Source organism: Colius striatus, chromosome 15, assembly GCF_028858725.1.
Source record: "Colius striatus isolate bColStr4 chromosome 15, bColStr4.1.hap1, whole genome shotgun sequence".
Classification (NCBI taxonomy): domain Eukaryota; kingdom Metazoa; phylum Chordata; class Aves; order Coliiformes; family Coliidae; genus Colius; species Colius striatus.
Genome location: NC_084773.1, coordinates 7,534,881 through 7,815,895, shown reverse-complemented (window position 1 = coordinate 7,815,895; position 281,015 = coordinate 7,534,881). Strand labels below are relative to the sequence as shown.

The following is a 281,015-nucleotide window of genomic DNA, read 5'->3' as shown; positions in this document are numbered from 1 at the left end:
ATAGAGACACGTGGAACTTCAGATAGTTGTGTGCAGTTCCAGTTCTACGTATGGCAATCTCTGTTTGCAAGTCACAAGCAAGGGGTAAAGGTGGCTTTGAAGACTGAAATAAGGAATAGAGCTATGGTCTGTATTTATGTTGTTTTGTTTTTGACTGTGCTGTGATTGCTGTCCTTCAAGTAACCCTGTGGAAGACAACCTGTCTGGTATTTGGGGATTCATAGACTGTAGTCCACATGGAAAATAAGGAGTTGTGGGAAAGGTGTTTAGCTCTGGCTTTTCGGTCTCAGCGTAGCAAGGTTGTAAAATACTGGATATGAATGGCATCATCAGATGGACAGTATGAAAAGATTTATCTGGAAGTGGGTTTAATTTCTTAACCTTGCTGAGAAAAAATAGATAGTCTCTGACAATAATAGATATCTTTAGGTGTCATGGAAAGATAAGGATGTCCTAAGTCTCTGTAGTTATACAAAATGCTATACAATAGCTACGTAACCGTGTGAATAAGAAAATTCCTTAAATGCAATTTGATGTCTCTTGTAGGAGAAAACCGACATAGAAGGGACCTTATTTGTGTACAAAAGGTAAGGGTATTTTTGGGGTGGGATATCACTTTTTTCCCTTAAAAAAGCAAACCTTAGATGGTTTCATGTGTAGTTTTTGCACTGGATTTACTGTCCCCAGTAAATTTATAATTACTTATTTGTCCAGGTGTTTATGTCTATGTACTCATTTGAAAAGAATAAACTCTACATATAGGTGAACAACTCCATCAAAATAGACATAAAAATGCTGCCAAAAAGTCACTTGAATTATTTGGTGACACCACATATATAGCCACACAAAAACTTTTATCAGCATATTTTCATGTGTTCGTGTATTGAGTTTGTTAAATTCAGAGTCTTCCTTTGTCTCACTAAATCCATGAAGTTGATTATGAAAGCAATACAGTTAATAAATGAAATTGTTATAATTTACTGTCAGGAAATAGCAGAAACTTTTGTAAATAGACAAAGTTGCCTAAAAGCTGCAGATCTATTAGTGTGTGGTTTTGGGGACTACTTCATTTTTTGTCAAAACAACAAAATAAATTTCCAATTATATGTGATAGGGGAGAGGAGTTGAGGGAGAAACAGCACATAAGACCAACAATGAATTTACATTTTAAATTACAGGCAAATTAAAAATCTCACAATGAAAGAACACTCTCTTGACTGTAGGAGATATAAATAATGCAGACTCGGTCCATCCTGAAATAGGTTGTCCTAGACCAGGACATAACAGTATTTTATCCTGGAATTGCAAAGGGCTACTATTCACCAATTCCAGACTACTTTAGTTCCAGGCTTGGAAATACTTAGTGTGAGAAAGCCAACAAAACCAAAAGCAAATGAAGTAAGCAAAATGCTTTTGTGTGACTAGCTGGTTATTTGAAACAAGTTCTGTTAGACTTACTAAAGGACTAACTCACGGTAGTAAGGATTGTTTGACAGACTTTGTGATTGATCATTTGGTCAAGAGGGCCACATTGTTGTGGAAATACTAACATTTACTAGCCAATTATATCTGACTTTTACCTGCCTTCATCACGCTGCTGTGTTGATTCTATGATTGCTTACAGGCACAGCTGAATATGCTGACATAACATTCAGGCAGCAAAAGAAAGCACAGCTAAAACTTTTTCCACCTGATGTCTAGCAAAAATCTAGATACTAAAAGTTGTTTCACTAAGCAGTACAATTCTGAATAATAGCTACTTGGAGGATATTGAGCTATGTCTTTATTTTACAAGTCTGCCTTTTGGAAGAAATTACTGCTGCTGATTCCTCTCTTAAGTGTATTTTATGTTATTTAAGGTAATTTATTATTGTACCTATTCACAGGAAGGAAAATGTTGCTTCATAAGTGGTTTGTGATTTCTCCTCTGGTAAAAGCTCCTAAAATGCCTTGAAACTACCTTATGTGAAGTATTGAATAAACTTGTGTTTTAATCCTGGGCATGTCTTAGTTGTGTTGAATACCTTTTTTTAGGCCTATTTTTGATTCAACTGTTTATCAGTGTAGAGCTGTAATGTTAATCCTAATCCTTCTTTGAGGTAAGTGTAGTTTTAAAACTAAATCAGTTGCCATGCCAAGAAATGGCATAGGAGAACAGCTACTAGAGCTTCAGGCTTGCTAAAGCCTTCACCTAATAAAGCTACAGAGACTTTAAGATTCATTCCTAACTCTGAGAACCAAGGTATTAATCCTCATTTTTGTTTGAATTGAAACAATAGGTCAGCTTCTCCTTATCATGGTTTTACGATAGTGAATCGTCTGAACATGCACAACCTGGTTGAACCAGTTAACAAAGACTTGGAGTTTCAGCTCCATGAACCTTTTCTTCTTTACAGAAACGCTAGCTGTGAGTATAACTTCCTTTAATCCACATAAACTTCATGTTCTGTTTTATAACCTAGAACACTTCTGATTACTGTAATGTCTGTTTCAGTGTAAAGGGGCAGGTTCCAGTGAAATATCTGATGATATTTTCTGTCTGCACTTAAATAGTTGTGCTATTATGTAATGATGACCACCTGTTTTCAATAACAAAGAGGATATACCAACAAAGTTCTGGTTTTGATAGTTTTTTAAATTGATCTGCTAGGTTTAAACAGATACGTAATGCTATAGTGTCTAGACAAAACTGTGAAAGAATAAGGAAGATTGATAGATTTTGAAGGTATTTAACAACAAGAACAAAGGGTTCTAAGGGCTTCCTCTTTTGCAAGTTGAAAATTAATCAGTAGCTACTTGAAATTGAGAAAATCGCACAGCTCTCAATTGAAGGTTTCTTTCTCCATATTAGGTTTTGGACTCAGAAAGTAGATGTCTCCAGCAAGTCTGGATATGGGGATAGTCGTTATACAGAGGAGCAGTAAAATAGTAGTCAAATATATTCATGCTGCTTTTTGAATTCTAGTAGTGTTTTGGTTCATCAGTTGAGCTTCAGAGTCCCAGAGTACTGTGTTCCAATTAGGTACATGGTAAAAGTCTTGTTACTTAAAAGAGCCCACAGTGTAAATGACATAGTCCTTAAAGAGAGGGAGTATATATGTATTTCAAGTTCACATTAAGTAGGTAAATAAAAGACAACCCACAGAACAGAGGATTCTCCTGATAAAAAGGTATCATTTCATGTCTTCTTTTCTCGCAAAGTTCTTCAAACTAGTTCACTGCTCTCTAGTGACAGGTGTCTCTTACTGAAGTGCTCGAAGAACCTATGTGCTGTCTGGATACTCCCTCAATACCCTGTCTTCTTCCTATCAGAACATCCCCTTGAGTTACAGATAAGAGCACTGCTTTGGCTATGCTTTAGTGTACCTAAAAGTGTGATCAAATGTTGATTCTTTCCTGTCTTCTCCCTTGGAAAGCCTATAGGATCTGTGGCAAGTAGGATAGATTCTATTATGATGATAAAGAACAGCTTAAGGTAGGTGATCTCCTCTATTTAATAGTTTTAGCAATCCTTTTCCTGTAGGTGTCATTTAAAGGAGCAAGTCAAAACTTGTCAGTAAGTTGAGACACCTAGAGATTAGGGGAGTGAATGACTGGCAAAAAAATCAGGAGAGGAAAAGTATTACATTAAGTTAGATGTTTAAACAGGTTGCTTGATTTGGAAGGAAGAGGAACTGTTGATGGTGGTAGGGGTAGGATGGCTAGTGAGGTGGCAGTAAAGAATCACAAGGTTGGTGACATAGGGGGAGTAGAAGTTGATTAATTTGGGTTTTTTTTGAAAGGATGATGGCATGGGAAAGCGTGAGCTGCTGTGGAATTAGTGTGATGTATGGTAGTGGGAATGACTAGAGGATGGCTTAAAGGAGGGAATCAGAAAAGGTGTATGAGTTCATTAGAAACCCCTGAAGTTGACTATATGCTTTGTCAGTGATAAAAGCTCTCCTTTTCCTACGGGATGCTATGGCATAAGGTCTATGGGAGGCTCATGGGAGTTCAGACCAAGATGACATAGAGAAGTACAAGGATGGAAGAAACTTTTATGAAGTTGAGTAGGGAAAATACTATTGACTGGATTTGGAAACAGATAGTGTTCTGAAGTAATTGAGTATTTTTTTTCCTGTTATGATTTTCCCATTGTCATTTTAAAAGATTTGGTTGGAAACTATCCTTTATTTCATCACTCTATGCTCTCTCCTTAGAAGACAGTGGTAGCATGTCCAGAAACAGGCTACACTGATTACAAATTGAAAATGTTCAATATAGTTAGTATGTCATTAGTTTTTTTCCGTGAGTGCCACAAATAAGAAGCAGATGAATTTTAGCATCCTCTGCTAGTGTTCACTTTGTTCAAATAGAAGCTTCAAAGCACAAGAAAAAGCATCTAAGCTTTTTATTCCTTATGATTTCAGCACTGCTAACTCTTGTATTTAGTTGTTGTGGCTTGGATTTTCTTCCTTACATGCAGTTTCCCAAATTTTCTGACCTCTGTCCCCCGAATTAGGAAAAAACAAATTATACGATTGAAATGTACAGTGTAAAAGTTGTTTCCCTCTGTCTGCACAGTATTCGTGAGTGATTGGAAAAACAATCAAAAAGCCATTCAGGATTTATTTGGATTTGCAGACCACTTTCCACATGTACATGTTTTATTTGTATGGCTAGATTAGGAGATTCTTTTACAAGCTCTTTTCATGTGGAAGAGCATCAGCTTCTGCTCAACTGCTTCCTGGCATGAAAGACTTGGTCATTTTTGGACTGTCTCACATAGGAGTTCTAAGCCATTGTTTAGTATCATGTGTATCTCTAAGGGGTTAATGTAATGCTCTTCTGAGATCATTTAATGACTGAGAAAGGGTGGACTGCTAGGTTGTGCAAGGAAAAACTACTGCTTACATGGAGTGTTGACAACACCCTTGTTGCTTGCAGAGTGGAGGATTTTTTGTATCTTGCTTGAGGAAATCTACTGTGATTATTAGAAACTCCTGCTAAGGCTGCTGAATGATTGAATTGATGTTTGTGTTTCCTTAGCTTACAAATGGGGAATGGTTCAAACTACCTGATAAACACCTACAGTGCAGTTGATTAATACTGCAGTTTGGCAGAGATAAACATATTTTGCACCTTTATGTTTAGGTTTTAACAGGATTGGTGACAAATCATGGTTTACGCTTCCCCAGGGCATGGTAGAAATAAAAGATGATCAAAGCAAAGTTATGCTGTCACGTATTCAGGGAAGATTCCATGTCAACAGTCCTTATAATTGAATATGATACTACTGTTTTATAAATTTCACATTTTCACTTTGATCTAGTGTTCTGTCTTGACTTAAGAAGATAATAAGAGCCCAGTCTGTTATGTATACCAGATCAGACCTCTGGAATTTCTGTCTTAAGTGCTGTGAGAGCTGTTCTGAGTATGAGTGACGTACACCAGGATGCGAGAGCCACTAACGAGTTACATGAGAAACTTTGCAAGCAATATGTAAACTTTATTTTTGCTTGTCTGGAGAGTATAAGAATGATTTGCCTGTCATGCTAGATCATAACAGTTTTGGTGGTGGGTTTGACTATTCTTTTATTATTTTATTCAAATAGTTACTTGTAATGTACAATGGAATATTTAGTTTGTTGCATATTGGAACTTACTTTTGTTAAGCTGTAGATATGAGATCCTTTATCCAATTGCACAAAGGCTTTTTCCCACTCTTGGAACAAGATGAGGTGGTGGACATTTTATCCTCACAGAAAAGGTGGCCTGACTTACTTTCATAGTTGTTGAGGGGGTTTTTTTTTCCCCCCATTTTTCAGAAATATGCAAATTTGGGGATATGAAGGAGTCTTTCATGGGTATTCTAGAAGAAGAATAGACTAAGTGATACAATACCTTTCTTATATCTACCTTTCATTCTGTTCACTGAGTAAAATGGAAGGCATTTGAATCAATTTCTTATTTGTTTTTCTAGTTAGATGTCTTGTAGAGGTGTTCTGGTTTTTATTTTCACCCAAATACCTTTTTAATATTTTAACTGTTAATGGGGAAATCTTTCCCAACTTCAGAATTATTCTTGAAGTGACTCTTGCTAACATAATACAGTTCAAGCCTCCAAACACAAAATTTTGAGAGGCTATGTCTAGTTTAAAGTTTGTATGTAATGCTACCCAAAAACTTACCCCATTTATTCATGAGGCATCAGATCCTAAAGCAAAATTGGCAGGGGGTGTGACTAAGAACCTGTGAGACATGATACCAGTTACACTGGTAAATAGAAAAAAAGATATCCTACTTTTCATTGTTAGAATTAAAGACAGCACATATCTCCAAATGTGAACAAGTGAAGAAATTAACAAAATGAGAAAACATTGTTTGACTTAAGTCTAAATTAAAAATGTTACACTACCTTTAGAAGGTAAGATTCTTCAATTATATTTAATATGCTATTTACTAGTGCTTAATCTGGAATATGTGTTTCCAGCTATCCTTGATCTTTGTCTCACTTTTCCTCTGGACACATGTTCGGAGTATTTGTACATGAAGTGCTGAATCCCATTGACCTATTTCTTTAATGAACCTAAGTTTATTTTTTCTTGTCTATATTTTATGGAAAGTATGTTCAACTCGTTGTTTTGGTTTGCTTTTTTTTTTAAATGAACACAGACAGTTCTATCAAAACCAGTAATAACAGTCTAGTCTGAACGTTTGGGCTTATTTAGAAAGTACTTCCTATCTGTAATGTGAGTATTTTGAACTGATAGCTGGTAGCTTGCCTAATAATAGAGGAAAAAATAGTTTTAAGAAATGGCCAACTTACCTCTTAAAGTCTGCAAGAAGTATTCTTCTAAGTCTTTCTCATTTATAATTTTGCCTCTATATCGGTGGTATTGGTCTTGATCAAAGGGCTTTTTAATCCAAGCTAGTTCACCGGAGGGGTCAGGCAGATTGATTTCCATGGTGCTGAAAAGACAGATGCTAAATATAAAACTTGGATATTAAAATAAATGGTCCTTGTTTGGTGTGGGTTTTTTGTTTTGTTTCTTCTTGCTTGCTTCTTATTCCTGTCCAGGGATAAGAATTAGTAAAACAAAAATAATGGATTTTGGAGAGGCTTATACATTTAAATGGAAAACTCAGTTACAAAGTGCTGTTGTCTGCATTTGTGTTATCATCAGTTAAACAAACTTGTATTCAGAATGCAGAAGCAGGAGTTGCATTATTCCAAGCAGCTTTTAAAATTCTTTGCAAGAGCTGGTTTCAAAGCAGGGCATCTTTACTGGTAAGGAATGTCTCTTGTGATCCCTCTTTTTCCCGGCTGACGATGCATTAAGTATGACACCTCTTTGCGATTGCTGCAGCTGAGTGGCTCTCCAGCAAGCGCATTAACCTGGTGCTTTAGTCTGAGATAAGAAAGGAGCTTGCTCCTGATACCTTTATAGCAAAAGAGGCAATGCCAGCTAGGGGGAGGGGAGGAACCATTGAAAGCTGTTAAGATGTTCTAAAAATATTTTGTTTGACCTGAAAGATGTCACCGTAACTGGACTCTGGTTCAGTGTTGCAAAGTTCTGATCTCCTTCATTCCGTGCTAGACTTTCAGATTGCAGTTTGTTAAAGTGTGCCTGATCTTGGATGCTATTTGCCACCTGCAGAATTACTCTGGTACAACTGCTTGTAGGATTGTGCTGTGAGTTATATGTGTGAAATGGCCTTAGAAATTCAAAACAATAAGAAAGAGAGGGACTTTTTTTAATTAATGATCTGTAAATCTACATGGCAAGCTGATGCTTAAATTGAGGGAAATGCCGATAGTGAATGAAGTATCTCAATTGAGGTATTTGAGCAGATCATCTGAGGAGAGATGGCATTTCAGGTAACTTTGCTACTGGAAGAAATAAGAGCTTTGAGAGATGGCTTTATGTGCTTTTGCATTAAACTAAATTTGAAGTATAAAATGATGCATATACCCTAAGCAAATAATGCATGTATGTGCTTTTGTTTATGGAGATGAGACCAGTGTAAGTTGATTTCCATGATTCTGTTTGGAAATATGAGTCTTTCTACTGCAGAGAGAGCTTGAAAGGTTACTGTCCTCCCCTTCCAATTGTTTTGTTTCATTATACAGCAACATCTAAATGGGAACTGCAAAATACAACTTTTCTGTCTTTTCTATCCCTTCTTCCTACTAGCTACAGAAATGTTCAAACAGATCTCATTGAATGATATGAAGCTGTATCTGCACAAATGGCTAAACTGCCTAAGGTGGAAGAGTAATGGTGTCTGGAATCTCTGAAACTAGCACTGTTGACAAGTCCCACCTGAACTTCTGGCAAAGCATTCTTGGGCTAGGGTTTCATCAACATTTTAACAACTTTGCCTTACTCTGCTGTCCCCAGTTTCCTCTCTCTTGTGCCAGATAGAGTGTTTGTGAAGCTGATGTGAAACAGTATCAACGGACTGATCTGGACTAAAATGTATTCAGCTGACATAGGGAAAGGAGTGAATTGGAGTAGCATGAGGTAATGCCGAAGTTATAGAAGTGTAAAGGTGGTGACGCTACTCTTTTCAGCTTTCACTTGGGTTTTGATTTTCTGTAACTACAGCTTTGGGATGCAACTTCATTTAACGTTGTCAAAGAATGAAGCCTCTGTCTCACTGTGGCACTTCACTATCCCCATTCTTAATTCAAATCTGTTGACTGTGCAGTGTTCAAAAAGTAAATTGACTACCCTGTGAAGCAATGGGAGTACAATGTAGATGAGACCACGACTTTCCTTTTAGTGTCATCCAGCTGTTAGACTTGAGCAGAAAGGATTCCTTAATATGTTTGTTTCCCCATAACAGTTTCGGCCAAGTTCTAATTATTGATGCAATCAAGTTTGGAGAGAAGATGAGTGTTATATGTTTAGATAAATATTGTAGATCAATGTTTTTAATAAAAATTACTTATATCAGAGAAGAATGTAGATTAACCAGTGACTTCTAATTTTGTGAAATCTACTTTGTCTATGATGTGGGTTACTCATGACTTAATGTGTGTCAAAGTGTAGTGTGAATCCAACTTAAAGTTATTGCTAATGATTACAACCTGCTTCTACTTGCTTACTAAAGATGCTGACCAGCCTTCAGTGTAGAAATGCTGGATGGAAAGTGTTGAACTAGATGGAAAAATGAATCCTTTAATGGCTTCTTCTGCATGAAACTCTTAAAAGAACTGCAGTAGAATTAAATGCCATTAGACATATAAACTTTCAGCTAATATTCATGTTGAGTATAGTAAAAAGATCACAGATTTGAAAAGAACTCCCAAGTACCAACTCTGTTTTTGTTAAAAGAGTGCTCATAGCTCAAGTTGCCTGCATGTAAGAAATGTATCAAATATAGTAATGGAGCTGGGACATACGTACTTCTGAGGTAAGGGAGCTGAACTGACAGTAATACTCTTTGAAAAGAGGAAAGTAAATATTGTAGCGTGGTGGATCATATCTAAGTTAATGCCCAAGTTTACTTGTTCATAATCTGCTTTACGTCTTTGTAATACTGTTAATGTTTTGCAGTGACTCTCTATGATTGCTTGCCAGTGGTACAAAGTAGGAAAAAAGCTTCATGCTCTGTACACAAAACTGAGATTTGGATCTGCTTCTGCTCTTGTGTAGGCCTGTTTCTGGCAGAATTGAGTGTGACTTCAATCATCTGTCCTATTCAGATATCGTTATAGGTTCCTTATCTTCATTTCTCCAGCAAGTATGCTTTTGAGGAAGCTTCCTTCTCTTGGCAGTTTGTCTGATAGTGAAGTCAGGAAAGGGAGAGAGCTTTTCTTCAGTGTTAAAATGTGCTACATAACTAAAAAAGTAGTTCAGATAGGAAACTTACAATGAAGTTTCTATGCAGTAGACAATCTAGTGGTATTAAACTGTAAATATTAATAAGTATTTTGTAAGCATTGGCTACATGTATTAAATGCTTCTTTTATTGGCTTACATGCTTTGTAAGAATGGAGTTGTTTAAATTGGTTTATTTATGACTTGAAAAGCTTAGTCTATTACCTAAGCTGCAACTTCTAAAGAAACAAGCACCCAAATGCATGTGGTGGTTATTTAATTAAAAAGACAAAGTGGAACTTAGGGTATTGTTATAAAAATGAGATATGGGCATGACTTTGAGGGGTTTAGTCAAACACAGTAAGCCTAAGATTACTGGAAGGTCTAGAAAAAATTTGATAAATAATTGTCCTCTTTGCCATGGCTTAAAATAATTTTGAGTGTGCTTTAATTGAGAATTTGGTAGTGTTTTAACAACATCTCCCCTTTATTTTCCTTAAAAATAAAAATGTACATGATTGGAAAAGGTTCTGTGTTCTTTTTATAACATTCCTTTTATTTCAGTCATATTGTTATAATCAGTGACTTTGTAAAAGCACTGTCATGAACTGCAGCATAAAGATGACTTTTGGAAGGCTAAAAGTGTCTTTTCAGAAATGAAAATATTTTAATGGTAACATGTAGAAAATGCACAATTGCCTTTGTACTTGCATATTTGACAAACTTTGTAGGTAAGCCAAGATTTAAAATAACATGCTTTGTGGGTTGGATTAAATACAATCCTGAAAAGAGTTCTGGAGATTTGTTGTGTTAGCACAGCTGTGGGGACATTGAGGAGATGAGAAAGTGTGTGGGTAAAAATGGCCTCTGGGAAGTGGGACTGCTGATGATATAGTAGTTCATGGTACTACTAAGTTCTTCTCTTTGATGGGGTATCTTTCAGCTTGGTGATCAGGCTCTAACTCTGCTAACCTTCTGTGGAATTTGATTTAATCTGAAAGCCAGAACAGGGTTCGATGTCTTGCTGAGCTGCAACCTTTTTGCCCTTATTGCTTTGTCCTTGATACCTTGAAAGAGTAGAGTTTGATATTAATTTTAAGCAGTCCCGTGAATGTTTGACAGTAGGATTGGAGCTTTGGTACTGTTTCCTTCCTATACAATTACCTCTCTTGCTAAAAGAATTTGGAGAAGAAAACTTCTAGAGAGCCTCTTACTGAACTGGCATACTGTACATACTGTCTAACTTCACTATTTTTGTTGAGCTTCAAAAATGGACAAATTTTTAAGTGAATGTTTAAAAAAAGTTATTTTCTTTAGCCTAGTTTCAATGATGAAGTCAGTAATTCAAAACAGAAGTTGCACTGAACTGAGAATGCATTTTGTAGTATAAACTTCATTTTCCTGCCATTTTTATTTACAAACAGTATCAAAATCTTATAGTTCTTGCAGTTAATCAGACTGCATTTGTTTGCACACATGCTATTTCTGGTATACTTCATAAATAGTAGTCAGTCAGACACAGAATATTTGAGTGGAAGTTGATGGCAATTCATATGCCACAGATCTAATGGATGCTGGCTTTTTGTCTCTTCTGTATTTTTTTTAAACCTTTATCTTATATTTGCTTTTTTTTATTTTCAAGTGTCAATTTACAGTATCTGGTTTTACGACAAGAATGACTGTCATCGAATAGCAAAACTCATGGCTAAGTAAGTACTGTGTTCTTATTCTGTATTCTATGCAAAACAGGAAAATCATTTAACCTACTAAAAACATTGCTGCTACCATTTTTTTAGTAATCAAAATAATGTGGTTTTTGGTTTTTAAAAATCTTAGAGCATTAAAATTCTCAGTTAAGTGGAAAAAAACATCAACCGAAGTATTAATGGGCATTCTCCAAAGAAAACTGATAGAGTTTATTATTCTATATTGCATTTTGTATAGGGATACTGGCAAAAGATCCTCTGTTGTAGAAAATGAAATCAATGAGGGACATGTTTTTGTTTGGTTTTGTTGATTTGTTTGGTGGCAGGCTGGGTTTTGTTTGTTCATTGAGGTTTTTTCAGGCATAGTTACTACTTCTGACTAAAGTGAAGGGATTGGGAAACAGTGGGAAAAGTAGGTAGAATCTTATATAATTAAAGCTATGTTAGGAGAGTAACCAAAACTATAAAACAATAGGAGCTTGACTTTTTTTTCCTTCTCTTTTGTAGATAAAGTTGGTTTATGAAGCTGCCATGTCAATTGCTCTTATTTAGTTGTTCCACGGGCTCTTAAAGTTGTCATGCAGCAAATGAATTTCTGAAGTTATCTCAATTTAAAGAAACTTTGAAAGACTGTGCTGATGAGACCATGGTGGAGTTAATTTAAGCTGCTATCTCTGTAGCACTGCATATAGTGTACCTGTATTGTAGATGGTTGGAGGGCCACAGCTGAGGAGGGTTTCAAACTAGAGTACATAAGTTTAAGTGAACAACAGAGGTCAAAGAAGGGTAGGACTATTTTTAAACTTTTAAAAGTTGTGATTGGGGGAGTACTTACACCTTTCTGCTGCTTCAGGTGAGATGCCTTGCAGTTTAAGCCATGACCTTTTTTTTTTTCTCTTCTCAACTGTGTTGAACTTCTTGCTGTTACTTGGCTTGTCCAAATATAAGGATTAATTACAAGAGTTGATGAAAACAATTGTGTGAAACTGACTCTCAGAAATTGTTACCAAAACAAATAACAAAATGTTTATACTGCTCTTTATAAACAGAGCATGGGAAGGGCATAGCCTTCTCTCTTAGTGCATCTTTTAATTTAAAACCACAGTTAATGTATTGAGTGAGAAAACGGAACATTTCAAACTCTACCATATTGTTATTCTCTCATGCACAGCTATGCTGTCAAAACATGAGTTCATTTGATACTAAGTTAGTCTAGTTGCTTTAGCACAAATCGTGGCCTATAGATAATTCAGAGATCTTTAAAAGTGTAATCAGGTAACAGACCAGACAAACCATGGCACATCAGTCTGTAAAGCACATCTACTCTTTTTGCTGGATTCTCTAACACTCCAAAAATAATTGTAAGCCAGCAGATTAATTTAAACTCAGTCTGGGAATAAGCCAAGCTTTATTGTCATTTTCTTTGTAAACTACTAAGGCCTGCCTTTCCTTGGGTCTCTGGTGCCTGTGTTGCAGCTTTATTAACATAGGGCGGCAGAAGTGCCTAAGTTGGCATTACTGCGTCACCCCCTTTATGGTACAGATATTCACATGTTCTTGTAATTGTAGCACCTCAGAACCCTGGGAAATTTCAAAGGTAGCAAATTGTTCTGAAAGATGAAGAAAACTGAGATATGATTTTTTAAATGTTGGAATTTTTTGATGGTAGATGTTGGAATGATTGTGGATTAAAAGTCTCTTTGAAACTGAAATTAGTGTTAATGCATTAATCAGATTTTAGGGAACATCAGTTGAGCTTTGTCACTTCAGACTTAGGCAAGTGAATCTAGAGAAATCATGTGGACATAAGAAGATTTATTGATTGAATATTGACAATACAGACAGTTAAATTTTGCTGACCTACCAATAGGACCCCATTTCAGCATGACTTTTAGTCTTTGCTGCTATTAACTTGATCAAAAAAGGTATACCTGATCTGTGCAAGCCTAAGTGCTGCTATTAATAGATCTTTTGTTATCTGAGTGCTTGTTTTCATTAAGTCTTTTTTTATTATTAGGTTATGGAATGTCTGATTACTTCCATTTCTTTTTTTCCTTTAAAACTTTGTGTTCATGTATTGGTTTGGGGATAACAAAAGTATTGTCAGAAGCCATTTCTATGCTGAGAAAGGTATTTAGTGTAAATATATTTACTTGTCTTTGAAAAAGCACTGTAGAATGAAATCACACTTCATTTGGCATCCCATGCATTATAGCTTCTGAGTATCTAAAGACTAGAGAAAGCGAAATGAAGGCATAGCTAGTTGCACATTACCGTAGGATGGAAAAGATGCACTTCTGAGGCTGTTGTGGCACAGTTGATGAAAAGCAGTTTGATGGTATTTTTCTGACATCTGTTTTCAAAATGCCAACCTTTCTCTCCCTGAAAATGGTTAGAAGGCAGTCAGAAGAAAAGTAAAAATGCTAATACTTCTGTGTGCCTCTCTAGAAAGGAGGCTGAGACTGCAGGAATTTTTTCATCATGGGATGAAGGATGTATTTCAGAACTCAAAATACATTCTTTAAGAAAAAAAGTGGATCTTGAGAAGGAAAGGTGCATTTCAGCACGTGGTAGCAGGCTCCTATCAGGCTTAGTTCAGTGTGTTTTGAAATAAATATTGATGCTGTTTTTCAAGAGCATTCTTTTTGTTCTGCTTTTTTTTGTCTTGGGTGGAAATTTGGATTTGCATCCTTTTGTTAGGTGGGTTTATTTTTACCACTGGTAGGAAGGAGTACTGCCTTTATAGTACCTCAGAGCTTCAAAAACATAACCATAAAAGGTTTCAAGGAGATTTGCATTCTCTTTCCTGCTGTTTGACTTGACCTTATTGTGCCAGACTGAGTTAACAAGATTGCAGGCCATCCATTCCTGTTTTGGTGGCTTATCTTTTGAAAGAAAACTAAATTACTGTTTGTCTGCTCTGTAATCACAGACTTCACTTCTCACATTCTCTTTCCCCTTGCCTGCGCCCACCCTGCCCCTCACCTTTCTGTGAGGTTGTGCCAGGTATATTTTCAATGCTATAACTGCAGATATTCTTAAACTGTCACGGTAACTACTATGTCCCTGAAGGAATGTGTGCCTCTTCCACTATCTGATATAATGGAAAGAAACAGCAGGCCTTGCTTAAAAAAGATTTAATCCTGGATTGCCTATAGAGCATGCTCAGTGTACAGATTTGCATTAGTTGTTTTTTTCCCCAGGGAATCTATTTGATTTACAGAGCTCTTTTTTTTCCTTAAGAATTCTAGATTTCTTTTAAATGGAAAAGAAAACAAATCATAAAACTCATTAATTTTGACCCATGTTGATTACTTCTAGTGAAGTCAAGATAGTTGTTCATCAAGGATGAGCTTTCTGGAAGCAGGAGGTCAGAAACTAGTGATTTTGAAATCTTTGGAATCTGTTGCATTCTGACATAAAAATTCATTGTGTGGTTTTTTTTTTTTTTAAGTTAGTTGATAAGCTTGTTTTACCCGATTTCAACAGTCAGAACCCAGCTGACTTCTGAGATAGTCTCTCACTGTTAGCTTGCTGCCTTATCTCAGAGAGTTTCAGGGATGTACTGTTTCCCATTTACCCCATTACCATGTGGACAAGACAGAAGAATGGTGGAAGAACTATTAGACAGTTATATACATGAGAAGATAATTTGTTAAAAAAAAGGGTATTTTTTAAAAGATAACCAACATTTCATAATGGACAATAGAAAAACGTAATTAAATGTTTTTCAGATATGTTTGTGAAGTGTTTCTGGGAAGTGGATGTACTCCCTGAAGATGCTTTGCTGTGAGATTAATCAGTACAATTTTACTCGGAAGATGTTTTATTGATACCTTCTGGACCAACTAGTTAAGAGCAGAAGGAGAATCTCGAGTTCGAAGCCTTTGCTTTACATATCAGGCAGCACATGCATGACTTAGCGGTCCAGAGTTTTTATTTGAACTGAAGTATTTGTTTTTATTGGTACAGTTAATGCTGACACATCAATTCTAGTGAAGTATTCTGATTCTTCTACCTAGCTCTTTCCTATCCCTAGTTTTGGAGTTGAGTTTAGACAGGTCCTAAGCTCAGGACTGAATGACTGTGTTGGGTGCTAAAACAAAATGTTCTCTTGGGGTGTCACCATAGAAACATTTATACAGTACTGAGCTAAATTGTCAGACAGTGTAGATTGGCCACACTGTTCCAGCTTGGTTTTGCAGGTGAATGCTTGCTTACAGAGAAAGCTGGTACTAATAATGACAAACTGCAAATAAGCAGCTTGTCAGATGAAAATTTTTGTAAGTAGTTTTGAAAGCAACTTTGAGTTGTTAAAAGCCGTAAATGCAGCTAAACTCAAGAGAAGACAAGAGGCTTGGTTACTAGAAAATTGGAGGAAACTTCCAAGACATGAACTATTTTTTTTCTTCAGAAATGGCAACATAGATGTGCACATAAATATCTAACTACAGTCTATGAAATCTAGAGTTTGTCCTGAATCCTAACTGGCCCATAGAAACTGGAGGCTAGAATGATTGACACTTTCTGGGATTGTTTTGATGGCACCTCTTGGCTCTCCCATCAGCCATCATTTCCACAGCACGAGAGTTCTGAAGTGATGTGCCTGCTCCAGAGCCCTACCCTGTTTACAGTGCTTGTTTTTCCTTAACATATTTGATTAATGCAGGCTTAAAAAAGAAAGGATTACAGACTGGTGTGTGTTTATTTCAAGAGGATAAGCTTTAGCGCATTGCACAGCCATGTATATCTTGTCAACTGCATATGGATTAAGAGTAGGAGTATATGCTGCCTTTACTTTTATTAATGAAATGTACCAGGTACACATCAGCTTCTTGCATATCATCTTGTGTCTTTTAAACTGAAGGTTTTATACTTGAGGCAGATAGGGATAGAAGAGGAGGAATGAATGACACCAGAGGCCAGAGAAAAGACAAGTTGTAGACCTGCTGGTAATTGGAACGACTACAGGGCATCTAGAAAAGGAAACAGTTTGCCCTTCTTTCCAGAACTTTAAGTGGAGGAATAAGGGGCAACTTCCTCTAAGTTTTCTTGCAGACTGATTCCAAAGACATCTGGTGTGAGCCAGCTCTCTTCTTTCCCACTGTCTTTATTTTGTTGTATAATGGTAGGCTTCACCCTAAATTAGAGCTGGTTTGTAATTGTGTTGAATAATGTGACATGATTTGACTAGATATGGAAAAAATGCATATTAGGAAGTAAAGAATAAAAAAAGTATTTTACTGTCTTCTACAGCACACAGACATAATACATGTTCTCTTTGTCACAGGCTTGAATGTCCACATATTTTGTTGTAAAAAATGCCTAAGTAGAACAGTTTTATAGTAGTAGTGTTTACTGTAGGCAAGCTTTGAGATGCAGGCCAGTGCTGCCTGGATTGGAGATAAATCATACAGACCTTTTGTCAGTTTGATTTATGTAAGCCTTGTGGCAAATGCAAACTTGTGTAACTTTGGCCCTCTGTTAAGCTTTTATTCAAGAAGAACAAAACGTGTTAATATGCTGGGAGTACATTTTATTGCTTTTTGCAAGATGCTAACTCCAGTTAAAATTTCTTAATTCTTTTTCTCTTTTGCTGTTATAGAGTGGTAGAACAAGAAGCTCAGAGATCACAGCAAGTTTCCCAAGACAGAAAAAGTCCCAGCAGAACCAATGGCTGCAATGAAAACAGGCCCATTGACATCCTGGAAATGCTTAGTAAAGCCAAGGATGAATATGAAAGAGTAAGGAAATGTCTTTTTTTTTTTTCTCTTTCTCTCTCTCTTTCTTTTCTCTGTTTTTTTTTATTTTTTTCTTTCCCCTAACCTTGTGAATAAATAAATAAATAAATAACCTCTTGTTCTGAAGAGGGGGCTTAGGACATCATGTGGAATGCAAATTACAAGTCTTAAAACAGATACCTGGAGAATCAGACACAATAAATATTTTTCTGAAATAGGTGCACAGACTACTTTATCTCAGTACTCATCTACTATCTTGTTTTGGAGATATTTAAAGGAAACATGAACAAATAATTCTCTATGTCACAGTGTAGAAGAACATACCAAACATGTCTGGCTTTGTGATCTTGAAGTTCCATTATTGTAAATATTCCTTATAGTGGCAAACACTTTGGGTTTTCAGTTTTTCATCTATACTGAAAGTCACTGGAGGAGATGTGCTATGATTTATGTCATAATCAAGAGCATCCATTGAGCTACACAGTAAAACGTTGAATAATATAACAGAAGCCCCAAAACTTCGTGAACTGTCCGATGCCTGTGATACAAGCACAGACGTACAGTGACTTAGACAGGAGAAGTTATGTCAGGAAAACTTCATATTTTAAACCAGTGTGGGATTTCCATGTTGCATGAATTCATAATTCTTATGTCTATAATTATTACTTTATTTGTTACCTCTTTTCCTACTACGTCATTATTTTTCATTCCTTAAAAAAGCTATTTGGAAACTAGTTTTTAACATATTGGCCGTGTTTTGTTTAAGGAGCAGGCATTCAGTAGCCCTGTTTTCAGACTGATGTCTCATTCATTCCCTCAAGTACACTACACTAGGAAACTAATTTCAGACGAGTTCAATACTGATTGTATGATCCAACTTGAAATGCTGCTGGATAGGCCAATTTTACAACCATTTCTACTGCTATGAGAAAATGGCAAATAAAATTTTTACCCAACGGCGCCCATTTCTTCTTAGTCTCCAAAGAATTATTGTGTTATTAAATATCAGAGATTTAGTTATTCAGTACATATGTAGACTTTAAAGCATGCTTCTGATAGCTGTAGACTAAGTATAACAATGCTGTTCCCCTGTCCTTCTGTAGTTTGTTACTTGTCTACTGTGTGTCGATCTTTCAATAAATTAATTTGAGAAAAGTATGTCTGGTATCTTTTGCCATAGCAAAATTCACGAGCTTACATACTGAAGGAGAATATTGACTTTCTTAGGAAATGATTACTTTATATAGTGCTGAGGACCAAATTCATACATACAGGAGTGATAGAAGGGTAGTAGGTGGAGATCCAAAAAGGAAACAGATCCTGAACACACCTTAAGTATAATTCAAGAACTCATACAATAATGTGCGCGTATAACATTGCAGGGTTGTGGTATGTTTTTTGTTGCTGCACTATTGGAAGAGTAGTTAGCACATTGGTAGAGTGCTTGATTCCTTCCAGAAGTTGCTTATGCAGTAGGTTGCAGCAGAGTTCATTTGAGTATTTGTAGGATAGAGGAGTGTTATGGTATAATGCAGGATGAGGAGAAAAGAATGCAACTTAACTTGTCACTTTCTGACACAGATAGCGGGCAGGTGAACATGACAAATCATCCAATATATTTGACCCAGGCTAGATACTCGTTTCTGAAAACCAGCAATGTGGGTTTTGAAAGCCTTAAATACAGAGTGGAAAAAAAATATATGCTTCTGATTCTCTGAGCATTAGTGCTATTTGGGGAGAAGGTGTCTGTATGAAGGCCACTATTGTGGAAGTAAGAGGTTTTTCTGAGAAGGAAGCATCATAACCTAACAACTTTCAATGTTGTATCAGTTGAGATGAATTTGAAGAAATTTAAGGCTTTTGGGGAAGGAGAAAAAGCCCCTCAAAACAAGAAGAAGACGTGCACCATAATAGTTCACTGTTTTGGTAGTGCCCTCTTAGGGTGTGATGAAGTCTTTCTTCCTCATTGTCCTTACAATATTGGATAATCCACTTTTCCTAAAGATGACTCTTAATGACTCAATGTTCCAGCTTCTCATCGAAGTTTCAAATATTTTTCATGTGAGAGTACTGAAAAGCTTTTGCTAGAAACAAAGTTCTGAAGGGTCAGGATGAAGCTCTGTAGACAAGTAAAATACTGATAAACAGGCAATGGTATGCAGATTTTGTAATAAACATTCCATGTCTGTGATGCCTGAAATACAATAGGGAAATATGCAAGGACATGAGCTAGAGTAGAGCTACTGTGTAACTGGGATTTTTTGTATCTTGATCTTGAGTTGTTGTTTGTTGTGTGTAATTTCCTTTTTGTGTACATATGTGTATGTGAACTGTAAACTGAATCTTTTGAACATAATCCCATAGTCTGTTGTGATTGTAGCTGTGCAGAAGTTGCCAGATAAACAGAATTGAACAGTGTTTGTTATGTTTCAAGCAAACTTCTTTGGAGAATGTTCTGTTGACCACCTGAGCTTTAGCAACAAATCTCTGACATGTTAATTTTGTAACTCCTTGTAGCCAAGGTATGTTGATGTTAATATAGTCAGGTAACTAACTTGTTTTGAAGGTGGCTTTTTGAGAGACATTTTCTGGCTTTTTTTTTTTTTTACATTATTTTATGGCAGTCAGTAATTACGCATGAATTTGTATTTAGGAGCAGGAAGTACTTATCTGCCTGGTACATACCAGATGGATCATACAGTAATCCTTGTGTGCAGCCCACATGAGATTGGCAGAGTGTCAGCATGAGAAGGGGGCAGAGAGAGAGAAAGAGAGGTTTATGAGGGCCTGAGTGATTTAATCTAGGATTCCAAATCAGCATAATCCTTCAAGTACTCACTACATCAAGTCCATATGTGAAAATGAATGAATTCTGAGATTTTTTTTTTCTAATAAAGTGAATGGAAGCTTTTTATAGTGTGATGTTTTGTGTGTGTGTTGTCGGTATGAGCATGGAAACGTAACTGCAGCTCATCCTCTAGTGAGAAGAAAACTATGCTTTGCCTGATTTTTTTGGAACCACAAGGCATCTAGCATTTCAGGCACAAAGTTTAGCCTTCGAGTTCATGGCTTAAAGTTGGAAAGACAGGAGAAGTTGCTTTTTGCCTCTGTCCCTAAATCACAATAGATGGTCTTGATTTTTGTGTTTATTGCTTTTAATTAGAAAACAAAATAATAAAGCCCTTTTTTTTTTTTTTTTTTAACTTGTTGTGAAGAAGTTTAACCCATGATTTGCTGCAGTGGGTAAGAGACCAGAGTGATCATCATGTGTTGAGGAAACCTGCAGCTATATCATATGCATAAGGTGTAGTTTATCTATTGAAAGCTAGACTGTCCTACAGTTTGAGGTTTTTCTCTGGTGATTTAAACTGTAATACAGTTTCTGCTTATGTATATATTTATTAAATATTAAAGTCAATCTATAAACATACCATTATAATGTGATTCTTCTGTCTGTATTTTGCCTGCCTTGTTCACAGAAAACTAAATTAACATGTTCTAAAAACACATGTACATGATTAATTAAATCTTGTGCAAATAAGTCAGTGACAAGCTCTCTTGACAGCCAGTTAGAATGATTTCTGACAGGATTTTTTTTCAAAGCTGTTTCTAGTTTGGATTCTTGATTTAGTGAAGTATAGCAAACTTCCTCATTAGCAGCTAAATCAGATAAAGGCTGTGAAAAGCTTGCCTTTTTAATATATATTTTACTTTATTTTTCAGTGATAGAAGTATGAAACCAGGTGTCTTTTTTGTTTTTTAAAGAAAGAGTAAAATCTTTGTGAAACCATACCAGATGGTGGATGTCTTGATGTAACTTTCATTTCCTAAAATTTGTAAATTCCACACTATTATAAAAATCATTACTCTCTGCATTGTCTGTATTTCGGTCAGTGCCATGTAAACGGGATTATAGTAGTGGATAAATATAGACTTAACTCATGTATTTGTGTGTGGTTTTTTTACTCCCCTCAGAATCAGATCAGTGACTTAAGCATGACACCAAGCTCTGGAATGCAACAAAATGCAAATACTCCAAAGCCAGAAAGCGTAGAGTCTTCAGAACAAAAAACTTCATTACAAGTGCAAGAGCAGGTATGTTTTTCCCCACCATTTAGCACTTTGTTTTGGTATCTCTTTTTTTTTTAATCTTAGAATGCTTGAAGTGTTGTCTGCTGAATATATTACCACTTTGAATAAATTAATAGGTTTGAAGACTCTTAAGATCCTAAATTCTAAATAACTTTTTAAAATACAGGGCTATACCCATACTACTGTGAACATCCAAGTATTTTTAAATAGGGTAACTTAGATTCTGGAAGAAGTCAGTCTGTGGTAATGTGCAGGATGACTTTCAGAGCTAGGAAGCACAGAAAAAATATCTCTGCCACATTATTGGAGTGAAAATTGCATCAATTTGCCATATACTGTGTTGCGGTCTTTCACACATGAATTGAAGCCCTTTTTTCTCACAATTGAGACATTTATACAAGGTTTATCGCTGCTACCTTCAAAGCAATAGCTACAGCCATGCTAACTTAATTTGCTATACAGGGAATTGGAAGTGCTTCAATCATGGCAGCACCAAATTCTCTTGGGTAAATGTGTTTTCTATTACGTTGATCTTCCAAAGCTTGCATTGAACCTCTGCTTGCATGACTGTTTGGTAATATTAGTCATCTTGACTGGTTTCTTCGTACTTAGTGAAAAAAATGTGTTGTTGGTTCGCTTCAGAATTTTTGTTGTGGGCAGAGGGAGGATGTTTGGATTTGAGGTTTTTTCCTGCAATAAGAACTTTTTGACAATATATTCCTTCCTCTTCAGGAAAGGAAATAATGTAAACAAAAAAAAAGGTAGTGTTGGGCAAGAATGTGGCTTAAATTGTGGTAATACCAATGTTGAGATATATGTTAGATACTGCATGTTGAATCAGCATGTATCCAGATATCTACAGATTCTAAAGCTTGGTGACCCTCTTTTAATTAAAGCTTAAACCACGGTGAATAGGCTACTGAAAACAGCCTCTGTTTTGTGGCTATGTTGTATTTGAACCACAGGAAGCTGGTTACAAAATAGTTATTATCATCACCGAAGTGGCCGGAATAGGTAGCAATCATTTAATATTTGGCTTCATTTCCTAATAAGCGTTTCTGCACGAGGAAGCTGTAGCTTGACATGACTTTTTAGAGATCGGGTTAGAAAGAAACAGAAGCCAAAGCCGTGTGAGGTGCTTGTGCTGCAGACAGCGCCACCCAGCGGGCGCCCCAGGGCTCTCCGCAGGAAACACCCCGAGAAGGGAAATGCCCTGTGAGAATGTGTGCAGCCTTGCACTTAGTAGTTGGCAACAAAATACTTGCTTTGTAGTGGTCGTAATAATTTCCAGTACAGGTTAAGGCTAGGGTATAGACAGGAGGCATCTGGTTTAGGGGATGGAATAGTAACAGTTGATTCATTAAAATGAGGGGTGGGGAGTTGAACTTTATAGTGCCAGCTCTGACTGCTAATTCATGTTTCAATATATCTGAAATGATTTCTAGAGAAACCCTGGGAGCAGCACTCTGTTCCTATCAAGTAAAATTATCATCTTGTCATTTTGTAACCCCTGCTGATAAGGGTCTTCATAACAGCAAGAGATGGAACAAGCAAAACACGTGGTCTACACTTTAGGATGGAAATTAACTTCAGATATGAGACTGTATCCATGTAAGAAGCTCTATCAGAGCATGGTAGAGATTTCTGTGAATTACTTGATTTTATCATATATTGGTAAAGGAAAGCTAGTCAGTTTATCATACTGAAGCTTGGTTTGAAGTGAGATGGAATAGGGGTTTTTCTCTTAACAGAATATTTACATTTGAAGGACAGGTCTCGAGAACAGTGAGGTTGGTAGAGAAAAGAACGAACAACTTTCTAGGAAGAATTCCCCACATAATGTGAAAGGTTTATGAACTATATATTACTTCAGATGCAAAATTATATGTGTCTGACTTTAAGTTAGCTAGATTTTAGCTAGCTTTTAAACTAGCTAAAAATTACAGGCTGCCCAGGGAGGGTATGGAATCTCCTTCTCTGGAGATTTTCAAGAGGCACCTGGATGTGTTCCTGTGTGACCTGATCTAGGTAGACCTGCTAACAGTGGGGTTGGACTAGATAATAAAGGTCCCTTCCAATTCCTACCATTCTGTAATTCTGTGTAAAAAATAACAATAGCAGTGGAGTTCAGTAACCTGGGCAGAAGTCAATATGATTTCAAGCTTGAGGTTTTTTTGTTAGGCTACTTGCGTGGCTACGTGTACTGCTGTACTTTCACTGCTGTTATGTGTGTTAGTAAAATTAGACCTAGCAGAGCAATGTCATAATACAGTAGTTGTCATTGTGAAATAGCATCTTTGTTTAGACATACCATCAGAATCTGCTGAACTTGTGCTGCAGGCCATTCAGTCTTCTGAACAGAATGTTGTATTTTAGTCCAGCTGTTTTACATAACTTCTGGTCCTGTGCAACCTTAAAAAAAAAGGAAAAAAAAGAGATTAAGGATATTAATAGTTACTTCTGTTCTATTTAGTGAAACACAGTTTTAAATATTTTCAGCAAAATATTAAGATAATGACATCCTTAAAATGAGATTTTTTTCTAACAATGTCAGTGGTGTAGACTAGATTTATTTTTTGAGAAGAGACTAAATAATCAGGAGATGTAACTTTGTATAGTTACATTGTTTTCAAGGAGATATACACATGTATGTTTAGATTTGTACAGATTCTTTTACCTGTGGTAACATCTATTACATTGTTAATTAAAAGGCTGAGAAGAACTGTCTAAGCATGCATTGCTAAATCAGTTGTGTATCTTCAGGTTTCCCTGTTCCTTTCCTGTCTTTTAGGCAATTTAATCATTTCCAACTCAAACTAAATTTATATGAATGTGTAAATATGTATGCCCTCCCTCCTCCCACTCCAAAGTGCCAGGTGTAGTTAGGGCTGATCCATGATGGCATATGGCATCTTAATGACAGAGTCCATAGTCTTCCCCTTTCTTTACTACTAGTGCTCAGTCTGCCTGTAGAGAAAAAGCTTACATAGGTAGAATGTTCCTTGTAAATTAAATGAATTTCAGAATTCTTGTAAGTAGGGCACAGTTGATGTCCAAACTATGTTTTCAATGAATTTGACCTAGTTGTCTTTCATAGTTTCTTGAAAATGTAGTAGACCATGTGAGGTGCACAATGTCATGTTTATTTCTAAACTGAAAATGTACTTTCCCTTCTTTCTAGCCATTTCAGTCAAGGCAGAAGCATCTGACTTTGGAGGAACTATTTGGAACCTCTGTACCAAAGGAACAGCCCACAGCTCCATATCCCAATCCAGAGAGAACAGAGAAGTTGCAGACTGACACCTCTGCCAGAGAGCAGCATAGTTTGCTCTTGCCTTTTTCCTTTGACCAGTCAACAGTCATACAACAATCTCTAGGGAAATCTGAAAGTCCAAGTATTAAAGCCAGTGCCAATCCTTTGAATCAACAAGAATGTTTAACACCTATACTAATACCTCCAGCTTCAGTTTCCCAGCCTGATATAAAGAGTGTTTCAAGCTATTCAGTACGTTTAAGCCCTATTCTTAATTCAACCTCGACAATGGAAGCTGCCCCACCTCAGATGCTTCCTGGCCTAAAACAAAGCAACAGTATAATGCAAGTCATGCAGCAAGCTGCCAAGCAGATATCCCCACTAGTGAACCAGCCACCATCTGAAGTGAACCACGCTCCACAAAATCTCATGGCTGGCCAAAGCCAGCTTATAGCACCCTTGACAGCAACAAACACAGGAACTGTCTCAAGTACATCCCATACAAGTGTTGATCTTCTCCAGAAACTCAGGTTGACCCCACAGCATGACCAAATGCAACAGCAGCCTCTCACTAAGACTTCCATAACACCAAGCATCTCTGCCTCGGTTGGCCAGCTTGCAACACCAGAAAGCTTCAAAGAATCTCACAGTAAGCCATCAACTTTGAACAGCAAGATAATCTCTCCCCTTCAGGTATTCTGTGGGTTTTTATATCCATGAAGCTTTAGACTATTTATAGATTATACATTTTTTTCCTTGGAAAATATACTGTTACATAATAGCCTTTTAAAAATAATATAGGCCTTCCACTGTGTGACATTGAATTGCTGACTGAAATCTAATTCCAGTAGATAATTCCATTAGATTTCAGTGGCAGTCGTGTCTGTAAAGGAGGAGGTGTTTCAAGATGGTGCTATTAGGGCATGAATAAGTCCTAACGAATTCATCTGTACTTATGTCAAGAAAAAATACTACTGAGAATGGAAGATTTGAGAAGGAACAGGTGGTTATAGATTGACCAGGGTTATAAGCGTTGATGCTGTGGAAGTCTAGCCTGAACTGTCTTTGAAGGGACTAAATTAACAATTTCCTGTTCCTGTTTATTTTGCTTTGGATGTTTTGAATTTTGATCCCCTTCTAGGGATACCTGTGGGCTACATTGAGATGTTGTTAGTTACTTAGTAAAATTGATCGTTGAGTGACTTATGTTGTCTGATTGACCACCTTGGTTTGGTTTATCCTGGTATTGCTTACAAAGGATCTCTTAAACTTTTTTTACTTCTTGGAGGAGAATCTGTTTTCTATGCTTTAATATAAACCAGGGAAGTAAATTTGTTTTCAGAGAGGAGGTGAAAATGTCAGTGCCAGTCTGTGAGGTTAATGCACGTGGCTTTGTTACAGTTTTTTCATCGATCAGTATTGCTCAGCTGTATAATTGGCTACTTCAGTATCAAAGGCATTAATGAGTTTAGGTTACAGGAATTCTTTTTTCTCTGAAGGGTGTAACTTTCTGTAGTGCCCACCTGTAAGGTTATCCAAAACCTTCTTTTCATTTTGTTGCATTATTTTTATTTACATTCATGCAGACTAAGCCAATATTTGATTGTATCTTATTGCATCTTGAGTACAGTGATTTTATGCAAGAATAAAAAAACCAACAAACAAAATTACTTACAGCTACATCTGCATGAATTTTCTAATGTTAATTTTTACCCAGTACTTGCCAGGGGTTTCTAGCAAAATCTTTGGTAACTGCTACACTTTGCTATAATATTGTAAGCACAGAATCTTAAGGGTTGGAAGAGACCTCAAAATGACTTAATCGTTACAGAGATCTAATCAAAAGCTCAACTCTTCAGCCTGTAACTTGTCCTAAGCATTATTTTGTAATGCTCCATATTTTTCAAGTGATTTTGTGTCCTCATAAGAGTTACGCCTGTCTTAATGTTTAAGAGATAGGTGTGCTTTCATTGTGCTGTCTTTTTAATTACCTTATTTTTAATCTACTACTGTTGAAAATTTGTGAGAAGGTGTGACTGCCACATGCTAGGATTATGTTCCCAGCAGTCACCTTTTTGAAATGTTTGGACTGATTAATTTTGGAGGAGGAGGTCCAAGTACAGCATCGAGCAGCTATCTTGATCTAGTATTGAAGAACTGTACATTCTGATCAGTATTTTTCTTTCATGTACTATTAAACCTTGGTACACATTTGACTGAAGATCGTGATGCCTTTGAGCATTTATAAAGGTTGGCTGAGTTTATCCATAACTGCCCTTGACTGCGTTTATTTGTCTGTTTGATGGCCTTGGGATAGTTCCTCACATGCCAGTCTTACACCCTTTTTTTTTTTTGCAGCTTCCACCATGTCTACTCTGTGTACATATTTTCCTTAGACAAAATCCTTCTTAGTCCAAATACACCCTCAAACTGGTGAAAGACATCTTAATTCCTGTGTAATTAGACTTAAAGAAATTTATCCTGTGCTTGTTACGACCTCATAAAGCTAATTATATTTTTGTCATTAAGGATTATCAATTCCCCTAGTGTTTGTCATTACAGTTCAAATAAGCTAAATACTGTCTGTTGCAAAGGGGTTTTGGCCTATGCCATGTTGCCAAGAGGTATTCCAAATGGCCTTTCAAAGAATGTCACAGGAATTTACTAAGTACCTTATCTACTTGCCTGTTACTGTGTTTTCTAATATTTTATAATAATTGCATTTTATTCTATTATAATCTTGAAATATAACTGAAGAAATATTTGGATGCTGTTTGTAAAGGTATCAAATACTGCCGAAATTCTGTCAGAAAACAGAATTTCATTGTTGTGGAGGTAAAAGCTCCTTGGGAAAAGAATACAGAATTTAACCTTCCTGACAGTTTATCAAACTGATTACAAGGGACCAGCCTCTCCCTTTGTAGCACTTGTTTTGTTGGCAGTTTCAGTGGTTTAATGTTTAGGTTTGAAGGGGTGGGAGGAATCTGCAGTGCTCTTTCTTCAGAAGTATTTTAGTGTGGCTTTACAGGTATGCTGAAATACTGAAAACAAAACATAGGTCTTCTCTTTATCCAACTTCACATTCATCATATCAGTTTTACAAAATGGGTCAAATTTCGTCTAAACTCTGGAAATTTGTGGGTTTTGTGCTTTCAGAAAAACCGAGAACCACTGAAAATTGAGCTGTGGATACTAATTTGTGAATTATGCTTCCTTTCTTTTTAACTTAGACTGTACAACAAAACAAGGAATCAGAAGTATTTCCACAGTCAAAGACTTTGTCTAAAGCAAATCAAGTAAGTGCATAAGTACTTTTGATAATTGTTTGTTGCTTTTCTTAAAGGAGTGAGGGGCTGTAAAACTGTGATAAGCAGTTGGTATCTCCAGTAGTCATCGCCCACTGACCATATTTAAAGTGCTGCTGCAAAGACAAAACAAGCTGTTACTGAAGCAAGGGGGAGTTTCTGTAGACTGCTGTGAAGGAGAACACTGTTTTGGTGTGTAGTGGCTCTTATTGTTGGTGCTAATGCAGAAAAGATAACACATTTTTGGATCTGCAATCTTGCTTTGGGTTTTCACCATTTAAATTTTCTTTTTTAGTCTTGTAAACAAGCAGTACTAATGCTATATTATTATTGCAGTGGGATCTGTTAGCCTTAGCTCAACCTTAAGCACCCTAGCATAAAATGCAATTCTTGCCTTACTGTCTCTTTCCATTTTCCTGAGATACCATGTATTTTATGAAAAAGATACCAACTGAAAAGAATGGAAGATGAAGAAAGAAAAGAATAGCAAGAATTTGTTACTGCAAGACTTTCTAACAGCAAGCTGTAGTGATGTAAACAGGATTTAACATTATTAGAACTGCCTTCGAATAACAGTTCAAAAATAAGCAATATAAAATGGCAGGTTGCAGTTTAAACAATACCTGGTAGTAGTCAAGTCTTCAAGAACTGTTTTTAATTACCTTTTTGTTAAGTATTCTTTTCAGGATACCATCAGTAATTTCTCCTTTTCCCTCTCCCTTCTTTTTCAAATCTATTAAACTGTCTCATTCTTGTCCAGCTTCCACTATGTAAAAGCAGTTTTTGTAGTGTGCCCAAATCTGATTGTGAAGGCAGTAAAAATGTTCTTGCTTTAAGGAAAATGCTGGTTTAGCTACTGCCCTGCTGTAAGTCAAGCTATATAGTCACTTCATGACATAATAAATATCTAAATAAAAGCATTTTACATGCATTTTGGAATTTTAAGAAATGTATGCATGTTGTGTTGTAAACTGCATTTGTTGGTTTAAACACATCTTCAGCTGAAATCCCACGCTCTAAGTCTTCACAGTTTTGACTGTAGCAATCAGTTTTCTAGTTCTGTTGTTGCTCTTCATACACACATTAACTTTAGATGGCTTTGCAAGTTTTTTTTCTTCTGAAGATTTTTGATTATCCAAGGGGAGCTCTTTCTGATGACATATCAGACATCTTTACATGCCACATTTAGTATTGCTTGCTTTTCAGTAAGGCTGGCTTTTTTTTTTTTTCATAATGTTGGTCCTTCTGGAAGCCTAAGCAAGATATGTATTATCATACTGAATAATAATTGCAGTTATCAGGGGATGTCAGAGATGCTGAAAGCTGATATTTATTCCTGTCTATGTTATATAAATATAATATTCCTGTACATCTGCAAGTTTTGGTTTAAAATGAAAAATGGTAAACGCAATGTGTGCATTTCTATTATGAAAGGGACGCAGACCTGTGGAAGTATGAGGTTGGAAGGTGGTCCTCAAAATAGTCCCATCTCTCTAGGGGAAAATGTACTTAAAATGAGAATATTTCAGTGTCCTTTCAACATCATGGAGATACTTAAAATTGTAACTGTATTTGTTGGAAACCATAGAAGCATGGGAGTGAGAAACAAGACTGGCATAATTTGCAAAGCAGCTACAGGCTCATTTGACTACCTAGGTGAAAAGCTTGTCTTTTATTGTGTGTGTTATATTTCAAAAACTCTGGAAGGCTGCAACCACATGAGAAGGAAGGAGTCTGCCTACAAGAATATTGAAGACTGTTACTGCCTTTAGCTTTTAAAATTAGACTTGCTGTTGATATTAATCTTCATAGATAGATACTGCTTCATTAAGAGCAGCTGTTCTGTAATATGACTGAAAAATCATGGCTACAATTTATGTATTTATTTTAATGCTCATCTTGTCAGCTTTCATAACAAAATTTGTTGTTACTGGACTCAGTGCTTATTAATTTTAATTTCTTTTACAGGCCGCACCTCCGCAGTTTGTTACAGCCACAACTACAGTAACGCCTTCGATCCTCTTGTCTCCTAGTGTTTTTCAGCAATCAGCTACAAAAGCCACTGAAGTGGAAAATAAAGTCAATTCTTCTTCACCTTTAACACTTGGAACAACAGAAATTCAGACTATACCTCCTACTGTTCTTAGTAGATCTCAGCTTCAAGAAGCACTGATACATCTAATAAAGGTCCTGTCTTTACAGAGTTATATTTCTGAGGGATGGGGGTTCCAAGTGGATAGCCAGTACAGAGAAATTCTGTACCTCTAACTTTTTGCCCTGAAACAACTACAGAAGTTGTTCCTTTCTGTTGGAAGGGGCAGATTATTCCACGCTGTATGTGTAACATACAGGAACTTGCTCCTTTTCATTGTGAGATGAAGGACTTAAAACAGTAAATTAGTTGCATCTTCTAACATTCATAGGGATTTTTAGATAAGTGAGGGGAAAATTGTACCACTAGAAGCCCTCGTTATGAGGATGTGGAGATTGGTTTTCTTGTCTTTGTAAGAGTTCCTGCTTTTCCAGGGAAGTCTTTCCCTGTTTTCAGGTCTCTGGAACTGCTCCTAATCTTTAACCGAAGTATGTGTCTTTGAAACGGAAATTGCAAAGTTCTAGTTCTACTATTTCTAAGGACTAAAAAGTTTGGTTGAATTACATGTGTCATGTTTTAAAGTAGCCATGGAATGAGAACATTTTGCCCTTTAATGTCATGGCGAAGTTGCCATGAGTGAGAAACCATTCTTTAACTCGGGATTCTCTTACTCCCCCAGCATGTTGATGTTACTAGAGCTTACACAAAAAATGCAAGTCTACAAATTAAGGACAATATCTTCCCAGTGATAAAGTGGTTAGGACCAAAAAGGGCTACTACCAGACCCCATCATTAGCTAGGTTTCCTGATTTGTCTGTGGTGTTCTTTTTTTATGTAATCATTTTATGTATCAGTGTGTATGGGGTTGTTTTTTTTCTCTTTTAAAGACTTAAGCTTACTTGTATGTCTTGCAGCTGAGCTCAACTGCCAGAAGCCTTAGTCTCATTAGCTACATAACACGATGATTCTCAGCCAGTAGTCTGAAGAAAATCATTGTAGTAACTTTAGAGAGCTGAATAGAGATAGGTGAATGAGAACCAAAATATGTATACCCCGCAGCATGGGACTGCTTGCACAGCACTCCAAGCAGCATACCAAATTTTCTGTGCAGATCTTGTATAGTGAATGTGACATCTTCAAGCTAGCTGATTAGATACCAGTTTTGTAAACTTGTAATTTTAAAGAATTGGACTCAAGGAATACTTCTAAATATTGTCTATAGATTAAAGTGATTCACTTCTTGGTCATGCCTTGACATGAGAATTCTTGTATAACACCCTGCAGTTCTTTTCAGGCTGGTCTTGAAAAATACAAATAAAATTACTTCTGACACACTGACTTTATTTGGGAGCCTGTACATAGGATGGAATTCTCTGTAACAAAGGTTTGGACACTGGAGGGAAGGGAAGTAGTGGCCAAGGCAGCCCTAGTGACCCCTGTTTTGTTGGTTTGTTTGCACATCCAGTGTGCTTAGTGATATTTTTAGCTGTCTTACCAGATTCATGGTTTAAAGTCTGTGTGTTGTCCAAAAAGAACTGCCTTTTGTACAAGTACACAGCTAGTTCCTTTCTCTTAACTATCAGACAGCACTGTAAGGAATTCTTATGTACAGCTTAAATGGTGTTACACTTTTATGGCTTTTTTTACTCATGTTTCTGCTGTTGTTTTTTTTCCTGCAGAATGATTCCCGTTTTCTCAGCACTATTCATGAAGTCTACTTGCAAGTCCTAACCAAGAATACAGACAATATTAAGCTATAATTGAAGCTAAATTTACTTTAAAATACATCCATTTTAGAAACAATTATGCCTCGTCTATACAACTAATATTTTTGTAAAAGAATATTTAGTTTTCAACGTCTTGAATTTGAACCTGTTAGGAAAGACTATTCTTTAAATACTTATGAAAGTAATGTTCTCAGAAGTGATCTAGGTTTTCACTGTGATCATCACCAGCAAACCTTTGATTTTATTGGGGAAGGAACTTAATTTGCATTTGAGCTCTCATTAGCATTAAGGGAATGTGCAAATGTTTGCTCTGGCTTTCATTCCTAGCTGTATTCACTGTCCAAGGATTAAAGACTAAATACTATTTAAACCAGCAAATACATAGTACAGTACACTACACCACAGCAGAACAAAATTCAGTTGTAGGAACCTAACTCCAGTTTAAAAGGCTGAGGGAAAGGAGAGTGAATTGCTTTGTGATTAAGTTGGCAGTTGTGGGGAAGCCAGGAAGCCTGGAAGCCAGGCCTTTGGAGCTAAATCTTTAACTGAATGTTTAAAACTTGATTTGCTTGATATGTTGCAATACATTGACAGTCTCTAGCTAATGCACAAAAATTCATCTTTTCAATATCCCATTAATCTTATTAGCTTCTGTGTCTCTGACATTAAACAGATATCCAAATGAGTAAGACCACTTTCTCTAAAAATGCAAAATCCTCAGTGATTGTATTTTTTTTCTTTCCTTAAGCAACAGAGTAGTTCTGTTGCATGTTGAAGTTTCTTGTTTTAAACTTATAGTTAGGAGACCACCACTGGAAGACCCTCTTACTGTTCATCAGGATTTGGTATAACTTATACTTTGTTTCCCTTTTAGCATACAAATGCATGCTTTTCTTCTGTTGGCCTGTCCTCAGATTGTTAGCACATACTTCATAGTCTGAGGTTTATCTAATTAAAATGCTATTGTTTTTTATATGTGATGTAGTAATTCACTAATGTAAGAATTTAACTGGATTCTTTTCCACTTGCAAACAGAAAATTTCTAATTGTAGTTTCTTACGCTGCTGTGTCAGTTTGCCCATGGCTGTTATTTATTTCAAGGCATGCAAAGGTAATTTAATATTAAGACTTCAGGTCCCAACTTCCTCCAGCAATAGCAATTTTAAAGGATACTTTTCCAGTATAAAAGCTTTGGTTTGTTGAGTCAAAAGATAATCTGTAGTGAGTTACGATGCACTGCTTCTTTCTTTTCCTTCAAGCACTATTGAAATATGAAGAAAAAAATTGTTTGGCTCCTTACAACATACATGTATGTATATATAGTCTAAGGATTAGTTAACGTTGATGTAGACAAGGTGCATGGTCATTTCATTGGAAACTAGTAATTAAGCTTTAATTGTGACTTGTTCACAAGTCGGTATGTTTTAGATGCAACAAATATTTACATTTTTATGTATTTGATCTATTTTAGTTTTTTCATAGCTTTTAGTGGAATATATATGTTGTTTAGCACTACCTGCCTTCTGAAAAGCTCTTCTCAGCCTTTGAATTCAGTGTTTTCAGTTAAAATATATAGTATTTGATTAGAAAAATGTACAAGATTCAGGGAAGGATGCTAATGTCATGCACATTCATCAAGAAATATCTTGGCTTTAACAGTAGCATTTGAATTCAGCAATATAAACACAGCCTTGTTAAGGAAGATAAGAACTTCCTGCTTAAATTCTAGAGTTCTAATACTGTGTATGTACATAAACAATAAGACTCAAATTAGGTCTAAATTAATTTTTGTTAGATATTTTGAGAAAGAAGTTTCACTAAAAGGGCCAAACCAACAAGAGCAGTTCCTCTCAACAAAAAATGGATAGCCTAAACCAAATAGAGAGTTGCTTTTTTTGTGGATTTAGCAAAGATGAAGTGAGTTCTCACTTTTGTGGACAGCTTCCAGTTTCTTCAAAGAAAGACTGGATAAGAATTTCTAAGATTAGGAATACCAGAAGCTGATAGTGCATGTATGTACAGTTTGCTGAATACAATCATATCCAAAGATCTATAGAAATGAGAAGAAGGAGTTGTATTTTGAGTTCTTCAGTCACAGTTGCCAATAGTGATACTGTTCAGAGCAGCAATGCTGATACAAGAGTTTGACTCTACTTTGAATATCCTTGTTTCCAGCTGTCCGGGAAGTTTGAGCAGTTGACAGATACTTACTTTACTTTGGTTGTGTAGTATACTAGTAGCAATACATTATTGGTTTACTTCTCCCCCCACCTACCTAACTTTAAAAATTACTTGGTAGAGAAGCAGAGTTGAAATCATAGTTACTAGGCAGGCATTTTTTTACAAGCAAACTGTCGATCTTCAAGACCTGCACACGTTTGTTCTGACCTCTCTTTGTTTAGCCAACAGACACCGTAACCAGTCTAGGTGTCATCCCATGCACTGCAGAGATGTGTGACAAGTGCCAGAGTAGTAGGTTTAACAGATAAACCTCTTAAATGAGAAGTTGCATTGTAAAACCCAAGCTCAACCACAGGTTAAAACTTGTGAGGGTTTTTTATGTGGACTGTGTTATTTGACTACCTTTTTTCCTTATTATTTTAAGTTTTTGTATAAATCTAAAATTACCAGCTTGTCAAAGTGATTGAGTCGCCTTATCCACACGTAGGGGTAAGTGGTGTGTTGCAAATTACTGTGGGCCATCCCAAGAAATTTTGACCATTTTGAAGTGAGGATTTTTTTTGTAAAACTACTGGCTTAATGGGATTTTACCTGTTAGTTTTGAGAATTACAGATTATCAGTTTAAACTATACTCCCGAAATTAATAGTATTGTCTAAGCATGTGTTTTGTGGCTAGCATTGTCACTTAAGAAAAAACCTAAAAATAAACCAGGAAACCTCAGACCTAATCAAAGACAGTTTTAAAACCTACAGCTGCTGAATTGTTCAGGAAAATCAAAATTCTCAGTTTTGTAGTTAGAGTTGATGTGCTGTTATTTAATAATGCAAAGTTTCTATGAAAGGTGCCTAACAGCTATTAACTTAGAAGCAGTATCTTTCTAAATTAAACAAGATTTGCAGAATGATTGAATATAGTTACAAAAAAATAAATTATTTACCTTGATTTCCTATAAAACATTTAATTCTGTGTTTAAGTTACTCAACGTAACACTGCTGGATGTATCTCATTTTTGCTTGCATTTCTACTTGCTTCCTTTTGGTGTACTTCTGAACCCCATTATGCCAATGTGTAATCACTGATAGAAATTCTGAAATATTTCTTAAAACAAACTTTAATTTGTGACTTCTCATTTTTAAAAGTATTCTAAACAAATTGGCCACCTTTTTGCCAGGTATTTGAGTTGCTTTGTACAGCATATCTTAATAGGAGGAATGTGTGCAATATGTATCACCTCAGTTTTGTCTGGCAACATTATGAAAATGTTAAGATGCAATATCTTTCCTTTCACTTCAAGTTGGAAAAATTGCAGTATCTCTAATTTGGTGGTGTATTTATTTTTCTCTCTTCAGTGTATGGGCATATGGTTAGTTAGGTTTTTATATGTATGTTACGTGCTTTTAGTAACTTCTGAGTTTTATCATTTTGTGGATGCACTAGTTGTACCCATTTGCACGATCTTTCAGTAAGAAGACCATGCTGAAGGAAAGACTTCTGGAAACCGGAATGGGAACAATTGTAAGTCAGTAAATGTAGATACTGCATCATTAACATTTTTGGTATGGTATGGATTTTATAGCACCTATGTATGTTTGCAGTTATTAAGTTATTGCATAAATGTTTAAGAATAAGCATTTTTTCATCCAAAATTTTGTATGTTTGCAAATATATTTTTGTAATAAAACTTCAAAACAAATGTTTCAGCACCTCCAAAAATCTTACAATGGTTCTTTTTATTTCTAGACCTCTAGTAGCCTGCTAGAAGGGCAGGTTCAGAATTTGTTCAGCAGTAATCATTTCCAGAAAAAAACTCAAACCCTTTCATACTGGGGCAAAACTGAATTGCATTTGTTCACTAAATAAAATGCAACATGCCTGTTTGAAGGACAGTTAATATCATCTGTCATTTGTAACAGTTTCTGGCTATCTTCTGCATTTTGAATTCGATAAAGTGAAAGGAGTCTGTTTTAAGAAATGCAGCTGCAAGTTCATTGTCTTCTAAGTACAGCCTTTCCTTATCACTTTTTTATACTGTTCCCTCTCATCCATCTAGAAATGGCATATGATACTAAATCCAGTGCTGGTCTTCGAGAGTAGATGTTGGAAATTGCAGTTATCCTCTTACCATATCTGATTGGTATCATGCAACTTACCAATCCATATTTTTCACAAAGTAAAACAGACGGATGATGAGAAAAAACATAGCAGATGCTCTGTTGGAATAGCCTTATGCTGAAGTACCTTCATCTTAGCTAGGTGTTTATTCCTATTCTAACTGCCCCTATAAAGTTAGAGGCATACCAGATATCAGGAGAGGACACTGAAGAAGGGTGTTTGCAGCTCTCATAGTTAATATTGAACTGGCTCCTGTACTATGCACAAAAGCAGATTTGTCTAACAGAAGACTACTGTACTAAATAAGGGCAGAAGACACGAACTTACTGTGAGATAATTGAGAAAAAAAGAGGAAACAGCTAAGTCCTAGAATCTAAATTCTGTGTTGACTACATTGCTGTTTGGTCAATGTTAAAGAAGTATTTTTTCCAGATACTTCTGGCTTACTGTGTGTATCTGCAGCTAAACCAGAGACTGTACAAAAAATCTTTTTGGCCTTTTTTCCTTCCTAGTGTGTGCTCTACAGTCATGTTTTCTAAGAGTGCATGAGAATGTAAAGTCAATCCCTGCTAGAATTAAGGAGTAAGCATTAGGCTTCCGAGAAGTCATCCATTAAAATTCAAATTTTATTTGCAGGCTTGCAGAATAAGGTAACACAACGGGATTTTTAAACTAAGTTGTAGCCCGTTTTCACGGGTCAAATTCACTGAAGTCAGTGGATGCATTTGTTTGGTAAGAATTCAGCTATATATATGAGATACATTAGGGATTTAACAATAGTATAGAGGATAAGAAACCTGTCATTCATGCAACTCTTTCATTTATGAACAGGATGCATTCAATTATACTAAAGACTAAATACAGTCTTTAGTATAATTGAGGTAAACTTCTTTTAAGTTTGACCTAATCTGAAATACAAAAAATTAGAAATTATATATTAAACAACTTTGAAAGTTATTTTCACTGTCTATTATTAGATTTTTTTGGTCATATTTTCACACAACTTCAAGTATGAATCAGCTTTTTTCTCTGTTCTGGATTTTATGATTGAGAGATTTACTTTTGAACTCACCTCTTAATCTGGGATAGTTATACTTCAGTGGTAGACCTGTAGCTGAAATATCGCTGTTAACGTTCATCCTTGTCAGTTATGTAGTAATTTTTCAATTCCTCTTAGAATCCTTCTTATGAGACTCACAGCTAGGTTCAAAAAGCATTGAGAAAAGAGGGCAGCAAGGAGATACTTTCATCAGTTGATGCATTTTTGAAAGAGCACTTCCAACAAAATTAAGGGAAAGGGCCAGCAAGTAGAAGATTCATGAGAAGTGAACAAGGGAAGGAACAGCAAAAGACTCTAAGTAAATGTAAAAGGGCATTTTGGAGAGACAAGTATGGCCTGTGAAGATATTTCCTGAAGCATGGAAGAATTTGTTACTTTTTTGTTTCTGTACTGCTGTGTCACTTTCAGCTACTTCCAAAGCCTAAATGTGGTTTGCCTGTAAGAATCCAAAATATTTCAGGGTGTGTTGATGCCTAACCAGTCTGCTTTTTATTTCTCTGCTCTGCTTCTCAAGAAAGAATACATCATTTGCCAGGTCTACTATAGGGTTTTTTAACCTCCCGTTATGAAGCAGCGTAATGGACTCGGCTGATGTATAGCAGTACCTAATTTTTACCTTTGCTTGATGGCCTCACTTTACAGCTTAGTATCTGCAGAGAACAAGGCTGCTTATTCTTGATTGTTCTTCATATTTCATTTGAAGTAGACCTTTAAAAATGTTTCTCCCATAATCCACTCTTAAAAATTCACGAAGCTTCATTTTACAAAGTCAACCTTGGGAAATAAAACCACAAAAGCATAAGCTTAGCCTGAAATGAAAGCATTTGCCCTTAGGCCTCACTTGAAAGCAGGCAGGTACGTGATGTAAATGCACAAGTTGTGTTTCTTTTCTTATAAATAACTCAAGGAGCTTTAAGAGTATTCTCAAAGCAAAAATCTCCCAGCCTGTCTCATGTACGCAAAACTATGTGGTCTTAATTTAGAGAGCATATGGCTTGCACATCCTGCTTCCCTTCTTGTGGCTCATAAGAAGGATGGGAAAGGCTTAGCAGGTTATCCATCTGACTTTCTCATGTAGACTTGAGGTTTATGTATAATACTTAGTGCCTTCTCTAGTCTACTCTTTAAGCATCAAATAAATTAGCCTCTGCTCCCTGGGGACGTGTAACAAAATTGCTGTAAAGGAAGCTTCTGCTATCTTAAGCTTACCACAAGATTCGAGATACAAGGGTGAAATTAAAACCTACAGGATTTGGGTGTGTATAGAATGTGTTGTGGTTTATTGCATGCCCTGGTATTATTTCAAGATGGGAAGACACAGGGCACCCATTATATAGGTGAGATCTCTTTTTCCAGTGATGGAATGGGGAAATTGCACCATAACAGAAGCCTTTCCAGAAAACCCAAGAGCTTGGTTAGAACTGCATGCAGTACTTCCATCAAGGGCTTGCAAAAATCCATACATCAATATTCTGCAGATAGGAGGATAGCTGTCTGAAGGAAACTGCTAAGATAAAAGATCTATGCAATTTACATTACTTTCACGTACTACATAGTCAATGAGCTTGGGTCCATGATGTAGCTCTATTTGTAGCTTCATTTGAGATAGCCTGATCTTAATGTTATATCTATACCTGTTCCTAAGCATTACTTCTTGCAATTCTTGATGCTGTGTATCTCAGAAATCAGATTTTTTTTTAATTCTTTTTTTTTACTTTAAATTCAGTTAACGAATGTCATAACTGAAGCCTAGCTGAGCAATCTGTTCCATGTACAACTGAAGTCACTGTATTTTTGCACATGTGGAGGGATGTGCTGGTGATGCATAATGGTCTGTATAATTAGAGAATGCTTTGGCATAAATCCATGTCAATCCATTCTTGAACAGTTCCCTTCTTGAAGGGCTGCTAATGCAGCTGTTTTCTCAAAAGAATAGTCAAAGCCTGTAGTGTTGCAGAGGACAAGCTGAAGAAAACTTTCAATTTCTTTCTGTAGGCAACACAGAACAAATAAATCCTGCTTTATTTGGTCGTTACAGCTGTCTCTCCCACCTCTTATCTCAGCTTATACAACCTATGAAAGCATTGCTGTTTGAGAGATTTCTCTTAGCGTAAGTTATTGATAACTTTATTATTGTAGTTTTACCAATTTAAGTTATTTGAATACAGATATTAATATAAATAGAGTTTTAAGTGACTAATAACTCCCCAGTTTGTTTGAAGAGTGTTATGGAAGCTGAATTAATAAGAGTCAAATAGGGAAAGTAAGGATGATGAAATGACTGTGGAACATCTATGTATTCAGTAAGTCTTCCAAGCATAGATAAAACAAGAGAAAGTTCAGTTTCTAAATGTACAAAAGTTTTGTAAATCAATTACAGATACCCTCAAATATTGCTGTATTAGCATTAGACACTTCAAGTATTGTAACTTTGTTGCATTGCTAACAGAAATACTTCCCTAACTATTATTAAACAGCAGAACAATTATCAAAACCAGTCACAGTTAATTCCTTTTAACTTTAAGACGTGCAGTGATTTGGATTTTCTCTGAAAGGCTCCATGTTCGGTAAAGTCTCTGTATGAAACTTGTCTCGTACTACTCGGTCTATTTAGTTTAATCTGAGCAGTCTTCATGTATCATAAAATTACCATCACATTTTGGAGGCTGCAAATTTTGCTTTGTTTTCTGCTTCTTTCTTTTTCCCCACTAAATGGCATTTTATCTAGAAGCAATATAAAAATTACTGTGATTTTTTTTAATTACTTTTATCCAGCATTTGGCTGCCTGTAGCTCCAAAGTGATCTGTTCCATTGTTTTCCATAAGTGCTTTTCCTTTTGCAGATTACTTTGTCAGGTGTATCTGTGGAGTAGGTTATAGTTGAGTTGAACTACAAATATATTCTGCATGAATATCTTTTTCTTGTATCTTGCTCTTATGGACCTTCAAAGGTGAATTGATTTCCCTGTCTGGACACTTCTGGGTCAGATGCTGCATGAGAACCTTGCACTTTCCAGGTTGCTGGTTAAGGCTGTTTGTAGCCTGCACGGCAGAGACAACTGCTGCTCTATGAAAACTAAAGGATGTTTAAATTATTTTTCATGCTTCAGTCAGAACTGTAGAGCTGACCATTGTTTCACAGCCTGATGAATGTTCTTTTCACAGGGTGTTTACTTGAGTGTGCACTTGCCATTACTGACAAAAGAATAGAAAAGTTGCGCCACCAGGTTTGTTCAGAGAATGTAGTGTATTTCCACATGCCAGGCTGCAATCATTGCAATTCCATCATTTGTCTTTTTTAAGGTGCCCTGTAAGTGAAATGAAATCCTGTACACCATACAGAGATGTTCAGAACTAGCAAGGTTGCAATCCATGCCAGCAGTGATCAGCAGATTGCCATTCAGTTTGGGATCCATACAGTACTTAAAACTGCAGTTGCATAGTTCACTGGTCTTCATGCCTCCACTAATTTTCTTTATTCAGAGATCCTGCTCTGGTAAACAGGGTTGCATCTGCTTCTGTCAGCAATGCACTTTTGAAGTATCTTAGCAAATGACAACCATAGCTCAGTTTGTGCTTCTACTGCACATAATGCTCTGATTGAAATGTCTTGAGGGAGAGTATAGGAAAATCTAGTTGTCCCATGTATGTATTTAAAAAGCTGTCTAGTCTAGTAATTAACACTGTAGCTAATGAGATATGATTATATATACTGAAGCAAGACTGTCTATATGTTTGCACCCTTGTTTTAAACATATTGTACATGGCTTCAGAGGCAAATGCCAAGAATGTGGAAGAAATGTTGACTGTTGTACGCAACATATACAGTGACTGTAGCTATTGCTTTACAGGCCATCACACTTGATCAAAGTTGCAGAAATAACAAGCTACTTCAGTAGATCAAAGTGTAGGCACTGACATAAGATGGAATTTCATCCTGGGTATGCTTGAGCTGCTGTTTTAACAACACAATACTATAAATAAGCACTCAGTGATGCAGCACGAGGGTTCAGGGAAAGAAGGGTGAGTTGCAGGCAGTAATCTCCCAATGATGTGATCTGAGCTAAGTCTACCCTAAAGTCTTACCATCCAGATAACAATGGAGGAAACAAACTAAGTTGAGCCACAGTAAGACTGGTCTTATCCAGATCATCCCCCTTATTTTCTTACACGACGGGGGGAAAAAACATAAAGTACCATATGTCCAGCCTGAGAAGGCAGTTGATAAGCTTGCTATTGCTACAGTACACTTGGGAGACAGTTTGTTAGGCAACCATCCTTACAATGTAGATTCAAGAGTGCATCTTCACTGTAACCACAGGCCTCACTCTAAGAATGAAATCAGCCTGGACCAATAAAGTGCTAGTCAGTATATATTTTTTTAAAAATGGGGAAGGAAAACAAAGGATGTTGATTGCTTCTTAGCAGGGAATGACTGAATTCTGTATTAGTTGACTATTATCTCACTTTTTCCCACTGATGTATGCAGAGAGAAACAGTAACAGCCTGGCAAATACTACAAGTTAATCATACTGTATATTCCTAAAGCATGGACTAAATTAATCTATTAGAAGCAAAAATATAGTGTAGAAATTAGTTCATTATTTCTATGCTACCGGCTTCTGTTATGATACTTTTCTACTGTGTTTATAGATACTACCAGGCATCCAGAAAGCTGAAGAGTATCCATCTGTCTAAAATAAGCTTTTTGTTTCCTGATACGAATGTGTTTTGGAAGTTTTTGGAAAGTTACTGTCTGCAGCTGAAACAATCATGTTTTCTTACTGTATCTTCAGTCAGCACTAAATACTATTGAGTTTGATATCATAGTCATTATTTCACTTATGCTTGGCCTCATTTGATGAATTTATTTTAGACACCTCTTCTAAACCACAGATTAGTCCAAGTTATCATGACCTCATTCAACTTTGACATGACAATGATTGAGACAGATGTCAACATCCATCTAAAGAACAATGTTTAAACAGCAGGGCTCATAGTGAAATTGCCATTCACTTCCCTACCACAGCCAGTATTTTAACAACTCTTCTTAAGAGGCAAGCACAGAGCAGAGCTCAAGCTAATAAATGCTGCTGTGCTAGCAACATGGCTCTGTGGCTTCGTCTCAATCAGCAGGTAGGAGATTCCAATATAGCAGGTCTGTAGAGCACATGAGAAGGTGCTAAAGACTCAACATCTACATTCTGTGTTTTTGACTTCTGCTCCAGCCTCTCTGTCTTTCCTGTTGGACTGAATACTTATTAGTAGCTGGGGTGTATTAGCTGCTCTCTCAGTCTTCTGTTTCATCTCAATTTGAAAGGAATACAGTTCATGAGCTCTGGGACTGTTCTGCAGGGCAAGCTTAAGTACAGTAAGCAGGATGACCAGAGAATTTGATCCCAGGACTGTACTTCTGGCTTAAGCTACTTTAGATTTACCTTCTGACCATATGGCTGCAGACAGTATTGACTGTGGTGGTGTCTTCAGAAAGGCTAAGAGGTAGTGGAAAGGATGCAAGGAAGGACAAAGGAGAAGAGGCAAAGTTGTGTCACTTGGTAACCCTCGCTGTACAGGATCAAACCCATTTTAGGCCTATTTGAGGCTATGGCACAGCTGTATACTGGCAAATATCTTGCTAGGGATATAGCATATGTAAGGTTCAGTTATGGATCTTTTACAGGGAACTTATGATTTTAATTTACTGTTATTTCTCCAATAATATAGGATTTGTAGCTGAAAATCTGAGGAGGAGCCCGAAATCAGTAATTCTCTTGCAGATGCTACTTGTAACTCTTTAGATCTTTCACAGTCCCCTACTGACCATATTCCTTTGGACATCATAGGTCTAAGAGGGCAAAGGAAGTCCATGTCTTGTTGGATTTCAACAAGAACATTGTGGGAAAACTGCTAATAATGGCTGTTGATTGCCTCCACCTTGTCTGACAGTCCTTTTTCTGTCTTTCCTCAACTAGGATCCATTTTCTATGGTTTCCTACCCAACTAGCTAATTTCTACCTATCAAGTATTATTTGATTTCCAGGTTGCCATTTAGACATAAGCATGTTACAGGGTATATGATTTTTTCTATACCTTGAAACAGTAGCAAATCTGCACAATGACCCCTGAAGTAGGTTAACAACTTCAGTTGTTGGTTCTTTGGTCTGATATTAGAAGCACTTAGCATTATAGGTCATGTCTTCAGAGTTCCTAAGTTTAAACCGAGGCTTATGCAATTCTGATCAGGCTCTTCCATATCCTAATTTTATTTTCCTTATCACTTTAAAGTGTATTACTGAAATTAGGATTTGGGGAATTGGTTCTGCAAAAAGAAAATAAAGTAATTGGCCTACCTAATTATTTTCAAGTAGAATAGAGATTGGAGCATAGCAAATAGCAGTTGCAGCTACTAACCTTTGTATAGTGTTCTCTCAAATGAACTCTGTACTTTGCTACTGTCAGGTTTGGTTGGTTGGCTCTGTTTTTTCCTTTCTCCTGGCATATAGCCTGTTTCTGGTCTACCTCTTCTTTTGAGTTTTATTCAAAGGATATTTGAAAATACAACTGATGGAGCAGTTTAAGAAAACAGTTAAGCAAAAAGAAGGGTGTCTGCTTCTATTTCTTCCAATGAACTGGAAGAAAGTTTGGGCTATGAGGTTGATGTTACATTTTAGCTGGAATTTACCAAATGAACACAGATGGATAATCTGCAACACGGGGGCCTTCCTTGGTTTCTGAAACCCAAAGTCAGAATTCTGAGTCCTGAAGACAGAGGTGTAGGTTTTTTTTCCATGAATAGTACACATCACTGTGGTCTTTTGAAACTAGATTATGATAGCACTAGTTCACTACATGTAACAGTTTAAGATATTGAAAAATATGTATTAAATATAGTATTTTGAAATCATGTGATACAGTTTTCAGGACAAGCTGCCAGTGGACAAAACACTGAAATATGTGGGGAGTCCAGTACAGGAATACCAGCTTCCATGATGAAGATGTGAATTACTTCAGTGGGTTTTGTCTTCTGTGTAAACTTTCTGCTTTTCAGACTGTGACTTCCAGTGCTTGCTTGAGCTTTCTAGAACAAATGCGAAATACTTAATTTGCCCAGTTAAGGCTGTAGCTTTAATGGCACAGGGACTAGAATTGATAGATAAAATGTATTTCCTGATGGAGGGTTCGTGAAATTAATCTTTTATGCAAAAGCCTCTAACAAGTTTTTAAATGTATATTATTGAAATGTGAATTATTTTTTAAAAGAAAGATGCAGAGGTTAATTGTCAGTATCTCTCTTGACTGCAGAGGAACAGAGCTCCTGTTACGAGAAAGTGGATACAGAGACTTTCTCAGACAGGTCCAGGCTTGAGCTGGAAACCATCAGTCTATTATATACACCGCAGACCTCTTCCGATAGAAATAGCTTTGTCGAACAGGGTCTGAACAGTGCAAAAGAGCGAGTCAAACGTTATTCCGCTCCCGTTCTAGCCTCTCGGCCTCAAGGCCGTTCCCCGTTACCGCGCGGGCAGAGGCGCGGCCACGTCCCTCTGAGGGCCACGCGAGGGCGGGAAATGGCACCAACGGCTCTGCGCGCGGCGCCCCGGGGCGCCTGGTACCGCCGCTAGGGGGAGCCCGCGGCCCCGCCAGGCCCGCCCCGCCGCCAGCGCCCGCCCTCTTTCCTGCGAGTGGCCGCGGCGCCGCGCGCGGGCCGCTCGGGCGCAGCCGGGAGGCGGGGCGGCCGCAGCCCTCCCTCTGCCCGCCCCCAGCGCACGGCCCGGCTGAGGCGCGCTGTCCACGGACCTCGCGGAGCGCCGTTGTCCCTGCCCGGCCCCTGCTCCTACCGCCGCCTCAGCCCCGCTGCCGCCGCGCCTCGCCTGCTTCGCACACATGGAGGATTACCACAAGCCCGACCAGCAGACTCTGCAGGCCCTGAAGGACACAGCCAACCGGCTCCGCATCAGCTCTATCAAGGCCACGACTGCGGCCGGCTCGGGGTGAGTGAGGCAGGCGGGTTGCGCCGCACCCCTGAACAGAGACCGGCCCCGTGGTGCGCACGCGGGTACGCGGCGGCCGCCCCTCCGGCGAGCCGCGCTCCCGCATCTTGGGTCGCGCATCCGTTCAGCGGCGAGGCCGAGGCACTGTGGCGCTGGAGGGGCTGTGCCTGGCCCGTCACCCGCCGCCCGCGGACACGCCGGTGTCTGCCCGGGGGCAGAGCCTTCCCCATTCGCGCTCTGTCGTTGCAGAACAGCGAGCAGGCGGGATGCTGGGGCCCCAGCCGTGCCTCCCGCGGCTGGGCGGGAGGGCTGAGGCGGCCCCGGGACGGGATGTGCGCTGCGCGGGGAGTGGGAACCTGGGTGCGGGCTGTGGGGGAGGGATGATACCGGGGGAGATCACAGCCAAATCGCGGAACGCTGGAGGCTTCCCGCGGAGCTGCCCGATGTGAAGGTGCTGCAGTTGGAAATGGCGGCCGTGGGCGAGGAAGGCGGGCGAGGTGCGGGGCTCCCGCGGCCAAAGGCCGCCCGGCCCGGGGGCGGCAGCCGCCCCACGGCGGGACACGTCGCTCGCCGGAGCCCGCGGGTGTTGTGATAGCGGAGAGAGGCCGAGAATGCTAAGTTGATGCAGGACTGAAAACCAAAGAATTTGTGCCTGAGGCACAAGCTGTTTCTTTTTCATTTTGTGCCCGTCAGTTGGAACTAATTCTGCACAGAATTTCAAGTGAGCCCAAGTGGGATTATCTGTGAAATGCCCGCGGTCTCAAATGGGCAGTTTATTCAGGCCTCTGGACAGGATTTAGCGTAGGCTCTGATGTGTGCAGATTCCAGGGTTATCCTTCCTTTGATCGTGCTTTACCTATGGAAAAAAAATCTCTGCAAACAATCTGCTTTTAGTCATGTAAAATTAAAGCCATTTTTTTCTGCTTGAATAATACAGTTGAGTGCTTCTATGTAGAGTGCTGGCTTTAGGTTTTTTTGTATTCCAGCTTCTTGCAATTTCCTCCTTTGGACCTCTTTGAAAGTGGTTGTGCTGCTTAAAAAAAAAAAAAAGTCCTTTGGATGCTGAGGTTTCTGTGGAGAAAAGTGGTGTGTAAAATACTTCAAGCCAGTTTATTTGAATTGCCTTACCCTTTCCACCCTGTGTCTGGCATGGGCTGCCTCACATGGCTCTTAAAGCACACAGAAACTGATATTAACTCATTCATTTTCACATACAGCAAATGAAAATGCTGCGTTGATTCTTCCTTTAAAATGAAGTGTTGGGGCACAGAGGACCTCTGAGCTAGCCATAGGAGTGTGTTTTCACAAAGCTGTAGCTTGTTTGGTCCATTCTGGAGAAAGAAGTCCATGAAATTCAATAATAAAACTCTTCTCGCGCTTATGAAGAAACAATAAAAGTAGCTTTACTCAAGATTTTTTATTCCTGGCTCATATATGGCTATAACACTGAGTATTTCTTGCACAAAGACATTAATCACTCTAGTTTATTCTAGCACTAGAGTTGTATAGAGTCTCAAATTATTACACAACCTGACAATAAGCAGATGATGAAAGATTGACTCTGGGGGGAAGGTTCTGTTGACAAGCCATGTATTTTCTTAATAAGGTTTGGCTACCAAGATGATGGTGTAGTAATGTGCCGATATTGAGAGTCTATTGCAGTGTTGGGCAAATCACATACATATTTAAAGCAACTGTGCCTTATGCCTGTATTTTCCAAAACCTGAAACTAGGCTTAAATTGCTGATATACACTAAGAATGAAGAAAGATGTTTAATTTAATTAGAAGCTTATGATTAATTAAAAAGAAAGTTATCATGCTTACATTGACTTTGTTTAGGAAATTTGTGTTTATCAAAGCTGTGGTGTGTAAAACTGAAGGAAATAGTTGCAATGAAACACTTCACACAAAACAGGACCTGTCAATTTCTTTCAAGGAAGTAATTTCTGTAAACTGTGGCATGTATTGCAACACATGGTTCTGTGAAAGATCTGACACCAGTTCTTGCATTCTTTACTTGTATTAACTTCTGTTAAAGCAAGTACAGCCTTCGTCTGGACAAGAGATAAAAGCTCACGTAGTCTGATCCTGAAGATGCTCAAACATATCACTTTTGGGTATTTTACCAACTGTAGTGGAAAAATTCAGTGAACTGGAAACAAAATTAGTGCTTAAGATGCCTTAGGTAGGGAAAAATTTGATTGGTAGTTGTAAAGATTGAACATGCTTGCTTTTGGGTGTGGAGGAAGTTTTTATTTTAGATAAGTAGTGCAGACGCTTTCATTAAAACTGATAGAGTGTCTTTTGTGTTAATGATACATTTCTGCAGTTTTGAAACAGTGCACAGCTTCCTTGAATTAGATGGTTAAATTCTTGAAAGTGGAAGTTGCAAGAGTTTCTTAAGAGGCAGTTAAGTTTCATAACGTGTGGTGTGATCACTTGTTGCGAATTATTTTCTCTTTCAAGTTTTTAGTTCTTGTCTTCCACTCCCTGCTCCATGTTAACATGCCACCAGGGTCTTTAGTTTAGATGTGGGGGTTCGTGTAGATGGAGCTCATATGAATTGATGTAGAGTAATAATAAAAAACCCCACAAAACTACAATGGAGTAATTTATTCTTGATTTGTGGGTCCAGGATTTCAGTGTTCTAATTTATTTTGGTTTGGCTTCCTACTGAAGGGCTGTGTTTCAAAGTTAAGGCAGTTCTTCACTAGATGCTCAGTAGCAGAGAATCTCCTCATTGGACCAACACCACAAAGTGTTAGGCTGTTCATCAGTCAGAACACAACATGGAAGATTGCATGAGAACAGTGACAATGACTTGCTGTGGGGTTTTTGTCCAATCCAAGTACATTTTGCTAGACTTAGCAAGGATTTATTTTAACAGACGCACTAGAAAAACGTGAGGTAATTGAAGACCAGTAGGTCTTGTTGAGATGGTTATATTGAAAGAAAATTCAGTGACTGCTTTTAGAGTTTCTGGTATCTGATATGTAGTTAAATTTGGGATAATTTCTGTTAATAGAATGTAATTTAATTAACCTGCAGTTGTAACAAGGTGGGTTTTTTTGTAATCTGAAAGATAATTTATTAAATTTTCTACTTTTTTTTTTATTTCTACATGTTACTATTTTAGGTTGTTTAAAAGTTTTTTTACCAAGACCAGGAGTTCATAGAAGTATGGTTAAGTATAAAGTTAATAAAATTAAAGGAATGAGAGCTTTAAACAAGCATGTAAGGCTTATTGATTAACTCAAATACATAAATATTTACTAATACATTTGAACCATGGTTTAAAGCTAATTCTTTTGGTTCCCTGTGTGTGAGTACTTACTAAGGGATGGACACTAACCGTAATTCATATTTTGCTAGTGTTTTGCATGTTTTTATTCTGTTATTACAGCACTGTTGGGGATGTTGGGAGGGAAGGTTTATTGCTAATACAAGAGAGTATTCTTATTAAAGTTCTATTGAAAGTGTTGTCTAATCCTAATACGCATGGTAAATGTACATGTGGGAAACCAAACGTGACACTTTCATAGTAAGTTTGTCCTGTTTTACAAGTAGAGTCAAATATTTTAAGAGCATCATGTTGAAGATAAAAAAGAGATGTTGGTAGAAGAACAAGTGAGATGAGACTACAAGTTATTTCCAAAACTAGTGCAACTTTCTGCAGCTGTAACCTTCTTGCTGTTGGTCATTCACTTTCCTATACTTAGCAGCAACCACTGATGTCAAGAATGATCCTGTTTACATCAGTAAAATCTGGAAAATGCTAATTTCTGAACTCCATGAACGTTTTTAAAGACCCTCCTTACCCTTTTTAAGCTTTATCGCAAGTGAAAGCCAAGGGTGATACCCTCAAGGGGTTAAATAGTGCCATCCCTTCAAAAGGTACACAAGAACTACCATGATCATTATTTAAATCACAGTAATGTAGGTAGGGTTATTGTATGCCCTTCTGTTACACTTCAAATGAATTATTTACCTTGTCTTGGAATAACTAAATATTTGACACTTGCAGGTAACCCTTTTTATGTGCTGCTGTTGAAAATAGTTACAAAAATCATCCCAGATAGTTCAGTGGGAGAGACCATCCCAATACTTTAAAATGTGTGATAAACCAACTAGTTCAATATTTCAAACTGTTACAGATGTTGATGTAGAAAGTGTTGGTTGCTCTCTTAGCCAAAGATTAAGCAAATTGGTATTTTACAGTGTGTATCAGAGTGTTTACTGGAGACAGGAAGTTTCTGTGTCTAGTTTCAGTGCAAGGTGATATATAATAATTGTGGTTTTTTATGCCCTCTTTAAAAATCGGAATTCTAGTTGTCAACTCTAACAGAGTAAAATAAAATAGTACCTATGTTACACAGTTCTAAATGTTCCAAATTTTCTGCAAAAGTTAATCTTGCACTACCTGTCCTTGCCTGAACAAGTCATGATGCCACACTTTACAATCTTTCACGCAGTGAGTGGCAAAAATCCCATGGAAAGCTGTCTTCATTTCTTTTGCAGCGGTGTGAATTTTTGCCATCAGATAAATCAGTAGAGTATGATTTCAGGCACAGGGTCATACTGCTTCTGTGCTTCACTGTCACCCTTTAGGGTCGTGTTCCTCGGCATAAAGAAGAACAGAGAGCTCTAAAAGATGTGTCCTTGAGCTGTCACCAGGGTCTGTCTTTTAACATCCCCTTCACCTAGATAAGAAGACTTCCTTTGTCTCAAAGTGCAACTAATTGCTATTAGAGTATCAATAGATGGGATGAGTTATCAAAACCACTTAGTGTTGTATTGTAATGCTGAGGACTATGGGACTGGTAAAGTCATATTTTAAAGATACTACCTGAGCAAACAATAACGACTAGTAGTAATCTTGGGTCTGTCTTGACTTGTAGCCACCCTACATCATGTTGCAGTGCAGCAGAGATTATGTCTGTGCTGTTTTTCCATACCATGAGGTACAAAGTGCAAGACCCCAGAAACGCCAGCAACGACCGCTTTGTTCTTTCCAAGGTAAAATAATGTTATGCTATACTTTGCAGTCTGCTAGTAAAGGACTGTCTGTCTGCAAACTAAGTTGACTTACCTTCCTTAACTTACACTTGCATCTATGCAGAAGTCTACCAGAAATATTTGAGAGCTTGGAATGTGTTGTGTTTAGAAAGTCAAATAAAAGCTGGTTAAGTTGTAGCATAACTCAAAAATTGTTAAGAAGTGTCAGTATAATGTGTCTGTATGAAGTCCTGACTTCACTATGTTAAGTTCCAATATTAAATAATAAATGGCCTTATATTGTCTATAAAATGTATCAAGAAATATTAACACCTGTTTTATTTTGACATAACTAGTTTTCTAATGAGTAAGTTGCAGTTAGCTTTTGTGCTCTACTTGTTAAATGCAGCCATGCTGTTATGCCTGCAGTCATGTCACAATATGCACTAATTACTGTCAGCTTTTCAGGGAGCATTACATGGTAGGTTAGTGATTAGTTTGCGTTCCTACTGTGCCAGTATGATGTGAAAGTCAGTACTACTTCTGAAGCCACTGTGGTTCAGAAGACACATAAAACTACAATCTGGACTGGCCATTAGCAGTTTTATCCCCTTTTGCATTGTGCCCATGCTGTTGTTGGACATACATGGCTGAGAGACCATCTTACTCTTCCATGCTGATTTTCTTGAGGACCTCCTAAAATAGCCTTCGAGTGCTACATTCTCTGTCTTAACTGTAGTCAGCTACATGGGTTGCTCTAAGCAGGGGCATAGAGGACCTTGAAACAAGCGTCAGTGTGAATGTTGCATTGTAAAAGCGTTGTATAACTCAGTACCTTCTAAGTGGAACGTGATTCCAGGGTTTGTCAGCTTTTTAGAGTTTTGTCTTGATACTGGGATATTGTGCAACTTGTGTTTTGCTTAAATTTTCTGTTTCTTTCTAGGGTCATGCCGCGCCAATTTTATATTCTGTTTGGGCAGAGGCTGGCTTTCTACAAGAAGCAGAGTTACTGAACTTGAGGAAAATTGATTCTGTCTTAGAAGGACACCCAGTACCAGTGAGTGCTCATAACCTTTGATATAAAGTGGTGTTTTCTGTAAAACAAGTGCATGTATTTTGCAGCAATTCTTGTCTACCAGCTACAGTACAGGAAAAGTAAAGCCTTAGAAGGAGGACAGTAGTATTTATGGCTCTACAACTGAATCAGTGTCTGTGTTTGAATGTTCATATGAAAATGGTCTTTATTGTTGTAGTGAAGTTCCCCTGCAGTCTTGTATGTCAATGTTTTCCACTTTAAAAGCATTATATAAAGTTCCAGCGTGGCTTTTCTCGTCCTTTAAGAAGCTTTTTGATATTTCAAGTGTTTATATCCAGTGTGGCCATCTCATTAGTCTTTCCATTCTCAAGAAGTTGTTTCAGTTGTTTCTTTTTTTGCACAAATCCATCAATTCTTAGTTGTCACCATCCAAGGCATAGCTGAGAAGTTCCTAGGTCGTGGGTACTATTTCCTTCCTCTCAGAGGGCTTAATTAACTTGTGACACTGATCATCAAGGTATGTGCATTGCAGGAAGAACAAGGCAAGATTTAGGAGAACTTGCGCTTTATTGTTATATCTAAGAAGCTGAATTTAGTTCCTCTGTTTCTTAACTGTAAAATACTTGTTGTCTTCTAATTCTTAGAGACAAGCATTCACTGATGTGGCTACTGGATCCCTTGGCCAAGGTCTTGGTGCTGCATGTGGAATGGCATACACTGGCAAATTCTTTGACAGAGCCAGGTAATTCCATCTTCATGTTTCATGATAATAGGTATTCACTGGAATATTTTGTGAAAAAATATTCTTATCTCAACCAGGGAAAAAACCCAACTTCTTTATTCTATTCTCCGTTACCAAATTTAATTTCAAATGCAGGTTTTAAAGGATAGGTCACTAGCCTGATAATTACAAAACCAGTGCTAGTGAAACTACCAAAGATTTAAAGATTAGCAATCCTTTTGTAACCTGACAGCATAGCAAGATGATATTGTTGAAGAGAAAAAAGCAGTAAGTTAATGGAGCAGCGTCTAACTTCCAGAGGTTAATTAGTAGCCATTTTGAGACTGGTTTGTGCTCTTTAGAAGGAAGCAGCAAACTAGAGATGCATCTACTCAAAGTCAGGTGCCAAATAACGGAGAACCTATATCTAGGTATGGAACTGTTATGGTCAATAATAGCACAGTTGGATCATAAAGTAGGACATCAAAATGTTGCCAGAAAGGCACTCAGCTCCATAGAGACAAAAATTACTGCTTCTGCCATTTGTTTTGTGTGCAAGAGAAGTAGATGTCTAAAGGCAAATCTGTATGAGAAGGAAAATAGCCTGATGCAGTTGATGTATTTTATGTGACAGTTCTAGTACATTCGAGCATAGGCTGCCCAGTTAATGTGCCCTACACTTCACTAGCTTGAAATCATGTCTGCGAAAGATGACTTGCTGATTTTAATTGAGTTTAGCAGATGCTACGTGTGGAAAAAATCTAACCAGTGCTTACATGGCAGAAGAAAAAGGTGGTCTTGCATGCAGTACTGGGGAGCAGCTTGTGTGGAATGAGTTCAGATTCAGCTGATGGCAGGGGGGATTCAAATAAAAAATCTATTATAGCTTAAATGTCTGGTAAAGAAACCGCTGACAACCACCTAGATTATTTTGTTTTAAAATTTTACTAGGTAATAAACATTTATAAAGCTTTGTCATCCAAAAAAAGTGAGTAGTAATGAAAGAAATTTGTTTTAAAAAAGTAATAAAAATCCAGCAGCTGAATTCTGTAGAGTACCCCTGCTGAGTTTTACCTAAATAAGAAGCTTCAGAGAGAAATGCTGGTTATCTTTTCCCTGAATTATGAATCAGCTTATGCAACATGCTTTAACCCATAGTTGAATTCATGTCCAGTTTATACTTTAATGAAATTAAAGTATTGGTCATCCCTCCAGAGGGTGTATGTTAGGAATGAGGAAGCAGACAGTAAACTTTCATGCATTGTTAGTGATCTTGCTGAGTCACAGTGACAATGTTTAACAGGCCTGTTCATTCAAGCTTTAAAATGGGAGGCTTCAGACTTGATTTTTTTGAAACAAAGATTTGAAAGGAGTACAATATTTCTTATCTTATTTTTTTCATGTGTAACAACTCAAAAGTATTTTAATTTAATTTGTCTAAGGTTGTCTGAGTTGATCGCACTGAGCAATGAGAGTTGAGTTTGGGATAGAAGCAGCAGTGAATTCTCACTGTGAATTGTTGGAGTGGATTTGCTTTTGATTTCATTGTGCTTACACATCAATTTTTTTTTTTTTTTTTTTCATCTTCTAGCTATCGAGTGTATTGTCTCCTTGGAGATGGAGAGTTATCTGAAGGCTCTGTTTGGGAGGCAATGGCCTTTGCTGGGTTATACAAGCTTGATAACCTTGTTGCTATATTTGATGTTAACCGTCTTGGACAAAGTGACCCTGCACCACTGCAGCATCATGTTGAAATCTACCAAAAACGCTGTGAAGCCTTTGGGTATGTGATTGGAAGAAGTTCAGTGTAGTCTCCTGTTGGAAACTGTATCTTTTATTTGCTTTTCAAATGAGTTTTCAGCTCTAAAGGAGACCATCACCAAGAATAGTGGTCACTTATAGTGCCTGATGTTGGTTGTCTTTATTGGTACAGCAGAAATATTAAAGGTGACAGAATTTTTGTTTAGAAAAAAAAAGCACTACTTACTCAGCTAAATTTGTTAGAGTATCTTAAAGCAGTTTTTGTTACATTACTTACAGAATTTGTAACTTTATGTGACCATAAGTACTCTCATAGCAAGTCAACTGGAAAAAAAGGGCATGGAAGCCATTACTTCTAAGAGAATGCTTTGTGTATTGGGTTTCATTTAGTTTAGAAATATATGTTTCTATTTAGATGGAAAAATCCATGATATAAAAATCTGTCAGATACAATAGCAGACATGGAAATTATGATGGGAGCATTGTTATTATCATTGTCAGATTTTTTAATTGATTTCTAGACGTTTGATTTGCTCTCATGATTACAAATGGCTGTTATGTCTGAGGAAATGCAGGATAACTTAGCAAAATTTACAGCCCACAGATAGCTGCTAGCTGTTAATCCCTCTGTGACTCATTTTGCCTTATAAAAAAAGAACTATGATATTTTATGATCTGAAATGAATGCTGGTTCATGTTTCTAGCATAATTTGGGTCTCTTAAAAAGACCACATTGGAATGTAGTTAGTATTCATTATTGTTATTGCTAACTACCAGAGACTGTCACATGCTAAAACCCTTTAGAAACAGTTGATCTGTTTGTGTTCTTAGCTGGCATGCTATCATCGTTGATGGACACAGTGTGGAGGAACTTTGCAAAGCCTTTGGCCAGGCCAAACATCAGCCCACGGCTATCATTGCAAAGACATTTAAAGGGAAAGGCATATCAGGTAATAAAATATCTATTGCTTTGCATTCACATGTGTGTATAATGTATGTACATAGTGCTGCAATAAAAGTGCAATCATTGGAAAAAATACAGAAGTTTAGTGTTCTGTACATTAGAGAAAAGTTGATACACTGTCAGCTTTTTTACTTGATCAAAATACCAAACAGTCTGAAAACTCGGAATTTCACCCTGTTGTCTCTTCCTTTTGTTGTCTTTCCTTATGGAGAACATTAAATGGACACTTAATTGGAAGCTGGCAAAGATTTGTCTCTCAGTTCTTCACATTATCCAGCCAAGTGCACTTCCATGATGGCTGGGCTTTTTCCACTCCCCAGTTGTGAGTAGGGTTTACTTTACTGACAGATGTACTTGAGTTATTACTCTTTAAAAGTCGTTTCTAGTCTGGAAGGTGAGGGTGTAGGGAGAATGTTGGACCATATGGCTTGATTTTGAAAATCACCCTAGCAAAAGAGGGCAACCTTGTTGGCTTGCTGTTGATCCCTAGACTCACAGAGATCACTTTGAAAAGGGACAGAAGCTTTGTGATAGAAGCTCCCTGTGTTGTGGTTAACTGTCTGCTTGTTACCAGCCAGGCAGTATCAATGCACAGAAAATGAGGAGGGATGCAAAGCTGCAGGAGTCATGCTACATAAGCTACCTGGTCATGCTACGGGTTATTTCGTGTGATTCAATGTGTAATTCGTGGAGACACAGGATAACAGTAGTCTAAAGAAATTATTTCATAGGTTACCACCTGTTTGAATTTGGACATTTGCAGTATTACTAAGGTCCTTTTTTAATATTCACATGGTGTGAAATGTACCTAAATGTCTTTGTCTGGGGGACAGATAGGTACCTACACATTTGAGCAATGGCCTGCAGAAAGTCTTTCAAACTCTTTCTATTTTTCAACAGTGTTAGTGCTATGAAAATTATTTTGGTTCTTGCAAATGAGAGGTGTGTTAGCTGCTGAGCATTGTGTCCACAGAGTGGAGTAAACGCATGTTCAGTGTGTATGGGGTTGCCATGATTCTGTTCAGCTGTAGGTTTTAGCAGCACTCTCTGGATTTGTCTTTCTGACCAGATAAGTATTAATAACAGGAGTGGCTATCTTCATTCCTTTTCATTGAGTAAGAAAGCAAAATTCATTATTCTTAGTGACTTAGTGAAAAGCGGCATATCAGCCGGAAAGGTAATTTTGCTGTTAGTGTTGGGTACATGAAGATAAGAGTCATCAGAAGCTATTAAAATACAGCTGTAAAATGTCAGATCTTGTTTGAATTAAGACAGCTTGGTTAACTATTCTTTGAAACTTAGCTAAGTTTATCTAGGCCTAAGTGTTGAAATTTCATGTTAACTGTTCACACTGATTTACTGTTTACTTGCTGCACTTGTGGACCAGATCTTTTAGGTGCTAGTTTAGAAATAATTTCAGTAGAAGACGCTGGAATGTCATCACTAGTTTGGAATATAGGGGATTTGACTCACGTATTTAAGTATGTCTGTCTTAGTGTAATTGAATACTACAGAAGTTGTTTAGAGTGGGAAGAATAAGTCCTTCTTTGGGAGACTATAGTAGACTGTTATACTCCACTGCACTTTTACCTGGTAGAGATTGGAAGGGAGCTCTAAAGATCATCTAATCCAAAATAGTGTTAATAATGGTTTAATATTTATTACATTTATAGTATTTAATAAATAGTTTTTATATATTTCTTCTTTTGTAATGCAATTTTAAATGCACAGGTGTTGAAGATAAGGAAAGCTGGCATGGAAAGCCTCTTCCAAAAAACATGGCTGAACAAATCATTCAGGAAATAGATGACAAAATCCAAAATAAGAAAAAGCTTTCTCCAGCCCTCCCAGAAGAAGATGCACCTATAGTAAATATTAGAAACATTAAGATGCCATCTCCACCAACTTACAAAGTGGGAGAAAAGGTACTACCTTTTTTTTTTTCAATGTTTGTCAGATATCTTCAAAGTGAGAGACTGTTCAATGTATGATAGGAGGTTTTGTGTTACCTCTTGCCATGATTTCAGCTACTCACCTCTTCTCTCCTTTTGGAATATCCCAGTAAATACCTACCTCTGGGATGTGACACAGCCTTTCAACCCACTGGGCATCAACATGGTATATTAAAATCGCAGAATCTCAAGGGCTGGAAGGGACCTCGAAAAATATAGACTCACAGCACTCTTCTGCATTTTGTGACCATTACCAATTGTCCAGACTGTTTTATGTATATTTACAACTAAAGGAGCTCCATGAGGTTTAATGAATTTCCATGATTGGAAACCAAGGTTTTCAAAATTTCCTACCTGGGTTTCTGCATAGGTGTGTGTCCTGATGCCTCACTCTATTTTCCTTTTCTTTGTTTACTCTTCTGTGTGTCACTGTTCTCATGCACTTTTGATATTGCTAACGTGTAGAATGGTTTTGGTTGTGTTTTGGTTTAAACGTATGTGCGTGCACTCAAGCAAAAACAAGAAAAGGCTTCTAGAAAGAGAAAGTTATAACAGTGCTGCTGTGTTTATCTTTTCCTAGTGGGCTACCCGCAAGGCTTACGGTGTTGCACTTGCAAAACTGGGCCATGCTAACGATCGAGTTATTGCTTTGGATGGAGACACAAAGAACTCCACCTTCTCAGAGCTGTTTAAGAAAGAACATCCCAGTCGATACATTGAATGCTACATCGCTGAACAGAACATGGTAACTGCTCTCTTGCTTTTATGGAATACTAGTATTACCCAGCAGGATCTGAGACCATTCAGTCTGAATCTTCAGAGAGTGGGGGATAAATATTTGCTTTTTATGAATATTCTTGGATATTTAGTTTAACTTGCTGGCTTGGTAGGGAAAAGCTAGGCTGTGGGAAAAGCTTACAGACACATACAACAGTAGTGCTTCTAATCATTCTTTCCTAAATCCCCTTCTTTTTTATTTATGTGTATATTCTCTGCATTTCAGGAGAACACAAGGAGATGGCAACATGTAAACAACAGTAATATTTTTCACAGTGTGATCTGTAGAGATGTAACTATCAAAAGACCTTTTACAGTTTGGTGGATTTTTTTCCTTCATAGGAAATGGAATGTCAAAACGTGACATTGAGTTCTATGCTAGACTGGGGTACAAAGATGAAGACAGAAAAGCAGTTAGTACTTTTACCCTGATGACATTTATACAGAAAGGACTGAAATCATTTGATGACTCATCAGTTTAACTGCATCTTTGGTAGATGTTTGTATGGGTTCACTGAAGCAAATGAAATCAAAGACATAAATTCAGTCAGAAATTTGTTGTTGTCTAATGACTTATAGCCAAAGAACCCACAGACTGTCTCTTGTAAACTTTATAGTAGGGCAGTTTTAGGAGCTTGAGTCAGGCATTTTGGATTTATGTTAGCATAGGAGAAATTTGCCATGAAGGATGGACCAGTTTCTGTGTAAAATATATGTACGGGGCAGTCATAGCAATAAATAATTTAACAACCTTGTTCTGATTTTCATCTTGCTGAAGAAGGGCCCTTTTAGTAAACAGCAGTCCAAATAACACACGTAGATCTATTCTCACTCAGTAATGATAACTTTTGTGTGCTGGAGTTAGTAAAACCATGTCCTTTGGACTGCAAGTGTGTAAGCCTTTGATCCAGGAAAGGAAAGATGAGGCTAGGCGTCAAAACTCTGTGAATGCCTGCTTGGAGCAGATAAAGAAAAGAAGCTGTCAGTAAGGATCAACAAAACCAGTTAGCAGTTGAGGCAAGGAGCAGATGGAGGACAGGTACTGAGAGAGTGAGGTGTCTCCTTTCTTTTTTGGAAAAGCCAACTATTAGGAGCAGGACTGGGCAGAGATTTTTAACCTGCATTGACACTGACAGCTTCTGCTGAAGTTGTATGGTGAGGTATTCCACAGATGACCTCTTGGAAATGATCAATAGATAAGGAATTCACTGTTCTTGTACAATCTCCCTCTTTTCAGGTGAGCATTGCAGTTGGTTGTGCCACTCGTGACAGAACTGTTGCTTTTGCCAGCACCTTTGCCACCTTCTTCACCCGGGCGTTTGACCAGATCCGTATGGCTGCCATCTCCGAGAGCAACGTCAATCTCTGTGGGTCGCACTGCGGTGTTTCTATTGGTAAGGGCAGCTGTGGCTTATCAATCAGCAGTTCCCATCCATTTACTGATAAGTATCTGATAGTGCTTTGTGGAGACAATCAGTAATATAGCTGTGATGATATAACAGTGGCATCGTTTATAGGAAGAAGTCATATTTGCAGTTCACTTTTATCAGACGTGTTGTGTTCGGAAAGAATATTTCAAGGCTTCATCAACTCATCTACATTTTTTCTCTCTTTATCAGTTTGGCCTTATAAAAATAGGACTTTTCCCTACTAGCCTTTCTACTCTACAGCTACAGAGTGATACAAAGGGATTGGATTGAAAGTGAGGAGCTTAGGTTCTTTCCATCTTTGCAGTTGATGTTGTCTGTGGTGAGAATTGGCATGTGCTTACTGTACCTTTGTTTCTCAATCCCTAAAATGAGTAACTGATGATACTTGTTCACCAATCTCAAAAGCACTTTACAAGGCATAAATGGTTTTGGTTTATTACGCCTTTGAAGATCACAGATTGGAAATAATTGCTTCAGTTTATCTCAGTATATCTTACTACCAGAGCAGTTCATGTGTTGATTTAAAAAACCCAAAACCTCAAAGTACAAATGAAACAAGAATTGTGAATAGGTTATGTAGTGCAGGAAACTGAATAATAGAATAGCTTGAGTTCGAGGAGACCTTTAAAGGTCATCTAGTCCAACCCCCCCAGCAATGGACAGTATAAGTCCCCTTTCAGTATTGGAAGGCTGCAATAAGGTCTTCTCAGAACTTTCTCTCTTCCAAGCTGAACGACCCCAGAGAGGTGTTAGATTCCTCTGGTCATTTTTGTGGCCCTCTTCTCGACCTGCTCCAACAGGTCCATGTGCTTTCTTGTGCCGAGGGCTCCAGAGCTGGACTCAGTACTGTAGGTGAGGCCTCACTAGAGCAGAGTAGAGGCAGGATTATCTTCCTTTACATGCTCAGGACACTTATATTGCAGCACAGAATATGGTTGACTTTCTGGGCTTGGGAGCACACATTGATAGGTCGTGTCAGCTTTTCATCCACTGATACACCCAGGTCCTTATTGGCAGGGCTATTCCCAATCAACATTATTCTCATTCTAAGTCAAAAACTCAGCACTATACCAACTGCTAAGAACAAAATTAATTCTATCCCAGCCAAAAGCAGCCCAGAATAGTTGAAGTCACCCAGCAGGATGAGAGCCTGCGAGAAGGATACCTCCTGTAGCTGGAGGCAATGGGCTCCCCTTGATCAGGTGGCCTGTAGTAGGCACCAGCCACAGGGTTCTCTCTCTTGTCTCAGTCTTTGGTTCTTACCCATAAGCTTTCAATGCTCATGGCTATTCGTCAGCAACAGCTCTTCACACTTTATCTATTTCTTGATGTAGAGGGCAATGCTGTCATCCCTGCTTCCTCACTTGTCTCTCCTGTACAGCCTGTAGCCATCAGTAGCTGCACTCCAGTCACCACGTTTGTCCTAAAAAGTTTCAACAATGGCAACTAAGTCACAGCTTTCTAACACCACAGCAGCTCCAGGTCCTGCTGTGTGTTGCCCCTGCTGTGTGCCTTGGTGTAGAGGCACTTCAGCTGGGCTGTTGGCAGTGTCACCTTCTTAGAGAAACACCCCTCAGTTAGTTTGAGGTATTTCACTGTTGGCTCCTTGTTACCTCAGGAGCCTCTGGCTCTTCTCTGGTAAGACTTCAGATGTGTTGCAGTATAGCCAGCAGATCTCATAAACAGACTGAGTGCCCTCACTAGCAGTACCTTCTCTGCTATTTGCTTCCATCATAACTATTTGGTACCTGTCAGATCATATTGGGGTTTGATTTTGTTTTGAGAGAAGAAGAGAGTTTTGTTTTGTTTTTTTTTTAATGCAGTGCATAGACATCCAACCCCTACTATTCTGTGATTGTATGAAACAGGAGCAGACTTGCATACCAAGAGGGGAAATGCCAGTAGATGTTCACGTCTGAAAAACTACGAGGTATTTATAGGGAAAAAGCAAGAGGAGAGCAGACATGAGTAGTAAATTAAGGCTCTCTGCATACATCAGTTTTTCAGCTGATTCAATAGTTTTGCCTAGCAATATGATTTGAAGGAGGGTTGGGTTTTTTTGTTTAAAGCAAAATTGTTAGTTTGACCTTTAAGTATTGGTAAGGATTGAAAGATGCTTCATAAATGTGTGTCATCCAGAACCTCAAGCTTAACTTGCAGTAGTATAGACTATGCTTTAGTAGTTTAGACTGTAAGTAGAGTCTATCAGATTACAGCTTGTGTATGTCATTAAGGAAGTGATTCTATTACAAGCCTCTCCTTTTTAAAATCAGTCTTCCTACCTCATTCTAGCCTAGTTCCATCCAGCTTTAGTCTTTTAGCGAGCAGGAAAGGGTCTTGGTGCAAGAGCAAATTAGCTTTGATCTTTGCTTATTTTGAAAGATAAAACTCCTTTGGGTTACCTGGATTGTCTCCTAGAACTACACTTGCAAGTTTCAATTTTCAGCACTTGAAATGTTCTGCTGGGCATTGTGATTGTGAAGTGCATACTTAGATTTATGAAGTATTTTGAGTTACAAATCTGATTCAGGCCTCAACTCTGATTTTCAAAAAAAAAAAAGAATTTGAACCCAAAGTTTTACAGCTAAGTTGTAAAAGAAAATAATTCAGTGAAATCTTTTTGCAGTTAAAAAATTCAATTTTAAATGGAAGGGTATGAATTAAGTATACTTAATTCATTATTAAGTATACTGTTAGAACTTTGGGTCTGCATGGAATTCAGAATCCTGACTGATCCTAACTGGATCTGTGGTGAAAATTGAAGTTTTCTGTATGCAGTTCTAGGTAGACCTGGGCTTCTGCTGCATTGAAACTTGGACTTATTAAATTTATGAGAAATAACTGTTGCAATGACCTTCTGAACTTACATTAAGTTCACTCCTAGACCAATAGTTGTTGATGGACCAAACCATCTAATGAAACGTTAAATATGTTTTGAAGATCATACATAAGAGAATAATGGAAAATCTGGTTTTTCCAAACTGAACACTTAGGGAAAGAAGTCATAATGTGCATATACCAAAACTAGAAATATCAGTTGTTTGGACAACCAGTTTTGTATTCTAGGCATTTGATACTGTTCATATTAAGCTATAAATGTAGGTTTTTCAGGTGGAATTGAAAATTAGTGTCTTTCGACCCACGTTACTGTAAAGCCATGTAAATCAAGAGTGTTGTGAAGATGCACTTGGGACTGGACTCAACTTAGTGCTAGTCTATAAATTACCTTATGAACTGTGAATAGTGGTAGCATTGGCATCACACTGGCTGAAGTAGCACAAGCATGAGTACTCTTTACCTCGGGTAAGATTCTGATTCAGGTACTGGTTAAATGTGGTGTTCATAATTTCACTTTTCTGCTCTGTATACATTGTGTGGGTGCATTTTAGGGAAGGAAAAGGCCCACTGAGATCCCCCTCATTAAGTCTGAGTGCATGCAGATTTAGACAGTGTGATGTTGAGGGTTTTCTTCCTGTCATGACTGAAAGCCGAGACGTTCATTTTCTGGTTGGTGCTGACTTTATTAGTAATGCGTAGTGGCAGAGTTCAATGATTGATTTCTTTAACATGTTTAAAGTTCTTCAGACTTTTGTGCTGCTCTTATGAAAATGCTCTCCTCCTTCCTCGTCAACACGTCCTTCTTGAGTAACAACAGGTAGTGGGTGCATGTGGGAAGGTTTGTTGCCCTGCTTCTGCTCTGCAGGCTGTGACATGACTGGATTCAGAACTCTTTGCATGGTTAGTTTGGAACAATGCCCAAAGCACCCTTATGTAAGGTTGTTGCGGGTGGGGGGTGTTGTGGTGGTTGTTTCTTTAAAAATAAGAAATCATGGCATCCAGCACATGTTCTGACTAAGAGTTCCTTTTGATAGATGTGCAGTTTATGTCATAAGGTGCTTGAGCTGTGAAATTAACAACATGGATGCCCTATTGCTCTTCACATTTTTTTTATAGTATTGAAAACACATACCCTTCATTTAATCTTGAAGTGAGCCTGAGAATCTGAGAATAGTCAGGCCAAGTGCACTCCATTTCTGATGGAACACATGCAATTCTCCTTTCACATTGCCAGCAGTTTAAATCTAGAGGACCACTAATGACAAGTATAAATTTTGCTTGTGCAGCCTCAGTACATGTACATCTGAAGATGCTCAGATATCTTGTGACTTTCTTTCTTTATCTGTACCCTTCCTGCTTTGGTTGTTTTCCTTTCTGTGTTGTTTTATTGTTACATTTTATTTTCTATTTTTTCTTTTAACTCCCGTTCTCTTTCTTTTTAGTCTTTCTCTGTCTTCCTTTACTATTTAGATGGTTCCAAGTTTAAGGAGAAGATGATTCTTTTCTTAAGCAGGTAGACTTGCATGTCCTGTGTGTGCCTGATTTTAAAACTTTTTTCTTTTTCTGGTTTATATTGACCCTTACTACTATGTTGAGTGATGGTCAAAATTGTGCACTTAACTCTTTTGTAACCCTGGTTTAATTCTTTTAGGTGAGGATGGGCCGTCTCAGATGGGACTGGAGGATCTATGCATGTTCCGTGCTATTCCCAATGCCACTGTGTTTTACCCCAGCGATGCTGTAGCTACTGAAAAAGCAGTGGAAATAGCTGCCAACACCAAGGTTTGCATTGCAGGACTTCTGAGCCAGAGAATAATTTCTTTTTGGTACTGCTTTTGTTGCTTCTGGCATGTTTCTTGCATGTCTCTACCCACATAAATTCTTTCAAAAGCTCCAGCGTGGCAGTGGGATGTTTTCTTTGCATGGAAAGGCTGCAGACATTCAGGCTAGAGCAGAATGAACAGTCTGGAATGCTGTGGGCTGGATTTGGGGAGGTGAACAACTATTGTTGGTCTTTAGCAAAATTACAGAAAGTAACATTCCTAGTATGACATCTCTAGGGTCACAATTGAAGTTGGCTATGGAAAGGTAAATTTATCTTGAGGATTTCGGTCAAGTGCCTGTACATGAAAGTGCAAGAGTCAGGTCTGCTATTAGTCTACCTTTTGGAGATACTGAGAGCTGGTGTTTACACTAGTTCACAGTCTCATTGCTCATTCCTCTGTTACCAATGATGGACTGCAGTTAAATTGGACTGTGGTTGAAGACCACGTGGCTGTGACAGTTTCTGATCTCTCTTACCTTCAGCTAATTTGATATAGTCATGGCCAAACATCATTGGTGAATGGGGCTTCTTTTGGCTGCTGTAGGAATTTGCCTTGAGAAAGGAGCAAATAATCTGAAAAGTTGCAATCTTGTTAATACAGCTTTTAAGTGAAGTGTGGAAATTTGGTTTTATGTAACAAATGTTGTGCTTTGTGAAAAAAGGTGAGGATGGAGGCAGGGAAAGGGAGAGTGAGGTAGTGTGAGGAAGAGATCGGTTTTAAGTACTGATTTGTTACCTTTTTTTGGAAGGTCATCAGAACATTAACTGGAAGCATTTTTCCTTGCTTTTAGTTCAGCATTTCTTCTTTTGCTTTAAAGTCAATAGAATAAAATGTGCACACTTATGGCAAAGTTCCAAGATCCTAATTAACTTGTAGGATTATCTGTTTCCCCAGGAAAACAGAAATAAAGATCTTGGAATCAGAAAGAAAGCTGTAACTTATCAGAGTGCTCTGGGAAGAGGTTACCTGGAGGGATTAGTGGGAGTTGCCAGGGGAAAGGAAGTTACTCAGTAGAAACAGGGGGGTGACATGGAAGGGTTAAAACCAGATATATAGAACAGGTCGTTTTGCTGTATTTTATTCATAGTGTTTACAAACTGCAGTGTCAGCACCTTTCTGGTTTTGTAACTTATAACATGTTTACTTCGGAAACAGGGCATTTGTTTCATAAGAACTAGTCGTCCTGAAAATCCTGTCATTTACAACAACAATGAGGACTTCCACATTGGGCAGGCAAAGGTAAATATTGCCCAGACAAACAGAACCAGAAATCCTCTTGTAAAAACCCTTTTCCCTCTAAAGAGTTACAATGGCAAATTTAATCTTTTCAATGAAACCTCCAGAACTGCTAGAAATATCAGTTAGATTTATCATTAAAAATATATGGAAACTTTTTTTTACAGGTGATTCTGAAGAGTAAGGATGACCAGGTGACTGTGATTGGAGCAGGAGTCACTCTGCATGAGGCTCTGGCTGCAGCAGAGCAGCTGAGAAAAGGTGAGCAAATGGGGAGGGAGGTGGTGTAAATGTCCCTTTTTTCTCATTTTTACACTCGCCCCACTACTCACCCTTTGTACCAGGAAACATAAGTTAGCTAGTCACTTGTTAAACTGATCCGATGCAATGTAGTATCTAGCTGCCAATCTTGCCTAATTAAGTCGGTTTTAGTCACTTTACAGCAGCATCAGTAGCCATGCAAATTGCCAAAATGATCAGATCCAAGTCTCCTTAGAACACCTAATGTGTCTGAGAGTGCCCTGAAGGCAGAATCTTAGAGGAAGCTGGAGCAGTCCTCCCCTGGCACATTGTCTGGGCAGACTGGGAGACAATAGGATGCCATCAGGCCAGACCAGTTAACAAAAGGCAAATTGTCAGCTGAGTCACAGCAACTGCCCATGCCCTTACGCAGTGCTCTTGATACCCAGCGCCTTTGTGTGGGCATGGTTCACTGCCAAGTCGCTGGTTTTGAATGAGTTTATAGACTTTTAACATAGCATGAGAGGCAGTGATACTATGATAGTGCTCAAATGCACTGACTCCTCACAGAGAAGATAAAAATCCTTCAGTGAAATAAGAGAAGGAAACCATCAAAAACCCATCTCTGAGTCAGTAGTATGTGCCTAGGAAGAGATTAGAAATAGTGAGAGATAATACAATTAATGTGGCTTATGGGTAGCTTTGTGTGCCGTGTCTAGGTGGACACATATTTTGTCATGACCTTGAGCCTTCAGGCTCAGGACTTTCTGAAAATTGTATTTTCAGGTCTGTTGTTACTTCTCTGCATTTTCTATGCTTTTGTGATGCTCTGCTGATCCTGAAGTGTGATTAACCAGTTATAGAGAGATAATCCCTTAGTGTCAAGGCAGTGTCTAATACCTAAAATATACTGGCCACTGAAGAGCCTTCAGTCCCAAAACTATCAGTGTTAACATCAGGCTTCTTTATTTGTGGTTAGAGTTGACTCTGTTCAGCTTAGGCGGGATCAGACTAAACCTCCTGTAATTTGCAGTTCTTTATGAACAATTGTTGTTTATGTGGCTTTAACAGGCGGTTTGGGCCTTCTGGGGATGGCAGGACAAAGTCTGATTTTGATGCAAGCCTTAAGGAGGCCATGATCAGGGGCTGGGCAGTTGAAAGAGGCATACCTGATAGGTGGGCAGCGTGCAATGAAGAACTCAGAATGCCTACAGACTGAGGAAGCAGAAGGGAATTATGCTTCGCTTGGTAATAAAAGGGAGGTGGGGGGCAGGGGGAAATGGGACTGACAGTCTGAGGAAGGAGGATTTCCAGGTGACTAGATTCTGCTCTTACCTGTGCAAGGCCAGTTAGGTCACTAATGCACACTCCTAGTGATCCTGAGTCACTTTCCCAAGGCTTTTCTGCCTCAGGAGTTTTGTCTGTGGAATGGATGGATATTGCTGTCTTAGAGGGTGCATGAAGAAAGACTACATGCAAAAATTAGGGTTGTTTGAGTTGTGTAGTACAAGCCAAGCCATGGGTACACGTGGGAGTTAGTGTAGTCAGTTTTCATGACAGCTCTAAAAGATCGCTGGGGCTGTACTTGCATTCTCTTGCACTCTCTTAAGTTCCTGTTGCAAATAATTTCATTCCATTTCTGCAGAAAAAATCTTCATCCGTGTGATTGATCCCTTCACTATAAAGCCCCTGGATAAGAAGACAATACTTGAAAGTGCAAGAGCAACCAAGGGCAGAATCGTGACTGTTGAGGACCATTACCATGAAGGTGAGCTGGGTCTGGGAGGTCACAGCCCACACAGTTGTTCGCCAGGAGTTGGAAGGTCACGGCTTCTCCTTACCTGAGAGACGTGTGGGACCTGATGCTTTTGTTAGTTGAAGCAAAAGAGAGATTTTAGCCTTTTTCATTGCTGTTATAATGTAACACTGTTGAAAGTTTCCTAAGATATAATGGGTTAATCAGGGCTGCCTTTCTGATTAGCTTGGCCTTGTCTGCCTCTTTGCATTCTTGGTCCCAATGAAGTCTCGATTCATTTGTGCCTGGGGAAACTGTAAATTCCTGCTGTGGTGCAGTGATTCTGCACAGAATACTCCAGAAACAGCTTTATGGGGCTGCTCTGCAGTTTGTTATGCTGCAAGACAGGACATTGCTGTCCAGGTTTCTCGAGTTTTCCCTGTGTCCAAGAGCTTGATTCCAGGTTTCTTGAAGTCAGATGGTTTTGGCAATTTCTGCAGCCGTTCTATGGGATAAATTTCTCTCTCTTTCACCTCCAGTACTCTTAAAATTGCATGTCAGGGCACGTGAAGAGCCAGAGCACTTTATATCCTCATTGGACTCTTTTTTGTTCCTTCATTTCACCTGCTTATAGGCAGTTTTAGTCTGTTGCCGGGATATGGTAATATTCTTAGCTATGGTAAAAAATGCATGATGCATGCAAGATGGAATTTCTAAGATGATTACTGTATATCTGAAAATGCTTCTTGGGAGAAGCAGAGTTGTCTCTGTTAGACTCCCTCAGCTTCTGTGCCAGGATTTTATTGAAGATCACAGAATCATTCCAGTTGGAATAGACCCATAGGACAATGGAGTCCAACTGTGAACAAGTGGCTGGTGCTGAATGGGTGAGGGCTTCCTGGCAGTTCTGTGCCCCTCAGAGAATGTGTCCTCGAATGCCAAGGAAATAGGGGATCGGTCTCATTTCACAAACAGGCAACTTGGACATACATTGTGATTGATGTTTCTCATCAGCGTGTGAGCACAGGGTTTGACGTGCCTTTGGGTGAGGGTTAGGTGCAGTCTCTGTTGCATGTTGAAGGTGCAGGTGCATGTCCTGTCTGCCTCTCTCCTAGGTGGCCTGGGTGAGGCGGTGTGTGCCACAGTGGTGGGCGAGCTGGGGGTCACAGTCCATCGCCTGGCCGTGTCCCACGTGCCGCGCAGCGGGAAGCCGGCCGAGCTCCTGAAGATGTTTGGCATTGACAAAGATGCCATTGTGCAGGCTGTTAAGATGGCAGTGTCCAAATCAAGAAATGCGGAGTAGTTTGAAGCATCTCTTGCTGTGCTACAGAGAAGCAGCGTTCAGAGAAGTACTGTAAGTTTAAGGCAGGCAAAGGTGCTTTATGTAGAGAGTTCTAATAAAAATACCAGCTTAAATAACCTTCTCTAGTCCCTTTCTTTCCCTCTGAGGGATTTTGTGCAGTAAGGTAGCATCTGACTGTTTTCAGTCCTTGAAAAACCTTCAGGTTATTGAACAGTTGGTGTGAACAGCCCTTTGCCTGCCTGCTCCTGTGGTGGTTTCACTGAGGGTTGTGGTGGGCTGTGCGTCAGCAGGGAAACAGACGTTGGCCTTTGCAGCCTTGACTGAACTGAGTGACTTGGTCAGTGTTCTGTCCAAATTACTGCTGGAAATTAAGATCCTGTCTTGATGGAGTTTGGCAAAGACAGAGTTCTGGCAGCAAGCCACAAAGGGTTCAGCAGCTCCACTTCTGGACAGAGACGTTGGGCATGGGAAAGGAAGGGTGTGTATTGAGGAGGACAAGGGCCAGTGCCTTTGCTTCCGTTCCCCTCAGCCAGAGGAAGCCACAGATATGAAGGAAAACACCCTGTGTGCTGGATAATGTGGAGATGGAAGGAGATGTCCTAGTTCCTGGGGAACCAGACTGGGGAGGTAGGACCCTGGGAGTGAGGGATGAACCATGGTCTTGGGAGGGACTTGCTGGACCTGGACACTCAGTGAGCACAAGCTTGTAGCAGGAGATTGAAGCTCTTCATGGGAACTTGTGTCATATTTTTGAGTCCTCGGCCAGTGCTGGAGCAGGGGTGAGATGTGGAACCAGCATGAGAGTGGCCACCAGGCAAGAGGCTTAATGTACCAAGATGGACTCAAGAGGAAGGAGCAGAAAGAGCAGAAGGAAACTGCCAGATACCTGAGAGGAGGCAGCTGAACCTGTAAGTTGCTTTTTCTCTAGAACTGACCTTTCTCACAAGAGCTGCTCTGACTTGTATGAGCTGCTCATCTCATGTGACAAGGTCCACTCACTGGGTGATGTTGAAATGTTTTGCTATGTTAAAATGTTTTGCTTATTTTACTCTCAAGCAGCTTCTGGGTTGTTTCTAAAGTTTAAAATTCATTTTGTTGACTGCAGAGTAGCACATTTGGAACCATCTGTAGTACTTCAATATGTTTCTCATCCTGACTATTCCAGGAAGGTATTACACAGCAGAGTAAACTCAAAAAGCAGTTTTCAGCAGAGCAGGGTGACAGGCTGGTTTTCAGTTTACTCAAAAGCTCTTTGACCTGAACAATGCTGCACTGCTCTGCACAAAACTATTCCCAGACCAACAGCAGGAAATAGACACTGTTGGTATGTAATGACAGTGACAAACTGAGTTGTGTTCCCTTTTGCTGCTCAGTGTAACTGCTGGCTGCTGAGGGCTGGCACAGGCCCATGTATGGTTGTTGGTGTCTCTGGAGGTGCAGGTGGAGCTGCAGCCCCCAGGAACGAGCAACACTGGGGCTTAAGACAAGAACATGTTTGTATTTAAGGGAATGAAATACAAACCTACCAGTCATGTCAGAAGCGTGGCATCCTTACTGCAGTTTCAGCTTTATTTTTGAGGGGAGGGAATGATGTCTTTCCTCACATTTAACATTTTTGTTTAACATTTCAGTGTTTCACATTAGGCACCTGGTTTTGACATTCGCATCCTGAAGCAGTTCTTGTACCACTCCACATTCAGACAGCAGAGTTCCGTGGGACTGTCCTGAAACACTCCTCTTAGGCAGCTTTCCTCATACCTGCGTGATGAAGAAAAAGAAGTGTCAGGTATGGCATGTTCAAATTGTTATGCATCTACACAGCTGCTTCAACATTCTTCACAGGTTGTGTTTGTGAACACAGAAACACAAGCCTGGATTCTGTGTGAAGACCCACCCAGAGATGCCTGCCCCACTCTTGGAATTTGTTCCAGCATTCTTCTTCAGACTTTGTCAGGAACTAGTTCATACCCCAGCCAGGGCAGCGTATTAGCCATGTGAAAAGGCTCTGCCACAGGGAAAGAGTCCCAGTAGTAATTCATTTTTTAAAATAAGCAGATGTAATGAGCTGTAGTCATTTTTTTGTCTTAAATAAGAAAGGTGGAAACAGTAGCTTAGTTAAGTTGGTCGTGACCAAAACACAGTATGGGGGAAGGTCTGGGGCCTCTGCATGCAGGCAGGGAGAAGATCTTTATTACCTGTTGGCCTCAATTTGTCAATCAGAGGAACAAAACTGTCCAGTACACTCCGAATCCGATACACTAGTTGTGGAAACAAACATTTTTTTCAAGGTGAGCCAGATAGCAACGTAAAACACAAAAACCAGGTAAAGGGGAAAGGCCCAGCACGATATTACTGAGCCCAGAATTGCTGTTTGAGCAAACACTGCTGTGCTACTATTAATAATGCAGTGACAAAGCTGATCTTGAGAGAACCATCCCCAAGTACCGAAACTACTAGCACAAGATTTCACAGGACACTTCTGTTCTGAGCTGGGAAGCTGTCACCTGCTCCTGGTTGCACTTTTCCTCTACCACCCCCAGGGAATGCCAAGAGTCCCTATTTTTAAAGTACTTTCAGCAGCTGCTGCCACCCTGGTTGTGCTGAGAGCTCTTCCTTGGGGCACTCAGCTGCCTGGAGCCCAGGGGCATGGGGGGCAGCATTTCACAGAGGGGATCTGGGAACCCATGTGCTGCTAAAATTATATGTTGCCATGGCAACTCAGCATTCAGCCACTGCTGCAGAAAGAGGTGACTCAGGGTCTTGTGATTGTTGAGAAGGAAACATGAGTCACTCACTCCCATCAGTGTCACCAAGGTGTGCCTGTCTCCAGCCACACTGTGCAGTTGGGATTGTACAGGACAGTGAGGTTTGGGAATCACAGCCCTGGCAGTGCTGTGTGACCCTGCACTCGCCTATCCTCAGCATGGACACACTTACCCAGACCAAAGTATATCCCTGTGGTTTCCAGGGAGGCAAAGGTGATCAAACCAGTTCCAAGGGAAATAGTCCAGTCTAAGACAACAAAAGAAATGTTTGGCTTTGTTCACTTTTCTAGCATGCAGCAATCTGTCCTTCTAGTGAAGTGCTGCCTTACCTTTGTGGTAGTAGTAACAAATCAGTAAAGCTCCAATTCCAAAGCAAAGAATGACAAAATGAAAGAATTCATCTGAAACAGGGGAAAAATTAGGTCACAACTGCAGGCATGGCCCTTGTAAAGACACCCTAAGGTTTGGTGTGTCACCCAGCGAACAGAGCCTGTCTCTATGAGCTGTACACTGGACCCAGCTGCAAAACATCTCTGCAGGAAAGTGCTTCAGTGGACCCTCAGTGACGTTTCATCAAGAAGCCTGGATGCACTTCAACAAGGTACACATGACATAAAATAAGGGGTTTTGAGCTAGAGATCTAATTCATAGACTAAAGAGCAAAAGAGCTGACAGCAGCTGAATTCAAAGTGTTTCCAAACTCACCATCCTTCCGTATGCCCATCCACCGGCCCGGCCACCGCTGGCCGCTGCTCTTCTCCTCATAGGCTGCAAAAAAAGATGCCTTTTATTACTGTGAGGCTCTGAAATTAAGGAATTTTATTTCCCTTTTAATATCTGAAATTGATTCTCAGAGCAAAATATATGTAAAAAATCTTTGTTCAAGGGAAGGACCTGGAAGCCTTTCCCAAAGATCAATTAGCAATGTTTAAAGTTGCTCCCAAAAGAGCAGGAGCCTGGTCCTGTGGATGGGGTTTAAAGCACAATCAAGTGCTTGCATTAACAACACAGAATTGCTTTTAAAGCACTCTGGGTCTTTGCTACCCAGTCTGGGACAATCAAGAGGCTCAGACTTACAGTGAGGGGCTAAAGCTGTAGTACAAGGACGCTTCAGTTTGATCCCTGGCTGCTTTGCAGAATCACAGCTACCATAATATAACCCTCTTCATTACTAAGTGGGTGAGAAACATCAGTCTGCTCCAGCCTGATACTGAAAATACTTCTGCAACTGAAGAGCTGCAGCTGGGAATGAGGCTCCTGTGGCTTCCTGTACTGGTACAGAACAATGGAAGAACAAGCTCAAGGGTTTTCCAGGTTTCGAGAGAGCATTTTGCCCTGCTAGTCGTGAGCAGAGCTGCACGTCCTGCTCTTTCTCGCATGGTCTGGACAAAAGACTTCACCAGATTTTCAGTGGTGTGTTCAAAGCAGAAAGTTTTTCCTTTTTTGAGATGACCTTTGGGCAGTCTACTGCATGTGAGCCCTGGGGAGGTGACTCAGCCCAAGCGCTGGATGCTGCTTTCCCTTACCTCACCCAACCGCCACCTGGCACCGAATTTAATGTTCTCTAAAGACATAACAGGCAAGTACTGGAAATGTATCCAGTGGAGCTGCAGGCTGCTGCTGTTTTGCTTTGGAACCATGAAGCAACTAAACTTTCCCAAGAAATTCTGCTCAGGGTCACCTGGTCCTGGAGTCACATTTCTGAATTTTTGATTGTTTGAGCATTCTGGATTGAAGTTCAGGTTTGGGGACAAACCCAGTTATTTGATTATTAATATTAACATAGCATTGCTCTCTTCTGACTTAAATATTCCTCTCTGTAATACCATGAACAGACGCAGGATTTATCAGAACATGTGTTCATCCAGGGCAGGAGTCTGCTGCATTACTCTGCCTCCTGATGCCAGGAGTCCCATCAGACCGCTGTATTGTGGAATAACTTGCACAATATTTGTGCCCTTAAAGCATTACAATGCATTTTCATAGCTATTCTGATACTTCTGCTTTCTGATTAGGAAGTATCCAGGTATGAAGGAGCTGGGCTAGCTGTCAGTACTAAGCAAGACACAGTCCTGAAAGACAGCATCCACACAAAACTTCGGTTCACGTGTTTGTACTTACCTTCTGCAACTGAATCTTGTCTTGTGGTGATGTCTGAAAAGCAACATAGGTGTGTTATTTTTGATGGTAAAAATACAAATGTATTGTTTCCCACCAGTATCAGCAGCAGGAAGCACAGGGACCATTCACGTGTTTGGTGACTCGGGATAGACAAAACAAGTTAAAAGGGAAGTTCAAAGGACCCAAGAACAGATAACAATGAAACTGACTAGTCACAGCAATCCCCGTTTCTTTGAAAGTGTGGCAAAAGACTGATGGGTCCCCATGTTAATATTCAGTTGGTAGACCTGAAGCCAGAACTAAGCAGAGCTAGGACCACATGGGCAGCACCTGAACCTGTCCAGCACAGCAGGCATGTCCTGCTGTGTCCTCAGCGTCAGCCTGGGGAACTGAAATCATCTACAAGTGAAGCAACAGAGGCCAAACACCAGCTGGTGAAGTACTGTAATCCTCTTTCTGCACCTGGCAGCATGGGAGAATGTTGGATTGCAGCATATTCCTCTACCCTGGTATTGTATGTAGCCCTTCAGGGATGGGCAATTTAGAAACCTTCCCTAGGGAGTACAATGCAATTTATATCTATCTCCTTCCCGTCTCTGTCCTCAGATGAAACAGTCCCAGTGGCATCAACTGTTATCCACTGCACAGAAGTGGGAGGGGTGAGGTGAGTGTAGTGGTTTTGCCCATGCCAGGTTTTTTGGTAGCAGGGGGCTACAGGGATGCCTTCTTTAAACAAAAAGAGTTGCCAGAAGCTTCCCGTGTAGCTCACAGGGTTAGGGCCAGTCAATTCTAAGCTGGACCCTGCACCTGACCCAGGCCTGGCCAATTAGTGATGGAGCAAAACCACTACAGTGGGCAACACAGTCAAGCCATCCACACTTTCCTACTGTGGGCTTTTTATATCTTTTGCTGCTTCTAAGCAGTGCCTGATGACAGGACATGTGCCATTAGACTGAATGTCTGGTCAAGCTCTCAGCTGGCACCATTTCTCTCTTGTCATTTGGCATCCACTTAGCTTGGTCTGCTGGGGGATGCTCAGAGCTAGGTGAGGAAGGTGTTCAGAGCTGAGTAGCATGGTTTTCAGGAAATCAGGATCCAGCTCCCTCCCAGTCTTGCATCCCTGTGCAGCAGGAGATAGAGGCTGCAGGGAATGCTGAAGGCTGCCTGGCCTTGGCAAAGGCTGAATAGTTGCCCAATAGAACTGCTGGCATTTCCCCAGAAAATGATGACAACTGCTGTGAGCTGATCATGTGAGAACCTGTCAGGCCTGGAAAAAAATGAGTTCATCTGCTAAAACACCTTGTACAAATCACCTGCTCGCGCTCAGCCACTATGACAAGCTTGCCACACAATGTTTGTACCATGGCCAGGTCCAACACCAGGCTAACTTGAACCCCACAGATTTACAGCTGGGGAGTATTACTTATGTATAAGCATGTCAGAAAGAAGAAACTGCAGTTACAGTCTTCCTTCCAGCAGGATGAGGTTATCTGGGAACACTTACCTGGATCTCTGTAGGGAACCACCTCTACTGGTGTGCCTAAAACAGAACACAAAGGTGGGGTAGGTTAGTGGCCAGGAGTATGCACAGCTGCCTGCCAGCCCCAGCCCACACAAGGCCACTGAAATCACAGGGTGTGAAAGTGACCAGGTAGACACCAACTCAGAGAGGGCAGCTTGTAAATGGGAAACATGCAGGGACTATTAACCCCTGTATTCCAGCTCTCACATGAGCTGCAGTCAGGCAGAACTAGACTCAAATCAACTTAAGACATTATTGATGAAAGCCTTAACTTCTTCACATCCATGATGCTACACCCTGAGCTGGTAGCTGTTTGTGTTTTGGCACAGCACATTTTCTTCATCTGAATTGTACTTCTATTTCTCCTTTGGAAGGAAAGGAAAAGCCTCAGGACTCAGATCCCAGGTGCCATCCTGGCTGGCAGTCTCAGGTGAGCACCGAGGGCTGACTGCAGACCCTGCAAGTAGTGGTTGCAATAGATACTTTCAAAACTCTTGCTGCATTTCAGTGCCAACTCTGCAGGCTCAGGCAGCAGGACTCTCACACAAAAGACTTTGCTCTTCTCGTGGTTCAACTCAAAGCACATAATATGGCTAATTAATATTGTTAATTAATGTTAATATTTCCTGAGCTTCATCTTGTAGGAAATGCCTTTGCAACAGCTGGACTCTGACTAGTCCTTTTCCTACACCTTTACACATTAATATACCTCTGTTCATAAGTCAAACCAAAGAATGCCAGAAATTACCCTTTTCATGGTTTATACAGGTTGTCTGCAATAAAAAACCCAATACTGCCCTCACCATGATCCTACCTCCAAGCAACTGGCCTTCGGACTTCTGTCTTCCTAAATCTTCCCCATCACTGCCTGGATAAAGGGATGTGGGGAGAAAGGTCTGATTTTAAACACATCCATCATCAGCTCTGTGTTCTATTTTGCACCTTATTTTCCCCAGAGTTCTGCAGAATTGCCCTGAATTGCTGCAAGTCTCCATGTGAGTCTCTTAGAACATACAATCAGACTAAATTATGCATAAGAGAAAATAAAATACGTCCCCTTTACCTTGTGTATCTTCATCCATGGACTCAGAGGATGAGCTTTCAGCCTTTTTTTCCCCGTGTGAAAGCATGAGAGTCCTTTCCAGTCTCTTCAGGAGTTTCAGTTTTTCATCTGCTTTATAGGGGAAAAAAAATCAATAAACAACTAGATACATTTTCTGTCTTTCCCTGTGAGGGGTTTCACAATGCTCTGTTAGAGGTTGTCTGACAGAAAAGCAGCCCTTGGTGTTACTTCAGCTGTGTCTTTTGCACACAGTGAGTAGGACCAAGCATTACAAATGAAAGCACCAGAGGCACAGCTCGTTAGCCTTTTCTAAAGGGCTGTGGTAGATGCCTATAGTTTCATATTCTGGCTGTTAATTTATCCCCAGTGCTATCCTTGGGAAAATTCCCATTCCCTGAAGCAGCTGGAAGGTGCTTTAGCTGGGCAATAACTGCTCTCCCTTCCCTGGGCTGCTTCTCCCGTTCCCCCAGGATTTCAGCCACGTCCCTGGGGGTGGTGCTGCAGGGCTGGCACCCTCCCATGGCACAGAGCCCCCAGAGGCTGCAGCTCAGGCAGTGAAGTGCTCCTGGCTTGTGTGGCTGGAGTTGGAGGTGATTCTGGCCAGCTCCCGGCTCAGCTCTCTGCTGGGGGCTGGTGGCTCCAGGCATCCCCCGTGGCCACCCTGTGCTGCTCTGTGCTGCTCACTGCAAGAGCAGGGAGGGGGAGCTGCTGCAACAAACAATCCTACTCTAACAGGTGACCAAAGCTGGGCTGCTCTCCAGGCTGGGAGGTCTCTCCCCTTCATGAAAACGTGATCAAGGCAGGAACAGGATCCCCTTGAAGGGTCTGCAGTTCCATTCAGGGTCATCTTTAATGTGTGCAGCCCTGTGATGTGTTCAAGGCAGTGACTGACTCTACAGACCCCATGGTACTGCACTTAGTTTCTCATTGCACAACTAGGCAAAGGAGAGAGAAGTGCAGTGTTGTCCACTCGGACTTTGTTGTCAGGATCAGCACCTTGAGCAGCAGCCTCTATCCACTCCTTTTACTTACTGCTCTGTGTGCTTTTAGGGTCATTTGCAAAAGTGTTTTTAGTGGCTCAGATTTATTGCCACTGTGAGAGCTCAGAGGGGTCCAGACTGGCTGAACAACAATCCAGGAAAAAAAAGCATCCTGAGTGTCATGAATCCAGCTACAGAGGAAAGATTGGGGCACCACTTTCAGTCAGAGAAATGTCTTTGGCATCATCACCCAGGGATGTCCTGTCACCAAACACACAAGGATTTTTCCCCAGAGGAGCCAAGTCAAACCAAAGTAAAAAAGCATCTTTGGTTGCCATTACCACCATACCCAACTGGCTTTTCTAAGCAGTATTTCTACATTGTAGTTGTTCACCAATACTTGCTTCTGGGCATGTAGCAGAGTGTTCAGACTGGCACTGGGTCCCTCTGGCACTGCAGTGGTTTTAACAAAAGAGCTGACAAGCAGTCAGGTAGGACTCACCCTTTCCCTTGGAGCTGGGCAGCTGCCTGTATCCAGATGGGTTGGTTGTCTTCAGCAAGAGGTAAAGAACAGCCATTGCCCTGCCTCCTTCCTTCTCTATGGCTTTCAGGCAGGCTGCACAGCCTCCAGGCAAGGCATTGCGGCTGTTGAGGAGCTGAAAGGCAAGGAAACCGCTAATAGTCCTCCCAATAAAATGTATCCTCTAAAAACATACCCTGCTGTACAGTGGGAAATGTCACAATCCCCTGTCCCTGTGACACAAAGGGGAAACCAGGGACAAAGATAAATGCCAAAGAGGTGAAGAGAATGTAAACTCCATTCAGCAGCTTGGAGCAGAGCCATCAGCTGGGAAAAAAACATGGTGTAATAGTGAATTATTTAAAAGCTGGAGAAAGAGTCCAAACCCAAACATGTCATCTCTGCAGCATCTTACAGCAGAACATCACTAACAGTGGTCCTGACAGAAAGCAAGGAGCCAAACTGATGGTCAGGTATTTACACAAAGCCAGTTAGTTTTGCACATGGGGAAGGATGGGAGTAAAAAGCAGTAGCCTGAGCGTCATTTGTCCAAGCGCCTTTTGACAGCATTTAGCATGTTTCAGATTTGGTTTAGCATATCAGATAACTGGACTGGATGTTTTCTCTTTCCAAAGCATATCAGAGAAGTGTAAAAGTATCTGTATGACAATGTCTTACAGGGATGCAAGTTTCTATAGCAACTTACATTGTTCTTTTCCCCAGGATTCAGGATAGGTGGGTCAGTGCTGGCTAAACATTTCACAAGTGATTCCCAGAAGGACTGGTTCATATTCTCATGATTCTCCAAGTAATTGGCATCAGCAGTAAAAGCCCTCTGCAAAATGTCTGGGAGGAAAAAGCAAGCAAATCAGTGTGCAGCAGCAGAGGGGGGTTGCAGGGCAGTGTGTTGTGGTGACACATCAGACTGGCCAACATCAGCATGTTAGTGCACAGGAAAGAGTAAAGCTGTACTGTATTAGCAGCTCAGCCTACCAGAAATCAGCAGAACAATGCCAATAGTCCATACTGATGTCTCAGAGAAGCAGAGGAATTATTCCTGGCTACTTCAGGGGTACTTACTCTGACCAGTGATATTTTACAGGCACAAAGGGCTGGATGCCAGGGTACTGAGACAGCTCATTAGGCATCAACACACTGCAAAATCTCCCTTCATACATCTGAATTCCCACAACCACATGGTCCAAGGCCTGAAGAGAAGCCTGTGGAAGAGCTGGGAACTGACTGCTGGACTCTCTTTCACAGGCAAAGAGACAGATGGAGCGTGTTTTTAAAGGAAACAAGTGCCCTTACCCGTGACCTCAATAGCAAGCACTGGGTGTAAATGAGCTGAAACATTGACCTTTGTGTGCTATGCTTACCGAGCTGTTCTTCAGTAAGGTCTGGGAATGGCACATCCAGGTTCTCCATCGCTGTGCCTGTTTGAAAGGAGACAATAAGCATGTTTAGAAACAGATCAGTGTGACCTCCTCTATCTTCCGTCTTGCACTCGATTTTCTGCAATCATGGTGTCTGTCTGTCTCTAGGCACTTCGGTTTTGAAATCCCTTCTCTGTTGCAATGAGAGTTTCAGTTCTATCATTCAATCATGATTCATTTACCTTCCTGGGACCCATTCTCAGCTCCTCTGCATGAGTCTTGCTGAGCTGGCCTTTGGTTATTAAGAAACTACAGAAGTCTGATCATCATGAGTAAAAGGAAAAGAAGTCCAACCTGATCATTCACATTGTTGGTTTTTTACAGCTACTGAGGTGTCTAATTAACTATTCACAGCAGATGTGAGTAACTTAATAGGCCCCATTCACAAAACAGAACCATTATTACCACTGACATCCCTGTACTTAAAATGTACCGAGGAGAGTGATAGACACAGTCCCTCAAGAGCTGGAATCCTTGTCTCACGGAAGACTTTGACACTTTAACGTGTGTTCTTCCCAAGTTGTCATGAAAAGGAAATTCCCACTCACTTGAGGTTTATGAATTACAAATGTTCAAGAGTCTATCCCAGATTTCTTACTGGTATTAGCCACAGAAACAAAACATTCTGACATCCCCAAAACCCAACGTTCCCTTTCATTTTGCTAAACTCACCCCAGAAATGTTGTTTTGTTCTAACGAGGCAACTTTTGGTGGTGGTTGTGAGCAATTGCCTCCACCTCCTGTATTCCAGGCACCCTGCACTGGCTGCATCATGCAGCATTTCAACTAAAGCACCATTGCATTTAGAGGTGCAAGAGAAGATTTTCAGGGAGCCTGAAGTGCAGTTTCCACTCTGCAGAGCACAACAGGAAAACAGCTTATACACCCACACTTTCTCTTACAACTTTTGGGTCCATTAGCAAAACACTTTAAATCAAGCAGTTTGAAAACAAAGTATTTCCTTTACATTTTCCAGATGGAAAGCCATTTTTTTTCCCTACAGGCAGTTTCAGTTCTCTAGAGCCCATCATAGCAGTCAGAAAAATCTTCTAACACAAAACCCAAAACAGCTCCAGTTCACATCTTCAGAAATACAATGGAACACACCAGGAAAAGCATCTTCAGTGTGGAAACAGAACAACTTTTTAGTGTGTCAGCTCTCAGAATAAACTGGACACAAGCAGACTCCAAAGTTGCTGCAAAGCCCCTCTCTCCTCTGCAGCCAGGGTCGAGGGCCTGTGCTGTCAGTGTGCTGGTGATTCTGGGGGCTTTCTCCCTTCCTGGGCTGCAAATGTTTCAGGTGAAGAGTTTGAAACTCTTTTTAGCCACTGTTTGGCTGTATGGCTCTGGTAAAAATAACATCACCTCTTTAACCACTTCTGAGGCAAAGCCCAGAAAACTGCTTCCCTACCTCCTAGGTGTACTGAGAGATAAAAATAACTTCATATCTGAAGAACCCTTTGAGATTACTCCTGACCAGGGTCTGTGCGAGACACCTCCAGTGGCAGACAATGCCTTTCATTTAACCCCCTGACACACCTGGAAAAACTGCCAAGGTTTTGGACAAACAAGGTTGAGCTCTATCAATTAGTCTGTTGCTGACTCTCAGCCTTTGCTGCATGACAGTCACTGGCAGCAGGAGCCTGTGAGCACCCCACAGGGAATGCAGGAAACACACCTGTGCCCCAGTGTTGAAACACAGGTGTTGAACCCAGGAACCCAGCACACCACACCCTGGGTAAACTCCTTGGATGCACAGTACAGAACATCATTTCTGGGCTGTTCTCTAGCTATGGTTTTCAGCCTTTTTGCTCTTGCCTTCCTATTGATTCAGCTTAAGCTTTGCAATAGTTTTTGCTTTTGTAAGCTACATCCTTTAGACTTCATTGTGGACTGCACAGTTAAAATACCAGGCCTAAAGAGCAAAGTTGCTTTCACTACAGACATTTATTTTCTAACTGATTATATCCTTTTCATTAAAATATAAATATCCCAGGTTTCACTGGTCAGTGACATTCACGTCTGTCTGAGGCTGCTAATACTAGTTAAGGCCACTTTCATTGGTACATTCAAGGCACATTGCTCTTCCTGTGACACAGACCTGTTACAGCAGCTGCCTTACACCAGCTTTGTGCCATCCCACAGACAAAGTGAGCAGGTAGGCATGAGCAGATCTGACCCACCATGTGCAAAGGAAGAGCAGATTCAACACTGAAGGCAGAGGAGATGCTATCAACCTCCTTTGCTCTTTGATTTACATTAAAACTCTACATTTCCTGGCCCAAATGACTGGACTGCTCAGCAGTACCAGCAGGAGAAACACATTTGCCTAATGCACTTATATTCCTCCTTCTCTGCTGAGACCCAGAGGCCCCAGAAGTGTCTGCTCCTGTCTCCCTCACTGTGCCTCCAGCACAGCCACTCACCAAGCTTTACATAACTAAGGAAGTTGAGTACCTCATTTCTCTTCAGACTGTGGTCAATTAATTCCCCTGTGACTCTTACGGAAAGCAAATCAGATCTAAACAAAGGATAAGCACATGTATTTAATTGTTGTATGTTTTCAAAGCGATTCAGCCGATTACACCTCATAATGAGAGAAGGATGACGATATACCAGCATGGGCCTGGCCGTGAGCTCATTAGGGAATGACAAGAACAACAGACCTCACCTTGCTTTCCCCACAGTAAATCAGAACTTAATTGCAGTGAGGTCTTTTTAGCATGTCAGAATAAAGTGTGGTGCAGTCACACTTCTCCTAGTTGGTTAGAAACTGGAACTAATACACAACTTTTTGCTTAGCTGCTGAAATACCTCTGAGTGAAACTTCAATGGCATAGCAAGAACTGCACATAAAGTAAAAGTGTTTTAAATTGAAGACAAAAAACAGACAATCCTAAGCCTTTCCCCTGTGAAACTACCTTTACCTTTCCTTTAAGCCATATCCTGACACCAAATCTTGCTAAACTGTATTTTAAACATAAAGGTTACGGCCCTCCCTGCCCCCCTCTCAAGCCAAAGGAACTTCATAAAGCGCACCTGCAGGTCTTGGGTTGGTCCTAGCAGTTGGTTCCACAGGAGAATGTCCTGGATGACTGTGGCTGTGGTGAAAGCTGATAGTTTCTTCCAGGAAGACAACAAAAACTAATCCACGCCGGCTCAGTTTGAAACCATCACTACTCCAGTCTCCTCAGGCAATGCCACCAGTGAGATGGTTCTGCTGTTTACCGCTTGCCTTCCTGTTGTCAAATACGGTTGAAATGTGTCAGAAAAGTAGCAAAGCTCAAAAGACTTCACTCTTTACAGTGCCCTGGACCACAGGCAGACAGAGAGACCCGTGGAGTGCGTGTCACTGCAGGGAGGGCAGCTCCCCAGGCTCAGTGCGACCATCCTCACAGCAAGGAGCGGGCGCAGCCACAGCTCCGGCACTTGGTTCCCCTCCCGGCTCTCACAGCAAGCCTGGACACGGTGGCTGTGCTGCTGCCAGCCCCACACCTGCAAACCTGGGGCAGTTTGCTGCCTGTTTTCCAGCTGCACTCCCAATGGCAGCGTTCCCAAACACATTTATGTACATCGCTGAAATTACCTGCTTTGTGTTTCTCCTTAGCCCCGTGTGCTCCTCTCTGCGGCCGATGGAAAGCTTTGAAGGGAAGAAGCCAGAAGCTCATCAGAAGCCAGAAGAGCTCACGTTTGTATTCCGAGTGAACTGAAGGCAAGTCTTCCTCCACGCACAGAGCAGAGCGCTGCCCACACGGGTTTCAGAGGAAAAGATTAAAAGATGAGGAAGTCCAGTCATGCAGACGCAGAGGTTACAAGGAAGTGCCGTGGCTCCCCTGCACAACCCCTCACACGGCGGCGTGATGCCTCGGGGAGGGATCAGCAACCCAGAAGGACACAACCCCAAAACACCCTCAGTGTCCAGCACAAGAAGCTTCCAGCGCTGTGCCGGCACTTACCTGCGGGGCTGTGTGGTGGCTGGGGATGCCGGGGCAGGGTGTGGGTGGCACCTGCCCCAGCACACACAGGCAGGCGGGTGGCAAGGCGTCAGGGCTGGCGCTGGGGCCTCACGTGTCCTGCCCTGACTCATGATGAGAGCGGCCCCGGCCCCACAGCAGCCTCAGCCACACTCCAGGCATGGCGGGAGGACCTGTGGGGCTTTCTGTGTCCCCAGGCTCTGGGAAAGGCAGCCATGGGCTCAGCCCACGGTGTGAGGGAGAGGAGTCAGCCTCCAGTCTCAGGAACCAATAGGCCTCAGCAGCCCTGACCAGCCAGGACCCCAGACCCTTGCAGGCAGCTGTTGGAGGCCCAAGCTCCCCTTTTTGACCTGTCTGGGACAGGAGAGGGAGCCTGGGCTCACGTAAAGCTGAGCAGGGATGCCACACCAGTGCTTTGGATGCCCAGGCACACTGCTTTTGTGCTCAGAGCAGCCCCAGGCTCGGGCAGGGAGGCACAGGGGCAATGCCTGTGCGGGGAGCAAGGACATGGGTGGGTTCTGTACCCCGTGCAGGGGCAGGTCCAGCCTTCCTGGCCCCCCCCATCATCCCCCCAAAGCAGCCATGTCCCTGTGCTCCAGGGCTGTGGTGCCCTGCGATGATGCAGCTGAGCTGCTGACAGGGAAACTCCATCACACCTACCTCCAGCAACCAGAGACAGGGTACTGAAAACACAAAGCCAGTCACCTCTGGGTTATGATGTGCTCAGCAAGGCACAATAGACTGAAACGTTCAAAAGTTTCCTCTGCTGTTTGCCCATGGAGTCACCGAAGAGCTCCTGCACAGGTAAGCACAGCTACCCTTCTGGGGAAAAGGACTTTATACCACCCTGACCAGGTAACAAGCTTGAAAACATCACCTGCTGTGTTTGCAGGTGCTTGAGGGGTGAAGGAGGTAGAGCAGCCTGTACTGGTTGCCAGGAGCCAGCTGGGGTGGGAGAAGCAGGGCTGGCCTTTTACTCCAGGGTAGCCCTCCCTGTTTGGGCCTGCCCTCAGCCCCCAATTATACTCAATTAACCCCCCACCCAGCTTATCCACTTAGCATTGGGCAGGAACCCCAATACCCAAGTATTCTATTTGCCTTAACTGACCGTTTCCTAAGCCAACCTTCCCAGCTTCCCATTTGCTTTCACAATGACAAGAGGTCTCTCAGGCCTCGTCACCCACCCTGTGATACATTTCCACCTGAACCTTTGCTGGATACAAAAGTTCTCTGGCTATTACAGCTGGAAGTCAGAGTTTTATCAGATTAGGTGTGCTTTTCCAGCAATGCATATGCTCAGTGCAAACCCCCCACTTGTTAAACAGTCAAATGTCATTCACAGTGCACTGTCATTTGCTCTTAGAAAGCATCAGGGAGCAGCTGAGTCTGGATCCAGCCTCTGGTTAGCCAGAGGGAATGCTGGTAAACAAAGGAGTTCTTTTGCCCTTTCACTGCAATCCATTTTGCTACCTGTGACTTAGTAACAGCCTCTTGAGCTCTGATAATTGCAAACATCAGAGATCAGGGTGGAAAGTCCTGAGTCAGGCCCTGTCCTGCACACTAGTGACCTTGCACATCCTCACTGCCTGCCTCTGCTCTGGCTCCCTGGCTCTCCACAGGCTGCGACACACTCTCAGACACTCAGAGTACCTGTGTATTTTGATTACAGGTTTAATGCTCATCTTCTGCTTTTCTTAGAACAGCCTAAAGCAAAGCATCCTCTGCTTGGCTTTGCCTGTCCTCTACCTGCAGCAAGCTCATCCGTGCTGTCCTCAGAGCCCTTCTCCTCCACCTCTGATGCATACAACTTGTTCAGCACAACATGAAACTGAGGCAACCCAGGGCTGTTTTCTGTTTAGGGGAGCTTCTCCTTCACAGCAGGTGGCAGTTTCTGACACAGTCAGCCTTCAGCAGAAGGCAACAGAAGTAGGAAAGGGCAAGCAGACCTCTCCTGTGCATGAGGCCCAAAAAGGAAGCCCAGCTCAGCACCTAATATACACCAGCTCCACTGAAGCAGACATTTTCACCATAGTTTCCCACTGTAACTGGCCCTGGGTAGGTAATTGACTAATGAATTAAGCCTTCCTTAGTCCCCTAGCACTCTCACCTAAGGGAGCACTCCAGCTCACATGGCCTCCTGCACTCCTCTTGGGCCTGCTCAGAGGCAACCCAACTTTTCAGCTGCTGGACTGAAACACAGTTCTGAGTTGGGCTTCACTTCAGTAGTTGTGTTACATGTGGTGCAAAAGTTCCTTTTCTCAGCAAGTGTTGCCTCTGTCTAAGCACAATGCTTGGTCACCTGAAAACATGTCTGAGGGGCAATAGCTGATGTCCCAGGAGCCTCCCAGAGCCATTCCAATAGCACGGTGTGTGTTCGTTATACAAGTGTGGTCAGGTAAACTCCTTTGGCAAATGAAGCTGGTGCCTGAGGGGTGTGCACAGCAGGCTGCCCCCCCTCTCTCGGCTCTCTTCATGTCCTGATGATTCTGGAGATAAAGTAATTTACACTTCCTGCAGTAGATATGCATTGATTTGTTTCTTTCCCAGCTGTTCCTGTTTGTGTTCTGCTTCACTCCTTTTCCATCAGTGCCTGTTCCAGCGCCCAGTCTCAGTTCCCCTGCCGGGTTTAATTCCATGCAATGTTTAACACAAACAGCTAATGCTCCACAGCTACCTCTGCTGGGGGAATATGACCTAATTCATCAGAATGCTTTCCCATGTGTCACATGTTTATTTTGCCCTTACGTGGGACCTGTCCTCCGAGTGACTTCGGAGAATGCTGATTTATTCTTGGTATGCCAGGGAAATTGCCTCCAGGAGGGGGTTAGGGACTGGAGGCACATGCTGAGCAGCTCTCATGCCTGACACTGTTGCAGTGTGGTGCAGACTGGCCAGGCAGGTGAAGTGCCAGTGACCACACAGGTTCAGAGTAGCAACTGCTCCTTCAGTCAGCACATTTCTGATTAAAACGCTCCCATGACACCTCTTGCCCTGACTTTTACCCAAGGGGGTGGTTAAATGAGTCCTGTCTGAGCATTTCCTTAGTTGCTACTTTTTTCTTTCAATAAAGTCTGCTGAAGCAATTGTTGGGAGACTGTGAAGTGCAAGGGAGAGAGGGAGGGAAGATTATGCTCCACTGCCAGCTGCATGTTGCAGGCTACAGCTAGTTTAGACACCTTTCTGGTTTTAAACTCTGAATGTTTTTGAGAAAGATGAGAAAAGCAACAAATACCAAGTACCATCCCCTCCTCTAACCCCCCAGCCCGCCCCTGAGCTAACACCGGCTGCTGCTGCTGGGAGACCAGAAGGCAGCGTGTGCCTTGGCTGACAGAACTCGGGGGGGTTAGCCATGGAACCATGGGGGAGAGTGGATCATGCTGTACCTCTCAGAGACCTTTTGGAGGGTCTTGCTCATTCTGTGCTCGTGTGTGGCTTAACTTGCCCTGATAACTAATTCACCATATTAATATTTCAAACTAATGCACTAATGCTAAAGCTTGTTAACTGGGGCTTACTCTAAAAACAGGAGTTCTTGTTCTATACAGATCTTTTAGCATCTCTCCTGAACTCCATCAAGAACCACCTCTCTGCCTGTTAGTTCTTATTGTTTCCCTAAACTCTTACTGCTAACCAAAATCACATTTTCTTCAAACTCAATGATGTGCGGCAGAGAGTGGATCAGGGTGCTAGAGCTCTACTCCGGTGGTGTAAGGGTACAGCAAGGTGCATGTGCACTGACCTTGAAGTAAATGAGCATCAGACGTTGCTGCAGCAGGTCTAGAACTGTGTGGAGCAGCTTTTGAGCCACCAGCAGCTTTGTCACAGGGCAGCACACGTGGCTTAGACACGTCACAGGCAGACGGACAGGACCCTCCGTAATCTGTGTCCCTCGGAGGGCGGCTGTGGCTGCTCTTGCAAATGCAGCTCCCACTTTGGCAAAGGCCACATGCACCAAGTTCCCACAGCTTCTCAAAAAAGGATTCCATTTCCCCCACCCCCCAAGCCAACAATTCAACATCCTCTGAGAGGTTCAGAAGTGAGGGAAAAGGCCACCAGCCCATCAGCACAGCTCAGCTCCCTGAAGGCCCTTCAGTATGTGCAGAGGCATTTGTGCAGAAAGGCTGTCATCCTCTAGCCTTGGCCCTGGCCACCAGAACAGGCTGCAGGTGCCCTCTGCCAGCAGCCTTGCTCCCACCCTGCCCTCTGTCTCCATCTAGCAGCAGGTACCCAGAGAGCCCAAAAGTTACTTATGAGAAACCAGCATTACTTGAGAAGTCTGGTCAAATCCATTCATCTTAAAACACATGCTTTGGATCAGACACCGCAACCTTCGTGTGGCATGCAAAGCTTCAACTGAAGCTCTGCCTCCCCCTTCTGCTGACACGAGAAGGGTGATGCCAGCACAGAATCGCCTCTTCCGCCCGAGATCAAAATTCAGCACTACCCCTCATTCCCCAGCCTTGGAACTGGTAACTCAGGTGAGGGCTGCAGGATTGCCCCAAGCACTGCACGAGGCTTGGCTGCAGCCAGCACTACAGCCCACTGCTCACCGCCTGAGAGCAAACCTTCCTCACACTACAGCTGTGCCTGGGGCTCCAGTGAAACTGCTCCATCCTGGCACCTTCCTGAGAGGCTTCATAACAGCTTGCTCTGCAGCTCAGGCTCTGGGAGAAGGTCTCAGCCACCAGTGACCAGAGCTGTCACCTCTCTTGGGACAAGAGGAAGGCACGGTTTGAGCACACTGTCATCTCCTGGCACGTTACATTTGCCGTGGGGAGAACAGCACTTGTAACATGGCACATCAATGAATCTTCTGATTTAGAATACACAAATCCACTCCAGAAAAGTTTAATGAGGGTTCCTGGGGCATCATGTTCTGAAAAGACAATGGTACAAGAAAAAAAAGGCAAACAGAATTCCCCAGACTTTGAAACAATCAAGTACAGCCATTGTAGCTCCATCTGCTACAAGGCTGCACACCACAGCAGCTGCTGAAGCAGGATCAGCCCGAGGCCCAGAAGGCTTCTCCATCTCCCAGAGATGGCCTGGAATGAACAGCACCCAAACCAGAAAGCCTGGCCTTGCAGAGCCCCAGGGAACTACTGAGAATCCCTGAAACGGAAAGAGCAGAGTGAGCTGCTCAGCACCCCTGCTGGGGATGAAGCACAGGCTGACCCCAGAGAGCACACGCCCTGGCACGAGTGGTACCCTCCAAAAGCCCTCACTAAAACTGCTTTGGCCATGCTATCTGTGTGGCAACACTCACTCCTGTGAGAATTCCTGGGGTCAGAGGAAAAGAGAGAACCATTGCAACAGCCTGTCAGGAGACCAGGCAGGGAGCGGAGAGACACCTCACACTACCAGCTGGGAAGAGAAGCACACAAAAAGCAGGGCAGCCTGGTACAGCCCCTGTGCCAGGGCAGCCTGGTACCCTCTGTCTCCCATTCAGTGTCTGGGTAAAGAAGCTCAGGATAACTGAGGCAGGGGCCTCTGGTGCTGTCTGGCTCACCCCATCCCATTCACACACACAAAGCAGGGCCAACTGCAAAGCCACATCAAGTTGTTCATAGCCTTGTCCACACAAGTACTGAGCCATCTCCAAGGCCAGAGATCTCAGGACTCCACTCCAGTACACCCAGAACACAAAATGCATGGGCCACAGGAAAACTTCTGATGTACCTGGGACACAGAGCAACAGTCACTGAGGAATGAGTGATTCTTTCCCTCCACCTACCAATCTTTTAGGACAGCACCATCTCCCATCATCTGTCATCACCCCGAGCCAAAGTGCACTGATCTGTACCTGTGCCACTCAAGTTCTGCAGGGTTGCTACAAAGCACTCATTTATGCTGGATGACACACCAGAGTGGCCAAGCATCCCAGATGTGTAGCCAAACCTGACAGTAAAGCATAGCTGGCTAGGTGAGCTGAGGGAAAAGCTGTAGGAGCACTTAAACAAGGGCAAACACAGAGCTTCCTGTGGAGGACAGACTGTGAGCTTGCAGGAGGGCCTATGTCAAGGAACAGCCAATTGATGTCAGACCTGCCAGCCTCAAAACTACAAAGAACATTAAGCTATCCAGGTGCTCAGTAAACCCAGCAGACATCACACTGCCATCAAGTGCTTCCAGATGGAGAACAACATACCATGACATTTAAAGGCTGCTGGGAAGCAAGAAGGCCTTTACTGACATGAACTCCATGGACTCCCCAACAAATACTAAATACGAGCAGCAAGTCTGCAGCTCTAGATGCCTGCTGAAGAACTGAAATCAATAGAGGGGGGAAGAGATTTCCTTGCCTTGCCACTCGCCTCCCTAGAGGGGAAGATACGCACGTCTTCCTGCGTGCCAGCAAAGAGCACTCTGGGGTGACTTGTGCATCTCGCCAGGTGAGCCTGCTGTGCCCACACAGCCCCTGTGCAGGCTGGGACGCCCTCCAAACCATCGGGATTTTCTCCTGTGACCCCAGCAAAGTGCACAAAGCACCTCAAAGGCTGGTCAGGTGCCTCCTGAAGCTGACAGCAGCCAGGCCTGCCGACCCCGGAGCACCTCCCCTCCCATCACAGCCCCCCACACGCAGGGAGGATCGCGGGCCTGAACCCCGTGGGCCAGGCAGTCGTAAGGGCAGGCTCTGGACATCCAAGACGGTGGCAGGGAGGCGGGCATGCCGCGGCCCGGCCCCAGGCAGGCAGGCAGAGAGCAGGCAGGGCGGGAGCACAGCGGTTTATTGGCAACAGAAGCAGAGGCGGCGGCGGGCCCCGAGCGGGGCGGGGGGCGGCGGTGCTCCGGTGCGGGGTCCCGGGCCCTACGTCAGCGTCTCGCCTTTGGTGACCTGCCGGGAAGAGGAAACGCCTCAGCCGCGGCCGGCGCCGGGCCTGGCCCCAGCCCGCCCCCCCGCCCTCAACCCGCAGCTCACCCGGGCCTCGATGTACTCGATCCTGCGCTCCAGCGCCGTCAGCTTCTCGTTCAGGGTGGCCAGCCGGGACCGGCACGACATGTCTGCGGGGAGGCGGCAGTGAGAGACCGCGGGCGCCCGGCCCCGCCGCCCCGCCGCCCCCCGCCCGCCGCCGCCCTCACCGAAGGAGTTGAGGAAGTCCGCGATTTTCTTGATGGAGCTGGTGATCACCTCGATGTACTCGCGGTTGGCCCAGTCCTGGTGAATCTCCCGCTGCACCGGGTCCTCCTGCACCGACATGGCCGCCCCCGCCGCTGCCCCGCGCCTGCGCGCCCCCGCCGCCGCCCCGCGCCTGCGCGCTCCCGCCGCCTCTGCCGCCTCAGGGGTGCGGCGGCGCGGGGCCCGGCGCGGCCTCGCCGTCCTCGTCGCTGCCGTCCGTGCCGCTGCCGCTGCGCTCCTGCGGGGGACAGCGCCGTCAGCGCCGCGGCCGCCCCCGGCCGCCCCCCGCCTCAGCCCAGCGGCTGGTGAGGAGGTACCTCAGCAGGGCTGTCTGCAGAGTCCTCATCCGAGCCTCGCTCTTCTGAGACTTGAGACAAAATCTCTTCTCCCTGCGTGGAACGCCAGAGACCCGTGTGAGTGTGTGGGGAGCCAGGATGGAACGTGAGACGGCAGCTTTTTGTTACCATCCTAAATAAACAGTTTTGGAGTAAAAGCAGGTTTTGTATCAGCTGTCCTGCTTCTAGAGGGAAAATTGAAGAACGTGACAACTTGGCTTCTCTTGAAACCATACACAGGAGTGTGTGGAGAGGCATTCATACAATCACGGAATGGTGGGGGTTGGAAGGGACCTTTAGAGATCATCCAGCCCAACCCCCTGCTAAAGCTGGTTCCACCTAGATCAGGTCACACAGAAACACATCCAGGCAGGCTTTGAAGACCTCCAGAGCAGGAGCCTCCACCCCCTCCCTGGGCAGCCTGGGCCAGGGCTCCCTCACCTCAACAGTAAAACAGTTTTTCCTTATGTATAAAAAGAACTTTTTATGTTCCAGGTTCTTCCCATGACCCCTTGTCCTGTCACTAGATAGAATAGAAAAAAGGGCTGCCCCAGCCTCCTGACACCCACCCCTTAGATATATGTAAATATTAATGAGATCTCCCCTCAGTCTCCTCTTCTCTAGACTAAACAGCCCCAGTTCCCGCAGCCTTTCCTTAGGATGCTTCAGTCCCCTGATCATCTTGGTGGCCCTGCGCTGGCCTCCCTCCAGCAGTTCCCTGTCCCTCTTGAGCTGGGGAGCCCAGAACTGGACAAGACTCCAGATAAGTGACCTTTACTCTTCCCCTCTCTGTGGTGGTCCTTGCCACCAAGCAGAGGAAGGATCCCCAGACCCACTCCTTACCAACAATGAAACGTGCCCCTTCAGCACAAGAACCTCACTGCATGGCAGCCCCTGGAAAGGCAAGTCCTTCATCTGGAAGTGCCACTGCTTTCTGCTGCACTACACTTGACTGTAATAGGGTCACATTGAAAGGGGCCTTTTAGCTTTACCTCCACACAAGGGCAAAGTTGCAGCTGTGTGAGCAAGATGAGCACTGTCATTTGCCAGGTTTTAACTGCCCCAGGCGGGACGGTGCTTCTCACCTGCAGATCCCGGTTTTTGAGGATGCCCACCCAGAACGCCTCCTGGCAGTGGTTGAATGCCAGCATGGCCTTCACTCGGTATACAAACTGCTCCAGTGACTTCTTCAGCAAAGGCACATGGTTGGTCAGTCCGATGTCTTGGTGAATCTAAATATGGAACAGTACAACATGACTACGGCTGACTCTTGGCTAAGTGTTGTGGCTGTTGAAACAGCCACTGGTTCCTCAGGTGGGGAGGAATGGGACACCATCCCCACAGGGCTTGCCCAGCTTATGTCACTTCTTGGTCAAAATATCTCTTGTTAGAAAAAAAAACTCAGATGAGCCTTATGTCTAAGATGGAAAAATGATCCTTTGCAAGACAGTAATACTGAGGAAGAACAGTAAGCCTTAGGTAACACTGCATGGTGCACCACTGAACAGCTCCTGGCTGTGTATGACAGCAAAACCACAGCTGGTTTAACAAATATTGGCGTCAGCTCCTGCTCAAACAGGTCTTGGAGAGTTCCTGGCATACATTTATTTACCTACATTCAACTGCTGCCTTCTCATTGCAAAAATGGATTTGTCACAGAGAGGTCACCAGGCTGCAAGAGATGCCAGAGCCGTGGTAAGACAGCCACGCACAGGTACACGCTGAGGGGGGCCATGGGGTTCGGCACAGGCACAGAGACAAGGACAAGCTGATGCCAGCTCTGGACTAAATCAGTAGGAAATCTCTGGTGAGCCATGCCAGTTGCTGGCTTTCTCCCTTCAACTACTTTGGCAAAGCTCCCTTCTCAGACTTGTGTTCTTGAACCTCTTAGGAGTCTAACAGGAACAAAGCAGCACACATGAAGTTCTCACTGCCTTTTTCCATGGGATTCTCTCCTGTGACAAGCACTGTCTCTCCACCCTGTAAGCAGGGTCCTGCCTCCTTCCTGCCCCAAGTCTCCTACAGAGACCAGCAGACTGGTTGTGTGCTACCACCTTCTTCCCCTCCCTTTGCCCTCTTCCGTAGTATCGACATAATCATGCCAAAAAGACACCTCAAGAGGATTTTGAGTCAGGTTTTCTCCTTGTCTGACTCCCGTTGCCAATACTTCTGACTTGCAAGACTGTTGATCAATCTGGCATTTACACTTTATGCAAGGTCTCTAAGGCTTAGCTTGTGTCCTCAGAAACATCCTCTTAGAGATGCCAAAAACTGAAGTTGTCAAGAACATCTGTCCTAAAAGTATGCTAACCAAGTCAGCCACTTCCAGATCAAGTAGTTAAACTTTTGAGCCTTTAACCAAAGCTATTTCTCCTCCTCTGAGAGTTTAGGCTTGTTTGGTTTTAGCTTGGTAGCTTATAACTCCTCCCAGAGTTTAGACACTGCTGGAAGCCTGCAAGTGGAACTTGTCTGTGCCCTGGAAAGGTAGTGGAAAGGAAATTAATCATTCTTAGGACAGGAGTTTGTGTTGCAATTAGAACTTGTCTTACCTTGGAATGGCCACACATGTGATGAAGTTGCCTGGTACTCAGTTGCAAGGTTTTCAGCAAACTCTGCACATCATCCTGCAATAAACAAGTAGACCAGCAAATCATTCTCAAAAGGATTTTTCCATAAGGGAAACAAGAATAATGAAACAGTCCTAGCAATCCTTTCAGAGGGTTATGGGATAGATACGTTGCAGGAAATATCAAACAGGATGAAGCCACAGGAGACTTGCTCGGTGCATCTAGGTCAAATAACTGCTAATAAAAGTATAACCACATGTCATCAGGCCAAGCACCTTGAATGAGAACTGATTTTGAATCAGTTTGGAATGAACACATATCAGTGAAAGTGGGACAATTAAAATCAAGACAACTTTGTCACACCTTGCCTTAAGTACAGCCTTCTGAAATGGAGGAAAGGTATAAAACAACACTGCTAGACTGTGGTGTTTGACATGCATCCAGCATGAACTCTGGATATCAATCCTATTGAGCAAATCACACTGCACCTTCTTTTGCCCTGTGGCAATGACTAGATACATGTTTCATAACCTCATTCCCTCAAAGATCCACAAGAATAGGTCTTATATTTGCTATAGAAAGGAGTTATCTATTAGAGAGACAGGTTGTGAAGACTGAGCCAAAGAATGAGTCTCACTAGTAAAGCTGGATTGCCTTGCAACAAAGCACGGAAATAAATGAACTGTACTGGCTCATCATATAGTGCACCAAGATTGGCCTGTCCATCTGCACTCAGGCATATTGTCCTTATTGCAAAGACAACAGTGTCACCATCCCTCTGGACCGCAACCCCTCACCAACCTGACTGCTCATGTGAGCTTCCTACTCTGTGAGCAACACTGTTGTGGTCATAGCTTTTGAAGGAGGAGGTTGTAAGAGCTTCCTTTGGTACAAGTGAAGCCATCCAACCACAACAGTGATGGCAAGCTGGGAAACAGTGACCTGTTGGCTGAGAGAGCACTGAGTCTGCACAAGAAAACAGGGCAGAGCACAGATGGAGACATTAGACATGTTTGTCATGAATGTCACAAGTGTCAGGCCAACATGAGACCTGAGACAGGAATCTCTTTCTAGCAAACATTAGCCAAGCCTCCCAACTGCTTCCTGACAGCTCTGTCTCTCAAAGGCTTACCCTGTGCTTTTTAAAGCTGTGGTCCAGGAGAGGCATGGCAAGCTTCAGAAACGCTTCTACGAAGAGACGGCCGTACTGCACATGGATGATAAACACAGCAGAAGGCAAACTTAAATTCAAAGAACCATCACAAAGTCAGATAAGATAATGATACATTCTTTTAAGCTACCCAGAGACTGTTCTCATGTAGTAAAAGACTATATTCACATGCAAGCTGTACTGGAGTATATAGGATCAGTAAAGAGAGGACAAGGATTTGTCATTGCACACATCCCGGGTTTTGTTCACTAGCAAAGTGGGAATAAAGCTGAACTAAACACAAAATGTTAGAATCACCATACATATATGAGTCCTAGCCAGAAAAGGGTGAGTTGCAGAGGAATGCATGATTTTTGTGGGCTGCAAGGGAGACATGTCTGCTGAGATGTCTCTCATTTGGTGTACCACAGGGAGAGAGGGGAAAGGGTCTGAAGTCTGTAACACCAATGGCAGTAAGTTTGGTCAAGCCATACGATGAGGGTTAGTGGAAGACAGTTAAAGGTATAAGAAACGGTGTTTGCTTCTTCCAGAGAATTCTGTAACCACTCTACTGGAGGCCATGACTCAAAAGAGCTAGTATTTAAACTGCTCTCTTCAGTACCTTGGAATTCTTGCTTACCTTCAGGCAGATGCCAAGCACAGGTCTGCTGTCAAATACCTACAAAGGCAAGAGGAAAAAAGCTACATCAGTCCACAAGTCTGAAGGAACAACATAAGCACAGCAGCCATTTAAAAACAGTCCTGTGTTACATACCCTTCATCCAAGTGTGAAACCTGTTCTAAGGCAACATCCATTCTCAAGTTGAATAGGGAACATTTCATCCAGTGGGGCTGACCTCTGGAGTTCATCACCACAGGATGACACAAATTGTCAGCAGGATTCAAAGGAAGATTGTATGTTGCCATAAGAGGAAGTGAAGCTGAGGGCTATCACATAAGCTCTGAATGCAGGTTACAGACAGGAATCTGTAATTATTACATTAGACTGTATCCAGCTGAATACATCAGGAGAATGTTTCCTTCTGTCAGATGTTATTCCACATCTACCTGAAGGGTTTCTCCTGTCTCTTCCACAGCTGGCAGTGGACTCTGTCAGACACAAACCATCGATTCTTTGGGAAATCATGGTGTTTGTTCAGTCCTTTTTCTGCCCTTCCTCACATCATCCTGTCTTTGTGCAGACTTGTTATTTGTGTGAGAACTATATTAATATGATGCGCAGGCTCTAAGAACTAAGTAGTACTGAAGTGACAGCTAAATGGAAACCCTTGCACACTGGCTTTCTTTACCACCTCCAGATTGTTCCACTGGTCAGCCACAATTCAAGATTTTCTCTTGTTCTCACAAACTTGGGTACACTAGGCTTTGCTGGGAATCTGAAGGTAAAGCCAGAAACCCAGGCAGAACCTCACCTTGACCAAGTTAATGAGGATGTGGAAGTTCCGCACAGCGATGTTCCACCGCAGCAGCTTCTCCAGTTGTACCTAACAGGAGACAAGGGGATAACAGCCCAAGCTGGTGTATTTCCTTCTCACCTTGCTGGATGCTCCCTGAGCATTTGCAGTACCCAGAGCATTGTTGTTGTTGAAGGCGGAAGAATAAAGCTTCACCAGGGCCAGATGTATCACAGTAAAACCAATTGGTGGTGATTCCAGCCTGATCAGTGCCCACATGGTTTAAAATGCTAAGGGTTAACACAGTTCATTGCTCTCAGAACAACTGCTGGTTGCAAAACCCTTTTGTGTCCTCACACAGTTGTGCAGATCAACTGCACAGCTTAGTATTCTGCTGATTAGTACCTGTTCTCTGGTTATAGCTTCTCCTGGATTGAATGGATTTTTGACACAGTCTAAATCAGGAAAAAAAGGAAGCTGCTCCTGTGTTACCCTGTGTAGCATTTTGGCTGATGAGTGAAGCTGTTTGCATTTCCTAGGCAAAGTTCAGAAGTAGATTCCTTTCCAATTTATACACCTTTATTGTACTGTAGAGTTTAACTTATGCATTCTCCCTCTCAAGATGTCCAGTACATTTCTTTTCCTACCTCACTTGAGTCTGATGGTTTCCCAGCTGGGATGCTCTTCACTGAACTCTCTAGCTGAGCCATCATTACTCTGAAGAAAATTGGGAATGTCTGCCTGTGGAGAAAATGAGAGCAAAACTAAAAGCCGTATCTCTGAGCTTCTAGCTAGACTTCTTGTCACCAGAACAATGTGGAGAACTTGAAGGTTACCCAGATGGGCATCCTTCTCAATAGGAAATTCCAGGAGATTGACCCTAGGCCTCACAAGCATGTCTAGCCCAGCCCCACTGCCCAGACAGATGGAGCTTTAGCTAACTGCATCCCAGCCCAGGCCTGCCTACAGCCACCCCAGGCCCCTGAGGCTGACTTTAGAGTGCTTTATACCACCACAGAAGCACAGAAAGAGGCAACATACCTGACCACAGACAGCTGTTCATTCTCCAATTAAAATGTCTCACAAGTAGTAAACTCATCATTGTGCTAGTGCACAGTGCCATTGCACCCTGACATAAAGCTAATCAGGTGTTAACCTGCTGCATACTGCCAAAGGAATGTTTACAAGTGCCCAGAATAGTTTGTGGCAGTGCTAACATGAAATCATAACCAACCACAAAATAAGAAAATTAACTATTAAAAAGCAGAAATTGCCATTGTGCATCTCCTGAAATACAAAATCTCTACTGATATAATTACCTGCTTAGTGTAGGATAAGTAGAAGAACATCCATCTTTGGCAGAGTTGATCAGTTCAGTAACACCGACACTGGAGATTTCTTCTATAGCTTTCAAGATGTTATCTGTGTGCTCCAGATAGACACTAAATCCAAAACCAGCTTGTCAGTAAATATGCAGAATAACACAGCAAATTCTTGAATACTGCTGTGCTTGTAACATGTGGCCTAAAATTTTCTGGACATGGTGGCCAGAGCCATGCCTGTCCAGCCCGGTAACCTTGGATGAAATACTGTCTTGAAGATCAAGAAGAGTAGTGGATATTGTCTACTTTGACTTGTAAGATTTTCAAACAGTTTCCTGTAAGATCCTGATGGAGCAGCTGTTAAGTATGGGCTGTATGAGCAGACAATGGGGAGGACTGAACAGCCAAGGCTCAGAGGGTTGTGCCCAACATGGGCCCAAGCAGCCTGCCCCAGTTCACTCTCCTGTGTGTATATGCACACATACACGTACAGGTGTGTTGATGTACACTGACAAGCTACAATACAGCAAACACAAGGGCCAAACGTGCTTCTGTGGCCAATGGCTAACAGAATTCTTCTTGACAGTGTCTCTCAATGTTGTAGAAATGGTGCTGAGGCCAAACGATGTTAAGTATGAGGGTTATGACTGAGAGGGGTCATTCCCCTGCAGAAATAGCAATGATTAGAAAAAGAGTGTCTCTGAATGCTTGAGCCTTACCAGAGCACAGTATGCAGTGCACTGTTGAACTGGCTGCCCTTCTCTCGGTCTCCACTGGGCTTCACCCATGACTGGCAGAGGAACTGCTTTGCTACTGAAGCTGTAAAAGATAAGGGATAACTTACTGAAGGAAGAATCCAAGACAATTTCCTTCTTCCATATAAAAGCAACGTGTCTAAATGGCTTTTTGAAAGACCACACTATGACCACCCTTCAGTGTGCCTGAACTTGCATTTCCCTTAAAAAGCAGTAAGGCCACAAGGACACATATCATGACAGCAAAATATATGCACAACCAGGAATACCTGTTCACATCAGAGCCAAGATCCATCTTTGGCTATTTCTCCCTGACAAACTTATGTTAAGCCTTATTTGCTTGGTAGCTCCTACAGTGTGTCAACTTGTTTTTCATTAGGCAATATGCAACACTTAGGACATCCATTTCTAGAGATGGAGTTCTAGTTCATTTCCATACTTTTTGCAAACGAGCTGTCACAGACATCTGTACTTATTCTAGGAAGCTACATCAGCTTAAATCTATGGTCACATCACTAAATCAGTGATCAAACTGGTACCAAAATTAAGCAGCAGACTTGAGGCTCCAATCTGTTAAAAAAAACTAGTTAAGAGAACTGGAGTGTGCCTTCCTGTGTGTGACTGAGGCACAGCAAAACAAGTACCAGAAAGGTTCCAATCTATGTACTGCTGTTTCTTTTATGAACAGCTAGGACTGTTCACCCAGAGAGATCACTAGGATACCAAAGGGAAATCTCTCCCTCCAAAGATGCACTCCAGAGATAGAACACAAGATTTACAGGCAAAGAACAGCATGAAAACTAATCTGAATTTAGAGGTTCTTTCCACATTACCCATTTTCTCTTTCTTCCAGCCAGCCAGGGGTTTCTCAGCAATGGCAATCAGGAGCTGAGTGAAGATGAATGCACAGTGGAAGCTGGGAATACTCTGCTGGAAATTCAGTAGGTACTGAAAACTCTCACTGGGGGTGACAGGAAAGGAAAAAGGTAAAAACAGTGTAGATAAGGTAATCTCCCAGAAACACAGAAATAAAAGTACTAGACCACTTCATATCCAAGGTCTCCCAGCCCACTGTTTTGTCTCTGACAGTGCACTGATAAAAACTCAGTCACAGAATATTCTCACAAGCCTCAGTCACTTGAAGTCTAGCAACATATATATATATTCTGCTTTTTCCTAGTGTTCTTGTCAGCATTTTAACTATCTATAACATGCCAATTCCTCCTGTGAATCCCACTTATCTTGTCTCAAACAGCACACAAACCAATGAGATCCATAGCCTAAAGCATCTTTTATAATGCAGTAGCTCCTTTTCATTAGGTTTGACTGCACTGCCATTCAATTAAACAAAAAGCTCTGTTTGAAGCTGGAGTGGTCTCTACGAGTGCTCTTAGACACATTTACCCATAATGCCCACAAAACTGCTTGAAATTCATCCCCTTCAGAGCTTGGGAAATACTGATTTCTACCTTATCAGCTCCTCAAGAAGAAGAAACTCAGTCTCTCCTGGCTTCAGCCTGTCTGCAAGCACCTGGAGAGCCAACCTTAGCAAGTCATTATTTTCATGCTGAGAAAAACCATTCCTGAGGGGGAAAAAAAATCCAGTTCATCATCAGATTAGAAGGAAAAGAAGCATCAGATGCAAAAGTATATCAGGGTGTATTTCTGCATTATGAAAAATGAAGAAACTGGATATGCAAGAAGAGCCCTGCAATATGGAAGTTATAAAATCCCAGAACTGAATGGAAATGGAAAGCCTTACACACACACACAATATTAACTTCTCAGTTAGACTGCAGACCTGGATTGGTGGGGACAGGCCATTTCACAGAAGTAGAGGTCCATATATACTAAAACAATGCTTTGCAGACCTGAAAACAATGGGATGTGTAGTGACGGTGGTTGGTCACCTCTTGAGCAACAGGCAGAAGCATAACAGGGAGGAAAAATGCAGAGAGCTTCATTAATTCTTCGAGCTACCAGTGTCTGTGAACTCACTCAGTGAGGATTTGCATTCTGGGAATGCTCAAATGCATCCACAATGTCAATCTATAGACTGAATACGTGGTCTTGATAATGGTAATGCTCAGCACACCTTTATCACACAAGTTAATTAACAATCTTCCCCATAAAAGGGCTTGACAAAAATACATGTACAGGAGTTGTAATCTGGTTGTTGGACTGCAGTGGCTGGAAAGCTCACCGCAATGTATGGCTGCCTGACCTACAGGAACAAGAGGAGGTAGCAATAAATGTACTTTGCTCATTCAGGTAACTATATACTTTTTGTTTAAACTCACCAAGCAAATAGAGAGCGAAAAGTCAGTAACAGCTGTTGGTAACAAGCAGACATCAGCTGGTGCTCCTGGATGTTCACTTCTGATTCATCTTCCACATCCCGGTTTTGTATAATTGCCTTCAGTACAGAACAAATAATCCACTAAACACTACTCCATGGAAAGATAACGGCACAAGAATGCATTCCCATAAATTCCATGTTTAAATAAAACTGAAGAAAGCAAACCAGCTCTCTTTCTCCCAAAAACACAACTAAAAGTCACTTTAGAGTTGATGAGACCTGACAGGTCTTTGAGTCAAAACTGCTGCGCACTGACCTGGAAGTAGTTGTGCATGTTCTCCATGTGATTACACAGTGGCTTTAGTAGCTTTACTACACACGTAGCAACTTCCTTGGGGGATCTCTGACATAGGTGAGAAAAGCCAATATCCTTGTAGCCTCTTTCCTGCAGCAAACCCAAAAGAGTAAAGTCATCAGCCTTCCTTGAGAATAACTTCATATCAAGTGCTACCTCTCTTATACTGCTTCTGAGCAGTGCAATTCCTGATGTCATACAGTCTGTCAGGAAGGGTCACAGAGTAAGGGAGCTGACTTCTGCTGAACAACCAGCATCAACTCAGACAAGTGTATGACATTTATTAAAAGAATACAACTGAGATGACATAGAACTCTTCTGTAGAACCATAGAATCATTTCAGTTAGAAGAGACATTTAAGATCATGGAGTCCAACATTTTACTTAAACACTAAGAGAAAGCAATCCCTGCAAATGGGAAGACGAGGAGAAAGACACTGAATCTGATGGACTCCATCAGGTTATAGGGAATTTCTCATAGTTTAATGCAGTAAGTCACATCTTATTCCTGAAGGCCAGGAGTCACTGTACTTGGGGTGTTTTAAAAACTGCAGAAAAAGTAGAAACAGATCTGTCAGCTCCTGTTGGATGCAGTAGCTGTGTGGCCTGCCTAACCTGAGCTGCTGTCAGTCTCCCCAGGGAGGAAGAGGAAAAGGGTCACTTGAGTTCTGAGGCTTTCCCTCAGTTATATACATGCAGAGAACCAGATGCTGCAAACATTTCATGAAGGGAACTGGCACAGAAGCCTCTTGAAAGAGCAAGTGCTGCTCTGACACACAGTTGGGCATCAGACTTCCGTTTAACTGTTAGGTGAAAGTAATGGTGAAAAACATCTCAGGAAGGGCCTGGAGGCCACACATGTGCTCTGCCTCAGGTCTAGGCACCTTGGCTGCTGCTGTACTTGCCTTTAGAAAGGGCACTCTCTTTGTGGAGCTGAGGGTCAGCACATGTTCCAGCTTCCAGCACAGGTCATCCAGAAGGAAGCAAAGTTCAGCAGGGCCCAGCTGCACAATTTCACGAGCCTATAATTACAAGAATAGTCAATCCCAGGACTCAGACATAACTGTAGTGCCTTCAAGCTCAAGTTCACTCCCCCCATTTCCAGTTAAGACCAGGGACCTATTTGGTAGATGCTAGGGTTTGATGCCTCCCCCACTGCAAGTGTGGTGCATTGGTTCTGATTATTCAAAGTGTCAAGCAAACCTGGTGCTCTGAACACAGCTGAGGCAGTGTCAGTAGCACTTCATTACTGAGAAAGAACTGATTCATACACATTGACATCTGTAAGCTCCCAGGGATTAAAAAAGCTTTAAGCCCAAATTGTTACAAAATTCACCATCTGAGTAATGGGCAAGAAGCAATTTGAAATAATGCCACATAGCCCAAGAGACTTGTGAAACAGTCTTCCAGTTGGGCTGTGACCCGCATGCACAGACACAGCTCTCCTTGGAGGAGGCTGGGTTGTACTCCAGCCTGCCAAAGCCTTTTCACATTTAACAGATCTTACTGCAGCCTAACGAAATTAGACTCCAGATGGACTGAGCCCATCTACAAAGAGGGTAACAAAATAAAGCAGTTCTGCCTTCCACATCCATAGTAACGGAGTTTTATGCAAGGTCTTAGATGACACAGAGCCCTGCCCACTGAGAGCACATCCACATCACCAGCCCCACATTTGTAAAGAGTTATTCAATCTGCTGATGCCTTGAGACACTTGTGTTTTTGCAACACAGGCTTTAATAGGCAAACCACCTCTTAGTGTATTTAACATCTTATAGCTCCACAGTGTTCAATATTAAAGCCCCTTCCTTTCCATTAGGTCCATACATGTTGTACTGTACATTTTTGCCTTTCATGCAATGTTTATATTACTTTGTTTTTAATATTGCTACATGACACATCTGCTGCTCTCAGAGAAGTTCTCTGGATCTCAGAGACTTGAAGTACTTTTCTTTCTTTGGGGACAAATTCTCTCCTGGTACCTAGCTCACAGCCCTGGACCAACATATCTTAAAATCAATCTTCCGCCCATTTTCATGAAACAGAAAGGGTCAAGGTCTCTGAGAGTGGCAGTTACATAAAGTCTTATCAGTATGGTTTTGCACTGTTGCAGTCACCTCTGTGTGCATCTCTGTGTCCAGCACAGACTTGGTCAGCAGCCCGCAGTGGAGCACAGTGAACACTTCCAGGTCTAACTCTCGGAAGTACGGGCGGTAGCTCTGCAGCGGCACCAGAGGATTTCCCACCTCTCTCTCAGCAGCAGCCTGAAAAGTAAATGCCAGAGTGAAGGCTGCAACTTGCAAGACTACAAGCTCAAAGAAAGCATTTTTTTTCACATAGATTTCCATATTTTGTGCCAGGTTGAACAAAAGCCTAAGATGAATTCACAACAGTTGGTAGAAACAAGCACCTGGAATCAGAAGCACTGTCATTTTGGGCCATGCAAGTGACTAAAGCATTTCTAAGGAAACAAATAACTTTGGAAACTGAACTAATCTTTGCTATCTCCTTTCTGTGAATCAGTGGCCATTGTGAAACCCATTCTGGACTTGCACCATAAGAGATGAAAGCAAACGATTTTATCTTTGATAAACACCAGGATGGTAACTATGGGATGCTCTGTTGCCTCTGGTTGATAATCTGTAAATTTTTCCTTACCAGGGCTTGTCTTTTCCAGATCCACCTCACGATTTCTGAGCCTAGCCTAGGAATGGCAGGTTATTGCAGTAATTTGAGATATGGGACACTGGCTTAAAACAGAAACCTTCCATAGTCTTAACCAGAGAGTAGCATTACTGTCAATCCTGCACACTTGCCCTGAAGCACACTGCCTGCTGCAGAGTGGCTGGTCTCTGCAGCAGACCACTTTCAACATTCAGATGGGAGGCAGGTGGCAGAAAGCAGAATTGCACCACTTGACTGTGATTAACTTTTGAAATGACCAACCTCTCTCTTGAAGTTTTTGTTTATGCTTCTATGTCATCTTCCCTGGTCTGTCCTTGCACCTACCTTCTCCATCTCAGAGAGCTCGGTATCAGGCTGGTTTCCCTCAGAACTGTCATCTGCTTGGGAACGATCTGTAGAGCTGGATTTGCTGCCATCAGTCTTTTTTTTCTTTCCTTAAAGAGAAATTCAACATCAGAAACAAAGGCTACACTGCACTCAACACCAGACAGCACTTGCAGACAGGGAAATGGCACAGGCTGTTCTTTAAATCAGCCCTCAGCATGCCACTGTGTAATGAGACAGGACATCAGGCAGCTGAGTGCAGGTGTGAGGGGGAAGAGTGAAGTCTTCCCCTATTTGTTGGCAGTGAGATGCTACACACCTAAAGAAGCAGCAAGGCTGGGATCAAAAATATATGTTCCCAAGGTTGCAACCCATTTTTTTTCAGGCAGGACGAGCTAAACTCAGGAATCTGTTTGGAGAGTCTGAGCACTTGCTTCTGCTCCTCCAAAATAAAGTATCTAAAGTGACAGATCCTCCTCTTGTCTGCGGAACACAGTCATAACCTCCCTTCTGTCTTAATCGCTCTTACACAGTAGGTCCAGCCCCTGCAGAAGGGGCTTGGCAGAGGAGAAAAGGGCTCTCTGGTGTGTGGCCTGCTCTAGTTGTTTTCACTGAACCACATGTGAATTTGTGTCCAGTTGGGCTCAAAGGCAGACACATTCCCAGGAAATGTTCCTCTAAACTAGAAACAGAACTAGGTTGAAAAAGTGAAAGGCAAGTTGTGTTTCTTCTGTCTGGCAGTTAGCAATAGGAAAGGATGAACAAAATGTTTCCTTGTGCAGCAGGACCAAGCCAAGGTTCCTAAGAGGTCACTTAGGTACAACCTAAGGGTCACAGGCATGCAAGGCAGCTCAAATCACAGGTTCAGTACCAGAGAGCTGCAGAAACCCAAAGGCAGAACAACTTACTATTCCAGAAAATACTTTGGCGGGTGAAAACAGCCACTGAAAGCCCTGAATTTTCACTGTTAAAAGCTAAGCATCAGCTTTCCCAAGGAGACAAACTATCCACACCTGTTTGGAGTTACATCTCCACTTCAGCAGCAAGAGTTGATCAGATAAGATTTCTAGCTCAACAGACCTTGCCAGGAATTCTCTGCTTTAAGCACACACAAGGGTAATGGCTGCCGTGCCAGTCAAACCCCCACATCACATCTGTTTGCTTCAATGTTTTAAACTTTCTTTACCATTCTTTTTTCTTGCTGGACCAGCAGCATTAATGGATGGTACAGCCTCCAGGGCTTCAGAGTCAAAAGTAGCTGGTGGTGGGACATAACCAGGAGTTGCTGAAAGAGGTAAAATACAGAAATTGGGTTAGTTCAGCTCTTGAATGACAAAACACAGGAAACATATCTAGAGGACGTACCAGACATTTCACCATCCTGGTTAACAACCCTCTCCTCCTATGCTTAGGTGCTTTTAGCTCCAATTAGCCTTATAATAAGTTTGCACTGCACTGGAATCACAGCTCTTTGCATTCCTCCAGCAAGGGAAGACAATAAATGCTCAGCTGTCTCAAACATCTGTCCCTGTTGGAGAAAATTAAAGGGCTGTTCTAGCCTGTCTGAGCCCTTCCTGTGCTGGCCTTGTAGCGCTCTCAGAGATGAAGCTGGTCTGTGGGTTTACAAGCACAGCTCTTAATGGATATGTGGAAGGTGACAGTGTATTATTCTTCATTACATTTATCTTACTGAAGATCTTTTCAATGTAAAAGGAGATAATAAGGATGAAGCCATAAACAAAACAGACACAAACATGGTAGACAAAGGATAATGGAGACAATGCCAAAGACCAAAAGTCTTCACTTTGTAACTGATAGGCCATTAAGAAATTCCAGGCACAACTTTGGGAATAGAACTGTGCAGCTTAGAACTTAAGATTGAAGTGCTGGTACAAGCCCAGAATGTACAAACATTTCATACTCACCTGCCAAGCATTTTCCCAGCACAGTCTGCAGCTCTGTGATGTTCTGTAATCGAGTCAAAACTTTCCCCTTCATCTCAGCATCTTGTTGCTGGCAGAAAGCATTTACAACCTAGAGATACAAACCAAACTTACTGACTTGGGCAGATTTGTACCCACTTTTACTACTTTTTCTTTTCTGAATAACATCCTCAAGTCCTAAATAAGCACAGCACAAGTAGCCTGTGTGACCAGATCCAGACTGCATGAACAAAGCTCATCAGAGCCCATAAGAACGTGGACAAAATGCAATCTACAAAAAGCAATAGAACAGCCACATATCAAATATTAACTGAAGAAGAGGAACTAGCAGATTGTCAGGTTCTGTGTTGCTTGTGGCTCTGGAGAACCCTTGGCACTTCCTAGATCTGCCAAGAAAGAGGCAGTCCTGAGAGAAGAGCAGGAACAGCAAGAACTGTAGGTGTGGAATTGCACCAACTCTGACATAGCTCGTCTTACCAGAATAACCCCAGCAGGGAACTTTCCCACTAACTATGGATGTTAGCAAATATATGGTCCAAAGGCACTGCATTTCACCCCTCTGTAAGCTCAAAGAGGTATAGAACAAAGCACACAATCACAATACAGTTTGCAAGGGACACGTGGAAGCCTCTAGTCCAACATCCTGCTCAAAGCAGCATCAACAAAACAGGTTGCTTAGAGCCTTTTCTAGTGGAGCATTGAGCATCTCCAGGAAAGGCAGTATCACAGCTTCTCTGGAAATGGAGCACAACCTCTGTTGGGTAACAAAGACTGTAGTAAAAGACCCCAACATGCCCTTTCCTCTGGCTTCCTGCTCTCCCAGCCTCTCCTCATACACCACATGTTTCAGCCCCTCATCACCCTGGTGACAACAGGAGCCCCAAACTGGACACAGCACTGCAGCAGAGCCTCACACATGCCAAACAGAAGGCAACAATTAATGCCCTTGACCAGATGGAGACTTCTCTGCTCTCCAGCATGGAGACTGACTTTTTTTTTTGATGCCACATTCATAGTTGACACACATATTACCTCATAGTTTGACATGTATGTGGGGTTCACAGCATCCTCCCTGCAATATAGTAAAACCAATTTTCATACAATGAAAGGTGCCAGAGTGTACAGGCTGCAGCTGAGAAGCAGGTGGAAAACTCACATCAGCAGGGCAGTCCTCAGAGCAGAGCTGCTGCTAGCAGCAGGATAAAGGATAAATGATAACGAAGAGAAGAGTAGAGAGAGATCACCAGGACCTTGTTGGAGGAGGAATCCAAGAGGCAAGACTCTTCTTCAAGAACAATTGCACCTCTGAAGCCTGGGGTTAGTGTTTGTAAGTGTTACTCCTCTGTGACACTCCACAACCCCCAGACAAGACTCTACTCACCTCACGAAACCAGTTGAGAGCATAAAACAGGAGTGAGCACAGAAACTCCCGTTCCTGTTTGGATAGAGAGTCCAGCTTCCCTTCAACCTCCAGGTCTGTGAGGTACAGTGGGCAACCTGTGACAGTGCAGGAAAAGAACATGTTGGACTGGGTTTACTACTGCATCCTTTGGTCAATCTCTTACCAAATTCCAATATCAATTCCAGTGGCTATTTGGAGTAAGCTTTGTCAGCCACTCCATCCCTAGACAAAGCATCCCTGCTTCCCTTCTACTAGGAAAAGAGCAACTCAGACTCTTTCACAACTCTTCCTACAACTGCAGAAAGCCTTTGCAGATCTGAGACACAAACAAGTCAGACTCTCTCTATAAAAGGCCCATACCTAATAAGGCATCAATCTCCTCCAGGCTTCCATTGTTTTGCTCTCCAGTGTACAGCCTCAGCAATCGGAAACAGGGTGACAGACACATGGGTGACACTACCCTGGGGGGAAAAAACAAAGAAATGGAGTGGATCACGTGTTTTATATACCTCCAGAAGGCCTATCATTTCTCCATTATGTCCCATATCCTCCCCCATCCCACCCACCCTGCCTATGCCTTCTACTTTGCTGCTTCTAGTGTGGCAGTTGAGCAAAAAAACTGGTGACCATTAGTTTTCTGGAAAAGCATACAAGGACAGAAAAACTGCTGTAATAGACAAAATATGAGGTCAGATTTATCTGTGGTAGAAAACTAAGTTGAATAATTCAGAAGGAACTATAAGAAACTGCAAGAAACAGATAAGAGCAGTGGAAAAACCTTCTTGAATGTTTTCCTCACATCCTGAGGGAGAAAAACTGATTTTTTTCCATAGCTGCATGCCCTTTATTTTTAAGTGATAATGTCTTTTTCTAAAGTCTCAACAAAACATTATGACAATAAATTATGCAGAATATGAAGGTGTCAGTAAAAAAACCCCTGCTATTGGTGTTTTTTTATGCCATTCTGTTTAACTGGACAGTTTTATTTCTTACATGTTCCCTATTCCATCCTTCTAAGACCATATTTCTCAGTCAAATTTCACTTATGGCTGCATGTTTGTGGGTTTGTTCTGGAGCACAAGTCAAAAGCATATTGTCAAAGTACAACTGAAGGTGAGAGTGAATCGTGTACTGTTGACACACACTAAGTCCTTGGTGACTCTATTTGAGAATCAACACTCAAAATAGGAATGTTACCCTCAAAGTTGTCTATCTATCTCAATGTGGCATTCAATGTCACCATACCACTGAGAGAAAGAGCTATTATTCTCATAGAAGAGATGGGAAACAAGGTAGATGCAGCACGACTTACACCAGATCACTTAAACAGCCTTAGCCAGAACAGACTGCCAATTCCCAACCATCTTATGCCTCCAGACCTATCTGAATCTAACAAGAGAAGGAAAAGAACACTGGAAACTGGTAAATTCTCTGGCCTGCTCCTTATTGGGCACTTGACGCTCCTTATCTGGGCAGGGCTGACAGCAGTGAAGTGCACCAAATGAAAACAACTCCTTTACTTTTAGCAGTTATCCCCCAGTTAAGTGTCATTGTACCTTTTACTTTGGTTACTCGTTCCATCAGTGACTCTGCCCAGCTCGCTCTGTGACACCAATGGTAAGAGGTTGATAGCAATTGCTCCCTGACTTTCATCTTCATCCAGATTATACAAGGACTTGACTGGGAACAAGAACGAGCTGAAAGGAAAGACAGACAAGCTCTTGTTGACAAACTCAAGTTTAGTGACAGAAACATTATGAATACTTAGTCTGTGGTTAGCATACCCATCCACCGTGGGGCTGAGATCCACCACAAAGTCACCAGGAAAGTCCTCCACCAAACTCTTCCCAAATTCATCCTATAAGAGAAGGAAAAAAACCTGCTCAGCCAAGGGGCTCAGTGAAGAAAGCTTCAACAGCAGCAGTGTAAAATGTAAAAGATAAGGCCAAGCAAAATTATCCTGGAAGAGTCATGGCAATGAAGCCCACTGGCTGCAGGGAGAGGCTAGATCTGCCTTTAGAGACAAAGCCAGGAACATTGCTAAGCATGCACAAACAGTTTCTCCCCTGCTCTTTGTATGTGGGCTTGTCTAAAAGTTCTGCAGAGAGGCAGAGCAGCTGTCTGGAAGAGGAAAGCAGCCATGGAAAATGCTCTAGCCTAAGAGCCAATCAGTAGAATTAAATGACCACAAAGTTTTGTTTTACACAATGTGTGGCACACCCCACACATGCTTACATTGTTAGGAACAATTAGGAGACAAGTAATAGATATGAGAGAGTCGGGGCAAATAGACAATGAAAAGACTCCCAAAAATATGCACAAGGTTTATGAGAAGAACCTTAGCTTGCTTTTACATTTCAGTCTTGCAAATGAAAAGGAGAAACCCTCCTTCCTTTGCTTTTCCTTCTTGGAGCACTCAGCTGGGCCTCAGGAGACTGGCAGTTGTAGCCTGAATCACAGAGCGCTGAGCAGCCACCAGCACTCAGGGCTCCCTGTTCACCTTCCCTCACTCTAATACACAGTTCCTCCACTCTGTAACCAGCACATGCAACAAGCACTTGTGCCACAAAGAGTGACCAATTCCACAGCAGACTTCAATGTTCTTCTGGACCTCCAGAAGAGACTTGCTACCTGGCTTGCTACTCTCCTGGCACAGCACACATGCAAAAAGCCTCCAGCAAGAAAGAGCTGTCCAATGGCCTCCACAAACCTCCTCCTATTACCATACCATGGCTCTTCCTCAATAGTCTTGACCAGAAGCCAAATTCAATACTAAGTTTAACAGTTCTTTCAGATTTTACTTTTATCTACAAATCTTAAAAGCAGGCTCTGAAATGTCATTTGATTTCCTTTAAAAGGCTCCCTTGTCATGTAAAAAGCTCACATAAAGGAAGCTGTTAAAGTACAATGAAGAATCTGCCACAATCAAAAAAATCTGAGAGCTGATTTTGAATCTGATCACTCTCTTATGGAACCTTACGTATGCAAGAACAACAAAAGGAGTTCTCAGCCTGGACTGAAATCCTCAGATTGGCTGTGTGCTGCCATGCCTGAAAAACACCATGTTTCTGAAGAATTCTTTTAAGCAATTAAGTTCAAATTCCTCTACAACGTACCAGGAGCTGCAAGTCCAAATTTCCCTTCTGCTTCTCAATCAAACTGGCGAATTCATCGTAGTACAGAGCCAAGACCTCTGGGGCTTGCTCACAGCAGAATCTCACAAGGTCCAGCAAGGTAGAAAGCTGAAAGGAGAGAGAGCAGTCTGTAGAAATGGGTAAGGTAGGTGGATCCAACTCAAGCTTTTATCTTGAGTCCCTCCCTCTTTTACACTAACATTCTTTCCTTTCACAGAATGGTATTAGAGATGGTCTAGTCCAACCCCAATATACTGAGGCATATCCAAAGCTTCAGCTCTAGCAACAGCCCACGGTGGCTGGTCTTGCAAAGACTCTGTTTCAAGAAGGAACATAGGTCTTTCAAGGCCCAGCTCCAACATGAAATCCCACAAGACTCTGCTCAGGACTCCCCTTAAATAGAGTGCCAGCCTAGGAGAAGGTTCTTCAATGGGAATTAAGAAAAAAGGCCAAGGCTAGGCCAACTCTGTACAGCAGAAGTACTTTCTGTAGATGGCCTGAAAGGCACTGCTGCTAAGCTGAGAAGAAGGCGAAGGTTGCCTTTGGTTCACTGAAGTACATTATCCTGTTTCCTTCCTTTGTGTTTGAAATAACATCTGGACAGAAGACTTTCACTAGATAGCTGCAGTACTGCCTGTCCTGGACTAGCAGCAGGCAAGACCAGCTGGTGCTACCTTGATATAGACCTTGGTTTCTCCAAAACCATTTTTAATAGGCTGTCAACGTGCAAGCTCAGTAAAGCTAAAACCAAGACACATGTATTGCTTAAGATTGTGTTTCCAGGCACAGCTCCTTGCTGACCACATCCTCCCTCTCTCCCACACTGGCCCATTTGTGGTGCTCACCTGCCCGTCACGCTCACTGTTTGGCTCTGCTCTCTCCAAGGAATTACCGTCTCCTTCATTCCTGAAAACAATTGATAACCTTGCTTTTGTTGCACAATACATAAGAGGTGGCAAAACCCATCCCATACTCAAGCCTCCCTCTCCAGCAATGAGAGAATTATACATGAAGATGTTCTTAGAACACTCTTAGGAGAAGATCTGCTGCTGTTTGAGACCTTCAAAACAAGACTCAATGTCTTCTTCAAGGATATGCTTTTCCTAACCTACTGAAACCTAAGCCCTCTGGTCATCCCCTCTTCTCAAAGCCAGGGAGCCTCATCTTACCACAAGCCTAATATCTGTAGTTGTACATTAGGATAACTACTCAAAACTCCTATTGCTTACTTGCAGAGTCCAGAAAGGTACTTTTTCCTCTGATAATTTGGTTTTCAAGACTGTCTCCTTTAATCTTTTTTCTGAGGAAATCAGATAGGATGCCAGTGAGGTAGGTACACAATGATCCAATGTGATGCAAAGATACTTCTAAAGTGCCAGCAGACAACTTTTGCCCATACATTTAGATCAGACTTGAGTAGAAAGGAATTTCTCTACAGGTCAAACAAATAGATTCCCTGGGGGTTTATTCCTTTTTTCCAAGGCACAGAACATGCTCCAACTTCCAGAATCACCTGTGTGCACTTTACCCAGGAAACTCCCTGCCACCAAAGGTGCCTTGACACACTGATGACCTCACAGGCTCTTCTGTTTGTTTTTTTCCCCTTGTATTCTTATTTTAGGATTTTCTAAATCTCCTCTTGAAACAACTTGACTAGCATACCCTGCTTAGACTCAAATCAGTGCCTTTAAATTAGCGAGTCTAATAGCAATGCTATGGGAGCAGCCATAAGGAAGCCCACTGGCTCGGGGCCTGGAGCTAAGGTGGGCTTTTCAGGTAACAAACATCAAAAGCATTTTATTAAGAAGTGCAAAATCAGCGAGCTGCTTCCCAACATCAGCCAAATATTTACTTTCCAAGTGCTTTAATGTTTGCCACAGCTCCTATCAGCACTTTGCCTGGTTTACAAATGCTGTTTATAAATTATTTATACAGTACATTGGAAATTGTTGTGCCAATGCCCAGCACAGCAGCAACAGCCTTTATCCTTACTCCTCTTTTAGATTTGCCTATATTTAAACATGGAGCACATCAGGTTATTCAGCCTAGGGCCAGAAGCTCATCTACAGTCAGTTTACTGCACTCTTCACATTTTTTTTCCAAGCAACAGGTCAAAGGCTCCCATGAATAGGCATTAACAAGAAGTTTGGGGTGCCTTTGAGATCAGCAGCTGGTGAGCAGTACTGTAACATCAAATACCAGGAAAGAATTTTAAGTTCCTGGATTTGACCAGGATGTGCATAAGCAAGAAGGCAATGTCCCGCTTCCCTTGTCTCACTCCAGCTTTGGTCTCAACTGAAAGCATGTTAAATTCCTTTGTGCTCCATTCTCTCTCACCTCTTTAATGCCACGCTGCCTATCATGGAAACAGCACCAATAATCCCCATTTGTTTGTGGTTGGGAACTGTGCTGGAGAGCCACTTCCTGATCACCATGTGCATATCATCCTAAAAAGAAAGACACAAAGCACATCACAACAGTGGAACCTGTGTGCATCACTCACAGTTCTATTGGCATCTGTGCTTAGTGTCATCTCCAAAGGCTGCAGGGGGATGGTGTATTGGGATACCAGTTTTGCAAAAGGAATGCACATTCTGAGATTTCCTTTGTTATGGAAACACTGGTCACAACTCTAGGTAAGGCTGCAAACAGCATTAATGTGACTCACATTGACTTTGCTCTAATTACTGCACCAAACATGTAGCTGGTCCAGCTTTCATCTACAAGTAATAGAAGAATATATTAAAAAGAAAACAGATGGTCTTGAAGCCCTTCACACAGAAACAGCAGCTGCAGAGCTGCCCTCCAAAACACTGCCAACTTCAGGAGGCTGAAGGATGGAGTAGGTTTTGGTGAAGGTCCAAAGAAAGAATTGAGGTGAATATTTCAGGGAAGAAGTTGCACTATGCTTTCTAGATGCTTCCAAGTGATAGAGAAACAAAGCTTGACAAGAGCACTGCTGAATTTACCCTTTTGCAGCCTTCAAGGCTCAGCTAGACAAAGCCACAATCAACCTGACATCATGTTGGTGTCAGTCTGACTTTGACTGGGAGGTTAGATTAGAGACTGTCATAGGTTCCACTTCTAACCACTCCACCTTTCTTAGATTTGTGAAAGATGAGGGCTTTTCTGGGAAAGGTGTGAGGTGTGCAGTCACTGTGGTGAGCCCTTGGTGTACAGGGTGGAAAGTCTGTAGCCACAGGCTGGCTTGCAGCTACAATGGGAAAAGAGAATTTTCAGCTGAAGGACATCCTGACATCAATCACTGTTCATGGACAAGGCCATTATTTGCACAACATAAAGTCTGGACGTAAACCTAGCAAGAAGGGCAAAGGCACTGCCTGAACTCCTTTCTATTGTTACTCTGCTTACCTGAATATAGCTTCCTTCTTGCCTCTGGCTGAATGCGAGTGTGCTGAGAATGTAGAAGAGCTTCCGGATCTGGCAGGGATTCAGTTTCTGTGTAGAGTCTAAAATGGTCTGCAAGAGAGAAGCCACAAACTAGCTCAGATGTATCAAGAATCCCTGGCCATATTTCCAAAACCTGATCAATTATCAACTGCAGAGAAGACAATGTAACTTCACATTTTTTGTACATGCAGGAAAAATCTACATTCAATTTAAACAAATACAAATGCAGAACTATAGCTCTGGCCTTAATTATGGCAGTTCATTACCTCAGAGGCTGAATGGGAAGAACAACCTGGCTATGATAAGCATTTTGGGAGTACTTGGATGCCATTAGAGTCAGATATTTATCTTCTATTCCGGGTTTGGTAACAGGATTCTAAGTATTTGACAAAGTGAACATTATGGGGTTTTTACTAATACTTCCATTACAAGCCCTGCAACAGCCAAGTTGTTAATATCTAGAAGCTGAATTTTCTGTGCTGGCTGGCATTCTTTGGATATTTCTTCTTCCAGTGCTTCAGTGAAAACCAGCCCTGCTGTTTCTCAGAGCCATGCCAGCTTTCCTACCACTGACATGGCATTTTGCTGCCATTATTTTTCTCCCATTACTGGCCAACCTCAAGCAGCACTTGGAGTGAGGTGTCAAGTTTGACAGGATTAGGTTGCACTTCTGCAATCCTCAAGAAAATTCACATAGTTTTAAAATTTTAAAAATAGCTGTCTGGGGAGATGATTTGTGCCAAGATCTGTATGTTCCCTATGCTGGAGAGAGCCCAGCTCAGTGTCAAATATGTCAGGCATCTGCAGCTCTACAGATCTTTTCACAGGTCATTGGCTAGTGGTTTAATCATCTCTAAGATGCATGTCAAACAGTGCACCGCCAGGCCCTGAGGTGTGGCCAGAGCACTGATTCAAGTGTTGCACACACAAGCTGTGGTAAGGAGTTAAAAATCAGCCCATAGAAAGTATCACCTGTAAGTGATCTGCCAGCACAAGAATATGCAAACAAAGGTTAAGAAGACAGTCAGCAGCTCTGCTGTGAGAATATACTCCCCATCACACTTCTGACAACACATTCAATTATGAGCAGGAGTTTTGTCTCTTTCAAGTTCTTTTAACCCTGAGTTCTTATCACATCTTCCCTCTGCCAGGAGGAAAGTGAGTTCCATTTCTTCCTGTTATACCCATCAAATGTGTGACAGATTGCACTGAAAATTCTTAAAGTAGATCTTAATGCTTTTTAGCATATTTTAAGCAAGTAATTTACACTTAACAATCAGCCAGTGAAACAGCAATAAGAATATAGCTTTCCCACCCCGTGTGCTTAAACAGAACCCTCTGACATCTAAGGGGGCACCAAAAGAAAGTCAGAGGGGTGAGGAGTACCTGTACTCTTCAAGGGCTCTTAAATGCAGGGTGTCGTTAAGCTACAAATCACTATGTTACGATCTGATAAGGAGTGTTCAAGGAAAGTATTGCTACAAGCTTGCCTTGCTGTTTTGCTTTTCCCTCAATCTTCACTTTTAGTACTTTTGGAAACAGGCAACCAGGCAGGTCTGACTCTGTCATTATTAGTAGTCAATGATCCACTTCCTTCTCCCCATTGGGTACTTTCTTCTTTTAAGTTTTAGGAAATAAGTCTTCTCCCATTCCCATTTTGTTTTAGGATTTGAATATGGGCTAAAGTACTGTCAGTCTTTCAATGTGGTAGAATAAACAGTCCACAAAGGGGGCAGTTTTTTTGCCAAGCATTTGAAAGAGCTGATGTTAACAAAACTAGCATTTTTTGTCCATCATAGGTGTAATTCCATGCCTGCAATTTGAGCATTCTCCAGCTACAGGGAAGGGTAACTGCTTTTAACTCTATCTCCATTTAACCTTTGAAAAAAATCATACAGTCCTATCTTATAGCTCATGCTTTCATAGTGGATACCTCTCCCTCCTAACCACTGCATTTCTCAGGACAGAGCTTTATAGGTATGAGTTGTTTCACTATCTCTATTTCTGAACAGCACTGACCTACTCTGGATCTCAGGGAAAGCAGTGTAAGGCACCTGAAGCACAGGGTGTCCGAGAAACATACACACCTTCACAAAGGTGGCATAACGTATCAGGAGGGACGTGTGCAGTGTCACCAAATCAGTCAGCACATCCAGGGAAATGTCCAGTTCTGTCTCATTTCCACTGCACACGTGAGTCACCAAAGCAGCCACAACCTCCTAAGAGAAACCATAGTGAAGCATCAACAGAAAAGTATCTGCCCTGTTGTGCTTATACAAAATATGTTGATCAAGGCACAGATAACCATCCTGAAAATCTACCATAATATTCAAGGCTCTTTCTCAGTTTGCTCTTTAATTTCTGATATCCACAACATTGAATTTCTCCTTAAGCCTGATTTTTTTCTCATTTATAAAAGCTCCCATGATTCCATAAAGCAGCTCTTCACCAAATCATGACATGTATTCTAGAACAAAATGCAAACACAAATAAAACAGATGCCATCCATCACACTATACCTGCTGGCAGTAAGAGTCAAAGGCTGCAAAAGCTTGTTTGTACATGCAGCTGCCAAAAGAAACGATGGCTGGGTGTGCAGAGTGCAGAAACGTCTGAGCAAGTGCTAGGATTGAAGGGAAGAAGTCTTTGATAACCTGAAATACAGACATTGTAAAGGAGAAGATTATTGCTGCTCGTTTGAAACACACTCAGCTCCCTAAACAATACAGCTCATCCTGAAAGCTTTCTCTAGTTTCCTCAAAACTCTCCTCACAAAGGATTTACAGATTGGTTAAGAAGCCAATTTGCAACGCTGCAAAGCTCACAGCAGCATAGCCCTTGTGGGTGACACTAGGGAAGTCACATGACAGCAACATACCACTAAAGAAAAGCCTCAAGACAGACACACTGTTGGCCTTAAATTAACAGACAGACTCTGCTACATCAAGACAGTCAGAAAAACATAAGTTAACTTTCAAATTTAGCTTAATCACATGGAGCTCCTTTGAACAACTAGCTCTTATTCTAAAGTGGCCTCATTTAATTTATATTAACTTATTCTGGAAGGGAGTTAAAGTAAAGCAGAATTAAACCCACTTATATTCAGAATAAAATGTGCCTACTTAAGGCATTATTATAGTTCAATTAATGAATTTTAAATTTATAACTCCCTCCCAACAAGCAGCACTGTCATTTTGCATCAATCCTTTCACTTTTCTCATAGTAAATGCTAAGTTATATTCCCATACAAACATATGTCCAATACAGACACACACACAAAACTAGACCCTGAAACCATTATAAACAGTGCACAAACATAGGAACTCCAGAGACAACAACATGTCTGCAACACACAGTAGAGATCTTGGGCTTGACCACATTTCTCAGGCTGAGAGGTTTTGCACCAAAATAAAAAGCTCATCCTGTTCTGAGGAAAGCTCATCTCAAAAAAACACACCCATCAAAACCACGGGACAGTTCTAACAGAGGGCACGAGCCTTGGGACATTGCTCTGGGACCAAAACATAACAATCAGAAGTGTATGAGTTGTATAAATAGTACAGCACAGGTTTAAGTCATCATCTGATGAGATCTTTGAGAGATAAGAGTGTCCCAAAGCAGAATCTGCACTGACCATTGAATGATTTTGGAAGGCATTCTGCATCAGCTGTTCTGGCATACAGCCCAGTCGAATCTTGCTCCTCAATACCTTCTCAGTTTGCTTCCTGTTCTTAGTGCTCGTAGAATGGATTAGCAGCAGAACTATCAGATCCAGAACCTTTTGGAGGAAATGACCAACAGCTATTATGCTGAAAAGATACTAAAAAGTCCAGACAACTACACACTTTGAAATCAAAAACCAGAAGAAAATCAAGAGCTCAAAAGGCCTCGCCAGCCACAGCCGTAGAAAAACTTCATCAATCCAACAGGACAGAATTAAAGCAAGATAAATGTCTCCCTTGACACTCAGATTATCTAAGAGTTACAAAGAAAATGGATAGTTGTTATAGTAGGAACGAGTAAAATACCAAAAGAACCACCCATGCAACTTCACTGGCAGTTTCCACTCTACAATCATAAGGAAGTCCTTGAAAACATCAGCAGAAGAGGACAGAGATAAGTAGTGTCAGAAATATTACCTTATGGTCAGATGCAGACATGCTGTTCTCAATAGCCTAAGAACAAAAAACCAAGAAAGCTGTTATGCTAGAGTGCAGTATTATATTCCAAAAGCAAATCAAAGAAGGCAGACACCAAGGAATCCTGCTCACAGATTTCTCTCTGCTACCACAGAACAGCTATCAAAGCCAGAAAATTGGATCTTGCCAACAGCAGAGAATCCAGAAGGCACTCAAAAAAGCAGCACAAAAATTCAGCTTGAGAACAAGAAACAGTCTCATGGTTTATACTGAAATGCAATTTAAAATTAACTTTAGCCCAATACATTGATTTCTTGATGAACATTTTTAAGCTCCTCAAGGCTTCCCACAACTCAGCCTCAGCATCTGGGTACACATTTTTTCTCTCTTGTTCAGACAGGAAAAAAACTAATATGATTTTTTCCAAAATGCTCTGGTCAACATGTAGAACCAGGATTTAAAGATCTGGAGTCGGTACAGTGGAGCTCAGGGACCATCTTACAAGCACTGTGAAATCAGAAGCACTGCTAAATCAGAGCACAGACTGAAATATCTGTCAGCAAAATGAAGAGCTAACACTTGTCTTTTGATATCACATTTGACTACAGGAAAGGCTCAGACTCAACTTAGGAATCCAATTAAATAAGGAAACAAGGACTGAAGCATGAATCTTACCTTAATCCAAGCTTCAGAGACATCTTTCTGAAATCTCACAGCTAACTTGATCACATCAAAAAGTAGCTTCACACAATTTTGGCTGGTGGTAACTTGGCTCATGGAAGAACTGATCAGAAAGGAGGAGACTCAGTCATTGTAAATACCGCAGTAAAACGAACACGGCAGCCTAGCAGTCACAGCACATACTTAAAACAGCCATTCTCTAGAGGAAATGGAATGCTTTGACAAGAACAGGGAATTTCAGAAGAGAGCTTCAGAAAAGGGTAGAATCGGAAGGTGCAAAATCAACCAAAGACATACTGGAGATGAACAGGTAGCAACACTATTATAAATGGTGTTGCATTCTCCCACGCAGACATGGATACAGATGGCTCAAAAGGAACTACATGCACAGCAGGGAAATCCAGCTGCACAAGGACTGACAGACGTGTCATATTAGCACCAAGCAGGAAGGAATAAAGGTGTCAGCACCTTTATTTGGGATAAATTAGGCTCACGCATGTAACTACATGTGTCAGAGTAAAGAAAAGCCAAAGTTCTCTTGTCCTATCTTACCCTTGGAGAATCATGTAAATCAGCTCAAGTACCTGGCCTTGACTTGGCTTTTAAGCTTCTTCTGGGAATCCAGGATCTGCAAGGGCAGAACACACGATGACAGATCCAAGCTCTTGCGAAGATCAGAAATCACCTGTAAAACACCAATCCCAGTACAAATCACTGTGACAAAGGAGGAAAGACAAACCTGAGGAAAACAAAACACAGTCTCATAGAATAAACTTGTAATTACAAATCAAAACCTCAGGTATTTGCAAAGACTCAGAAGCATCTGACCATGCTCAAAAGCTTTTTTTATACTTAGAAAGTGCCCCAGCCACACTCTGCTCTTCAGTGTCACACACAGGCATGCAGACAGCAAAAGGGCATTTCTCAAGAGTTGCTCCATAGAACTCCCACAAATATCTGCTGGATGTTGCTGTGAAATACTTTTATCCTGTTTAACAGCAGAGCAAGATCCATGGTGACCACAGGAGCTCTGGGGCAAGTGAATTTACCAGTTTAATTACTGTCAAATTGCAGTGGATCAGCACAGACTCAGTTGCATGTTACACACATGCTGCTTTCACAGTGCTCTCCCCAAAAGATTGGTCAGATTCACAGCTGGCTTCAGCTGAGGATTTCTCCACATATGAAAAAAACCCATGTTCAATAGTTCAGCAAGGCTGACAAAACACAGCTGATTCATTGAAAAAACATTCTGAGTACATTTCCTTACATAAAACAACTTCAAAAACCAAGGAAGTTTACATCTTAGAATGAAAACACTCCTCCAGCAGGAGAATCACCCTTGTAGGAATGTTTCCAAAACATGATTTGGAACAGAACTCAGTAGAGAAAACAAGAAGAGCATTAGCAGGTTGCAGTCCCAGCTCTGTTGGCTATTTCTGGAATTTAAAACCCTTAAATGATCTGTACAATGCAAAAACTCCTAGATAAAATTCAAAGACTTAAAGTTGCCACCTAACCAGAGCTTTTCACTCTAAGAGTTTAACTTCTTAGCTCATGAGAATCTTGCTGCTTTCAGTCAACATGTTTACACACACACACACACACACACAAAATCTAAGAACAAATAAGAAAAATTTGCAAGAGGCAGTGGAAAGGAGGGGGTTTCAATTCTCATGCCTGAAAGCATAACCAAATTCCTGTCAAGGGACAGATACATTTTCTACATGTGCTTTTGATCCTTGGCAATATTAAAATTTTTACTTGAAAATGTAAAAGCAGACACCTCTGTGTGTGGAGCAACTGCTCTCTGGTAAAACACACACTGGATTAGACAAGTTACTAGCCTGTAGTATACAGAAAATACTGTACCTCTACTGCATCTGCTGCCTTGATGTCGTGGAGGATGAATTTTATTACTACAGGCAAATCTTCCAGTTTTACAGAAGGCACAATGGTCATGGCACACTGCCGCACCTGAGGAGAGAGATACTGTCTCAGATGGGAGACATGGGCTTGCAGAAACACAGCTATGCCAGAGGGAAGGAATCTTTGGAGGCTTATAGCCCAGCCTCCTGCTCTGAGCAGGGATACTGTCAGTATAGAGCAGACTGGCCTTGGCTTTGCTAACTGAGTGTTGAAGATACCCAAGGAAGGAGGTAAACCCCTAAGCACTGCCACTTCTTTGATAATTTATGTCAGTGTTGCAGACTCCAACATGTTCAACCTGAAGCTCCTAGCCTGCAATTTGCTGCCATCAACTCCTCACCATTTCACTTGGCATTGCCAACAAATGCTTGGCTCTATCATTTTTTAACTGGCTTTCAAAAAGGAAAAAGCACAGCTACGTGTAGCCCAGTATGCAGCACCAGCCTTTGAGGACTGTGCAAAATAATATCTCATTCACCCAGTTGAATCAATTTCATTCTATTCATAAGAAGCCTAACTGCAAGAGATGCCCCAATCCAGAGTGTCCAGAAGACCCAAGGCACAACATCTTGTCTCCTTTACCATTATTCTGCAGACAAAAAATACAGTCATGTGATGATTTAATGACCAGTCTGTCTTTCCTTAGAATATAGTGCTCTAGTCTGGTCATTGTACCTCAAAAAAAAAGAAATAGTGACAATAAGCAGGTTTCAGATGGGGAGTAAACATTTACTGCAGCAGGGCAAAGTGATTTTGCTTTTGCTAAGACAGCTGTAACATCTTCTGCTAAGACATACTGTAATAGCCAGAAAAGTTCTGTTTCTCACTGAACCCCTCACACATTTCCAAAATAGCTTCAGTTTCTTTGACTCCTTTCCAATTCCAGCTAATTCACGACTTTTCCAGGCCCACAAGAGTCAGAAAATACTTTGAATGATCAAACAGTTCTAGCTCTCCTGTTGCTACGCAGGGGCTGGGTTCTGCTCAGCTGCTCAGTAAAAGCTCTCACCTCAGCCAGAAGGCCTGCATCCAGATCCAGACGAGAAAGGGCATCCAGGATAGGAACTGTTAACCGTCTGCCCTGTTTTAGTAAGCAGCTGATATACAAGAAAAAGAAAACAAATGATCCTCTTAACAGAACCATGAATGGATCTTTATTAAATTGTATGATTCCATAGAAAAAAGTAGTGAGATTGCTGGTATGTAATTTAACCACTAGGGTCTGACACCTTCAAGCCACAGTTCTGTCCCATGAGTGTGTCATCAGCAAAATGGAACTGAGATTGCCACCAAAGCCAGAGATAGAATCTGTGTCGTTTGTGACCTCTCCTCTAGTCACAGTATTTGCTCTAATAATTGCAAACAGTACCCAGGTAAAGAGTTCAGTAATTTTTCAGATAAAAGCACTTTTGGAGCATTTAGACCTCTCTCTAAGAGCATAACCAGACAAATTACACGTCCTATGCCAATGTCAGCTGTCCTTGAATGCTACCATTAACAGAAATGAACTGTTGCCCTACTACTTCAGTCAGTTTTGGTGCAACCTTCATTAACACATGCTGTCTTTTTCTGTTCAGCATGAGGAAAAAACAGGAAAAAAAGAAAAAAAGAGAAAAAAAAAACCCCATGAGAATCATTTGTACCTGAGCTCTCTGGCAACCTCACTTTGCTGGGAATCCTCCATGATCTCAGGTAAACTGGTGATAATATCATGCTGGATTGGTACAGGAGAGATGTTAATCATCTGCATTAGCTTCTTGACAAGATCCTGCAGCCAAAAGGAACACTTGTAAAACCCAGGAGATTCACTGTGAGCAAGCAGTTCATTAGCATGGCAACAATATTCCGAGTGTAAGTCACTTGAAAAGCCATTTGCCTGGACTTATGCCAACTGCCTCTTAATTCATTGTCCTGTTGAAGCCATGAATCACAGCACAGACTTTTATGGAACAATGGTGTTTCACAGGTAGGATATTACCATCTTAGTGAGCAAAGAAAAGTGGGAAACTCAACAGCAAGCTCATCAGCACTTAATATGACTTCTAGATTCAGTTAATTCTGTGACTTTCTAGTAAGAGCCCCTCAGTACTAAATAACCCACAGAGACTGACTGACTCCATGAAAGAAGGAAAAAAAATCACCAAAGCAGAAAGACAGAATTCACACCCAGATGCCTGCAAGTATTCGATATCTCCTATTAAAATTAAACAAGAAGAGAATGCAACTTCCTGCCAGCAACAGCTTTAAAACAGCATGGGGTCAGCCATGTGGGTATATCACACATATAAATTTATGAAAAACGAGACTTAGAGCCAGGGAAGAAGAAAAACAATAAAAAGGAATGTTCAAAAGTCACTGAAGATGATAAAAATAAACCAGAAAGAATTAAATCTCTCCTTCAGCATGTGAACAGGAAAACAACATCAGTTCTCACTGGCATAACAATTAATTTTGTACCACTTGAGAGGCATTGCAAAGCTGACTGAAGGAAGCATACCTGGGATTGCACCATCAGTACCCACCTGGCTGTCGAGAAGCCTGTCAAGCCATTTAAATTGATTGATAATGAGTCGGGGAAAATTTGTTCCAAAAGTGCCCACGCTAGAACAGCAGAAACACAGATTAATCAGATCCAAAAGACTCAAAAGCTTTGCTGCTGGTCAGCAAGACCATGAGATGCAATTCAAATTAACTCTCCAAATCATGATGTAAATACCATCAACACCGCTACAGATTTTAGCATCCTCTGGGAAGAACCCTACCTCCTTGCTATGCACACAAAGCAGGGATACCACCAGCCCATTTCAACACACCACCCACAACATCCTCAGCTATGGTACAAAAAGAGAGTCTACATGTGACCTTACTTCAGATCTCCTGTGCCCCTAAGGACAGCTACACTAGCTTGGTCTAAGTCTCCATTCAGTCCTGTATCCCTGTCCTCAGTTGTAGCATTAGATGCTTCTGGATACATTTTGGGTAACAGGGAATTCACAGAGCAATCTTTTCACAGTTTCCAGTCAGCCTCCAACAAGCAGTTCAGCAAATCTTCAAGGCAGAACCTGGCACCCAGTCCCTCATGTCCATTATCCAGCAGTGCATTTATCCTCCACTAATTTCCCTAACCCATATTAAAAACAAAACAAAACCCACAACTGTGTGTGATTTCCAACTTGTACATTCTGCAATACTGAATTCAACAGGGTAATTATGCACAACCTGAGAAACTACTTCTTGTCTCTTTGTTTGCTGCCTTGCATAGTTAGAAACAGTGGTTAAACCTTCCTCAGTTTTAACTGGTCATTAATACACAGGAAAAAACGATTCTTCATACAGTTTGATAGGAGACAGGTGTAACAACATCCACTTTTAAGACTTACTAAGGGTTCACAGCACAAATAACAACTTATCAATTTAACATCCAAGATCCTTTAGAATTCTTGGATGAAAACAATTCAGTCCTTGTGACTGTGTTAAACCCACCTCTAACAAGACTTCAGCCTAAGACAATTTCTCAAACTCAGCCTCTATACAGCATTTATAACTGTTTGATACTCAGCATTGAAACCCTGTCAGGAACAGCCTCAGCTCTTTCCTGTCCTTTGACCCGCTCCCCTAACTCTCTAATGAGCATCCAGGGCACTGGAAAAAGAGCTGAAATGTTCAAGCTTTGCTTACATTGCACCTCAAGACCTCTCCCTTTACTACAGTGTTCTACATTCAAAAACCAACAGATATTTTTCCTTGTTTGAACACAATCTGTATTTTTACAAGGAGGTCTTTTTGCATCTGGCAGCCTTCTAAAAGTCTGCCAGACACTTTCATCTTCTTCGAATAGTGAGACATTTTGAAGTCCCTTTGCTGAAATACCTCCAAAGTTTGTGCCACTGGCTACAAAGAGCAAAATAAATCATGAGGCAGGTCTGTCTGTATTTCAGCTTCTATGAATTTGTCTTCTGAATTAAGTACCCACAAGTTTAAAATCATGGTACCTCACAGATAATTTTACACACCTATGAAGAAATAAAAATGTCAGTGGCAAACATCCATTCAGGTAAATTTGAAGCAACAGTTAAAGTCAAACAGCTGCTGACTGTCCAAAGGAAGAAGTTCTATTTCAAGGCAGAGAGAAGACAAGTCCATACTCACATGTCAAAAAAGAACTCAGGAATCTTTTCCAACAAGAGTGTTATGACAGCAGGCTGGAAGAAAGGCAAAAAGCTGATGTTAAGATGATGATTTACAGCTTGTGCTGTGGCATTACCACCAAAACTGATTTTCACAAGAGATGAAATATGCACAGAGAACAAAAGACTCAAAAGGGCGTATAAAAATATTTCTTGTATAAGAAATCTCTTCTCTAATACCAGAAAGCTGAAAACCAAAAATGCCGAGAGTAGTGTAAACTATCCCCATAATCTAACAGAAGCAGAGCATGCAGGCAGGATAGACAGTTCCTCTGCACCAAAGCTCTCTTTCTTAGACCCAGATGAATTGCTTTTCACCACATGAGAATAAAAAGCATCAACTTCAGGCAAGTTTGAAAACAGTGCCCACATGCTTTTGCCATTCCCTTAGAAGGACTAATTCTTCCTCTCTTTAATTTGGCCTACATGCAACTCTAAAAATATCAAGACAAGGACTTTTAAAACATTCTAGTTATAGAAGGATTAAAATCCATAGCTGCTCTAAGGTTTCCCACACCTTGGTGAAGTATCTGTCATCTTCAACTCCATATACATCTTGATGCAACTTGTACACACGGAGTAACAGAACTTGTTCATGCCATCAGATTGCTCAGCATCTTGGCCAATTTTAAACAACTCCAAGATTCAAATTCCTCCAATAATGGAGTTTCCATCACTTCTCTAGCCTACTTGTTCTAGCACTTAAGGAAAACATTCTCCACAGTGGAAGTGGTTACATCCTATCAAAATTTGCCATGGCTGTCCTGAGCTGTCATCTCATCCTGCCCTTGTTCACCTCTGAGAAGACTCTAGCTCTGTTTTCTCTACACCATGCAACTAGATATTTGAAGTCCACAGGATCTCCGTTAATCTTCTCTTCTTAAGACTAAACAAACCCTGTTCCCTCTCATTCTTCTTCTATGCCATGTGCTCGAGGCCCTGAGCATCTTTGTGTCCTTAAAGAAATTGGACACTATTCCAGATGCAGCCTCATCTGCCTCACAACCAGAACAAACAGTTCAATCAACCCTCTTTTTATATAAGCAAAAGGATTCTTGAATAAATCAATGCCACAGCAAAGAGAAAACTAAGGTGTCCATACCTGTAAGACCTTAATTCCAAGAAGCAGTTTAATGAGGCTTTCACAATATGAGTGCACCAGAGTCCTGCAAGATGAAAGATTACAGTTGTAATAAAAACATGTTAGAACAGGATGTAACTCTTTCCATTATTGTTTGGTTGTTGGGTTTAAGTGACTTACAACAACTTATGGTAACAAATGGTAACCACAAACACATACAAAATTAAACCTGTATTTACCTGTGAATGAGCTTACTCTCTGGAAGACTACTAGGAGCGGAAAATGCAAGTCTCTGTGGTTAAGCTGTGTCTCCTGGAATAACTGTCAAAGAGCAGCTGACCTTCACTAACTTTGTCAATTTTTTTCTCCCCACTATTTGGTTGTTGCCATAAAATGCCGTGGAGCCCAACACATGCCAAAGGCAGCTAGTAAATTCTGTGACTTACTCCTTTCAACTTACTTTTAGATAGCAATGTATTACACTAGCCACTTTCGCAGAAGAAACAAGTCTTGTTGTGTATCACTTGGAGCTATGGCCTTTCCCTCCACTCTGCTCAGTGTTATGTGACTTGCTCTGACTGAAAGGGAAGACAAAAAGCATTTTCTCTGACCTTGACCCCTCAGTCCGTATGGGACTGCATGGCAGGAGACAGTTCTTGAACTGGTTTCTGTCCTTGATATGAGATTCCAAGCCACTGATAAATTCTTTCACAACCTACAAGACAGAGAGCAGTTACTCACTTCCTGAAAAGACATTATGATCCACTGCTGGCTTTTAGGATGCTCTTTGGGAGGAGATGCTGAGAATAGGGAAGAGATAGCCAGGGAACTGCAGATAAACTGTGATGCAATGAAAGCTGTATAACAAACGAATTCTAGTCTAAACCATTTCCACAAGAAAACACTAGCTGTTTTGCAAAATAACTCTAAAGAGCAGTCTTACATCTTATTTTGATTTAGAAGGGCTTTGCCTTTCTTCCTGTTCAGCTGAGGTGGCAACATCTCATGTGACAAGAGCTGCACCCAAAAATTGTTTACAGGATTTAAACCACTGGCCTTCGGATGTCCACTCTAGGCTTGTTGACTGGAGAGGAACACCATATTGTGGCAGTTTTAATGCTGTCAGCACCCAGCCAACACAAAACCAAACACATCTTCCATTAAAAAGTGAAGCAAATTATTTTTCTGATTTAAAGAGTCTTTGTCTATTAAATAGTATTGCCAATTAATTACTTCAGCAGGGTAAGGTGGTGAAAGTGGAGCATTTTTGCTTGGAATTATGCTAACTCAAACTTGGAGCATGAACATCAAGGCTGGTTTGAGAGAGGCACATGCTGAGAAGAGACAGATACAGCAGGACAACAGGATCAAACGCTGAGACAGCAACATTGAGAGTACTAGACAATTTGGATCACAGAAGTCCAAGATAAGCCATTTTGCACACTTTTGTATGAGACTAGCAGGGCCAGGCTGCATTTGTGTCTTTTGCTATACAGCAAAGTTTTAAAGGTGGCTCCTGCCAAAGCACAGACCAGTACTCACGCCTGGGTAAGTAGGGTGCTTCTCCAGGGCCAAGCAGAGCTTCTTCTGGAAAGTCATTTGATCTACAGCTAAGGAGAAAGTTTGAAAAGTAAATATTTTATCCATTTACCGTTGTAACAACTACACTAAGTATAAGCCTTCAAGTCCCTCCACCAATACTGTGCCCTTGGTCTATTGAGGAGTCCACTTAGCAAAAGCCTGACTGGTATCACCACTTTTACTTTTGTCAGCCTGGGCTGAGAGTAGCTAATAGCATTAAAAAGGTATAATACATAAATTCCTCGGGGCCCTGTCTGAGCTAAAAGGCAACATAACACATTCATTTTGTGGTTTCAGAGCCCCTGCCTCTGTAACTCAACCCTGTAGTCATAGATGCAGTCTAATCTTATTCCATATACCTCCTATCTTTAGATATATACCTATACCTATCTTCCAGAAGTCTTTCAACTTAGCATGTACCCCCCCAAAAAGGTGGTATAATGAGTTTAGGTGATGCACTGAATTCAGCAGGAACTGTGCAATTCACGGGGTATATAAAAATTAGGAGGCCAGATGAAGGCTCGCTTGAACTTTGCAACAAGCTGGCTCAAGCACTTTTGCTGTACAAGTGAAGTGTGACTTTACTTTGCACCAGTCAGCTTCACAGCTTTCCAGACACTAGCAGAGAGAGTAAGTATTGAATGCATACCTATTTCATTCTGTCCCTCCCCAGCTTTCAATATAACTCCTGATGTTCTAAGGAGCTCTTCAAAGACTCCCTCATTCTCCACTCCCTCATGGGCAAAGGCATTTTCCGTATCAGAAATCCGTGACTTCTTTGTTTCTGAGGAAACAAGACACACTGCATCAAACACACTCTGCAATGAAACTAGCAAGGATCCTGCATATAAACAACTAATTCACAATCAACCTTCTAGTAAGAAATGAGAGGAACATGGGAATGCCCTTATAGGATCAGAGCAACAAAGTGTACTGCTGTTTGACAGCAGTCACCAGCCAGCTCAGCTGCAAAGGCACAGATCCTACAAAGCAGTTATCCCTGCAGCATGACACCAGAAAGGAACACTTCTTATTCACCCCCTTGAGTGATCCATAACCAAAGTCAGCTAAGACACACCTCCAGCAGCTTACTCTTGTGGGAGACATACCCACTAAGAGATTACAAGGAAAGATAGAGCACATACTTCCCTCTGTCCTGAAAAGCACTAAATTTAATACAGGTTCCCCCACTAAACCTACCTCTTAGGTATCCACCTGTGTGCTAAAGCAAAAAAATCACTATCTGTCTTCCCTCCAGGTATTTAGAGAGGTTATTTCCCTTTGATGTATAGATATCAACTTTTGATCAAATGTGATTAGTCTGCAGACTCTGAAGGCAGTGATAACAAACACTGATCAAAGGTATGGGAACAGAAGGACTCAAAGAAGACATGGCAGTGCTTTTAGAGGTGCTGTTTTATTGTGGTTTTTAAGAGTGTTTAAAGATCAACAGTGTTATTAACGTTTAGCACCATCAAAACTGACAGTTTGGCTTTCCCCCTGTCTGGGAGCTGCTGCTTCTGCCATGGGGTCTCCCCGTTCCCTGTAAGATTATACCAGAGCACCTACTTGGCAAGTCTGTCTTGCAGCTCTCTCCAAATGCATCACTTTTTGTCAATTTCCTTTTTGAAACCATGGTTGCTGTCTACAAAAACAAAGGAAAAAGACAAGTGAGTAAAGGAGACTTGACTTTCAGATTTTGTTAAGCGAATCTAGAATATCTTAGTGGGTAGACAGGGGAAACAGTCCAGAAATTGAAACTGCTCAAAGAAAAGCAGATTATTGGCTTAAACAGCATCATATCACAGCTTTCTACTGTACAGCTGGAGATTTTAAAGCTTGTTATGTTTGAATACCATAACACATCACCTTCCCTAAAACTCAGTTCCTCAGAAAACAAGGTTTAGCTGCCAGGCTAACTAAATGGCAAGTTAAACTGAGTAACTAAGATGTCTGGGATGGCATCCACTGACCTAAGCTCATGACACTCTCCCCATGCCCAGGCAAAGCTATGACGGATCAGCAACACAGCATTCGTGAGCCCAGACCCATTCCCATTCATCACTGCAAGAAAGGCTCTGTCAGCACAAACCTCCATCGGGATCATCATCTTTTGGTGGGTGATTAAAAAGATAGATAAATAATATATATATATATATATATAGAGAGAGAGAGAGAGAGAGATTTCTTTAAAAATAAGTAACTCTCAGCTCACGTTTGCAACTTTAAAATTCCTTTTCAAAGAGCCCCGGTCGCCTCACGTTCAGTTTCAAGTCTTTGCTCGAAGTTATTAAACTGCGCTACGTCAAATATCTGACTGGAAGCAGAACAGTTCCCCAGAGCATGAGGAGCCCTCGGCAGCTCCAGATCGGCCGAAGACGCTGCTCTCTGTAGTACAGCTGCTCCCAAGGCGGGGGGAGCCCGCTTACCCGCGCCGGCTGTCGTCAGGGACACACGGAGCCGCTGCCTGAGGCGGGGGATGCTCGCAGCCCGCTCACCCGCGCCCAAGGCCCGCGAAGCACACACGGAGCCGCTGCCTGAGATGGGGGGAGCTCGCAGCCCGCTCACCCGCGCCCAGGGCCCGCGAGGCACACACGGAGCCGCTGCCTGAGGCGGGGGATGCTCGCAGCCCGCTCACCCGCGCCCAGGGCCCGCGAGGCACACACGGAGCCGCTGCCTGAGGCGGGGGATGCTCGCAGCCCGCTCACCCGCGCCCAGGGCCCGCGAGGCACACACGGAGCCGCTGCCTGAGGCGGGGGATGCTCGCAGCCCGCTCACCCGCGCCCAGGGCCCGCGAAGCACACACGGAGCCGCTGCCTGAGGCGCCGCCTCAGCTGGGCCGGGCGGAGCTCGCGCTCGAGCTTCCCGCCACTGGAGCGCGGTGACGCCGTTCCGGCGGCGGCAGGGCCGGTCCGGAAGCGGAAGCGGAGCCGGCGCGGCCCAGGGGCGGCCGGAGCCGGAGCCGGGGCCCGGGCCGCTGTCGCCGCCGCCACCATGAGCGAGCCCGAGCTGCTGCTGGATTCCAACATCCGGCTCTGGGTGGTGCTGCCCATCGTCTTCATCACCTTCTTCGTGGGCATGATCCGGCACTACGTCTCCATCCTCCTCCAGAGCGACAAGAGGCTGACGCAGGAGCAGGTGTCCGACAGGTCAGGGCCGCCGCCGGGCCCGCTTCGGCCCGGGCCGCCCCCCGCCGCCCCACGGCTGCCTCTCGGGGGTCCCCCGGCCCGGCTGCCGCCCGCGGGCCGGGGAGGGAGGCGGCAGGCCCGTTCCCGCTAACGCGCCGTGTCTCTTTTCCAGCCAAGTCCTCATTCGGAGCAGAGTCCTTCGGGAGAATGGCAAATACATTCCAAAACAGGTACGGGGCCGCGTGAGGGGCTTCGTGCGTTACGGAGAGGGTGATTCGGAAAGAAGCACCCAGCGGGAAGTTGTGCGGGTAGAGTGGCAGGACTGGGGTTGCACTCAGGTACCAGCATCAGCAGCACGGGCTGAGGGAGCAGGACACAGGTCCACCATCCGTGTCTTTTCCCTGGATAAATGTCAGCCTCCACTGCTTAGTGTTTTAAGTGCATCCTAAAATGATGTCTGCATCTGAACTGTTGCGTTCAATCTGCCAACAAATACACAGAGATTTAATAAAAGCTTGTGATAACGAGATAGACGTACAATGTCAGCTGTAATGTTTGCCATTCTAAAAATCAGTCACTTTTATTGCTCAGTTGCTGCCAAATATGTGTATTGTAAAATCCAGAAGGCAGCTGGGGGGAAGGAAAAAGTTCGATGTCCTGTTGTCGGTACTGAGTCAGACAGAACTGTGCCCAGAGCACTAAAAGCTCTTTAATTCATGTGGAATTTTCTTCAGAGAATCCTTAGAACCATTTTAAGAATTTTAGGAAGCCAGAGAGCTGGTACTCTGCATCCAGGGAAAGCGAAAAGTGAGGAGCTTTAGAGCTTGCCAAGTAGTGAAATACCTCTCCAAGAAAGAAAAATGTGTTATGAAAGAGCTCATGTCTGCATGTGTGAGCTTCTGTCCTTGCATTTCATGTGGTGTTGGCATGGGCTCTGTTTGTTTTCAGTCCTTCCTGTCCCGGAAATACTTTTTTAATAACCCAGAGGATGGATTTTTTAAGAAAACAAAAAGAAAGGTAGTGCCTCCTTCACCAATGACAGGTAAGTTAAGGTACCATAAACATAGCAGGGAAGAAAAACTCATTTGCTGCCAAGGTAGGAAGGTGAAGCAGCTTTGCAAAGAGCTCAGTGCATGTGAGGGAGGGGGAGACCTTGTGGCTGGGAATTGGGGAGGAGAGGAGAGTGAGATCCCTCTCTTTGGTAGCAACATGTTAGGTCACTTCATTTTGCTTACCTCTAGCTGCCTGCAGTGCCTCTCAAGACCACAACCACCTCAGTATTGCCAGAAATGGGAAGTCCCGCCCTCGTGTCCTTTTGTCAGTCTTTTTGTACCATCTCCTGCAGGACCTTCTCTAAACAGATTTAACTTACTAATGTGGCCAGAGACCTCAGCAGCAAATCATCTGGGTAGTTTATTTTCCCTTTTCTAGCTAAATCAGCTCGCAGAGGGGTCAAGCAAGTTCAGTGATTTGGAGCAAGGGATGGGGTCAAGCACATACAAAGCAACTGGAGTCAGATACAGGATTTCTGGCAGCAGCCACTGCCACACTGGCTGCTGATCTCACTTTGCAAAGCATTGTACAAGAGTGGAAAGTAACAGATGTGGGACAGGACTGTAATCTCTCCTCGTTTCTTAATTAAAATAGCTGACATTGGTGAAGTGATGTCTTGCTTCCTTTTATTGGGGCACACTGCTACTTTACATTGAATCTATGACTTGCAGATCCTACCATGTTGACAGACATGATGAAGGGGAACGTAACCAACGTTCTGCCCATGATTCTCATTGGTGGTTGGATCAACATGACGTTCTCAGGATTTGTCACCAGTAAGTGCCTGGAATGACCCAGCCCATGGCTCTGGCCATGCTTCTGAGAATGACCTCAAGGGGCTGAGCTGCCTCAGAGGTTTGCTTCTCTGATTGAAAGCAGTCTGTGGGAAGTAGTGTGTTTGGCTTGTGGCACCACTGCTCTTCGCTCCATGAACTGCAGTGATTTGCTTTCCCCATAGCAAAGGAGGGAAAATTGTCTTCTGAGGGTTGGCCACCGTTACAAAACAATAGCTTATGTATTTGGGGACAACTGTAGTGGATGACCAGCATTTAAGTTCATTAAAACTGCCCAAGCTTCAAGTTGATGCTGCGGATTTTCCTTTGAACATGCCCAGGGAGCTGGTTACTGCGTAATACAGGGTGTACACATCACACATCCTTCCTTAAATTCACAGTTCTGGTTTTTTCTTATTATGGGATAATGTTTCCTTAACAAAAGCCACTCCCTTTCCCAGTCAGGAAAACAAGAGCTGTGCTGGGCTGGGCAGCTGACTAAGCTTCAAAAAAATCTCTTCATATTAAAATACAGAACTACGGCTTTTTCAAAAGTACATGTTGAGTTGTTACTGTCTGCATTGCACCCAGCCTACATTAGATTTAATAAAAGAACTCTCTACTCCTTAGCTATTTGCTTTGCAATTCTGTTGTGTCACTTGGTGAAACTGGGCCTTTTTTGTTTTTCTTATCTTGCAGCAAAGGTTCCGTTTCCTCTGACGCTGCGTTTTAAACCCATGTTGCAGCAGGGAATTGAGCTGCTCACTTTAGATGCGTCCTGGTAAGTCTGTGTCCTCAGCAAGCAAGGTCAAATAGTTGTCTAGAAAATTCTCACTGTGTTAATAACCCTTGCATGGGCTCTGGGTGCTTCTGAAATGAGATCACAAGGCAGCTCTGAACTGAAATCAACCCTGCTTGTTCTCATTTACCAGGGTGAGCTCTGCTTCCTGGTACTTCTTGAATGTGTTTGGACTCAGAAGCATTTATACTCTTATCCTGGGCCAAGATAATGGTAAGACACTGTCATTTCTGTGAAAGAGCTGGCATCCCCTTCCATAGGATGACTTTTGAGGGAGGCTGGGGATAGATTTCTACATTTCTGTCCAGAAAGCTCTTGAAAGTCTCTCTCACTTCTGTGGTGTTATTCTCAGGTTTGACATCAGCTGCAGCAAGTAGCCACAGCTGCTGCAGCCCTTAGCTAACTGCTTGTAAACTCCCACAGAAATTACCTCAGCCTTTCCTTCCCCTCAAATTGCTGTGCAGAATTTTGCTCTCAGGCTTTTTTTATTTCTAGCAAGTATCAGCCTTAAGGAAAGCTGCAACAATTTGTTCCTGCTAGCCAGGGGCAGGACAGATGCAGTTTCTTGGGGTACTGAGAATGTAGAAGACTCTTTCCCTCAATTTTATGTAAATTTAGCTGAGATGCACGGGGTGGGAACAGGATGTCTTGTCAGAACTCTTTCTGGCACATTAGTATTATATTCTGGGTGTTTGCAACTTTATAGCCAGAAACCAGCCTGGTGGCACTGTGATCCAAGAAATGCTGTTTCAATGTCACAAACAAAATTCACCTCTCCTTTCTCTTCTAGCTGCAGATCAGTCACGAGTGATGCAAGAACAAATGACAGGGGCAGCCATGGCCATGCCAGCAGACACAAACAAGGCATTTAAGGTATTCCCACCTGCATTCCTGTTTGCTGTGAACTTCCAGCATCGTAGGCTATATGTAACTCAGCCTCTCCCTCTGTCAAGTAAGGCAACTTGCTCTGGATTCCTGGTCCTAAAATTAGAGCTGACACCTGCTTAAGGGTTATGGAACTTGCCCTGGGTCTGCCAGAGCCCCAATACCCTGAAGTAAACCTGATAAGTTAGACTTTACTGATAAAAAGCTGCATTCATGTGCCATCTGCTTTGACCAACTCTCTCATACCCAAGTAAACATAAACCAATGATGTCAGAGAGATGACAGGAGTGCCAAGTTTTTAATAAAAGGTGGGTTTTGGTGCAGTATTTAAGCACTGCTTTCTGTTCTCTGACTACTTTAATATGGTGTTGCTTTGCTTTCTTTACCTCTATTACCAATGCAGACGGAGTGGGAAGCTTTAGAACTGACTGATCATCAGTGGGCCTTGGAAGATGTAGAAGAAGAGCTCATGGCAAAAGATCTCCATTTTGAAGGCATGTTTAAGGAGGAACTTCAGACCTCGATCTTCTGAATTTGAGAATGTGCTCTTGCCTCTTCTTCTAGAAGTAATTTGAAAATAAATGTGTTGCCTAAAACTCTATGATGTATTTTAGCAAAGCCAAGAATAAAAGAAAACAACCATGTTCAGAACTGCAGTTACCTAACTTTGATTTGAGTCCCAGGACTACATGTTGTATTTGAGGGCAGGGCCCTCTGTGTGGATTTCTAGCTGGAGTTCTGTTTCTCTTCCAGGAGCTGAAAAGAGCTCCTGGAGCACCAGACATCCTCACAACCAGCAGCCTCAGGTCACATAATGAAAGCTGAAAGTATAACACAACGCAGTTTCAGTGCAAACCACTCATTTAATTTTCCTCTTTGTACAATAGAGCCAGCCACTTACAAAGTGCTAGTCTAAAAAACAAGTCTGCTATTACAGCACACACACAGCAGCTGAAGCCCATCAGCTCAGACGCAGAGAAAGCAAGAGCTGGGCCACTTTTTCTGCATTACAACAGTCTGTTCAGCATCTCAGCATCGGAGATTTAGCCCCACTGATGCGTTTCTGAGCATCAGCACAGGTAGGGAGGTGAGGAAGAGAACAAAGGATATTTATCTTTTCAAAAGGTCTTTTTACTCCTCTCCCTTTCCTCTCTTCCCCCGTTTGGGAATGCCCACATGATTTTCATTCAGGGTAAAATGAACAAAAGAAAATGCTGATCAGAGTAATTCAGTGCAGTGCTACAGCTTGGGAATTGCTTTTTGGATGCTCCCCTCAGGAACAAGGAAGGAAAACCAGTAATACAACATTAAGAGTTGTAAAAGCCCCAAACACCCCAAAAGTTTAACAGCAGAAGCAATTAAGCAATTCTGATCTCAAAATTCAAATGTCAATGTTTTCAAAGCAAAACTCTGCAGAGGAGGATCACAGCAGTAGAGTGTAGCTACAGCCAGCCCTCCTCATGCTGGCCCCTGGGCTTGTGCTGGGCTGCAGCACAGCAGCAGTGCAGGGACAGGCACACAGCCATTTCCTGTGGGGTTTGGCCCCCAGAGCTGCAGTAACAGTTAATGGCCGAGCACTGTTAAACTGACCATGGGAGAAGGTCAGCAGTGAAGCCACAGTGCTGTGCACAGAGGACAGAGTGGCTGCAAGCATGTGTTTCAGAGGAGGGGAAAAAAGCAGGGCTGGAGCCTGTCTTAGTCTTCTTGCAACATTCTTGGCTCCCAGAAAAAAAAAACAACCCTCTTGTTTGGTTCACCACCTTGATCTAGATCTGTCCCTAAAACACAGACTAAGGCTCTAGATTTTTCCCATTTTTCACATGTAAAAACAGTTCTCCACTGAGGAGTGACCTGATCTAGCACTTACAGGAGTCCTCACTCAAGGAGAGAGCTAGACTTGAGTCCTACAAGTAACACAAGACAGTAAAGGCAGAGGGAGCATTTGCCAGTTGCATCAAAGGATGGAGCACAATTACTGAACAGCTCAAGCAGAGAGACCTCAGACAGGACTGTCACACCTGCAGCCTCACAGAACATGATGGGGTGGGCATCTTCAAGAGCATCACTCAAAGGAGGAGAAAGGCTGAAAGAACAGTCCAAAAAACAAGTCTAAAGGTTGCAAGAGAAAAGGCTGAAAACTCACACAATTGGGCTGTCAGCCTTACAGGTGACAACTCTGAGGACACAATGCTGAGCTTTGCTGGAGAAAAAGCTACGAGGAGTTACATAAATGAGCAAACAAAGATAAAAATGCTGCCATTGCACAGGCCATAGGAAAAAGGGTGGAGGCAGAAAAGTGCTTACAGAGCAGCCTGGAAGTGAGGAGTGCACGAGATGGATGGAGAAGACAAGAAATGGCCAACCTTATGGATGATATTTTCTCTGCAGAAGAATGGGAGCCACAGCAGCTGCATCCTGCATCACTGTGCACATCAGCCTGCACGTGTGCCATACCATAGGCAGGTATGATTTGATTCTGGTCAGGTTTCCTATATTACAGGTTCACTGCTCACATGAAAAAGGCTGAGTCAAACCTGCCCAGAAAAGCCTCAAATGCATCAGTGAGAGGACACAAGACAAGCATCTGCTGCTTAGCAAGGGGACCAAAGTACAATGGCAGAGACTGCAACAGACAAGCCAGATGTAGACATATCTGAGCTGAGCTTCCAGAAAGGGTGCAGCAGCAAGCCTCCCTGACACAGGTAGGGCCCAAAAGCAATACCAGAGAGCCAGCAGGAAGCCCCGACATCGATTCACAGAATCGTACCCACCACGTTCCTTCATGGGCTCCTGCAAGGCTCAGCTGTGACCTGGCCTCCAGCTCAGGCTGTACTCCAGACCTCAGCTACAACCCTCAGCCCCACAGCCCAGCCCAGCCTCTAGCCACACAGCTCAGCCAGATTTTAAAAAGAACTTTATTGAAGCTCCAATATATATTATTTTTGGCCTCTAAATAGTGTCAGCACCTATTCCTGGCTCTCCAGTGCTATTCTGCAACCCCCAGCACTGAATCTTTCAGCGCTAGATTTTCTGCTTGACTCCTATAGAAGGAAGAAAAATTTTCAGATGCCTCAGGCATGGCTTTGAGAGAGTGCCCACTAACATGAGTGCTGGAGGTGCTGTCTAGTTGGTATCCATGCCGTCACACTCTTCTTGGGGACGAGATGGGGCAGTATGTTCCTCACTGTTTCGGCGCTGATAAAACAGCACATAGGCAGCTTTTGTCTACCAAACAAAGAAGAAAACCATCTGAAACCATCCACACAGCTTGGATGGAGATGTTAATACCCAAAGCAGGGAATCACACTCTCAGCACAAGCTCTGAGTAGCCTCAGGTCAAACACTCACCACTATTTGGTCTTCTGAAGCCACGGAGACGCTGCTGTCATCAAAGTAGTACCACTTGTCATTCACTTTGTTCTTTGCGTAGGCAGTATCTGCCAGGAGAGGAAAGCGCAGCTCAGAACTGCCCGTGGGGAGGACGGGCAGCTGACGGCACATGAGCTGTGCCACCAACACTCCAAACTCAAACAGAAGCCAACTCTGAAATTAACCACCCCAAATCCACTGCACCAACAGACATGTGTTCCAAAACACACTAGCTTGGCTGGTTAGTCTAGAAGCATGTTCCACATTCCAGATTTACCCTTGCTAGCTGAGACATGGGGGAAAGAAACTTTGGGGAAAAAATGCTCCCTACTGTGTGAGCAATAGGTGCAAGGGTGGAGACACTCTACTGCAAGCTAGTGCCTGCTGTGTAGCCAGGAGGTCCCAAGAGCTACATGTGTCTGGTTCTTTTAAGAAAAAGACTTGAATAAAGGAAAATGAAAGGACTGCTACTGCAGCAAACAGAACTCAGGATAAGAAATGCAGGAAGGCATCAGACGCAGCTTCATGACAAGGTATGCCCTCTGCTCTGTCTTCCTGGTCTATCGGTGACTGCTGCTCATCAGACCTTGTCTCATCACCACTGAAGGAACCCACCAAGCTCCTGCTTGGCTGGCTTGACTGCTGGCCATCTCTGCTCTGCAGCTGGGATGCTGCACCCACACCAGACCAGCAGCTGCTCTCTGGTGTGCTGCAGGGCAAGCAGCTGAGTCTTGGAGGTGAACTGACAGCTTACATTGAAGACCTCTCCAGCCTCTACAGTACAAAGCTCCTTTCTACAATTTCATATTCAACACTGAAAGATCTTGACTTCATTCAAATTGAGGTACACCATCACACAATCCAACAACTACTATCCAAGATCCCACAGGCACCGAGTCAGACCTCAGGCAGCTGCAACTACACAAACTGGCTATCTGCTCTGCAAGATCTAACTGGAAGGACATTACCTTGCAAGAGGATATTCACCTGCATACAGAACGCAGGTAGGTTTTGGACTGCTGCAGGTCTCCAAAGCACAGAACCCTCCCATGAGCCCTCTGCCTGTAATTTCCTTGTGCACAAAGGACACAGAAGTAGTTACTCACAGTGGCCCACTCCCATGGCTCCATAGTGATTGGAAACTGCAATGAGGTCATACACATATGAGCTTGCTCTTGGGTCGCAGACAAACTCGGACATGTTTAAACCCCTGAAAGGAAATCCAAAAGTATCAGTGCATCAGTAACCAGCATATTTTAGAAAGTGATGCATGACACCAGTGAAGCTCTGCAGGCAGGCAGCACTGGTGGAAAAGTGCTGAACTCTACTGCTCAATGGCCAGATGTTATTAGTGTTAAGACCAGACATCTTGCTACTCCCACACAGGGCAGGTCCTGGCAAAAAACACCAAATGCTGCCAAAAGACTCAGATGGAAATGTTGAATAAAAAATATTTCAAAGTGTCTCTGTGTAGGCATGAAAAGTGAGAGACAAGTAGTAAAGGAATACACTTCATCCCGCAGCAGGATGTTGACAAGCAGAAGCAGAGGAAAGAGGCAGGCTTTCATCTTGTAGTACTGAGGATTGCACAAGTGTAGCCCTGCCCAACACATTTGCTAAATTCTCCCTATAAGTTCTCTTGTTCAGCAGAATCACATAGTTTTAACCTAATTTAAGGAGAAACAGTATCTTCTAGTAACCAGAGTTCTTTTGAGACCTGTAGAACCAAATGAGGTTCAGATGAACAAACAAAAAGCCCAACATCACACAAAAAAACCCAACCAATTCCACTTGTGCCTGCTGTCTTGCAGTTCAAACCTAGAACACAGAGCTGTTCCAGTTATACCTTTAACAATAAGCCCACCCAACACTAACATCAAAAGTAGCAGATTTCTCTTGACTACCTTCTTCAAGCTTTTCCTAGCTTGAGGGAAGAATCCTACCTGATAGGGAATTCCACAACGGTGTCAAGCTTATCCCTCCAGTATCTGCTGTATGAGAAGCGTTTTAAATGCACTACCAAAATCCTGGGTAAAGACCACAAGTCAAACTTCTTTGTGGCTTGTTGATGTTTCTTACAGTTAGGGCAGTACCTGAGCAAGAAGCAGCAAACAAGGAAATGAATGACTATGTTAAATAAAAGCTTCTGGCCTTACATTAAAAGATGCCCCAATAGCACAGCACAGTCCCTGCCTTAGAGGCATTTTGGCTATGGACATGCAGTAAACACAATTCCTCAGAGGTTTCCAAACCACAACTTGCTTTCACTTTATAGGTAAAATGTCCTATGGCAAGTGCTTTAACTGAATATTGTTCAAAGATTCACTTTTCTTTTGTAAATTAGAAAAAAAAAAGACAAAGAAGGGGACCTTTAACCATCTCCTGATGCACTCAAACAAATAACAGTTGAAAACACATCTACAGCATGTAATTGGAACAGTAAACAATGCAGTTATTTTCTCATACAGCTAACAAACAACCTCTAGAGTTCTTCTGCACACACATTCTGGTCACCCAGGATCTGCTGTACGTAGCCCCTCAGAACTAGGGATTTTTGGTAGAGTTAGGATCGAGTCAGGACTGGTTCAAGCTAGAAATAATACAGGATTAAACCCTAAGGTTGTCACATGCTTTCACTCTTTATTGCCACAATTGTTTTCTGTGACACTATCTGGAAGATAGATGTATGGTGCAGAATTAGAAATAGCCTCATTTTGGAAGTTACACCCCCACTGCCACCTTAGGTTTGGGTATTTTTTAATAAAAGGCAGGAAACACACTTTTATTAACCCACATCTGCAGTCTACTGAGTCAAGCACTTGATAGAGAACTGACAGACTTCTCACAGAAGGATAGACCCAGGAAATGACCAGAATCCCATGACAAATGTTGTGAACTCAGTTACAACATTGTACAATGAACAGGACGACAGACAGAGGCTCTTACCATGGGTCATGTTCACCCAGTGTTTCCATAGTAGTGAAGAGCTCTATGCAGTCTCTGAGGGCTACCACAGCTTTCTTCTTCTGTGCTTGTAACATACTTCCATGTTTTTCAAATGCCTAGTGAAAAAGATTCAAGCTTTAGTCAATTCCATGTAATCTTTAATCCCCTTCATCATGCTGCCTATTTCTGTCCCAAGGTAGAACTCTCCAGCAGAACTCTCACTGAAAGAATATTGAGCTTTCTGTAGGCTCTATAATTTGGTTTCATATTTCTTTTGAGTTCTGGGGCTTGTTTTGTTAATTAGAACTGAACTATATCTATGAATTAGATCACTTAGCTTTGAAATTAAGCCATCTGCTTTGCAGAACACTCTGGAAATACATCAGCAAGTGCAGATCTATAGAACTCATTACTGAAAGACTCTGAGTAAACATATATCATGCTGGTGACTAATTTTTATGAAGGGAGTCACATCTACATTTCACCCTTTACTGTAATCTTTTAAGTACTGTGCAAGTTAACAGATTATTTATGATAAGAGGGTAGGACAACCTGGGCTTCCTGCTCATCATAAAGTAGTCTCCGTGTATCAGAATCCCAGTCAATAGCAACTGCAGAAAAAGCTACAAGAAAGAAGAAACATTTATTAGAAAGGTGTAAAGAGAAGGAAGAAAAACAGACAGTAAGACAATAATTACCATTCAGTTTTAAGATTTTTCCTTCTACAATGGAGTTTATCTCAGAGGTCCCGGAGGAATTCACGAGGCTAAAAGTGAAGTGCTGCTTCTTGCAGGGCTGCAGGTCTCTTGCTGACTCAATCTGCATACAGCCCTCAGAGTGGCAGGGATCAACTTCTGCCACCTTCTCCCTGGCTTCCTGTCCACCATCCTGGTGCTCCATCTCTTCAACGTCACCTGACAAAATTTAAAACAAGCACAGTATTAAGGAGCTTCAGTGAAAGTTTCGACTGACACTTCCCATGGATAGCTGTCTGCCTGAGCTTGTTATGACACCCTTCATTAATTTCAGAGTCAAAGATATGCAGAAAAAGAAATCTGTGCTTGCTAACCACTACATCTGAGGTTGTCCTTTTTCCTTCAGCAGTTGACAGGTAATGTGCTCAGTTTAACATCCTGGTATCAGACATAATGGAGAGTGTTAAAATCACATTTGCTGATAGCACACTCTAATAAACATTCCAAGAGAGAATCAGCAAGGTTGCAGTTCAGTGTCTTTACAAAAATAATTAAGCCTCAGGAAAGTTACTTCCATTCTTTGGAAAAGGAGGGCAGATTCTTTTCCTCATTTAAAGTTTCCCACTTAGTTTTTTCCAGTTATTACTCTCACAGCTGCACAAGTGAATCATTTCAAAGAAAAGCAAATATGCATTTGCCACTCATGTTAAAAGCTTCCTTGTAGGCACCTAACCTAGGAATGAGACCTTGTGATTCTAGGTCCACAAATAGTAAACACTATTTCCACTTTATTTCTCCAGAACTTGGTCTTTGTGACCCAACAGGTCAGTTTTCACCACCAAAAGGCATGTCATGAAAGCAGTTGCCTTGGACAGAGGCACCTCAACACCTAATAGGGAAGCAAGAACTTCTTTAACATTGGTCACGATGAATGCACTCCACACCTTGTTCTCCTCCTGCTTACATACATCTGATTTCCCTTGGAAGGAAAATAGTCCACATTAAGATTGAAAGGGGACTTTATCAATGCTTATAAATACCTAAAGGATGGGTGTCAGGAGTATTGGGCCAGTCTTTTTTCTGTAGTGCCCAGTGGCAGGACAAGGGACAACAGGTACAAGCTGGAACACAAGAAGTTCCCCTTGAACATGAGAAGAAACAACTTTGCTGTTCAGGTGAGGGAGCCCTGGCCCAGACTGCCCAGGAAGGGTGTGGAGGTTTCCAAACCTGCCTGGGCATGTTCCTGTGCCCCCTGATCAAGGGGAACCTGCTTTATCAGGGGGTTGGGCTGGATGAGCTCTAGAGGTCCCTTCCAACCTCCACCATTCTGTGATTCTGTGAACAATTCCAACTGTATCATGCAGAATACTGTGGTTTAATTGTTGTGAAAAAAAATCATCTGTTAAAATCTAAACCACATACACAGAGCATAAAACACATGCTAAGAAAAAGCTTTAAGTGCTGAAAAGCTTATAGCCAGTTTTGAAAGGAATTTACCTTCAACCACCCCACTGGAGCCATTGCAGGTTCCTTTGTCTGGGCAGGGTGTAGAGTATTCCTCTGCCAAAGGGAGCTTCACGTAGCGGCTACAAAGAGGGAATAGGTTTATCACACAGTCAAACCGAAGTTGTACATCACAACAGCAGCACCCCTCTCCAGCACCTCATACTGCTGTCCATCTCCCTCAGCAAACCACAACCCATCCTGTACAGCACCATTTGCAGGCCAAGAGCTCTCAGAATTTCTGGAGTCAAACAACAACAACTCAGTAAGTCTCTGTTCATGCCGCTTGTTCTAAGTTTTACCGGCAGTAGATGGAAAAGGCAAAACTAAGTCATGTGACCCCATCTGAGAGCCTTGAAAACATGGCCTGAGTTCTGCCCCTGACCCCTTTTGCAACAAGCAGACAGCTTCTCTTGTGACGACAATCAGCATTATCCTACAGTCTGCTTTTACAGAGCCCCAAAAAAACCAGATGCCCCTTGAGATGCCCCTGGGACCTCCAGACACTAATGCAATGCAAATCCTAGGTTTTATGCCACACACAAATCAAGGAAAATTCTTCCCTTTAACAAGAATGCAGTAATCCTGGGACAGGGGAACTGAATAAGTGACCACTAGAACTTTGCATAGGATTCAAAGGTACAGACATGACTTACCTGATTTGCTCCAAAACGACACTGTACAAGTGATCCACAGTCAGCTTGTGCTTCGGCACAGATATTAATAGTGGCTGACCAAAGAGTATGGTCGCTGAAGTACTGCTGGATTGCCTCATTGTCTTTTCCCGAAAGTAAACAGAGAGCGTAACGTATTCGGAGCCATCCTCACTGGGCTTGCAAACTTCGTATCTGTTTGAAAGACAGGTATTTCCAGGGGTTATTTCCACTGCCAAGAAGCACAGCAGGTAGAATCAATAAGAACGCAGTGCAACAAGTCTCTCCACCAGGTACTCCTGAGAAGGACAGAAAAAGGCTGTGTTCTGTTTTCAGGCTACAGAGCCGTTTCCTGAACCCTTCCCACAGCTTACAATGGCACAGGACACAGACCTACCACTGACTCAACCACCACCTTCCCTCTGGCTTTATTCCTAATTCACATCCCTACTGCCACTCACGTCTCAAGACTTTATCCTGACAACTACACGTTGCTTCACCCAGATCACGGCATCAATGAAAAACACTAAATGCAGTTTGAAATCCCTCAGACAACGTTTGTTCCCTCTGGAGTTCTTTCTCCCCAGCGTACCTCCCCTCTTGGTACCTTCAGTCTTACATTCTCTCAGCCTCTCATACAGTTAATGGCCTGAGCTCACATCACTCAGCAGCCTATACCGACTCTAAAATGGATCAGTACATGACACGCACATATCCCTTGGCACTCTTGTCAATGCTTCTCACACCACTTAAACTGTGCTCTGTGAGTAGCAATTAATGCAACCCTCATTTATCCTCCACTCTCACACAATCGAATGAAGCCCTGCCTGTGCGACGGAACAGAGGGGACAGAAGGAGGGGAGTATTACCCACACACAGGTGTTATCCATCACAGCCAGCCAGCCTGCTGTACCCCCGAACACTCTGCAAAATAGCATCTTGCACACTTCACCGAAATATACACATTGGTTACTCAAGTGCCCTCCACCCACTCCATCTCAGAACAACTTTATACACTAGTAACAATTAGAGGCAGATTTATCAGAATCAGGATCTGTCCTTTTCTGATTCTCTTGAGCATCAGTCCTTCTGAAAAAATATCACCTAAGAGAAAATACTTTATGGTTTATGGAATGGAGTTGATCTCGTGTATTGTCCAGTAATTCTACATCTTACAACTTACAGGGAAATATTAGAACAAGGATGATGCTACACCAGACTACGTGACATGGCTTTAGAAGTCCACTAGCTCAACTGCTACCAAACTCCTGGATACTCTGTGGTTGCCTTTTTAATTCATGGTAATGTTGGAAAGTGTATGGAAATTACTAAGCAAATAGAGTAGGATTTGACCAGTCTTCATCAGCATTATGAAGGCCTCAGGTCTGTGGTTATAATTCAGAAAGGAGGCAGTGGAGTAGGTAACTTTTGTTCCCTTGCAAACTAAAGTTAAGCAGGAAAAGTTATGGAAAGACAAGGCAGAGATACACTAAAGGGCACTGAAAGCAAAAAGTACTCTGAGCTGAACACCAGGCTAACATATACGTCATAAGTTATTGAAAGGCCGTCTCCCAGGTACTGGGATTATGGTATTAATTTCAGATGGATAACACTACATGGCTCAGAAATCAGTCTATAGCAATAACCAAGAAGTATATCTTGTAAGAGAACAGAGAAGTGTAGAAAAAAATACCACTGTAGAAGCTGACAAACAGATCTGTACAAACAGAATTACTACTGCACACCAATCCAGAGATGGTGCTGTGAAATGACAACAGGCTCCAAAGTTGACAGTAAAAATGAACAGAGGACTGGAAAAAGCCTGGGTAAAAATGTTACACATATTCTGATCTCTTCTAGGAAGTGGAAATACTCCTGATCTGCTCCCTTTCTTTTCATAATACTAGAACATAGACAAACAAGTAACCAAGGAGATAAACTGCAAATATAACTTTTTCAGACAACAGGTAGCTTGCCTGTAGAAGGTGGTGACAGGATTTGGCCAGTCTTACAGAGAAGTAAGATTTAAAATGATCAATCAGCAAGACTTTTTACAAAGCTTTAAAAAAAAAAATACAAGCTCATTTTGGAAAGGACACAACCCCTAACTTCCAACAAGAAAACACCAGTTTCAGCAAGTGAGAACAAACTTCCTCGATCAGTCTGCTACAAGATCTCACACATCTCAGCCATTTCATATGAAACTACTGGACAAGCTGTTTTGCCAACCTGACTCAATTCAACGATTGTTGCAGCCTCTATCACCTTAACAAACCTGACATTTCTGCAGCCAGTCATGGCTTTTCAAGACCATGAACTCATCTGAACATAACACACAGCATGTTGCAAGATAAGGCAGAAAATATGGTATGTATGGCAAACTACATGTATGTTTTTCAAATACAAACACTTTTGTAAGTTAAAGGTGACCTGCAAATCAATTTGTGAAACTTTATATTAACGTAAACAACACATACTATATGCCCCATAAGCCAGGCTAAGAGAACAGGGGTATCTAGTTCATCCATCAAACCTTTTTCTCCTTAGGCCTTAAGAACCAAGAAGAAACACTGAGAATGATACCCTTGGAATGGGCTGTGGGGTTTGTTTTCAAGTGGTACTTACCTGACCCCTTGTAGGCCGGCTCCAAGCTCCAGCAGGATCCCTGGGTGATGTGATATCACCAGCATGGTACATGTGTGGGTGTTACATTGGAGCGGGAGCCGGAGGTCCTAGTGGGGCAGAACTTCACAGAACCTAAGAAAAAGAAATAGTAAGCGTTTCGGTTATGTGCTGGATGCTGTTCTCTGCTTAGCCTGGAGAATGAGAGCATTCAGCACAAACACCGAACTAACGTCCTCAAATTGATTTGCAGACCACCTTTACATAAGTGACTCTCTGATCATTTGCCACAGACCTCCCTGTCCTTTCCTGACAACAACATGCCTTGACAGAAACATTTACAACGCTGTGACAAGGGGGCTAATCCCACTGTTCTTTGGCTGCACTGCCCCTACATGTGCCACTGATCTTGCTTCAGGTCTTATATCAAACCCCTCGATTTCTGCAAGCATCTTGCCTCTGATGCTAAATACAAACACATCTTGTATCAGGACTACACAACATTTCTAAGCCCATCACGATGAGACAGATGAGTGCAAAGTCTCATGAAAGAACAGGTGTAGAGAATTCTCCTCCCCTTTAGAGTGACCTGGAGAAGAAAGTGTATCATTTTGGCTCTTTGTATAAAAAAGAGACAGGCTCATTTTGGGATGTATCCAAGCTACTCAAAGTCACTTAAATATCAAAAAAAAACCCCCATAAAACTCACATGTCTTCTTTTTGATGTTTTACTACCACAGAGCACAATAAGGAAGGTAACACACTACAAAAGTCAGTAAGCCAGAAACTGAGAAGCTGAACAGCAAGTGTATCTCAGCCATCCAGGGCAGTTTTCCATTTTTTCAAATGACTGTTTATTCAGCATAAATACCAAACGGAGTCCAGTTCTCACCACCCTTGACACAGATTCAGCACTTCCCATCACTTTAGTGGGACATGAAAATTCACAGTACATGCCGTAAGATTTCCAAAGTGCCCTGCAAAAATCAAAGCTGAACATGTCTTTCCTCATATCCCTGTTTAACAAACAGCTACAGATGATTACTAACATAACCTTGGCTTATGCCAAAAAATCTGCCAAAAATCACATCCAAATTCAAAGTCTAGGCAGCAAAATCCTTCAGGGAAACATCTCAAAAGTCAATAGGACACACTGGGTAGTTTGCAAATTTAAAATAGAAGCTTTGGGAACGTACATGCAAGAAACTTATTTCTGAATATGCAGCACTGACTTAACTCTATTTTGAATTGCTTACTTCTTTGAGTCTAACTTCAACTACTTAAAACAGAGAAGTAGACATTACAGTTTGCCAACAGAAAAGTCTTGCTAGTGGACATTGCTTGAAAATAAGAACAGATTATCAATATATAAAAAGGACAGGATCAATAAAACATGAAATTGGAAAGAGTTCTGGTACGTGAGACAGTGAATATCACACCAATTTAAATACAAAAGATGTTCTGGTTCCACAAAACATCTCTTTAAATACAAACAACTAACTAATGGTCCTCAGTTGTATTCCAGATTGCACATTGCATGTCAGCTTTAAACATTAGTTTAATATTTAGTATCTAAGCACACACTCTGCAAAAGGAACCATGGTTACCAGACATCCCTCTCCGGTTTGTTTTTCCCATCTGATGGCTAACATACCACGCTTAGCTTTGCTGCACTGTGAGTACGATATCCTGAAGTGATACCATTTCCCTACTTGTAGTATAAGTGCTGCTGTTAAACTCAGCTTTCCTGTAACTCCTGTTCTCCTAGAACAAGCTGGTATGTTTTAGTTTTATTACACAAGGCAATTACGTGATTAAAACAAATCATTAAGTTTTCAAAACACAGTAGGTAAGAAGCTTCCAGAGGATTTCTTCCTTGCTTATAAATTGACTGCTACCTTGTCAGATCAACACTTTGAAAGGTCTTCTTAGAAGTTAATTTTGTGGTAATATCCAGTACAAATGTAGTGCAACCGAACTTCTGATGGGTTAGCATCATTTATTGAATCTGTTGTAGGTTCAACAACAACTGTGAATGTTGGGTGAAAATACTGTCACTGTAAAATATGACACAGTTATACTTTCTAACAAAAGGCAGCTGTTCTCCTTCATTCTATGAGTTAACACAAAGATGGTTTTCTTTCAGAAACAGAAGAGGGATAGGTTACACAGTGTCACTAGTGACACACCCCAACAGCCCACCACCAGTGGGATCTTCTCTAAGCTGGACATTCTGATGCAGGCATCCAGAGCCAGCCTTCCAGTCGTAATGAGAAAACATTTTCCCGTCACCTCTCTAAGGAATTGGCTTTAATTTAAAACCAAACCAACAAAAAAAAGCTTTTCAGTGGGCACTCAAGTCTTCTTCATTGACTTTGGGGAAATAAAATATTTCTCAACTATATATTATTCAAACTACATATTTTTAGTTTCAAGTGGAAGCAAAGTTGCTCGTTAGAGGTGGAAGATTCTGAAAGACTTAAGACATTTTTTTAATTCTTTTTTATTCCACCATTTAATATACAGTGAGATATTTGCCTGTAATCTAAGAAAGAAGGTTAAGTCGCTGGGATATCAGAAACTCCTGAACCTACAGGCAGCAAACTGGCCATGCAACCACCAGGTTGCCCGGCCCTCCACCCATGCATCACACAATGTCCTCAAGAGAGACAGCAAGCCCTGATCTTATATGCTACTGATGGTAACTTATGCCAGGTAAGTAACAGCTTGCAGAACACTTGAGAAGTTTCTGGTTAATCTGTCCATGGACTCAGTCTTGAGCCACTTCCACACATACACCAGCACAGGTCTCCAGGCTGGACAAGGGAACAGTGATTTTTTCACACTGCCCTGTATCCTGACCCAGGTTATCATCTAGTTCCACAGTTACATCAATCCAGCTATAGTGATGGAATGCATGCTGAGTGCTCCTCATCCAGCACTTAGGACAAGCATAAATTGTGTTTTCATGCCAAAACCATGAAAAGCAGGTCATTTTAGGAACACTAAACCAGTTAGGCTAGAAAAAACAAGTTAACCAGAGAACATAGGAGTAAACAGGGCTGCACCTGCTCTGGTTTTGGGGAAGAGTGCCCAAGTCCAGTCCCAAAGTGGGCAGCAGTGGTAAGTGCAAGTCACAACAGTGTTTGTCTCATCAGAAAGAGCCAGCAGGCAACCCAAGAGAAATGCCAGCACTGAAGGAAAACGTACAAGGGCCAGTATGACAGTTAAAAGGGCCAGGGTAGGTTTCTGTGCAGGAATCCTCTCTAGCAGGGATAAAATAATTCTTTCTGCAAGCAGCAGAAAGCAGAGATGCACTTCCATGGCTACAAGCACACTCTCTAATGGGAAAAAAGTTTTGAAGCCAGCAGGACAAATATATGCACATTACTTTGGAAGTTGTGCACCTTTTTTGGAATGATGTACCAAGTCCTAACAGACAACATTATCCCTCCAAAAGCAACTCAGATAATTCTCATGTTCTTAAAACTTTTAAGATTCAGAAAATTATTCAGAAAACAGGATTCGGAAAGCCTGATAAAACTTAAACAAGACAGTTTCAATTTACTGACGAGTTTCAATGCGCAGAGATCTCAGACCATGGGCTAAATACAAAGAAAAATTAAAAACATGTTCTTCAGTTTTCCCTGGCAGGAAATCATGGTTTCTTAGAAAGATACTAGAAACATGTAACATATGGAGTAACAAAACAAACCCCACCAAACTCTAATACACAGAGTAACAAAGAAATCCTTCAGCATATCCTCAATGTTGTCAGTATGCAAGAGCCCAAATCCCTGCCACAGCCAGTCTTAAATCTAACCGAGTCTTTTCAGTCTCAATTTTCGAAGTCTCTGCCAGTGCCACAACACTCTCACAGCCTGCTCAGGCTCTACAAGTAATACCAAAGGGGTATAAATCCCTGAAGAGTCGCTCCACTCTGCAATTCAGAAATCCAGAGTTGAAGATCCACCCTGATCACTCCCCTCTTGTACCAATCTTAACAAAACTGATGCACTGTTACCACGTCCTTTCACACCCGTTTCCACAGAGATGATACTTAAATAGATGGAAACAGTGGAATTTAAGAATCTTCACACTGCTACCACCATTTCTTGAATTATTTAATTAATCTTAGAACATGTAAGAGTAAACTTTTTATAACTAGACAAGGTAAGCAGATTGTCCACAATAAAAGTAATTATGCATTTGACTTTTATTGAAAGTTTTGCTCGTTCTTGTTTCAGAGAAACTATGTTTCTCTGTGGCATTTCTGAGACAAGGCTTTCTTTTAATAAGAGAATGCTGGGTTTTAGCCATAGGTTGGAATATTACTTTGCATATCTTTTTCTTGGCAGCATCACCCATTAAAGAGAGCTCCAATGAGCAGCTTTCTCCTAATTCTTTCCCTCATACTTGGCTGTGTGCTCTTGCCCCACAGCACTGAAAAGGTCTTATAGTATTTACATGGAAAAATAGGATTAGCAAAACTTCCTCTTGCCACCTCTCCTCTTCCTTGAAGGGTTATTTTTAACTCAGGTCAGTTCACTCACTATGACTCACAGCATCACTTCACTTATAGTTGTGCCTGCACATAAAAGGAAGTGGTGACTGCAAAGGAAAATACTCATGGAGCTGCAGTTCAGCCAATGTTTCCTCCCCACTGCAGAGCAGAGCTAACTCAGACACAGTTGTTTTCTGTGGAGGGATACACATTACACCTGTAGGAAAGTGAGGTGTTCTTGCAATTACCATTGTAACATCATAATTCTTGTTTTCTCAATGTTCTGCTAGCTTTGGAGACAGTTACTAATAATCCAACACCACAATACTCTCACAAAACAGATTTCACAGAAGCCAAATGTCCTTCCTAGGCATCCTAACTGGTCACACTTTTAGCTGCAACTGAAAACAACAATATGACAGGAACTTTCAGAAAAAAACAATTACAACATAGCAATGAGATCACAGCAGACAGCATGACAGAACAGAACTAAGCAGCATGTCACAGCATCCCACTCAGTGAGAAGTACACACTGCACCAGTGCATATATATTTGCAAGACTCAGCACCTGCACAACAATTTCATGGAAGCAGCTTCCTTGCACTAGAACATTCTCACATGAGAAAGACTGGTCTTATGCTGAAAGGCTGGATTGTGACCTACAAAGCCCCAGGTTTGGTTGTGAGCCTAAAAGTCCACTTTGAACTTTATGTGCAATATTTTTCACTTTTCAGCGTAGAGAAACGATACTTTTACACTCCTCACCAGATCTCACAGATGACTGCAGACATCCCAGCTACCACACATACATGAAACATCAAGCACAACCCAAATGCTCAGCTTCGTTGACATCCCTCACAACCACAGTTAAGACAAATAGTTTAAGTGCCAGTCAAGAGTCTACCAAAAACACCAGTTATGGTCAGCTGGGTGTTGTAAGAACGATGTTGGGTGTGAAGAGAGGCAGAATACAACAGCTTAGACTTCATGCTATTCTAACAATAGCTCCAAGGCTTTTGGCCGATATGGAGCATACAAAATATAAGCTTGAGCTTGTCTAAAAATGCCAGTGAAAGTGTGACTGTAATCCAGACATAGATTATCATCTCTGAAAGAGGCTTGTAGAAAATTCCAAACTGCAGAACACAGACCAAACAAAAAGTTCACTATTACCCAGGGCCATGCCTTTGAAAACACCTACTAAACACTCCACACGCTGATGTGCTGCTCAGAGCAGTACTGCTTTACTTCTAAGTCATGCAAAAGGTCTAAGCAAGGCTTAGGCTTTCCAAGGGAAAAACAAAACAAAACATCAGGTTTTAAATCCCAAAATCAAAGTGAGTGTTTTGCAGCATTCCTGACATCATGGCATCTTCCCATTTTACTCACACAAAGATGTCATCTTTTGGCATGATATGATTTAAACCTTCATCCATTTGGAAGATTTTGTGGAATCGATGATTATACACATCTGTCACCACCATCTAGAACAGCAAGAGATATTTGCAAAGAGATTATAATAAAAGCTTACATAAATTTAGGCAAGTTAAGTTCAAGCAACAGTTAATTCCTATTCTTGCTTTATCACAGTTTCCAGCAAACCACTGTTAGCGCTCTTTTCGACACCAGCACCCAGCAGCTAATCAGTTGTACTTGTTAAGATGGATCAGAAAAACAAAGCAAGTAACACAGTAATTTTACAGAGGTATTGAGGACACACAATTCCAACAGCTGCAGGTTAGCCTGGTGGAAACAACAGCACAGATCCCAACATCAAAGTGGCAACAGGCTAGGATTTCAGGCACGGCTCGCATCTATAATCAACTGAAAGAAACTGTAGTGCTACACTAACACCCTGAAAATACTCCACCAATTACAAAATCATTCCCTCCGGAAAAGCTCACCTGATGCCTTTGCTATTAAAAGGGTGTCCAAGAAGAGGCAGACCCAAAACAAACATTGAACATCTCTCAGTACCATACTATAAGAAGTTCTGGGGGTGGAGGCTAGCTTTCTGCCCTTTCTCTTAAGCCTCTCTACTGCAATTGAACCATCAGAACAGACACAGATTGTTTCATGCACCTTTTTCTATTTTACAAAGAACAACATTCAAACTTGTTAGGGTTAAGCTTATCACCTACCTAAAAAGCTACGCTACCAAAATGCTTCAAGAACAACAAACATTTATCAAAATGACTGTGTTGCATTTGTTCTTACATTTTCTGCAGGAACACCAGAGAGTCTGGAGAGTGAGTCACAGAGATCTGAGATGGCCCCCATCATTGGCACCACGACCCGGTACTAGAAACAAAGACAACATTGTGCTAACACCAGGTAAAACAAACCCCTGAAAGGCAGATTGCAAGCAAATGGAAACAAAACCTTGAATTTATAGTACTGTTGAGTACTGACATTCAGGATCTCAGCTCTCCTTTACAAAGCAGGGATTTGGAGGGAACGTGAAACCTTTAAATAGCTGTTCTTTTGCTTTGGTCAGGCTCAGCACTACACTCTACCTCTACACTACTACACTCTACCTGGGCCTTCCAGATCTTGTTTTTTGACATGTGTGGCAAGCACAAGGCTACTTCAGGTATGTATGTGCCCATCCACAGACCAATTTGGCGGGGGTGGGGGGGGTGGAAATACTACCTTGCAACCAAGTAGGCTTTAAAAGCAAACAGGTAATTTTGTTTTTCAAGAGAGACCCACGACCCCAGTCTCACAAACTGAACTTTTACAAACTCTCTTGATTTCATATGTTCAATTCACAGTTTTTATGTTAAAAACTCATCCTACCTCACTCAAAAGTGGTCATCAATGTCCTTTAGATTAGTTTAAAAGTCTCAACTTCAAAATCTGAGAGAAACACTGAGATGAGTTAAAGAAGTTTGACTCTCCAATATGCCTCACCTGAACAGGTCTACGCTGCGGGTCTGCGTATACCAGAGTAACTTCCATGAGACGATCTCTTCTCAAGGGCAGTGGAAGGGTTAAGTAGCAGAAGGGATCAAAGGTTACAGAAACTTTGGAACATTTGGGACAAACAAGGGTGGATTTGAATAGACCATGAAAAATATCCACAATGATAGAATCATTCCTCAACCTGTGATTCTCCCAGGCCTCTTTTGCCACCTCCTGAACAAAAGAAAAAAAAAACCCAATGTATTAGAAGTCATTTCTCACCATCTATCCAGTAGAGCAAGCACAGGAAATTGATAGTGACAGGTAAATATTACAGAAAGGAGGTGTCTACCACGGTGTCCACCAGTGTGTCCAGCATAACATACTGGGATTTTTTTGTGAAATCAAGGCTTTGCATCAAGTCAAATGCAGGTGCTGGAGTCATAGTCCCTGGAGGTGTTTCAGAGACAGGTGGATGGGAAATGGTCTAGTGGTTGACAGGGCTGGGACAAAGGCTGGACTCGATGATCTTAAAGGTCTCCTCCAGCTGAAATGATTCTATTGTTCTTTAATTCTACTTCAGTTTGGGTCAGATATTCCTTGATGCACACAATGCCAGAAACATGAATGAAGCTGAGGGGACAGTGACAGGATAACACTCTGCTCTTCAGGACAGAAAGTTGCTAACAAGATATGCTCTACTTGTCCATGAGGAAAGGACTGCTGCCCTCTGCTTTTGGAAGACAACTCCAGTTACACCTTCCAAAAAAACAACTGGGAGTTTTTTCTTCTGCAATAATTATTGTCCATGTCTCACAAAAAGTATAAGTCTTCCTTGAAGACTTCCACAACACAACTGATAAACTCCTTACCTAAGAGAATCTGAACACTGGCATTTGTCTGCACAATGTAATGAGAAGCTCTTCTTAGCATGAGACTTTCAGTTTATGGTGCAATACCATATATTATATATAAATCTCGGGTGAAGTAAGTGCCATAGATACACACACTGCAATGTGACTGTCGCTAACCAAGATGCTGAGATGAGAACAGAATAATAAACTCCAACCACCACAATGATGTGGATACAAGACAGAAACAAATGTACATCCCCTACATTTGAGGAAGGGAAGCACCTAAATAAAACAAAGGCACACTGGGCATCCTTTCCATCCCACTATTACTATATTTCTTGTTGAAAAAAACAAGATTTAATATACTTCTTGTGGCGTTGTCACATGAACTGTATTATGCAAAAAAAAAGGGCAAAAAACACAGTTATTGGCAGTTAAGAGGAAACAACTAGTCACACTTCCTAAAAACAATGACTGTATCTGGGTTTTAGAGGCTCCTACAGCATTTTCCCACCTAATATATTTACTCTGGACTCTGCATTATTCAGTATGCTGCAGCTGTTCATATTATGACATGCAGTAAAAGCCTGATCAGGAGAGTCAGAGTTCACTTAGGGAAAGACATGTCACTACCATGTGTCTTATTTTAACATGAGCATGGTGTTTGTCAATTTCAGAGGAACAAAGTGTCTGTAAGGGGCTCACCTATCAATGTAAATTGAGAAACAGAGGACAGAGAAAAGGCAGGAAGAGAAATGAACAGAAGAGATGTTTCTGGCCTCTGTCAGGAAAATGGCATAGGAGAATTATTTTCTCTATTTAGGTAGAGTGGGTAACTGGAGTACAAGGGTGTTTACATTAAATTTCAATTAAAACTGAATTTAAAGTCATTTTAATATCCATGTACTCATTTTTACAGCACCAAAAAGGAGGAGAAAAAAATCCCAAGTTAAGCCTTCTAAGGAGATGCAAGTACCTGACCAAACACAAGGAATTCACCACAATCCATGGCTGCACCAACTCACTTATACATTGGTTTCTCCTTATTAGTGCTTTCATGCAGCTTATTCAGGCTGGTTTTAAATCTAGCTCATGGATTATATTCGTCTAGAGGCCACGAGGGAGCACACATGAGAAGTCTGGCCTAAAAGCTCATTTCATTTGACATTCTGCTACCAGTGGGACATGAGAATGGCTGCTTACAACCCTGTGGCCACGGTACATGTTCAGACATTATTTGAGGGGCACCCCAGCACCTCTACATGAGAATGCTCCCAGTCCCACACAAGTCCACATGCAAGTATGCCAGTCTGCACAGTAAACTCTCCTCAAACTAAGGCTAAAAGCTGCTGCTTGATTGATCTGGAAGAAGGTGGGCCTGAGTAGTCAGAAGGAAACATTACGGTAGTAACTATAGCCTACTTTTAGGTAGTTATATTACAAGATCAATTTCCTTCCTTTCCACTGCAGAATCAAGTCCATATTGAATCATAAGCACATAATCCTGCATACCAGCAGAAGAACAGACATTCTGCTGTGAGGCAAAACAACAGCAACATGCTGCATGGTGTCACCAAGAGTCAAGCTGGGCCATAAAGAATGACAGGTTTCTCCCCTCCCAGGGATACTGCTTTGTAGGGAGGATGTTTGTGTGGCCTGTGAGCAGCAAGGCCAGTCAGTGTCACAAAAATCTAATTACACTGCCTCAGAAGCACTATCTGCCCTATCCTCAAGTAAAGGCCACCATACCGAATCAGGTCTGCCATTGGCATCCTTCAGCTCCAAGTAGGGCTTCTTCTTCACTCTGTTCAAATCCTCATGCAAGCCATCTAGAAGAAAAGCCAAAAGCTCCTGCGAATCTTGCTGCTGGTACCCCGAAAACTGGGGAGCAAATCGGCCAACCTGTGTCTGAAATACAAAGGTGAGAGTCAGAGGGCAGTGAGAATCACCTATGTGTAGAAAACAGAAATAAAAATACCCATCCTTGCTTTTGCAGAGATCCACCCCATGCTATGTTAGCAGCAGACTGCAGTGAACCAGATGCTAATACAGTTAAGGGTGACAGTATAATTTTTCCAACTACTTCCCCCGCCTAGTGTTGAGAGAGCAGAATGCATTTAGTGCACAGATGTTAGTAATCTAAGTTATCAATGCTAATTTTGAAACCTGCAAACAACCAGTACACAAAGCCTCCCTGTCTGATGCATTTTGCACTTCAATCTCTCTTTCAGAAACCTACAGTTAACACAATGCAGACTTGCTATAAGTAGCATCTTGAAGGTGGACCGCAAGACTGAAAACGCTTTCAGAAGATACTTAAGAACTAACAAAACTAGCTTTAACATTGAAATCTCTAAAAACTGTGATATGAAGTTAAGAAAGCTAACAGCCCGAGTTAGCAAGAGCTAGAAACAGCACACCCATATACAGCCTCTTATAAGTGCTATGTCACAACACTGCTATTTAGTGTTCCTGATTCTAAAAAAAGCAATAGGAAGGGGTACAGGAAAACCAACAATTAGCTGGAGGAGTGGTCAATACTAGCAACCATCGCTGGCTTCCTCATAAACAGAGTCCAACAGACCCACAGAATTACGCTTAGTACATTTTAACCAGTCAAGGTGATAACTGCAAGGCAGCCCAAACTGAGGGGCTGCTTATGTCATATAGCTAGTCATCAAACCAGCAGTAATTGTTAGAAAAATCACAAGTGACACGGTACTAAGAAGTGCCTATTCCCATTCCAGTCTTAAACAAGACCAGCCCATACTAAGACACTTTTATTTACGTCCACTACAGATTCACATATTTCCCCTGAACTGAAGTTTACAGAACAACTCTCATCACAGTAGACGATGCGCCAGCAACTCCAGGTCACAGACATTAAACATCTTGCTGTTTCTGAACAACTCATGACTCTACAGGAAACAGATTTCTGTAGTTCATAAGGCTTTTGCTCCAGGTCTCAAAAGCAGATACCCTCAACTTCAAGACTGTACACCACGCAAAACCTGAACAGCAACAGGATGCACATTTGCATTAGTATTAGGTCACTGCTTGTTTCATGCATTCGGGATGTTATTCTTCCTCAGTATTCTGAGACTGCACTACAGAAGCAAACTCTTAGTGTTCCTTGGATGCTTTAATTGTGCTGTTCCGCACTGAAGCATCTCTGCATTATATTCAAAACAAAAGACATAGTTACAATTTTTCCAGGGGTTCGGCTACAACTACATTGCAGTATCTCAGCTGAAAGCAGCTCTTTATGCTGAAGCACTAGGAACTTTGTCTATAGTGTGAATCGTTGATGTAAAGGGACACATTCTGCTCACCACTCCATAATTTGGATTTTCTTAATTTCTAACTTGCACATCTTTTCTCACTGATTAAAGTTCACAGATGGAAATCCACACGACCTTACCTAGTTTTGTAGCAAAGATCATTTCAATACCCCTGTGAACAACTCTCAGGCTGGAAGGTCACTGACTAAGTAAGGCATTTAACATTAAAAAGCAGCAAATAATTCCAGAGTATGACACTGCTCATTGGTGAGTTTCTCCTTGTACATTTACATAAAACAACACTGAAGCAATTCTGTCGTTACTGCTTTTGTAACAGTAGAATGTGTGGAAAGCATATTGGCTTTCACTGTTTCTTGAGTCAAAAAGCTATTACAAGAACATGAAGTACTCACTTTAAACATACGTGGGGCCACATGAGACTGTCTCCCAGACCAAATCTGTTTGATGAGCTCTGCATAGGCTTCTGCAATTTCTCCTCTCATTCCCAGTGGATTGTTCTGATTTATTTCAGCTTCATATTTATCTTCCAGGAAATAGTCAGTTAGAGGAGGGGTATTGCTCAGACACTAAAAAAGCAGTAAGAAAATTAATTTACTGCACAGAACAATGAATCTGTGCCAACAATGAAATCATACACCCAGCTTTTACATCATAACACATAGTAAGCTATTGACAAAACTGGTGAGACTGAATTTGAGTAAATTCATATTTAATAAAACCTTAATAAAAACCTATTGGGAGAGTGCATGACTGAAAAATAAGAAACACCACCAAATAAGCACTCAAAAGCCTATCAGGTCATTTCTGAATCATAGGTTCTCTCCGCAGATGCCAGGCTGACTTCTCTCTTATACAATGTATTTGCCCATAAAGCCTCTATTCTGGAGCAGTTTCTGCTGGTTTATCTATCTTAAGGCATAACATGGGTCTGTTGCCAGAGCACAGCATTAAGACCTTACATTACAGTTAGGCATCTGTTTAGCATGACCTTCCTCACAGTTTCCAGAAGCTATGTATTTCAGATCCACTCCTTTGTACCGTATCTATGTTTTATATTACTAACATGCACACGAGTCAAACTACATAAAGAATTGGCTTTTTTGGTTAGTTGGTTGGGTGAGTTTTGGGTTTTTCTTTGTGTTTTTTTTGTTGGTTTGGGTTTTTTTATTCCAGGTGCAGTCTCCTCATTGACTCACATTAAAACATGCTTTTCTTTCCACAGGTTTTAATCCACAGTCTCTTGGGAGACTATTCTCATTTAACTCTAAAGAGGGCTCTTCCCAATTCCTACCTGTAGTGCAGAATTCATGAAGCAGGTGTTTCCAAGGTTACTGAGTCCACAGAGTCCAGGCTGCGACAAGGAAGCACTGTCCCTGCAGTTGTAAGAGTTACAGACAAACCCAGAACCTCTGGAAGAAAGACAACACAGTGAACTCCACCATGAGTTTACTGATTCCCAACACTGTTTACTACTCACATCAAATATAAGTCAAAAATTGTTTAATTAAATTGTTTGACCAGTCTACACGTTTCTGCTGCTTCACAGTGTCTAATACTGAATACCAGGAATGTGAAGTATATGCACTAACTTTGGAAACATTAATCATTACATAGTCTATTATTAATTTATTGCTCCTAACACATTAATTTCCCCTGTCTACAAGTACACAGCACGCTACCCTAATGCAGGAAGAGTCTATATGACATATTGTAAGAGCTAGTAAGAAAATTATGATCTCTACCCGAGAAGGCTTTTACCACAGCGGCACCCTAATAACCCCAATCCTCTCAAAAATCAGGCAATGCTCTAGTAGTTAGTATGCTCTGGAACATGCAGTACTTTTGCAAGTGAGACTAACAGCAGAACATAGCGGTTTCAAAAGCAAAGTGGGATAAAGAGGTACATTAGAGTAGCAGAACTCCTCACAGGGCAGCATCACATTCCTTTTCTACTAAGGCAAGGATGCATGGGAGTATTCAGTCACATGAAAGATGAAGAAACAAAAAGAACATTCCTGCTCTTACCCCCTGCCCAGGTGGGAGCTGTTCAGTCCATAGGAGTTACTGCTATCACCGTTAGTAATGACAGAAGTGGTAGACACTGAGGAATAAGAACTTGCTGATGATTTTGAAGAGGTAGTAAAGTTTCTGCTAGTTGCAGTGCTTGATCTGGGAGAAAGGAAAAAGAAGTAGAAACAGTGCCACTACTTTTTTCACCCCCAGTCCCACCTCCCACAAAACTCCGACGACTTGCCACATTACAGTTAGTTCCCATAGACAGAATATACTGTTTTGATCTGTGTGATCACACTTCCAAACACTTGTCTGGAACAGAAATCCCAGACAAAAGTATCAGGAGTAAAAATTCTTGCTTAAAGCAAAATCTGAGTCCCAGACTGAAATAAGTAGGCATTTCAGATGACAGGGAAGCAAGTTTTAAGTTCACGAGTAAACCACCTCAAAACAAACAAGAACAAATTCCCACAAAACACTTGGCCCACATTAAAAGCCCTTCCCTACTTGACCCAAATCATACACTCAAACAGAAAGTTGATTAATCATGTTAATGTTCCAAAAGACCAACAAGGCTTCATCATTTGGACAGTTTGGGCTGCTCTCTGTCTGCTGCCTGTAGAGTTGTTTCTTCAATTTCCATTTCCTCACTTCCTACAGAATCTTTTCAGTGTTAAAACCAGCTTTTAAATTTCTCACTAATATGATACTTCTAAGTCTTGTAGCACAAAAATTATTTGCCAATTCTTCAACAATTCACTTGACTCCTTCTGAAAAAACTCATTACTTTTTGAGTTTGTTGACAACCTCAAAGCACATGATCATTCCACGTGCAGCTTTATCAGAGTTCCAGTTGCCAAGAAAGCCTTCTGATGCACACTCAGCATTTTCCTATTGAATTCCAAAGATTATTTGGCTGGTTTTACTCAAGGCTGCTACAGAAGCTCATATTAAGGAGACTTGAAACAGGACAGGAATCACATTCCCAGAGAGTCCAGCATGTATTTTGGGCCCACATTCTTCATCCTCACATCCACAACTTCATGTTTCACAATACTGATGCACATTATGCCCCGGATGCCAATTAAAGACAGATGTTTCACGTCTCGCCACACTACATCTTAAAAACCCACACAAACGGCAGGTGGGGAGAAATCTGGAGACTAGCAGCATAAAGAGGACAGATTAATCTAGTACAGAAACTGCAAGGCCATATGGTTGTCAAGTGAAAAACTGCTAAGATGAACAGCTTGAAAAAAATATTGTAAAAGGCTTTCAAGTGGTGGGAAGACAGAGATGGGAAAAGTATTTCAATTCAGTTGAGGCTGCCTTCAGAGCATCCAATACAGTTAGTCTTCCTCTTTTCAACTACCAATAGAAATACTGCAACAACAAAAAAAACTTGAAATTTCGTTGGCAATTGAGAGGCCATAATGAATTTACATTTAGAAAGTTCCCACATGCAAAAGCCTCCTTACCACATATACTCAATGCTACTCCGAAAACATGGCATCTGCTGCAAACTCAAGCACTTGAAAGTCACGTAATAAAGACCTGCCCACTAAATATTGAGACTGGTTGTTGAAAGGGCCTCTGAAATCATGAGTGCACAAGAAACTGTGGTAAGGAGATTTTAAACAGGAAAAGGCATTTAAATATGGTATTATGTACCTACGAAACATGTATCAACCAAATATCACCAAATGTTGTATAAGGTTAAACAGATGCCTAAATGAAGACAGAGTAGGTAAAAAAAGCCACACATGTTACACGACACATGAACTAAGCAACAACTCCTCAACATTTTTACCAAGGAGAGTACCAGGCTGGGAGAGAAGCCCATCAAGTATACAGTGCCATCACTTATTTGAACAGAGGAAAGAGGCAACAACAAGAAAATTCTTGCAGCAACCAAAGAAACAAAATGTATTTTCCTGCTGTACATTGCAAAGGGAGGTAGACAGCTACTAGGCACTAAATACAACTTCACTCCTGCTTTCAAAGGCAATATCTGATGGAAAAAGTGCTATTTTTATAGATCTGACATGATTTCTTGTTCATTTGTTTGAAGAAATTATACTCATGATCAAAAAAATGTGTGCTAGGATTGAGCTGGAAGTCTGCTAGCTCAGGATTTTAGTTTGAGAGTTTTGTAAGGAACAATTAAGGAGGATTAAGTTGCACAGTCATTGACAAAAACCTCCCTTAGGAAACAAAGCATGTCTCAAACTCTGCAGGTCCTAGAATAAATATAATCCATTCCTCCTTCTAAAATCTCATTTAGTAGTAAAAGCAGTTTCAAGCTACAAGAAAGTATTTTTGTCCTTAAGGAGAAGCAAAATAACAAATAGGAATGGTCAGGCATACTCTGAATATAACATCCAGGGACTGATGTGGAGTTTAAGAGCATTTTTTCTGTAAAATGTCATCCAGTTTGATGGCTGGGGAAACACAGAGAAGGCTGTCAAATATGTGGAAAAGAGGTTTCCCCTGGTAGGAGCCAGTGCTTCTGACACACTGCAAACAGTGGGGAAAAATCCTCACAACAGGGAACCCACTCACCTCCCAGTCACCTTGCACACACAGAGTCTGTGAGCAGTGAAGGACACAAGCTCCCAGCCTGCCAAGGCCTCTGTTGGCATGCAAGCGGCGACACAGATCTACCCACAGCACAGAGCTCTACAGCCCTCTCCTTAATGCCAACAAAACTCTAAATAAGGAAAAACTTTCTCATAAGCTTTTAGCACTGAAGCAGTGCAGCCCAAAGAAACATCTCCAAAAACAAAATTCCCCACAGTCTTCGCTAAACAGCCTTTTCTCCAGCTGAGAAAGAGAACATTGGAGCAAAATGTTTGCCTGAGATCAAGTTAAAATCTGGAATTATTCAACTCTCTTCCAAAACGTCCCTCAGCACAGAGAACTTGTAGTTTCTGCTGCCACTAGATGCAGCTACAAGGACTCCAGTTCTTCAGAACTTTAAAATCTAAGTTTATTTAGAAAGCATAATAGCTTATCAACATTACAGATGTGTTTAGCCTCATAAAAGAGTAGAGCAGGTCTTCAGGGTGACAGTCTCACTTATCGTTCTCAGTCATGCTGTTAATGTAACTTCCAACTCACTTCTGGCATCATCTTCAGCTTCCAAAAAGCACCAGTTGTTTCCTGCCAACAACCACCACTCTAATACAGTGTAATCCACCCTGAACACCACAATACACTCTTACTTTTCTGGGCTGGGAACTCTGTCTCCTCTCTGGTTCTTCCTCTCTCCAGTACTGTCTGGTTTAACTGCGCGCTATCACCCACATATTTTATACATATAAATAGTCCCTAGGATTTTGTACTGAAGTCAGCCATCTGGAGTTTTAAACATAAAGAATTGATTTAATGCAACATGTGTATACACACATACACCCATGTAAAAGACAAACGACATCCCAACCCATTAACAAGATTAGAACATCATGCTCCAGGTTAGCAAGACTGTTACCAGCTCATGGAAAAAGTTAAAATGCTGGCAGTACACTGCAGTACAGGCAGCTAAGGTTTCCAGAAAAAAAGGAAAAAACTTTAAAATATCAACTCAGAACACACTCTAAGTCACAGCACAGGCTTTCACTAGAGGTTTGTCTGCTGAGATAAGAGCATGTTCTTAATAGATATCTGGCAAATGAAAGAACATGGTTAAACAAGCAGCTTAATTTTGGAATTACTTTATTAAATTACTGCTCTGCATGGAGAAAAAAATCCATGTCACTCCATGATTAGCTTATGTAAAAGACTCAGTCTGTGATAAGATATCTTTGCTCTGTGCTTTCCTAGACTGTCACTTCATAGGGAGGTGCAATTTAGGGTATTCAAAACTAAATGAAGTACAAAACCACTCTTAATAAAAGAATTACTTGAAAAAAATGAAACCACCCTTAATAAAAGAATGACTTGAAAAAAGGCTTTTCAATAAGACATGAGAACTAACTAAATAACAGAGTATTATGCATAGATGAAAATATGCTACAAAAGGGAAAGAAACCAAATAAACTTCAGAACTGATTATGAGTGATGCCGAAAGAATGCACAGAGCAATTACAAATGCATTAATACGGAGCAATGTCAATGACCCAAAAAAGTAGCTTACTAAGAATACATATTATGTAGCCAAAAGTAGTTTCACTATATATTCAAAATGAAAAATCCCTTAAAAATAGATATAAAGCTTCGTGAAACAGCACTTGAAAAGGTGCAGAAAGAAAACTTTAAATCTACAAGCAATCCAGTCTAGACTGCTACCAGGAATTATGACATGCAACAGAGAAGGCACCAAAATGCAGAAGAGTCCTCTCGGACTGCCAACACACATTCAACATAAATATCTAGACTCAATCATCTCAAAAGAAGTCCAAGCTGCAGGCTTCCAGAAGACAGGAGTATACCATGGCAGATGCATTGCTAATTATTCCCTCCTCTTACAGGGAACTATTTTTACTCCTCTTACGTGCATCAGCTACTACCCACAGCACAAGGCAGGCTACCAGACACATCTGGTCCAGATCCAGCACAGCTTTCCTCATCATTTTCAACCAGTATGAGTACAGTTCATGAGCAGTTTTGAGGCTATCAAGGCAACCACTGTACAGGATTAGTAAGCAAGAGACATAAAACAGCATGCAAAACATGATTGAACCTAACAAGAAAACACTTCCTGCTTGTTATTACCTTCTCTTATCCTATGTCTATGAAAGAATTAGTAAGTTCCCAGCTCTTTCTTTCTTTAAAGTTCTTTCTCTGTTTGAAATAAAAGTCCAATATTTCTAACTGACTTGTCTTACATGACACAGTCATCTTCTATGCAGGAAGGCAAACTGTTAGTCCATCAGAGTCTGCTGTAATCTGATGTTAAAGCATGTTGCTTTCCCAAGACAATCTTTGCCTTGGTCACTTAAAAGGGTTCTTCTCAGCACTTTACATGCCAATAGCACACACCAATGTCAGCCCTAAAGACAAGGAGCTGTCCAGCTTCCTCATCCCCTCTTTGGCTTCTCAAACTGTTATTTAATCTACAAGACTAGAGGGCACAAGGTACAGAGACTAGAACTTGCTAAACTAAGGCACCCAAACTGTAGAATGAAGACATTATATGGAACATACACTCTTAGTCTCTTAACAAAGATAAGGGCAAAGAAAACAGCAAAATTAATAGATAAGCATGTGTCATTTTACAATTCTTTCAGCCATCATTATCAGCATTAAGTCAAACAACTTCATGAGTTCTACATTACAATAAACAAATCTGTAATTCTACATCATTAGAAAATATGAACCTGCATACCAATAATGATTTTCATTCAAATATCACCAGAGGTTAATTAAAATCTTTACTCAGACAAGCTGCTGAAAAAAAAAAATCTTCAGAGTTTAACACTAGTAAGATCTGTATTTCAAATGAGTTCACTTGTCAGCAAGCTTTACAAGTTCACTATTGTAAAGAAAAACATTTTCTTTATCAATACGAAGCCTGATAGGCTACCCACAGGAACACAGGCAGGTCATAGGAGCAGTAAAATCATGGGATTTTACTTTCTGTTGTAGGATTGGGTACGAGCAGCTCATTACCATTGCAAGCAACTTCCATTCTACACCATTCACTGCATACATACAATCTTTCACCAATCCCCCATCTTACTCTTCTCTAAATTAGGTATTACAGAGATAATATCTGTGTAATACTTGCAGGCTTCTAATTGTCTTGGGCAGCAGAGGGGTTGTTAAGCTATTTCTATAGCTTTTATAAGAAGAACTACCAGAATTCTGAGTATTCACTACTGGCAGCTTTGGAAATATAATCCAAGATCTTTTTTGTTCCAAAACAGTAGAAGCTAGAATTTTTTTTTTCACTTTACAGTCTGCAGAGGTAACTTTAAGTAGAGTAGCTCAATGTAAACAGCACTTCTGTCTCCCACTGGTAGAACCCAAAGTTTACTTGATATGGGCCTTAACATAGACTTGCTAAGACAAGAAACCAGCAGAAGCACTGAAGAATATTTCTATTCCAGATTTTATCTCCTTCAAAATACTCGAACTAAAGAAATCCACAATAGTCAGTAATAATTAGACTTTCACAGAGAACACATAGACACTAGAACAAGTGAACAAGCTTGACTAAGGAGCAGAACCCATTAGAACACGTTTGTGTGCTTACTTTGCCAGGAAATGCTGTCCAGGCCATGTGCCATCTTCATTTTTCACTTCTATTAGAACAACCTGAAAGAGAGTTCATGTAATCAAGGTAACTACAAATCTGATACATATTTTGCAAAATCATTAACAAATCACGTTTTTAGTGTTTGCTCATAGTACATAAAAGTAAGCAAAAAAAGGTCTCAGAGAAAGCAGTACGTGAGAATCTAGGGGGGAAAAAAAAGAGTTTTAGCCCTTACCTGACCCTGGTAGAGCCCTGCATCTTGCACAGTGCTATCCATCTTGCTGAGCTGCTCGTAAGTGTTACTCATATATCTGTTCCATAACCTAGTTTCCTTCTCTGCTGGGATATTAAATAGTTTTCTCATTTCCTTCTCAATGGTAGCTGTTCAGGAGGAAAAAAACAGTAAAATATCAAAATGCCAAACAAGCTCATCATTCAGCAAGAGGCACAGCATTGATTCTTCAAGATCCTTTGAGTAGAAAATGTCATGGAAGTTATAATTGCTCACATAGCTTGTCTAATATTTAGTGGGAAAGAACAAAAAACTTCCATTTTCAGTCACGTATTTGCCTGTCAAGTCCTCAAATCTCAATGCTCAGAACACACTGAGAAGTTTCTGCCCAAAGGCTAACTTCAGTGAAACAGACATTATTTGAAAACATAGCTTGAAGGAGGAAGTGTTTTCCATTATTACTGTCAGGCCATACATCAAAGTGAAAAAACAGCCTCTTTATGGACATATATAACAGCTGACATCCAGCATTTTCACATGGGAAAATACAGCAATGATACAAAGAGAGAAAGAGAGAGGGGCCAAATTTCAGGACGAACAGAAGTGTAAGGAGGGCCATTAAGAAGATGTCTAAAATACTCATACTCTAGAAATAAGGAATCATAGGAGAAACAGAGAACTGCTTTACATGTGTGATGTGGATGCTTTAAGGATATGACTTAGCAAGCCACGTAGTCAGAAGTTTTTAACTACAATTTCCCATGGTGCACAAGGAATCACCGTGCCTGAAAAACTCAGGAGGTTCTTAGTCCAACCACTCAAAGCAGAGTCAACACTGAATTTAGACCAGGCTGCCTGAGGCTTATGCAATCACGTGTTCCAAATGTGCAGGAGATGCCCTCATCCCTCTGGGCCCTATTCAAATGTCTAGCTATCCTAATAGGGAAATCGTTTGCACTATATTCAGTTGCAGTCTGTCCTGTTTCAATTTATGACTATTTTTGTTGTTGGTGTCTTGTTTTGTGACTTAGCATCCGGACTCCATGTTGTCAGTAACCTCCTCATAGGTGCTATGAGGTTCCTCCAAAGCCTTCCCTTCTCCAGGCTAAATGCAGCTCCCTCAGACTCTTATGGCACATCACACTCTCCAACCCAAATTGTCCTGTTGGTACCCACTAGACTCACTCCAGTTTATCAGCATGGATCTTGTTCTGGAGGGCACAAAACATCTGATGAAGTAGCATCAGAGAACAGCTTCATGAATCAGAGAAAAACTTACCAACAGTATCTGCTTTGCTGAAATGACAGCTAATTACGTTGTCAGGATCGCTGCACTCACACAGCTTCAGCTCGAGAAGATAAACTTCAACCTTATAGTGCTTCACAAACAGACCATATTCCACTACCTGCAAACAGAAGACAGATGAGATAAACAAAACAACATAAAGTTAAAATACTGAGCAGTCCTCTGTAAGGTATACTTGTCTAAATATTTTAAGTCTTTTTAAGTCTTGCAAGTCAAGACATAAACTGAACACTGACTTGCTCTCAAGTCCAAATTCGGTCGCAACTGCTGTCACTTCACTTTGTTTTTAAAACATAGAGAAAAGCCAGTACTCACCTTCCACAGTACAAAGTTCCAGAGGACTCTCACCACTGAGCTGAGAGTGCCAGTTAGTTACCCATAAAAAAAATACCAATCACACAATCATAGCATCCTAGAGAAAAAATTATCCTTTCCTCTAATCTTTGACTAAGGTCGCCATAAAAAAAAAGAAACAAGCCTGGAACACTAGAGCAAAATCCTTTCTATTAGAAGACAGCAAGACAAAGCATTAATTATTTTTCTGCAGGATATACAGAATCTGCCTCACTGCTCTCTCCTTCCAAAAAAAATAGACAAGTGTGTCAGAACTCATTTTGACGACATTGTTTTCCAAAGGATAATCCAACAGCTACATACACCCATCCCACTAGTTCCCAACAGGTTTTCAGATAGGTATTCTCTTCACTTACAGACCATAAAACATATTGTGCCAGAAAGAAAAGCATGTTTCAGAGGCCAGTTTTGAGACCACAGAGATGTGACTAGAGGGGAAAAAAAAATAGTAATAAGAAAATCCCTAAACACAGCTCAAATCTCTCCACAGATGTTTGGAGCTATAAAGCCTACAAAACTGAGATCATATTTCACTGAACCAGCAGGTATAATTTTTTAAGAGACACAGCATTTACAACACATTTGGACAGTGCCCTTAATTTGCTTTAAATTTTGGTCAGCCCTGAAGTGGTCAGGCAGTTGGACTAGATGACTGTTGTAGGTCTTTCCCAATTGAAACAGTCTATGCTATTCATATGACACCAGACTTGCTGTGATCTACATCTGTATCACTTTACAGAAGAAAATACTTTGCCTAGCTTTGAAATTAAATGAAGAATTAAGACTAAGATTTATTGGGATAATCTGGCTACCACTATGCTTCCCTCTTCTGAGCTTTTATAGGGTTATATTACATATGTAATGTGGTTTAAAAGTTAGTTATTAACATACACATTTGGAAAGCCTTTCAGTATTTTGCTGTTACAACAGAAAGAGAAAGTAAAACTCCCTGTTGAAACAGCTTCTTGACAGGCAAATTAGACTTCTGGGTTGTTTCTTTTTTAGAAATGCATTTGTTTTTCAGGACGAATGTCATTAAATGGTACTTCCTGCTCTCCACTACTCTATAGTTAGAAACAAGTAAACAAGTACCATATTCAGAAACGAAAGAACTCTTTCCAAGAAGAAGTTTCTGATGAGATCATCACATCCATTAGGATGGATGAATGGCAAGAAGAGTCTCTAATCTCCTGCAGATGACTTTTAAAACTGTGCCTGATAATCTAGCCTGTTCTCTGTCACAGTGAAACTCGGCTCATCCCGTTGGACAGCAATCAGAGCACAACACTGATGCATCTGGCATACAGCTGCCCAGGAAACACACTGTTCTAGATTTTGCACATGAATTTGCTCTGCTCTGGGACTCTCTAGAAGACTGACTGAAAATATGGTTTGAGATTATCAAAACAAATCTGAACCACGTATAAATCTGATCCTCTTGTCTCTGATCATCAGGTACACAGAAATGGAAGAAATACCAACTAGTAGAATTAAAAAGATGCCTGAAAATTACTTCCCAAATCCCACTTTTATGGACATTTTGATGTTATGAATTACAGTTGATCCAACTTTAGAAAAATAATTAAATTATGCAATGACCACAAGTTTAACTGTTTTACTTCCAATGCTACCTGGAGAGATCCTAACCACATTCTACACAGGTGCATTGCTGTAGCCTGGGTGTCCCACTGAGCTTTTTCTTTGTAAAAGGCTGTTAAATCCCATAAATCAAGTGTTCTGCTACACTTGAACATTTTTTTCAAACATAAAAACACATTTTGGTTACAAAGTTAAGAACAAACAACGCAGATCAATACTCTCATAGCAAGTCAAACTTGAAAAATTTACTCTGAACTGGACCACGATAACTTGGCATCCTATGTCTGGAAAACAGCAGTAGCTTCAAGCTCTAACCCTCAGTAATCATAGTATGGAAATGTGGCATCCAACACCTCAGTAAAAAAAAAAAAAAAAAAAAAAAAAAAGAGAGGCTCACACAGATAAGCTTGTCACCCAAATGTCTCCCCAATAGCTTCCAAATACCTTCCAACTTCCATTTTTTTCAGAAAAGGGAGTGTTTAACATGGCAGGCTTTGTGAAGGCAGCCAGTTGGTTTGCGAAGGAAATCTTCCCCACAAAGGGGCACTGATCAGTAATAGCTCTAGTTTTCCTTTTCAGTAAAATTTGCTATTCCACAAGAAATTACCTTTTTCTACTAAAACTACATCCCCTTTAGATACTGTAATTCTTTCCCACTGTCCTCCTTTCCGGTTTACACCCCTGTTTACTCAGCAGAGTGAACCTAGGGTCCTTTACACTTTCTGACAATGTCAGAGCTTCTTGTTACATACCATTTCTAATCCACAGTTTATGAGACCATTCCAAGTACCATTGATCAGCATGAGTGAGTCTGCAAGAGAGGGAACTTGCTTCCTTCTACCATTCTGGTGACATGATTTCCTGGGTCTTGTACAACTCAAACCAGCCCTTATTTCAACATAATGCTATTTAAACTTATTATTAATTAAACAGTATTGATTCTGTACATTATACTAACATTATCGCTTAGCACAGAGATTATTCTTTATGTTCCCCACAGATCGACACTGCTCCATTTAGTCAGAGCAATAAAACTATGAGTAAAATAAAAACAAAAAACCTTTTACCCATAAACAAGTGTCTGACAGATTTCCAAAAAAGCAACTTGCAAATTTCACCTTCCAGAACAGGTTATATACTCAGGATACATTCACCACTGCATTTGCCAAACAAAAATAAGACAGAACAAAACCACAAATATGTCTTTTCTCACGATTTTAGAATCACAGAATTCTGGACAAGAAAACAAGAACTACTCTGAAGTCCAAATGAAGTCCCTAAGCCATCTGTACTAAAAGACAACTTACATCAATGCCTCATTCTGCCCCAGAAGACCAATAAGCTTGACTAACTTGCATTTCTCAGCAAAGCACAAACTATTCCACACAACACAACAGCACAAGTCCAAACAATCATAATATGAACAATTAACCAGAACAAGGTTCATGGTTCTCACCCCATATAACCTGCCAACTAAGAATCACTTAAGACATGGGCACTTTTAACCTGGAAGGTCATTCTATCAGATAACAAGGCAAAGAGACACAATGTTATTATCTCCAAAGAGCTGATGAAGATCCAGTCTTCATTAAAATAAACACTGTCTACTTTTCACAGAGATCAGATAATAAAACCCGGCTGAAAAAGAACTGGTTTGTTTTCTCACATACTTACTTTTCTCACAATAGGCTGCTGTCCATCTATGCAGCCATACCACGCTACTAGTTTATTCCAGGCTTCAGTGGGAACCAATACATAATCCAGCTCATCAATGAGGTGCTCTTTTAAGATCTGAGTTTCTGGATCTAAAAGGGAGACACACATAGGAAAACACAGCATCAAACAGAATCCTTTCTTCTTAAGACCTACACATATACTACCATGATCCTAAGAAATACCAACCCTCCCACGGGCAAGAAGAAGCTGCCCCAGCCTCCTCACTCACAAGGCTGGGACGGCCACTTGTATCCTCCCAGAACACACGGTTTCAAACCCGACAGCTGCACCACGAGATGACACACGTGTTACTATCCCGAGGTCGGGCCGCGACCCGAGCACCAGGACCCCTCCGCCCCGGGCCCCGCTCCCAGCGCCGCCAGGCAGCACTCACCGCCGAAGAGACCCGAGTTGTCGATAGGCCCAGGAAATAGGCAGGGATCGCCCGCGCCGAACATGTCCCAGCTGTCGAAGCCCACATATTTCTTCCACTGCTTGAACCAACGGCTGTCCACCAGGTACCTGCAACAGACGGCACGGGGCGGCGCGGCCCCCTCAGCGGCGGCACGGCCCGCTCCCACAGGCCCCGCCGCCCGCAGGGAAAGAGGATGAAGCGCACGAAGGGGAGGGGAAGGGAGGGAGGGAAGGACCGGCCGGCTGCTCTCACCAGGACTCCCCCGGCCTGAGGGCCATGGCCAGCAGCGGCCCCAGCTCGGCCCGTTGCACCGCCGTGTCCGGCCTCGCCCCGCCGCCGCCGCCCTCGGCCGCCGCCATGTCGGTGCGCGAGCCCCGGCGCGAGCGGACGTCGGCCCGCGTGCGCACGCGCGCTGGGTGTGGCCGCCGCGCCAGCCCCGCCCCCTCCCGCGCGCGCCCCCTGACGGCGGGGGTGGGGCCGCGGGCGGCCGCCGCCATCTTGGCGCCGCGTGCCACGGGCTCGCGCAGGCGTGGGGCTGCGCTCGTGCCGCGTCCCGCTGCCGTGCCGGCCTTGCGGGGCTGCCTGCTCCACAGCAGGAGGCTGAAGCCGTGCCGCCGCGGCCGGGAGGCCTTGCGGGGCTGCCTGCTCCACAGCAGGAGGCTGAAGCCGTGCCGCCGCGGCCGGGAGGCCTTGCGGGGCTGCCTGCTCCACAGCAGGAGGCTGAAGCCGTGCCGCCGCGGCCGGGAGGCCTTGCGGGGCTGCCTGCTCCACAGCAGGAGGCTGAAGCCGTGCCGCCGCGGCCGGGAGGCCTTGCGGGGCTGCCTGCTCCACAGCAGGAGGCTGAAGCCGTGCCGCCGCGGCCGGGAGGGCCTTGCGGGGCTGCCTGCTCCACAGCAGGAGGCTGAAGCGCTCGGTGCGGTGCCAGTGTGCCCGGCGCCGTTCCCCGCCGGCGCTCGCTGCCTGCGGCCCCTGGCCAGGGCGTTGGCTGCGGGGAAGCGGCCTGGCGGCTGTTAAGGCAATAAGCGATAGAGCGGGGCTGAGTAACCAGCCAAGGTTTTGAAAGTGTCTCTGGAAAGGACTTCTCAAGAAGCAGTGTAGGCGTTTGCCTCTCAAGTAGCGAATCTTGTGCTGCCCAGGGAGCCCTTGAGAAGTGGGAAAATCGGGAAAGGCTCAGCTGATGATGGGAGACTCAAGAGCCTGCGTTAAACTGATGCACCACAGCAATCCACTCACCTCACAGGAAAAATAAAGGCAGGGGGTGGTGTGCTGGGGCCATGTCTGGCATGCAGGGGAGCTCCTAGCAGCACGGTGGGCAGATGGGCTTCGCCTCCAGCCAGCCAGGCCTGGCAGTGCTGCAGCAACCCACAGGAAATGCTAAAGGCCACTTATTTTTTGACAGAAGGGAAAAAAAATACAAGGCTAAAAAAGACAGCCATTTTCTCCTTCCAGTGAGAGTTGAGCCCTGTTACTTCTGTTTTTCTCAGAGGGCAGAGCCTCTTCAGGCTTTAAGAAACTAACACACCCTGTTAGGGCAAGGCTGGGTGTGTTTTTAACATGAGTCAGCTGTTCTGAGATAATGCTTATGTGCCTGACCTCACTCTGCTAACGAATTACTTCTAATAGAAAGTGTGATAATTAAAATGGCCTCTTTCAAAACTTTCTGATTCAGTACTAGGAAATGGCACTGTTACAGTTTCACTGTTGATGGGAGTGTCTGTGTTCTTCTGTCTCCTGGAGCACTTTCAGCCATTCGGCTTCCTGCCCTTGTCTCCAGAGTGGCATCAAGAACAAAGCCTTTTGAAGTGCCACCCAGTTGCAGGCAGGTGTTTCCTACCTGCTGTTGGGAAAAATCCTGTGGCTAGAGGTCGATGTTCACATGGAGACAAAGGAGTCCTGTAAACTGTATTAGAATAAAGGGAGTGTCCACTGGGGCATTCCTGTCACTGCCTTATGATGGCAGTGATAGAAAATTGTGACTAAAAGCCACCTCATTGGAAGGGGAAAAGGATTCTAAACAGCTGGAAGAACATGTAAAAGTCTGAGTGAGAAAGATCTTGGGCTCCACTTGATGGCATTTCTGTTGAGTAGGCAGTTTTGAACACCACATCTCACCATCTGTGATTTCAGCAGATATGCTAGGTTTTGGTGAGCAGAACACCAGGGCACCTGGGAGAGGGAGACAGGAGTGGGAAAGGTAATTATCTCTGCAGCCATGTAACAAGTACAGTGAAAAAAAATATCGAGTGTAAGACATAAGAGATGTTGAAAGGATAAAACATCCTCAAGCCTTGGAAACATCCAAGCGTGCTAAAGTAGAGGTATTTATTTCCAGGTTTCCTACTGAGTCAGTCTGTTTCTCTCTGAAATGACAGAAACAGAACTAGGATGTTTTATAATCCCCAAGGAGTCACCTGGGATTCTTCAGGTTGGCTCTCAGCATAGAGCTGCTTCGTGCAGTGCTGCAGTGTCCTCCTGCCCTCTGGTCACAGCCACTTTCAGGTGCAATCTTCTGCCGTGGGTTTCCAGCCCACCGGCCACCCAAGTTTGGGGAATAAGGCTGGGAGGCTTGTATCTACACTGCAGAGTTCCTGCTGCTGTGTTTACACTGGGATTGTTCCTTTTCCTGCTGAAATGGCCAATTTCCATCCTGGAAACATGTCATTGAGCTTCTGCTGGCTGGCTGTATGTGTTTTCTGCTAGCACAACCCCAGCAGCCATCAGGTAAATAAATCCCTCAGCCATTAGCACTGGATAAACACAGTGTAAGATGCCTTTTTGACCTCTTTTTGTCAGGGGTGGAGGTTTAAGGTGTTCTTCCTCGTGGGGGTGGGGTCAGCAGAGGCCGCATGCTGATAAAGAACAGACAAAGCAAAGGAGGAACTGCTCAAAAGGCTCGAGTTTGATGAGTAAGGATTGAGGAAGTGCCACAGCTCATGTGGAGAAAAAGTTTTCTTTTCAGTGCAGTGAGTTCCTGTTGCCCATGATCCCCTGTCGGCACCACACATTTCAGCAGCCTGCATTACCGAGGGAAGTAGATTGAACTGAAAAAGAAATCATCCCGAAATCAAGCAGCTTCTGCTCCAAAGCTGAAATAGCTACTGAAAACATCCTGGGGTTTTTTTTCCACAAAGCTGCACTGGAAGTTAAGAAACAGTCCGTTGAGGATTGCGCAATCAGAGTTCAAAGCTCAATGACTCAGGGGAAGCGGAGAGCAGGGTGGAGCTGGCTGTAGGTTTTGCCTGTGTCTTTCCTCAGCCCAGAGAGGGCCTTGAGTGTAGATACAGTAGCAAAGCAACCTGTGAAATGGGGAGGTGAGAACCCTGCTGCACCTGCACTTTGTCACAGGCAAATCCTGCTTTGGAGATGCACAAAGGCATTTTGGGCTTTGCATGGGACTGGGTGAATACAAAGAGATCTGTATTGGGCTACGCCCGTGCAAATGGGGATAGAGCCGAGGAGGGGCAGGTGCTATTTCTGTTCCAAGTCCCCCATGGGCATCTGCCAAGGAGGGCCAAATGACAAGATAGGCCTTGGCTGATGGGCCCTTTTCCCCAAAGCCGCTGCCAGTTCAACCACACCCGCGCAGGCTGCACACTCACACATCTACCTCCCTGAAGGATTATTGCTTGGTAGCCAAGCTGGGAGTTCCTCAGCCAGTATAAAATCACCCTGTGTGCCACTGTGTCCTTGCTCTGCAGACAAGTGCTCAGTGAGGCCCAGCAGGCAGTTTTGCAAGCTCTGTGCTGTGCCACTCCCACTCTGCCCAGCTCACCGTGCACAGGGCAACAGGCTGCTGTAGAGAGATCAACAGTTGGCAGAGCTCACGCTCTTTGCCCCTCACGCTGCACAAGGGCTGCGTTCAGATTTCAGCCTGACTGCACAACCTGCCCGAGTGGTTCGAGTCAGCCCATGAACACCCACACAGTGAACAAGTCACAGGGCCACCATGCTTTACTCAACTTGCCCAGATTTATCAAGCCAGAGCCTTAAAAAGAATATTCTTTTTATTCAGAGAATCACAGTAAGCTGCTGAGACTCGCAGCTGCTTTTTCCCAGCATAGTTTCCCAAACATTCACGTGCAACTTTTGAAAACATCAGATACACCTCAAGAATTTGGAAGGTGCACCATCATAAGCAAAATGTGCACGAGACATTGGGGTTTCTGCCAGGGCAGCAGCTGCCTACAAGATAAGCAGGCAGGAGCACAGCCAGGCGAGCAGGAAGCAAACTCTGCGCCACTCCTCCACTTTATTTGGAAACCTTCTTCAGAAGCAACTCGATATCATCCTGGATCTTGATGGTTTCGAAGTGGCGGCTGTAGCGTTTGAAGGGCACGCCGTCGGGGCCGATGAGGAACTTCTCAAAGTTCCAGGAGATGTCGTTGCGGCACACGGGGGACCAGATGATGTACTGGGGGTTGGTCATCAGCGAGGAGGGGTCGTCGTGAGGGTAGGGCAGAGCCTCTTTCAGGAAGGTGAAGAGAGGGTGCGCGTTCTTCCCGTTCACCTCGCACTTCTCAAACACGATGAAATTGGGCTTGTACCCCTTGCCGGGACGAACATACTCCAGCGAAAGCAGGATCTCGTCGTTGGTAGTATTTTCCTGGGGAAACAAAAGCAAACCCGCCCCGAGCCATGCCCGTCAGAGCCCCGCCGTGCCCGGCGGCTCCTCCCCCGCCCCCGCCTGGCCCCGGGCCCTACCTGGTGCCCGAACTGGTTGCAGGGGAAGGCAAGGACCTGCAGCCCGCGGGGCCCATACCGCTCCTGCAGCTCCCTGAGCTGCAGGTAGTCGCGGGTGGTGGTTCCTCAGAGCGAAGCCACGTTGACCACCAGCAGCACTTTCCCCTGGAACGAGTTCAGGGCCAGCGGCTCGGCCGCGCCGAGGGGCCGCGCCACCAGCCCCGCCAGCCCCGCCAGCCGTGCCGCACTCGCTGCCGCCATGGTCCGCACTGCCTCCGCGATGGCCCCGCACTGCCGCCGCGATGGCCCCGCACTGCCGCCGCGATGGCCCCGCACTGCCGCCGCGATGGCCCCGCACTGCCGCCGCGATGGCCCCGCTCCGCCCCGCGCCCTCCCCAGCTGCCGAACCCGCCCCAGCGCTCCGCCCCGCGCCGCTCCCGAGGGGGCCCTCCCTTTTCGAGTGGCGTTATGGTAAATTAAAAACCCAGAGCTGGGTGGTTTGTACATCCACGGGTAAGGCACAGGCAGGAGAGTGTCACCCAACCTCAGAAACGCTGTGGAAAATCAGCCAAACGCAAAGTGCTCCCAGGAGCTCGAACCTTCATGGTGGCCAGAAGGACAGGGCAGCGCCAGGGGCAGCAGCAGCCTCCTTGCTGCCAGTGCGAGTAGCTTTTGAGAGAGCAGCACGTTCCACTTGTGCACCGGGAGAAGGAATACGAGAGGTCCAAAAGGGGCCACAAATCCCCTTCTTCAGTTTCCTCTAATTTTTCCACCTCTGGGGGAAAAGGGGAGACTGGTAAAGCCTCCCTTCCCTTGAGCGTTTGCTTTTCCCCATCCCTGGCTTTTCCATTTCTTGCTTTACTGCTTGTCTGGTTTAGAGAGTTTTAGATCTGGCAGCAGAGACTGCTTGCTTTCATGAATTTAAGGCAGCCCTAGGTGAGCTAAGCTGACTCTTGCCTGTACACACATGAGGTAACATGGCCCAGCCACTCCTCCACAGGCCTTTGTGCTGAAACTTCACCATCCTCCAGAGGATGTGGTGAAAAGGCAGTGCCAGGGCCAGGTCTCAAGGTGGGGCCAATGGGGATTGCAGGGCAGCACAGCTCTGCAGGGACCTAGGGCCTCAGCTTCTGCACAGCCCCCATGGCGAAGCAGGAGCCCCTAGCGAAGTTGTTTGTGCTAAGTGAGCTCCATTCACAGCAGCCCCAAGGTCAGACAGCTGCTTATCAGCCCTGGCCCCCAGCCAAGGCAGCCTGGGCCTCCGTCTACTCTCTGCTCTCTTTCATGCTTGGTAGCAGACACTCATCACAAAATGCCAGCTGTCACTATCAAGACACCACAGAATGCTCTGCGCTGGGCTCCCAGGTGACTGCAGGGTATGGGCCACTCTTGGCACCTGTTCTCACAGCCAGGAACTGGAGCAGTTCCTGTCTGTGGTGAGTTTTGGGGACTCAAAATTTCTGCAGCGTGTTGCAGCACTGATAGCAGGAGCCATGAGAAAGTGTCCTGGGAGGGGTCAGAGCAGCCAGGGAATGGCTGCTGAGAGGAGCAGAGGCACATGACCATGTTTGCTCTTGATTCAGGGAGGGGTTACAGTCCACACAGACTCCTCACCTGCTGGGCATGGCGAGCCAAGGTGGCTTAAAGAAGGGGAATTTCTCTTCAGGTTGACCTTGAGGGCAGTGCCACAGAGGCATCTCTGCTGCTGCTTTTGACACTTGCTCAGACTGGCACCTTGTCCTCAGGCAGGACCTGGGATTTCCTCTGAAGTAGGGAGTTCACTTCTGAGGCCCTGCCCTTTTCAGACAAGCACAGGTTAGGGCTTTCCCTTTCCTTGATGACTAAGTTTTAAGGAAACTTAAGTGAGTTCAACTTTCTTGTTGGCTCAGAGCTACGCCCTGTGCCTGGACACATTCTGTGGGGCCAGCTGAACTTGGATCCAGAGGAGTGCCAGGAGCTGCTGAGGGACCACATGAGCTCAATGGACACCTTTTGAGACGTGTGACGAGTGACAGTTGTCCTGTGAGGTCAGAAAGTTGCTGTTTAACAACAATAGCAGTCACTAATTGCAAAGGTCACATTGCTCCATCTTCTCCCTGGCCAGGGAGCTGGAATATGGCTCCTAGCTTTTCCCCTGCCCCTTTCACAGCTCCTTGCCTGTCTGGATCGCTCTCTCTCACCAAGCTCTCATTTCCCACATCTGGTCTGACTGTCCATGTCCTCAGTTTCATCCAGAAAAAAGGTGGTCTCCAGAAATGACAGATGTGATGGGAACCCACAGGGAGACAGGCAGACAGCCCTCTAAGGCAGGAAGGCTGAGAAAGGCTGATAAGAGTCATGTGCTCCTAAGTAGGCTTCTGCACCGATACCAGTGGTGCCAAGGACAAGGAGAGGGATCTAGAGACACTGACTCCAACACATCTGGAGATGGAGAAAGGTAGAGCAGGCCTGGAAACCCAATGCTAGCTGGTAGACATGACAGAAGAGGTGGGAAGGTGGTGCTGGAGGTTCATGAGAGCTTAGGTTAATACTGGGATAACAAATGAATCACTTCTGGTGGAAATGCACCAGCAGACAACCCATGAGTTGGGTCTGAAGAACACAGACCTTATTCAAAACCCCTGAAAAGCTGCACTGTAACTGTGACTATAGAGAACTGTGACCCAACAGCTCCAGAAGCCTGAAAAACCCGTTTTGCTCAACTGCAACCATTGCCCCAAAACCACCCAGCAATAAATCCCCCAGAAAAGGGAACTGCACAGGAGTGAGCAAGCCTGTCAACAGGCAGTGGAGGACGTCCTGGGCAGCCCTGCAGCAGCAGCTGGGAACTTCCTGCTCAGTCCATCCCACCACCCCATGCAGTCAAGAGAACAGGCAGGAGAGGAAGGAGGGAAGGGTGCAGTGGGTGCCAGTGCCACCCCGGCCTGGGCAGACACTTCACCCTGGGGCACATGGGGCTGCAGAGGAAGAGGACAGAGGTTACAGAGCACTTCTGTGTCTTTTGTTGCAGGAAAAGGAATTGAAATCATTGTCAAAAAGCAACAGAGAAAGTGACCTTGGCATTTTTTAGGACATTACTAGGCTGCAGCTGGGTGCTCACTTCATAGGCTGTCATCCACAGCCAGGCTCCCTCCCTGACACCTGCCTGCAGGCAGAGGCATTCAGCTCAGCCACAGCTGCTGTAAACACAGGGGCAGGTGCTCTTTCTACCGCTCCCCACACAGGGCAAGCTGCTCTCCAGTGGGGCTGCAGCACAGCCTGTACCTCCTTGCAGCACTTGAAGGCATCCCCCATGAGAATAGCACAGCAAACACGCTGCCACACACACTCTGCAGGTGCTGCAGCGCATGGGACATGTGAAGTGCTGCATCCCACTGCCCTTGTCTTCTCTCTTCTTCCCACACACCCACAACAAATGCAACCCAACTGATGTACTCTCATCTGGTTTGAATACCAAAAGCAGCTTTGCCCCTCACCACAGGGGTCAGGCTGGGTGAGGGATTCCACCTCTGCTCTGCTGCAGCTTTGGGAAACCACCACAAGCAGTGGAAGGGTATCGCTTGCTGGGAAACAGAAGTAAGTACTGAAGCACTTGCAACTGCTCAGTGAATGTGATCACAGCTGTATCAAAAATGGTATTTCTGATTCAGGCTGCCAGCCACTGGGCCAAGAGCCCAGAGTGAGGAATACAGACACCAGGATACAGGGAGCTTAGAAAACTGCCTTTATTCTATTAGTTGTTGGAAAAATGAAAATACAGAAAGAGTTTAGTTGGCTGCAGAACAGCAAGAAGTTCACAGGTTAGGAGTCTGATCACTACACGGTAACCAAACTTACACAAAAAGTCTCCTTTGTTTTTTTAAAGTTTTGAAACTGGGTCCAGCAATGAACTTAAGGCAACTGAACAGTTCAGAAGCTTGGAGTGCGAGCAGGCTCTGTTCTCATCCCTACGGCACGGGAAAAGCTCCTCCTGGGTGTGCAGACCACTCCAGTCACTCACATGGGTCAGACTCTTACAAATGAACAGGGGAAGAGGATCAGCTGCTTTCCATCGGACTTTATTTTCAAATACAGTTTCTTAAAAAACCCAGAACACCTTAACGCAGAGGTTACAAGTAACAGTATTAGGAAATCCAATTATACAAAAAATACTACATCTAAGCTGGGGTAAATAGATTTATTTTTGGTAACATACATTTAAACTGGCACTAATTACACAGTAACTAAAAGGTAACTAACATGAAACCACAGAACCCTCACTTTTCCTTAGCTGAACGGGACTTGGTCATTTCAGAGTGATCACATTTTCAAACTAACGTGTTTTTACACCACTGAGCCACGACAATCAGACCTTCCTAAATGTGATAGCACTGAAGCTACGCTTGGTTCCGCTTACAGCCACGTAACTGTTGTACTCAATTAGAATAGGACGTTAGTTATAAAGTAGTTACAGACCAATCCTCTGTGTTGATAGCTTTTTCTCTTTCTAGAGAGAAGAAAGGAGATAGAGAATTGTCTTCAATTAGCGCCTGGCATATCCTGTGAGTGCAGAAAAGGTTTGTTAGAGGAATGTTGAGGTTAACCTTGGGTGCACAGATGAATTTGATGCAGATTGTTATAAAAATCATGGTTGGCTTCTAAATACTGGTAGCAAGATGACTCAATTTTTAAATCTCTTAAGTAAATTATAGATAATGAAAAAGGCCAGTAATCATACACTAAGATTAATAAACAGCACTTCAAAATTACTCAAGTGCAGGGTGCTGCTTTGGCCATCTTCTTCTGGCCACACTTTATAAGAGAAGGCACCCGGACTTTTTCTTGCCACGCCGGGCTTGCAAAGCAGCTCTAGTGGCCATTTCAAAAACCTCCCTCACACCGTCTTTGGTCTTTGCCGAGCACTCCATGTACCCGAATGCACCGATGCGGTTTGCCATGTCTCGGCCTTCCTCGGGCTTGACGGGCTCCTGCAACAGCACAAAAGCAAGAGGTGAGCACAGGCCCGGGCTGCCCCTGCCCACCCAGCATCCCCACAAAGGCAAAGGCACTCCTGGAGTGAATGCACATGGGTAATTGGTTAGTTAATAATTAACTGCTCTCCCGAGAGCGATCATAAAATCGTAAAAGTCCTTCTTTTGCCAGGAGGGAGCAGCCCCCTCAGTCTGGATGGGTCAGACAGCGTGTGTGGATCATGCCAATGCTCAGCACACCATTGCTCTCCTCATGCCTCTGAGCTCCAAGGACACAAGACCCTTTGAAACTGGAGCAAATGATCGCTTATTTCAGAGCAAATATTTATGCAACTGTCTGCCACTCTTGTAATAAAAGCCTGCAAAGAAATCCTCAAATTAATGTCTTGTTTGGTCTTTGCATTAAAAATATTATGCAACAGGAGCAAGAATTCCAGGACAGAGCAGAGTGACTGCAGTCCCATACTCCAGCTGGCACTTTCAGACATGATCTGAAAATGAAACCTAGTGATGGGCTCAGGAATGTTGTCACCTCAAAACACCTCCCAATAGAACTGTTTCCTTTCACATCCCAAACATATAAAATGCAGGAGCAACTTGGGGTGCACATGCACTTGATGTGCTGATGTCTCCTACCTCAACGATCCAGTTCTCCAGTGTGGTGGGCAGCCGACTGTCAGCAACCCAACATAACCACCAGCACTGTTGAGAACACCTCTTGCTAAAAAAACAAATCTCCCACCATGAACGAAGAACCACTCCATTAAAGGTAACAAACTTCCTGTTTTCTGCCATGAGTGGGTGTCTGTTCCGCAGCCCAGGGGAAGCTGTCAGGGAGCTGTGGGTGCCCTTTCAATGCCCGCTACAACCACTCTGCCCCATCTGCATTTACTGTGAGAGGATCAGAAAGGAACCTGCCTGCTTCATTTTGGCCAGCTCTCGTCTTGTGTGCTCGTCATTCCTCAGGTCCTTCTTGTTTCCTACCAAGATGATAGGCACGTTGGGGCAGAAATGCTTCACCTCCGGGGTCCACTTCTCTGGGATGTTTTCTGAAATAAATAAATGGAAGTATGACTCTACTGAAGCCCATTTCTGGGGACAGTTTTATTTTAAAGCTTTTACCTGCTGCCTGAGTGGTTTCACTTGCTAATCTACACTGATGCCCTTCTTTCTACTCTGAGTTTGGGAAGCAAATAGACCTGTTCAGGTTTTACCAAAAGAAGATGAGCCCTTCTATGGCAATTTTAAGGCTGAAGGCCACCTAAACTGGTGGCTTCTCTCCACGTCTCAGCAGCTGCTTGACATGGGTTAACATAAGGTACTTCAGAGAATAGCATCCAGAATTCTGAAGTAGAGAGTTATGGTGTATCTTGCTTCAAGAGAAACGTTTTATTTATCCCCAGAAGCTAAAGATGGACACAATCCAGAGCACACATTTTACATCATGCCTTCCTTTTAAAAAGCATCACCAAGCAACCACTCCAAACTCTCACAGTACTGTAGCAGAAACATTGTTCTCTACACTAAATTACAGGTGTGCAGAAACAAAGACTGTGTGAAGTCATGTGCAGATTTGCCACTTCTCCCTATCTGCAGCAAATGAATGTGCACTCACAGACAAGAACTTTTCCCTCCTAACACGGTTATAGCCCTTACAGAGCTACAAATGGGAGTCTTGAGGGCTTTTGAAAGCAAAACCTTAATAAATTCAATATAGCAGGAAGAGATGAACAGCCCAAACTATTCAGCTTTGCTTTCAGACATCTGAGATTCACCAGTGGGTGTACCTGCAGGCTACATAACCTCTTTTTATCTCCACAAAACTCCATTCAGCTTTTGAAGAGACATTCACCATTTTGGTGTTGTTTCTTGCTTGAAAGAACAACTTAAAAGTGTTTTGAAGCCAGTTTTTGCCCTACAGCCAAACCAGCAATTCTGCAGCTGCCTCTAGATACTGCAGCCCTGAAGGGCTGCCAAGCAGCTCACTGCTCCCAGGAACATGGGCACCTTCGTACTGCTGAGCAGGAAGGAAGGGAAAAATAGCCAAGATAAGACTTGGCTTAATTAAACTCCTGTCTTCCTGTCTCCAGGATTTGGTAACACATCTTGTGCCCAGGGCTGTCAGCAGTCAGGAGTGGCACATGCAGCAGAAGTGAGCAAAGCTCAGACCTTGGACATAGCTATTAGCAGCTATGGGCACAACCACAGCACTGCTGGCAACTAACCTCAAACGGGTTTGGAGGGAGACAAAGACAAGGAAAGATGTCTCAAAACACAGGACCAGGTGGAAGTGATGAAGAGAGAGACTGAGGTTTCCCCCATGTCAAGCTGTCATTGATTTTTCTAAAAAGACACTGTCATACCCACCTGTCTGTATTTATTTAGGAGACTACATTGGATAGATGGAGTAATTATCATTTTAAAGGGACAGAAATCGAAGTTTCAGAGACATTGAGTCTTAGAAATAAGAGCATCTCTATCATCTGCTCCTTATCTTCTTCAAAAACATCTTTGTCAGATCAAATATCTGATTTATAAATCAAATCAGTGACGATTTCAGTCTTGGACTCCACAGAGAAGAGATTCCCATCTAATACATGGAGTTTGAAATGTATGATTTGGAGCTCAGAAATAATACATCAGGCAATTCTTCTCTTTTCTCCATCACAAGCACTGGAGAGCAGACAGAGGACAAACTCCCATCCTCTGGCTGATCTCTCCTGAATAAAAGGAGGCAACACTGGAAGGGGTGAAACCACAAAGCTAGCGTTCCTCTTGAAAGGGCAGGTCAGTTACTCTCTTTTCCTGAATATAGTGTGGTTCTGAGTGTGTAAGAACCTACAATTTTCAATACCACTACTACTACTAACACAACCTGGTGTGGGCCATGCCACTTGGTGGGCACCTTACGTGTTCCAGGGCTCCCAGACACAGGAGAGTGCAGCTGCAGCCCTCCTGCTTGCTTGGCAGCAGCCAAGGCAGCACATGCTGCCAAGCTGGGGGTGCTGCTCTGGGCCAGGGAGCTGCCCTCACTGCTAAGTGTGGCTCAGATTATGCAGCAGAATCCTGGGTAAACACTGTGTGCTGCTGAGGCTTTCAAAATGCCACTCAGTGTTCTGGGAAACAGAGTCCTTTAAGATCTTAATGTCTGACAACTGCCCCTTCAAAACTAGTATGTACTTTACAACTAGGAATGCTCTCAATCATTACAGCACATGAAAATATATTATACAGTACAACTTCCAAGGGGAATAAAGAGGCACAGAGAAGCGGTTCAAATTCAATTAGTGAACTACTTACCTAAACTATCAGGACTATCAATTGAAAAACACATAAGTATAACATCAGTGTCTGGATAAGAAAGCGGTCTAAGTCGGTCATAGTCTTCTTGTCCTGCTGTATCCCACAAAGCCAACTCAACCTGCAGAAGGAAGATAAGGCAGTTAGCCAGATCACCAGGGAAGTTTCAATTCAGAAGCCAGTAACTCAAGAGAAGTGGGAAAAAAATTTCAGTCAACACCATTTAAAAATAAGAGACTGCAGGACAAACTGCTTTGATGGGAAAACTACTAAAAATCAATTTATTGCAGCTTGTGAAACTTTTCTTTATATTCATGACCACTGACAATTCTCTGAAAGGACATAAAAGCCACCAGCAGAAAAGCAAGACTGAAGAACCAAAGGGATTAGTCTCCAAAGGGCTGGGAATCTCTCTGGTAAGTATTGCAGAAATGCCAGTTTTTAGTGAACTCTCTTTAAGCATATACTTTTTAGGATTATGCACAATTTTCAATCAATTTACAGCTGAAACCTGTAGTGACCAACAAATGTCAAGATTTTACTTATTTGTGAACAAATTCATTAAAAGTCCATCACAGCAGAAATTTGTGCTTGCAATTTGCTTTGAAATAAACTTGCTCAGTGTGTAAAGCTTCTTGTCCCTAAGAACTGAATAAAGTAGCTAAAGTTCTCAATATATCTACTTAGGGTGGAGTTAGGGGAGAGCACCTCCATTAGGGCTGTTTAAAACTGCAGAAGAAATAGCAATGTTCAAATTAGGAGTTTTAAAATTTGCAATCAAGCTCTTAAGGTATACATTTGCTTGAGATTCTCTGAACAGTCTTGAGCACTGCTCTCCTACAAACTTTTGTAATCAGCTTTTCCGAAGACAAAGTGCTTGAGTAAAATCTCTCATCTCGTTACAAAAATTTCCCCAACAGAAAACACACTGCTCAGGCACTTGTTATTTACATGCTGGTTGCATACAGCTGATAGGGCATGACTCGCTGGCCACCTGTTCAGAGATGCAAAGATCCAGGCAGAAGCGAATAAGGAAGTTTGAATAGGCGATGAGAGAGAGAAATGGATATCATACATACTTTCAGCAATAGTCCTTAGAGTCTAAGATACAACATAGAAACTGGCACTTGGGGAGAAAACATGTTAAACTATTAGTCTAAAGTTACTTTTTTTTAAATCCATTTGTATCATGGGAGAGAAAAAGCTCTTTTTAGACTCAAAGAGTACGAACTATCATGACTAAAACCACGCACAATCCATGCCTTTAACAGTAGGAAATCAAATTTAACATAAAACCCAAATGAAAAGTTTTCAATCTGCATCTGAAGTAGAACTTACTGAAGGGTGTTCTGGCTGTACCTGAACACAGAGCAAAGGCACATGTTGCAGCAAGGCGCAAAACAGGGAAGCTCAGTACTGTCAGCACTAAAACCTTTCATGTGCTTGACGTGAGGACCTGTGGCACTGAGACCAACAACGTGTGGTTACATACTGCAGGGGTGCCAAGAAAGGACTGAAAATAGGTGCAAAGTTTCTGTTTTGTGCACTTCTGGGGGTATTTTGGAAAGAGACAATTTGATATGTCACACACTACCTTGCATGACATAAATCAGAAGGCAACCTGTCTGGCACTCAAGAGAGCAGGCTTCTGAAAACAGCCCCCTGGAGCAGGTGTCTGGCACATTTCCTTGTCTGGCAAACAGAAGGACTCTAAGGTCACACAGACTGAAAACTGATTTTCAAAATATTTAAAACTCAAATGAAACATTTTAATGATTAATTTACTGAAGTACAAACTGCAAATGAAGCTCGGTGAGCTCTGAGTACTCTTGGCTGCTAAGAATTGTGTTCCTTCAGACAAGCAGGGCAGATGCTGCTGATGTGCACTACATAAATCAAACCCCTTTGAAGCTTATCAGTCACCTGTTCTGGAGATGATCCTGCACTCTTGCCAGGAGTAAGTATGAAAAGAAGATTCTCTCCAGGAACTAGTCTTTGTGAATCACAATACCAGGTCCTTACTGAAACAGGGGACTTTACTCACCACTCCATTCCAAAGGCTAGCAGCCCTGTGCCCTCAGCAGGTAAGCATGTCTTTGAATTGCTGTCTCTACCACCTACGGCAACAACTCACTTGGGAAAACCACATGGCTTTTAGAATCTCAACTTGTGTAAGGTTAGAAATAGGTTGCTGAACAGATGTTGGATATCAGCAGGTTCTAGCAAGGTCAATGTGGTGTGTGTGTCGTCCCCCCCGCCCCACAGGAGCCTGCTTAATATTTTAAAACATATTTACAACACAAGCCCCAAGCACGAGCTCTCCACGCTACTCAGAGTTAAGTGCAGCCCATCTGGGTTGTTACAGAAGTGTTCACATACCTGCTTTCCATCCACTTCGATATCTGCTACATAATTTTCAAAGACGGTGGGAACATACACTTCAGGGAACTGGTCTTTGCTAAATACAATCAGCAGACAGGTCTTTCCACAGGCACCATCACCCACTATAACCAGCTTTTTTCGAATGGCTGCCATAGCTGAAAAATAAAATGACAACTTATTAGTTCTTCTGCTACAGCCTTTAACTGAGATGATAATAATCAACCATTAAGTTTTCAGTTAATAAAAACTTTAAAATTGTTTCTACGTCTCTATTAGACACATAGACAGGTACCTGGAATCATGTGAGTTCAAATACTCATCATTCCAAGAAAAACATTCCCCAGAACTTGCCAACTCACCGACTGGTGAGCCACTGGGTGGGGAAACAGAAAGGAGAAACCAGTCTGGTTTGGCATTTCTTGACCTTTTCTAAAGGCTGAGATAGGAACATCCAGAGACAGTGAGCGAGCAAGTGGCACTGTCCAAGAAGACCTCTGAACAGTGTCTTCTAGGTAATCAAATGAGAGATGCTTCTGTTCCAGGATAGCAACATTTTCTTATTAGGCTGAGTTGTCTTAACGATGAAGTGTTGGCCAGCTGGACCGAGGAGCACCTGCTCCCATGTCAGAGCACCAACAGAGGACTTCGAGTGTGTTCCTCAAATTACAACCACCACACTGCAAAGGCATCCCACTCCTCAATCCACTTTCCTGGATGTCACTGTTACCAGCTTAACAGAGCCTGCTATCAGCTTACACTAAGCAAACAAGGGACACCACTGTGATGCTCTGCTGTTCAATGTATTGACCTCTACCAGGACCATATGAATCCATGGCTTGCTCACACGCAACTTTGGCCTCAAAAAGAGAGTGTGAGAGCTTGAAAAGGCTTAATGAAAGCCTAGAGTCAGCGTGGGACTGAAGGCAATCATTGTGTTGGATTTGTCAAATCCCTACAAAGTCACAAGTGGCCCAAATAGTATGGACAGGGATTGGCTGCTCATCATTGCTTCCCACAAACAAATGCAAGGGGGGGAGGTGATACAAAGAAAGCAGAAAAGGACTCAAGCCCACCAGAAGGCAACAAGCCTTGGGAACTCCAGCAAACGGATGTTACGGACACAATAAATTTACACAGGCCTAAAGATGACTGGGCAAGTACATGGGAGAAGCTCCCTATGTGAGTTAGAGAATGCAGGAACCACATCTGCCTTAGAAAATTTCCACAGTAAAAAGTACTTTGAGGCTGACAGAGGGTACTTTGGGCAGCACTATATATGTGCCTGCTCTCTCTTTTCCCTAGGCATTTATTTGTGACCGACCACTGCAGGAGCAAGCCAGAGATTTAGGGAGTGACTTGGTTACAAGGGACTGGAATGAGGGCAGAACTATAACTACTTTCTTCTCCATAACATAAGGCACTCCAGGGGAAGCTGCTTAGTCATCCCACGAAGCTTCCTGGAACTGGAGCAAACAGCAATGCCACCATAATACCTACCACTGCATGACCAAAATACCAGAGACGGAGCACCCTTGTGAGTTATCTTTAGGCATGACAATCCCAGCACAGAATGAGGGTGACTAGGGCTGCTGGCAATGAGAAAAAGGCTCCGAGAAATAAAGGACATGGCAAAAGCATTTTCTCATTTCCATCTCTGCACTTGCCTTATGAAATTACGTAAAAAGGTAAAATGAACCACCTACTATAAGCAACCTTTAGTACTATTAGGTGGTGAAGAAGCAGTGGATGTTAGAGGTTCTGTACTTCTGCTACAGGTGCAAAGAGAGAATGACCATTTCAGCCCATCATACAGATGAGCTCAAGGACTTGTAGAGCACAGCTTTGCCAGACACAACTGCCCAAGTAAAAACTATCTCTAAAATGAGCTTCTTTCAACTTGTGAATACATATGTACATACATTTATTTACCTTAGGGGTTTGGGGGTATTTTTACATTTGTGGAAGGCTTAAAATGATCGAAGCTTTAAAAAGGTTTCCTTTCAGCGGTTTCAGATGGTTTTGAATACTCTCTAGCAATAGTAATATTGGATTTTTACAGAACTGGAAATCATCTGTGCTATGTACCAAGTCAAGATCAGCTACCTGCAAGTTCTACCTACTGTCAGCTTTTTTTAATCCACCCTTCAAAATTGTAATGCTGAGTCCTTCAAAATCTCTGGAGCTGTACATGCCTCTGCTCCACAATATATACTATGAGAAAAATTTCCCCAACGTGTACCCTCAACCTTCTTTCATTTAATGTAAGCCCATTATTGTTTATCCTATTTGTCATGGGCATGGCAGAACAGATGATTCCTTTTCCCTAGTGCAGTTGGGAATATATGCCTTCATTTAGCCTTCTCTTCAGGCAAAACAATTCCAATTTATTCAAGTCTTCCCTGTAAATCACATTTCCTGGACTTTCCTGTTGGTCCCTTCTGGGCACAGTCCAACTGGCAGAAATGTAACAAAGCATGGAGCCCAAAAGCTGAATTTCACCCAGGGCTTTACCAACATTAACTGGAGCTGAAGGACTATTTTATTGATCTTGAAGGATATACTGTTGATTAAACACCATACTGGTAGCCTACGTCTTGTCTTCCCCATCCTGCCCAGAAGACTGTATGATACATTCAGCTTTTAATTCATGCTAAATCCCAGGTCTTTTTTCATTAGGACTGCTACATAGCAAATCAGCCTCTATTCACACAGCTAAATATTCTACTATCATGTTCCTATTTATCCTTCCTCTGATTGATGCTTTATTTTACCTTCAGGTTCTAGTTCTGTCCTCCAGCTTAATGATAGCCTCTCTCAGATGCAAGTTTAATAATAATGATGTCAGGTAGTTATGTAGGTCATTGATGAAACCACACTGGAGACAAACTAGGTGGAGGACAGGTTGTAATAATCTGTCCTTCCTCAGTATCCTCCTCCTCCCTTCTGTGCTAGCAGCTGGAGCTCTGGCTCTTGATCACTTGTGTTACCTGCAATAGCATCTAGGATAGGCGACCTTTCTGGCATCACCTATGGATAACTGTCTTGTTCTGTGGATGATCTCATTCTTTATCTTCGTCCAAATACTTCCATTGCTTTAGATTTTTTTTAAGCATTCTGTTCCAGTTTAATCTCATTTTATGCTTTGGCCCTCTACATACCTATGCCTAAGGTCTACAAGAAAACAGCAATTCTGTGCAAAAGCAATCACCATTTAATGCAGTGCTTTCTATGAACCCTAAGAAAATAAGAAGCCTCAACCATCTATCTTTTCTTGATGACCTATGGCACTCATATTTTTCACTGAAGTTTCACCCTCCAGAGCATCACCATAGGAGCATTCCCTCTGCATTATGTCCTTGGAATGAAAGTGTTACACAAAATTCAATTCAAGATGCAAAGAGTACCACTTACTTGAAGCTTTCATTTGCCTCTGAAACCCTAGGAGTTGCTCTGCATTTGCTTACCTCAGATGATCCCCTGGGCACACAGCAGAAGCTGTGGATAATTTGTTTATGGACCTCAAACAATTTTTAGAAATATCTCAGATTATAAATGCAGGGTAGCCAGAGATGCCTCAGGATGTCAGATTTGGTCACTGAATAGTCCCCTCCATCAATCTCAGAAGGAAGTCAAACACCACAACTGCCTGTTTCTTCTACCGGTTACAAGCTTTACAGCTTTATGGTACTTGAAGTTTCTTCTCTGCCAGTGAGGTTGAACCCTTACTCACTGCAAGAACAATACACTTCACTTCTATTCAATCTGGAGATGATCAAGGATGGAACTGTGCTGCTGGGCCTTCACTCAGCTTTCTTCTCATGACAGACTCGTCTGAATCGCTGATGCTGTCCACACATATGGAGATGGTTCTCATGGTGTCACATGTCCAAAACCCCCATGTTTGTTCTTCAGATGCTAGCAGGTATCTGGCCACTGCAACAGCATTCTGTAATCCATGCACTAAGCACATTTACAATAATAATTTCCTAATTTAGAGGATTCTGTGTACAGATCAGCAGTTTTTAGTTAAATATTTTTAGTTAAAATACATACATTCTGATCCAGTGGGCAGCTATAAGAGATTCCCAGGTCTGTCAAACACTCAGAAAAGCAAAATCTCTCTAATGTAACAGAGGAAAAAAAAAAAAAAAAAAAAAAAAAAATTGCTTAGAATGGAGCTACATTTTAGTGGTGAAAATCACAAGGACAACAATAATAGCATTCACAGCAGTTAGGTGTTCATGCTCTGGTTTTCTTAAGTATTCTGAAGCCCAGAAACACATCAAATTTGGACCAGGAGCATGTTTTGACAGGAATCCAAAAGCACTTTGCTAGCCTAAAAAGTTTTAAGGTGCACAGTACTTAACATTACATGCAAGTTAGTATTTGCTGCAGTACAGTCTGGCACCAGCAAGCATGTGTCTACCATTAAAGGTAAAAACCCCTACACTTGAACTACCTAAGAGGATATTACATATAGACCAAATCCAAGGTACTGCTATCTCACTGTAACTGAACACAAGTACTACACATTCATCCTTTTATGCAATGCATGGTGCAGGGAGAGACTCATAAATCCACAAGGCTGCTGGAACAGCATCACCAACAATGCACACAGACCACCGAGCAAGAAACAGCCTATCCCAAATAGTGTCACAGAATGGTTGAAGTGAGCTTCTAGGGGAATGTGTCATCTTCTGCAGCAAGATGACAGATCTGCAATTTGTCCTACTCTTAAATGAACCACTCCTCCTATCTTTGCATTTACAGGATTCTTAAAACCAGCTAGTCTGCTAGACTCAAAGTAGAAACTCTCACAACATGACTCAAGTGACTCACTTAAATGGAAGAGATTCGATTATGACATTTCCCCAACCTAGGCCAGTGCCTTTCACAGGTATTACAAGAGCTTTAGACATCATTTACTCAATCCCACTAACATCACAGGAGGTTACAACACAAGGAGCTCCTGTTTGCTAAGAGTTGCCACACTAATATCCTTGTTACATGAGGTTGCTCTGTGCAGTGACGCTCCAAGACTCATGCAGCATAAAGCCCTGCTTGTTAAGAGAATCCAGCAAATGCTCCAGAAGAATGAGAAATAGGGAAGGTATTTTTTCCTCATATTTTAAAAGTACACCTCCCCAAGTATTATTATTTACTGCAATGGAATTTGCCTCTTCAGCATGCTATTTATTTTTCCAAGGATCAACATTTCCAGTGCCTCCTCTCTTGCAAATCCCAAGGCCACACAGCACGAGTGAGCACTGTGAACATGCTGCTGACATTTCAAAGTTGGATAAACTGGTAGGAAACATTGCAGGTTTGTTTGTCTCATTCTGGATCTCATCTTGGAGAAAGAAAGAAGGTGGAAGAAACAGCCCTTTACCATCACATAGGTATCCTGACTAGATTTCGTTTCAGTTATCACTGAACTGCTATCAACTTTATGTTGTCTGTTATGCCACATGGGTAGATGCCTTGCATAATGCAGAGTTTTGTCAAACAAGATCTGGATTACTGCACATGTTAGCAAGAACTCAGCAGAAGCAGTTCATCAGAACCATCAACAAAGTTCTTGATGCTGAGAGAGAAATATCCTTTAAATTCTTTCCCACCTGATCTTGAAGTCCTTAAAATGTTGTAAAGAAAGAAAAGACTTCTTTGCTGCCAACTCCTCAACACTCAGTACTGAAACAGTTTGCTATTGAGGGAATTACACCCTACCTCTCTCCCCTCTTCATTCAGTCAGCTCTGCCCTGGGCCAGCAGAAGGAACACAAGTAAGGCTGAGAGACTAGAAGATGAAACCCTACTCAAGCATCCCCCAGCCCGACCAGTCAAGCCCTGCCCTCTACCTACCACAGAAGAGAACTGCCTCTGTCCCAGGACCTGAATTTACTCTTAAAATATGCTCACTTTTGTTCAAGTTTGAGGGGGAAGAGGAACGACTTTCCCCAAAGACTCCAGTGATGAAGAAGACATAGATTGAGCAGTTTTCTTCTGCATGTTTAGCAAAGTCTGGCATCAGAACTGAGAACCAGCAAAACAGTTTGGAGCAGAAAGCAGATCTGCCCAAAAGCAAATAGGTCTGGCTTTTAGGTAAGCTGCACATAGCCAGTGAAGAAACTGAGACTGAATACAGAATGTTTGGGTGGGGGAAATGGTCCAAAGACCAGGAGGCAGGCAAATAGGCCAGGAGAAGGATGGCAGAAGGAGGTAATTGCTCAAATCCAACCTCCTTCTGGAGCAGAATCCAGACTTCCTTCGTCTCCCAGCTGTTTAATTGCTCACAGGAGGTAAGCATCTCAACCCTCTTCTCCCTTGAAGTCCCAAGGGAAAATGTCAGCAACTATACATTTTGGGTTTTTTTTCCCCCTCTGCTATGTTTTTCATTAGTGAAAGTATGTATAAACAAATGTCAGAAACATTGCAGTGTGCTGTTGAAATGCTACTCGTGCTACCTTAAATCAGCTCCTTTTGAGCAGATATAAGCCTCTATAAGAATGTTCTGAAGTAAAGGAAACTATGACCCCAATTTACCTTTTACAGAAGCTGCAAAATGGGGAGCAAACAGCCATGGGACTGCAATAAGAGTAAGAAAAAAAGTCAAGTGTTATTGGGGTAGAAATAATAGTTCTTTTACAACCTATTGGAATACAACTGCTAAACCCATGGATTCGGTCACCACTACAAAGACAGACACACAGCTTATTTCAATAATTGAAATTAACTTAATTCTGTGCAAATTTGGCTGTGGACCCTGCATTCATACACTGACAAGCCACATTATTTAAAGTATTGCTAAGAAGGTCTTTGGAAAACAACTATATTTATATTCCTTACAGCATCCAGCACATAAAGCAGTTTGACAGTCCTGCAAAATAGACCTGTTTCCAACTACAGCACTACGTGGGTGCAGCTGGTAAGAAAAAGCTGGGGTATCTGCTGGGGTTTTTATTTTTTGGAGGGTTACATATGAAATTTAACACTTGGAAACAATCCCAGAGCTGGCAAAGCACAGGGCAGGCTACTGACTTCACACATTAAATGTAACCCACACTCAAATAGAAATTATTGTTGTAAGATTGAAGTTCAACTGAAAAAGTGACACAGGTCAGCACAGTATCCAATGTGATCTAGGTACTTCAGGAAGGTCCTCGGACAGGCTGAGCATTCAGCTTTCTGCTAGCAGTTTAATCAGACTAACCATGCTCAAGTCTAGCAAGTTTTACTAGTTTGGTAAAAGTGCTTTACGAACATAGCTGTACATTTCCAGAGCCATCTTGAAATTGGAGGTCCCAGATTATCAGGTCCCAGATAACTCCACAAATAACCAGCTCAAGCCTCTTTGTACCACATCACCACAACTGGGAGCTTAAATGCATTAGGACTTAACAGCATTGGTTCAGTGCCAGCCCTGGTGAACCCTTAACAACTAATGAATTTTATACAGTCATAGTTATTCAAAAGTACAAATTTGGTGTTGAATAGGCACAGGTATACAATGTATGTCAGTTAAGCATAGTGTGTTGTTTATGCTGCCTCTAGGATGGCTGAGATAGGGCAGGAGATACTTCATCCAGCATAAAGTGCAAAGTGTTTGAGGAAACTTGAATCTGCAGTCAGTACTAGATCCATGTTGTGTGTCATGTGGACATTGTATGCCTAATCTGAGATATCATGTGAAGCCTCAAAGCTGGATTCATCCTATCAAATTACAGCCTTTGCCCTTGCTTTCCTCTTCAGGATAAATCCTGTATGATAACATGCAATTCATCTGAATCTCAGAGAAGAAAATTGCTTTGGATTGTGATGAATTTTCTTGATTTCTAACCACCATAAGAAGGAGCAAAACATTTTGCTTTGCCGTCCCTTTCCCGTACAGCCCACGTGCCCATGCTTTACAGGAATGATGCCTCAGCAAGATCAAACACTCCCAGGAACACACCAACTATCTCTTGTAAAATGCCCAAGTTGTGATCTGTGCAACTCACTACACCCAGTGCTGTGTCCACAGCAGCTGCAGCACAGATGCTGACCAGGGCCAACTTGTTCCTGCAGTTAAACTTATTTTCCCTACATGTAGAGAGCCAGACTGGCTTGGGATTTAGGTGGCTCCACCTCAGCATCTGGCATTCTGGATCAGCTGAGTGGATTTCTAGAGGAAAGGAGAAGAGGAAAAAGGAACGAGAAACTTCCCCCTCCAAGGTCTCCAGCCTCCAATCATTTTCAGCTCAGGAACTTCATAGGTCAGATGTGGTTCTCATGAGTTTGGTAATTTCAAACAGATTTCTCTTTCATGAGCTTGTCCAGACTCCCCTTGAACCCATGTAAACTTCCAGTGGTCACAATATCCTGTTGGAGGGAGTTCCCACTGCTTAATTACACATTGTGTGTAAAGTCACTTCCTTCAAATTCAAGATTTCCCTACTAGTTTCTCTTACTGCTGCCTAACTCTGAAATGGAGACACCAGTTTACCTTGCTCATGTACCTTCTTTCTGCTATTCACATAACAGACGTTCCAGACTGAAGCATTCTAGCATACAGTTGGGTTTGGGTTTTATTACCTTTATACCTTTGACAGTAGCAACTGGCTGGTCTATTGGCTAGCTGCACCTTAGCATGAGGAGCAGCAAAGTGGCAGAGGTGTCACAGTGAAGTGTTTCAGCTGAAGGGCCCTTGGAAGCCCAGCAGCACAGCACTGTGCACCTTCCCACCCCTCATTATCCATCGCAGCCCCAAACACACCAGGGCTGCTGCAAACAGGCCCCAAGAGCTGGAGCCCTGTGAGACATCTCATTTTGACATCAGTGTGCTGTTAGATCCACTCACAGGACACGGATGTGCTGTTAGATCCACTCATGCCATGACCACACCCTGAGCTGTGCTTCAAGCGCAAACAAGCTGCAGCTTGGTCCTTCCCCAGTCACATTTCATTCCTTTCATTAACTCAAGTATGGACTATCTTCACTCTAAAATAGGTGCTAACAGAGAACCCCCTACCATGCTGCTCACTCCAGTAGTTAGTTATGTTCTCTGCATTTCTTCTCATTTCTTCTGCAAACTTTCTTCACGCTTGTATTTTTTATTTCTTCCAGATGATTGATAAGAAAAACATCCCAAGAGCTAACTCCTTCATGTTCTTGCAAGACACAGATTCACTGGAGTCTCCACCTGCCTTTTAAAGCTGTCCTCTTTAAATTTAATACAAATTACATTGATTTTGTACTGGCTTAGTTTCTCACCGAAAATGATGTGTAATTACTGTCAAGTGCTAACTGAAGGCTAAGATGAACATCTATACTTAAGAAGCAAACTGAGACAATTAATACTAATTGTTTCTGTTTCCCCCATTCCAGGTTGAGTGACATTGCCTTAATTCTTTCCTGAAGGCTCTGTTACTTATTCCATGATTGTACCTGGGATTGATGTCTTAGTCTGATTGGATTATAATCATTAAGGTTGTCCTACTTCTCTTTATTATTACTGCATATTAGCATTCTTTCAAACTTCTGACATTGCTGTAGGATGTAAAGAGTTTTCTGGAAAACAAATAAATTACATAACCCCCCTCCATTCTCAGCCATGGGACCTTCAGAGCTGAGATTCATATCGAAGCAGAGGTGACTGTTACCAAGTCTGGTTGGATTAGGTGTGCAACACCATTCAACTTCCTTTTTTTTAATTTAAAGAGACAGTCAAACCACCTGATTAAAGGGAAGTTCCCTGTGTACAAATAAATAACAAGTGAAAGATTGGAAATGGACAGAAAGAAGTGCTCATCTCTCGCAGCAGACCAGCAGTGGAACCTGCACACCTCAACATTCCCAAATGACCTATAAAAGCAAGGAAAGATAGAAATACCACAAAATTTACTGATGATGCCAAGATGTTCACGAGCTTATTGTGATGAATTTCAGAACCTTAACAGCCTCTGTGCTTAAGCAATAAAACTTGATATAGATAAATGTGAAGTGATACACAAGGTAAAAACAGATTCAACTTCCTACATGAAATGATGGACTGGGAGCTGATGACTTCTACTCAAGGTGAATATTTTAGGGTTATTATAGTTAATTCCTTTAAAATACAAGTTCATGCTCTGAAGAGCTAACTGGGAAAAAAATGAAGAAATCAGAAATCATTAAGCTGAGGTAGGAAATCACAAGCACGCCTACATCACTCAACTTGGTGTGCAGTTGTGATCTTCCTCACGTCAAGGGACACTGAAGGAAATGGAAATGACTCAGAGTAGGGCAAAACAGATGATTAAACTATAGAACAGCATCCACATGAAGAACAATTAAAGCAGAACTAGAAAAAGGACAATCTGGAAGAGGTGTAACCAAGAAAGAACAACAGCTACAGTCACTTGTCTAAGATCCTAAGCAGCAGTGAGAAAAGCTGGGGCCTGAGCATTCGATCTTTGAAACCAGGACAAGGGCATATGGGATGAGCCAGGTTCAAAGCAAAGGCAGGCAGGCCTCACAGCAGGGCACACAGCAAGGCTGCCTTGTTTCTTAACACTTTTGAACTTTTTAGAACCATGACTTTTTAGTCACAAGTTTCTCTTTGAGCTTCCTTTTTGTCCCAGTTACTTTTCATACTTTTGAGCTTCTGTTTTGTGTTTTCTTCTTTCAGTTTCTCCTTTTCTCCTGTTTTATCTGTGAGGCTTTCTTGCATTGTTTTTAAGTGCAAACAAAACAGATGCCTTCATTTCCTTTCCAAGTCCGAACATTTAATTTGCTTTCAACACATGATTGGGGAAAAATTTCACAAAAGGAGGTTCCTGTAACATCTTTTTAAACTCTGTTTAAGCCAAAATTGTTAGGAACTAAAACAGCAATATGGACAAGCAAAACTCTCAGGCTTAACATTGTCACCATGCATCCTGTTTTGCAAACACCAAACTTAGCAAGGTCCTCCTGGTTCACTAAAGTTTTCTTTGTTCTTGATAATCTGCAAAGTTCACCCCCTTACTGTTCACCTCCCTATTTCTATAAAATGAGTACATTAACAGCATTTCAGAACTCAAGGAAGAAATTAATTCCAGCATTCTCCCCTGCCTTACTCTACTGTGGAAGGCAAAGCTGGGACCATAGAGGCAGAGAATTGCATTCTGTCCCCAGGATCAGCACCTGCCATTGCCCTCCTTCCACCCTCACTTAACCTTCTTGTTACTTTGCCTCTACTGACTAGATCTTTGTTATCTGTAGGTATAATGACTTACGAGAGCACTTCTCTTATGCAATACTGAGTCCCAAGATTACTTGGCACAAAATGAGATTAGGGCTTAATATTGAGGTAATTATAGTAGATCTGTGGATTTCCACTTCTGTGCAATCTGCAAAATGCTTTGCATTTGTGCCAGTTTTGTTCTTGGTATTTGCCCAGACATCTCCAGTATGTCAAATGGGATATGGGACACCCAATGAGGCAGGTTCTGCTTGGGCGAGATGGCTCTGCCTACAGCACCCACCACTGCCCCATAGCTAGCAGCAGGAGTATGTCTGCACAAGAGAAACCAACAATAGCTCTTCAAAGAGACATCTTTTTATATCCATAGCTGACACTCTCAACTGTGTTCCTCCTCCTGTCACATGACATCTGTTGGGATTGCACTGGCTCATATCAAACACCCATCAGGTCCAGCACTCTGACACACGCAAGTATCTCAAGTGGCTAAGACATGCTAAAAGCAGGAACAAATGTACCTCTGAAGGTGTATTTTCTCAGTTTCCAGCTCGGGAGGGTTTTTTTAATCTTTGTGCTCAACAGCCCATTTGATAGCATTTTCTTCTGTGATTTCATCTGTTTGATTCTGAAGCCACATAAATTGTTGTCATTCAAAGCACTTTGCAGTGCTGCATTCTGCAGTCTCAGTATAGAGACTGCATAATCTGTGGGAGAGGCACCATCGCTTCTGGTCTAGACTAGACTGTGCTCACTCGTATCTTTGCTAAGAGGAAGGGTTCAAATCTTAATAAGAATCCCATGTATGGAATCCATTCCTGTCCCTGATCATTCTTCTGAGCCTCTTCTTTGCTTTTCCAGTTGCACTGTATCTCAAAATCCATTTTTCTTCATACAAACCCATAGTCACCAGTGTGCTCTGAGCTAAGAGCCATGATGCTATCCTCTGTTTTCTTTATTCCCTTCCTTAAAGCCCCTCACATAGTTCACACAGTCACTGCTGAATGTTAAACTCCCATTTTCGCAGTTATGCAAGCTCTGCCTCATAAGTAGCAATAACTTTCACCCCATCAGCACATAAACAAAGGTGTTTTTTTCCCCCACCAACTTTGTATTTATCTGGAACAAATTTCATTTGACATTTTACTGCCCATAATTTAGTGTCAGAAGGATGAGCTGCAACTCTTCCTAGTCAGCTTGTATTTCCTTCCCTTACAAGGATCTTTCTCGACAGATCATTTATGAATATACTGAACAGTACAGGTGTAACACAGATCCCTAGTCTTTTCTTCTCCCAAATTTTCAAAAATTCAAAAACCGCAGCAGATTTAAGTGACGCTGTTTCCTTTGCAAAAGCCACATTGACTTGCTCCCACCAAGTTGTTGGTCCATCTGGTCAATTTTTTATTTTGCTGTTTGTTGTTAAAAAGGCATTGAACTCTGTGGTATTCTGCTGAACTATCTTTAAGAACTGCTATCATGTAAGTCATCTACGTCTCTGGCTTCTAAGGTATTAAGTGAGAAGTTACGTAGCATAATTAATAATTTGGCCATTTCAGGCCTGAGTTTCCTTTGGGACCCTTGGGCAAGCACCATCTGGTCTTGGCATTCCGTAACTATATTTATCACTTTGCTCTATAAACTTCTTTGCTGACTGTCGTGGTTTGGCCCAGCTAGCACAACAGCACCACGACAGTTTCTCGCTCGATGCCCCCATTCACCCCCACCCTCGTTAAGATGGCGGAGGACCCAGTGAAATGGGAGTAAAAAGATAAGCAAGATTGTTGTGGATTGAGACAAGGGCAGGGAGGGCTCACTGCCAATTATGGTTCTGGGCAAAACAGACTCCAGTACTCGACTTAGAGAGGAAAGTAGGAAAGTTTATTCTACAAGAAACAGAACAGAATAAAAGCAAAAAGGGAGTAGGATGATGAGAAAATTACAACCAGCACTTTAAGATCTCCCTCCCCCATCCCTCCTTTCTTCCCGGGCCCAGCTCACTGCTCCCGATATCTCTACCTCCTCCCCCCGCAACAGCTCAGGGGGGCAGGGAGTGGGGGATGTAGTCAGTCTCTCACAGATGGGCTTTGCCGCTTCTGTCTTCTCAGATGAGGATGACTCCTGGCATTCTTCCCCTGCTCCAACACGGGGTTCCTCCCCCGGAACACAGTCCTTAACAAACTTCTCTGGTGTGGGTTGTTCCCAGCAGCTGCGGCTTCTGCCGATACAGGTTCCCTCACACGGGACACAGTCCTTGGTGAATATCTCTGACGTGGATTCTTCACCGCGGTTGCAGTTTCTGCAGTTGTAAGGTCCCTCTCTCGGGACAAGGCCTCCTCCGGCCATAGTGATAAAGGGCTCCTCCTTCGGGACAAGGCCTCCTCCGGCCAAAATCACTGTCCCTGGCTCGGGGCCTTTAATGAAGTGAATCGCTGCCCCTGGTCCGGGGTCAGCTTTAGCAAAATGAGTTTCTGCCCCTGATGCGGGCTCATTATCAGAATGAGTCTGTACCGCTGATGCGGGGTCTTTAAAGAAATGAAAATAAATCTCAGCTTCACCAGTTCTCTCCATAGAATGCAGGGGAGTCTCTGCTACAGTACACCTCCTCCCTTTCATCACTGACCTTGGAGTCCGCATGGTTGTTTCTCTCACCGTTCCTACTCCTTGCACCACCACCAGCCAGAAGAAGAGAAAAAGGGGCAGAAGAAAGAAGGAAGATGGAGGAAGACACCTCCCCTTCCGGCTTCTTCTTAAAAAGTGATCGTGGAGGCGTCTAATTGGCTCAGCCCCAGAAGTGGGTCTGGCTCTGAGCTGGGGAGAGTTGTGAGCAACTTCTTGCAGGAGCCATCTTTGCAGCCCCTTCCCCCTTACCAGAAAAGGCTGTCATGTCAAACCATGACATTCCACCCCTCGCCTTCACGAATTGCTTTTTAAGGAGGTGTTAATAATCCACCCCTCGTCCCTTCACCAAAGGTAGAACCACTTAAAACCTCAATAGTCAGCAGTACAGTTCATGTTTTGCCCGTTACCACTCCCAATTAGTATCCTTGTCTCAAATTTAATCTGTAATGCTCCAAGTCCCACAGACTCGGGGCCCCACGTTGGGCGCCAATAATGTCGTGGTTTGGCCCAGCTAGCACAACAGCACCACGACAGTTTCTCGCTCGATGCCCCCATTCACCCCCACCCTCGTTAAGATGGCGGAGGACCCAGTGAAATGGGAGTAAAAAGATAAGCAAGATTGTTGTGGATTGAGACAAGGGCAGGGAGGGCTCACTGCCAATTATGGTTCTGGGCAAAACAGACTCCAGTACTCGACTTAGAGAGGAAAGTAGGAAAGTTTATTCTACAAGAAACAGAACAGAATAAAAGCAAAAAGGGAGTAGGATGATGAGAAAATTACAACCAGCACTTTAAGATCTCCCTCCCCCATCCCTCCTTTCTTCCCGGGCCCAGCTCACTGCTCCCGATATCTCTACCTCCTCCCCCCGCAACAGCTCAGGGGGGCAGGGAGTGGGGGATGTAGTCAGTCTCTCACAGATGGGCTTTGCCGCTTCTGTCTTCTCAGATGAGGATGACTCCTGGCATTCTTCCCCTGCTCCAACACGGGGTTCCTCCCCCGGAACACAGTCCTTAACAAACTTCTCTGGTGTGGGTTGTTCCCAGCAGCTGCGGCTTCTGCCGATACAGGTTCCCTCACACGGGACACAGTCCTTGGTGAATATCTCTGACGTGGATTCTTCACCGCGGTTGCAGTTTCTGCAGTTGTAAGGTCCCTCTCTCGGGACAAGGCCTCCTCCGGCCATAGTGATAAAGGGCTCCTCCTTCGGGACAAGGCCTCCTCCGGCCAAAATCACTGTCCCTGGCTCGGGGCCTTTAATGAAGTGAATCGCTGCCCCTGGTCCGGGGTCAGCTTTAGCAAAATGAGTTTCTGCCCCTGATGCGGGCTCATTATCAGAATGAGTCTGTACCGCTGATGCGGGGTCTTTAAAGAAATGAAAATAAATCTCAGCTTCACCAGTTCTCTCCATAGAATGCAGGGGAGTCTCTGCTACAGTACACCTCCTCCCTTTCATCACTGACCTTGGAGTCCGCATGGTTGTTTCTCTCACCGTTCCTACTCCTTGCACCACCACCAGCCAGAAGAAGAGAAAAAGGGGCAGAAGAAAGAAGGAAGATGGAGGAAGACACCTCCCCTTCCGGCTTCTTCTTAAAAAGTGATCGTGGAGGCGTCTAATTGGCTCAGCCCCAGAAGTGGGTCTGGCTCTGAGCTGGGGAGAGTTGTGAGCAACTTCTTGCAGGAGCCATCTTTGCAGCCCCTTCCCCCTTACCAGAAAAGGCTGTCATGTCAAACCATGACACTGACACTTCAAGCAGACACAGATCTGCCAATGAGTCCTGTTCCCCACAAAGAGAATTTCTGGCACAGGAACCTCTTTGGACTCCTTCATAGCAAACAGGAATGCACATCAGTCATTTAACTTTCTATCACATAGATCTTTCACTTCTTCACCATTTATTGTCCCCCTCAGACTCCAGCACCTTTCTTGCTTCTGATATACTTGGATAAGATTTTTTTTTTTGGCTATTAGTATGATGCTGCTCAGAGTCTTTCTGGTAGGTCCTTATATTTTTCATTTGACTTGCCAGAGTTCACGTTCTTATTTACTTTTCTGGTCAACTTCATGACTTGAACTTTCTCAAGGCCGTAGTCTTAATTCCAATACTTTCTTTATCCCAAACTGCATGCTTATTCTCATCTGTCAACATTCCACCATATAATTTAAAATCTTCCCAACAACACTTTCAATTTCAAGCACAGAGCTTAGTTCTCCTGTGGTTTACATGGAACCCAGCCTTTCCAAACAGCTTTTGGACTGAAGTTCAAAAAATGAGCCAATTCACTTTGTCACTACGAAGCGAAGATTCTACTGTAAGACAGTCACCTCATCTCACACTATTTCAACAGAGCAGAGAGAAGGTGAAGAATAAAGAGTCTCCAGGTGTAAAATACAAGAAAATCAAAATGTTATCAAAGAATGTAAACAGAGATAGCTGGTACTTGGAGAGCTGTTAGTTCTTGCAAACCACTGACACATGCAAAGACAACCTTCCTTAAAACTGTGAAAATGGCATCACTTTGTACGCATCCATGCATGGAAATGTGACAGTTCAATCAGTGAGGGTCAGATGAGACAAAACTACTTGCTGTTGCAAAGCACCACTAATTAACTGAGCAAAGAGAATGAATTCAGCCTCGTTTCTGATAAAAAAAAGTAATTTACAAAAAGCAAACAAAATCCCACACCTGTCAGAGCTTGAGGAAAGAAAGACCTTGTACTCATTGTGGGTGTACTGCCCAATTTTACTCAGTATACTAGTGACTCTCCATCTGTTCCTTCTACTAGAGGCCTTGGTCAGGAAGGCTGGTCAGACAGTGAACCTTGTTCTGATTAGTTTAATTAGATGATTCATGTAGGAAGGACTGCCTGTTGGTTGTGTGTACACAACAGTGGATGGCATGTATCTTAATTAAGAAGTGGTCTATGGATACCTTCGTTTTTTTACTGTTGCAAATGCCTCTAAGTGAAAACATTGTGATAGAAAAAGATCAGAAGAGAGGACAGACAGATCAAGAGTTGCTGTACCAATTCCAATGATGCTTTTGGCAGCTTTTATTCACAGTTCAGAATGAGGTGAGAATGAAGATCATGTCAAGGCCAGAAAGCACCCAGACACCTAACAGTGGTGTAAGACAGCTTAAAGCAATGATAACTTAACTAGTGTACTGGAGAGAGTCTTTGGGATATCTGTGCTTATTTTTGAGATGATCCTTAAAGAAGTAAGGAACTACCTCTTTCTACTTACTTTTTACTACCTACTTATACAGTGCACAGTGTTGCAGGACATTCAGGTGTGTGCATTTGCACAGCTGTAATCCCTGGGAATGAAGGTAAACTGCTAATCTGGTGCATTTATTTTGCAAGGCACTGCTCTATATGAAGAGGTTTCACCTTTATTACTTCTTTACTACGACAGACTCATCACAGATCAATTTAAGATCTAAAGGGCGTGCTGGCTGGCCTTTACTGACATGCTGACTTCCTCAAACTCACTGATTAAACTTTTCCTCCACATCAGTTAAACTGCGTTTGAGCAGTACACGAGCATTTAAATGGATGTGGAATAATGCACGAGCCAGATAAGCGCTTTATAAAAGGCAAAAGATAGTGTCTGAGTGGACATTGGAAAGAACCTAATGATATGACAACAGCAGGGAATAAAAAGATAAAGAGAGATCAAATGAGAAGATACAATAGGCTAATGAGAAGGCAGTAGTCAAGGTCAGAGATGTCTGAGGAGCTGACCATAGAAATAGTGTAAAGAAAAGTCAAAAGGGTACAGGGCAATGTAAAGATGTTGAGAGGAAAAATATAAGTGTAAAAAGTAGGAATAACATGAGTTACCCTTAAATAAACGAAGAAACATGATCATATTTCTAAGCCCCTCGAAACGATCAAATTGTTTTAATTTGGAATTTGCTTATCTGAAGAGCCATCGCTAGCCCTACATCCTGGTGGCAGTTAAGATCATTTAGGATGTTTTTACTGTCAATTCCTGGCTCAGAGAGCTCCCCGCCTCTGGCGCTCAACTGCTGTGGCACTCGGCCAGAGTGAGAGCTTGGTGAGCTAGGAGGGATAGCAGAGGAGTTGCTCCACTTAGCTCTGTAACTGAATTTCTTTTGCCCCTCACATGTTCATTTATGTCTTGGGAAACTATTTAATACATGGGGCGGGTATTCTAATGTTAAATGACACAAACTGCCCACTAAAATTAATTCATGTCAGGCATTTATGCTGAATATACTGTGAAGCATTCCAGAGAACCAATTAAAACAAAATAAGGCTAATGGCAATTTTTCTTTTTTTAAACATGCAACCTTGGTCCAAATCAGAGCCAGAATTAGTTTACAGATTTTAAACAGAAATGCCAGTGACGTGTGGCCAGAGACCTGGGTAAAGCCAGACCAAGGCAGGAGGAAGGCACACAGATGCATTAGAAGAGCCTTCAACAGAAAGTAAGTATTTTCACAAATAATCTTTTCAGAAAGGGAGAGACTTTGTACTTCCCTGCTGGAAAAAAAAATCCTGAAATAAAACCACTGGAAAATCTAATACTTCGAGTCACAAGCAACATCTAGAATAAGTAAAACTTATTTTTGAGATTTCTGATACAAAAAGAGGGTTTTAAGGGTTTGCTTTTAGAGATGTGCTGTTTTATAATCAAACAGCCATCAGAACTGTTGCTTTGTCTAAGTTCTGGGGGGGGGGGAAATGGCAACAACAAACATAACATTCCCTAGGTAGGTCTTAGGATTTATTTGTCTCCAATCCTGCATCACATACAGGACGAGCGGGTGGGAACCACTGCTCATGAAGGGCTCCCTGCCACAAACAGGTGAACCATACAGGGAGAGAAACAAAAGCTGGATATGAGGCATCAACTAAAAACAAACAAACTCCCATTCCAGACACCTCACAGAATCAGACTTAAAGAGATATCAAAATAGTGAAGGCATTATCTGTGTGAGGACAATACTTTGCCCCGGCTCTGTAATAACTTTAACTCTGTATTTTGGGTTTTTTTGTGGTTTTTTTTTTTGCCTTTAGACCCAAACACAGCTGAAATAATCTCGAGGTTCTTCTCATCCTTAACGGAAGAGACTTCCCGGCAAAGAAGGTGTAGGTGGCATGTAACTTTAAGCTAGGTCATTTTTAGTCTAAGGGCCACACGGAGACGATCACACTAACAGTCCGTTTTAAATCAAACCCGAGCTCTTGGCTGCACACTGCCCGCGTGCCCCCGGCCTGCGGCGACTACGGCAAGAGAAAAGAGAAAAAAACCCAAATAAAAAGTTGGCGGTACCACTCCGAAAGGCGATTTCTGCCCTTCACTAAAAGTTTAAACACCAACTAAACCCGGGAAGTGCTTCTGCAAGTGCTTCTGTCCCCGGCCAGGCCCCGCGCAGCCGGCGGGACCCACGGGGGGCTCTCGGGGGGGACCCGCGTGTGCAGGCGCGGCCCGGCCGCGGCCCCGGCGCACCCCCGCGGCCCGGCCCCGCGCTCCGGCGTGGCGGCGCCTCCCGCGCGCCCGACTGACGTCACCACAACAAGCTGCCAGTCAGCCGGGTCACCCCCACCGCCCGGTGCCCACTCGTGTCACACCCCACGGCGGGGCGGGGGGAGGCGGCTGGGGGTGCGAGCGCCGCCTCCTCCGCGCGCCCGCGGTCAGAGCTGGCGGGAGCTGAGTCTCCCCGCCGCGACCCGGGCGCCTCGGGCCGGGCGAGGTGCGGGCGGCTCCAGCAGGGGAGCCCCCTGGGCCGCGCCCCAGCCCGCCCGCCCCTCCCCCGCTCCCGCCGCCCGGAAAAGGCCCCGTTACCGGCCCCGGAAACTTGGGGGCTCTCAGAGGGGCGGCGGGGCCGCCGCATACACCCTCCCCTATTGTGCGCGCGATGCCGCCCGGTCGCGGCAGCGAGAAGCTCGGCCGGGTCCGTCCGCTCCCGCCCGCAGGCCGCGGCGCGGGCTCCCGGCGGGGGCGGGCGGGCGAGCCCCACCCGGCGGCGGCAGCGACAGCGGCGGCGCCACGAAGGGAGAGGGAAAGCCGCCGAGCCGTCCCCCTGCCCGTGCAGTGGAGAGCCCCCCCCCCGTACCTGCGGCCTGCGCTGGGTCTCGCTCCCGCCGCTTCCTGCTCCACAGGCCCGAGCTCGAGCAGCGGCGAACGGAAACGGGCGGGGCGGGGGCGTGCGCGCTCACCGGCCCGGCGCGACGCGGCGCTGCGCTCCCTCAGCCCGGCCCCACCCGGCCCCGCCCGCCGCCGGCTCGCGCGCGCGCGCGCGCCCGCCGCTCCTGCGGCCAATCAGCGCGGCCGGGCGCGGGGGCTGCCGGGAAGGGGCGCTATAAAAGCCCGGGTGCTATTTACGCCGCGCGGGGTGAGGGGTTGTTCTGGTGTTGTAGCGGCCGCGCTGTGCTCGCCGTGGCGTGCGGCCTTTTTCCGGCTGCTCTTCGCGGCACTTGTGAGGGGGATCTTAACTCATACCTTGAACGAGAGCCCTTCGTTGTGAGGGCGAAGGTGTGTGCGCTTCCTCTGCTTTCCTTCAAGCTGAGTGGGCTGTGGGGGAGCTACCGGTGTTTGGCCCAGCTTCCTAGCCAGTCCCAGGGCCCTCAGCTATCGTTAGGCCAGGGGAGCCAGGGAAGGGTGGCTGTGATCGGGAGGTGTTGTATCAGGGTGCCCTGTTTGCCTACAGGCCTTTTGGTTGGGCCTGTTTGAATTGGGAGTTGGTTCACTGTTGTTGTTTTTTTTTTTTTCCAGTTAAGCAGGTAAACTCCGCTGTTAACAGCAGCTGAGCAGAGCTGTTGGGAGCTGGAGGAAGCTGAGGAGCTGGCAGGCAGCAGAGGAGAGAGCTAGGAGGATTGAACTCTGTCATATTCTATTGTCAGGATCTGAGGAGGTTTTCAGTGTGAGTGATGCAAGGATTGTCCTCATACTAGACCACAAAACCCTTTGGTTGATGGAATGTCTCATCTGTGTGCTGGAGGAAGGGTACTGCTTCATTAGTGTCCTCTTTCCTTCCTTGCCTACCTGAGAAGGCTTAACAGGTGGTGCCAGCTTTAGGGGAGCTTGGGTCATGCATTAGCTGAAAAGAGAATTAATGTGTATAGAGGACATTGATGACAGCCAGCTTCTGCATGTTCCTCGAGGTTCCCATGTGCAACAGGCACCATAGCCTTTAGCTGGCATTTGGGGATAGCCTACTTAATCTCTGTTCCCCAAAGGGAGACTGAGTACTCTATCAATCCTGGGATGCAACCCCATTAATAAGTGTCTCTTCCCATCCCCATTCCCTCCTCATTTGACAGTGTTTGCGTTGCCAGCTAAGTTTAGACTGACCTTTTTATGGACTGCTCTGGTGTCTGTAGAGGAAGGAGCTGCTTAACCCCTCTTAAGTAAACATGCCTCTGGGACTAGCTTGCTCTGGGAAGTGCTTTAAGGAAACTGACTTTTTAATAAAATCAACCAAATGTTTGACATAAACTGATAAATGGACTAGATGATCTCTAAAGGTCCCTTCCAACCCCTACCGTTCTATGATAAATGGTTTTATGCACACAGCTTGGTACCGATTCTTAACAAATCGTCAACAGTATCCATTAGGAGGTGGTGCCTGTGCCTTTTACATTACAAGAATATTGAGGCAGAAGTTCAGTTGTCTGAGGTCAGTAGTGAAAATGCCTGTGTCATTTGGACACCAGCTCTGTGGGGCTGTAAGCCCAGATCAGTTGTTCTGTGGTCATAGGGTTATTTTATATTTTTATTCTTGCTGTCTATAATAGAGGTCCTTGTGGCCTACTATTTTTTTTTTTCATTGGCCTTAGGAAAGTTTGGCCTTTGTTAATAACATATTCTTGGATGTTTTGATCACAATAGTTGTGTGCTCCTTTTCCTAGAGCAGCATCTCCTTGCCCAAGGCAGAGAGCTCTTTGGATCTGGATGGGTCTATAGCCCCAGGTCCTGTGCTTTCACGTGAGCCCTGTTGAAATGGCATCATATCAGAGTGATTCAGGAGTTGCTTTTTTCCAATTTGGTAAATAGCTTCTAATGGATTTAGAACTTTGATTTTAATGAAGATGGTGACCAACAAGCTCTGCTAGCAGTTCTGAGAATTTTCAATCTAACTCCATCTCTAAATTACTCCTTTTGAAGGTGTCTGTAGTGCTGGCTTCCTGTGTTCCCTTATCTTTGTCTCATGTTTGTGTCACAGTTCAAGATAGTCTTCTTCCTGAGTTTTATGGTATGGCTAGGACCACTGTAGGCATCAGCTTCAAGGATGAGAAGGTAGTAGAGAAGTGCTGCTCTTATCACATGACATGTGGAGACTTCAATTATGAGTTAAAGTAACATATTCCAAAACAATTAGTTTGGTTGTAAACTTGAGTCTTCCTCTCCTTTTTTTCCAAGATAGGAGCCCATATAGTGGGGAAAAAAATGTTTAACTAATAGCCAGAAGCAGCTGAAACATGCCAGAGTATATTTTCCAGACATTTTTATTGCAGAGTTACCATTTGCAATGAGTTCCACTGAAGTCAGGCAGTGTTTGTGGGGTGGTGTGTGTGTGTGTGTTGTTTTAAAGCAAAGCAAAACAAAAAATCCCAACAGTTTACCTTTCCAAGCTGATCTGGGTATCCAGCTTCTCTTAAAGGTATGAACTTTAATCTGAACCCAGTCTGCTCAGACTCATAAAGGATGAAAATTAGTAGGTCAAGCTACTCCAAACATACTAAGTGTCTTCCCAGATTCCTCATATGTGGCCTAATTAAGCAAATGGGAACTCTTCCCAATGGTGCCAGTATAAAAAAAAAAAAGAAAGTAAAAGCAGAATCCAAACCAAGAGGCGATCTAGTTTTTCCATTTAGGACATCATTCTTCCTCCCTCCTTGGTGTACACAGCATTTAGGCCAAATGCTGGCCTTGATGAAATTAGTTTTTTGACCTGTTGCACAGATAAAGAAGCCTGAAAGGCAAGTCACCTGTCTGAAGTCCTAGAGGAGGTGGCCACCTTGAAAGCCAGTCCTTTAGCATTCTCCTTTTCTGTTGCTGTAGCAATTAACTCAGCTTACAGATGGACCTGTGGGTGCTGTGTTGATCAGTGTTGCTGTCATGAGAACCCTAACAAGGAGGAGAACTACAGTGCCACATGCAGGGGACTTTCACAGAACAGAGAACTGCACTCCCTCAAGGAGAGGGAAATCCAAAGACCCTAATTGACATCAGCAGGGACACAAGCTCAGAAGTTGCTGGCCTCTAGTCACACATCTCTGTATTCCTACCAAGAGAAACCCTGGTACAGAAACTGTTGAGGTTCAGAAGAATATAGGCCTTCCAAGAACAGCTTGGCTGTCAAAGCTTATCCTGTCTCTCTAGATGAAGCAAGCACTGTTTAAATCCTGCAGTGAAGCGACCAGAAATCTTTGTGTTCAATATTCCCTGTCCGAGTGTGGGATCCAACTGGTCTCCTCATGCAAAGGTGAGTTATTACCCAAACCAAAATCTTATCTTACATCTCTACCTGCTAATGTGTATCCAGAAGTCTGTACCTCTTGGATGCCCTGACTGACTCTTGGGCATGACAGCTCCAGGCAGCAGTGACTTTCATGAGCTCATCCCTTAATCCTAGTGTGACGCACCTTCCTCTCTCTCCCACAAATAGGGCACAAGAAGCTCCTCATGTAGTTCTGAAAATCTTTCCTGTACTTCACTATTATTTTTTGTTGCAAGCCATTTTTTTCTGCACAATTCTCTTAATTTGTATCTCAGTTGAAAGCTGATTTTAATTTCAATCCACAATTATTTAGCTTCTTTCACAGCAACATAACACCTTTGCTTTAAGTTTGTACATGGTGTTCTTCTGGCTTTAAATGCACAGTAGCTGCTATGGCAAGAAAATGCAACAGAAGTAAGTTTACCTTGTGGTATGTGTGGAGGGACTTTGTGTTAAACATCCTATCAGAAAAATCTACAGTTTTACTAGCAAGGAGCAAGCAAGACCAGTGAAATTCGGTTTATACTCAAAGACCAAATTTATACAGAACTTAAAGTTTTCAAATGGAGCAGAACAGACAAAATTCAGATATGTTTAGTAGGATATAGCAGTAACTCTACAGAAATGGTAATCTTTGTAAAATGTTAGAGTATAGAATAGTAAAGGAATACAAAAATGTACAGTAAAGCATTTTATGTTAACTTGTGGTGCAGTTTAAAGTAATCTGATTGTTTTCTTCCTATTTCCTGAATTTAGGAATATTTGAAAGAGCTTTAGTGACTGTGTGAAAAAGAAATTGAACCTTTCCTTCTTTAGTTTTAGAGGGTAAACTGAGAAGAATATATTGATGCAACGTGAAATGATTAATTCATTTCACAAGTACTTCCAAATTGGTTTTTCTATTATGTGCCCTCTCCTTCTGTTTTTGTTGCAAGAACCAGCAAAAAAAGCCCTTAGACTTAAACTTGGCATGAGGCATAAATGTAGAGCACATGCAACACTTTGTTTGTATCCCAGACTGGCTTGTCAGTGAAGGGAACACATCAGGGATAACATCCTACTGGGTCTAAATTTACATATGTGATTTCAACTTGCCATCAAGTGCTTGCTAAATACATTCTTTTTCTTACATGCAGAAGGGACTAACAGATATCCCTGACTGTGAAACATGCTGTAGCTGAGCAGCAAGGACAGACCTATCAGTGACCTACAGGAACCTCCATTCTTGCCTGAGCAGGACAGTGCTTCTACTCTGCTCCCTTCTTCTGGCTGCTGCTACGCTCTGGAGAAGCTGAGTGAGAGAAGGACCAGAGCAGGACACCAGGCATGTGCTTACAGAGCTGGAAGGGGAAGGAAATCCTGGCCATGCTCTGATGCTGGCTGTAGGGTGGGAAGAGAACTGAAGCTTTAGTAGCACTCAGTGCATTTGTCTGGGGAGTCTTGTACCAACAGGGAACTGTCCCGGAGACTCCCCATACTTACATGCAAAAAATGAAAGAAAACATGTCCGCTGCTCCAAGTGTCACCAGCACAGATTTTTAGACTGCTTTTAGTGCTTTCTGACAGAGGAGGGAGCTGTCAGCTCACTATTGAACTGCTCGGCAAGCAGAGGTGCCCTCCTGAGAGCTCATTAAGCTGTCTGGGTGACCAACTAGAGGAAAATATTAAGCCTGACTTGTATGAGATGAACACTAACCTGAAAGTTCTTAATTATTTTTCTTTAAGTGCATGTATGGGGTGTTTTGTCCCTGTACAATGAAACTACAGTAACTAGTCTGCAGGGACAGGAAGAGCAGCAGGCCTGAGAAGCTTCTTCAAAGGTGAACCATTTGGCAGTGATGTCTTGCACTTTTTGTTGCTGTAGAAATGCCCTCCTCTGCTGCACAGAGAGCCTCCAGAAAACTGCAGCCTGTGCAACACCTTCCTGCTAATGGCTAGAGACAGAGCACCCTCCTCTGCATCTGAGCAATGCAAGCAGCCCTTTTATCTGGGCTACCTGCCAGGCAGTGGAAAGAGGCAAGGAAAAGCTAGGTTAAACTGATCTGACTCACTGAAGCCAACGTGGACTGGTCTGAAGTGGAATAACAACCTGATCCCATCTGCTGTTTGTCCTGGTGCAACTCACCAGTAGTCTTCCTGCTGCAGCCAGTAGCAGTGTGACAAAGTATGACTTAATTACAACCCTGCAATAAAAGGAACTTCTTCATTACATGTTCTGTATAGCTGCATCAAGTCATCTTCTGTCCAGCTGCTCATGGCAGAGCTCCAAGTGGCTGCTGAATCGTGCTGGTTTGGCAGGTATGTGGGGTGGTGGTTTGAGTGCGCAGCTGGGCAGAGTTGGGCCCTGAGTCAGAAGCTCCTGATGACATTACTAAATTCAATTTGCTACAAAGGTCTTTTTCTACTTCAGACTGGAGCTGTCTTTATGCAGTCTTTCTGCCTTCAGAAGTATGGCTCAGACTCAATTTTTGCAAGTCGTATGCATTCATTCGTTAGCTGTTGGAAAAAGGCAAGTAAGAAAAAGTGGCGACTGTGCTACATGTTTGTGGACTGCTTTCCACCACACTTGTCTTCTGACAGCAGTTAAGTGACAAAGACTGAAAAAAGACAGCCTGTCTTGCTACCTGGGATGTTGTGCTTTATTTCTCCAGTCATGGAGATAATCTCTATGTCAGATGACTTAAATTGTAGTGAGACCGTGAACTGATGATTTAGGACCATGTACTTTGTTGTGGATCTGATTTTAGTGTGTTGCTTTGTGCCCAAGAAAGATAGATTTTTACTTGGCTAGGGCTAAATGAAGAGATAACATGAATGCTATGTGAAATGGAATCTCTCTTCAGCTCCAGGCAATCCTCCAGGTGCTGTTCATCTTTACCCAGGGTACTGGTATTATAAATGAGCAGCTTTTCCTCCACCTTGGTCAATACACCAGCATCAGCTTAGTGCTACTGGTTCTAGGATGGTCTGAGTTAATGGTAAAACTTGTGTGTTTGTACAGTGGTGACTGACTCACATCAGCTCACTTGGTCACATATCCAGGGAAAATAACACTGACATTTGCCAGAGAACTGTCCCTGACACACAGAAATATTTGTGAATTCAAAGCTTTTGCAACTCGTAATGGCAATTTCTGGAAGTTTTCCTCTAAAATTGTTCATACTGAAATGTGGAGATTGTACAAAATGCCTTGCTTGACTCTTCAATTAGAGAAGTTTAATATTGATCACTCAAACAGGAGCCTTTGTTCCAGGCAACTCAGCTCAGACTAACAGAGTTGTGCAGAAACCTCCCTAAGAAAAAGGCATAAACTTGGGACTTAATCTCTCCATTTCATGCTGAAGGTTTTTTTGAAGAATATTTTATCTTCAGTAATTCAAAGACTGTATCTGTCTGGGAAAAAAAATCTTTTCCCAGTTACAGACTCAGTGCAATCCTTTTATGTTCTTTCTTTTTCTTTTTGGACAAGAGGTGCAGGAGCAAATACTGCAGAGGCATAGGACTTCTCTTGTATGGGAGAGGTCAAAGGTATCATTTTTTAAATGAGAAAAAGGCCTGATTTTAGGCTTCTGAGTTTTGGGATTTGAGTCCCTGTGGGGTTTGTGTCAGTGGTTCTCCCCAGCCTCTGTAGTGTTGCATTTCCTCACAAAAAAAATATTAGACCTTTGCTGGTACTGGAGTAAACAGAGAAACACGTAGGATGTGTGCTTGGGCAAGGGTGAGTGAACTGGATGTCACATGTGTCATGCTACATGCTGCCACAATGTACCTCTGTCATTTCCAATATGCAATATGCCATTTCCAACATGTTAAGTCTGTATCCCAGGGTGGAAGACCCTCCTATGCTCTCATAACTTCAGAGATAGCTTGGATTTGGCTAGACTGACCCCTGAATGGCAGCAAGGATCAGTTAAATCTCAGAGTGACCTTGTAAGCTTCTAAGATCTTGTGAAATTGATCTACTATCAAAAGTCAAGATAAAATATGCAACATTGAGCCAAATGTCATAATGTTATTTGGAGGTTGACTTCAATTCCATTTCTGACTTCACAGCTGAGAGCAGCAGACTATGAAAAGCTGCCATCTTTCAGCAGAAAGTGTGCTGTAGGGATTTACATGCTTTCTGTTTGATTGGTCCTTTAAACTCAGGCTTTTTTGCACTCAAGTGTCACAAAATACTTGTGACAACCTGAGACACATTTGTCCACCATTGCTCTCCTCTGGGCTGCATCTCAGTCCTTACCCTTTTCCAGCTTTTTATCCTTTACTCAGCAATTCTGAGCTATGATCTGCTCCCCAGGTAGGTTTTTTTTCAGCAGTTACCAAAATGGGTGGAATTATCTCATTTTTCCGTGGGTATCTGTGTGTGAGTTAGTTGTCTAGATTCCTACTGTAGAAAGGCAGAAGTGAAACTGAGGCATAGTTTACTGTAGTCTAAAATAGGAACATGTGCCTATAGAAAATTTTGGCCTGTAAGGAGCCTTTGTAACTAATCTGGAGACAATGCAGCTGCACCATAACCTGCCTCCACCATCTACCTAAAACTCTTTGAGTTGACACCACTTCCAGCTCATGCAGCTAGATGGAAAGTAGCTTAAGTCCTTCTGTTGTTACTGGTCTTATCCCTGAAGAGAGTGGGTATCTTTTATGGAAGTCTCCAGAATTACAAACTGGTTGAGGTGGGAAGGGACCTGTGGAGGTCATTTCGCTCCACCCCCCTGCTCCATCAGGGTCACCCACAGCTGATTTTCCATGTCCAAATGGCTTTGAATATCAAGGATGAGGACTGCACAACCTTCCTGGGCAATCTGTGCCAGTACTTGGTTACCTTCACAGTAAAAAAGCAGATTTTGATGTTCAGAGAGAACTTACTGTGTTTCTGTTTGTGCTGATTGCCCTTTGTCCTGTCACTGTGTGCCACTAAAAAGGACCTGGCTTCATCCACTTCACACTCTCCCTTCAAGTATTTATTTACATTAAGATATCCCTGAGCCTTCTCCAGTCAGCTTTTCATCATTGGAAGATGCTCAAGTTCCTTAAGAAACTTAGTAGCTCTTCACTGGATTCTCCAGTATGTTCATGTCTTTTTTGTAGTGGGGAGCAGATGTTCTTTAGTTTTAAGAGGCTTGTGAAAGTATTCAAAATGTTGTTGTGGTTTTTTTTGCCAGGAAGAAGATGAAAATCTTAGAACTGTCCTTCAATTTCAATTTAGAGTTGTCATTGTTATGTAATTCTTTACATAGCTACCAGAGAGGTTGTTTTTAAAAGCACTATTTACATGTGTGCCTTAAAAACAGGAGCACAGCATAGCTATAATCATAGAATCATCAAATAGTTTGAGTTGGAAGGGACATTAAAAATCATGTAGTTCCAACTCGTCTGCCACAGGCAGGGACACCTTCCACTAGACCAGATTGTTCAAAGCCCTGTCCAACCTGGCCTTGAACACTTCCATGGGCTGGGCAGCTACAGGCTCTCTGGGCAACCTGTGTCAGTACCTCACTACCCTCACAGTGAAGAGCCTCTTCCTTACATCTAATCTAAATCTACCCTCTTTCAGTTTGAAGCCACTATCCCTTGTCTTATCACTACGTGCCCTTGTAAAAAGTCTGTCTGGATTTCTTGTAGGTTGGAGGGTTGCTATAAGGTCTCCCTGGAGCCTTGAGCCTCCCGGCTGAACAACTCCAACTCTCTCAGCTTATCTTCGTAAGAGAGGAGCTCCAGCCTTCTGATCACCTTTGTGGCCCTCCTTTGGACTTGTTCCAACAGTTCTATGTCCTTCTTTTGTTGTGGACCCCAGAGTTGAACACAGCACTGCAGGTGGGTTCTCACGAGAGCAGAGTGGCAGAATCACCTCCTTTAACCTGCTGGCCACACTTCTGATGCGCCCAGAGTACAGTTGGCCTGCGGTTACCCCAAGTCCTCCTCAGGGCTGCTCTCAATGCATTCATTGCCCAGCCTATATTTGTGCTTGAGTTTGTCCCAACCCATGTGCAGGACATTGCACTTGACCTTGTTGAAGTTCATGAAGTTTGCCTGGGCCCACCCGCAAGCCTGTCAAGGTCCCTCTGGCTGGCATCCCTTCCTTCCAGTGCATCAACTGCATGCTGAATGAGTAAGAATGAATCCTGAGTGATTAAGAAATTTGTTTTCTGGTTTTGAAGCTAGCAATTAAGGTTGGGACAAATGTTGATGTTTGTTCCTTCTGCAATCACTCTTGTAAAACTACAGGAGAACCATTGTCATGAAAGCTCTGTTGGTATCGTTACCTCTGGGCTACTTTGCTTTGCAGAATGTCAACTCCTCTCTGGTTAGAGTGCAGTTGTGTAAAGCTCTTAAAATCCTGTTGGAAGTCCCTGAAGCCTGTTGGGGAGCCCTCATTAAAAATGCTGGATGACAGTCTAAAGTGTCACTCACTGTAGAGAATGAACTTGTTGACAAGACCACATGAAAACATTTTTTGTAAGCACAGTTTGCAAACCCAGAGTGACAGAGCACAGTGTTTTCCTGCTTTCCTTCTTGTTTCTATCTGGATGCAAAATGGAAGAACACTCTGGGTAAAATATCTCATGTTTTCTGCAAGAAAGATGTGTATTGCCCTGTTCTTCATGTGTGTGTGATAGACTGCACAGGAGATACAAACAGTCCCAGTGCAGGTAAAGGGAGATACTCCCCTTGAGATAGAACACAAACATCTGTGAGAAGCATCACTACTGATTTGAGGAGAAAAGAATGTGGCTACAGAGAAGAAATCCCCACTGGCCCCTGCCTGGCATCACCAGAGGAATTTGACCAGACTTGTTTGGTCATGAGTCAAAGTTGAGCAGCTTAGTTCTAAATGACTGGAGCTATAAACAGCTGAAAATGATTTTCAGAGGAGTTCAGAGATGAATAATGCATCCCCTCAGATTCCTGAGTGATCTTTTATTCACAGAAAATCAAAGCGATGTACAAATGCAATTGGTGGCCTTGGGGAGGGGAGTCTGAATCACTGCTTATCATTCACAGTCGCTATCAGAAGTGATGTGACATCTGAAAGGAAGAGATGAAAGCTCCATCACCATTTGTTAAAGAAAAAACACTTTAGAATCCAGCTAAATAGCTGATAATCAGAGGTGCAGAATTCTAATCTGCTGTTCAGTGCAGAAAGAAGAGCTCATAGGCAAAAACCTACAAAAGTTTTTCTTCTGTAGCTTCATGAAGGTCTGCTTGTAGTACCCCTGGAAATTCCCCGTGACAGAAATCAGGACTGAGACAAAGACATTGGCAAACTACCTAGAGTCAGGAGGTAGGGAAGGTTACCTGACTACCTGAAAAGTTCGTTCTGTAGCTTAACAACTCTGCATTTCATTACAGGACCAGGAACATAGTTTGTTATTTAGCATTTGTGACCTAAATGCACAGTTAACTGTAAGACTAATTTGCATACTCCTTCACACTTTTAAGTTTATCTGAAAAGATGTAAATGCTTTTCTTACTCTGCAACACTATGAATTTTGAATTCCTGTCACAAGAAAGAAACATAGAAGAATGCAGTGGGAAATGAATTTAAATCTGAGGGCAAAACAACAGACAAGTAATGAATCCCTGAGTGTATCTTCTCTTTTGCATTAGCAGGGGCACCAAAGGTGAAGGGCTGAAGTGCCACGAGGCTCCTTGTGCCATTTGCTTTTCACACACGTGGCTCTCACAGGATACCAAAAAGTGTGTGTTTGCACATGTGAGCCCTTCCTAGTCTCCTGCCAAGGGTTTCCCATCAACAGCAGTTTCACTGCAACACATGGTTATGGTTTTAGAAAATGATATCGTTTGGTACAAGAAGCTCCACCTTGGCAAATAAGTTTGTGGTGGTGATGGTGGGGGGTGATGAGAAAGTGGAAGCTGTTATGCAGAGGTGTAAATCTCTGCTGTCCTGTGTAGCCTTTGGGGATTGCTTCCAGAGAACCTCCTGCTCTCAGCACCTTAACCCTGACAGTGACACTAACCCTGCACTTCAAGCCAACAGCTGAACCCTTCCTACCCTCAGCCTGACTACCTAACCCCCTGCTGAGCCCTACCAGTGCAGTCCCTGCCCTCTGCAGTATCTTTCCTCTAGAGAGCACTTTTCCAGTGTATGTATGGGGTGGATTGGGCAGGTGGTAAAATTAGGGAAGGTTTCTGAGCAGGTCCCAGCAGCACAGCTGGGTGGCAGGGTGGAGAGAGGAAACCCCACCAGTGGGGTGGACACACAGACCTTGGAATGTGGTAACTGCCTCATGGGGCATACATGGGATAGACTGCATGTCACAGTGTGTGGGGGTGTGGGATCATTGCTCTGCTTGGGCATGCATCTTGCTCTGAGGAACGTAGCTTTGGGCTTCCTTGAGAAATGGCCTCTGGCTCTGCAGGCAGCATCCTGCCCACCAGGTGAGCATTTTCCATGTGCCCATGCTGCGTTCCTTCCAGTCATTCCCAAGCCTGTTGGTCTCCCTTTTTTGTAAGGGACCAAGTGCTGGTCTTGGTTCATCAACAGTAATGCAGAGCTGCGATGTTATGGAGAGCCAGAAATGGCTTTTGAGTGGAACACATCTGTGTCAGTGCTGATGGAAATTCCCAAGAGCTGTGTACTCTGTTCTGGCCTCTTGCTGGCCCCTCTAGGGAGGGTATTCTCATGCTGAGTTAGTCAGAGTTGTTTGTGTTTTGCCATGTTCCCAAGGTGACAAGCTCTTTACAATATCTATTTGCTTACCAGGCATCCAAAGTGAAATTCACAAGGCTCAGCTCACCTTCTCCAGCAGATAAAAGGCACATCCAGGGCAAGGGAGAGGAAAGGACAACTACATGTCTCATTGGGTCTTTGGAGCAGGGTAAGGAGGGTGCAGCAGCCGAGAGCAGAACTGGGAAGCCAAGGTCTGAGACACAGGCTGAGGCAAGTGGCCTGGCACAGATATCATGTGCCTCACTGATATGGTGGAGCACTGAGGGATGGAGTGCAGTGGCTGTTGAGCACCACCACTGACTTGTACTGCTGGGATGAAACTGTAGTTCCTCCTAGTAAGGAAGATAGAGAAATGTTGCTTGGAGCCTGCCAGGTGGGACTGTGCAAGGCCAGTGTGCCCACATCTGCATCTGCACATAACCAGCTCCACTTCTGCCTATCTGCCACTAAGAGGGATTTTTAAATGAGAATGGTCTGGTCTGTGTACCCCATCAGAAACCTGTGGGACCCAGCATGGCCCACACAAGTCTGCTGAGACCAAGTGTCTGCCATAAGTGGACATCCAGGACCTCCAATGGGAAGCTGGCCCGGCTGTCTGATGCCATGGGAAGCCAGCAGTGGGTATGCAACGGGGCTCGAGCGGTGCTGATCAGGGGAGGGCAGCTGGCGATCCTGACAGCATGTGGTACATCCTCCTGCCTCGGCTCTTCTCAATGCACTGTTTCAGCATGAAGGCATGAAGCTGTTAAATGAGACCCAAATTTTAGCATTTGTAATGGGAAAACATATGTGTAAAGTATTAAATATGTGAGATAACTCCAAGGCTGGAGGACAGAGAAGTGTCTGATGGCCAGAGCTGGCACTTAAAGGGCTTTTGAGTTCTGTTCCTCTTCCTGCCAGTGATTCACTGTGTGGCTCCAGGCGAGACATGTACTCAAGCTGAAACATTTTCTTTCAGCTGCAAAAGAGCTGTGACACCAAACACAAGGAGGGCCTCTGAGGTTTAACTAAGTCCAGTTCACAGAAAGCCTCGAGATCCTTACTAGGAAGCTGCTGGAGAAGGGCAAATATTACAGTATTTCAAACTGCTGCTCATAAATAAAGTCTTTGCCTTCACAGTGGTGAAAAGAACTGCCTCTGCAAACAGCCTCAGCAAAGGGGGTTGGGGCATATGAGAAGCGGATGTGAAACCACAGCAGGAGAGACAGCAGCAAACTTCTCTGCTTCTGGTTGCTGCATCTAGAGGTGGCTCAGACAGGTGGGTTGTTGGGTGTACCAGCAGAGAGCAAACTTTTCCTGCTAAGGGGTTGAAAATGATGGAGAAAATGTGGTGTAAAGAGAGAGAGATGAAGGTTGCTTTTATACAGGAGGAAGAAAAGGATGATAGCAATTATGTCCAGGCCCTTCTAGCATGTCTCTCTTGAAAGAGGAGCAGGAGGTTAGGGAAGACTGCTCCTCTCAGGTACTGTGCTTGCTCTCGTTGCTTGAAAAGAAACAGGGATCTGAGGAGTTGTCTGGAAAGTGGCAAAGGCTGCAGTCCTGCAGTGGTGCTGTGTGCTCCCAAAGGTATCATGAGGTGGGAGTAGGCTGTGAAGCTGCCTTGTGGCATACGTTGTCTGAGCACATCAGAGCTTGGTTTGGTGAGGGATGTGCAAAATGATGGTGCTCCTAAACAGCTCCTGTGCTGGTTGAAGCTTCGTGGGTCTTCAGCAACTAGTCAATGCGGTTCCCTTCTGGGTGATAAAGTCCAGCTGATGCAAAAGAGTCAGCCTCCTGGGCACAGGTGGAGAATGCCGCATTCCTGCACCGGGTTGAGGGAAGGAGGGATTAACTGAGAACATCTGGCCAAAGCCCCAAAACCTGTTGAATAAAATAAATATCTAACTTTTTCTCAACTCTCCTGGTGCTCTCCCTTGCTGGCTTGTGCTGTCCTTGCCTGCCAAGCTATCTGGCTGGTTTTCCTTCCAGCTGGGCAGTGGGAAAGCCTGTACACGGGCAGAAGCCAAGGCATTTTTGCCACGTTGCAACAGCTCCAATGAAGGGCCTGTAGGAACCTGTGAGTGGCTGCTCAAAACCCTCTGGGTTTGGTGCGAAAGGACCCAGAGCTGAAGAGCAGCTTTGCCCACTGCCCAGACCGGCCAGGCTTTGTGGCCAGGACTCTTGACATGCAGCTGGTGCATCCTCCGGCATCGATGGCTCCTGTTTGTCCAACGCCTTGGGGAAGGAGCCCATTAACGGGTGGCTCTGGCTGTTACAGAGCCCGAGGCTCAGAGGTCACTCAGGCAGGACGCGTGTCGAGCTGCCACAGCCCCGGCGCAGGGGACGCTGGAGAACACAACGGCCTTGTTTATCATTCACATCCAGCGGTGTCACCGACCCAGAGCTGTCTGTGAGGCAGAGACGCCCTCACCAGTGGGGCTCAGGGCACGTGGGGCGAGATGAGCCCTGTGCTCCCTGCTTTGCTGTGCTGTGCAGTGAGGGGCTCCCGGGCTGTGGGATGCAGGGGCAGGGCTGTAGGCTGGCCGGGAGCCGCGCCTGGCTGTGTCAGTCCAGCCGCCAGTCCTGGGGGAGCCGCGGCCGCCAGGCGCGCTCCGCGGGGCCCGGCCCCGCTGCCGCCCGCCCGCCAGGGGGCGCGCTGCTGTGGGGGGCGCTGTCGCTGCCCCAGCAGAGCGGCGCGCACCGCTGGGGGCGCCCCTGAACCCTGCGGAGGCCTCGCCCCCTCCCCTCCGCCGGTGGTACGGCCCCGCGCCGCCCCGCACCGCCCCTCTGGGCGGCCCCGCCGCTCCCCCGGCGGCCGCGCGCGCCGCCAGCGCTCCCCGCGCGCGCAGCCGCCTCCTGGCAGAGCCGGGGCGGGCCCGGCGGCCCCGCGCGAGCGGGGCGGAGCGAGCGCATTGCCGGCAGCGCTCCGGTCCGGCCGTCAGCAGCGAGCCCCGGGTGAGGAGGGGCAGCGCGGCGCTCGGACCCCCTCCGACCGGCACCAGGGCGGGGGCTGGGGGAGGCTGCTGGAGGGCGCCGGGGCCGGGCGGGACGGCGCCGTTCCGCTCCGGTTTCCCCCCGCCAGGCCGCGGCCTGCTTGCAGCCGGTGGGGGCGGCAGCCGGGCCCGGCGGCGGGTCCCTCAGTGCTGCGGCGGCTAGGCCGGTGCTGAGGGCGCTGCCCGCCACCGCCCGCACTCCTGTCAGGCAGGCCGGGTGCCGCCCGGCGCGGGTGCTTGCTGAGGGCCGCTCGGGTCAGACCCTCGCCCCTCTCCGCCCGGCCACGGGCACCGGCGGGGTGCGGGCTCCTAGCCGAGCAGCGGCTGGGCGAGCTCTGCTCCCGCCGCCCGTGAAGAGGGCGGCTCGGTAACCACCCGTGCCTGCCACCGGTGGAGAATGAAGCACGGGAATTAACGAAGAATAGGCCAAAATACCCTCTTCTCCTCCGGGGCCAGCCGCCTTCATGGCTCTCAGGCTGGCTGTTGGACTGGCAGCTCACGGAGCATCGCCAAAACCGTGATTTGAAGTAATAAATCAGTGTTGGTTATCGGGAGGAGGCGAGGCGCTGCTGGAGATCGGGATGGAGGTATAGCTCCGGCCAAGCCATAGGTCTGGGAGTGCTGCCCTGCAAGGTCAGCCGGGAGCGGCACTGGTCGCAGCTCGGGTGTCCCAGGGGATGGCCCGGGGTGGGACACACCAGCAGGACATCGTCCTCCTCCGCCTTTCCTTTCCAATTTCCGTGTTTGTCGGTGTCCATGAATTCAGCTGCAGTTTTGGGAAGAGATCTCAGCCTTTGGAGTCCTGCAGGAGAAGGACGCTCCTCAGGGTGCCCCTCCTCTGGGGAGCACATCTGAGGTGACGGGTTGCTATGACTCTGTTTTGCTTTTGACCTCGTGAGTTTGAAAGGAAGCAATGATATTTATTTTTTTCCTGCTGCAGTGCCAAAGATCCCACACCCCTGTGGATCAGATGTCGTGAACCGTTTCTGGGCTGAGCTGTTTTTTCAGGTGAGTAGGGCTGTGGCATGAGACGATGCCTGGCCCGTTGCTACCGTGGCGCTGGGAGGATGACTGGTGGTTCCAGCCACTGGCTCTGAAGGGCTTGGGTTTGCTGTACCCCTGTTTTCTGGGTTTGAACAGAGCAGAGCCACCCACGATTCCTACCAGGATGTGGCTTTTCTCTGCCGTAAAGCTGAGTAAGCAGCAGCTGCCATGAACAACTGTTTTGGGGCAAAGTGTGTTTATAACACAGAGGTAAAGGTGAATTGCTTACATCAACTTTTACTTTCAAAGCCAGCTCCTGTGAAAGTCCCAGGAGAACGTTGCAGCCAGTCCTTGGGACCAAAGTTGTGTGTCAAGGGAGAATAAAACACAAACAACTCTCCAGCAATGGATTTGGTTGCAAATCCCTAGAGCGATTGCTCTTGTTGGGTGAAAATGAGCAGGAGGCATTTGCCAGGCTGCTGTGTCCTGCAGTCAGCACCAGAGGGAAAAGATTCCAAACAAAACAGGAAGCCTCAGTTGGGGGTTATATAAAATCTTTTAGGTTAAAAAAAGCCATCTAAAAGGAATACCGGTAATTCATTGCACCTGAGCATGTTTGGGATATTTTTTTCTAACTGGGTCTTCAGCTTCCTCTGACCCTCTGTGGTTGCTTGGGTTGGATGCAGGGCTCAGTTCTGAACCAGTGTGATACTTTTTTTGGTCATTGAAGGCCTGGGCTTCTAGATTTTTTGACAAAGGGACTGCCATGGTGACAGTGTCAGGTCTGGTGTCTATAAATGGTAATTATTTGATTATGGATCTCTGACCCTTAGCCCAGTGCTGCGTATCTGTTGATCTGTCAGGTGGTACAGGCTCCAAGGTAGTTTTCATTTTCTCTTGGATCCAAGGCTGGCTATGAGCAATGTGGTTGGTTCTGGGGATACGGGGACAGTGCCTCTCCATCCCCCTTCCATAACCATCTCATTCCCAAGAGGCACTGAAGCAGTATAATTTGTACCTGGTAACCAATTGGAACAGGCTGATGCAATGTGAGACTAATATACAGGAGGTTTCTGTAGGGTTTCCACACTCTTTTAGCTTCACATGTAAGAGGAATTGGAAGTGGATGTGTTTTGCTGCAAATAAGCAGCTTTAGAGAGCAATTGCTTGACTGAGTGGTAACTGCTCTCCTTTTTCTTCTGTCCTCTTTCCCCTAGTGCCTCAGGAAGCATGGAGCACCAAGTGTCCATCATGTCCGACTGGGTGCTCCTCGGGCTGATTGCGGCACTCGTCACACTGCTGCTGCTGACTGTCTTTGGTTTTGTTGTCTACTCGGGGCTCTTCACAGAGGTGGTTGTGAGTGCTGGCTCCCCACCCGTCAGCAACATCACACTGGCCTACAAGTTCAGGGTTGGCCCGTATGGCGAGTCCGGGCAGCTCTTCACAGATGGCTGCAGCATCTCTTCAAAGCTCTACTCCATCGGCGTCTACTATGATAACCCTCACACGGTAAGGTGTGCCTGCTGGGGCTGGCAAGCTCTCCTGCTCAGTACCTAGGTTACCCCCTCAGGATGTTCCCTGACTTTCAGGCACTTGCAGCTCATCCTCTGTAGATGAGCACTGGCGTTCACAAAGTCTCCCAGATCTGCAGAGGGTGCTCCGTGGAGAAAGGCACCTGACAGCAGATGGTAACCCTGACTGGAAGGCATTGGATGAGAAAAGTTTGCTATCTTCTGATAGCTCCTGCTGAACAAGTTGTCAGCAGGGTAAGGGAACTGGTTATGGAGCAGAGGCCAGTGTTTGTGACCCCGAGGTGGGACATTCCTTGGAAGATCCTCCAGTTGCAGTAAGTGCAGCCAGGGCTCCTTCTGGACTTGCAACTCTATGGTTGAAAGCAGACGATCTCTTCTACTTGCTCTGTCTTTATCTGTACTGTTTCTCTTGTTTCTAGCGCTCTCATATGTCTCTGAGCTTGCCTGTAGTCCTTTCATCCCCTGAGAGTTCTTACTGAGACCTCAGGTGATGTGTACTGAGGGCTCTTATCTGATGAAACAGTTACTCCATGATGCTCTTCAGGCTGAGAGGTGAGCAGAAAATGCATTGCCTGATGGCTACCAGCCAGAGCCAAATGCTCTGGTGGGTACAGTCCAGGACAACGAGCAAACAAAAGAGCACCAGAACTTGCTAGGGGGTGAGGAGCCTGGCTGCTGATGCTAGGTGGCACTGGGGTCTTCAGAGAATGACAGGTGGGCATTTGTCTGTGGCAGACAGTCTGGCTCCCCAGTAATTCTGCAGTAGCTGGTGTGACCGATGAGGAATGCCGTGGGGGGCAGGGTCAGCAGAGCGGCCAGCAACTGTGCCTGTGTGCTTGGGCATGTGTGCTGGAGGCTGGCACTGGGGACTGGCACGGGCACAGTGCTTGTGCTGATAGCTCTCACACAGTGCTTCTGCTCTGGATGTGACTCGTCATGTTTGAGGAACCCTGTTTTGGTGCTTGTGGGATGGTGCTCCCAAGGATTGGACGAACTTGAAGGGAGCTTGTCTGTGAAAGTGTGATGCTAAGTGGACTGTAACAGGAAGATACCAGAGGTGAGAAAGTACTGAGCTTGACTGCTCATTGGAGCCTGGTGCTCTCAGCCACCATGTGTCTTTATATCCTCCAACAAGCTGACTTAAATCTTTAAAGTCCAGCTTTTGATTTTGGATCACGGGAGACAGAAGAGACATTCTGCAGTGCCTCTTCCTGGCCCAAGATGGAGAGTAATGAACAGGACACTGCCCAGGATGAGCCAGGCAGAGGCAGGATTCGACTAGACATGCTTGGACCCTTTTGTCATGTTTGGAGTGGGATGAATGGGAGCCATGGGAGGTGCCTGGTGTGCTAGGGCCCACCTGGTCAGAGTGGCCAGTTTCCTCACCACTAATTTATGTCCTTGACTTTGCATCAAGGTCTTTGTCTGGGGTTGAGAACCCCAGTACTGTTGCTTCTTCCCCTGGTGATTCTGGGGATGGAGTGGAGCGGTTGATGCTGTTGGAAGGGCTCATCATCTGTGCCTGGTGCTGCCCTGCTCTGGGGACATGACCTGGTCACGCCTGTGGTTGCCCTGCAGCCTTTCTGTTTGGGCGTTGTGCCTTGCCTTTCTGTTTGCCTAAGCATGGACTAGAGAAAGCTTGTACTGCTGCGTCCACAGATAATGATAAGGGTATTTGTGGTGACTCCTGCTGTGGCTAGCAAAGGGAGTAGTTTCCCTGGCAGCATCAGGCAAGGCTGGGAAGGAGTGGCTCCTCTGGAAGGCTGAGCTGTCAGTGCAGGATGAAGCTGCCTCATCTTTCTGGACTTAACTCTTTTCTCGTCTTCCTGCATCTTGCATTTCTGCCATCTCCCTGGGGTTGGAGCAGGTAGTGGGGCTGCAGAACTTGTCTCTGGTGGTCGTCTAGGGTTTTGGAAGCCAACTGTTTCTCCCTTTGCAGTTAGGTCTCTCAGGAGGGAAAGATCTTCTCTGCCAGCATGGCTGAATGGCACCTGGTAGCCAAGCAGGCCTGTCTTGGTATCAGTAACTGGGAGAGGTTTCTCTAGATTCGGGGCTCAGTGGGTGGAGACAGCTCTTGGCCTGCTGTGGTCAAAGCACACCAGAACCTCTGTCTGGTGGCCTAAGACTGGAACATGCTAAAAGATTTGTAGGCTTTCTTCCCCCACCTGCTGAGGGTTCTGTACTCACTTGCCTACGGACTGGCCATGGATCCATTGCAGCTTGTGAGAGCATTCAGCTGGTGTGTGAGCCCAAGGGGAGCTCTTTGCCCAGGGAGCTCTGTAGCTCTGTGTGGAGTTACAGTCCACAGTGAGGCCATTGTGAAGGGTGGTCATGAGTTCATGTGGGTCTCTAGATGGAGGCTGCATGGCTCCAAGTCCATGGGTCAGGCTGGGAGATCCTGGTGGTGACACCGAGTAGAGGAAATGCCTTTCTCTTGGAGCCTACTGTGCCCAGGGTGGGCACAGTGAAGGCTCTGAATGCTGCACATGAGTGGAGCAAGCCTTGAGTGTGCTGGAAACTCTTGGGGGCCAGCAAAGCCTATAATGCATCCCAGTGAGCAGCTGTCCCAAGCTCTGGAGGCTGCATGGTTAACTCTTGTGACAGGAGCCTAACCTGCCCTTACTGGCCTGGCAGGCAGCCCTGCGGACCTTGCCCTTCTCTGGAAGGGTGGCCTTTGCTTGTGACATTTGGCAGGTGACACTGGCCTGAGCCTCCTACCTCCATAGGTGCTGTAGTGACTGGGGGACAGCAGGGCCGGTACAGGATGTAGCTGTATGCCCAGGACTGTGCACAGCAGCAGGAGCCTCCTCTTGCCTGACACTCCTGAGCACACCATCGGACGTGGGTCTGCCAGAGCAGCCAGGATGCTGATGGGACCTTCCATTGGCTGAGCTGTGGCTCCTGAATTGGTTCCTGCAGACAGGCAGGCCAGGCTAGGCGAGGTGCTGGGAATGAGGATAACCTTGGGTAGAATGGGCAGAGATCTGTCTTGCCTCTGGGCAGGTGAAGAAGCAGCAAGTTTTAGGTAAGTGGTTTGGCCAGGGTCTGCAACACTTGCTTGACGTGCTGGCTCAGGCTCTGAGCACCCTGGTGTTCCATGAGGTGCCCATGTGTGCTTGTTCCTGCTGTGGCCATGATGGCATGGGAGATGCTGTGTGCTGCTGGCTTCTTGTCCTGGATCTCCAGCAGCGTGGGATTGGTCACCCAGGCTGCTTTTCCCCTGGGAGGAAGAGGTGACTTCCTCCTCTTCCTCCTTGATCTCAATGCTCTCCTGACCTCAGTGAAGCACCCTGTGGCAGAGGCTGGTCTGCCTGGAATCAGCCACCCACTGCGGATGTTGACTTGTCACCAAAAATAGCCCTTTTGTCATCAGGCAGCAGAATGTGTGTGCTGTCTGCTGTGTCCCGTGGCGGCTCTGGCTGTGTGCCAGCCAGGGGGCTGCCTGGAGCCCAGCTCTTGGCTGTTGCCTCCTGGGGGATTTGATGCCCCCAGTGCTGTGGCAGGAAGGGGCTGATGGGGCAGATGCCGGTGTGTGGCATTTGCTGTGCTGATGGACTTGTGTCCGAAAGAGGCTTTTGCTAGGAGAGGGGACGGGAATGCCAGCAGTGGAGAGCAGCAGCTGTGTGCCAGCTCTCAGACAGGAGCAGGGCTGGGGGGAGCCCCGGGGCCCGGAGCATGTGGGCTACTTCAGGGTCATGCCAGGCCTCGGGGTGGCCACCATCACCAGCATCCTCAGGACATCCTCCTTGCTCCTGGCTCTGCAGTGTTCACTCAAGGATGCTCCCCGAGTGCTGCTAAACCCTTGCCAGCAACATTTTATGTGTTTTAATGGACAAGATTAATATTAATTGGCTTTTTTTCCTTTTTATTTAATATTTAGCAGCCCAGAGGATTTCTCCTTCCTTCTCCCACCTCTGGCAGGACCAAAAATAACTCCTCAGCCAGGGCTGGATGTGGCAGGCGGGTTTGTGCTCAGCTCCAGCCAAGTGCTTCTGCTCACGTTTAACTATAGACACATATTCATGTGCTGAGCAAGCCACCTGTGCCCAAGTGTTGGATGGCTGAGGCCAAAACACTCTCTGAGTGCAGGAATGGGTTTTGTTCACATCAGCAAAGCTGCCAAATAGGTTAACTAATAATTTTGCAACTCCTTTGTTGGGATGCTTTGGGGGAGCAGAGGCTTTGATCAGCACATGCCCACTCTGAAAGGATGGAAAGGCTGGTTTTAAGTGGAGTATTTCCTTCTTTTCTGTGAGATGAGCTTTGCCACACAGGGGAAGAGATGAGCTTGCCTTGCTGCTGCCCTTGAGAAAGTACCTGTGGGGCTGCATGTTATTGAAAAAAGCAAGTAGAAAGGAGAAAGGAAGAAACAAACCCAGCTGGCCCGAGTGGTGCTGCCCACCCCAGCAGCTCAGGTTCTTCTGTCAGATGCTCTGGGCCAAGGATGAAATTACTTTGCTCAGGATGCAAATGGAGATTGCATGTTTAATAGAATTTTATCTAGATTTCCCTTGTCTTCCTGCTTCATCTGGGCCTTTCCCCATGGATGCCTTTTACTGCTGCCTCTTGCTGTCTTTGGGATGGATCTGCTGCTCCTTCCCTGTCCTAAAGCAGAGGTGCTCAGCACAGCCCTGTCTGCAGCTCCCTCTTACAGCACAGGAGGGCAAGAGTGAGCTGTGAGGCATGCCAGTCCCCGCCTGATGGCTGCTGCTTCTGACCGTCTGTTTTATGCCTTCGTATTTACATCTGCTTGTGTTTCACCTCGGCGATGGTCCTGTCCTGCAACATTGAAGGATGTCTAAGGGAAAGAGAGGGCAAGAAGTGTGGCGTGGGGTTACGCTGCAGGAGGAGATGCTGCTGAGCTTTTAGCACGGGCAAAATTAGGGATGAGATTCAGGAGAGCAGAGTGGAGATCCCCCTTGGAGGGCACGAGAGGATGGGAAATGGTAACCCACTGGCCTTGTGCACCCTCTCTCTGCCTCCCATCATCCCTGAAAAAGCGTTGTGATGCCAATGCCTGCAGGGTGTCTGTCTTTCTGCCACTGTCAGGTGCCCTGGTAGGTCCTGGTTCATTTTGTTGCCTCTTGTGATGGGAGTTTTGAGATTTTGGTTCTCCAGCTCTCACCAGAAGAGGTTGGCAGAAGGTGGCAGGACTCATGCATCTGATGCTCCTGATTGCTGCCTGATACAATGTCTCTTGAGAGCAGGTGCTTCCTTGATGCCCTTTGTAGGGTGACCTCCTTGGGAGTGAGAGAGTTAAACTGGTCAGGCTGTGATCACATCTGTTTTTATCTGCTCCCCCAGAGAGCTGGGGTGGCCAGGAGGGACACTTTTTGCCCTGGATGTCACCTGGGGGAGGATGGGTGAGCAGCCCAGTGGGGTTTAGTTCTCCTCTACTTTAAGTCCCTCTGCCTTCCAAGGAGAGGAACAATACCTTCTCCACTGGGCTGTGAGCTTAGGCTGGGAGGAACATGGACAGTTTGGGCCTGGATCAGTCTTGGTTAGGAGCAGGCACCTGTTTGGTGTGCCAGATCACACTGGGCCGTTGCATTTACCATGGCTCATGGTGTTCTCCTGCTTCCATGCTCAGCAGGTTGAGATTTTGGCCGGTCTTAAGCCCCTCTCCTTCTGATAGCATCTTTCTGTCCCCCTTGTCCAGGTGTCTCCAGAGAAGTGCCGCTTCGCCATCGGCCGAATCCTGAGCGAGGGAGATGCAAAGCCGTCAGAAGATCAGATCAAACAGTTCCAGAAGTATGGCTTCAAGATCTTTTCCTTCCCAGCTCCCAGCCATGTGGTCATGGCGACCTTCCCATTCACTACACCGTTGTCCATCCATCTAGCAGTCAACCGTGTCCATCCAGCCCTTGACACCTACATCAAGGTAAGCGAGTGTGGCATGAAGGGTGTTGCATGACTTCAGTGGGCTGTCAGAGGCTTTTCTTGCTGACAGCTGATGAGGCTGCTCTGACATGTCATCTCTTCATGTCTTCCCTTGGGCACTACCATCAAGATCTCCTCCTTTTGCAATCTGGCAGGTAGTTCCCCAGTAGGGATGTCCTCCCATTCGCTCCATAGATGCTCCAGGGTGTCTGTTCTGCTGTTTTGTGTTTACGAGAACAAGTTCTCATCTGAGAACTTGCTGCTTTTCTCTTCAATGCAGAGATAAAAGCTGAATTTCCTTTTGAACATCTTGCTTCTTGTTAGGATCTGGCAGGTACGTGGCCCTTTGGTGTAACTCACTGTGCCATGAAACTTCCGTTTCAAGTGCCAGCTTCAGTGGTGGACTAGCTTGTCCTCTGCAGGAGTGGGAGGAGAAGTTAGAAACTTTCTCACCTGTGGACTCATGAAGATTTTAAGCAATGCATTGACATTTGTGGCTCCTGACCATGTCTGGGCAACCATCAGTTGTGGTTCACCCTTGGCCCTGTGTGAAGCAGGTGGCCATTCTCCCCTGCTTCTGGTCTTTTTGAAGCCAGCTCTGCTGCCTTGTTCTGGCTGTCAGACCAGCTGCAGCAGGGGTGTTCCCAAGCCACACATCTGACACAAGATACCTCCAGATCCAGGCTTTCTAGAGAGTGAGGATGGTCCTGGCCAGCTTGGCGATGGCAGGGAGGGACTGTCCATGCCGGTGGGGGAGGATGCTGGGGAGGTGCTGGTGCTCAGCCCCTGCCTTGTCTGACTGTCGAGTTCTGCCGCTTTCGTTTGTTCGTGTTGAAACACACTATTTATAAACTTGCTTTTCCTGGCGAAACTCCCAGCCCTGTGGGGGAACCATGTGAATCCCTCCAGCCTGCGCTGTGCCGCAGGATGCCTGCCCGAGTGCCAACCCCGCTGCTTCAGCCAGGGGCTCTCTGTGCACCCTCTTGTCTGCCCTGGCGGTAGGGGGCTACCCCTTGGGACCACCAATGGGGGTGAGACCACTACTGCTTCCGTCTTTCCCATGCTGGAGAATGAGCAGAGAGCAGAACCGCTTCCGCCTTCTCACTCCATCCTCCCTCTGTCTCTTCCTGGAGCTGTGCCGGCTGTTTTGGTGTGGGGGGTGCTGGGCAGTGCTGCCAGCCCTGCAGCGGCCACGTGGGCGTGCGGGGAGGGGGCTGATGCGGGTGGGAGCATCAGGTTGGCTGCGGGAGCTCTCTGCGACGCAGGGCTGACGCTGCCTTACTTGAGGAAAGGTCCCGGCAAGCGCATCTGTCGCATGAGAGATGGAGTTTGTTAGAGCTAAAAAGGGAACCATGGGTTGTTCTGGGAGCACCTGGCAGTGTTTAATGGGAGATTTAGGATTAAAGTGAATAATTGAAATCTTGTGGAAATGCAGCACTCAGGGCTGCATGCAGAGGGAGGGGACACATTTTGATCTCTGCCCCAGTCCCAACAATATGTGTGTCAGGGTGTGTGTCTGCATCCGTCCCCAAGTCCTGCAGCAGAGTGTGGCCCACCTGCCCACGTTTGACTGTGGGAACACAGGCGGGGAGATGATGGGATTACCTTGCAGATGTGGCACAGTGGGGCATTCATGCTGCCCATCCCTGGCGTGGAGGATTTTGGAGTCTATTTGCAGCCCCAGCAGCAGCAGTCCTGCCACTTCTCCTGCAGGCTGGACCACCTGCACCCCTGGGGCTGGGTTGGCACTTCCTGTGGTGGAGGGATGGGGCGGAAGGGGGGAAAACTTTAATGGAAACAGGTGACCTGTGCCCGCTTGGTGGTGGGAATGGGGGTTGCCATGGAGACAGCTTCTCCAAATAGCATCCTTCATCCCACCCCCGGCTCTCTTAAGGAACCTGAGACAGCAGCGAGACAGATTTCCGTTATTTATTTATTTCCCGCTGTGCCTACTTTGAGAAGGGCTCTGTTAATGAGAGCTGAGGGTCAGGCCTGCTGAGCCTGCAGGTCCCTCCTGCTGCCCTCCCGTCCCAAGGGCAGTGGGGAGGAAAGGGGTGGGATGGCAACAGCCAAGAGGCATGAAAGGGGGCTTAGCTTCAGAGATGAAACGCCAGCTCCTGTGGAGAGAGTGAATTAGCTGAAGTGGAGAGAAGATGGCATGGCTGCCTTGTCCTAGGAAGGAGGTATGTGAGAACAGGTGATGGAGAGGGAGGTGGAGGAGACACAGAGAGGACTGGAAAGAGAGTACAGAAAGCTTTGAAGATGCTGAAAAATTGGGGAGGAGGAGGGGACATGTGTGGGGCAAAGGAGCTGAGGATTTGGGGACCGTTTGAGGGAGCAGGACTGTAAGAAGTCATGGGGAAATCTGGGGCAGAGCTGGAGGAAGCACAACCATGGGTTGACCTTCCATCACCCTTCCCACAGCATCCCCTGAGGTTAACTATTGGGAATGTTTTGGCCCTGAGACCAAAGTCTGGTGGATGTGGAGAGGGACCATGACTCCCTCTGAGCTCACGAGTGCCACGCTGGAGTTACAGGGATGCCCGTGGCTCTGCCTTCTCAAGCACTGTGATAGTGTTGGCTTTCAGCAGCCTGGGCTTCTTGTGTCCCAGTCTGCTGCTGCTTCAGAGGAACAGGGAAGATCAAAAATAAATTTCATAACAATCATAAAAAAATAAATAGGATGGTGAAGTCCTTTTTTATTAGGGATGTAAGGGAGGTGGGCTGACCCAGAGCAGGAGGTGATGAGGGTCAGACTACTCTTGCAACGTGCTTCTTTGACCCTCTGGCTTTCTTAGAGCTCAGGAACTGACATTTCTGCAACTCTTTGAGTGCAGCCATGGCTTTGGGAAACTCTGGGTAAATGGCTACAACCATCCCTGGCAGGTAAGAGGACATCCTTTCCCTGGGGTGGCAGGCTGGCAACAGGAGTGACTTGCTGGCTAGAGTCACCTTTGGAAAAGCCTAGGCGAGTCTGCTGGCTTGTGGCTCTGAGTGCTGGTTATTTGAAGCACAGACTGGAGTTATTTAATGTCTTTCAAAAGCATTTCTTCCCTAACAGCTCCTGCTGATACCTCTCCCTGCTGCCAGGCAGGTATGCGCTGCTTTGCCAGGGCACACACTCCCTGCCTCACAGCACAGCTGCCAGTCAGACCTGACAGTCCTAGGTGCAAAAGAGAGCTCTTGCAAAGCTCTTCTCTGTCAAGGACCCTTTCTGACAGCTCTGGGAGTGGGTTATTCCCCTGTAACCTCTCTCCCTTTCAAGAAGCGTTTATTCTGGATATTATGAGCTCTTTGTGGTCGGCTGCATGTGCCTGTATCTCTGTGCATCTATGCTGGAATCTAGTGGGCACTGTCGCTCATGTAGGCTTGGATCTCCTGGCCCCTGGGCTCCTCTGGCAGCTGGAGAAGTGGCTGACCACATCCAAGGAGGAGCTGGCAGGCGTCTGCCACTGGAGCCCTGGAAATGACTGACTCAACCTGCCCTCTTTCCATGGGATTTTGGGTCAGTTTTGTGGTCTTTCCAGCTGAAGACGTGCAAGTGGAAGGATGAAGGAGGAGAGTGATGCCAGCATTTTTCTGGCTGCCTTGTACCCTGCTTTGAAGCAGAGCATGAACTGGCTGGCTCCAAATTCTGATTCTGCCCAACTTGGAAAACCAGGGTTTAATCTCTTTGGTTGGTCTTGAAAAGTCATCATCCAACCCAGCTCTTCTCATGTCCCTTTGTACTAGAATGTTCCCCATATCCATGAGTCACTGCTTTACAGTGTGCATCTTGAGTGGCAGCAGCTGGCACAGCTGTGAGTATTTGGGAGGCTATCAGGTTGTTTCCTACCTGACATGGCCTGTCATACTCGTCCACATGTCAGCCTCCTGTCTATGGGGAGCTGAGGCAGGATGTTCTGCTAGAAGGACATGGCTTGGTCCTGTTTACAGCCAGGGAAATGAGTAATTCCTTTAGCCACTAGTTTGGGGTGAGCTTAGCTATGGTGATTTAAGTTGCAGTCACCTCTTCCCTCAGTCTTTGGTAAGCTAAGTGTACAGAGCTTGTGAAGTCTTCCACTGGCATATTTTCCAATCTTAATTCCTAGGTCATTTTGACCTTTTTTTTTTGGAACCTGTTTTCAGCTTAGAAAGTTCTCTGACTTGTCAGTAGCACAAATGGATGCTTTATTTCAGCAGTGATCTTATTGCTGTGGTGCACAGATCTGTGGTGGAGATCTTTTCTGCTGCTGTGGACCTCCAAGTCATGGGTTTGTTCTGAGCCAGCTAACAGCAGCTTCAAACATGTGTCACTATGTTTTGATGGAGTTATAGTTTCTTGATTAAATGGGAGATGGTACCAAGTTCTATATCTTCCCTGAGTTTGAATGAATGCCATGGGTGCTGGTTCACTTATCAAGTCAAGCCCACAATCCCCACAGAAATAAATCATGTTTGCCAACAGGATCTGACAGCTGTAAACGTGTGTTGGTTGGCATTAATTATGCCGGTCTCCTTTGCTTCCTGATGAACTAGTCTGGTTGCAGCCACCCGTTCATTTTGCTTTGGCTCAGTCTGCCTGGCCAGCCTGTGCTTGCCCGAGTCAGCTATTTACCCATTTGAATATTGGCAGGTACAGGTTACTGTCTCTCCTGGGACTTTCTAGCATTTCCAGCTGGCCAGAGGTCACCCTTTGACATGCAGACAGCTTGTCAGCTGCGACTTCAGTGTGTTTTAAATGTATGTTATCTGTGCCATGTGTTATACCTTCCCATGGAAGAGCAGACATTTCACCCCCATCCTCTGCTCATGTTGCCTGTCTTTGTCCTAAATCCATTGCAGAAATACTTACTGGACACTCCTCCCTTCTCTGTGGTGCCACCAAGGTTTCCCCCAGCTGATGTGTCTGGGATCTTTGCCATCCTTCAAACTCTCCTCCCCAGAGCTTGAACAGCTTCTTAACATGAACAGCATTCTGTAGGGGACTGGAAACCTACACATGGTCATTTACAGCAGCTAAGCCTCGGTACCCAGCACCCTCAGGAGTATGGCTGCACCTTATCTTTCCCCTCCTTCTCTCCTGACCACACTGCCACTGCTGGCTTTGCTCAGATCTGTTGACATTACTTTTGTCCCAGTTGTGAGTGAAAGTCTGTGGAGCTCTGTTCCCATCCCAGAGGGTTTGTGTTTCAAAGGTGAAACCATGGAGTGATCTTCTTGCTTTGCTGTGTTGTGGGGGCTGAGGTCAGGGGTTGGCAAAGAGGGCTCTGAGATGTTTTTCCACTGAAATTCTTTCTCCTGGCTAATGAGTTCATTTTGGGCTCTGTGAATGAAGTGTTTTTAAATAGCAGTTGCTTGTGTGCCAGTGGTCTGGGCTGCAGTCTGTGTGTGCGTGTGACCCGATGGCAGCAGCAGCTCCCACCCCATGTAGTACTTCCAGGGATCTAAGAAGTACTACAGATGCCCAGTCCTCTCTGCCAGTGCTGTTCCTCAGCCGTGGCTTTGCTTGTTCTTGTGAACTCCTTTGGTCTCCTGCAAGCTCTGTGGACCTTGAACTGAAGACCGCTGCCTGAGGTGGAGTCCTTACTGAGCCAAGGCCGCTCAAAGTTGTATATCCATCTCCCATAACCTGGGACTTTGCTGCCCTCAATGTGTCATCTTGTGGACCTGGGAAGACTCAGCCAGTTGATGATCTCTCTCCTTGCATCAGTGGGTCACCCTGCAGAATATGCTTTGTGGGAGATGGAGCTCTCCATCCTGTTCTCCTTCCCTTTTTCAATGCCCTGAGGTGACCATGGGGATTGGTTTGCAGATGCCCTGGGAGACATTTGTGGTACTGGGTAGCAAGGTGGTGCCTCAGCTGCCTGGCTAGGTGGAATGGCCTTCAGTTTAAGCCTGTGTGCACTTGAATATAGGTCCATAGAGTTCCCAGGGAGACAGGAGGTTATCTGATGCTGTAGAGCAATCCTCATGCATCAAATAAAAACGGGGAAAAAAAGCCTTTGAGAGTCAAAGAGGATTTGACGTGTCTGACTCATATTGATGGCAGAGACGAGACCAGAGCTGACAGCGTGACAGGCTGCTGGGCCCTGGGCTGGCAGGGGCTCGAAGTAAGAATCCAGTCTCTGGGGGTAGTGTTCTGGGAGCCCTTGTGTGTGTCTGCATGAGTCCCAAGCTAAGTATGGCTCATGCAGTGCAGGCAGACCTCTCTAGCACCCAGTGCCCGCTGGTTCTGTACAGAGCAGCAGCAGCAGATTGGAGCCACCCCCAACAGTTGTCCCTCAGGTACCTCCGGTGTGGGTGTAGCCACAGACTCCAGTAGGTGGTACGTGGTTGGGATGGGGAGGTGGCTGATGATGGGAAATCCCTGGAGTTGTGGATGCTCAAGGTGGATGGTGCAGATGGACTCCTGGAGGAGGGTGAGAGTTTTATTCTTTCCAGATTTCTTTGCTTTTGTTGTTTTTTTTTTTTTACCTCAGCATTATGGTCTGACTCAGAGTAGGGCATTAATGACAAACCACCTCCCTGGTTTTGCCCAGCTGGTCATAGCCAGCCAGCAGCAGGGTTTGGAAAAGAGGGGGAAGAAACAAGGTCCATCTTATTTATTTTCCCCTCTTAGAAACAAAACCCCACTCAAACACTGCTCTGGCATGGTTTAGCCTATGACCAAGGAAGCTCTCAACGGTGTTGTCTTTGTCACCTGCCACTCATATTTGCAAGGCTACACAGTAGATTGAGTCTCTCTTCTCCTTTAGGAACTCCATTGGGCTTTGAGGATGTGTTGAGTGTTTGCAGTCTGCTCTCCCAAATGGCAGTGGAGCCCAGCCTGAGGCTTGCAGCATCTTCCTGCAGCCAGAGAAACTGAGGTACAGGGGATGTCGCATCCAACCTGACACGTGGTGCTGAGGTCTTGCACCACTGCTTGTGGCCTCAGGAAAAGAAGAAGGGAGAGCAGAAGAGGGCAGTGTCAGAGATGGTTTTGGGCTAGTGTTTCTGGTTGCTTGTGGGCTCATGGACATTGAATCTCTTCTCACCTAGGCAGTGCACACCCCGATTCTGCTGCTAGAAAAATAAGTATGCAAGTAGATGAGATAGTGGGCTTATTTTAGGGAGAGACAGTTTAAGGATGGGGATCCCAGCAAGTTACACATCCTTGGTTCCCTGCCAGCCTGGTTGGTGTGGAGGACAAGCGCTGGAGTAGTTTGGCCAGCAGTGTTGGAGGACACTCTTGGCTGGTGTGATCTCTCTACCAGGAGTCAGCAATACTCTTAATCTTGGGGGGAGCAGGCAAGGGGTGGGCACCATGATGCCACAGCTCAAGCCTTGGCAGAAGGTGACATGAACCTGCAGGAACCAGAGAGGGACCCCGAGGTGTCTCTGCATGGACTGGGTGGGCACATTCATCTCCCACTGACCTGCACTGACAGCTGCTTTGCTGGATGGCAACCCCGGGCTGCCCGTCACATCGCATCAGTTCACACGTTCGCAGCAGCTTCTATGTATTAAATATTTTCTGTGACAAAACCCTCGGAAGAAGTTTTGGTCCCATGAACACTGGTGACTTTGCCTTCAGCAGCGGGGAGCAGGCACGGGAAGGCAGGGCAGAGCAGGAGGAGGCTGGACCGGGAGCTGAGCCAGGTGAAGGGGTTTTTGGTGGGCAATGTCGTTGGGTGCCTGAGGGAGATTTGGCCCCGGCTGGGGATGGGCTCGTGCAGCAGAGCAGGTTCGTTTAACCCGTGTCCACAGGGAACCGCGCTCCTCCCGTGCTGCTAATGGAACATATGTGGCCACGGGGCTCTGCGTCACGGCTCCTGCCACTCGCAGCAGGCAGCCCTGCTTTCCCCCTTCTCCAGAGGAATTTGGCAGCCCCAGGTCACTCCTCATCTGCCCTGCTCCTGGCAGGTGGGCGGTGGCTGAGCATGGCTGTGCGTGCCTGCGTGGCCAACTTGTGCCAGGCATGCCCAGTGCCATACCTGCTCCTCTCCTGCCGTGTGCTTGCCAGTGCCTGTCCTCTCACAAGTGCAGGTGCGTGCCTTCTGCTTTGGCTCTGTGATTTGGTTGCACAGGGGCAGATGTTAATCCACAGCTCTGGCGATGTTGAGTCTTTGAACAGAAAGAGATATTCTGACCAGTGTTGAGCTTTGGTAGTTAGAAAGGCTTTTTCCCTGCCTCTTCAGCTTGTCTCATGTGTGAAATCACACATTTTTTCACCAGCTTCTTGTTGGCTCTGTGCAAGCATGTGCCCCAGCAGCAGGCAAGAGGAGTCCTGGTCCCAGGAAGCAGCTGGCATGGAACACAGGCTTCCAGCTACCATGGCCTCCCCAGGTTGAGTTGATCACAGAATAGGAACAGCCCAGGTTGGAAGGGATCTGGAAAGATCATTTGGCCCAGACTTTCATGGGAAAAAGAACCTGGATGAAATTTTGTAACACTTAATGTTGAAAGCCTTGGGTGACAGGGGCTCCACCACATCCTTGGGGAGGTTGCTTCAGCTGCCAGCTCAGCCCTGAGTCTCTGCCACTGTGGGTACTTTCCTGTGACATCCAGCATTTTTGTCCTATTACTATCCCAGCTCCTTTTCCAAGAGCATTTCCAAAGGCAGCTTCTGGAAGTAGAGCAATCTTCAAGCACCTGCCTTCCCAGGCATGCTAAAACGTGTGGGCATCCCTGATGGCCCAATGGCTAAAAGCCTGGCCCACTGCTGCCTGCCAGCCAGTGGTCCTGCTGGGGGGCATTTTCATCCCAGGAGCGAGCGAGAAGCCACCTTGGTCTCCCAACCACTGCTTCGGAAAGCTGGGGCTCACAGTCTCATCATGGCTTACTCAGCCTTGCAAAACTATCACACAGATGAATTCACTCAGACACAAAGGTTTTCTTCCCCCTTGCCTTTGCAGCTAGGATTAATGATCACAGAGGAAGCTGCAGATACTCATACAACTGTCCAAGGGAGAGGAAGGATCAAAATGGTTTGCCTTGGGCGAGGAGGAGGAGTAAAATACTACAGTGCTTTTCTGTCAAATCTCTTTATCGACTCAATCTGTGCGTGTGCTCTCCCCAGATGTATTTATAGAGTCCCAGAGGATGCAGTCAGCTCAGAAGGCTTTCCTTGTCAAGCTTTGGAGATGGGTCCAGTGGTCTCAAGAAGCAGAACTATCCCAGACCTTGGGGGTCTCCACCCTTGCCAGCTAGTTAGTTAATTTGAGGATAAGACTGATGTGCCTCTCTGCAATTTTTTTAGCACTGTCCTAATGAGTTTTTTCTAGGCTGCTTCTTCCCTGTAGCCCTCTGAGCCAGACCTTGCCAGCTGTGCCAGGCTTGAGAAACAGCAAAATGAACCTGATCAAATGCGAAACAGCTTCTTAGAAATACTGCTCTTTCCCAGCAAATGCTGTTGGCCCAGTTTCCCTGACTGTGAAGCTCCCACTTTGAAACCTGTGGAGCGAGGATATAATACATTTGAAAGCAGTGGCGTTTTTACCTGCAGAAAAGGGCCTATTGTGCTCTGACTAACTTGTGCTTTTTCCATTCTAGTTGGGTATTAAATGGTAGGAAAGGCCCCACTTCGAGGAGAGCAAGAGAATGAAAACATTTCTCTTCTGCACCGAGTCAAAATACGGATGGCTGAGTCACAAGGTTGTATGGTGAGCAGATCACAGGGATGAAAGAGCAAGATTGGTTCTTGCTCCTTCCCGTGCCAAGAGCTTACACACTGCAGGCGAGGCGTGGGCGTGGGGGCTGCAGCAGTGGCTGGAGCAGTGGCGAGGCAGCCGAGCCCAGCTGTTTGCTCTGAAGCAGAGGATAACACTGAAAGTCTCTCAGAGTCTCTTCTTTTGACAGGGATATATATATATATAACTGTTTGTCTGCCTGCAGCAGCTGCTGCCCTTTGGATGCCATTTGAGTTGTTGTTGCTGCTGCGTGCTGGTGGCCTTAGGTGGTGGCAGCAGGCTGGAGGTGTCCTGAGCTGCCAGTCCTCATGGCCACAGTGGTCTGCAGAGCTGCTCACCTCTTGAAAAGGCTTTCAGAGGCTCATCCTGGGCTTTTCCTGTTGATGCTGTTTCCTGTTGGCCTTTGCTCTTCCCACACCCATAGGGATGCACAGCCTTTGTAGAGGGGGTTGCATGGTATGGAGAGGTGCAATGATTTGGTGCAGATCTGTGTATAACCAGTATATCCCTGTTTATAACCAGTATATCCCTGCTTATAACCAGTATAACCCTGCTTTGAAGAGCAAACAGTCAGTGCTGAACTCTGGTTGTCCCAATAGGCTGCAGAAAATCATGCTGCCACATCCTGTCCCTCTTGAACTCCTCTGGATTTGCCAAAAACAGGTTCATCTTTGTGGTCTCCAGCTGCCTCTGCTGTTGCAGGGCTCTGGAGCAGCTTGCAGCCTGGTCAGTGAGCTCCTTGAAAGAGGAAGGTTGAGCTGTGCTTAATTTTTTGTCTTCCAGGCTTTCGGAGAGTGCCTGGGAGCCCTCAGCTCCAGGATTCCTTTTGTCCCATTTATTTTCCAGCATGTGGCAGCTTATTCCAGCCTCTTTGCTCCAGCCAAACCAGGGAAAATCAGAACCTTGAATAGAAATGTTGGCAGTTTGTAACTCCAGCACCCATGCCCGGAGCTGGCAGGGATGACTCCAAGTTGGAACTGCCCCAAGGCTGCTGATGGAGGTCTGCAGCCCGGTAGGGATGTCCAGGCTTCCTGTCCTGCTTCCCCTGCTCCATCCTGGGTGAGCAGCAAGCCATGGTGAGCTGCTTTGTTGTCGTGGCCAGTAGACTGGGTGTGTAGGCATATGGCACCTTTCCTCTGCACCTCATCGCACAGGAGTGAGAAAAGGTGTTCGTTCCCTCACTGTCAGACCACAGCAGGCAGAGGAGGCAGCAGCTCCCTGGGGATCAGATCAGGAATGAGTCAGTGCTTGTCCTCTGTCACCCTTGAACTGACTCCTCTCAGGGTCTCTTCTGCAGTGTCTGGCACTGGTAAGAGACCAGAGGTACTCATTACCCTCCAGAGTGGCTCAGCACCTGAGACGCCAGTGCCTCTGTGTGTGCCGAGGCAGCACCACTTTTCTTTGTCTCCAGTCTACCCAACATTTGCCTTTCCTGGGCTTCCTGTTGCTCTGGTGACGACTGGGGCTGTAATTTGAAAAAAAGATGGAGGAGAGGAACAAACATGCCTAAGAGGGGAGATGATGGAAAGTAATTTCTTCTTCTGGGTAGCAGAGAGAAACTAGAAAGATATTTCTGTGCTGACTTGGAGCAGGGCTTAAGTACAGCTTTTGGGATGGGATCATCAGATGGTTGCTTTGTCCACTTTCTGCAAAGCTCACCTAGTGGGAAGGTTCAAAATACAGATCTCCTGTGTGCAGAGGAGGGGAGCTGAGGAAGGCTTTTGGAGGCTTTCAGGATTGTGAGAGCAGCCCAGCTGCTTGTGCTCTGCTCCAGTTTGCACCAAGGCAGCATCTGAGCTGCTTCAAGAGAGCTGGGTGTCCTGAGCCAGCACAGAGAGGGAAGTGATTTGCTGCCAGCCCCCTCTGGCACTGGGATGACAAAACAGGGACTTTGGGGCCGTGAAATGGAGTTACTGGTGGGGCTGGGGCTGTGCTCGTCTTCCAGACCACTGACATCTGAGTTTTGCACATTTACATTTCGCACGGCTGCATTCCTCCTGGAGCTCAGTGAGGCTCTGCTGCTCTGAGGCAGAGCTCCAGATGAAATGACACCAAATGATGTGGCTTTACATTTCAAAGGGGCTGAGGGAGCGGAAGGATGTCTGTGACTTTCTGGTGCTGGGGAGTAATTGGGGTGATTTGATTTTGCCAGCGGCCTGTACAGTGACTGTCGCATGCTCACACCACAGAGGGATGCTTTTACCTGTTCATCTTCTGCTAATAGGATGAATTATAACAACCCTGCAGGGATAAGCAGGGTGACAGAGCCGAGTGCTGCAGGAAGAGCAGGTTAGTAACTGCTCTGCATCCCTGATTCTGGCTGCTTATTGTAGTAGTAGCTTGTGGATGGGCACATGTTTGCATCACAGGACCTCTGGAAACTTCTGCTTCTTTCCCCCTCCTTCCCCACACCACCAACTAGAATATCTCCTGGTATTTTTAAAGCTGTTTCAGTGTTCTTTTCCCTTACCTTCACAGCTCTGTGGGGTGGGTCCTAAGGCAAAAGTGCTCCTTGAAGGTCAAGGACAGACCTTTAAGGCAGCTGGGAGAGTGGTTGTTCTGGGAGTCCCTGTCCCAGCAGAGCACTAGAGACTGTTGCCTTTCGGTTTAAACCCAAAGGGGTGTCCTGGCCCTGTGGAGATGAAGAGGACGTGCTGTGCCTGCTCACAGAGTGGGCCTGTCTGCAACTGCTTGCCAGCTTCATGTATTTGCTGACAGGCTCTGTTCCCACTCTGTGGGGTTGTAAGGCACCCCAGGAAGGCTGGAGGTAGGAAAACGGTGGCCTCATTCCCACTGTGGACAGCAGCATTCTCTCCCTGTCGCTGGATGGACGGTTAATCTCAACTGCTCCTCTAGATTTTATTTCTGCTGGGAGCTGATGGCAGCTCCTTGACATGCAGAAAGGTAGATACCTATCATCTGCTGTGACCAGCTGCTCTTCTTTTCATGCTGTGTGGATTCACAGCTTGGGGTAGCGTCCGCCCAGCAGTACAGTAACCAGAACGTGAGCTGGCAAAAGCTTATCAAGAGGTCAGTGTCAGAGAAAGACTCGTTCAGGTACTTTCTGCTGAGTGGTTCAGGAGACAAGCAAAGTGAAAGCAGCTGCTGTGGCTGTAGGAGCTGCCCAATGCTGTGAGCTTGCAGTGGAGGAGTGCAGCCACTGGCTTCTCTCTTTCTTACATCATCCTCTCTCACATGCGTCTCTAGGTGCCATGTTCACTTGTCCCTCCCTTGCTCGGTTCTTGCCTCCTCAATGAGCCCTTGTCTCTTGGTAGGAGCTGCTATGGGATCTGTAGCATGGGCTCTGCTCTGGCTTTATGCTGTGACATGGGGCACAGGACCAGTGTCCAAACTCCTCCTCTCTTGCTATCCTAGACCCAGCAGCCTTCCTGGGATTCAGCAACAGAGGGCAGACTCCACTCCCTGCTCACAGTGAGCTGCAGCTGCCTCAAGAAGGGTGCATGGGGACAGAGGTGCAGAGATGCTTCCCCAAAGTCTTCCCCATCTTCCAGACACCTGGAGCTTGAGGGAGGGCATCATAGTGCTGAGAAGAGGAGGGGTGTCCTCCAGGTCTCAGGAGGCACTGATGAGGATCTGGGCCGGCTCTGGCTGCAGTGTCAGCTGATGTGCTGCTGTTGATGACACTGTGCTGGGCTGCACATGGTTTGGGATAGCCAGAAGAGCAGAGCAATGGTGTAGATGGGGAGGTGGCTCCCCACCAGGGAAAGAACTGGAAGGTTCAGTGGCACAGTGTGTAATCCAGAGCTTTCCAGCTCATGCAGCACCTCTGGGAGTATATGGGACCTGGAAAGCTACAGGCTTGTGGAAGGGCAGAGTCAGGCTGAGCTTCATCTTCACCTGACTTGCTTCAATTTCATTTCCTGATTGATCTGCACAGTCAAACTCACAATCCTGTGCTGGCAGAGAAGCAGTTGCCAGACTGCAAAGGTCACTGAAAGCAGCTGCTCCCATCCCTTGGTGCGTGCATTGCCAGCAGAGGAGCCTGGCTCTGGAGGTGCTTGGATGGTGTCCCTGCCAGCACCACCAGCACCACCCTCTGTGTGCCCAGGATCACCCGCCACATGCCTGGCACACTGTGGCACCATGCTGGGCAGGCACTCTCCTCTCCAAGGTCGTGAGTCCCCTGGGACCCTGCACCAGGCTCCCTAACAGGCCAAGGAGGAGGAGGTGAGGGCTACAGAGGGATGGTGGGCCCAGCCCCACCTCTTCTCCCCTTGCCCACTCTGGGCAGGGTGTCTGGAGAGGTTAGTCAGCATGTACAGCCACAGAGATGACACGTCCTGGCTCGAGGAGGTCTGGAGCTGTCCTCAGGTTGAATTTGCCTGGTACCACTCATTTGCTTCCCTTACCCCTTCCTCTCTTCTGCTTGTGTTTCTGCCTCCTCCTGCATTGCAGGCAGCCAGCCTATCTCTTTGCCTTTTGCTTTCTGCCCGCCAGCACTGTTTGTTTGCACTGAGGATTTCCTCAGGCGAATCGTTACCGCCAGCGGCGCGCGGTGGCTGCAGGCTCTGGGGGCTTCATTAGCCAAGCTCACCAGTGAGACTTCTCATGCTGGGGCTCACCAGGGTCACTGACTCTTTGACCTTTGCCTTGCAGGATTGCCACCTTTTTAGGGTAGAGGTGCAAGTTCTTGGACTACAGGGTTTAGAAGTGGCTTTTCTAGAAGCCTACAGGGAAATGTCTCTTGGTTCATAATGGTTTATAACAATTCAGCAAGGTGCTTGTCCTGGGCTCTGGCTTGCTTTTAAAACAAGTCATCTGTCCCTGGGGCAAGGGAAGGAGAAACAGAAGCAGGAGGAGCAGTGCACCAGGGATGAGTGCTGGCTCATGGGTGAGTGTTCCACAGCAGGGATACCAGGAGAGATGCCTGTCACCTGAGGCAAACCTCAGCCTCTCTGAGCAGGAGGTCAAACAGTTTTTCTAGGCTGTTGGCTGCACTTAGCTGATAGCTAAAGATCCTCCTGCCCTGGAAACTTGCCGTACTGGTGACATGCAGATGGACGTCGTGATCATCTTACTCATTCCTCCTCAAGATCCTGCTCAATCCTCCTCTTTGGTGGCCTTCCTTGCCTTCTAAATGAGACAGATGAGCCTGACATTAGGTCCTCACCAGTGGGGATGGAAAGACTGTTTTGTCAGGGAAACAGGCAGTTGCATCCTTGCATTGTTCTGAGCTGCTTGGTGGATTTATCTGTGCAAGTTCAGCAAGGTTAGGTTCTTCAGCTTCCTTTTTCAGCTTTCTGAGCTGTGAAGAGATGGTGTGAGGCTGAGCTTAGCTCATCATGAAATGTATTCCATGAAGCCTGGGAGCCGGGGGCGTTGCAGAAAGACAAGGTTGTTCAAGGAGGTAGGAAGGGACAGGGGGTATTTTATACCACTGCATCATTTTCTTCCCAAGGACATTAATGTGACACATGTCCTAAGTTTGCGTTGGTGACAGACAAGCTGTGGAAGAGCAGCTGGAGATGCCTGCGATCCTGGGACAATGGCTTGTGGAGACAAAGAACAAGAGGAAAGGGCTGAGATTTAGCAGGGGCAGCCCAGACCTTGGCTCAGGAGACTTAGAGCTCCCCCATGCTGTGGGCACCAGGTGCTCCTGCTCCATCTCTTGTTGCCTTGCTTTTGCCATACAAAGGTTTCAGCACAGGACCTGTTACAGGTGAGAATGTGTGTGAGAAGGTTGGGAGCAGCAAACCTCCACTGGACATCCTTGTTGTGAAAGGGCAAGTACTCAAGTTAGTGGTGGACCGGGAGATAAAACCATCAAGGTGGGCTGGGAATGTCCACCTGGATGAGGAGCCCTTCAGGCTCTGAGCTGTGAGTTAGCCACAGAAGATCTCACCAAAAGAAACAAGCTGTTGGGTATCTCGGGGAGGGAAGGGGTTGTACTCCAGGTTAGGACTTACTCTCCCTGCAAGCAGCCTGATGAAGACCCGTGTTTCAAAGAGGCTCTTTTTACCTGCATGATGCCTTGTGTAGGGTGGGAGGCTGTAGTGCAGTGTGCTGCGTGGTCAAGGTAGGATGGGCAGGAGAACATCCTGGGTGATGGTCCCTTTCCTGAAAGGCCTTGCCTTGACAAGAGGCAGAGAAATTGCCACAGCTGCTGCTCCTGGCAGCCTCACCGAGGCAACAGAGCAGGCAAAGCAATTTAGCATCACTCCAGTCATCCGTGATGGCAGAGATCATTGCATCAACCTCTTCATCTTTGCAATTAATGCTGAAAAAGCATCCTCTGAGGGTTGGAAGGAGAGCATTGGTCCCTGGAGACGCACATTCTGAAGCAGAGGCAGCCCTCTGCAGCTGCGGTCCTCCTCTCCCAGTCTCCTCCACCTCCTTTCGTGCATGGCTGTTGACCCACACGCTCCTGTAGCGGTAGAGTTCCCAGGGGTGGGGACAGGAGCCCAAGACTAGTTCTTCAGGGGAAGAGAGATTCTTTGGATTTATACTATCTTCTAATGAACACCCATTTTTTGAGCTTTCTGAATGGTTAAAACCAAAGTCCCCTTTAGAGAGCTTGTGTGTGACAGTAATGGGGAAGGAGGAGGGGAGGAAGAGATGCAGCTGGGGTCGAGTGGGAGGAGGAGTGTGAGAATACATACCAGAGCTCCAGTAAGCTGGTGAGAACCATCTCCCCAATTGTCTTTGCTCACCAATGGCAGATACAGCAGGACTTGAGAACATGGGAAGCACAGAGTTTTTAGGAAGATTATTTTCTATTAATGCAAAAGTTTGCTTCACTTCTGAAACTCTCTGCTCCAGGACTAATTACTACCAAACGACCACGACACCAGGGGGGATCCCAGCCCCAAGAATTGTGTGTTTGCACCATCTGCTCCTTGTTCTGCAGGTGACATTCCTGTAGTTGGGGACAGTAAAATATGTCCCTGGAAGCTCATGGGCTAATGTACCTGAGCAGGTCTGGGCTGGCAGCCTTGTCCAAGACTTGTCCTTCCCCCGTGCTGTGGGGCTCTGGATGCCCAGGGATACTTTCTGAAAGGATTTTTCTTGCTGGGACTTGCTGCCTAGCCCTTCTCTGGGGATGGGGGATGCTCCTGGATGTGCTGCAGGATTTGTCTTGCAGTTCAAATGAGTGCTGGATGGGCAGGAGGTCCCAAGTGTGTCTGCAGCTGCAGTGAGGCAGGGCTGGAGCTTACTCCCTTTCACTGGAGGATGGGAAGGAGTCTCCATCCCCGGGGAGCAGAAAAGTGTGCACGACTCTGATGACAGCATCCAGCAGTGACCTGGGAGCCGGTGCCTGGTCTCCATCAGCCCTCTTGGGGCACTGGGACCTCCCATACCCACTCAGCCTCATTCCTTCACCTTGGTTTGGCTGTGCCTGACAGCTGGTGCTCTGCAGCTCCTGCAGCCCTGCCAGGACAAGGTGTAAATTGCGTGGCCTTTGGGCTGCCTGCACAGAGGTGAAAATGAAAAGCTCTCACAGCTATCGCCTGGCGTTTCACAGCTCCCATAGTCCACATGCACTCCCTCTCGCCACTTGCACAGAGGGATCTTGAAGGCTGATTTTCACCTGCCTAACCCGAAGCCACGGCACTGCCATGTCAGCAGGGAGGTGTCCTGGTTGCAGGCAGGACAGGGGCCTGCTGGGGAAGGAGGGAGGCAGACTGGTGCAGAGGGCAGGGAGGGATGCTGACGTGCGCAGGAGGTGCTAATTGCCAGGCGCTGTATTTTGTTACCTGGAGGATTTGCTATCCTATGGAGACACTTTGTTTTCTGTTGCTGTAGTGCTGGTGGTGCTGCTTGTTTTTCCCACTGGCTGACGGAAACGGCCTTTTCTTGATTGCAATAATATCACCTTCTGTTTCTGAAACACCTCGCAGCCTGGAGGATTTGAAAGTGAAGTGCACATGCGTGGGAGCAGTCTCACCACCTCTGAAATGTGAGTTTCTCCAGACTGGGAAGCAGCAGCTGTTTTGCAGCCCTCAGCAGCCTGGTGTTCATGGCTGTGCCGTGTGCTGGAGCTGGCTCTGAGTGCTGTCTGTGCTGGGAGGCAGGGTCTGCTGGCTCCACATGCACCCTGCCTGACCTGCAAGCCCAGGGATTGGGCTTTCCTTGATGTTTGAGCGGTTACTGGTGGAAAGCCTGGCTGCCTGCCTTGCCCCAACGGCTTATCGTCCTTCCTGCCCAAACCATCTCTTGAGCTGGTGGTTCTTCCCCAGCCCCTTCCTGGCTCCTGCCCCTCAGCAGGCAGCCCCAGGCAGTCAGGCTTCATCTGTCTCTCCTGTGCTCAACTAGAGTCACACAGGGTTTGGACTGGAAGGGACTTACAAAGATCATCCAGTACAACCCCACTGTCATGGACAGGGACATCTTGTACTAGATCAGGTTGCTCAGAGCCTCATCTGTCCTGCCCCTGAACAGGTCCAGGGATGAGGCAGCCATAGCTTCTCCTGACAACCTAGTCCAGTGTTTCACCACCCTCATCATAAGACATTTCTTCCTTACATCCAATTTAAATCTATCCTCTTTATGTTTAAAACCGTTCCCTCATGTCCTGTCATTATGGGCCTTGGTAAAAAGTCTGTCTCCATCTTTCTTATAAGCCCTTTTAGGTACTGGAGGGGTTGCCATAAGGTCTTCCCATGGCCTTCTCTTCTCCAGGCTGGATAATCCCAAATCTCTCATCTTTCCTCCATAGCAGAGGCATTCCAGCCCTCAGACTATATTTCTATGGCCTTCTCTGGACCTTCTCTGACAGGTCCACAACTGTCTTGTGCTGGGACCCAGAACTGGAGGTAGTGTTCACAAGAGCAGAGTAGAGGGGAGCATCCTCTCCTCAACTTGCCGGCCACGCTGCAGGAGACAGCTTTCTGGGCTGCAAGCACTCATTGAAATCAAGCTTGAAACCTGGGTATGAAAGTCTTTTGTGAGCTCAGATTTAGAACTGGAATGGTATTTAGCCTCAAGCTACTGTCTGGGCAAGGAGAAATAGAAACAGAGGCATCCCCCGTCTGGATCTGTGACAGCAAAGTAGCCCAGCAAGGAGTCTGTCCTCTGGCTGAACAAGGAGAGCTCTGAAAGGTGCTGGGTGCTGTGAGCTGCATTGCAAAGCCTCTCTGCACTACCTAGCGCCGTGGTCTAAGATAAGCAGGGATGACACACCGAGCGTGGAGCGTGTGAGGAAGCGAGGAGGATGTGGCACACAGCGCGCTCCCTCCGGTCCTGCCTGCTGCCTCAGTTCCAGCTCTAATTTTAGTAGCTGATTTTAGGGCCCTTCGGCTCCACGTAGTTTTGTTGTTTCTTTCAAAAATCCCTGGGACCCAAACATGTGACCCCTTTACTGGGAGGGGGAGGGGGATGAGTGCCTCTGTCTGGGAGCAAGACGTGGGGGAGTCACATTGCCTGAGCAAGTGGGAGGTGCTGGTGTGTGGGATGGGGCTGGCGGGTCATCTGAGGGTCCCCCCACTCTGCCAGGTGCCAGCTTCCTCACCAGCGCTAATGGGCATGGGTGAGGGGAGACTGGTGCCTGTGGGGGTGTGATGATGACCTGGCTGGGGAGATGCTGCTGAGCTCCCCCTGGTGATCAGCAACCCCCAGCTTTGGGCACAAGCCCCCCATGTGTTTGTGCCCACTGTCTGTCCCTCCTCCAGGTGTTCTGGCTAATGGTAGGAGTGGGGTCCTGGTGCAGCAAGGGGGCTGGGGAAAGTCCCTTAGCATCCTCTCCATGCTTCTCCCAGCACAGGAGCCAGACACCCACTCTGCATCGATGGCAATTAGCAAATTGTCCTTGAGGCTGCCGGTCCAATTCGGTAGCAGAGCGCAGTGTGTGTACCCTGGTGCTGGGCCAGCCCTGCTGCAGAGTCCTGTGGCTGGGGTCACTCCTGGGCTGCAGCAGGTGCCTAGTGCTCCCAAGGTAGAAGAGGAGTGTCTGCTGGGTTACTAGGCACTTGCTTCCTGCGGCTTTTCCAGTCCTGGCTGGGTTTTGTGGGCATTTTTTACACCTTGCAGGCAGGAGATCCTCTGGCAGGAGTGGGTGACGGGCGCAGGCAATGGCTGTGTACACATGCCACACTGGCAGATGGGGCATGAGGCAATGTCTCTGCAGTGGAGCCAGGAGCTGCTGGGCAGCACAGGGAGCTCAGCCCCCAGCCTTGCTCCAGCAGGAAGCGCAGTGATGGCATGAAAAGACTCCCCTCCTGCTCCCACAGTCATTGGCCCTGGCATGGCAACTCAGCAGGCTGCTGTGGCTTAACCGTCACCCTGTAAGCTGTGCCAGGAGGTCTCTGTGATGAGTCAGGGGGGCTGTGGAGCCAGTGGGGTAAGGACAATAGTTCCCTCCTCACTGCCTTCCTTGTGACCCTAGAGGCATTTTGGGACAGACAGTGGATTCAGCTGGAGTCTGAGCTGCCAGCATGGCACGATGGGGATCCTGAGAGCATCCATGAGACTTGTTTGCTACTCTCCTAACAAGCTGAATTCTTCCAGCAGTGGGAGGTGAAGCAGATCCAGTTGGTGGCATTTGAATTCCTGAGCAGATGAGCCTGACAGACTCAAAAGACGACAAAGCCGGTCCCCGCAGTGCCCCAGCTCACCTTCTGCTTCCCAGCAGGTGCCAAGGGGCACGGCACTGTGTGAACACCCTGCCATCTCCTTCCATTTTGGCACAATCCTCCTGGGATTGTGATGACTGTAGGTGATGTCTCTGCCTCATGATATGTCCTGTAGCCCTGGGACTGCTCTCGTGCCCACGTGGGGAGGTAGGGGAATCCTCTGTCAGGGAGGCTGTTCCCTGCAGAGACAATGGGGTCTATTCCGTACAGGACAAGCAAGGAGAGGAAAATCAACTATTTCACCTGGGAAAGAGGAGTGCAAGAGTCTTCCCCTACATAAACCCTTACTCCCAAGAGGCTAGTGAGCAGCACTCCACCACAGCCCTTGGGTGGGCCAAGAAGGAGCTGGTGTCATGGAAGGCAGTGGATCTGACATAGCAGGAGTATGCTAGAGCTGCTGTATGTGTCAGGACCGAGCTTCTGGGCTCTGGATGCGTTTGCCTTTGCTATGTGTGTGTATCTTGACTGTATGGGTGATGTGCAATAAATCCTGTGCTTCAGGTGCCTGGTGGAGGGTCCTGCAAATGGCTGTGTGTGCTGCACTGCCACCTCCATCTTTGCTGGCTCCAGGAGAGGTGGGGTCCTGGCAGGGGCTAGGGAAGGAAGTGGCACAGCATGACCTTGCAAAGGCAAAGAGACAGCAAGTCCCCATCCCTGCCCTACTTACTGGGTCCTGCTGCCCTAGCCAGACGCCTGGCCCTGATGCCATCAGTGTCCCACTGCTCACCTCTCACCGAGCTCCTCCGCCCGTGTGAGACCACATTTCATTTGGCTTGAGGGCTCTGCCTTACAAACTCCATGTCCACCTTGCTGCTCCATCTGTTGGCTTAGCCACACAGCTAGCCAGGGCCTTCCTTCTCAGCTTCAGAGTGAATTACTGCCTGTTGAGCATCTCTGTTCTTTTGCCACGTTGTTGAGCCTTTGCTAATTCGCTCTCTGCTTTTGCCTTTGCCTTTGGACTCTGCTCTGCAGTCTCTCCAGATGATTTATTTTCCTTGAACCTTCTTTTCCTTTGAACCTTCTTTTCCTTTGAACCTTCCTCTCTGGTGGCACAATCCTAATCCTGCTCTGTCCTGTGCCAACACCCACCTCTCGTTTGCACCTTGCTGCACCTCCGCCTTTGCTGGCCTGGCCTCTGCCTGCCTCCTGATCTCCTGTAGGATAATCACAAGGACGATCTCCTCGAGGAGTCACTACCATGGCTGTGGAACTGCAAGGGGAGTTGTAGCAGCCTAGACAAATTGTAGGGAAAGGGTACATCGCAGGTCCACTCTTCAGGAATCCCAGGGTAGGCTTTGGGAAGTCAGCTTGAGACGTCTTGGAGGCCAGACTGGTCAGAATCCTCATATGAATTTAGTGAAGGTCTCTCTGCTCTAAGATCCTTTGAGTTGTCCCCATCTGCATTGAGTGGTGGAGGGGCCAGCTGGATGCATCCAAAAAAACCTGTGAATCTTGGAGATACCCGTCTCTGGTATGTGTTGCAGTAACCTAAAATAACGAACCAAGCTGAAGATTGGCTGATGGGCTTGTGGTTGGCAGAGCAAGGGGCAGAGTGACAGGGTGGGCTCTTGTCTGCCTTGTTGCTGAAAAAGTGGGGAGTGTTATGAGCCGCCTCTGCTCTGCTGCTAAAAACAGCCCAGCTTGTTTTTATTTAATACAGTTTTGATCTGCGTGTGTTGGTGTCTCACCTGCCTGCGAGTGGGAACTCCAGGCTCTGAGCACCTTGGAAGCCCGCCTGTGTCCCCACGGCATGGGGGAATGTGGCTCCTCCTCAGCTGGAGGAGGGGGGCAGCCAAAATTCAGGCTCAAAGGCCTTGGGACAGGATGGGTACAGCTTCTGCTGGGGTTGAAGTTTCTGCCACTGCGGTGCCACTGGGTGAACTGGGGCTTTGCAGAGCCTGCTCCTGCAGGCTTTCCTGGCAAAACAGACCCCAAACCAGCTCATGTGGGGTTCTCTCTGTCTTGCTTGTGCAGCATCCTGCCAGCGAGGAGGTGGTTCTCCGGGTGGCCTTGCTGCCAGCGCTGGGGAGAGGGTTGGTGTAGGCTCCTGTCTGTTGTGGATTCTGCCCGATGCCAGCATTTGGCTGGGAAATAATAGCTTGGTCCATCCCCAGGGGTGAAGGGGATCAGGAACCAAGAGGTTTTTGTAAGGTCATGATTGATGTGTCCATAGAGCTTGTCCTTGGAAGGTGGCCAGGCCTGGCTTCAGAGAGCTCCAGAGGGACAGGGATCCTGCCAGGAGATGTCTGGGCAAGCCATGCCAGGGGACGTGGCAGGGAGGAGGATGAGGATAGTTGAGGTAGGAAGGAAGAGGAGGATCATTGCATCACGGAGGAAGAGGATAGTTGGGACAGGGAGGAGGAGGAACATAATCAGAGTGATTGTGGGGTTAAATGAAAGCTGCCAGTGATTTGAAAAGGGGAAAGAAAGAAAAAGAGAACCCACTGAAGAGACACTCTCTCACCCGGATTGTAATCAGCCGCCCCCTCTGCCAGCGAGCAGCTGGCGGGCGGGCGGGCGAGGAGGGGGTGGCAAGAGGGGTCCAGCTGCTCCTCAGCCTGGCCTGGCACCCCAAGAGTCCCCACAGCCCCGGCGCAGTGTGGGCTGGGGTACATCCCGGGGATAAAATGCCCCTGTCGGGGGTCCTGGGCAGGCTGAGGGGCTGAGATCTTGAAGTGTGTTGCCAGGAATGTAGGGGAGTAGGGTGAGGAAGAGGAGGAGGGGGAGTTGTCTGAAATGCCAAGGATTCATCTCCCACTCCTCCTGCCCTCACCATTCTGAAAGGAGCTGCTTGTGCTGTCAGCTCTGGATGATATTAATTAGCAGAGAAGTGCCACGCCTGCCATGCTGCACCGACGAGCCCAACACTTGGCAGGTCCGTGCAAGGCAGCTGCCGGGCTCCCCGGAACCCCTCGTTCCAGCCCCAAACGAGCACACCAAAAATGAGGCTGAGATGGGGGAGTTGAGTCTCCCTGGAGATCCGGCATCTCCTCCTTGAGCCCAGCTGGCCCCAGCTCGTGGGGAGCTGTTGTGATAGGGAAAGCAGCACTGCCATTTTGGGATGGGACCCTCCACTCCTGACTGGGCTCCCATCCCTGTAGGCAAAGGGAGTCAGTCTGTGACACTGCCAGGCCAGCAGGACCATGTGGTGGGGGGCTGCCGGGGTGAGGGACGAAGGCACATCCCTGACCCATGTTCCCTGTTGTCTTTCAGGAGAGGAAGCTGTGTGCCCACCCGCGGATCGAGATCTACAAGGAGGACCGCATCTACTTTGTGTGTCCCCTCGCTCGCCAAGGGGACTTCTACGTGCCTGAAATGAAGGAGCTGGAGAGGAAGAGCAGGGCTGCTGCAGCTGAGACCGAGGATGCCCAGACAGACATCACAGGTATCTGTAGCTTGTGCATGGCCTTCATCTTTGATTGGCGTCAGCCTTTCCGAAAGTGGAGGTCCTGGTGTCCCCAGTGCTGCCATCTGAGCAGACAGAGAGGGGCTGACCTGTGCCCACCTGGCACCCAACCACTGCATCTGTGCCCCTCTTCCCCTCACACCAGGCTGAGATAGTATCATGTCCCTGAAGTGTCACGCCGCATCTTGGGGAGCACCTGGGCACCCCAGCAGCATCTTCTGGCCCACTGTTGTCAGAGCAGAGACAGATCTTGCAGCTTTTGGTTGCAGCTGCACTTGTTTTTCTCCTTGTCATATACATCTTCCTTGATCTCATCTTCATCTGTTACATACTGGGATTGCAAAGAGCTTAAATACCAGGTTGCTGTAGCTGGTGGTGGAGTTGCCCGATAGCATCTGCTCAGCAAGATCTGTTGCAGCCTGTATGTATTCATCCAGGAAGGGACCACAATGGCTGTAGGCGCAGAACAGCAGTGCTATAGTAACCCGAAATGCTGGTTTCTGGTGCCGGCCCACGTGCTCATATGTCTGTGAGATGCAGGAGCTGGCTCGCCGAGCATCCCGGGTGCTGGCGGGGGCAGCCGCCTCCCCCTGCCCCACAGGTCACCCACCCTTGTGTAACCGCCATGAAAAAACCATGAGGGCTCTGCTCGCCTCCCGGGGAGTCTGGGCATTTGTTTTAACGCATCTTCAGCTTGGGGTTGCTTTAATTCTTAATTGTGTGCAGCGTGAAAGCGGGGCTGGGAATTGCTTTCTGGGAGCTCTGTCCATTTAGCGCTGCCGTGAAGAGCCTAATTGAGCGGTTTCCCAGGTCCTGCGTTTTCATGGTGCTCACTCAGCTCTTGCCTTTCTGTCAGCCTTGCGTCAGGGTGGCTGCTTCTGGCACCTTCCCATGGTCACCCCTTGGTTTTGGAGAGGACCCATGTGAGCAAAAGCTGCCACAGGTCGGTGGTGTCAGTGGCTGTGTGTGCTCCTGTCTGCAGTGCTCCCTCTGCCCCAGCTGGCTCCGTGCTTTCCGTGGGATGCTGCTGACAGTGTGCCTGTGGTGGGGGAGTCCCCTGCCCTGCCGGAAGAAGAGCCAAGAAGGTCTTTAACAGTAATGATGTTGGACTTTCTCACGTGGGAGACCCCGGGCTAGACTCCCCAGCAGCAGTCCTGGGACAGCTCCTCCACCACCCTTCCCCTTCCAGTCACGTAGATGAGCTTTTGTCAGTGCAATCTGATGTGGTGTCATCTGCTGAGTCTGCACAAAACCAGCTTGAAATAATAATAGCTGAGACAGGTTGGCCTTGCCTTTGAGCCTGAAGAGTTGAGTGTGGATGTTGCACCGCAGTCACCATCACTAGGCACAGCAGCAGAACCAGATCTGGTGAAGTAGCCACATCCTTGTCCTGGCCATTGGAGAGGTCTGACATTGCAAGCCTCAGGTTCCTTGTGCCATGAGGGTCTCATGCCTGATGCCTGAGAGTCTTGGAGATCCCAGTCATCTCCTCTATCCCCATGATGTTGCAGTGCCCTCGACTGGTACAGCTGCTGTGACATGGGGAGGTCCTGGGCTTGTACAAAGGGAAGTGGTGCCTAGTGAGCAGCCTTGTCCCACTGTCACTAGGCCCTGACACTGGGGGCTGGGTTTGTTGCCAGCAGTGCTGCTACAGCCATTGAGTGGCCATTGGACTGCCCCTGGTTCAGCAGGAGGGTCTAAGTAAGGAGTTGAGGTAGAAGGGGGCATCTGGTCTCATCAGGCTCCACGTCTCACCACTGAAATCCTGCATAGGTTTTGTGAGCCCTGTTGCAGGAGGAGACCTGCTGAGGGGACAACCAGCAGGTCTTCCCTCTGCCCAGCCACTCTCTGGAGATGCCTTGAAGTTGATGCCTTACAGGTTGAGACTCATCCTCCTTTCCCAAGTATTTTCTGTGCTGGGATCTGTGCAACCACCTCTGAGTTGTGGAAGGAGAAAGCCCCAGTCTCTTTTTCCATTGTTATTGCTCCTTTTTTCCTTGGGGAGCCACTCAAGGAACAAGCAAGATGGCCATAAGATCTTCATGATCCATCAGATCTCTCATGTCTCTGACAGCTTTGGAGCTTTCCTCTGTCAGCTAGAGGGTGGATGGGCCCAGCAATGTCTGCATCCGCTTTGCGGTGCAGTCCCCTCTCAGCCATAGTTGCATGGATTTGGGTTATTTCTTGATCCACCTCAGTTCTGCCAGTGTTTCAAGTCATTCTGCCCTGATGGAGGCTCAGGCAGTGTTGGGCTACCCCTTGGAGGGTGGGAGGGAGTGATGGTCCCTGTCAGTGGCTCCTCTGGCCCTGCTTGAGCCGTACAGGTCCAGATGCAGGGCTCTGACACCCTGCAGCCTCACAGGGTGAGTGGGAGGGCTGGGAAGGTGCTGGGCTCCTTTTTCCTCTCCCTGAGGCAGCTGAGGATGCTCTACATGTGGCAGCCTCAGGCTCTCCCGATGTGGCAGCAGATAAAGCCCTCCCCCTACTCTCACAAGATCATAGCACTGAGTGTGCAATTTCAGAACGAGCATCACCTTTGGTAATGCTCTGTATGAACGCAGCACCTTTCAGTCACTCCCTCAAATTAAAGACTTGAGGAGTTCCCAGTTAAAGGTGCTGCCTTTTCACCTCACCTGTCACTGTGGCTGCTGCCAGGCTCTACTGAGTGACTTGAATGTGCAGGAAAAGCTTGGATTTGTTTTCTTGAGCCTCCTGACCTTGGAGCACATTTCTCCATTTAAGCTGTCATCTGCTGTCCTTGCTCCTGAGCTCACCCCGCGAGGTGCTGGGTGCCTGCGGCTCCAAGTGGAACCCATGGCCAGAAAGGCTGTGGGATGTGGTACAGGGTGTGTGCTTCATGCTGCTGCTCTGCACGGAGCAGGGTGCTGACAGTTCTGCTCGGCATGCAAGGAAGGGGCCGGGGGGCTGCGCCTCGGCTGCCTCCGCACCAATTCTGTCCCTTCTTCACCATCGTCAGGGTCATCAGAAAGACAGGGAGCTGATGGGTCTCCAGGGGGTCAGTGTCAATCACCATCAATTGTTTTGTGCTTAATTATTTTGTGGGGCCTTGGCACGTCACGGTGCTCGGCGAGCCCTCGCCCCCAGCACGCTCTCAGCAGCCTGACCCTGCTGCGGCGCCTGGACGGTGAAAGCAAACAAAAGCAGCCTCTCCACACAGGCTCGCTGGCATCAACACAGATGGTTCCTAAGCAAATGGCTCTGCCCAGAGCCTCAGGTGCTCATTTTACTGGAGCTGAGTCTGTCCAGCAGCATCTGGGTACAACTGATGGCATCACTGAGCCCTAGTGCCACAGGGAGGGCACCTTCCTTGACATGCTCTGCCTTAACCCCACTTGCTTCTGTCCTCCAAGGAGCTCTGCCTGTTCTGCCTGCCTGTGCATGCTGAGAAGGGTCTCAGTACGCAGCTCCTGCTGTGTCTCCCTGCTGCCCTGCCGGTCCCAGCCCCTCTCCTGATGATTGTGTGTGACCTTTGGTAGGCACGGAGGAGCTGTGCCCCTCCTGGCAGCTCAGTGATCTATTGTGTAGCATCAGAGATGATGAATGTTTGGTTAAATAGATGGGCCTTGAGTGGGCCTTGGGTGCACCAAAAGAAGAGCAATCCTCAAGCATCAGTGTTGTGCTGGGGCAGTGCAGAAGGGGAGCCAGTCCTCCTTCCTGGGGGGATTTGGGGATGCTGGTGCCTGGGGTGACACAGAGCTGAGCTGCCCAGGGGGCTGGCTCCCCAACAGCGTGGGGTGAGTGGTTCCTGTTGTACCTATCCCTGGATGGTCTCTTGGTGTTGGCAGCTTGGCTTCAGTTCTTCCCAGGTGGCCCTGGCCTTTGCAGGGCTTCTCAACACACCAGTGGGGCTTCACTTCGGGCTCTGCTGTGTTTTCCCAGTGTAAAACTTCCCGGGTTCCAGGTTGCTGCTGAGTGAAGGTGCAGTGGGATGGCCACAGCATCCTCAGGGGAGCAGAGTGGAGGGAGTATGTCCATGGGACAGCCAGCACCTCACTGAATGCCCCAGGGAAGGATCACCCTGCATCTGGGTGCTGGGCTGCCTCCTGGTGCAGGGACCAGCCCTGGGCAGGGAAATGCAGGGACTGGGCAGCAGCTTGCTGGGGGACTGAGCCAGGTGCCCAGGACAGGATGGAGAAGTGGACACGAGGGGTGCTGGAAACCTCTGTGCCCATGAGATGAAAGTTGAACTCCTGCTCACCCACAAGGCATCTCCCAGGGAGGCTGTGATTGCCCTTTTGGGGCCCCTCTGCACTCCCTGCCTGACCTCTCAGGGTCGTGATGGGGGTTTTTGCCACATCTCCCTGCCAGAGCTGACCCTGCACCCACCCAGCAGCAGCAGCAGCTCTGTCTCTCGCCCTGCCTGCCCCGGCCAGCCCTGGCCAGACTGAGTGGCCATGCCAGGTCCTGTGCAGAGGAGAGTGAGACTGCTGAAATGGGCAAATTTGCCAGCTGAGGCTGCTCAAACATGATCAGAAGTGACAGTGCAGTGAAAAAGTGCCTGGCTGAAAGGAAACAGGACTTAATTTATTGTTGCCTTTGGAGCGAGGGAAAGGGAGGCAGCAGCAGGGGCAAGGGCAGAGGTGCTTTCCTGTGGTGGCAACTCATAGCAGCCTGTAGATCAGCTTCCTCCCTGTCTTCCCCTTCCTGAGATGCTGCTCCTCACCTCAGCAGCTCCTTTGCTTTGTGGCCTGGGGTTACATGATGGCTTTGCAGCCAAAGCAGCCCCCGGGGTGACAGGGGATGGTCACTGAACAGACAGAACACAACTTGAGGGTCACTCTTGTCCCAGGTTTCAGAGGGATGTGAGATGACCATGAATGACATGAGCTGTCATGAAGACACAGTGGGAACGTGTCCATGTTGACATTAGGCCACCAGTTTGGCCAAATTGCATTTGTTTGGGTTTTGTTTTTGAGATCTCCACTAAAGACCTTGCAAACCTTTAGTTGACTTCAAGGCTTGGGGGCCACATGATCCCCTCCATCCCCTGCAGCTCTTCATCTTCCTGGATGCCACCCTGCCAAGGTCCTGCTGGATGGGACAGCATCTCCTTTCTGATGCCTGCTGAGTGCTCACCACCCCCTTCAGCGAGCATCTCGCCAGCAGCCTGCAGAACATCCTTTTTAACTTAGAGTAAATGTAGTTTCCATGTCGAGGTGCTCCCTCATGCTGCAGAAAAGGCAGTATATGTTGGGAGGTGGTGGTTCTTTCCTCCTTTTCATGGCAAGGTAGTCACCAGGCATTGCTGGGGTGGGCAGCCCAGGGCTCAGCTTGTGCCAGCTGCCAAAGGGGTTGCACGCCACAGCCAGGGCGAGAGGGTGGAAGCTCTATGCAGGTTCCTATGCAGGTGCCTGCCGGGCAGGATGAAGCCAACACACCGTCCAAGTGGGATGGAGCAGTGGCTGTGCTGTGTGTGTGGGTCTTGCCCTGCCGCTCCTGGTCCTGCTGCCACCGCTCAGCCCTCTCTGAAGAGCCATCGCTCGGGCGGCAGGACCGTGGGCTGCTGCTGCTTGGGAGGCAGAGCGCTGCCATTTACAAGCAGTTCTGCTGGCAGCTGCCCAGGCCGGGAAGGAAAACAGCAAAAGAAAAGGATTTAAGGGTGTTTGGAAGGAAAGTTCCCTCCTTGATGAGTCTCCTCCAGGAGATGGGTGGCTGCCACGCAGCTGGAGGAGGGCGAGCAGGAGGCTGCCAGAGCCCGGGGAGGCTGGGGCTGCCCACGGGAGCCGCGACGCTGGGATGGAGCTGCGGCGGCAGGAGCCCGTGGGGAGGAGAGGCCTCTCCTCTGCCTGGGACCCCCTCTCTGCTCAGCACCAGCCTCTTGGCCACTTCCCAGCCCTGCTGTCCTGAGCGAGACTGCTTCTGGATTCCCTCCTGGCACGATGCTGGGATCAGTGACAGAGCCGCCAGGAACACAGAGGTGCCAGGATGCGGCCGAGCCCAAATGCTCTCACCAACCAAAGCACCAGGAGAGGCTGGGGCAGGGACGGTGGTGATGGAGGAGCTGCCTGGTGTTTGCTGACACTGCCATAACTGACAACAACACATTGTAGTCAGCAATGTGGATCTGTGATGTCATCATGAGCCATGCGGAGCCGTGATCTCATAATTAACAGTGATTAATGTTTTACAGGAGGGTTTATCTCCCAGCTGGTTGCTTCGGCAACAGCACCGAGCTGCTGGTCTCAATCTGACACGCTCCTCTCCCCGTCGACTCCTTAATTGTGCTGTGACTGAGCTAATGAGGCAGGGATCTGGGGAGGGGGCGGTGGGTGCTGAGGTCTGTCCAGGCAGGCAGGGGCAGCCCCGGGGGGCTCTGCCGTGAGAGGGAGTGGGCTGGAAGCCAGCTGACGTGGAGGAGGGCCGAGTGAGCTGGGAAGGCTCCCCCCCGTCCTCTGGCACCCTGAGTCCCATCTGCCAGTGCTGGGCCAGTGCTGGCAGCTGCAAGGAGCCACACAGGGAGTGGGCTGTATGGGGTGCTGAAGGCAGCATTAGGGTGCCCTGGCATGAGGCTGGACATAAACTCACCTCTGACGGCAGCACATCCAAGGACCTGTCCCTGTACCGCCTTCTCCTTGGGTGCTCAAGCAATGCTGCAGCTCCCCGCCAGCCTCGCAGCACATTATCCTGCTCCTCACCTCTTTCTGATGCTGTGCCAGGGACAGGATTGTCCCCCAGCTCCTGGGCCAGGCATTCTCCCTGAGGGAGGGCTTGCCAGGTTCTTGGGATGTGCACTGGGGTCACGGCAGAGCCAGGAAGTCGGGGCATGGCCAGGAAACCAGGGGTGGTTTGTGCCAGCTTGGGGTTTCCCTGATTTCAGGGAGCTGCTTGAGTCCAGCTTGTGCTTGTCTTGTCCCAGTCCCATCTCAAAGGCACAGGAGGTGAGAAGAGGTGGGAGCTGCTCACCACTATGGCCTGATGTCTCCAAGGTTTCTGGTGGCTTTGAAGGCTGTGGCACCCTATCCCCATCTCCTCCTTCCCACAGCATTCACTCCCTCCCCTTCTGTCTCCATCCCAGGGGCTGACACCACGAGTGAAACAAGCTCCATCAGCATAGAGGCCACAACCGACAGCAGAGACACCTCTGTGGCCACCTCCATCCTGCTGCCCTTCCCCGCCAGCCGGGGCCGGGAGGAGGCCGACAACCGCAGCGAGCACAGCTACAGCGAGTCCGGAGCCAGCGGCTCCTCCTTCGAGGAGCTGGACCTGGAGGTGGCTGGGGATGGAGAGGGAGCCCAGGGCCTGCTGCCCGACACGGGCTACGGGGGCAACCAGCAGGTCACAGACAAGTGGACCAAGGAGCCCGTTGCTGCCGAGAGAGGAGAAGAGTGAGGGGAAGACCTGGCTGCCTTGCCTCCCACCGGCGTCTGACTTACTGGGAACCGGTTGCCTTTCCCACCTCCTTCCTCTCCAGATGAGATTTTGGTCGCTGATTCCCCCGGGACCCTCTCTCCCTCTTTGCACAAAGGGTGTTTGACCATTCCACAGGGAGGTGGGGGTCTCCTGCAGCGCTCAGTGCTGCGGGCTGGGGCAGGCTGGGGAGGGGCAGCCACATGCATTTGCCGTTTGTGTGTCTTGCAAATTCCTCGCAGGTGTCTCGGGAGGTGGTGGTGGGTGGCAGAGGTGTCCCCACCTCGTTTCTGCCAGTGCCACCACTCTCACCCTCAGCTTCTCTCTGCCTCACCGCCGTGTGTTTTCTAGCACCAAAGAGCCGTGAGTAGGGTCAGTTGGGTTTGTTGCCCTGTTCTCTTCCCCTTGCTGAACAATTGAAACAGCCTGTGTAAAACCTGGTCCTCCTGGCACTGCCACGGGCGCTTTTGGGGTCTGTAATAAAGTGGATGCTTTTCCTCACTGGTACCTCTTGGCCAATCGCGCCGTCCTGCCCTGTGACGGGCTGTGGGCTGTGGGCTTGGTGTCTGTTTCTGCGCTGGCTGGGGAACTGCCCCAGGGCTCTGCATCCCCACTGCTCCACTCGCTGCCTGCCCAGGCAACCCAGCAGGGCCACAGACACCATCCCTGGCTTCAGCAAGCTGTTGGGAGAGCAGGGAAGGGGCCTTGCTGAGCTGGACTGGAAGGAGGTGGCATCCCCTCTCCTCTGGGGAACCTGTTGAAAGTAAAACCAGTACAGCCATGTCCCTGGGCTGCTGGTGGGCCTGGCACTGCTGTGCTTCTCCTGTGGCAGGGGGGAGCAGTGCCTCCCCAGCATCCTATCCACCTGGGCCTGCAGCCACAAGATGCAGGCTACCCATGCTGGTCCCAATTGCCCATCCCCAGGACAGCCTGTATGTCACTGCCGTGGTGCCCCAGGGCAGTACCAGCTGCTGGAGCACCTACCAGGCTGCCAGGACTCAGCCCCTGCTCTGTCCCAGTATCTGCGGTGCCTCTTGCAGCTGGGGGCTTGTTCCCTGGCAGTCAGATACAGCAACTCAAAACCAGGGCTTGGGGTGCGAGTGCAAGGGACAGGGAGGGCCTGGCTGTCCCTCTGTAGCAGGGATGTGTCCTCCCTGGCTTGGAAAGGTCACGATCAGTCCTCAGCCAGTGACTGACATGAAATTGTTCATAAATATTTTGTGCTCTGAGTGATAAAATATTAAACTCCTCCAGCCCACACGGAAAAATATTGCTCTTCCCGGTGTTTATCTTTGTTGCCAGTTATTATAAAACTGCCAAGCCCCCTGAAATATTTATGGCTGGCTGAGGCTTTGGGGGGGTTGGAGCCAGGCAGCAATCCTAATGCCACTTGTCCCCCAACCTGTCTGAAGATGGGGGCCAGGGAAGCTTTGCCGTCATCCTGCTATCAGCAACCCCAAAGTAGCAGCCAGGAGGATGCAGCCAGTGCTGGATGCGAGGGAGGCTCCTGCCAGGGCACATCTGGCCAGGGGGAAGCAGGACCTTGGTGGTGCCCCACATCTTTCAGCACAGCATGTCTCCAGCCCTCCCCAGCTCTCTGTTCCCCCAGCCAGCAGTGATGAAGTCCCCCAGCCCAGGCATCCTCCTTCTCCCTGGTGTCCTGCTCCGTCTGAGCTTACAGCCTTGGAAGGAGATGGGCTGATGGGGTCTGGGGTCCTGGTGCCAAGGCACCCAGGGGAGTCCTGGGTTATCCCACGCAGATCAGGACTGCTGGAGTGGGGGCCACAGAGTGGATCTGACTCTTGCTGCAGTGCCCTGACCCTTGAGCTGCAAGCACAGCAGCTGGCAGTGGGGAAACTGAGGCACGGACTAGTGAGGTGCTTACTGGGAGAGGTGCCCCAGAGGCACCCCTTGCCCTTGGAAGTCCTGGGACAGCCCCTGTCCCGTTCTTGTCCCTGAGCCACAGAGCAGCTGGGACAAGCCGGGCTGCCAGCACAGGACCGATGGAGACACAGCACAGCAGGATCCTGAAAGGATGTGGGCAAGGGATGGAGACCTGGAGCACCAAGTCCAAACACTGCTTCTGTCTTTGAATGGTCCAAAGTCTTCCCCTAGCTCAGTGCTTGGACTGATGGTGAGTGGCATGGGGTGCAGGGGGGCAGCGGGGTGGTGCTGGGCCCCTGGGAGCAGCTGCAAGGGAGAGGTGCTGGGCAGAGAGGACTGGCCCCAAGGACCTCAGGTTACGGCTGTGGACCCCTCTATGAACTAGGACTAAGCTGGGGGCTCTGGGACTGGGAGAGCGGGTATTGAACTGTGCCTTGTGCAGGGCCTGATAAGATACTGAGCAGGTCCTTCCTGCTCTGGCCGTGTCCTGCCTCTGCCCAGCCTGGATCTGGCCATCCCTTACCTGCACCCGGCTGTGCCTTGTCTGTGTTCGGCCTTCCCTGCCCACGTCCTGCCTCTGTCCTGCCCTCCCTGCCCGTGCCCTGCCGTGCCCTGCCGTGCCCGCCGGCTCTGCCCAAGCCCCGCCAGCCTTCGGCCTTGCGGAGCGGGCGGAGAAGCGGTCCCGATGCCGCTGCCCGGCGGGCTGTGCCGGGGCCGTGCCGGGGCGGGGGCCGGGCCGGGCGGGGGGCGGAGCGGCTCCGCTCGGCTGGGGCTGGCGGGCTGTCACAAGCGGCGGCGGGAGGCGGCGGCAGCCGCAGCTCCGAGGCTGCTGCTGCACCGGCACCGGCTCCCGGCACAGCCCGCCGGGCTCAGGTAAGGGCTGCGGTCCCGCCCCGCCGCTCCCGGCCGCGCCCGTCCCCGTGGCCTCGGGCCGCTCCGTGCCCCGGCGGCGTCCCCGGGTCCCCAGAGCCCCGCTGCCCGCTGCGGAGCGGCACGGCGACCGGCGCTGCCCTGCAGCCGTCGGGGCCGCGGAACGGCGAGGCTCGGGCAGTCGGTGCGCGGAGCCGGGGCTGCGGGGCTGCGGGAGAGAAGCCGAGCCCCGGACACCGGCACCGGCTGCGGGTGCGGGCGGAGGGGAGGGCACCTGAGTGCGAGACGCCGGGCCGCGGGGCTCCGGAGGAAGGGCTCGGGCTGTCCTCGACCCCCCGGTGCCACGGCAGCGCCGACCTCCGCAGAGGGCAAGCGGCGGGACCCCGCGGGCGCAGCCCCCCGGCCCGCGGGACAGGGAAGCGAGGGGCCGCCAGCACGGCGGGGACAGACCCCGGAGCCCCTGCTGCCTCCGGCCCGGCAGGAACAGCCCCCCGAGCCCCTGCTGCCGCCGGCCCGGCAGGAACAGCCCCCCGAGCCCCTGCTGCCGCCGGCCCGGCAGGAACAGCCCCCCGAGCCGCTGCTGCCGCCGGCCCGGTGCCTGCTCCGGCTGCCCCTGGCCGGGGAGAGCGGCGGCTCGGCGTGGGGGGCTGCCGAGGCGGATTAGGGACAGGATTTGGGGTGCGTGATCGAGACCTCATCCCCTCGGGAGGCCGCGGCGGGGCAGGGGGCTCATCCTGCCCGGCCTCGCTGCTGGCGCACCGAGACGGGGCTCAGCTGCTCCTCCGGCCACCGCCTCCCCGGCCCCCCGCGCTGCCACGGGCCGGCCGAGGGCAGCCGAACGGCTGCCGTGCCGGGGGGCAATGGGGCGAACGCCCCGGCGAAGGCATTTCGGCCTCACAGGGCACCGGAGGGTTTTCATGCCGGAGGTGTGGGGGTCCTGGCTGAGCTCGGTGGTGGCAGAACCCCCGGGGCCCCCCGGGAGAGGTGACGGTGGTGGCTTGTGCAGGTTGGGCTCATCCTGCACCCTCCCAGCGCTGCTGCTCTCACACATGCCCAGTGCCGCCCCCGAGGGTGCTGGTGTCGAGGAGGGGGGGTGTAAGGTCTCCTGGCAGGAGTGGGTGGGAAATGCTCTGAGCACGCAGGAACAACAGCACCTTCTCACCCATCCTCCTCTGGTGCTTTCGGGAGGGGAGGCTGCCAGTAGCCAGAAGGAGCCTTTCTGCCATACCAAGGCCATTGGGCTGGACTTGGCTTTGCCCTGTCAGGTGCTTTACTTCCCCAGATGTTTTCCAGATGTTCTCGTGGGGCTCTTCCCCTCCTCCAAGCACACAGCCAAGCAGCTGTGGGGCAGCCCTGCTCACAGCACCCCCTGAGGCTCACTGCAGCATGGGTGATGGTTTGCCCTTTTAGATGAGCTTTTCCTGAAGGTGCCCTTCCCCTGGTGGGTCCTACCATCTGCCCCAGAAGAGTCAGACCCCAAGCAGCTGGGCTCCCAGAGCCCTGTGCTGGGGTCAGCCTGCTGCCAATGGACTCCATCAATAATCCATGTGTCTGCAACATCTTTCTTGCTTGAGACGACTCTGGATCCCTCAAAAGCATTCACTGCCTGAAATAAGACAGGGACCCTTCCTCGGCCTTGTCCCCACACTCCTTCAACCCAGGGTGCCAGGCAGGGGGTACCCTGAGGTGTCTGAGGGCTCATCAAGAGGCAGGCAGCGCCTGGCGACAAGCACTTTGGGGCACAGAGGAGGTGGCCTGCATGCATCTTACCACCCCACCCTGTCATGCCCTATGCCACACTCCTGCCCACGCTCCCCTGGGTGTCACTGCCAGCTCTGGCGCTTGCCAGCAGGCTCCTTCAGCCACTGGAATCGCATGTCTGGGAGCACCACAAAGGCATCGAGGGGTGCCAGCACCATCCTGCTCAGGGAAGTGGCCTCAGTACCAGCTGTGGGGAGCTGGGGAGGGGCAGCACTCTCCAGCATCAGCCTCCCTATCTCCCATGCCCCCACGAGGCCTCTTCTCTGCAGGTGAGCCCCGGGACTCGTCATGGCACGAGCATTTTCCTGTGCTGGAGGCTTCTGGGCTGCCGGGGGGTCTCCATCTCCCACGGTCCCTGAAACACCGGCCCTGAGGGATTCCAGCAGTTGGCTTCAAATGGGAAACAAATCTCTCCTGTGGTTTGGGAAAAGACAACTGATCTCTGAGGGGACTGCATCTCCTGCCAAAAAAAGGCCTGCCTGCTGCAAAAGCCTTTGATTCCCCCGCGCCTCCGTGCTTTCTGCAGAGGGAGTCAGCAAACCTGGCTCCTACTTTACTGAAATCTCTGAATTTAGTATACAGGGAAGGAAGGGGCGGTGGTGAGAGAACAGGCGCCGAAGCACCGTGGCTGCCGGCGCCCGCCCCGCGCAGAGCTGCGGGGGGATGGAGCCAGCGGTGTGTCCCGGCCCCGGTGCCACCGACGGCAGCAGGGGCTCCGCGGCAGGGCAGGCAGGCTCCGGGGCTGTGGGGTGGGCATCAGCAGCGGGTGCTGTGGGCACGGCAGGCTCGTGGCCGGCTGCTTTTGGCAGAGCTCTTGGCTGGAGGTGGGGGGCTGCCAGCACCCCTGATGCTGCTGCGTGAGCAGGGGCTTGGCTTTGCCACTCTGCTCCGGGTGACCTCCCTGGCTCCTTCCCTCCCCCGTGACGTTTTAGGAAGGGAAGGCTGCTCTGCCCGGTGCTGCCGCGGGAGGTGGCTCTGCCTGCTCTGGCTGGTGCATCCCGGGGAGTGCTGAGGAGGGGGGGACTAATGTCTGCCCTTCTGCTTGTCCCTGGCGTCTGTGCCACTCGCGAGTGTCCTGGAGGTCCGGGGTCACTCTGGGAGCTGTTACATCCTCTCGGCTCACCCTGCTGCGGGGGGCTCCTTCCTCAGTGGGGCACACAGGCATGCTCATGCCCTTGCTTGCCCGTGCGGTGCTGCCGCTGTCCCTGGGGACAGTCCCTGTCTCACCTTGCAGCCCGCAGACCCAGCGGCTTTCCTCTTTGCTTTTGCAGGTGCCGAGGGCTCTGCCGGGACAGCACGACCCCCGCTCCCGCTGAAACAACGCCGTGCCGCCCGCCGCCGCCCGATGCCCGGGCACTGCCTGCCCCCGTCCTGACCGGTGGCAGCGGGTGACACGGGGTGACACGGCTGCACCCCATGGCGGTCCCCTGGGCTGCGTGGCTGTGGCTGCTGTGCCTGGCCACCTGCCTGGCCGCCGGGCACGGCATGGCTGGCAAGAAGGAGATCAGCATGGACGGGGACCTGGTGATCGGAGGCCTCTTCCCTGTCCACGAGAAAGGAGTGGGGAGCGAAGACTGCGGCAAGATCAACGAGCACCGAGGCATCCAGCGCCTGGAGGCCATGCTCTTCGCCCTGGATGAGATCAACAAGGACAGGAGCATCCTGCCAGGGGTGAAGCTGGGTGCCCACATTCTGGACACCTGCTCCAAGGATACCTATGCCCTGGAGCAGTCCCTGGACTTTGTCCGTGCCTCTCTCACTAAGGTGGATGGCTCTGAGCACATCTGTCCCGACGGCTCCTATGCTGTCCACGATGACGTGCCCACCGCCATCACTGGTGTCATCGGGGGCTCCTACAGCGACGTTTCCATCCAGGTAAGCCCAGGCAAGAGGGGCTCGGGTGGGGCTGAGGGCTTGGCAGAAATGGTGGGGGGTGAGGAGGAGGTGATGGTGCCATCGCCATTGAGACACAGATTGCTCTCATGTCCCTCACAGTGACGCTCTGCCCCGTCTGCAATGTGGGGACAATGCCAGCCTGGCACTGAGAGCCACGTCTCTGCTGCCATGGCAGGGCTGCAGCCCTGATGGTGGCTGGGCTAATGGAGGCAGCATCCCGGTCCAGCCCATGTGGGCACTTGTCCTTTCCCTTGCTGGAGGACCCAGTGTGTCCAGGGACATGGGCCCGATCCCAGGCAGGCAGGTGGGGGTGCAGGCAGCCCATGTGCCAGGCAGGGAGTGGGCTGCCAGACCCCGTGATGCGGGGAGACCAGGCAGCAGCGCTGCTGCGCTCAGGGGCCTTCCTGCCATTAGGGTTGAGGACATTTGTCCATGTTAATTAAACTGCCTCTCTCGCCTGGGGAGCAGTGAGATGTGGGCAAGCTCACTGGCCCTGCTGGCGAGCCCCTCCCTTGCTGCTCCAAGAGATTTAAGCCTCATTAGTGGGGCTTTTTTCCCCTTTGAAGCTAACGAGAGCTTCTGCCGAGCAGCTGGAGGGTGCCGATCCCACTGTGGCTCCTGCTGTGGGATGCGCAGGCGCCGGTCACCGGGCCCAGCTCTGCAGCTCTGGGTGGGGAGTTCTTCCCAGGCTCCCAGCCCCCTTTCCCCCTGTGCCATGGGGCTGCCAGGCGCCCTGGCTTCCTCTTTGCCCATGAGCATCTCCCACAAGATGCCCACGGGGGAGTTTCTACTTTTGCCACAAATCTATTTATCCCCTCCCCAGCCCCAGATTTCAGAAATAAAAGAAAAATAATTAAGCAAAATGAAATTAGTTAAAAATGAAAGAAATGAGCCTGTGTGAGGGCTCAGGCAGCCCTGTGAACATGCCGTCTGTCCGTCCATCCACCAACCGGGACCCATCAGCCCCGTGGCCGTGCTTGGGAGCACCGTGCCACACTTGGCACTGGGCAGGGCTCCTCTGATGGGAGCGTCCTCTGTCACTGGGCCACGTCTTCAAGCTCTCACCTTTCCTTCTCCATGCAGGTGGCCAACCTGCTGCGGCTCTTCCAGATCCCGCAGATCAGCTACGCCTCCACCAGTGCCAAGCTCAGCGACAAGTCCCGCTACGACTACTTTGCCCGCACCGTCCCGCCAGACTTCTACCAAGCCAAAGCCATGGCCGAGATCCTCCGCTTCTTCAACTGGACCTACGTCTCCACCGTGGCCTCGGAGGGTGACTATGGGGAGACGGGGATTGAGGCCTTTGAGCAGGAGGCCCGCATGCGCAACATCTGCATCGCCACCTCGGAGAAGGTGGGACGCTCCATGAACAAGAAGACCTATGACGGGGTGGTCCGGGCTCTGCTGCAGAAGCCCAATGCCAGAGTGGTCGTGCTGTTCACCCGAAGTGAAGACGCCAGGGAGCTGCTGGCGGCTGCCCAGAGAGCCAACGTGTCCTTCACATGGGTGGCCAGTGATGGATGGGGAGCCCTGGAGAGCGTGGTGGCCGGGAGTGAAGCCGTGGCAGAGGGGGCCATCACCATCGAGCTGGCAGCCTACCCCATTAAGGAGTTTGCTGCCTACTTCCTTAACCTCAACCCTTACAATAACAGCCGAAATCCCTGGTTCCGGGAGTTTTGGGAGCAGAAGTTCAAGTGCAGCTTCCACACGCAGGACTGCAGCCGGCACTCCCTCAAGACAGGCAAGTTTGAGCCAGAGTCCAAGATCACGTTTGTGGTCAATGCCGTCTATGCCATGGCTCACTCTCTCCACAACATGCACCAGACACTGTGCCCCAACGTCACCAAGCTCTGCGATGCCATGAAGCCCGTCAATGGCAAGAGGTTCTACAAGGACTTTATGCTCAATGTTAATTTCGATGGTGAGTCCAGAGATGGAGATGGGGTTTGCATGCCTAACTGGAAAGGGATGGGTGGAGGTGCAGGGAAGAGGAAGGAGACACAGATTTGACCCAAGACCCTCCAATTCCTTCAGCCTTGCCACACCTAAGGACCCCTGTGCCATGGGCTGTGGCTGTCCCAGGATTACAACAGCCTACCATCACGCTTGGGAGGCAATCCAGGCCTTCTGTCCCCAGTGTGGAGAAGCTGATGACCAACTCCATCCTGCTACAGCTGGATGGGACCAGCCCCACAAGGGACCCTCCAAGAACATGGGTCCTTGGAGATCTCACTTGCAAGTGGCATGATTTACACACGTGGCACTGGGCAGGGCTCCTCTGACAGGAATGTCCTCCCTCACTGGGCCACGTCTTCAGGTTCTCACCTTTCCTTCTCCACGCAGGTGGCCAACTTGATCAGGGACCCACATAGTTTGGGATGGATTAGAAACATGTCCTCTGTGATTGGGCTGAGGCTGGCTTCGCAGATGTCACTGAGACATGGACATCACAAAATCCCCCACTTTGCCCCTGCAGAGCTGGGGAGTGTAGCACTCCACTTCTGCTTTCCTGCTCCTAACCTGTGCGTAGGCAGCAAGTGCGAGTGCAGGCAGGGAGCAGGTTGGGTGTTTGTCCTTGGCCATGGTGGGATGTGACCCTCTGAAGGAGTCTTTCCTCCCCTCTGGGAGCGAGCACTGTACCGCCCCAGGGCACTGACCCTCTTCCCTTCTGCCTCCAGCCCCGTTCAGGCCCGCAGACACCGAGAGCATCGTTCGGTTTGACCGCTATGGCGATGGGATCGGGCGCTACAACATCTTCAACTATCACCACACGGATGGGCGCTATCAGTACCAGAAGGTGGGCTACTGGGCTGAGGGGCTCATCCTCAACACCAGCCTCATCCCGTGGGCTGAGACCTCCATCCCTGTGTCTCAGTGCAGCGACCCCTGCAAGAAGAACGAGATCAAGAGCATGCAGCCCGGAGACATATGCTGCTGGATCTGCATCCCCTGCCAGCCCTACGAGTACCTGCTGGATGAGTTCACCTGCATGGACTGTGGGCTCGGTTACTGGCCCAACGAGACCCTGAACGGCTGCTACGAGTTGCCCCAAGAGTACATCCGCTGGAAAGACGCCTGGGCCATTGGCCCCGTCACTATCTCTTGCCTGGGTTTTATCTCCACTCTCTTTGTGTTTGGAGTTTTCATGAAGAACAACGACACCCCCATCGTGAAGGCCTCCGGCCGGGAGCTGTGTTACATTCTGCTGACCGGGGTTCTCATGTGCTACAGCATGACCTTCATCTTCATCGCGAAGCCGTCCACCGAGGTGTGCACGCTGCGGCGCCTGGGGCTGGGCACGTCCTTCGCCGTCTGCTATTCCGCCCTCTTGACCAAGACGAACCGCATCGCCAGGATCTTCAGCGGGGTGAAGGAGGGCGTCCAGCGCCCCCGGTTCATAAGCCCCACGTCGCAGGTGGTCATCTGTATGGCCCTCATCTCTTGCCAGCTCATCATCGTCATCATCTGGCTGCTGGTGGAGACGCCCGGCACGGGCAAGGAGACTGAGCCTCACAAGAGGTACATTGTTACCCTCAAGTGCAACAACCGAGACTCCAACATGCTCATCTCCCTCACCTACAACGTCCTCCTGATTGTCCTCTGCACTGTCTACGCCTTCAAGACGCGGAAATGCCCCGAGAACTTCAACGAGGCCAAGTTCATCGGGTTCACCATGTACACGACCTGCATCATCTGGCTGGCCTTCCTGCCCATCTTCTACGTGACCTCCAGCGACTACCGAGTAAGAGCCTGAGTTTTGGGGGTGGTTCTAGTAGGGGAGTCCTGGTGATTTGGGCCCTGTGGGATTTGTGGCCGGGAAGTGCCTGGGCCTAGGTCTTTGGCCGTGGACCTGCGTTGGGTTGTTCATGACCAGGTGAAGTGTGGCTGAAGGGCTGTGGCTGAGGGGGCAATGAGTCCTGGGGAGGACACACCTCACCCCCTTGACAGACCGTTGGATGAGGATGGGAAATGGCCCTGAGACATCCAAAGACGCCCTCCCCAACCTCACCACGGAGGAGTGATTGCTATCCTTCAGCCTCACAAGACAGCCCTTGGCCCACCCCCTCACCAGGGCACGGGTGCCAGCTGCAGAGCCAGCACGGTCCCTGGGCAGCCAAGAAGTGCCGGGACTGAGCAGCATGAGGTGCACCTTGCAGCACCTCGCAACCCACCCACTCCCAGCAAGGGTGCCCAGACACATTCTTGCTGGGCCTGGAGGGCTCAGTGGGGGTGACTGCAGCTGGGATCACTTCCAAAGAGGACCTGCATCCCCAGGTGGGAGTGAGCACTGGGGTGGGGGATGCCGAGCTCCGGGCCTGGGCACTACCTCAAAGCAGCATGTTGGCAAGGCTGGGGGTGCTGCTTTGGGTCTCCAGCAGGTCTACCCTGACAGAGGGACCCAGCGTGGGGTAGGATGTTCCTGTGGGGTGCAGGCAGCAGCCGCTGCTCTGTGGGGCCAGCCGGTGCCACAGCGAGGGCTTCATCCTGCCCTGCTCACAGCACGGGGCTGGTGGCAAGAGCACCTGATGCCCACCCCTGTCTCCAGGTGCAGACCACCACCATGTGCATCTCGGTGAGCCTCAGCGGCACCGTGGTCCTCGGCTGCCTCTTCACCCCCAAGCTCCACATCATACTCTTCCAGCCGCAGAAGAACGTGGCCAGTCACCGTGTGGGCACTGCTCGCTTCAGTGTGGCGGCCGCCAGCTCCAGCCAGTCCCACGGTGAGCACGGTGGGGCTGGGGATGGGCTTGGGGGGCGGCAGCCCCCCAGCATGGGCCCCTGAAGGGAACTGGGGTGCAGGGTAGAGCATGGCTGGAAATGGAGGGGTGGAGGATGCTGTGTCCCCTATGGTTCATCCCTGTCCCGATCCTTCATCTCCTGTGGCTGCAAGCCCCAAGGCTGGAGTGTGGTCTGCCAGAGGGCAACTGCCCTCAGGGGCCTGTCCTTGCCCTGAGAGGATATGGCCACCCCAAGTACTCTCCAGCCCAACCCCAGGGGAATATGGCCACCCCAGGCACCCTCCACCCCAAACCCGGGGGACTCAGCTGCCTCAGGTGCCTGTCACCACCCTGGGGGCACATGGCCACCCTGAGAACCCTCCACCTTGTTCTGGGGGGCTGCAGCTCCCTGGGCATGCATCACCCACCACAGTGGGAGGTCCTGGGGGGATGCTGCTGCCACACTCCAACCTGCCCCTGACTGCTGCCTTCCCGGACAGGCTCAGCCTCGCAGTACGTGCCCACGGTGTGCAACGGCCGTGAGGTGGTGGACTCCACGACATCATCCTTGTGAAGGCCCTGGGGGGAGGGTGCTGCTGCTCCTGAGGCACCGCACCCTGGCTCCCTCCCAGGGACAGCAGTGCCCGGGCCCAGCCCATGCGGGTGCCAGGACAGCCCCAAGGCTCAGCCCCTGCCCCAGCACCAGCCACACAGCCCACGCCTTGGGCTGCAGCACGTGTCACCCTTCCCTTGCACTGAGCCACATTACACATCCCGTCCTGAGCCACAGTGAACACCCCCAGCCCTCGCAGTGAGCCCTGGTGCACGTCCCCTGTCCCTTGCACTGAGCCAAGGCCCTGTCTTTCTCGTCATCTGCACTGAGCTGTTGTGCATCCCCCATCTCCTGCCCGGAGCCATGGTGCATGTGTCCCCAGCCTTTGCACTGAGCCGTGGTGCACGTCTCCCATTTCCTGTGCCCCCCTCTGCGGCTCCCCTGGAGCCCTGGCACACGATCCCCAAAGCCACATGTCACAGTTCCTGCTTCGTTCTCGCCCCCTCCCCTCCCTCCGCACCGAGCCTGAGCCCGAGCCCCAGCCTGCCCACTGGCCTCCTGGGTGCAGGACCCACCCCCTCACACACTGCCCCCACAGCTCCTCTTTCCCTTGGGGATTTGCACACTTTCAATTTTCCACCTGGCTTTGGGCCCCAGGACAGCCCCCTTCCTCCCCTCGCTGTGCACAGCTTCTCACCCCTTTGCAGGAGACAGGGCAGGAGGGGGGGCAAACACCCGCTGCCCCCCAGCCCCTGCAGGGGCCAGGGAAGGCCGAGGGTGCTAAGGGTGAGTAACAGGACCCACTACTTGAGCCCAACCAAGTTTTTAAGAGTAGATTTTTTTCTGTGAGCAAGAGTGTGATTTTTTTTTTTGTAAGTCATGTAAATAAAGTGTTTTATTTTATAAATGGATTCTTACAGAGCTCAGGTCCCAGGCAGGGGTGGAACCTGAGGGGAAGGGGCAGACCCTCGCAGAGGGCAGAGCCAGCTCCTGCTGGGGGGGGCAGCAGGGCAGGGGGCACACAGCACCTGTGTCCGTGGGGCCAGGACTCCAGGGTTAGGAGCTGTTGGGGCCCTCAGCGCTGGGGGCTGCGGCCTTCCGCTGCAGGGGGATGATGCAGATGCTGTTTTTGGCTTCTTTGATTCTCCACCATCGGCCAAGCCTGTAGATGAGAGAGATGGGGGTCACCCTCTGCCAAGTGCCAGAGGAAAGGGGACCGTGCCCCAGGGAATGCCAGGGAGAGGGCACAGTACCGGTGCTCCTGCCCAACACCGGCTACCAGGAAGTCACCAGCTGAGGAGAACTTGAGGCTGTTGACAAAACCCACCTGGAGGGGACAGAGCAAAGGTCAGGAGCTCCCACAGCCTCCTGCCATTGAAGGAGAGGAGGCCCCACCCAAAGAACCCCCCTGGCCAGCTCCAGCCTCCCCCAGCTCCCATCCATACCAAGGGGATGTCCCAGAGGTGCTCCAGCTTTCGAAATCCTTCCCCGCACTTCCAGAGCTTCACACTGGCACTGTGGGAGCCTGGGGCAGAGAGAGGGGACTGCCATGCACCCCTGGCCGGGGAAGGGACTGGGATGCCACCCCCCGCACCCCCAAATCCCTGCTGCAAAGCGGCTGCTGCTCACCTGTAGCCAGGAGGTCACTGTTGCGAAGGGCAGCCACTGCTGAGATCCAGTAGGGCTGCTGCAGGCCCTGGGCCTCCTGCATGCCATGCGCCTGCCGGGCCAGCGCCAGCGGCTTCTTCTTCGTCAGCCCCCACAGGGCTACGGACCTGCAGAGTACGGGGGTGAGGGGGCTGAAGGGGGCACTGTCTGCCCACCCTGGCACCGTCCTGGGCCCACACTCACCCATCGTCGGCGCCCGACACCATGTGCTCCTCGTTGATGAGTTGGATACAGTCGATGGAACCCCTGTGAAGAGAAAAGGCAAGTGCTATCAGCCATGCTTTGGGATCCTCGCTGGGAAACAAGGGCTCCCAGTCACACCTGGCACCCACACACTGCTGCCCCAGCCAGCCCCCACTGCCTGCAGGCCCCTCTCCCGGCCCAGACTCACTGGTGCCCACAAAACACGAGCTGTGACTCCTCAGGGATCTTCCAGAGGCGCACGGTTCCATCCCGGCCCCCTGCCGTCACGCAGCACTCCCGGCTCAGGCTGTCCAGCCCCGTGATGACGTCCTGGTGCCCAAACCTGGAGGAGGAGACGGCAAAGAGCTGCAGCAAGCACAGTCCCCTTGCCCTCTCGCCTTGCCTCCCCTAGGGCTGCCTCACGGTCAGGGAGGCTGTTCCCCCGCGCCTTACAGGGTCTCCACGTATGCGTTCTCTGCCACATTCCAGACCTTGACGCAGCGGTCGTGGGAGGCACTGTACAACTGGTGTGTGCCCTTCCGGAAGGACAGACCCTGTGGACATGGGCACAGGTGAGGGGTGCCAGGGAGGCCGTGGCTGCCCATCCCTGCACACATGGCAGCCGATTCCCCCAACTCACTGAGACGGCATCGCGGTGCCCTGTGAAGATGTGCAGGCGCTTGCAGGTGGCTGCGTCCCAGCTCATGATCAGCTTGTTCCTGTCTCCTGTGGCCTGGCAGACAGCAGAGGATGCACAAGACCTGTCCCTTGGGGACTCATGGCCCACCCCATGTGCTTTGGGGGGACCCACTGTTGACTCTGGTGGGGGCATGGGCTGCTCTAACCCAGCAAGTTACTGTCCCCCAGGACAAGATGCACTCCCCACGGCCGGACCAGTCCCCTCTCCCCATACCAGGTACTTGCCATCCGACGAGATGGCCATGCAGAGGACATGGGACGCGTGCCCCATGTGCCGCTCCTCGGTGCCCTTCTTCCCTCCGGGGACCACACACAGCCTCTTCCCACTCGCCACCTCCCCTGTGTGAAATGCATCACTGTCACTCCCTGAGAGTCTTCACCACTCTGGAAAGCACCAATGAGCTTCCCACAGAGCCCAAAATGATGCACATGCACGTCCCTGGAGGGGCCAAGGGCAAAGCCACCTCCATGGGCACCCACAGTGCTGCTGCATCCCCGCAGGGTTCAGCCAGTGGCAACCTCAAGGGAACACTTGCATTTGATGAGGGAGCCATCCTTGGAAGCGGAAAAGATGAACCTGTCATCTGGAGAGATGACCAGGCAGGTGACAGGCAGCTGGTGCCCCCGCAGCACACGGATGCTGGACGGATCCGGAGCCTGCACCTGCAGGGAGTGGGATGTGAGCTGGGCTGCTCTGGTCTGAGCACAGCAGCCTCCCTTCCCCGGGGTGCTGCCAACACAGAGTGTCAGCCATGGTCCTGCCTGAGCATCCCCTAAAGCAGACCCCCGGCACTGGTCACTTACATCTTTGGCGACCAGGCGCTGCAGCCGGCCCTTCTGCTCGAGCTGGGGAAGAAGCGTGAGGCTCAGCAGGGGCGGCCCGGGCCCCGCGGAAGGGGAGCAGTGCCCGCCACCGCCTTTGGGACCGAGGGGCCGCGCTCGCGGCTCTGCTCACCACGTCCTCCTTCAGCCGGTCGCCGATGAGATCCGCCGGCGGGGTCTCCTCCTCCGCCGCCGCCCGCTCCTCCTCTGCGGCGGACACGGTGCATTAGGGCCGTGCTCGGCGCCCGGGGCCACCTCGCCCGGACAGCGGGCGCCAGGTGGGACTCACCGTGCTGCCGGAGCTGCTCCAGGTACAGCTTGGCCAGGCGCAGCTTCTTCTCCTGCGGCGTCTCCTCCACCTCCTCCTCCGCCGCCGCCTCCCGCCGCCGCTTCTTCAACGACGGGCTGCGAGGACACGCGTGAGCACCGGCACTCCCGCCGGTAGCGGCAGCCCTCCCCGCGCGGCTCTCACCTCTCCGGCTCAGAGTCGCTGGACACCTCCTCGTCGGTGGGCCGCCTGGCCGCCGCCCGCGGCCTCCCCTCGGCGCCCGCGACCTACGACACGAACCGGCGCGATCGGCGGGACGAACCGCGGGGTTCGGCGTGCCGACCCCCGCCGGGGCAGCCCGTGCCCGCCCCCCTCCTCCGGGCCGGCCCGTCCCTCACCTGGGCCCGCGGCCGCCGCCGTCCCGCCGCCCCGCGCGGGGCACTGCCCCTCCTGCCGCCCGCCGTCGCCGCCATGCTGCCGCACACGTGGTGCGCTCGCCCGCCCGCGGCCCGCCGGGCCCCGCCCCCCGCCCGAGCCTATTGGCCCCGTGACGCCAGGCCCCGCCCACCTCCAGCGCCTATTGGCTGCGGGCTGCCGGGCCCCGCCTCCCGCCGCGGCCCCGCCTGCGCCCCGCACGGCGCGTTCTTGCCCCGCCCCCTGGCGGCGAGCCGCGGTGTGGCGCGGTGACGTCACTGCCGGGGGGTGTCGCCCACGCGCGTCGCAGGGGCCGGGCCGGGCCGCCGCCGCCCGAAGCCCGGGAGCGGGGGGCGGGAGCGAGCTGCGGGTGATGTAGCGAGTGACAGGACAAGAGGAATGGGCTCAAGTTGCCCCAGGGGAGGTTGAGGCGGGAGCTGAGGCAGAACTCTCCCTGAGTGGGCTGTCAGCCCCTGTGCCAGGCTGCCCAGGGAGATGGGGAGTGCCCAGCCCTGGAGCTACTGCAGAGCCGTGGAGCTGAGGCTGAGGCCATGGGTTAGTGCTGGGCTGGGCAGGGGGAGGGGAGGGCTGGGACTCCAGGAGCTGAAAGGGCTCTTCCAAACGAACTGATTCTGATTCCATGTCCCTGGGGGGCAGCGTCCTGTCCCGCGGCGCAGGGACTGTGTGTTGGAGAGGCCAGTCCTGGTGATGCTCGAAAGAACCAAAATGCGCTTCTGTACCAAAACTTAATTTAAGGCATTCAATGTGTTTGGTACGTGGGGAGCACAGGAGAGCAGAAGGAGCCCACGTCAGTGATCTCTGCCAGGCACTAGGCTCTGCCCTGGGGGGCTACAGCCACATGGCATTGCCATCATCCCCAGAGCAGCCTGGACGGGCTACTGCTGGCTGGCAGGTGGGCTCCCTTCTGGAGAGGGCTCCACAGAGGGCTTGGCGTCGCAGTCTGACCTCTTGTCATTTCTCTTGTGACTTTTGGTGTCCCTGGGCTGGGGGCTCCTGCTTCGTCTCTGCTCTATGAGAGTCTTCGCTGTGGGCAAATCTTCTTTTCCATGCCCTTGATAGGAGTGGTCTCAGCTTTTGTAGGTTAAACCTCAACCTCATTGCTTCTTGTCTGAGGACAAGGCTCATCCGACCCATCCGGGTGATCTCGACGTTGGATTCTTGCACTATGCCTTGAAGGACAAAGCAGCAGAGGTGAGGTGACAGCTCTGTGTCCCCCTCCAGGGAGGGCACATTGCACTCTGTGATATCCCAGGGCCAGGGGGGAGCCAGGGGGCAGGTGGTTGGGCTGGAGGTGTGCTGGTAGCAGAGCTTCTCCCTTGCCCAGCCTGGGGCACTGAGCTCCTTGACAGGGGTTTTCCTCCTCCCTGCTGCCCTCACTCACTGTCTCTGATGTACTCCATCTTCTCTTTCTCAGTCATGTGCTGTCCAATGAGCCCTGGGGAGATGCAACATATCAGGGACCCTGCTGCTACCCAGCTCCCTTTGGCCACACAGCTCCCGGGGAGGGCTGACCCCAGGGTGCAGCATCAGGGAGGGAGTGTGTGAGCCTCCTGCCTGCCCCCCTGTGCAGACAGGGCTGGGAGGGGCTGAAGGGGTGCCCCACAGATCCTGCACTGGGACACGAGGAGCTGAGGAGAGGGAGGGTCCCCAGGGTTTGTGGCTCACTGATGAAGCGGTCGGCCTCCTGCCGCAGGGGCTCCTGCTGGCTCTGGATGTAGGACTGGCTCTGGTGCAGGTAGTGTTTGGCCTTGCTCCACTTCTTGGACAGCTGGAGAGAAGGGTGTAGGGTTAGCACAGAGCTGCTCCCTAGTCGAGCCATCCTCCCATCCAGGGCCACTCTTCTTCCCCCAGCAGGACATTCCCAGCTCCCTGCTGTGAGAGGTTGGGGTTCAGAGGGAGCAGCGGGCTCCCCATGGACACTGAGCTGCCATCCTGGTGGCAGGGTCTCCTTTGGGACCCCTAGACTTGAGGACAGCTTGCAGCAGAGCTGGCTTTAGGGTCACATCTCTCCATGCGAGAGAGATGGAGCATGGGGCATGGGGCCTGGGGCAGGGCTGGCCCACAGTGGCTCTGGGGAGTGCCGGATCTGTGCTTACTAGGTCCTCGCTGATGTTCCTTGCCTGCGCAGTCCCAGACAGCTGCTCCAGCTGCCTCCACTTCAGGATCCGACCAGCACTGCAGAGGGCTTCCCTGGAGGCCTGGAGAGCAGCAGAGATGCCACCACCACCGTGGGGGGCACAGGACCCTCTGTCCCCACTCTTGGCAGGGCTCAGAGCATGTCCCAGCCTATGCAGGGAAGGTGCTCCAGCTGGGGACTAATGCTGCCACTGGATTCAGCACCCCAGGGGAAGCCAAGGGCACCACCCTCTCTGTGGCTGGAAGCCCAGCAAGGCTCCAGTGTTTTGGCCTTGATGGCCCCAGGCTGCTACAGAGCCATGGGTCAGTCTCTGGGGCTACAGGGACCTATGCCAGGGGCTTTGTGGAGGAAGGTGGGTGGGAAAGGGATCTGTCCTGTTTTCAGCTGGGATAGAATTAATTTTCTTCATAGTAGCTGCTACGGGGCTGTATTTTGGGTTTGTGCTGAAGAGAATGTGACAACACAGGGATGTTTGGTTATGGCTGAGCAGTGCTGCACAGCATCAGGGCCCTTTCTGCTTCTCACCATGCCCTGACAGCAAATAGGCAGCTGCACAAGAGGCTGGGAGGGAGCATGGCCAGGAGAGCTGACCTCAACTAGCCGAAGAGCTATTCCATGCCATAGGATGTTGTGCCCAGTATGTAAACTGGGGGGGGTTTGCTGGGATGGGGGATGGCTGCTGGGGCATTGGTCAGTGAGTGGGCAGCAACTGCACTGGGCAACACTTGTCTTTTCCTTGGCTTTTTTTCCTCTTAATTACTACTATATTTTGTTCTTCATAATGTGATTATATTTTAGATTAGTTAATATACTTGCTCTTAACCCACAAGCTTTGATTTTCTTTTCTGATCCCTCTCTCCATCCCATGGGAGCTGTGGGGAGTGAGTGAGTGGCTGCTGGGGCTGTGTTGCCTTCTGGGCTTGGACCAGGGCAGGACCCAGCTCCCCATCCATCTGGGCTGCAGGAGGAAAGGCAGTAGTGGGCAGGGAAAGTGGCTCTGCCTGATCCCAGGGGCTCAGCAAGCTAGGCCTCTTAGTGTCATCCATTTGAAGGGTTCAGTGTCAGCCTTGCCCTGCCCAAAGGACAGGTCAGGTTTGGAATCCCACCTTGGCCACGTTCCTGTCCTGGTCGTGCAGATGAAAGAGCAGTGGCAGCAGGCTGTCCCACACCACCTGTTTCATTATCTTCTTTTCAGCACCCTCCACAAGCCCCATTGTGCTTTGGAAAAGGCTGATGGAGAGCTCTCGCACAATGTCCATCTCCTGGGGGATAAAGGGAGAAAGATCTCAGCCTCAAGCCCATGGCAAGCAATGGAGTGATGTAGAGACGGATGTCCCCAAAACAGCTGCAAAAAGGAGGGAGCTGTGGCATGCAAGTCTGCCCAGGAGGGGCAGGGATCCAGAGAGAGACACCCTGCAGAGGGCTGGGAGATGCTACCAGGGCAGGGTCCTCTCACCACCATCCCCACTGTGGCAGGGAGGCTGAGCCCGGTTGGGACTTGGGTTGCAGCACGAAGCTGCCGAAGGCAGCGATGGAGGCTGAGAGCTGTGGGGCCAAACCTCCCCCTGCAGAGCACGGGGCTACGGTGGGAGGCACGAAGGGAGGTGCCTGGGGCAGGGGCCACGGGGCTCCGCCCCAGCCTTACATTGTTGAAGAGCGGCTGGAGCTTCTGGGCCAGTGCCAGGGCGGTGCGGCTGAGGCTCTGCCCCTCCAGCAGCTGTAGCATGTTGCTGAGCACGGGCAGGGCCAAGGTGGTGATGTAGCTGTTGGCATCCTGCAGCTCTTCCATGACGTGTGGCAGCAGGACCAGGGTTTTCTTTGCCTGTGTGAGACATGCCACCTCCTCTGTGTAAAGCCATGGCAGGGCTGGGAATCCCCCCCAGGAATGCCAGCCGGCCTCCCCACGGGCAGCACGGATGGAGAGGGCAAGAGTCCCAGCAGGTAGGGCTCACTAGCATTGCTGTGGGACAAGCAGGGTGCAGAGGGGGAGAATGGGGAGCACTGGCCCCTTGCCAGCCCCCTGGCTGCCCCCTTCTCCAACAGACCCCTTGGGCAGGCTGGCAGGTGATCGGCACTGCCCAGGAGAGCTGGCAGCAGCTGGCACAGCTCCCGGTGCCCAGAAAAGCCCCAGCCACCACGTCACCCACTGCCACCCTGGGCTGCTGTCCTGCCTGTCCCCCACTCACCGTGGCAGGAGGCCTCTTGGTGAGCTCAAGGACAGCCCTGAACACCAGGCTGGGCATGCCCAGGCAATGGCTCTGCAGATATATAGGGAAGATTTCCAGGGCACAGTCCAGCGCTTCAGGGAGTTTAGGGCAGTCCAGCATCTGAAAGACATGCAGCAGGTGCTGGCGAAGTGCAGTGCTGGCTGCTACCATCAGCTCAGGGCAATGACCAAGCCCAGATTGCAGACAGCCCCCATGCCAAACACACCACACCACACTGGTTGCTTGCCTGCTCCTTCATGGTACCAGCCTGAGCCCCCGCTGGTACCAGCCCAGCGTCTCCCACAGTGGTGGGCACGGCAGAGACAAGCATGAGAGGGAAACTGGAGTGCTTCAACAGGCTCACCTCGATGAAGAAGACCATGGCAACCATCTCCCAGGTGGGGTCCTCCACTCTAAGGAGCTCTACCAGATGGCAGAAGATGGCAGAGAGCAGGTCTTTTGGTAAAGACTTTATATTCCTGGCAGGGGGAAGGAGGCACCGTCAGGCCTGAGGCAGGCAGGCACATCTCTTTGGGGTCTGCAGCAGTCTGGACACCACTCACAGATCTGCAGGACTTTCTCCAAGAAATGAGGCACCTTCCCCTGCCATCATCCCCAAAAGGAAGGGTGTGGCGTGGAGTGCCCAGTCCCCAATGAATGGAGAGGAGGGGCTCTCACCTGGCCACGGTGCGCACTGCCATGAGGTGGGTCTGGGTCCTGCACAGGTCGTCCCAGCCACCCTCCTCCGTGATGGCCAGCACCTGTCTCTTAAAGCCCATGTTGTGGAGCAGCACTTGCATGGACTGCACCGCAGACCTGCACAAGGAGAAATGCTCAGCTCTCCCCGAGACCCCTGGCTTGGCCCCAGTGGACTGGCAGGGATGAGAGGACAGAGATGAAGCACCTGATGGGAGAGAGCTGATCCTGTGGCTGCTTCTCCCAGAACATATGCACCTCCCTCAGTGTCAGCTCCGTGGTAAATGACACTTGGAAAAGCAGAGCCAGGAAAAAGTGGGGGAAAAGCTCCTTCATCTCTTGCAGGAAGGTGCACTCTGTGAGGATCTTGTAAATCACCCTGGCTGCCTGCAGAAGACACCCAGACAGAGATGTACCTCTGCCTCTGAGGAGAGCAAGACTTGGGGTAGGCAGGGAAGAGGAGCAGGGATCCCAGACAGCTGAGAGCAACCCCAGAGGCCAGCGAGGCCTCATCCCGCAACGCACAGCCAGGGAGAGGATGCGCGGGCTGTCGTTGGCAGAGGTGGAGGTCTTGCGCAGCGACTGGTTCATCAGCTTGCTGAGAAGCTCCTG

At 45.9% G+C, this 281,015-nt stretch overlaps 12 protein-coding genes and 2 long non-coding RNA genes across 30 annotated transcripts in view; 7 read left to right on the top strand and 7 right to left on the bottom strand.

Moving 5' to 3' along the window:
- Positions 1-35,604, top strand: part of DCP1A (decapping mRNA 1A) — a 36,299-nt gene extending 695 nt beyond the window's left edge. For both annotated transcript variants that reach the window (XM_062008494.1, XM_010208419.2), the window contains exons 2-10: positions 547-587; positions 2,280-2,407; positions 11,452-11,518; positions 17,121-17,259; positions 21,232-21,351; positions 24,530-25,294; positions 27,832-27,897; positions 29,875-30,093; positions 31,678-35,604. In XM_062008494.1, the coding sequence (XP_061864478.1) occupies positions 547-587; positions 2,280-2,407; positions 11,452-11,518; positions 17,121-17,259; positions 21,232-21,351; positions 24,530-25,294; positions 27,832-27,897; positions 29,875-30,093; positions 31,678-31,758 (1,626 nt within the window). In that variant the 3' untranslated portion in view covers positions 31,759-35,604. The remainder of the gene's footprint in view (positions 1-546; positions 588-2,279; positions 2,408-11,451; positions 11,519-17,120; positions 17,260-21,231; positions 21,352-24,529; positions 25,295-27,831; positions 27,898-29,874; positions 30,094-31,677) is intronic.
- Positions 35,605-44,841: 9,237 nt separating this feature from the next.
- Positions 44,842-68,002, top strand: TKT (transketolase). The gene is made up of 14 exons (XM_062008621.1): positions 44,842-45,071; positions 49,971-50,088; positions 51,011-51,124; positions 51,748-51,845; positions 53,416-53,607; positions 54,417-54,535; positions 56,281-56,474; positions 57,082-57,246; positions 58,516-58,672; positions 63,198-63,328; positions 64,528-64,611; positions 64,776-64,869; positions 66,494-66,616; positions 67,699-68,002. Exons 1-14 carry the CDS (start codon positions 44,965-44,967, stop codon positions 67,884-67,886), a joined length of 1,884 nt encoding a protein of 627 aa, XP_061864605.1. The 5' UTR covers positions 44,842-44,964; the 3' UTR covers positions 67,887-68,002.
- On the bottom strand, positions 59,636-88,884 carry TMEM40 (transmembrane protein 40). Of its 10 annotated transcripts, none has more exons than XM_062008623.1 (16): positions 81,880-88,884; positions 81,333-81,532; positions 78,237-78,293; positions 77,564-77,703; positions 76,840-76,993; positions 75,358-75,468; positions 75,109-75,162; positions 74,277-74,312; positions 72,773-72,805; positions 71,357-71,419; positions 70,981-71,052; positions 70,824-70,898; positions 69,781-70,144; positions 69,413-69,644; positions 66,184-68,654; positions 59,636-60,131 (listed from the first exon to the last, which is right to left on the bottom strand). In XM_062008623.1, exons 3-13 carry the CDS (start codon positions 78,283-78,285, stop codon positions 70,002-70,004), a joined length of 930 nt encoding a protein of 309 aa, XP_061864607.1. In that variant the 5' UTR covers positions 78,286-78,293; positions 81,333-81,532; positions 81,880-88,884; the 3' UTR covers positions 59,636-60,131; positions 66,184-68,654; positions 69,413-69,644; positions 69,781-70,001. The 10 variants fall into 10 exon arrangements, with proteins under 10 accessions (XP_061864607.1, XP_061864609.1, XP_061864612.1 ...); XM_062008628.1 differs by lacking the exon at positions 59,636-60,131 and having other exon boundaries at positions 65,491-68,654; positions 69,781-69,969; positions 70,082-70,144; XM_062008626.1 differs by lacking the exon at positions 59,636-60,131 and having other exon boundaries at positions 65,491-68,654; positions 81,880-82,036; positions 86,007-88,884.
- Positions 88,885-88,978: 94 nt separating this feature from the next.
- Positions 88,979-89,507, bottom strand: BRK1 (BRICK1 subunit of SCAR/WAVE actin nucleating complex). The gene is made up of 3 exons (XM_062008636.1): positions 89,348-89,507; positions 89,187-89,269; positions 88,979-89,102 (listed from the first exon to the last, which is right to left on the bottom strand). The coding sequence occupies exons 1-3, from the start codon at positions 89,463-89,465 to the stop codon at positions 89,076-89,078; spliced, it is 228 nt and encodes a 75-aa protein (XP_061864620.1). The 5' UTR covers positions 89,466-89,507; the 3' UTR covers positions 88,979-89,075.
- A 37-nt stretch (positions 89,508-89,544) lies between these two features.
- Positions 89,545-127,716, bottom strand: FANCD2 (FA complementation group D2). Its single transcript, XM_062008665.1, has 43 exons — positions 127,648-127,716; positions 126,728-126,862; positions 126,040-126,107; positions 125,109-125,212; positions 124,519-124,582; positions 123,379-123,431; positions 121,752-121,830; positions 120,873-120,997; positions 120,239-120,326; positions 119,173-119,277; positions 117,885-117,985; positions 117,295-117,403; positions 116,620-116,655; positions 116,115-116,258; positions 115,000-115,134; positions 114,568-114,699; positions 112,442-112,549; positions 111,407-111,516; positions 109,915-109,975; positions 109,052-109,177; positions 107,720-107,793; positions 107,492-107,632; positions 106,296-106,396; positions 105,915-106,030; positions 104,516-104,624; positions 103,777-103,875; positions 102,591-102,700; positions 101,699-101,845; positions 100,487-100,603; positions 99,544-99,672; positions 99,229-99,344; positions 98,398-98,511; positions 97,762-97,889; positions 96,893-96,992; positions 96,171-96,293; positions 95,499-95,592; positions 94,870-94,941; positions 94,077-94,115; positions 93,419-93,493; positions 92,269-92,343; positions 90,805-90,951; positions 89,702-89,773; positions 89,545-89,622 (listed from the first exon to the last, which is right to left on the bottom strand). Exons 1-43 carry the CDS (start codon positions 127,712-127,714, stop codon positions 89,545-89,547), a joined length of 4,326 nt encoding a protein of 1,441 aa, XP_061864649.1. The 5' UTR covers positions 127,715-127,716.
- Positions 127,717-128,995: 1,279 nt separating this feature from the next.
- EMC3 (ER membrane protein complex subunit 3) lies at positions 128,996-133,367 on the top strand. Its single transcript, XM_062008633.1, has 8 exons — positions 128,996-129,227; positions 129,379-129,436; positions 130,155-130,248; positions 130,931-131,035; positions 131,732-131,813; positions 131,965-132,044; positions 132,622-132,704; positions 133,120-133,367. The coding sequence occupies exons 1-8, from the start codon at positions 129,073-129,075 to the stop codon at positions 133,246-133,248; spliced, it is 786 nt and encodes a 261-aa protein (XP_061864617.1). The 5' UTR covers positions 128,996-129,072; the 3' UTR covers positions 133,249-133,367.
- A 192-nt stretch (positions 133,368-133,559) lies between these two features.
- On the bottom strand, positions 133,560-171,370 carry USP4 (ubiquitin specific peptidase 4). Of its 4 annotated transcripts, none has more exons than XM_062008619.1 (22): positions 171,136-171,370; positions 169,882-170,009; positions 169,446-169,576; positions 165,792-165,918; positions 164,516-164,661; positions 164,278-164,339; positions 158,094-158,237; positions 157,360-157,477; positions 156,461-156,634; positions 154,516-154,674; positions 151,922-152,146; positions 151,226-151,309; positions 150,398-150,492; positions 141,886-142,077; positions 141,224-141,312; positions 139,730-139,945; positions 139,584-139,654; positions 139,032-139,147; positions 138,029-138,178; positions 137,192-137,295; positions 136,065-136,153; positions 133,560-135,941 (listed from the first exon to the last, which is right to left on the bottom strand). In XM_062008619.1, exons 2-22 carry the CDS (start codon positions 169,943-169,945, stop codon positions 135,840-135,842), a joined length of 2,658 nt encoding a protein of 885 aa, XP_061864603.1. In that variant the 5' UTR covers positions 169,946-170,009; positions 171,136-171,370; the 3' UTR covers positions 133,560-135,839. The 4 variants fall into 4 exon arrangements, with proteins under 4 accessions (XP_061864603.1, XP_061864601.1, XP_061864602.1 ...); XM_062008617.1 differs by lacking the exon at positions 171,136-171,370 and adding an exon at positions 170,155-170,286; XM_062008618.1 differs by lacking the exons at positions 158,094-158,237; positions 171,136-171,370 and adding an exon at positions 170,155-170,286.
- Positions 171,371-173,888: 2,518 nt separating this feature from the next.
- LOC104558944 (glutathione peroxidase 1-like) lies at positions 173,889-175,104 on the bottom strand. The gene is made up of 2 exons (XM_062008063.1): positions 174,604-175,104; positions 173,889-174,505 (listed from the first exon to the last, which is right to left on the bottom strand). The coding sequence occupies exons 1-2, from the start codon at positions 175,087-175,089 to the stop codon at positions 174,152-174,154; spliced, it is 840 nt and encodes a 279-aa protein (XP_061864047.1). The 5' UTR covers positions 175,090-175,104; the 3' UTR covers positions 173,889-174,151.
- Positions 175,105-178,283: 3,179 nt separating this feature from the next.
- RHOA (ras homolog family member A) lies at positions 178,284-205,289 on the bottom strand. Its single transcript, XM_062008065.1, has 5 exons — positions 205,141-205,289; positions 185,232-185,389; positions 182,853-182,973; positions 180,471-180,601; positions 178,284-179,549 (listed from the first exon to the last, which is right to left on the bottom strand). The coding sequence occupies exons 2-5, from the start codon at positions 185,385-185,387 to the stop codon at positions 179,376-179,378; spliced, it is 582 nt and encodes a 193-aa protein (XP_061864049.1). The 5' UTR covers positions 185,388-185,389; positions 205,141-205,289; the 3' UTR covers positions 178,284-179,375.
- LOC133626814 (uncharacterized) lies at positions 182,960-203,490 on the top strand. 2 transcript variants are annotated; one of them, XR_009819778.1, is made up of 5 exons: positions 182,960-183,268; positions 184,710-184,936; positions 192,082-192,158; positions 194,336-195,286; positions 203,386-203,490. It is a non-coding gene; the product is annotated as an uncharacterized LOC133626814 (long non-coding RNA). The 2 variants fall into 2 exon arrangements; XR_009819777.1 differs by lacking the exon at positions 184,710-184,936.
- A 2,576-nt stretch (positions 205,290-207,865) lies between the features above and the next one.
- Positions 207,866-216,923, top strand: LOC133626860 (uncharacterized). The gene is made up of 3 exons (XR_009819806.1): positions 207,866-208,512; positions 209,664-210,825; positions 214,156-216,923. It is a non-coding gene; the product is annotated as an uncharacterized LOC133626860 (long non-coding RNA).
- A 3,147-nt stretch (positions 216,924-220,070) lies between these two features.
- Positions 220,071-260,107, top strand: TEX264 (testis expressed 264, ER-phagy receptor). Of its 2 annotated transcripts, none has more exons than XM_062008330.1 (6): positions 220,071-220,159; positions 221,138-221,205; positions 222,399-222,690; positions 228,373-228,594; positions 252,046-252,217; positions 259,275-260,107. In XM_062008330.1, the coding sequence occupies exons 3-6, from the start codon at positions 222,412-222,414 to the stop codon at positions 259,586-259,588; spliced, it is 987 nt and encodes a 328-aa protein (XP_061864314.1). In that variant the 5' UTR covers positions 220,071-220,159; positions 221,138-221,205; positions 222,399-222,411; the 3' UTR covers positions 259,589-260,107. The 2 variants fall into 2 exon arrangements, with proteins under 2 accessions (XP_061864314.1, XP_061864315.1); XM_062008331.1 differs by lacking the exon at positions 220,071-220,159 and adding an exon at positions 220,939-221,053.
- Positions 260,108-265,537: 5,430 nt separating this feature from the next.
- Positions 265,538-271,309, top strand: GRM2 (glutamate metabotropic receptor 2). Of its 2 annotated transcripts, none has more exons than XM_062008212.1 (5): positions 265,538-265,996; positions 267,101-267,938; positions 268,696-269,759; positions 270,564-270,738; positions 271,236-271,309. In XM_062008212.1, exons 1-5 carry the CDS (start codon positions 265,538-265,540, stop codon positions 271,307-271,309), a joined length of 2,610 nt encoding a protein of 869 aa, XP_061864196.1. The 2 variants fall into 2 exon arrangements, with proteins under 2 accessions (XP_061864196.1, XP_061864197.1); XM_062008213.1 differs by having other exon boundaries at positions 265,622-265,996; positions 270,564-270,747.
- An 877-nt stretch (positions 271,310-272,186) lies between these two features.
- RRP9 (ribosomal RNA processing 9, U3 small nucleolar RNA binding protein) lies at positions 272,187-275,401 on the bottom strand. Its single transcript, XM_062008664.1, has 15 exons — positions 275,327-275,401; positions 275,133-275,215; positions 274,950-275,065; positions 274,794-274,867; positions 274,643-274,684; positions 274,375-274,501; positions 274,053-274,177; positions 273,780-273,872; positions 273,593-273,693; positions 273,348-273,482; positions 273,140-273,202; positions 272,918-273,063; positions 272,734-272,813; positions 272,542-272,615; positions 272,187-272,450 (listed from the first exon to the last, which is right to left on the bottom strand). The coding sequence occupies exons 1-15, from the start codon at positions 275,399-275,401 to the stop codon at positions 272,345-272,347; spliced, it is 1,440 nt and encodes a 479-aa protein (XP_061864648.1). The 3' UTR covers positions 272,187-272,344.
- Positions 275,402-281,015: the final 5,614 nt, after the last annotated feature.

What these genes read in the sequence shown, in the direction of transcription:
- TKT (XM_062008621.1), top strand. Translation starts at nt 44,965, where the DNA reads ATGGAGGATTACCACAAGCCCGACCAGCAGACTCTGCAGGCCCTGAAG. An exon ending in TAAAGGGAAAGGCATATCAG is followed by an intron (nt 54,536 to 56,280) that starts GTAATAAAATAT and finishes TTAAATGCACAG; the next exon opens with GTGTTGAAGATAAGGAAAGC. An exon ending in TCCACATTGGGCAGGCAAAG is followed by an intron (nt 64,612 to 64,775) that starts GTAAATATTGCC and finishes TTTTTTTTACAG; the next exon opens with GTGATTCTGAAGAGTAAGGA.
- TMEM40 (XM_062008623.1), bottom strand. Translation starts at nt 78,285, where the DNA reads ATGGAGAACCTGGATGTGCCATTCCCAGACCTTACTGAAGAACAGCTC. An exon ending in CGAAGGCCAGTTGCTTGGAG is followed by an intron (nt 74,313 to 75,108) that starts GTAGGATCATGG and finishes GTTCTGTTTTAG; the next exon opens with GCACACCAGTAGAGGTGGTT. An exon ending in AGGGATATACTTTGGTCTGG is followed by an intron (nt 70,145 to 70,823) that starts GTAAGTGTGTCC and finishes TTCCACAACTAG; the next exon opens with TGTATCGGATTCGGAGTGTA.
- BRK1 (XM_062008636.1), bottom strand. Translation starts at nt 89,465, where the DNA reads ATGTCGGTGCAGGAGGACCCGGTGCAGCGGGAGATTCACCAGGACTGG. An exon ending in GGACTTCCTCAACTCCTTCG is followed by an intron (nt 89,270 to 89,347) that starts GTGAGGGCGGCG and finishes GCCTCCCCGCAG; the next exon opens with ACATGTCGTGCCGGTCCCGG. An exon ending in TCGAGTACATCGAGGCCCGG is followed by an intron (nt 89,103 to 89,186) that starts GTGAGCTGCGGG and finishes TCTTCCCGGCAG; the next exon opens with GTCACCAAAGGCGAGACGCT.
- FANCD2 (XM_062008665.1), bottom strand. Translation starts at nt 127,714, where the DNA reads ATGGTTTCAAAAAGGAAATTGACAAAAAGTGATGCATTTGGAGAGAGC. An exon ending in AAAAGCCAAGTCAAGGCCAG is followed by an intron (nt 117,404 to 117,884) that starts GTACTTGAGCTG and finishes CTTTCTGATCAG; the next exon opens with TTCTTCCATGAGCCAAGTTA. An exon ending in ATTTGGACTTGCAGCTCCTG is followed by an intron (nt 107,794 to 109,051) that starts GTACGTTGTAGA and finishes CTTCTCTTATAG; the next exon opens with GATGAATTTGGGAAGAGTTT.
- EMC3 (XM_062008633.1), top strand. Translation starts at nt 129,073, where the DNA reads ATGAGCGAGCCCGAGCTGCTGCTGGATTCCAACATCCGGCTCTGGGTG. An exon ending in GCAAATACATTCCAAAACAG is followed by an intron (nt 129,437 to 130,154) that starts GTACGGGGCCGC and finishes GTTTGTTTTCAG; the next exon opens with TCCTTCCTGTCCCGGAAATA. An exon ending in GTTCTCAGGATTTGTCACCA is followed by an intron (nt 131,036 to 131,731) that starts GTAAGTGCCTGG and finishes CTTATCTTGCAG; the next exon opens with CAAAGGTTCCGTTTCCTCTG.
- USP4 (XM_062008617.1), bottom strand. Translation starts at nt 170,261, where the DNA reads ATGGCGGCGGCCGAGGGCGGCGGCGGCGGGGCGAGGCCGGACACGGCG. An exon ending in AGCAGCCTATTGTGAGAAAA is followed by an intron (nt 165,919 to 169,445) that starts GTAAGTATGTGA and finishes TTCTGTTTGCAG; the next exon opens with GTAGTGGAATATGGTCTGTT. An exon ending in GTCGTTTTGGAGCAAATCAG is followed by an intron (nt 141,313 to 141,885) that starts GTAAGTCATGTC and finishes CCCTCTTTGTAG; the next exon opens with CCGCTACGTGAAGCTCCCTT.
- RHOA (XM_062008065.1), bottom strand. Translation starts at nt 185,387, where the DNA reads ATGGCAGCCATTCGAAAAAAGCTGGTTATAGTGGGTGATGGTGCCTGT. An exon ending in TCGAAGTGGATGGAAAGCAG is followed by an intron (nt 182,974 to 185,231) that starts GTATGTGAACAC and finishes TTCCTTCTGCAG; the next exon opens with GTTGAGTTGGCTTTGTGGGA. An exon ending in TGATAGTCCTGATAGTTTAG is followed by an intron (nt 180,602 to 182,852) that starts GTAAGTAGTTCA and finishes TATTTATTTCAG; the next exon opens with AAAACATCCCAGAGAAGTGG.
- TEX264 (XM_062008330.1), top strand. Translation starts at nt 222,412, where the DNA reads ATGGAGCACCAAGTGTCCATCATGTCCGACTGGGTGCTCCTCGGGCTG. An exon ending in CCCTTGACACCTACATCAAG is followed by an intron (nt 228,595 to 252,045) that starts GTAAGCGAGTGT and finishes GTTGTCTTTCAG; the next exon opens with GAGAGGAAGCTGTGTGCCCA. An exon ending in TGCCCAGACAGACATCACAG is followed by an intron (nt 252,218 to 259,274) that starts GTATCTGTAGCT and finishes TCTCCATCCCAG; the next exon opens with GGGCTGACACCACGAGTGAA.
- GRM2 (XM_062008212.1), top strand. Translation starts at nt 265,538, where the DNA reads ATGGCGGTCCCCTGGGCTGCGTGGCTGTGGCTGCTGTGCCTGGCCACC. An exon ending in ACAGCGACGTTTCCATCCAG is followed by an intron (nt 265,997 to 267,100) that starts GTAAGCCCAGGC and finishes TTCTCCATGCAG; the next exon opens with GTGGCCAACCTGCTGCGGCT. An exon ending in CAGCTCCAGCCAGTCCCACG is followed by an intron (nt 270,739 to 271,235) that starts GTGAGCACGGTG and finishes CTTCCCGGACAG; the next exon opens with GCTCAGCCTCGCAGTACGTG.
- RRP9 (XM_062008664.1), bottom strand. Translation starts at nt 275,401, where the DNA reads ATGGCGGCGACGGCGGGCGGCAGGAGGGGCAGTGCCCCGCGCGGGGCG. An exon ending in AGCGACTCTGAGCCGGAGAG is followed by an intron (nt 275,066 to 275,132) that starts GTGAGAGCCGCG and finishes GTGTCCTCGCAG; the next exon opens with CCCGTCGTTGAAGAAGCGGC. An exon ending in CAGTGACCTCCTGGCTACAG is followed by an intron (nt 272,814 to 272,917) that starts GTGAGCAGCAGC and finishes TCTCTGCCCCAG; the next exon opens with GCTCCCACAGTGCCAGTGTG.